At 44.8% G+C, this 286918-nt stretch overlaps 5 protein-coding genes across 14 annotated transcripts; 2 read left to right on the top strand and 3 right to left on the bottom strand.

Annotated features, from left to right (window-relative positions):
- The first annotated feature begins 3206 nt into the window (after window positions 1-3206).
- Window positions 3207-9634, top strand: PPP1R3B (protein phosphatase 1 regulatory subunit 3B). Of its 3 annotated transcripts, XM_055725093.1 has the most exons (3): window positions 3226-3275; window positions 3830-4148; window positions 6146-9634. In XM_055725093.1, the coding sequence occupies exon 3, from the start codon at window positions 6177-6179 to the stop codon at window positions 7035-7037; it is 861 nt and encodes a 286-aa protein (XP_055581068.1). In that variant the 5' UTR covers window positions 3226-3275; window positions 3830-4148; window positions 6146-6176; the 3' UTR covers window positions 7038-9634. The 3 variants fall into 3 exon arrangements, with proteins under 3 accessions (XP_055581062.1, XP_055581068.1, XP_027657489.1); XM_055725087.1 differs by lacking the exon at window positions 3830-4148 and having other exon boundaries at window positions 3207-3275; XM_027801688.2 differs by lacking the exons at window positions 3226-3275; window positions 3830-4148 and adding an exon at window positions 4156-5721.
- Window positions 9635-39201: 29567 nt separating this feature from the next.
- ERI1 (exoribonuclease 1) lies at window positions 39202-51003 on the bottom strand. Of its 5 annotated transcripts, none has more exons than XM_055724752.1 (7): window positions 50856-51003; window positions 49838-50013; window positions 47263-47473; window positions 45819-45902; window positions 45029-45138; window positions 42667-42781; window positions 39202-40765 (listed from the first exon to the last, which is right to left on the bottom strand). In XM_055724752.1, exons 1-7 carry the CDS (start codon window positions 50934-50936, stop codon window positions 40523-40525), a joined length of 1020 nt encoding a protein of 339 aa, XP_055580727.1. In that variant the 5' UTR covers window positions 50937-51003; the 3' UTR covers window positions 39202-40522. The 5 variants fall into 5 exon arrangements, with proteins under 5 accessions (XP_055580727.1, XP_055580746.1, XP_005436737.1 ...); XM_055724771.1 differs by having other exon boundaries at window positions 49838-50008; window positions 50856-50978; XM_005436680.4 differs by lacking the exon at window positions 50856-51003 and adding an exon at window positions 50453-50723.
- A 1521-nt stretch (window positions 51004-52524) lies between these two features.
- On the bottom strand, window positions 52525-89262 carry MFHAS1 (multifunctional ROCO family signaling regulator 1). 2 transcript variants are annotated; one of them, XR_008733125.1, is made up of 4 exons: window positions 85426-89262; window positions 58140-58266; window positions 56213-56641; window positions 52525-54716 (listed from the first exon to the last, which is right to left on the bottom strand). XR_008733125.1 is itself a non-coding variant. In XM_027801693.2 (3 exons), exons 1-3 carry the CDS (start codon window positions 88607-88609, stop codon window positions 56638-56640), a joined length of 3315 nt encoding a protein of 1104 aa, XP_027657494.2. In that variant the 5' UTR covers window positions 88610-89238; the 3' UTR covers window positions 56212-56637. The 2 variants fall into 2 exon arrangements, 1 of the variants encoding a protein (XP_027657494.2); XM_027801693.2 differs by lacking the exon at window positions 52525-54716 and having other exon boundaries at window positions 56212-56641; window positions 85426-89238.
- Window positions 89263-95755: 6493 nt separating this feature from the next.
- On the top strand, window positions 95756-236924 carry TNKS (tankyrase). 3 transcript variants are annotated; one of them, XM_005436681.4, is made up of 27 exons: window positions 95760-96308; window positions 107618-107842; window positions 128823-128918; window positions 171147-171183; window positions 172044-172119; window positions 192278-192372; window positions 195161-195227; window positions 195704-195890; window positions 197808-197929; window positions 200493-200584; window positions 200694-200772; window positions 208999-209170; window positions 211146-211225; window positions 212271-212416; window positions 213398-213563; window positions 216192-216411; window positions 216685-216794; window positions 219341-219529; window positions 220875-221112; window positions 221835-221917; window positions 224426-224546; window positions 225163-225260; window positions 226612-226686; window positions 227924-228029; window positions 228857-229043; window positions 229818-229974; window positions 231800-236924. In XM_005436681.4, exons 1-27 carry the CDS (start codon window positions 95810-95812, stop codon window positions 231884-231886), a joined length of 3810 nt encoding a protein of 1269 aa, XP_005436738.2. In that variant the 5' UTR covers window positions 95760-95809; the 3' UTR covers window positions 231887-236924. The 3 variants fall into 3 exon arrangements, with proteins under 3 accessions (XP_055580293.1, XP_005436738.2, XP_027657454.2); XM_027801653.2 differs by having other exon boundaries at window positions 220875-221148; XM_055724318.1 differs by lacking the exons at window positions 226612-226686; window positions 227924-228029; window positions 228857-229043; window positions 229818-229974; window positions 231800-236924 and adding an exon at window positions 224758-224811 and having other exon boundaries at window positions 95756-96308; window positions 220875-221148.
- Window positions 236925-237542: 618 nt separating this feature from the next.
- Window positions 237543-243007, bottom strand: DUSP4 (dual specificity phosphatase 4). Its single transcript, XM_055724422.1, has 4 exons — window positions 242389-243007; window positions 239443-239579; window positions 238791-239010; window positions 237543-238560 (listed from the first exon to the last, which is right to left on the bottom strand). The coding sequence occupies exons 1-4, from the start codon at window positions 242774-242776 to the stop codon at window positions 238175-238177; spliced, it is 1131 nt and encodes a 376-aa protein (XP_055580397.1). The 5' UTR covers window positions 242777-243007; the 3' UTR covers window positions 237543-238174.
- Between the last annotated feature and the right edge of the window lie 43911 nt (window positions 243008-286918).

Raw genomic sequence — 286918 nt, 5'->3', positions numbered from 1 at the left:
ATGAGACAACATCTAATTACGATTACTTCAGAGTTACCCTCACAGCCTTATCACAGGCAGGCAGGTGGACTTTAACAAAAGCCCTCCTCCGCTTGGTGCAAGCGTCACGGCCCGGCTGAAAGACAGCAGTTCCTCAGTGCTGCCGATTTGGAAATTGCTGGCAAGCACCAGCACTGCAACAGCAACTGCACTACCACGGTGGCACCATCTGCCTCAGTGGGCTGCCGTGGTGAGCACAAGGAGCGTGGCACCTTTGCTGCCACCCTGAGGACTGCCAGCACCAGGGATGGAGACCTCCCATCAACTGCACTGCCGGGCACCCCCAGCCAGGCTGGGGCCGCAGTTGGGTGCAAAGGTGCAGGGGACTGGAGCCCCTGTGCCCATTGGCAGTAAGAGGGGATGGCAGCTGGGGTAGCAGGGAGAAGAAGGTATCAGGAGTGGGCTGCTGATCTGGGAGAGGGCACGAGGTGTGGGATGGGGTGCCCCATGGTGGCAGCCCCAGCACAGCTCCCTGGGTAGCGCTGTTACATCAGCTGCTCCACCAGTTTACAACACTCGCCCTTGAACCTTGGCTCTGCAGCCTGCTGCGGTGCAGACAGGTTGCACAACACCCCTGTCCCCACTCCCCTTCCCCGCCGGGGCTGCCCAGTGGCCAGCTGCTGGGAGGCCAAGCTGGCACAGCAGCCTGCCAGTTCCAGACAGGGAGAAGATGCTCCATCCACCCCTGCCTCTAGGAGGGCACCAAGGGAGGTGGCAAGACCAGGAAGGGTACCCAAGGACCTACTCAAGCCTGCTGGTAGAGGTGGTTCTTGAAGGACTGTGGTGGGGGAAGGAGGGCTGCCCCACAGGAGGAACAGAAAAACTCTGCCTCTCCTCCCGCAGCAAGCCAGCAGGGCTGCACCCCAGGGGTGCGGGAGCCACTATGTCCTGTCCCAGGGGCCCTGGACTAAATCCTCCAGCTAAACCAGGAACAACCCCCAGGTGAGACCTGATGGGAGAGCGGGACCCTTGTTCCAGAGATCTCTGTCATAGATGGGACTGGTTCTACAATGCTCCCCCAGGTAGAAACACCTACGGAGCCTCTTCCCCATGCCAGGGAGCAAGCTCTGCCTCATCCCTCAGCAAGGTGGGAGGGGTGGAAAGCTGTGGGGAAATCACAAAGACCACTGTGCAAGGGCCTTGCACAGACCTAAATATAGCCACTATCTCAGCTCCCTGAAGATAACAGCCTGTGTCCACAGCCCAGCACAACACCCTGCCCTGACTTCCACCTACCTTTGCTTCAGGAGCAAACATCAAGTGGCAGTTGTGAAACAGCCTGCCCGGCTCATGGCAAACAGGGCTTGTATCATGGGGCAGAAACGCACCCGAAGCCACTTCACATGCATTCCTTCCCCGGCGCTGGCTGGCCAAAACCCACACAGCTCAAAGGCTAACCAACACCTCCCTCAGCACCTCCATGGTGTTGAGCAGCCAGCAACAGCCAGGAGAAATCTGCGGCAGAGCAGAGTGACAAGTGCCAGTCAGGTTGGGATTTCCCAGGTTTTTGGCTCATCCCATTAAACTCTGGTGAGTTTACTTACACCTGAATCTCTCCAGTGTCCCAAGATCAGCAACGCTGAGCCAGGCTGTGGTGGCCCTGCCAGGAGAAGGGGACACAGCAGTGGAGAGGGCCCATGAGCTGTGACCACCTTACTGGGTCTCTGTGTGTTGCTCCCAGGCTAATCTGAACACAGCTCCTCTCATCCCCGATGTAAACCCCGTCACTCCGTAGAATGTGTTGAAGTCCCACCACACCTCAGCACACGAAATTGTAGTGTAAAGTCTGAAAGACTCCTGCAGTGGGCACATCTTTCAGCTCTCTCTCCCCGACTTTAAATCTTACCACTGCCTTTATCTAAAAAGGGTTTATAAACCAAGAAACAATGTAGACTTTTTCCCTCAACAATGCCCTTTTTCCTTGCAGAGTAATAAGTTTATGAAATGGCAGCTTCTAGCAGGAAGTCTCTGGCTTTAACAATAGCTGTGTGTGTTTCCACAAGTTAATTGAAAACAAATGGTGACACTTCAATCCTGCTTTTATGCTCTGTAAAGGAGGAGAGGGAGTGCAGCATTGCTCACAGTTCCGCAGTTAGAAGCCAGATGTGGCACAAAAAGAGGCAAATACTATTATCCCACTGTTACCATAGGGAGAAAGTGGATGCACCATGCCCACCTCGAAGCAGGCTTTGCTTGCTCATGGACATGGCATTTGTCCCCAGAGCCGCTTCCCTGCCAGGGTGGCTAGCTCCACACACACTTTTTACATCGTTGAGGACATCAGGCTCTGTGCCAAAGCGAACTCAGGAGCACCCCCAGGGAGCAGAGGCAGGAGCTGGCAGCAGGAGGGCAGCTGGGAAGACCCCTTGGCCCAGCTGGCCCTGCAGACCAGTGGGGGTCTATGCCAGGGCATCCATTTGCCTGGCAGGTGTTTTCAGGGGGTCGGAAACACTTCACAGCTCTGCGCATGTTCCCGGGCAGGGACTCCCATGGTGTGGGCCTCTGTGCTGGTTGGGGCCCGCAGGTGATTCTTCCTACTGTCAGTCACCTCTATGAGAAAGTAATTTTTTCCACAACGTTGCCCAAAAAGAGGAGTTTCTGCAGTATCCTCTGGAGGTTTCTACCCAGTGCCACCACAGACCCGTGGCCCCGAGCAGCGGCCGCAAGATGTGGGGTATTGAGTAACCCTCCCCTCAGCACCCAGGCACCCCGGCCCAGCCCAGCAGCGCCCCAAAAAGCCTTTCCTGCCTCGAGAACACGTTCCTGAAGGAACCTGGAGGTTTAGCCCTTCTCTGCCCGTTTGCGACCACCACAGAGCCCCACGCTGCCCTTGCGGGCCGGCAGGGAGGGCACCGCGGCGCAGCAGCCACGCACTGCAGCGGGACAGGGAGGCACTGGGGCATCCAACGCCTGCCACAGAGCTCTGCCTTCTACCAAGACAAGGCAGCCCCGGTCGAGGGAAGAGGAGCCCACCTCGCAAGGCACCTCCACGACGGAGCGGGCCCCTTCGCCCCGAACGCCCAGCGAGCTGCCGCCCCTCCCGCCCCGGCTCCTCAGGAGCCGCCGCGCGCCCCCCGCGGGCTCCCCCCGCCGGCCTATTGGCCGCCCGCCGCGCTGGGAGCGCGCTCATTGGCTGCGGCGTGGGCCGGGCGGGCGGGGCGGGCGGCCTTAAGGCTGCGGGCCCGGCGGGGCCGGGCGAGTTGGGGTGCCGGGGCCGGTCTCATGCAGTGCGCCAGGTATGCTCCCGCCCCGCCGCCGTGCTCCCCGGGTGCCCGCCGTGCCCCCCGGCGCGGGACCGCAGACCCCGCGGGTGCGCGGAAGCTGTACCAGCGCTCCCCGCCGCGGTGCTGCCGCTGGGGAGGGCGGGATCCTCCCGGCTGGGCTCCTGCGGCCCCCCCCGGGGGAGCCGGGCGCGGTGCCCCCCGCCGGGCGTCGCCCTGCTGCGCCCCCCGGAGCGCCGGCGGGGCTGGGCGTGCGGCTTGCCTTTGCTGGGCTCCGCAGGGGGGGGCGGGTGGTAGCGGGGTTACGGCCTCGGGGTCCCCCATGCCGGTGGGAGCTGGGCTGTGCCCTGGGAGCGGCCCGAACCGGGGAGGAGAAGGGGGCAGGGAGCCCGAGCGTGCTCCGTCCAGCAGCCTGTCGCCTCCGAAAACTTCGGGCGTAGCAGCTGCCGCACGTCGAGCCCACTGCAAGAGGGTTACCCAGCCCTGGGAGCAGGATGGAGGCAATCGAAGGGTTTTGTTAAATGTAGGGGTAAATAATTCCTTTCCTCTGACTTGCATCTCCTTCCTAGGAATAAGGGAGGGAGGAGAGAGTGGTGACGTTCCCCTCTGGAGAGGGCCAAGCTGCAGGAAAGTGTCTGGAGGCAGAATCTGCTCTGCTGGCCTTTGGGGGGGCAGGGGGAAGGGCTCAGCCCCTGTACCCACGCAGGGCTGTCAGCCTTGTGCTGCTCGCTTACTGCAGCTCCCTTTCCTGTGTAAGCTCCTGTAATGATTTCCCTGCTCCCACCTTCAAAGCGTCTGAAGTTTAAGATGGCCAACACCAGCCCCAAAAGGCAAACCTTCCTCTGTTGGCTGTGAGTTGGGCATCAGCAGGCTCTCAAGTGCAGAAGGGTATGTCTGGGGTATCAAATCGGCTGAAAAAGTTTGTAAAAGCACAGAGCATGGCCTGATAGTGGGTATGAAAAGCACTTACTATAGTTCTTAGCTTGAAAAAAGCTCCAAGTAATGCAAATCAGGCTGGCTATTTCATGCCTCTTTGTTATAAAAATGTGACTAACCAAGGCTTACTAAGAAACCTGACTTTTCAGCAGTTGTGGGGATTCAGCTGAATAAATTTCCCTGGGAAAAGATGCAATGCAGATAAAACTGGCCCAAGTAAGAGAGAGGTGTTGGAGGCTGCATTAATTTAAAGGAAGAAATGACCTATATAAAGTGTGTGTGAATTAAAAACTTGGCAAAACCAGGTAGAGATGAGCGGAATGGCATTAGTGGACAGGTGGATCTACTGTCTGTCTTGTACAGCTGCCCTTGAGCTGGAAGGAGGCAATGCAGAAGGAGTTGTGTTGGGAAGCAAGCTTTGGCACATGTGCTATCAATAAACAGATGCCCTTGCTGAATGGATGCTGTGGAAGCCTGCTCAGAGCTGCTCTGTTGGTGTTGCAGGGTGGGGAGTTAAAGCACTGAATTGGAGAGCATAGCTCTCGCTTTTTCTTGGCATGGGGGCAGCAATCGAGTACTAGAGCTGGCTGTGCGTGGCTTTGGCAGCTGGAGCTGTGCTGCATCACATGGCCAGTGGCTGCTGCTACTGCTCCTGGCTTGTCCTATTCTGTGTGGTGGGAGCAGCTTTGGAGCCTGGCTTGCAGCCAGATGGGATTTTTATTAAGGTAATACTTTGTGTTTAAGGTCAGCTGCAATGCAGTTGACTTAAGGGGGGATGAGTGTGATAAATCTGTCCAGTGGTTTATCCAGAGCCAGGCCAAAAAGTCTGCCAAAAGCATCTAGCCTAACCTTGGTGTAAGGGCAGGAGCGATAGGTATGATGTTCTGGGAGCTGCCTGGCTGCGGAGGCAACTCCAGGGCTACATCTGGCAAGGTGCTGGGTGGGAGCTTCCCTAGAGTGGGTGCACAGAGACGGACAGTGTTACATCCCTGGAGAACAGGCTGGGCACTGGAGGAGGGGAGCCCGTGGTAGAGGGGCACACAAGTCCTTGCCCCAAAAGGCACAGGCTGTTTCCAAAGGCTCTGTCAGCCTTGAGTAGGTGGGTTGTGTTTGGCAGAGCCCTGTGGCTATGTAGGTGTTTCCGAGGGGCTCGGTGCTAGCATGATGGAGGCTTGATGTGTGAGCTCTGTGCTGGAGGTAAAACTTTCTGGGCCATCTGAGCTGACGTCTGTTTTAAAGTGCAGTAGGGGAAAGGGGCTCCTCTCGGTGCAGAGCAATGTCAGCTGAGTCTCTACCCTGCGGCTGTACCAGACTGTTGCTATCCTTACAATGCCACTTGCAGGTATTTCAGATGGAGCAGTTAAGGGAGGCAGTGGTGAGCGATACCTGTAGCTCAACCAAACGAGGCTTTTTAGCCTCTAAAAATACCAGACCTTTGGGGTTTTATGAAAGGTGAGGTCAGTTGCATACAGCAGCTTGTGACAAACTGAGTTCCTGCTCCTACAAAAGCATCCGATGCTCTGAGGTGAGTGCAGCAGGAATACTGCTTTATGTAGCATTGACATTTGATAATCTCTGGGTTTTGTTGACACCAGCAGGATTGAGCCATGGGCTTTGCTTTGGGCCAGAAATGCTCTGGAGCCTGCTGTTGCTAGCCTAGTAGGGCAGTGCTTGTGTGTGTTTTCAAATGGTGGCTCTGTCCCTGTAGCAATTTTAAGACCTCTTGTTCAAGAGCACAACAGGTTCTGGTCCTGTCACATCTGATGTAGCAAGTTTCTCACCACGTCTGTAAATCGCACCATGCAAGTACCTGCCTTTAAGCTTGAGGGACTTGTGGGGTTGGTGGAAGCAAGTTTCTTTGGGATGGCTGAGAAGTGGTGTAGTAATTGTCTGATAAAATTCATATTTAAATGCTTTTCTAATATCAACTGACCTTTCTTATCTTCTAGAGTACTAGACTATTTTCCTCACAAACAAGCAATGGCTGTGGATGTAGCAATGCAGTTATACCTGTGCTCCTCACCCCTGCGAAGAGAGAAGTGTGCCTGCAAAATTGCTCCAAAGCCAAGCAAGCCACTGCGGCCCTGCATCCAGCTGAGTAGCAAGACTACGCTGAATGGACCAGAAGAGGCAGCAAACACCTTCACACACAACAAAGTGAAGAAGAGGGTGTCCTTTGCAGATAGCAGAGGCTTTGCTCTGACAATGGTGAAGGTGTTCTCGGAGTTTGATGACCCGCTAGATATTCCTTTCAACATCACTGAGCTGATAGACAACATCGTGGGTCTGACAACAGTGGAGAGGGACAGCTTTGTCCTGGATTTTGTTCAGCCCTCTGTGGACTACCTGGACTTCAGAAACCGCCTCCAGGCAGACTGTGTCTGCCTCGAAAACTGTATGCTGAAGGAGCGATCCATTGTGGGAACAGTGAAGGTGAAGAACCTTGCTTTTGAAAAGACTGTGAAGATCAGGATGACGTTTGACACCTGGAAAAACTTTGTGGATCACCCATGCCAGTATGTCAAGGATACGTATGGAGGGTCAGATCGGGACACATTTTCCTTTGACATCAGCTTGCCTGAGGGAATTCAATCCCATGAAAGAGTAGAGTTTGCCATCTCCTTTGAGTGCAATGGAAAGGTGTACTGGGACAGCAACAGGGGCACAAATTACAGGATTGTACGTTCAGAACTGAAATCTGCCCAGGAAGCTGTCAGCCCCCCACAGGGCCCTGACTTTGGCAGTGCTTTTGACCAGTTTGGGAGCCCTCGATGCTCCTACGGCCTCATTCCTGAGTGGCCCAGCTATTCTGGCTACGAGAAGCTAGGGCCTTACTATTGACCCAAGGACAAAGTCCTGATTGACTGTTGCTGGCGCGTCAGCAGGCCTGAAAGCCGGTCTGAAGGTGGAGTGTATGGAAAGGTGGAAGAAGTATGGCTCCACGTAGCTTTGCATAAGCCTCACAGCAAAACCAGATGTGCAGTGCTCTGCTGGCAGTGGGCTTGTAGTCAGGGAAGCGTCCCTGGCAAAACGGGCTGCCTTTCCTGCCCCAGCTCAGATAACTGGCTCTCTGGATGCTCAGAGGACCAGGAGCTGTTGCTCATGCATCTCCTCAGTGCTGCTACTCCTTCCTCTTCTATAAAGCTGCTAGTCTCCAGGGGAACGCTACAGTGCTTATATCGTCTGTTGAAGCTGCGTAGTGGTGGCTGGTTTGTATTGCTTGCCTAGTGTTAAAAGGCTTTTTCAGAATGTTCTAGTATTATATTTAGTGGGCTGTCCTTACAAAGCTGGCCCATGCCTGTCTGGTAATAGTAGGGGGCTTGTGGGGAACGGGGTCCTCTCCTTGCACGCATCCTTGTAGTGTGAGGCCCTTCCTGCTGGAGGCAGAAAGGGTGTTTTGGAGACAAAGAATGCGACTGTGATGACAGGAAATATGGCCCTGCAGCCTGCCATATTAGGAGACGTGTGCCTGTGCAAGAGGATCTGATCTGCTTAGTCACCAGTTGTTTTATCAGCTGATCTTAAAAAAACTCTCATTATATCCTTGGTGTTACCAAAAATAGAGATTAGCTGTAGCTGTGTGGTGCTTGTAACACAGCCATGGGTCAACAGCCTTGACTGCCTTCTTCAGAACCTTCCTATTTCTTTAATCACAAGTGATGGGTGATGCTTTTTTCCCCTTAATGGACATTTGAAGTCAGCTGTTGGCCGTGCTGGGCCCTGAAAATGCAGTTCTTCCTCCTATGGACTGTAAACCAGGGTTTTGTCCAGCTGGGGCCTAGAGTCCTGTGCAGGAGGCTGTGCTCAGGTGTTACAGGAGCTAAATACAAATGGACCGCATGGCTGCTCTGTGCTGTGTCTGTTACAAGAAGGTGACTGTTGTGTACCTGCTGCAGTGGAAGTGCCTTGACTGAGGAAGGGGTGGTAACATGCAATCCCAGCAATGCTTTGGGATAAACAGGCTTTGGAAATAACATTGCTTTTAAAAAAGATCTCCTAATGGTTTGTTACTGGGTACCCTGGACTGCTTGGCAGCTAATGGCATGGCAGTCCTCACCTGTGAGGATGCTGTGGCTGTACTGGATGAACATCAATGTGCTGGGCCTGCCTCACTGTTGTGGCAGTAGCTGCCATCTCAACCTGTAAATGCCCGAACTTTGCATCTCTGTGTCCATAAGAAGCGGCTCACTCCACCTGTGCAAAGAACTAGCCATAAGAAGTGTGAGATGGGTCATCCTGACACCTGGATGTGAAACAAATCATAGATGTGAAGCATCCCCATCTTCAAAGAGGCAGCTTGTCTTCTAGGCCTGAGGTGAGGTGGCCAGCTTGTGCAGTGCCGAACAGCCTCACAAAGCTGCTTGGGTGCCAGCTGAGCAGAGTAACTTACTCCCTTGGCTCAAAGGGAGAGTGCTGAATAGTTTGTAGAAATAGAAGTCAAGGGAATCTTACTTTTTTCTAGTGCATAAGCTTTATATAATTTTTTGTGCATTGATAATGGCCTTTGGATGGGCTGGAGAGAAGCAATGGGCTAGCCTACCTAACTTCTTAAACTTAGCTTTTAATTCTGGAGACTACTGTATAAAATACTTAAAAACTATTTTACCCGAACTTAGAAAGGATACTGTGATCACTGTTGGATGCTGAAAGGAGCAAGAGCTTCCAGAGAGAATAGCTTCCCTTCAACTGCTCCTTTTCCAAAAACCTAACACCAATGCATGTCATAACTGTGCTTGATCACTTAGTCAAGGTGGTAAATCTGCTTGCTAGTCCAGAGCTCACCACGCTTGGTTCCTCCGTTCAAACAGCTTCCTGAATCAGCCCTTATAACCTGCATCTGGTCACTCTTGAAGGGACTGTTGCCTAGCTTGGCTTAAACCTGGTTTTAAACTTTAAGCAAGCTTGAGTGACACTTTTTTAAGAAGTTTATGGTGTTAATACTGTAAGATACTGACTGTAGAGAAGTCATGTTCTCCTAGCATGTTCTCAAGCCTATGGAGAGTTGTTTGTGAGCTGAATCAAGGCATGTATGTCTGGGGTACTGTGGATGGTGGTATCTCCTTATGGAGCCTGTTTGGTTTTAGGTTGTGGATGGGGTGTGTTTAGGAAGGAACGTGGAAGATTAGCTAGAGCAATGCCATAAGTAAAAGCTAGGATGGGAACTGACTATTTGACCAATAGCGGTTTAAAAATACTACTTGTGGCCTTTCCCTTTTTCCCTTTTCCATTGCTAATGTGAACATAGAAGCGAGGGGTTGCTTTCCTTGCTCTATGCCTGGAAGTGCCTTGTGGGGTGTTTTGCATGTTTGTTTTTTAAAAGATATTTTTGTACACAATATTCAAGTGGAAAATGCACTTTATAATTGCTGTGTAATGACTTTTAAAACTATGGTTCTGTTTTTATCTGATTGTTAAAATAAAGGTGGAACAAAATGTTGGCTGTGTATCTTGTAGTCATCTTATTTAAACACCCATGGGGCTGGGGAGGTGATTTAGACATGGGATTGGTTTCCTGCAAGTGGCTGTTAGCAGGGAGGAGCACGCATCTGTGGAGGAATCTGCTGCTTGAAACAGGAAATTTCAGCCTATTCCTGCTGCCTTTCTGTGAACACAGATGCTTCCAGAGCCTCTGCATGGTGGGAAGGAGAGGAGCCAGGCTCATGTCTCTGTGCTTTTAGGTTTCTCCACTAACCACTGTGTTCCTGAGCTACTCTTCACTCTTCTCCTGCTTGCAGTGCCAGGAACAGCCTTTTCAGGTTTTTCTGCATTTGTTTCAGGTCAGTCTCAGTTCTCCCCCTGCACCTGGCTTGATCTGGAATCAATGCTTTCTCTCTGCCTGGGTGCTGGGATGTGGTAGATGCTAGGAGTGGTGATGCAGTAAAAGGGTCAGGCTCTTTTCTAATACCAGGATCAAGTGAATGTTAGACCCTGCTTTACCTCACACTGCTTGTTCCTGTTGTCACTGCACTAAAAAGCACTTGCAGGAAACATGCCCCTTTGCAGAAGGGGAACAACTCTGGTGTAAATGCCAGCAAGGGCCAGTTACAGGATTTGACCTGGCTTTGACCGCAAAGACCAGGACTTGGTGATGGCCTGAAGGTGTTGTATTTCTAACAATCAGCTACTGAGCTGGGTGGGTTTTGCCACTTACAGATAAGGTAAGAAGGGAAGCTGGGAAGAGGGCGGGGGAAATGCTCAAGACTGTCTTTGAAGATGGTCTTTGTGTGGGCTGGCCTGAGGGGCTATGCAGGCAGTACTTCCCATGCTGCTACAAAGCCTTGCAGAGAGTGAGCTTGGCCTTTGCTTTATAAAGAAATGAAACTGAGCACCTTCTGACTGTGGCTATTTCTGAGTCTCTCGCTTTCATAAGATGAACTCTTTCCAGGGTGTCTTGCTTTCAGCAGCAGCTGGGTAAGGTAGTATGGGATCTGCATGCACCTGGGAAAAGGGTATTGCATGGTGGTTCTTGCTGGCCTGTGATGTTTTCCTCCCCCGTGGCTCAGGGGAGCCTGCGTTGGTTGTCACCCACTGCTGTTTCTGCACAGAGGCCCTTCTGGTGGTGTCTTTGCTGTGGGATTCTTCAAGGGGTGGCAGATTGGCCTAGAGGTGGAAGTTATATGTGTGTGATTTTTCACATGCAGGTGGGTAAGAGAAACCCTGCCTGTAATCCCTTGCCTGACAGCAGTTATGCTGTAACTAGTAGCATGAGGCAAAGGGCTTCACTTTCTTGGCAACCATCTACCACTCCCTTTTCTCCCCAGGTTCTTTGTCATTTCTACATCTAACCAACTGCTGTTGAGCACTATTAAAAATGCTTCAGGTTTATTATCTTTTTTTACTACTGTTCTTTTAATCAAACACGCAACACAGGTCTCTTAAAAAAAAGAAAAAAGCCATCTGATTATTGTTCTGGTTTGGGGTGAGTGGGGAAAATAACTATCTTTAAAAGCTATTTGTGCCCCAGCACATCCTCAGATGACTTTGGTGGCTTGGCCTGGGCTGCTTTCACATTTGAACACTGGCCCAAGCTCATGAGTGAGACAGCTGCAGTCAGACATTTACTGTAACAGTTTTGTGGCTGAAAACCTTGTGTGATGACAGCTTCTGTTTGAGAGATAAGGAAGTCCAAGCAAAGCCTGTTCGCATCCAGGGCAGCCAAGGAGACGTGCAAGCATTAGAAGGGCTAAGAGAGTTCTTGGGTTTCTCCTAATGCCCCGGTGTTACTTGCTAGAGCATGCAGGCAGTGCAATTTTTGCATTTATAAAGCCCTAGGTGGCAGATATGAGCACGTGCTGTTCAGTATACAAAGATTTCTTAGAGTGCTCCTGGCATCCCCTCCCAGCCTTTGCTCTGAGGTTCCCAAACCTCTGTATCCTGAGGGTTTTTGGTGCCACCTCTTGGCAGAGATAATTAAGCTGGGATGTCATATTGATCTGTTGCCGAGGTTATTTGGAGGTTCAAGTTTCCTAAGTCTGTCCTCCACGGACAGCTCTGTAAAGGGGAGGGCGGCCAGCGTTCCCCTGGTCCATCCATCCCCAGCTCCTTTTGCCAAGCACAATCTCCCGCTGGCCCAGGGGTGGTATCCTACAGGGGAGCAGCTCTGCTGAACCACTGCCACCATGGCAGCCTCATCTAGAGCACACTGGATTGCAAGTCCTGGATGCTGTGACAACGGCAGGATGTGGGCTCCCTGCACCCACATCCTGGCAGAACAGGGTCAAAAATATTCATGAAGTTTGCTAAAAGTAGATCTAAGTGCCCCAGGAAGAGCACCGGTGAGCGTTTGCAGCTCTCCTCCCATTCTCATGCTTGCTAAGAGGGTTCTTGCTAGGGAATATGGGCAGCCGGAGTTGTTCCCAGCCTTGTCCAGCTTCCAGAGCAGGGCTGGTGACACGCTGAAAAAGTTCATTCTGAGGCTGCTCGTGTATTGAAGAAGATCCTAGAGTTTGGGTTTCAACACTTAATCAGAAAGTGAGGCTCAGTTTCTAACCGAGCACCAGACAGCAGTGTGAGCAGAGCTACAATTGAGCCACGAGCCTGAACGCGGGGAGTTGATGACCAAAAATGTGGGAAATCCAAGAGAAGCTGACTGCTTTCAAGCCCCACAGGGATGGTTCAGCCTACCATCTGTCTCTGTACAGGTGCTGTATGAGCACCTCACATCCTTGCTTTAGATATTTGCCAGGCCAGACTGAGCATGGGGGATGCTCCGGTGAAAAACTGCCTGCAAGCAGGATATGATACAGAGGGTGGGAAAAATCTCTCTGCCAAACCATGGGAGTGTAAATCCAGCTAGTGCTTTGCTGCTGGAGCAAATTTATCTCTGGTGTTAAATGTAGTTCTTACAGGCACTCAAAGTGGAGAATGACCTGTGGAAGATGTGTTTGCCTGGCTAACGGGGGGCAGCAGGAGCGTAAGCAGGGGGAAGACGGAGTGCATCATTTCCTAACCACAGTGTTTCTTCTTTGGTTTCCCCTCCACAAATGAGCCTCATTGAGAGACTGGGTCTTTGGGGGTGTGTCTCTTGTCTGCAAGCAGTGCTTGCTTTTTGTCACGTACCATGGGGCTTCCTCTTGCTCTGTAGTACCTCCCTCGGGCTCTACAGCAGGGCATTGCCCTTTTCTCCTCTCTCTTACACACCATGACGCTGTTTCCATGGCTGCCAGCGTAACCATCACGAAGTCAAGTGTGAACTTGGTTTCACAATGCCTTCCGCAAGCTTGCATGTGGTCTAGGGGCAGGAAGGGCACTTGGGTGCGGTGGGAGGGGGCTGCGCTAAGGACGCAGCTCTCAGCAGCACTGAGGGCACCCTGCGCCCCTGGGAACAGCACAGAGCTTTGCCATAAAGCCAGCAGCATGGGGCTGGGTTGCGATGCTCCCAAACTCCCCTAGTATTTCCACAGACTTGCTCCTACTGGGCAGTTTGTCTGGCTCTAAACTATTGCAATAAAACATATTTACGTCCTTGTCTCTTTTTGATGGAACTAGGCTTTAAACCAGCTGCTCTGGCTCAGCAAGGTTCTGCCATGCTGCAGCCAGAGAAGCTGCCCAGCCTGACTTTATCCTCCCCCTTGGAGGGGTTCTGCGCCAGACAGTTAGCTGTCCTTAAAGACTTGCTATTGACATTTATACAAGGCTTAAAAAAGAAAAAGGGTGCCTTTGTTGAAAAATAATTGCAGCTGGCATGTTCCTTTGGTACATATAAGTCAGAGCAGTCACCACGTTAAGTACTTTGGCTCCTGGAACAGGGATACAGGCAAGCTCTTTCAGCCAATGCATTAGTCACAGATCTCCTCTGCTCCAATGCAGCCATGTAGTCTTGGGGGGAGGGAAGGCTCAAACTTCATAACTAGGAGAAGTTTCCCCAAAAGAGCATAAGAAGAGGGTGAAACATTCAGGATATCTCCATAAATGCTTTTATAGCTTCCAGCTATTTCTGGTGTGGGAGTCTTCTTGAGACCATGGTGATGCCTGTCTTTATATTTAATGAATCCTAGACAGGTTCAAGTGGGAAGAGATCTCTAGATGTCTGCTCCAAGCAGGACCACTCTCACACCTAGCTGAGGTCACTCAAGGCCTCATCCATGTGGATGCTGATAACCTCAAGTACGAAGACGCCACCACATCTCTGTACCCTAAGGGCTGCACTGCTCTCCTAGGGAAAAGGCACAGTCTTCAGGAATCAAAGAAGCTCTAAGCAATGTTGCAGTCTTGCTGAAACACCCTGTTTGTTCCAGCTCCTGGCCAGATTTAGGACATATGGATGTGAGGGGACAAGGTAAGTGGCCGCAGGACAAAAGTATTTCAGGGCTGGCAAGTCCTAACCAATGTGTAGTTTGGGGCAAAGGAGCAACTGCTGTTTGCATGCAGCAAGATACTTGCCATCCACCAAGATGTACATCCTGCAGTAAAGTGTAGAGCCATATTCCCAATACAATTGTTGGAAAACCCTGCTGCCAAGAGTTGAAGACCTAAATTGACCTACAGCCCACCTTTCAATGATACCAATCAAGGTCAGTCTCAGTAAACCAGACCTGTTTCCTTCCCAGTACTCAATATTCAGCAGTAGGGAACTCACGATCTCCTGCACCTGCTTTCCATCTTTATGGCCCCTGCCAGAACAAAACTGGAGCATTATCAGGAGTGTAATTCCTCAGTGTTTGTGTGGTGACACTCAGGACTGTGGAGACAGGCTTTTATAGGAAGAAATATAATGGCCCTCTTCAGCTCAACTCAGGGTTTTACGACCATTCCGTTTTCACACAGTGTTCCCCTGGACACCTGGCAGGTGTTGCGTCTCCTGCATTTCCCTACTTGCTGTGATTTCTTTGATCTAGGTAGCCATCAGAAATCCAGAGTGTTTCCTTGTCTATCAGCTCAGCTGACTGTGTCCTTGATGGCATTGCAAGCCAGGGTTCAGGGGAGCTATATGTGTTGTGGTGACAAAGATCTTCCACCTCTTGCTCGACAGCACACGTGGTCACTAGGATAGGGGATGCTGGAACAGGTCTCCCTCTTGGGCTGAGGACTGTCACAGCCCAGCTTTACTTTCTCCAAGAAGCTGTCTCCAAGCAGATCAACTCATAATAGGAGGCAAACTACAAATAAATAAATCTATCGAACCCTCCACTCCTCCACGGTGTCTTCTGCAGGAGAACTTCACTTCAGAGACCAGAACAATTATCAGTTGAATGCTTTATAGCCATGCAAGCAATTATAGCAGACACGCACTAACTTTTAAGTTGGTGTTCAATAAAATTTCTTAGACAACCAATGAATCTACGCACAAATCTTGCAGTGCTTGTAAATGCCCTGCAATAACAGCCCAGTGCTGTAAACAGTGAGCCGTAAAGCCAGCGGGGATGCACTCCCTGGGGGTTAATAGCAGGATGACTGAGCATTTTACTCAGTTTTCCCTTTTTTAGTTTTGGTCTTACTGCGACGAAACATGGCTTTTGTTCAGGCAAGCTGTCTTGTGACTATTATTTCTGCTAATAGGTATCCTATTTTAGTCTAAAATCGTGTATTTATTAACAGTTCAGTACAAAAAGCTTTTGTCATTACTTATCTGCAGCAAACTGGATTTAGTGTTTAACCACTTAGCTCAACAAACACAGGCACTGCACACATGACGCTGTGGCCCACGCTGAGACCTGGGAAACCCATGGCAGCCTCAGGCTGCTTAGGACCTTCAGAAGCCAGGGCTATCTTTAGAGCTGGGCACCACATGAGATGGCTCCAGCTGGCAACTCAGGTTCCCTTGGAGAAGCTGGGAAGGAAAGCAGAGTTATCCACCTCCGAAATCAGAGCAATATATGCTAGCAAGGAAAGAAGGTCTCCGAGGGCCTTGTCTTGGCCACAGTAATGCCTGTAGGATGCAGCTGTCCCCTGGGGCACCAGGAGCTTGCATTGGCAATCCTTCTCTGGCACACTGGCAACATGGAGCAGCTCAGCTGTACTGGGACAAGTCCATGCTTGGCCTTAAGGTGACTGGATGGGGAAGCAGAACACTGCCCACTTCAGCTACCTTTGTTGCTTGCCTGTCCTCTCCTCTTCCTGGAGCAATTTCTCAGGTTGGGGGACAGGAGCCTGGTGGTCAGTTCCTTTGGCACCTGTTGGCCCACATGGCCGTAGGGCACAGAGGTGCCCTGGCAGGGGACAGGGGACAGCCCATACCCCCGTCCTCACCACTTGCTGTCAGCTTCCTTGCTGAGGACACCAGAGCCCATGCTTATCATGCGGAAGTCACACAGGGAAGGCACAGGAATTCACACCGATGACCAGTGAGTGAGCTTATATTAAAACCAGGGTGCTCTTTTAAGGCTGTGGGGGCAACCAGCTCGTTACATGAGACCTATGTAACTTGCTCCCGTGCTACCTGCCAGCAGCTACCATATAAGAGTGGTCCCCCAAGCCTGCCTGTCCCCTTCCATGCCAGATCAGGTCTCAGGTAATGCGGGAGCAACACTGCCTGTTCCTCTCCAAGAATGTCCCCTGTCCCCAAAGCAGAGCATTGACCCGGCTCCCAAAAGCCAGGCAGAACCAGACAGGCAGAAAGCAGTGCTGAAGTTACTCTCAGGCTGGTGTGCTTCATGTTGTGCACATCCTCCCTAGCAGGTCTTGTGCTGTTCCCCAGGCTGACTCCATGCTGTGTGGTAGAGCCAACCCTTCACCTTCCTGCAGCCTGGATTATTCACCTGCGGATGTCTACCAGATAGGGCATTACTTCTGAGTGCTTGTTGCAATTTGTCTTACTGCTGTGTTGCTGTCTTGTAGGATGTGTCTCAGAAAGCATGATGAATCCAGCGGGGTCCTTTCAGCAGAAGCTGTAATTCTCATATGGTCCCCCTGGTCCAGCAGCAGCACCAGCTACAATTGTCAAAACAGTCCTTCTTATCAAGACGGCTTGCTAGACTGACTCATGGGTGCCAAGCCAGAGGCTGCATCAACCAACCTCCAAATAACCATATAACCCCCCACCCAAGCAAAACAATGGGATGTGGGAAGCCATGGCTTCAGGGCATCGCAATGAAGCTCAACACCCAGGGATGGCAAGCATCTTCCCCCACCACGGGTAGGAAAAGCAAGGGAGAAAGAAAACCTCAGCTCAGCTTTCTAATTAACAGAATGAGAGATATGCCAAAGTCTGGCAAAAGTGCCCATCTGGCAGGACCCTGCAGCTCCACCCTCAGGGAATTTGCATTTCTGACATTCAGTCTGCCTGTTTGAAAGAATACATTTCCAGCATCAGCTGCATACAGAGACTGGTAAGCCAGCTCTGTACAGCTTCATCTAAATAAAGTTCCACCCAGCTCTAGCTGCCGCCAGACAAAAGCAAAGGCTCTTTTCTTCTGAAATACACAGGAGGGCATAAGCTAGCTGGGAGCTGTATTTTCAGCTCTGCTGTTGCTTTTCAGTTCTGCTGCTTGTGTTCATGCTTGGCTGCTTCATCCTTTCCAAATTCCAGTGGTGGATTGCCTTTGTTTCCATAAAAATGTTGAAGAAGTTTGGATATGGTCTTACAGGAAAAGTGAGGATGCAGTTTACAGGATCTTGCACCAAGGGGACCCTGAGAACAGCCAGGAGCCTCAAACCCATCTGAACCTGAATTAGTAGCTGCATTTTTCCAAGGTGCAGATGACCCAGCAAGAGCAAGGGGTGAGCAGTGACCAAGGGGAGCTCCCAGCTGCAGTATAGACCCTGACAAAAGACAAGGCTGGCAAATCTTAGAAAGAGTGATCCCCTCTCAGAGGTTCAGCTGTTTGGTACGGAGCCGCTACACAGCCCAGCAGACCAAGCAGTAAACCCAGTCCCAGGGAACCAGACTACTCCAAACTGGTGTAATTATTGAGCTGTGGGGATGAATAATCATCCAAATAGCTTTCTCCAGGCAATGCAGGGAAGAAATGTCACCAACCATGTGAAAATTGAGACCATATGCTTCTAGGATGTTGAGAGAAGTGTGCTTGACAAAGCTGGAGTGAGTTTAAGGCTGGTCCCCAGGTCAGACCCTGGCACAGCAATCCCTCCTCTTCTGGTCCCAGGGACTTTCCCAACCCTGGTCATTATTTCCACTGCAGCCAGTGCTGACTTTTCTGTACGACCTAGTGAAAGACTGCAAGTCCTTCAAGGCCAAGGCAGAGCTTGTGCTTTGTTTGTTTGGAAAAAAACATGAACGGCAGAAAAAAACAGATGCTGGAGAACTGCCTCTGGCCTCCCCCATCTGTGCATGAAGGCAACTCCCCCACGGCAGCAGCAGCCTCTCCTTCCGCTTGGCAGGTGTTGTCTGGACCAGAGCCATAGATGCAGGATCTATTTTCTGTCGAGCATGCAAAGAGAAGCAGTTGCCTGGCACAGCCCATGTCAGAAAACACTTTGCTATCTACTTTAACAGCTGATCTGATAACACAGAGGTGCTGGCCCCCCTTCTCTGTGCTTCATCCCCTGAAGAAGCAGGGCGATCTTTGACTTTTTCTTACCATGGAGAAGCTATCGGACACAACTTGGGACCTGAAAGGGGTTCTTCAACTGTGCAATTAGTTTCTGGGAATCTGGGGTCCTTTCACATCCTGAAAGATGGCATTTTCCACCTCTATGGGCAGCCTGTCCCTCATCATCCAGCTCTCTGTGTGCCAGTAATGGAGCCACACGTGCATGTACCGGAACCCCCCCGACGCTCTGGCCTGGTTACCCCATCCCCAACAGCCTTGGCTACAGCTCCCACATCTCCAGAGGGCATGCACCAAAGGCTGGGAAACCGGGAGAAGGCAAAGCGAGCACTAATCAAGCAAGGCGGCTAGTTATTACCAAGCTGCTAGTTCTACTGCGAGAAGCCCTAGAGCAGCAAAACTGCTCGCCTCGCCTGTGTTCATTAGCAGCACAGATAAGAGCAGCATTGATTGCAGGCTATAATTAGATCTCTGGGACCCTTCTGGACTAGCTTTCTCTAGCATTGTGCTACTCTGAAAGCACTTCCAATTTCTTTTCTCATTCCTTTTTTCTTTGCTGAATGGTTGGGATGGCATTTCCCTATTCAGCAGATTTGGGACAGTTTCTGTTTTCTCTATTGTGGCTCACCGACCTCTCCCCAACTTGGTGCCACAAGCCCCACACCACAGAGTTAGCAAAAGCTCCATTGTTTGACCGCTCCTTGTCCCTTGGGCTGTAGCTCTCTTCTCAGCACTTCGTGGCTAACCTGCCAGGCAGCCCTCCCTGCTCTGGTTAGCTTGCCAAGATGCAGTTTTGTGAGCATCTTTCTCTGATGATGACTCCAATTTTCCTGGAATTGCTTTCTTAGTATGTCCTGCACAGCCAGCCTACAGCACTCCCAGAAGAGATGGATGGAGTAAGCCAGCGCTAAGCACGCTCCCGGCACAGCGGCCTACATGGAAATTATTACTTCTCTCCTGGAGTGCTGGAAAACAGCTTCAGCATCCACTCAATGAAAAAAGGGGAGGAAGAGTCAAGGGAAAGACCCATGGCACAAAGGCCTGGTGTTCATGTATCACCACTCCGCATGGAAAATGGGGCCTAGGGGTCTCCCTGCTTCTGGCTGCCCCTCCAAAACACTCATGTGTTGGAGACAACCACTAAGCAAGGCCCTGTGGTGGGCATGGGCCTTCTGGGTCGCACCACGTTCATTTTTCGTTGCCACATGCACAAACCATTCCTGAATCTCCTGCTGCAGCGCCCACACAGCAGCCGGGAGGGCCGAGGTGCCGGCAGCCCACCTGGGATCATGGAGCCAAACAGGCACGCCGGAGCCTAGCCGATCCACGTGCTGAAGGAGGGTATCTGAGGGAGCACATTTGTACCTCTGGTTTTGAACAAAGGCCAAGCCAACGGAGATTAAAGCATATTTTTGAGTGGCACTCTCCTTAAGGACAGAAATTCACCCAGGACAAGACATCTGCATGATGAGCTACTTGGAGACTTGCTGACCTCACGCTGATGAGTAACCTGAAGCAGACAGGGCAGCGAGTGCCTGCCTCTCCCCGGTACCTTCAGGCAGCAATACAAGCTCTGACCCACCCAATGAAGTTAATCATGCTATTTTCTGCAATGTCAACATGAATTTTATCTCACTGTTTGTGTTTCAAAGCTATGTGAATCGTTGGAAGCAATTTTATCCTTACTCCGTAGCCTCCCCCCTCTTCCCTTCCCTTTCTCTTCTCTAATCTCGAATTGCTTTTCTGCTGGTTTAAAGTTAAAGCAGTTTAAAGTTAAAGCTCTGAGAAATTACTTTGTGAAACTGTATTTGCTGACGTATTAAATTCCCTGTGTGAGATCTAAGCCAGATCTGCTGAGGCTAGTGGCTCTCATATGGGCTTATTGCTTGATACTCCTCTGAATCCACGAAGAACCAGTCCAGCAAAGAGAGCAGGTGTTTTATTCTGGGTGATTTTCTAATTTCCTATATCAGCTCTGCATGTGCAAACCAGAGTATCTAGCCAAAAGGTCATCACTGGCAGAGCACAGCTTGGCTGGAGCTGAGAAACTTGATTATAAGCAAGGGTGAAAAAGAAATTACAAGCTGGAGTTTCACAGCCCAGTGCAGGTTCTGACCCAGCTCATGCTGATTAGCAGCCAAAAATTTAAGATCAAGATCTCCATCTGCAGGTATGGCAGGAAGTTCTCCAAAAAGAGTGGCATGACATGGGTCTCCTCACTGACTCTCTTTTATATGTAGGTGATTTTTGATCTACAAAGGCCTTTTGGTACCTAACTCCCCATCTCCCCTGTAGGTCTTACAAGTTGTCCAGAGCAGCCCGTAATAAACCAGGCCTGACAACGCTGTCGAATAATTCCTAGCACAGAACTGCTTAAGCAGTAAGACGATAACGTTTCTAACCAGCAAAGGCTAAGGACAGAGCCTCTATCTCCCAAGACGACCATGAGTTTTCGGCAAATTAGTCTGGCAGGAAGCAGAGACAGCCACAACCATTTCTGTCCCAAAGCATTTGACAAGGCAATGCATAGTTTGCACTGGAGCCAAAGTCCATTAATGTAGGAACAAAAAGCTGGCAGTACCTGACTTTCTAATGTAACCTGATATCACTATTTAATGTCTACAGGGTGAATTATTAACAGAGTTCCACCCAGTGCCTTATCACTGGGAGGCTGGAAAAATCACCTACTTCCAAGGGTAGGTTCAATGTCCTTCGTCAGACCTAGATTCTATAATTTTCCCCTTATCTTAGCCTTATTTACATTTTAAGTTGACAGGCATGACATATGGCTTAACACCCTTCCATGAAAAGACGAGCAAGAGGGTGAAGGTCACTGCTACCTGTCTATTGGAAGGGATCAAGCTGAAGGGGAAGCATAGAGAGAGAGAGAGAGGGTGTGTGATTCTGTTTTCTTTTGATCTGGTTTGGCACTGAAAACGCACATGCCTAAAAATAAATCGAACGTTTAAAGGGCACTATGACAGGGACAGGTTTGCAGGGTAAAGACAAATCCTTTCCTGGCCAGACAGAAACTCAGGTCATCTCTGCCTCTCCCAGGCCACTCTCTCATGCTCCTTTCTTCCCCTTGCCTTGTGCTACCCTGATGATCTCCCTGATAGAAACACCCATTTCAAGTGTCACATTCCCCTCCTGCTCTCCTATCCCTACCTCAGTTTCCCTCTGGAAACCCACTGCTGATAGAGGAGCCCATCATATCATAGTCACTTCTGTCAGGGCCAAGCCATACCCCAGGTGTCTACTGAGATGTCCACAGCTAAGTGGTACCCGAGCATCTGGATGCTCCTGCTGCACCTGCAGGCTGAGCAGCAAGCCACGCTGTGACGTGAGAAACGTGACAGCCACGCTGCTCAAGGGCTTGGCTTCTTGCCCGATAATTGGCTTGAAGAAGGAGGAGAAAAAAATTGTTTGCAAGAGTATCATGGAGAGACATCAAGACGGGGCTATTAATAACAGGCAGGACATGACCTGCATGCCACATGTCACAGGGCCTGATGGTGAGGCCATCGTGTGGTATGTGCAACTCAACGTGCCTTCACGAGGAGGCAAATGTAACCCTCACTCCTGCGGTCCTGCAGCTACTCAGCCTTTACATTGGATATCCCAGTGCTTTGTGATGTTCTTGGGAAATGCCTCAGGACCCCCAGGAGTGTTCCTCCATTCTATGAATGGCTTTGACTTGGTCCTATGCCCATCTCCTACCACTGCAGAAGATGCCACGATGGGCAGGCATCGTATTTAATCCTCACTTAGCTGAGCTGCCACATCTAGACACAGACTAAAAGAGCCTTTGACTCACTCTGGGCAATTGCTCTCCCGATGGCTCCGTTGCAGCTCACGCTGCGGGGTGCTACAGGAGCACACGGAGGCTGCGTGATGGGGCAAAGCAGGCAGCAAATCCAGCAGACAGCAAGTCAGGCTTCCCTCTGCAGCATGTGGGTCTCGGACGTGGTAGACACAATGTGTTAGGCTGGCAACCTGCCTGTCCCTCCCCTGCAGCTCCTCGCTGTTGTGGAACTCCCTCCATCCTCAGGACTGCAGATCCAGATGCTTTTTTCTCAGAATATACTGCATTTATTGGTAGCACCTCAAGGATTTTCCTTGCCTGGTTTTCTGGCCACCTTCCTAATTTTTCTAGGGTAACTTGGGTTGTTATTTCATGCCACATCCAAAATCCTGGAAAGTTATTGCAAGTGAGCACCCTCACCTGCCAATGAGATGTGCAGTCTCAAACTCCCCTTTACACAACCCTCACTTCTGCACACAGACCACAGCCCTCTTTCTGTGGGATCCAGCCTGGTATCCAACACCTCACAGACCTCTGGTGATTCTATACCCAGCACAAACCATTCTTCCATGGAGTCCAAGTGTCTCCCTTTCCTGCCAGCACCATGCAGAGACAACGACCTGTTCCTTCTCAGCAGTATTTTCTCTTCTGCAAACCACAACTAGCTTCTGCTTTACAGCAGTAAAAGCAGATCTCTATTTCACTGTGTTACTAGGAAGTGAAATTATTTCACAGTATTTGCCAAAATATCCTCCCTTCCCACGTTTCGGTATGACCAGGAACAGGAGGAAGATGCTGCTCTAGTTTCATCTACTTGAAGAGGTGTTTGGCACGCAGCTGAAGAGCTGAAGAGCACGGCACAGTTAAACAAGAGCGGGGCATATCTGCTGGTGGCCAGGCTGCCTTCAGACCAAACACATCTGCACAGAGAGCCAGCCTCTCACTTTTCATGGAGTAGCCCCCAGGGAAAGCCCCACTGCCCACATGGGAACCATCTTCCAGGACAGCTTCCAGTGCTGCTCACTCCCCAGTACTGTCAGGTCTCTCCATCCAAGGGGCAGAGGCCAGCAAGGACCCTGGCCACACAGGTGAGCCATGCCCTGGTGTTAGAGCAAGAGCAGGGATGGCCTCAGGGGTGACTCCATCCATGTGTCCACCCTGCTGAGACAAGGTACTCTGCTGCAGGGCAGACACCTCAGGGCACAGCTAAATACCTCCCCCTTTATGGAGAGGGGATGGAGAGAGGCCAGTGATGTGGGAGGAACGGCCAGCCGTGCAGAGGGACGGGAAGGGCAACCTGGGAGAAGCTGGAGAAGGCTGATAGGGAAAGGTGGAGAAATCCCACCACCCTGTTCCTCCTCCGTGGCTTTGCTCTCGCCTCCTGCCACTTCCAACACAAACCACCAGGAAAGCAGCTGTCAGTCGGTGAGAGGGTGTGCCTTTGGGATGGAGGAGGAAGGAGGGACCTGGAGACGGAGCCCCAATGCCAGAAAGGCAGGCGGAGATGCCCTAGCACCACCAAATGGCAATGACAGGAGACCGAGACTAAAGGCGATGGCAGTGTAAAGCCTTTTCTGTTCGCACTGCGTGCCTTCACAGGTCTGAGGAAGGACAGCAAGGTTCCCCAGGCTCACCACAGCCATCCTACTCCACCACTGTGCTCCACAGTCAAGGAGAGTGAGTAGCTACTGAGAGGTCACTCCTCTGCCCAAGACACAGCAGCAACCACAGACAAGGACACCTCAAGGTGAGGCAAGATGCGCATTTCTTGTCCACCCAGCAAGCAGCTCTGCCCAGCAGATTCCCCTGAGGAAAGGAGGAGAAAAATGTGTGTCACACCCTGACCAGAAGCCAGCACAGTCACATCAGTGGTCACAAAACTGCAAAATAACCTTGTGGCTTAGCTGAGCCAAACCCCATTGCTCTGAAATTAATTTACTAAAGCATATGCAACTCCAGAAGGATGGCCCATGGGAAACACCCCAAAAGAAAGACAAAGTTTTCTCCAGGTTGCTTGTAGGGTAGGTTAAGAAGGGCTTCCTTAGATAACTGTCAATGATGCAGCAGGAAGTATGTGACAGGCTCCCAGCCCAGTTCACACTGATGGACCTGAACATGACTGCAGAGGAATGCTGCAAAGCAAAAGGCAATCACATGACATGAAGGCCAAGGTGGACATTTTGGTGATGATTACCAGGTTTTAAACCTGTTGACACAGTTTCCAGACATGGAAATTTCCCTGTGAAGTCATCTGAGGGACCTGCACTGGAGCCAGAACCTCATTGCCTTCTACACAGGGAATCAAATCTTGTGTCACTCCCTCCCTCCTGCATTTCTAAATCCTGTTTAAAAATAGGATGTTTCTGAGTTCAGCCTCCCCTAGTGAAAGCCATATGAACAGTTGCTATCCAAAACAGTCTTGTCATGAGTTGTGTATACCAAAAGACCACAAAACTGGAGCGCAGAAAGCCAGTGACCTCAGGAGAAGTAAAAATGTCTGCAAAATTACCCCTCCTCCATTCAAGAATGTTGCTTTCTCAGCCAGTGCCTTCCAAATGAGACAAATGCTTTTTAATTATTTGGCCCCCAAAGTCATTAAGTAGACTAATACTGAGCTAACTGAAATCTGACATCTTTGCACTTTTTTTTTTTTTTAAGTGAGCATACTGCATTTCCTTCAAAAAAAATCTTTGCCATCCAAAAGAGCAAAAGCCAGCGGTCCATGTTTGATTCGTCCCTGTATGTTTGAGTTACGTGCACTTTAGGAGAGAGAGACAAGTATGCAAACATGGGAACAAAGCCAGCATTTGCAAAATTAATGAGAAAAAAAACCCTCACAGTCACTGCTTCTGCAGAAGCACTGCCTCCCATGAATTTATGTTTACAGAAGCAACCAAGAGAAGACAGAAGCATGCAGTGTGGTCACTTGTGCTTAGCTCTCCTTCCCTTCTCCCTCTAGCAGCACAGGGACATGAGGTCTGGGTAGTTTCTCAGCCTGTGATACTGTGGGAGAGGAACTGCACAGCTGACTGAGCCGTCTGTAGTCTTTCTGTCAGTCAGATCTGCCTTGGGTCAGACATGGCTCCTAGGAAGGTCAGAGGTCTGCAGGAAGGAGGGAACTGCTGCAGTAGGCTTTCAATCTGCTGCAGCAGCAAACATCCATGCAACTCCTTCTCCAAAGCAAAAATCAAGGCTGAACATACCAGCAGTGGGAATCCTCCTCTGAGGGCTTCACACTTCATGGGACTTGGTGCAGGACCCCTGGTGGGGAGAGACTCCCTGTCGCTGCTGGCTCCAGAGAGCAGAAAAGCCAGGCTGGAAGTACAGAGGACTAGGATGCCCATGTTGCTCTGTGCCACTGGGCACCCAGACAGCCCACGGCAGCAGCTTTCAGCCCATTCCTGGGAACGGGACAGGACAGGGAAGTCCCAGTGCGAAATCTGAGGTGACGTGACCTAGTGCCAGAGCTCCGCAGTGGCTGTAGGTGAACCCTGGCTAGCAACACCACATGCAAGCATGCCAGTGTGGGACACAGCTGGGCTGCTGTGGTCAGGCCTACGGCCACCATAGGGCACTAGGATTGCCTAACATGAACCCCCTGAGAAGGAGCTATGGACGCATGACCACGTGTCCCAGCTGTAGGAGCAATGACTTGCCTCTGGCAGAGTAAGTGCTGTCCACTCTCAACTCTGAGCAGCTGAGCAAGGTGACCTCGCTCTGTTTTCCCGCTCAGAGACCTTTTCTATGTTGCTCTGAAGACCAGCAGAGTACAGACCACCTCTGAGTAGACCATGTTAAGCAGAACCCAGAATGCGAGCAGCTCACCAGCAACTGGAAGGCCTTCTCAAGCAGAAAAGGCTCTCAAAAGTGTTCAAAAATATCTAGAGCCCTACAGCCTTGTGTGGCAACACCGAGAAAAGAAACTCAGAGGAGAAGACTTGGTACTGGACAACCACAGACGAGGGACTGGCCCTGAATTTCTCAACAACCATGAAACTCAGAGCTTTCTTCTTGGATGTTATTTTCTGTTAAGCACAATCCTTATACTGACAGTGTTTTCAGTGGTGCGAGTAGAAACTATTGCAGCCGGCTTAAGTGATGGACAACCATTGTGAAAATGCCTACAATGGTGCAAGCATCCAAGTGAGACCTATTTTCTGGATGTTACTGCCCTCAGATACATCGGTGTTTTTCATCTCCCACTACTTGTTGCGCTTGCCTCTCCACAAAAGGTCGTCTGAACTCACCTGGCCAACATTTTGCTTCAGTTAGAGCTGGAAAAGAGGACATCTGAAAAGGCAATGGCCTTTCTCAAGATGAGACCCTCACCACCCCAGGGACATATTCAGATATTTGACATTTTGAGCATGCACAATGTGGAAATTTATCTTCAGCTGATTCTTTTAAAGTAAACAAGCAAGAACACAATGCCTCTGCAAAACCAGTACATTTCAGGGGACAGCAAATACCTGAATGCTGGAATAATGTGTAGGGTAAATACTACTTTGGCACCTTTTTTCTGTTTTCTTCGCTACAGATCAAAAGACTTTATGTTATTAATAAAGCAAGAATTCTCCGTTTGAGTGCTCTACAGATAAATCAAAAGCCTGTGGTATCAAACAGTGAAAACTTTAGAAAGGAACCTAGGGCTGGCAGAAAAACACACTAGCAACTCGGGAAAAACTGGTGGGTTTTTAGGATCCTCTGGAAAGGCTAGAAGATAAAATTGGTCTGAGCATCTCAAGTAACGCTTATGGCAACACCCTCCCCTACCCCCACCCCCACCCCTTTTTTCTGCAGAACTGGCTACTAGCACTGGCCAAGGCTTGAAAGACTCTCACCTCTCCTTCTCACCTCTGATTCCTTGTTGGGTGACCTTGGAAATGTACTTGGGGTCACCTTGGACACCCAAAAGGGCCAGCTATAGGCACTAAGCAAAACCATTAAGTTCCACATCTTGCCTTGACCCTTTCCTCAGTCCTGCCTCTCTCTGAGCACATTCAGAGCCTCCCTGCCTGACGTGACATTTCTCCAGCTGTCACGAGCTCAGAAGTACCTTCAGCAGAAGACGGGAGCAGCACGATTTCCCCACACCCTGCTCCTCCCCGACAGTCACGGCTCAGGGGAAAGGCATGTCTCTGTCCGTCACACGTACACCATTTATAACCAAACCCACTTTGTCCAAGGACTGTTCCCGCCTTACCAGTGAGGAGTGTGGTTTTCTGCCAACTTATTATTTTTTGGGGCCTGTTTACACACAATCACTGCCTAGCTCACTCCAATTTGTTGACATCCTTCTGTTGAAGGTCCTCAAACTGGACACCATGCTTCTGATACAAGCCTACAAACCCCAAGCAGAGGGAAACCAAGCATATCCCCTCCTCCTGTCACCTGGGTATGAGCTAGGCAGGAGAAGTCACCACTGAGAACAGAAGACACAGAGGTAGGTCCAGAACATCAAGGATATTTTTTGGCTTGTCCAAACATCGGAATGAAGCTGGATGAGCACTGTCTGAAACTGTGCTTAGAGGTGTGGTTATTCTGAATGAGAGACTGCTGCATCTCAGAGCTGGCAACCTCTGCAGAGGTCAGGGCAGCAGCTAGGAAAGAGAGTGTTCTTGCAGACACCGAACTCCACCAAACATGGGCTGCAGAAGAGGCTAAGCCCATGGCAACAGTGCACCTGGGTGTTAAGTTTATGCTAGAATTACATTTGCATGTTACCTGTTCAGAAGTCCCTTTCTTTTCCATCTTGTGCAATCTCGTTTCCCTGAGTTCCTTAGCACTCCTTTTTCTCCTGAGCCTGCCAGTACTGGAGTTAAGATGAAATGGAATGAAACCTATAGCTTTGTGGACAGAGGGTGTTCTACAGTTGTCAGAAAGGTCAAGAGGGGAGATGGCACCTACAGAAATCTTGAGAGGAGTCAGAGAAATGGGTGCCAACTAAGTTCTCGCTGGACCCTGAATGAATACCACTGCCATTGGTTATGGTGGTGACGGGGTATGAAAAGTGCCATCAGGCTGAACTCTGGGAAGGGGTTTCAGATGGTGACCTGAAGCCGGCAACCCCCCACCCCCCTGTTTTCTTTCTCCTCTAGACTAACATCGGCTGCTTTGCAAGTTTGGCACTGGCAAACCGGTGAGAGAATTTGTGCCTGATTTGCCAGGCAAAAGGGGACCAGTTTATGATGCTGTCACACAAGGTCAAAGTCACCTGTGAAACAGGGCAGGCCCCAGGCTAAGCACGGAGACAAGCCCACAATAGCGTTAGCTGCCAAATTCCAAAAGCCTTTGACTGCAGCACTATGACCTCAATGTAAGGGGTGCAGGACCGGTTGAATTATCCACGGCAAGCAAACACGCAAACTCTCTGGCCAGCCTCAGCACTGCTACCTGTTAACAGGCTGCAGGCAAACCGCCTTGCTGTTTACAGGTGTTTGTTATGTAGAAGCGGACGAACTGTTCATGCAAAACACATTTCAGCCTAGGAGCTGTCTGCCAGCCCTTTACTTCTGCAACTCCCCGCCCATGAGCTGCGCTGCAGATGGCAGAGCAGTACGTATCCCTTGCTCCCTGTAGTACCTGTTAAGTCCTACCCGTAAGCAGAAGAGAGACACAGCCCAGGGAGGAGGAGGATGCTGTGTGTGAAGCTTGTGGGTAGATTTCACCTTCCTTTTTTGCAGATGCTTACGCATGTATTTGCTTGTATCCATTTTCCACTCTTTCTTGTTTTCCTCTAGAGATTATCCTCTTCCTCCAGGGGGGATTTTTGCCTGAGGGACCAAACTGGGGACTGTGCCAAGTCCGTCATTAGATGCACTTCTCCCACTGCTGTCTCTCTGTTTGCAGCCAGCGCTCTGTCCCTTTCCGTCTTCAACAGTCTCAAAGCAATTTCCAGCTCTCCTGGCTAAATAATCAAAACCAAGGCACTCCCGTGCTTGTGGAAAAAGTTAGCGCTGTGCTATCAGTGTTGCAGGAACATGCCTTTGAAGCCTTGCACTACCCTTTCCAGAGGCAGAGCTCCGTTACCAGAGATGGTCTTCAGCACAGCAAACCGCTTTTGGGGAAGAGGAAGGATGGGGCTGAAGGCAGCTCAGAAAGACTGGCTGCTCCAAACTTACAAAAGGAAAAATAAAGTGCAAGACCACTCCTTTATTTTTTGTCTTCCCTCCCCCCCCTTCTCTTTTTTTAGGCATTCTTTTTGCAGGGGAGGGCCAGTTCTCTTGCCAGCCCCTTTCACCTATAGTCTGCTACATCTCAATGTCTTGCAAGGCTGAGCTCACTGCCTAGCACTCTAGTTTGCTCCACTTGCTCTGATGCAGTTGCACAGAAAGCAGCTCTGTCCTGCCCACGCAAAAAATGCCTTTTCACATTCTGCCAGCAGCAAAGAGACAACAGTCTCAGGCTCTGTGGTTTGTGCAGACAGCCAAGAGAGAGTCTGGGAGGCAAAAGCTGCCCTGAGAGGGAGTGACACCTAACCCTGAAAGCAACAAGATAAGGCATCCCAAATGCAGCAATTTGTTCTAAGAAACTGAAAAGCTGAAATCCCTTCATCCCAGCTTAAATACTTGCACCAAACCACTACCAAAAAATAAGCATCGCTCTTTCCTCACTTCACCAAGTGCTTCAGAGACTCTTCCCAACTTCGAATCAGTTCAAGACTTCCTAAAGGCCGAAGGCTAAGCACCCCAATCTGCAACCGAGGACCTTGGCAAATAATTGGTTTCCACAAAGACCAGCTCCTCCGCCACTCCTGTGCAAACAGGCAGTATAACAGAAAAGATCCCAGCCCTAACAATTGCACAGCAGCTGTCGTTACTCATTCTCGCTGAAGTGCAGAAACAAAACAACCAAATCCCAATCTAGCTGTCTTCCTCCCTTGCTTTTTGGGAAGGCTAGAGAGTGAGCCAAAAAGAAACACATCCTCATTTCCCAAAGCCTTTGGTGTTTAGGAGATGACGTCTCAGCCTCACAGTTGCATTCCCTCCCCTGGCTGCCTGAAATCCCCATCTCTCTTGCAAAGGGTCTGTGGAAATTGTATGCTGCAGCAACAGCACAGCTTCTACCTTCCAGCCAAGTCATATTAAAAGGCAACAAAGACCAACGGGACAATCCATCCTCTGGAGGTATTGCCTCTTCCTTTTAAGCTGACTGAGCCATGCGCTTGCTCCAGGGCCACCATTCCAGTGCCCACACAGAGGTATGAGCGATACTGCTACTGGAGAGATCTCGGGTCTCCAGTCTGGCCTCCAGCTGCTGCTTCAGAAGACAGGACTCCTGCAGGTCCCATACAGTATCTGCAAGCTTTGTGCAGACAGCTCAGATACCAGAGGGCACCAGACAGCTATGTTTAGGTAACTAAATCTTTCCCCTAGCAGGCCCTATAGGTCTAGTTCTTAATGAGCTTAAGATAGAGTGAATTATGCGCTGCTCGTGCCACGCTTTTCTGAGAGGAAGAAATAAAGTGGAATTGGAAACAGGACTAGAGTGAAAACTACAGATCTATGGCAAACCCAGCAAGTGGGAAACATTTTTAATTAACAGGCATCCTTCTGTCTCCTCGAGAAAACAAGCTTCTGGCTGGCTCCATTTGCTCATTAAACTCTGCCAAAATGCTCAGTTCACCATGTTTCCTTGAGATGTTCTGTAGACTATGTCTGGAAAGACTCACATACTCCTTTTCCATTTCAAGGCCTGTCATTTGAGGTTGTAGCCTTCCGAATGGATCGCCAAAGCTGTTTTGTAGTGGGACGCTGCAGTCCCTGCCATCCTTTGTGTTTGCCCTTATATTGGTAGATCCTGAAAGAATGGCTCCAAGCACAGCCAGATTACTCTCTACGCTGCATGGGATCCCAACAGGCGAGGAAGTCATTGGTGCCTTAGTGGTGTGCTTAACGGTCCTCCAAGACAGCTTTTCACACTTGCATGAAGCCAAAATAAATCCATCAACATGGATCAATAGAGAATCTTGGCGAGACATTCTAGTGCTACCGCTAAAACCACTGGCAGCTATTGGTTCCCAGAAAGCTTTCAAGAGTGAGACAGCCTGTTTCAGGAACTCAAGGAGCAGAAAACAGTGTTGGAGCTTGCTTTTAAAGCAGCAAAATCAAGCTGTAAGTGAAAGAGAAAACACAGCTGAAGAAGGTGACATGAAAAGGTGACTTTCCCCAAAAAACACTGGATGAAGAATCAACACTTTGCATTCCAGCACTGCCTATGCAATGATGGATGTCTCCTCTTGCAGCCACACTACAGCAACAACGCAGTAAAGTTCAGGGTGCGACTACAGAAAGGGATTTTGTTTAAAAAAGACCCAAACTGATTACATTCATGCATACTCACATACCTATAATCACAAGTGCTATGACATGTTTCCAGCGTGCAAGCATCAAGGATCCATGGTCTTGCCAGGATTACTTGCAATGACAGGGTAGAAAAAAGATGCCAGCCATGTCCCCCCACCCTCCTGAACTCTCAGGCTGGTGAGCATATGCCTGTTTTGGATGTGCTCTTTGTACCTGTAGGAGTCCAACCTGTGATTAGGATCATCTTGTCCTACCTCTGTGAATCATTAGGACACGCTTGCTCTCCTTTGTTTCCTTACCTCAATAACTCATAATAAGTTCCAATCTCATTCTTTTATCATCCAACCAGCATATTTTTATGCTTTGGGATTTCAGATTGGTCTTGTCTTGGTTTAGGCTGCCCCTTGTTCATTCCATCTAGGTATCCCAAGGAGCTGTAGGCATGCTGTGATTTTGATGACCTGCTAACACACGTGCCATCAGCACCTGTCGTTCTCATACACCTCTAACACCTTCCTTCTGGTGGTTCTTAGACACTTCCATTGCTTCTCCATTCATATCAATGTGTCTAATTCAAATCCCACGAACTCCTGATAGCGTGAAAGAGCCGAAGAGCGACTGCTGATGCTCCTCTGCAGTCATCACAAACACAGGCTACAGGGTTTTATGCCGTCAGTCCAAGTGACTGCATGCACTCAGAGCTCTTGGAAGTCTCAGCACTACAGCAAGGCCAGGCAGACTACAATCCCATTGCCTGATAAAGCATTTGCAGAAGATACATCCTGCATGTCCAGAGGCGAGGTGCAGAGCCAGCTGCTTTGGAGATCAGGAGGTTGAGTAGAATTCATTCAGGCAAAGGCCTGTCTCCAAAAAGAGCTCAGTCAAAATGACAAGAGCAGTTGCACAGCCTCAGAGGTGTCTACTGGAAAGCAGCAGTCGAGGGTTTTGGGGAGACAGCAACTAAGGAGACAAGGCAGTTGATTTCCGTTTCTAGCACTATCCTTGCTCACTGTATAAACTTGAACAGCAATTTAGTGCTCTGCCTGAATTTCATTCTCTGTAGAACAGGCTAATAACTTCACTGTAAAGTTGCATAAAACTTACCATGCTTGTCCCTCTCCTTAAAGCAAGCACAGGGCTCAGCCCAACTGCACATACTTTGGGAGATTATATTCTTGATATGGAGGGGCTGCTGAACTATGATACAAGATGTCATGGTCAGGACCACAGCACAGGGAAAAGAAAATAAGAGGGAGAAAGGGGAAAATAAAAGGTAAGCCTTAGCCCAGCCACACACAGCACAGCCGGTGCAGGACAGTGGAAAGCTTGAACAGGAAATCAAAAGGGGGACAGAAAGCAGTCAGTTGTGCTTCAAGGTATGTTACACTTAGTCCTGCCAAAAACCCCACAAATAAACAGAACAGTGGTTGACTGCGAGGCTGAAGGGTGGTTGGTGCAGATGGAGGAACAGAGGTTATCTAGAGTACATGCAGACAGTTCAGCCCATTCTACACGGGCTCCAGAACTCAAAGAATGGGGCAGGGGAAGCACTTTTGACACATTTATAGTCTAAAAGAGAGACCACTGTAGGTACAAAGAGCTCTAGAGCATAAGGAATTGGCTGAGCTGCAGGATGCGCTTGAGGAGATTCTGTGCAATTTTTACAAGATTATACAGATGGCAGAAAAGAGGAGGAGGAACAGATGGAAAGTTCCCCACAGCAATGGCAAGGTGTTAAGCTGTGAAGCCTGTTGACATACAGCATGAACACAGTTGGACAAGCTTACTATATACCCAGTGGCACACAGCCAAGCTCTATGTTCTTCACCTCTCAGACACAAAAGCTGATGTTTCCATCACAGAGTATTTTGCTCACTACCACAGCTACCAGCAAGGACCTGAATTAGGTCTGTGGTCTCTTGGCTCAGGAAAGAAGTTCAGCAGCCTTGAGCATGACTACCTCAGTTCACGACAGAAGCTCCATCCACTACGACACATGCACTGCAACCTCTACAGAACTGGTTTCATGCACGGACAGAATCAGCCAAGCAAAGAAATTCATTCACTCTCTGCCAAATCACGCCCTTAAACAAACAAAAAATTCCCATGTCTGTGTCAATCAGTATCCACCAAGGTGGGCAGGTCTCTTGGCTGGAGGACAGGAAGGAGACATCTCTCTCTTCTGCCTGAAAGGCAGCAAAATCAGAGGCTGTTAACAGAGATGGTTTTTATAGTGAAAGGGCATTGTCTAAGAATCATTCATTTTGGAAGTCTTGATCCAATACTTACAAGAACATCACCATCTCCCAGAGTAAACTATGGAGGAAAACATCTTGCCCATATGTTGCGGCATAGTGTTTATAATACAATTGACTTCCTCTATGGAGCTGCCACCATCTCAGCCTAGGAATACCTTGCTCTGTGCTAAAAGCTGCACCCCTGCTGGGATTGCTCCACAAAAACAGCCAGAAAGGCTGATTCAGGTCCTCCAGAGTTCCATGGTGCCACACTCTGAAGTGTTAAACAGCTACACAATGTTAAATGCTGCACAACTATCACAAGAGCATCTTGCTCCAAACAAAATCTATTGTTTGTCACAAGATCCTGTACTCGACAGCACAAAACCACTTTCTCAACATCGTTTCTTCCAGTCCTCCTGAAACCACATGTAGATCTTTTCATCTTCCCGATCCCCCAAGTACAAACTTTTAAAAGATTTTTATGTTTGAAAACATTATTTTCCTCTTTCAAGGCCAGCACAAGTTTTCCATGCTTGAAGTCTGACAATCTGTCAGAAAAATCAAAGGCATTTCAACAGGCTTACTTGCTGAATCTAGCAAAGCATCACTGCACCTCTTCCACATGATGCTACACTTAGCGATGCAGCTCTAGTGCAGAAAGAAATACCCATCACACAAATACACGTCACACATCTAACTTAAATTGCGTTCAGTTTCAAAGTGACCCTGTCCTTGCCACAGTTTTTAATCTCTAACGGTGGCAGCAGCCCCAGAGGAGATGTGCATGCGCTAGTGTACATGAATGAAAGCGCCATTCAGCCATGAAAATTTGCCACAAGCTTTTTGCCATGACTTGTGAAGGAAGCAGAGAGATTCTCCACTTACTTATACTGTCCTCCCTACCGTTAGTGTCTGTCAAATGGCTGCAGCATTTGGGAGCCACAACACCGCGCTATACAAGCTCCTAACAAGGCAGCAGTCCGTGATCTGATAAGGGTTCTGTAAAACCTGTTCGTAACAGTTTGGCCAGCCGCACAGTCAAGGTTACAGCACGGAGTACAGCCGCTTCCAGACATGGCTTGTTAGAAAATTGGTACAAGTGGGGTCAGGGAAGGACTACTTCACGTAAGCAAAACAAGCGAGAACAAGGAGCGAGCCAGTAAAGTCCCGAGAAGCAGCCCCAAAACCCAGCAAATGTAATGGGTCTGAAAAGGGTCTGAAGAAAAAACATGTTGTCTGAATCTGCAGATGAACAGGGGAAAACAAAGCACCAGCATAGCCGAAGGAAACTGCTCCCAAAGGTCTCTAGCACACTAACAGATGGGCTCTGCAGGCACCACAGCAATTCCCTCTGATGCCGGCTAAGGATGCCTGACTTCTTTTTCAGCCATGCCCCATCCAGGCTTCTCAACTCAAATAAACACCCCTTACCTACAGGGCTGCCTGCCCACTGCCTGTCCACTCCAAGGCTGCCAAGTGCGGTGACTTGCTTTACCGACACCACTCTTCGCAGGACGTGCCTTAACTTTCTGAACTAATACACCGCAAGACACTGCGTTGGTAGGAAAGAAGAGCTCTCTAGCAGTAACAAGGAACAGAGTCCTCTGAAGAGTACAGCTGGTCTGAAGGTGCTGTCTGTGGCCAAACACACATGGAAAATTCCCAGTTTAACTAAGTGATCCCAGCAGCAGGCTAAGACTGCTGGACAATCTACAGCTTGTTTTCCTCCTTGACTGGTTTTCACAGAACCAGAGCAGTGTTGTCTGGAAAGAAAGTGGCAAGGTCTTTCCTCCAGCTGCCCATTCGGAGCAGAGCTATCACGAACGTGAGGTCCGGGTGATGGCTCCACCTTCCCTCTCTGTGTGGGACAGCAGTATATGGCCATGCTGTTCCTCAGATCGTGCTTAAATCCAGCCAAGCAGTGCAGAAGCAGTCAGGTACCCTCTCAGGACATGGCATCAGGCATCCCAAAAAGCCTGTTCCCAAAGGTCACCAACTGTATTAAACACTGAGATTATATGGATAGCTAGAAGCACACACCTGGCCTACCCTGCCTAGATCAGCTCATAACGCCACTTCTCCCTTCTTGTTAGGTTTCTATCATCTTAGTCCATATCTGCACGCGTGGAAATCAATCACAAACATTCAAGTATTTTCAAATGAGAAAGGGAGGCACTTTGAGTCTCATACTGCTGGCTGCTACACCTGTCTCTAAATGACATATAAAGCACTTCCATGCTGCCTAGAGCATAGGTCTTCAACTACTTATCCATTCAAACTATGAATTATTATAAAATAAAGAAAGGATCACAGCAAGGAGACCTCCAGATCACACTGATTGCAGTCATAAGTAAAAATCAGCGATGCCCAAGCAGGGTGTTTTGCTGAGCATGTAACTGTGTGGGTAGGTGGGTAGGTGTGTCACGCTTCGTGGCCAGCCTGCAGCCCAGCACCTGCGCAGCACCCCAACGCTGGACACAAGCACGATGAAGCAATTCCTGCTTATTGGGACATCTCTGGCTCACAGAGATCCATTTGGCTACGTGTGCTCTTTAAAAGTCAACATCGCTGAAACAGGGAGCATAAAGAAGGTCAGAATCACCTGCAACTACCTTACCAATGCAAAATCATTACTACCATTCACTTCAAACAGCAAAAAACCATGATTAGCGATAACTTAGCCAGGAAAGTTGGCAAAACCCCCTCACCATGTATCTACAAGCAGTGTCACAAGATTTACAATTAGCATGTGTGGTCATGACGACACCAAGTTAAGATCACGGGAGCATGGTACGTACGACTCACAGGGCACCCCTGAATTGAGTGGCCACAGAGGCCACAGCGGCCACAGCCAGCTGAGCCATACAACCACGTGCCTAATCAGAGCATGCCCAGAGGTCACCTCTGCCATTAAGAGGTGTCCCAGGCTCCTGTAATTCATTCATTCAAAAAAGCTCTTCCTCCGTGTGATGTGAGGCCACTTGGTGCAAAGCAGTCACACTCCTTTAAGAAGCACAACCCTGAAGCTACCTTGGGCTTTTCTCCCACAGAGCTCTCCAATTTAAAGAGGGCAAAAGACAAGTCAGTGCTGGAGGCTGTGAACGTGCAAAGACCAAACTTAGAAGGAACCCAAGAGAGAAGCAACTTATCCTCCTGCAAAGCCTCGTCTGCATCCATACTTGCAGATCAGCACCGCATTCTCCATGGGATGAGCAGGAAGGTCTTCTAAAACGAAGTGTTCCCTGCTCCCTACCGTGGCTGTTCGGCTCGGCCACAGCTCAATACAAGCCACAGCAGAAGCATGGACTGACCATCACCTGGCTACTTCACTGATCACCATTAGGGGAACCCTGGTAAGCTCTCACCGTCACCCACAGGGCTGTCAAACACAAAGACCCTGAGGGGCCATGGATGGTCTTGCTTGTGACAGAATGATGTTCTATACATTGAGCCCATTTCAAAGCCTCCAGCCAGCAACTGGGTCTCTTGACATCTCTACAGGCAAGACTTCCAATTTCTTTTTAAAGGGCTGTCGTTGTCGTCCCCCAGATTAAAAAGAGCATACAAAGATCTTGCCTAGCACCAACTTCTTTCCAGGGGAGGCAAAACTTCACCAACGGAAGAAAAAGGGAAGGGTAGGACTTAAAAAACAGCCTGGGGAACCACTGGGTGAGAGAAACTAATTGTCTCTTAGCAAAGCTGTGGTGAAAGAACGCTGCTTCCATAAGGTCACCAAAGAGCAGTGAAGGCCTGCAGTGAAGCACTGAGAGCACTCCAAGGGCATGACAGCCTCAGCTCAAGGTGAACCGAGGGTTGTTTTTTTTTTACTTATTTCCACTGCTGGGAGCAGCCCCCTCCTCACTGCATTGTTAATTTTCAACAGAATATGGAAGCAACAACAGCTACCTTGTTAAACTGAATTATTACTTTATAGTAAGACAAGCACAAACAGAAGCAGTTCCTATGGACAAACGACACTTGCCCCTGCAGCCATGCCTCACTAGGAGGTTGATAGGAAACCACAAACTGTTGTGACTTCTTCCCCATACAGCTAGCAACATTTGCTCAGACATTTGCTCATTGAGACAGAGAGGTTATTATTGCTTTTTAACTTGCCCAAGAAACCTTTCTTCCCATCTAACACAACCCCAAGATTCTATGAATCCCTCTTGCATTCACATAAATACATATTAAGAAAGCTACTTGAAAGGACTCATGTTGAAATTTGTCTGCAACTCCTCTGCTTAAAGTTTGCTAGTGTTTGCAGTAGCAGCAGAATTGCTCAAGTACAGCTCCTGAAAGGTGAAATAAAAAACCCCCAACAAAACACGGCCTCTTGCTATATCAGCAGGATAATGTCTGTATGGTTGGGTTTTTTTCTGCATAAAAAGAAGATCGTTTCTTACATAGTTGTCTATGAATTTTTCCAGCATGGGATGATGACTCCTCTATTAAAAAAAAAATAAATCATTACAGCAGAGATCCACTCAGTAAGGTTCTCTGGATGAACAAACAAGAAAAACATTGTTTGACTGAACACAAGCATCACTCCTGAAATCACCTGTTTTTTCCCTCAGATGTCCCCTTCCCCTTTAGATACAGCATCCAGGAAAATTAATCTCTTTACTGAGCACTTGTGAACTAGTCATGAGATTTAAGCTACCTAGCCAAGGCAATGCTGCTAGTCCACCACAGAAGACTAATCATGGGCTGCTGAAGTAATCTCATGCTTATAGAGTGCATACAGTACCTGACATGTTAATAAATACCAACTTATTTCAGTCAGTTTGTTTACATTTCAAGTAAACCAACACTGATAAAATTCACTTAATCTGAAAAGCACAGAATCAAACATTCTGTGAGGCAAGTTACAGCTTACAGCTTGACATTAGTCCAACTTAGATAAAATAGTATCTGGAACCGATTCTACTGATTTCTGCAACTCATTGATAAAAAAAAATACTCAAGCAGTAAACAGAAAACAATTACTATTTAACCCTTAGCTCAAAATATATTGTTGAAGATATTTAACACAAAGAAACAACTCCATACTTATATGATTTAAAATTACAACAGCTCTTCACTTAAGAAACTTGTAGTATAATCTGTAACAAATAAGGGCTGTGAGCCTACTTACAGACCTGTAAATAAAAGACTAGTGACAAAGTCTGTGATCCTGCCGGCACCTCAAGGGGAGATCTGCTGAGCTAGACTCAGTTTTATCATAGAAACCTGCATGACAGTAACTCAAAGACAAAAAAAGTAGATTGCCATGGTTCTTCAGAAAAGAGGATACTAAGGGTGTCACAGCAAAAAGCAAATAACATAATAATTTGCACAAAATATGGGCTGACAAATAAATGGTATTTTCGGAGTAAGCATATCAGAGATTTGGATTTTAACCTTCTGAAAATACATCAATTATTGCTAAGAAAGAAAGGAAACTGTGAAGTTCAACAAGATTCTACAAGTAGACAAGTATTTACTTTCAGAAGGAAAAGGAACGTCGTTCTAAAGTACTTGTGGCTATCCAAATCTGCGACTCTAGAAAGAAAACTGCTTCCTTCCTACATATGAAGGAAGTGAGAATTGACCAATACTTTGCTCTTTTACGTGAATTTAAAATAAAGTTTTCATGTTTCCATTGGTCGGATTTAACAGTCAGAAGAGCAAGGGGAGCTGGATGGATTTTGATTAGCCAAGCAGTGAATGTTCTCAACAAAGCTTTATTACAAACTGGTTATTTTGTTGTATAACGTAAGTTGTAAGAAAGAATGAATGAATTATAACACAGGGATTAACAAACTAACTTTTTTTGGACTAAGAGCAATCAAAGTACATCACTTTTCAGAACAAGCTATTTAATGCAAAGCTGATCACATTAATGTAGTTTGTAACAGCCCACAGAGACAAAGCAAATTAACACTTTGGCCTCTTTTGAGTACCATCTTATCTGGGGCCTAGGAAGAAAGCAGAAATTGTTAATAATTAGATGTGGCCTTTACTAAGAAAATCATATTAATCTTCCAATGTTAGATTTTGAGATAAAGGCACAGTTTCGTGGTGGCAGAGGCATGGGAAGGTACCAAAACAGTTGAGCGTGCTTTTAATTATGAACTAGAAGCTTCTTGTTTTGTTTTACATAACCACCACATAGCACAAACTTTTAAGGATCTGGCACGTTTTGTTACTTCACTTATTTTTAAGTCCAAATGGCTGACAATGTCTAAAAGCCACATTAAATGAAGCGCAGCTATGTGTGTAGCAGAAATAGGAGGTAACAAACCTCCTTCTCTTTTTATATACAGGTTAAAAAAAAATTACTATCATACTGCATTAATGGAATTTTTATTCAATAAACATCTCTTCTATTTGATGTGGAACCAAACATATCCCTTAAACAAAACCAAAAAACCCAAACCCCAAACAACACAGTACTTCTCTACTGCTTTAGAATTGAATGTGCTCCCATTTTTCCTAGACTTCATAAAAAATCAACCCACCAAAAAAAACCCCAACCAAAATTACTAGCAGGAACTCCTAGAAGAGTGCCTAATCAGGACAGGCCAGCCCAGCTGCTTGCTATTTCAGTTCTTCCAGCAATGTCTTACTTGTGTGCAATGAATAATCAGATGCTAGATATCATTAGAGTATGGCATAGTGAATAAATACTACCCACAGGCTGGGGTGGAACAGCAGCGCACAGGCCCAATCAATCTTTGCATGTTTAAATTACATGTTTTTAAAGGCTAAACACTATGCCTGGATTCCACATATCAACCTTACTGCATGAAAGGTTGCAAACAACAACAACAAAACCATCAGTATATAAAAAAACCCCGATGCTGTAACACAGGCTTCAAAGAGCAAAAAGCTTCCACACTCCTCTTTATTTCAAGAGACTATTAGTTAAGGTGCTTTCAGATTCTGCATTGCAGACAGGTTGGCAGAGGTGGCTGTTTAATAAGCTCATAGCAGTCTTCAGCGGGTATCTGAGAGCAGCTGCGAAGGCAGAACCCCTGAGCTGCTAGTTTCTGTAGCGGGGCATTTGTGGAGCAGGGGCTCCCTCTAAGGGGGCTGAGGAGGAGACTGTCATAAGCTGTCCAGCATGCATTCTCTCGTTCACCCGCAGTTCACAGCCATCCTGTAGCATCCTTATAGCTATCCTTGCAATGTTCTTAGAGTCATCAAGTCCACTGTGAGGTCTCCCATCGTAATTCATGCCCAGCTTTTCAAGCATGATTGTCAGCTTGGTCTGGTTCCTAGGAACCTGATGGAGAAAGTGAACCACATTCAAGAATTAGGTTAAAAGGACTTGGTACAGAACCTAACACAGTGCAGGAGAAACATATGCAGAATTTAAGTCTACGTAAGTCACATACTACTTTCATGTTGCCGTCTGTCAGATCACCAACAGTTTAACTTCAAAGCACCTCGGTGAGACAGACACTCATTTTTACAGAAGAGACACAGTCAACAGGAGCTTGTCTAGACTCAGGGTAACGTCAAGAGCCTCTCGCCATAACCAGCACCAGCCCAAGATGCGCCAGCGCTGGCAACAGCGGAAGCCATGGCCTAGCTAGGTTTAATAAGCCTTATAAAAAGGAATTACCACCCAAAGTGGCATTGCAAAGGGAATTAGATTTTGGTTTTCCTTTTAAATGCTAGGCGATTAAAGAAGCACCAGGCTCCTGATTCCGACATCAAGCTTCTGAATGCCTCCGAACACCAGGGGAACAGATCAGCAACACCTACAGCAGCCCACATCTACACGGATGACCAACAGCATTAACAGACAAGGAAGCTTAACTGACTTAGCCATGCAAACTGCTACACCAGCAAAAGCCCCAAGTCCTGTCTTGATTAACCACTAAATATACATTTATTCTTTGGAAAGGTCAAAGAAAAACAGAAGGGTAATGTTAGAGGAAAACTTCAGTTTGCTCTCTCACTTGGGGTAGTTGGGGTGAGGGAACACAGAACATCACAAGTTCCAGGATACCGCACCATGCTGCTGGATTTAATAGGCAGAATGGTGACAACGCGGTAGCCAAAAGCTGGCAATACGCAACTCCAGTAACATCCACACACAGGGCAGCAGAGACACACTGCAGGTTGTGGGATATTCCACAGGAAAGTTACAATTCCTTGACATTAGTTTTATCTATTACTTAACAACAGACTCAATAGCAGCACAATAGCCAAGCAGAAGCACTGAACGACTAAAAACGCTACATTTGCATTTAATAATTAAAAAAAAAATTACAAAAAAACCCCAAACTGATTCTTTTTAAGTTACAATCTTCTTTGCCTTTGATGAAAAAGCACTCACTGCTCAACAGAGTAGGAAAAAAGAATGTGTCTAGGTTAAAGCTACAGGACTAACAAGACTGTTCTGCGCTCTAGCGTTTCCAACAGGAACAGTCATGCAGAGAAGGCACAACAGAGGGAGAAATGGAGTAACCCTGTAATATTTGCCCAGCACAAAGTAAAGGTCTTCTCTTACTAAATCTTAACCTCTTTCTTCCTAGTTTAGTATGAAAAAAATCCTTCAAAAGAAGATCATCACTAGGCTGAAATCACATTCAAACAAACCATTTAGTGTAGACTGAGTAGAAATTCAGTGCCATTTCCAATAACCCAGTGTACGGTAACCCGACAGTGAAAGAAAGCAGCAATAAGGGCCAGCACTGAACCTGGTACTACTTTTCTCTTGACAATTTGATTCCACTGTAGGTATGTCCTAATCTTTCTCTGTCCCCACTACACTGTCAAAAGCGGAGCTCTCTGAGGGTAGTGGTATAAATTAGTTTTGTAGTGTATTACATGAAAATAGGGAAAAACGATAGAAAAAAGTCAATACAGCCTTTCCAGCTGAACCACTCCAAGTCACAGTTGAACTAAGAGCGCTGGTATAACATTTTTACACAAACCTTCATGGAGCATCTCCTAATTCCTAAAACCAAGATTGAAATCTAAATGCTGTAGATTATATAATCTTCAATGAGTAAAGTGAGATCTGGGCATGAAGCACATTTGAAAATCAGGCCCCAGGCAACTAGTTTAGCTACTATAATTCTATACTATAGAAGTAAAGATGACAAGTACAACAGGTCATTCTGGACTTTTAAACCAAGTTTTCTGACAAGAGAAACAACGATTTGTACAAACCTTATAGAAGTTCCCATATGATTTGCGAATATTGATCCACTTTTTGGCAAAGGAAGGGTATTTGATATGGCTAATGCGGCACTGGATGTTCAAAAATTTACTCATATCCCAAGATCTTAAAAAGTCAAAAGAGAAAAACATTAGCAATACGTAATTCAGATGACCTGCATTCTCCATATTGCACAGCTGTAGCACAAAAAGCTCTCTTGTCTTTGGTGACCAGTAGAAGGAAAACAGTTTAGGAAAAGCGCTTTTGCTATAGTCATGGTAAAGAATTTTTTAATATGCATTTTTTAATCATGGGAAAAACAAATAATGACACGAGCAAGATTTTCACTAGGATGGTTTCAGGTCCAGGATGGTTAATAATAGCATGCTAACTTCTCCACTTACCACATCTACTCCAAAACCTGCCGATAAACTAGATGCTTATACAGCCCTTGGCAGAGCAAGCAACACCTTAAATTTTCCTGATTACTTGGATGCACATACATCTCTCTACTTAAAGGAGGTTATTGAAACAAGACTGTGCTTAGTTTTAGGAGGAAAGAGATCTTTATGGAAAGAAAATGAAAGCAGAACCCTATATACTTCTTGCCTACCTTCCTGAAAGGAACCACCCCAACGAGTTTGTAAGCTTCAAGCTAAAATAAAGCCTTTTTTCCCTCCTCTGGCAGCTGTCTACACAATCTCACCCGTATGACAGAGATTTCACTGCACCTATTTTCCTTGAGGAATTTCATTGAAGGGATTCATCTGGAGGGGAATTCCAGGCACATTCTAGGCTCAATACAACCAATCCTGCACCAGTTTTGCTTTAGCAGTATCTTTTTTTAATTCACTGTTGCTTCCAAAGATAGAAACTTAATCATAGGTAAAAAATTAGTGAAATAGCAGTATTTACCACAGTTCCTTAACTTAAAGTTGGAATGTGATTATTTTAACTCCGTATTTTTAAGGTGTACACAGAGCTAAACTGTACACCTCAGGTCTTGTGTGACAGCTTTCAAATGGCTTCACTGTTCACATTGGACACAACCACATTTCAATTATATGGGTTCTTCACCAGAAACACCTGTGATTTATAGTCGTCATCCAAATCTTCAGGAATTTTGAGAAGAAAAAGTCTCATGGCCAAAACAATTGGCCCACTTGCTAAGTTGGGTTAGTTAAAAAAATGCTTTTGCTATGTATCCGTTCATCTCCTATGACCATTATTTTTCAAACCACTCATATTATACACTAGAACATTTACGTGTTTTACTTAACAGAAGTGTCAGGAAGTCATGCTAAAGACCCCCCGTGCTCTTTTTTCATAAACTCCAGTTTTATTTTGGGGTTCATCTCTCTTTGGTTCAACACAGTCATCGTAAAGAGCAGCACAGGGTTGCATTTTTTTAATCCAGCACAGCAGAAGACCTACTCCAGGCAAACAACAGGCATAGCAACACGAAAATGCATCATTCACCTCCACACAGCTAATGTTAAATACTCCCTCTCCTACTGAAATCCCTCATTCCAAGAGAAGGACGAAAGCAGACATGTTAACAGAATAGTAATGTTTCACAGCTAAAAGGCAAACATCACCCAGAGAAAAATTCCCTGGCCAGTGCAACATAAGATAAGGTTCAAACAGTTATCTTTCATCATATAACAAAGCTAAGATCACAAGAACAATGCTGCATCACAGATGTATCTAGATCTCAAGATCTGCTCGCTCTGCAGTCATTAGGGGATTTCATTTTCCACGCAGACCTTGTGAGTGAGCAAAGTCAGGTCGCAGTGCAAGGACTAGTCAGTCTCTCACACACAAAGCTCGCCAAAGGTGGGACCCACCAGTTCCACAGTCCTCTAAGCCAAAGCAGAGAGCTTTCTGTGCCAGCCATTGCTCCTTGCTTGACAAACAGCATAATCCATTGTTGCTTTCTGGCAAAATATGCCGGGTGTATTAACAGTAACACTAATACACTTAGGATACAACACAACCACCACACATCTCTGAAACCTCAGATTCAGGACAGCACAGGAGTTGCTTAGAACTGAAATTGCACAAGACTATTTTCAGGTATGGTGTTCTATATGAAAGCTAGATGTAAACAGAGAATTACAACAACAAAGGATAAAAAGCCTGTTTTAACATCATTTAGTTGCATAAAGCGCGCCAGGAAAGAAACAGTGCCCTCTAATGGATTTAAGCTTCGTTTCAAATTGTTTAGTTCAGCTTTTCCAATTTTCCCAAAAGCTAAAATTGTAATAACGTGGCAAAATGACAGCGTCGTGATCCACCTTTAAAAATACTCTCACAAAGATTAAACACTGTTTTGCCGTTTTAGATTGTGCTGTAGGTTGCATAAGGACATACCCATCTGTTAACATGCAATAGCTATACTTTGTTCCCAGTTCACGCTGTCTCATCCACTCTATGACGTTCTGCAGAACTTGAGGAAATGTATCAGCTTTATCAACAATGTCCTAAGAGAACCAAAAAAACCAGAAGTGAGGAACATTTTGTCAGAAAAAACACCCAGCATGAAGTGTAAGAATTATATTGGTATATAGGCACTCACTAGATCATTCACAAAGTTGGCTTCACAAAAATCTTTAGAAATAGATTACACATTAAAATAAGCAGACAATTGGACAGATTTTTCTACACTGGGGAAGAAAGAAAAAAAAAAAAGGCACCACAAAAGCACTACTAAAAGAGCCAGCCTCCAAACGGCAACTATGAAGGTAACGAGGTTAGTCAGCTGTTGAACTTGGATTAAAACCTTTGAGCTTGTTTCCCAGGCTCCTGGCTCAAGTCACTTAATCACAAACCGTTCCCGTCGTAAGACTCTAAATTAGAATAAAGATCTTGGAAGAGGAACTGATGCAATTCAAAAGGTGCTTTCCTCTGCTAAAGATTATGCTTCTACACATGGATTACAAAGTGAATCCTTTTCCCTACAGCTCCTTACAGACACCTAAATGACTAATTTAGTGAAATCAATTCTGATAACTGGGAGGGGGAAAAAAAACAAGATTAAGAGAACAAGCCTTACAGAAAAATTGCCATGAAAGATTACCAGCCTGAAAACATCAACACCACATTTCTTTTTTTTTTTTTTTTTTTTTGACATTTTTCCTGAACAAACAAAAGTGCAAATTACCTGGGTGATTCCTGTCAGACTGATACAGAATTTTGAAAGCTTGGGATTAATCTCTGGCTTGACGTATTGCTGAAAGGTATCCTCCTGTAATAAAAGAATTAAACACTCAGCAGCAGCACACTATGTAGCCCACCAGGCAACTTCTTTGGCTTGCCCATAGCCAAAAGGCAATAGCGGCTACTTGTCCAGCTGGAGGCAAAAGGAGTGTGTACCTCCTGAGCCACTATGATCCTCCGCATTGGCCATCATGAGATTCCCAGTGGGATGAGTGGATGGCTTTCCAACCAGAACATATCCTTCCTCTCAGCCAGTAGGCACCAAAGAGCAGAGAGGCAGATATAAGAGGGGAGAAGGACAGACTACAATGAAGGGGAGGATCTGGGAAAAGGAGAGGATGAGTAAAGAGAAAACAGAAGTGAGGGGCACGAGCAAAGCCTGATGGTTTTTAGGTGGTGTCTCTGAAGGCTCACCTGTAATTCAAGGATGGCAACCGGCTGCACATCTCAGAGGCTGCATGCAAGTCATACACCTCTGGATGCCAGCCAGCCAGCAATAAACAGAATAACCTCACTCTGGGAAACTGAGCAGTACAAGAGTGAAAACTACATGCAAGTTCCATGGAAAAAAGAAAGCCCCAAATACCTGCTGCTATACAAACCCCTTTGGGTAGAGGAAAAAACCCACACTGTTTCCTACTACTCTAAAGGTCATAAACCAGCCTTGGTAATCTGCACAATCCTCTTTCTGCATTAGTCACACATGCAGCTACAGTCTAATGTAGCACCACAGCGATTACTGGAAACCCTCCTCCTCTTAAAAGTTCTTCATAAATGAACCATTAGTCAGAGGTGTGTGCGCTGAGTCACTCAGTTTCAGTTAGACAGCATGTAGTTCTTCCTAAAGGAAAGCTGTACGGGAACAGAGCACTTGAGGCTGCCAAATGCCTACTAAGTACGTTTAAAATCAGGTTACACGGCTGTCAATCTGTCAAGTACGTTGTGGAAATAGTCTAGCCTGCCAAGAAGCAGAGTTCACTTAACCTTACTTTCTAGGGCTCTGCATTAGTCTCTTCTAGACTGCCTCACACAGGACTACAGAATTTGCTAATCCTTGTTTATGATGAGTCCCTAGAGTCCTAGAAATAGCTCTGTGGATCTTAAAGCAAGGAAAGAAGTGGGGGGTGTGTGTGAAGGATGACTGAGAAACTAAAAGTCCCTCATATCAGCAGAGGGAGTCAACAGCAGGAGCATCATCTATTCCAGATACCTTAAGAATAGAAAAAAAGTTTTGTTTGTATGTAAGAGGCACAGAGGATAGGTCTTTATGGAAAAAAAAGCAAAGCTGTTTTTAAGTGAAGTTCAAAATCTACCTAAAAACTAATCTAGACTTTCTAAAGCAAAGACAGTGGAGAACAGCATACCAACACGGTCATTAGATTACTTACTATTTCCAAGGTACGTGTGTTTAGTAAGACAATAGGAAACTCAATTATTTCATGTATGAACTCAGGTGGGTTTCCTTCTTCACATGTTGCTTCAAAGTCAACAACACAGATGTAGTCATAGCAGCTGCCTCCATTAATAGGTTCCTTCTGCATCAGCTTCTGTTTCTTGTAATAGTTTTTCAGTCTCTTTCTCAGCACATCTTTCACTCCTCTAAAGAGATAAGGAAAGTGACAAAGATCACACTCTCCTTTAATTATTTCACCATTGTAGAACTGAAGCTGTATTTAACATTTTAAAGTTCATAATTTATTAATCTCATTTTGAACACCAGCACTTACGAAGTCTGGATTGAACTTTACCATAGAGTTCATGGTCCATTATCTGGGATGATGCAGAGGCCGGGATAGCCCCTGACAACTAACACATCTAGATAATATCGTATTTGGGGACTGACTGGGAAGCACAGCGCAGAGACACTCTGCAGTCACCTCCAGCTCTGCAAGGCCCAGTAGCCAAAGCCTTTGCAAAGGCCAGTCCTGTAGATTGCTCCTAGATGACCTCTGTCCCTGGAATCAGTACTGCTTTACCTGTATTTCCCTGTGCCCTCTGCCTGAAGTGACTGATGCCCGCAGTATTTCTGCATCAGTGGCACAGATAATGCAGAATCCAGCTGAAACGCCCACATTTAAAATTAGTCTAAATTTAAAATTTATCTTGAATATCTCCATTAAAGTACTAGAGATTTCAGTTGTCAGAAGAACTTCCTCATCAAGATCCTGCTTTTCAGGAGGTTTGTGGCTAACATAAATTCACAGAGGCAAGTTACTCTCAGCATCTTTTTAATACAAACTTTACCATATGCAAGTACAGGTGCCAGAACTGCTACGTACCAAACCAGAGCTGAATAAACAAGGATAATTTCCTCTTTGAAGGAAGTTACTTTTTAAATTACACATTGCAAATGAAATCACATGAGCCGTAAGAGCTACCTGTACCAAATTGCATTATCAGAAAAGCAGCCCACTGATCCACAAGGAAAAACTGGTATCAGGCTGCTAAGCCTGCATTTGAGAATATCACTTTCTTCTGCAAACACAGACAACTTTTTCACTCTGGTTTATTAATCTAGTTTAATTCAATGACCAGTTCATTCAAAGTTGAGACAGTATGGGAGCTGATAGAGGGGAAAATCACCTTTTTCTTCATCAAACCTCTAACAGAAGTTGAAAGAGGAGATGACTTGCTATCAAAATAACCAAGAGAAAGGGCGGTGTGTGGCAATCTGCTCAAGTCACTACATTAGAGGCAATGCACTATTTGTTTACACGTGAGGCATATTCCGACCAACTTCACTGAATACATTGACAAAAGTCTAGCTTAGCTTAAAAAAAAAAAAAAAGTTTAAAGCTTTCTGCATTCACAGCTGAATAAAAAACACAAATAGAAAATTAATAACCTAGGAAAAAGCCACAAACACACATCATTTACTATTTGAATTTTGCTTTTTATTTTTAAATCAGTTACTGCTGCATAGCTGTACAAATCTAACCTCTTTTACCAAAAATTTTATTGGGCAATGATAAAACTTTTTCTTCCCGAGGAGCTAAATTCATTGAACCAGAGGAGGAATTAACTATACAGACAGATGAGGCGGAGGTAGCAGGCTGCACTTCCTACCCTCAATTTCTTTTTTTTATTTCATTCTGTTCAAATGAATCTTTGTTCCTTTCTTTTTTTTCCCCCGCTCTGAACATCCTCTCTCCTACAGCAGTCTTCTCTAGAAAGATATATTTCTCCTTTCAGACTCCATCTCACCTTTCATGTTCCCGCTTCTTCCAGAGCGGTAGCTTCTCACTTTGGTAACTCCCTGCCACTGCTACTTCCAACAGAAACACCACGCTTTATTCTTCCCAACTGACTTTCTTCTCAACATCTCAAATTTGTCTGGCCGCAGCAATATCTAAAGGCCTTGCAGGTCATTTCTGGTAGAGCAGGAGCCACTCTCTATATTCCTAGCACCTTCCTACTCAGTGAGCACAAATCCAGTTTATAATACACTCACCTGTTCATATTATTCTATCACATCCGTTCAGATTAACAAACTCTCCCATCTAAAGGTACCTGTCCTCTGCATTAATTAAATTCTGAGCCCTATCACCATAGGGGTTCTGGCCCATATCCAACCTGCACTGGATACAGTAAATAAAAATACCTATGTCCTGAAGCGAGTTTCTGTACACCGAAGGTCTGCAACACCGCCCGAGAACCCAAGCAGTTTTTTCCCCCCCTTGACCAAAAACATGTGGAGAAGCACCCTACAGTCACACACTATTTTGTTTCTTTGTGCTACCAGTTGAGACAGCACTTCTGGTAACATTTCTGATACATTTCTGATGACACATTAACCAGTATCACATGCACTAATCCTACAACAAAAGCCCAACATAAAACAACTGGCATTTGATGGCGTATCTGCTTTTTGGTTTGGCGTGTGCATTGGAATTTTAAACTAATCATCCCTTACGGCTCTACTGCTCTCAAAAATAAATCAGAAGGTTTACAAATAAGCCTAACCTGGTTTCAAGCTTGAACTCTGCAAGTTTACTTCTGAGCTCATCTCTGGTCATTCTGTTGATACAACCATTGGTTATGGCAATTTCTTTGTAAACTGGATCACTGAAGTCATGCGAACCGGCAGTTGAGTTTTTCCCATTAGTTTCTTGATCACCGATTCTACAATGCTGCCTACCCTAAAAAGAGAAATCTGGAAGTCATTTAAGAAGGTCAAAACAAGAAGCCAGAGCATTAAAACGTACACATTTTTTCGGCACCAAAACGCAGTGAAGCATCACATCTGGTGACCAAACTGAGCAAACCGGGGTAGAGCTGCGTAAGCAAATGCCTGCCGCAGCCTGCCCTGGAACACGGTTTTCCCAAAAATCGAGACAGACTAAAAGGGGTACAAGCACACACACCCCAAGTCACGCCAAACAGCGGCTCTGAGACAAAAACCGAACGTGTGTCCCCGTTGCCACGGGGAAGTTGTCTGGTCTGAGTTGGCGGGGCCTTGACCAGTGCCAAGATTTCTCTCGACACGTTCGTTAACGCAAATCGGTACCGATTCTGACACACACACACGGACAGACGCCCAACACGCGTAGAGCAAAGAACAGGAAGAGGAAAACCCACGGGCGCTCTGGCGCTAAACGGTTACTCGCAGCATTGGCGGGGCGAGCGCACGGCGGCCCAGCCCGGCCCCCCCACCCCGGGCCCGCCGCCGCGTCCCCCCCGGCCCGGGGCGCAGACGGAAGGGCCTGTGGCCCCCCGCCCCCGCCCCCGGCCCGCCCGGGCAGGCCGCGCAGCGCCGCCCCCGCACCGGGAACCGCCGAGCCCGGGGCAGGGCGGGGGCGAGGCGCGGCCCCAGCAGCGCGGGCTCCGGGCCGCCATGGGCGCCGCGGGCGGGCCCTGCGCATGCGCGGGGAGGAGGCGGCGGCGGGCCGGGGGCGCTGGCGCATGCCTGGCGCGGCCACCGCCGCCCGGCTCCGGCTCCGGCTCGGCCGCCTGGCGCCTCCCGCCGCCGCGGCGTACTCACCGGCGGGCAGGCGGCGGGGGCGGGCGGCGCCGGCGCCTCGTAGGGGGCAGCCTGCGGGCGGTTCTCCTTCTGCTCCTCCATGGCGGCGGCGGCAGGAACGGCGGCCCCTCGGGGGGCGGGGAGAGCGCGGGGCCCGCCCCTGGGCGGAGGGCGGCCCGGCCACCGCCGCCTGCCCCCTCGGCGGGCCGCTGCGCTGCGGGGGGCTCCGGTGCCGCCGGGCGCCGGCTGCCGCCTGCCCTCCGCGGGGTATGGCGATGCTGCAGGTGCCCGCGCCGCCTCGCCCCTGCCCGTGCCGGCGGGCTCACGGCAGCCCCGGGGCCCGGTCCTGCCCCTTCCCGCCGGGGCTTGCAGCCTCCCGCCGGGTCACGGCAGCGCTCTGGAAGCTCTGGCCGCGTTATGTGGGAACCGCACCGGGCAGCCACCTTGTGGGAGAAGGCTGAGCGCGCAGGGCTCCCTACGCACGGCCCCGCGGGGGCAGGCGGGGGCCGGGCCCCTGCAGCCCTCCGGGCCCCTGCAGCCTTCCGGGCCCCTGCAGCCTTCCGGGGCCCTGCAGCCCTCCGGGGCCCTGCAGCCGGCCGGACCATGCAGCCCACCGGGGCCATGCAGCCCACCCGAGCCAGCTGGGGCCATGCAGCCGCCTGTCCCTCCCTGCCCCGGGAAGCTGCCCCCCCACACCCTTCCCTGATCCCTTAGTGCGGCACCCAGGCGGGGAGGGCTGGATGCCCCCAGACACCTGTGAGCCCTGCGGGTCTCCTCAGCCAGCAGGCACAGGCTAAAGCGAGGAGGGCCTCTGTCCATCCGGGGCCAGTTAATTTTCTGCTGGTGCTTCCCAAAGCCCTGGCGCACAGTCCAGGCACATCCTCAGAAATTTCCCTTCTGTCCCTCAGTGATGGAGGCCAACACATACATGGCACCCACCTGACTGATGCAACCACCCCAACACCTCCACATCGGCCAGCCACGTAACAGCCTGGCATCTTCTCGACTGCCCTGCCGTGGCCAGGGCCCAGCCACCTGCACTCAGCCTTGCCTCCCGTCTTGTTGCAGATGCTGCCATTCCTTCTCCTAGGAATTGAGCACAGCACAATCGCTGTGCTCAGCGGGGCTGCCACGGGGGTCTGTCTTGTCTGCTCCTCCAGACAAGAGTGGTGATGGAAATGGGGTTACACAGCTACTCAGGGCTGTGTGGAAGGGGACTTGCTCCCTACTTTTAGTTCACCCTCCTGGCACTAACACCCATGTTGGCATGCAGAGGGCCATCTGCCTGACTGCACTCTCCTGTGAACAACATGGCGCTTGAGCAGAGTTCACAGGGAACCAAGCTTGACAAGAAAGCAAACATGGTACCAGTAAGAACCACTGAGCTGGCCTCACAAACCCACAAAACACCCTAAACACAGTAGGGAAAATGCTGTTCCCCAGAAATCATCTGTCTTACTGGATTGGGCAATGGTTCACAGATATTGGTGCAAACAAGGGGCTGCACACTCAGATTCACTCAATGCCAAATCTTGACCATTTTGTGAGTCATCTGCTAACTGCTCCTAAAAACTCTGGCTCCTGGATTTAGAAAACCCCGGATCTATGGTTAAGCGCAGCCCCTTCCAGAGGCAGGTCCCAAGGAGGCACTGGAAGAGGAAAAACAAATCAAACAGCCAGGCCTCTCCTTGAGATCGAGATCACTTTTATTTTCAGTTGTTTTGGCGAGGATGTGTGGGCAAGTGTGGGTGTGGTGCGCGTACGTCTGGGCATGCATGTGTGTGTGCGCAGAGTCCTGCCCAGTGATGTAGATTATATGAATACCTGCAATTACAGTCCATGAACTGAGCCATGAAGTGCGTGATGGGTGCTACACTGAGGCCCACTTGCTAGCCTCTTCTTGTGCTTACTGCAGTGCAGCATCTCCACCTCCCCGCACTGCCATTCCAAGGACGCCAGCCCAAGATCCCATCCAAAGGGTGCAGGAGGAGCTGAGCTCCAGGATCTGGCTCTGCAGGAGTGAGCCGGTGGGTTTTCACCTCACTTAGTGAGCTCTTAAATACCATTTGCAGTTCCCTTTAACGCAACCATAAATGTCTCCTCACAGTGAGGAGCCCCTACTGCTCTGACAAACTTCAACTACCTCAGAGGTACAAAGGGAAGAGAACATGGACCCCATGTAAGCTCTGGTACTACAGCACAGCCAAGCGTGTCTTGGGTTCCTGGGAAAGCAGCACCCAAATACGCTACTGAGTTTCCACAGCCACCATGGAACTGTAGCATGGGGGATGCTGCAAGGGAAATGACCCGTGCTTCTGCAGCCCCCAGCCTCTTCCATCTGACTCGAGAGGCCACAAGGCAGGTTAAATCCCAGTCTGGCCTCTATTACTGTTTAACTTTAAAGCTGAATTCCCCAAGCTCAGAGCAGAGACAATGCAGAAAGAACAGCATTGCCACAAAAGACTAGTCAAATGCATCCTGGCCTTGTGGCAGGCTGGAAACAATCTTACTTCTCTGAGCTTTCTGCCTTTGGCACAGTTAAAGCAGAGATGTCCCATCACCCAGGAGCCTCTGCAGTTGCCAGAGGCCTCCAAGTACCCCTGCAAGCCCCAGGATGAGCTAGCATCACCCATCGGTCTCCCTCTACCTCAACAGATTTGTGTGCTGCTTAGGGACGTGCAATTTGTCACGTTACACAGACCCAGCAGAAGGCAAAGCTGCTCTCCTGGGAGTTTCACTTGGACGGATGCAGGTTTGAATCCCAGGCTTTGCTTCAGAGCATAATACAAGGTATTCCAGGACATGTTCCAGCTGCTGAAAGTCCTGCAGTGCACAGCAACTTGCCAGCTCTGCTTCCAAACCTGTCTGCACCTGTTTCAGCAGGAAATCAACTGGTCAACAAGTAAGGGGTCTGCAAACCAATGAGCAAAACCAGCACAGTCCTCTTGTGTGAAGTAGGCATGTAGTACCAGGAGATTCTCCTCCTGTTCCAAAGGGGTTAAATGCACTGTCAGCTCCACAGGGAGACAACCGATGCCCCAGTCCTCTCTGCCCTCTTCATAACACACTTTCAAGTAAAGGTTGCAGGGTGCTCTGCAGAGGTCTTAGTCATTTCTAACAGTTCAGTAACTCTCCAAGCAGGGAAAAGAACAGGAATATAATACATGCTCTGAACTCAGCTACCTCTGCTCTTAGGGCACTGCCTTCAAGCCCTCTTTCCTTGTGGCTTGACTCATGAAAAATTACATATCCTTCAAAAATACAAGGCCCTCATCCCTGGGGCTCAGGGATATTAAATGGGGTCTAAGAGGCAGGAGCTCAGCAAAGGGACACTGTGTGCAGAGGATTCCAGGATGCATCCTTAAAAGAGAGCGACAGCAAAATCAAAAGGACTATCAGCCACTTGGCTTGGTTCTCCTGCACAGATCTCCCACCTGGCAGTTGCAAAGAGGAGATGTTTCTGAACTGCATAGAAAATTAAATGGCTTTTGCATATTAAAAAAATACAGATGAAAACACAGTTACACCAGTTACTAAACAGTGGGCGGATGAGTGACCACCATTTCATATTAAATAGACCCAACTAGATTGATCTCCATACTGCCACACTCCCAGCATTACGGCTTCAGTGCACAGAGCAGACCGAGTGCCTGCAAAGGCCAGGTACGCGCTGAGGTGACATGCCCCAGCAGGAGGGCTGCGGTCCCAAGGAGCAGGCTGTAAGACATCTTCTCTGTCCTCTCACTCCTTCAATGCTCATGCATCCCAGACCAGATGGGTGCACTGGGAAACAGGCCTTAGGCTGGAAAAGGATTCCAGTTTGTGGTTTCTTTACAATGTAGTTTCCACGCAACGTCACAGCAACAAATTGCTAGTTTCTTCCTATGGAGAATGGAAAAAGAGAGAGGTGAGTAGCAGCAAAGAGAGAAGGCCGCCCAGCATGGGAGGTGACAGTAGGGAATGCTCTAACACAAGTTCTGACTGTATCAGGGCCCTTCATGACTCATGGGCAGCAAGACTCAGGACAAGGGAGTTTCCCAGCGCTACTCCTGACACCACTCAAAAATCTCACCGCCCTTTCACTCCTTCCAGCCACCATAGGCAATTTCTAGTCCCCAATTTATCTACAGCGATCCAGAAGCACAATCAATTATGCTTCTCACTGACATATGAAAGGTTCAAATGCCCACTGCCAGAGATGACAGGTCAACACATGAAATCTGAGCCATGCTCTCTGCCCAGCTGGAATGATACCCTGAAGAAATGCGGAGCTGACTGAGCTGCCAGCTTTTATTTGGCAGCTCTCCCCCCCGTGAAGTGAGACACAGTGGCTTAATTTCTTCCACCTGGCCTCCACAATCTCCTGCTAGAGTGGATTCTGCCCTGCATTTCCCAGTGTCAAGTTCCTGCCAATGGGATATTTGCAGCCCTGTACACAAGGCTGGTATTTGAAGGCCCAGAAGCCAGGGGAACCGTCACCCATACAACAGCATCAGGTCCCAGTAGGATGCACATCACTGTCTTGCACTAGTTGCAGGCCTGGCCAGCCTGCATCCCGGTGGAGACAGCCTGCCGACCAGTATCACCCATCCCATGTCTGCCATCACAGCCAGAAGGGTTAAGAGAGTTACGTTAATTTAAGCATTCTAAGGCCCTCTCTCACAGACCTCCACCCTGGGATCCTGGCTCTGGAAATGCCAGTCTCCTATTTGATTTAAACAAAATCTAGTATTGCATGGAGCAGGACTCATACAGCCCAGTTATCAGGGCTCAGCTGCAGGGCACAAACTGACAGCAGCACCTTAGAAGTCCTCAAAACCACCTAGTCAGGACTGAAACCAGCACTGTGGTGCCAGTGCTCGACCTGCCCTTCCTGACATCTGGCCCAGGGAGAATGGCTACTCATGAAGCATGGCTGCCAGGGTGAGCCCAAGGGGATCAGGGCAGTTTGTACAACACATCCACACACTGTTCCACTAGATCTCTGCACGAGGATGAGTGGCTTTGCTAGGAGGAAGACCCAGATCTAGATTTCTACTGCTCTAGCGGCTGCAGTGCACGTAGAGTACTGCAATGGCAACTCCGCAGCATGCAGACATGGCAGACCATAGGGAAGAAATGGCCAGCGCTGGGGCCGCACTGACTGCCCTTCTCCCATCCCTGCGTGACTACAGCACATTCTTACCACTTCATGGCACAGGGCAATTGAACACACAAGGCAGGAAACATTTCCCAGCCTGCTCCTCCCACTCTGCCAGCCACTGCCCAAGCCTGCTGTGTGGGACACAGCAAACTGTTTTACAATGGAGCAATTTTAAAGGCTTCACAGCATCAACCCCCTCCCCAACAAAGCCTTGGCCAACTGCCACAAAACTCACTTGTCCAGGAACAAATCCAGGGAATCCCGCTACAGCTCATTTCAAGAGACTTTCCTCCAAGCAGGTCTGAATTAAATGGTACCAAGAACATTTTTACATTCATCATGAGATCCAAATGGGTTTTCAACAAGTGATCAATGGGTCCACAGAATCCTATCCCCAGTGCTTTCCCTCTGGCCAGTGCCCTGCCACCTGCAGCAATCATTTTGCTTCATGCCTTGTTGTCGTCCCCAACCTCCAGGTGACCGCATCCACTCCAGCCGTGAGGCCCCACCTGGGAGCTGCCCCCGCCCCACAGCGTTTCAGAGTCCATAGTCTCATCGAATCCTGTCAGCATGCAACTCCACAACTGGAGAGATGGGAGCACTGCAGAGCATCAGCCATGTTCTGCCCGGTGGAAAACCTTTGGCACCAGCACTGACGATTTATCTAGAAGAGGAAAGGATAAAGAAAAAGTCATGTCACATAAGCAGCAGGGTTCACAGTGCTTGTAATGAATGACCTAAGACACACAATTTTCTCTAGGTTTCTAAATAAGGAGGGTGGGGTCTTTTAAATGTAACACAGGCCTTTTTAAGAACCCAAGTTCCCTGCCAGCAGAGTGACTGTGAAACTGGGACTCAGCTGTCAGATGTTGTAGAAGGTATGCTGGAGGACATGAGGACAAGTGCACAGGCACAGCTGGACAGTACAGTACAACAAAAATTGCAGCCTCAGGTTAGAAATGTACTGTGCCAAGTACACACAGAGGAGGACCAAATGAAGACAGTGGTGACCTGTGGCTCAGTATCAGGGCGGCTACCTTGTTTGCTGCCCCAGGTGGGCACTTCAATTTCACACACAGGTCAACAGCCACCCATCACCAAAGCTATTCTCCAGCAGGATGAGTGTATTTTGGGGTGGAAGGGCACTGAACAGGGAGAACAGCATCCAAACCTACTTTCAGATACTGAAGTGAAAGTAACAGGCATTCACACGCAGCACAGCAGAGGCAGCAGGCAATATATTTGGCCTGCTCCTCTAAGCTCCCTGCCAAATTCCCTTGCGCCGCTCCAAGGAGAGCAGACCACAGCTGCATTTCTGTTCTGCAAGAAAACCTATGCATCAAAAAGCCAAGGCTGTTCTTGTGAGTGTTGTCCCACATTTGTTCCCACCACAACAGAGCTATGTTCTCCAAGCACATCCCCACTCTGTGGAGTGAAGGACATATAGGCTACGGATACACGAGTGCAGGGTGCAGGGCTTCTGTCCAGAGGGACCTCACCAAGTTAGAGGATTGGGTCAACAATAGTGTTGTGAAATTCAACAAGGACAAGTGCATAGCCCTACACCTGGAACAGGACAACCCCATGCACCACCGTAGCCTGGGGCCCAGTTGGCTTGGGATCTGGTGGAGAACATGTTGAACACAAGCCAGCAGTGCATCTTCATGGCAATGAAAGCCAAGCTGCAATAAGGGAGACTCAGATGGGACAGAAGGAAAGAAGTTCTGTCCCAGGAGAACAGTGTAACTCTAGAGTTCAGAGAGGTGGTGGCACCTCCATCCTTGGCAGTCATCAACCCTCGCCTATACAAAGTCCCAAGCAACCTGACTCAGCTGTAAGGGTGGCTCTGCTTGGAGCAGGGGGTGAACAGAGACCTCCTGAGGTCCTGTGCTACCTAAACCTGCCCATGATTCTATTATCTCCTGATCTGTCCTGCCCACTATATGTCTTGCATCTGCCACAACACAGATCAGGGAACACTTCAACCCTTTTTACTGTACCTCTTATCCTTAGAGTGGGCTGCCTATACCCACAAATAATTAGAACAGTATCCAGGCTGTGGGGCTGCTACCTTCCAGAAAAAATGCTTAGTCAGGGCATGTTTTACGTAGGCTTTCTGATGTCTACGGACAGGGGAATGGGGGTCTACTTTCAGGTCTCACTTGGAACAAGGGCTGATCACAGTAGGAGTTGGGGGGTAAACCAAGGCAACATTAACTCGCTCGCTGCCATTCTTGGGACAGATGATCTCCGTCAGTCCCTCTGGTCTCGGCTGACTCAGCAGTTCTCCTGTGAATAAAGGAAAACAATTAAAACATTGAAGCATTAGCAAGGCAGTTTTTGCAATTTTTTCTTTTAGCATGCCTTTCCACTCCCCGTCACCAAGTAAACATCCATGACCGATGCAAGTGAGCACTGTAAGAGGGCTTACTGGTCCTGCAACCCAAGCAGGTCTTATTCCTGTAACCATGGTGAACATCCTGGTGAATACAGCTTGAAGACGTGCTGCTCCACACAAATGTAACATCTGCCATCTTTCCTGTCCCTGCTTTGAATCACTGCACACAGACTTGAAGGCTCCTTAGGGACTCACAGCCTCTAGACGGAGCCTAATGAGCTGCAGGTTTCTTAATTAGGCTTTGGAGGCAGATGGGATCCAGAAGTTTACCTTCAATCTTCATGAAAGAGAGGAAGCTGACCTGTAGCATCAGCAGGAAATTGGCAGACAGAGAAAGCTACAGATACAAGTCTTATTATTCACATCTGCATACTACAGCCATCCACACCCACAAAGCTACCCAAAAAAGCAGCTGTCTTTCAGTTCAAGCAGAATGATGCTACAAGGACCCTGCCAAGACCACCACCTTTAGTATGAACCAGAAAGACGGTTTGAAAGAACTGCCACAGATATGATATTTGCATCACTTCAGTGTTTCTCCTCTAAGAAATTCTAGGGGGGGCCCTCAAACCAACCAGGTAAGTGTGCTTGACCTTTCCTGAACATGTATGTCACCTCCTGTTCTTTCCCTGAGCAACCCTGACCATTGCAGCTGTCTAGCTGTTGCTCCAGTACTGCAATTTCTAAGCTGGAGCTGCCCAGGAGCTGCAGAAACCCAGCTGTTCTGTGATGGTTGGTCAACTGTGGGGTGCCTCTCCCAGCTGCCAGACGATATTTAGAAGCAGGCAGAAATACTGAAAGAGGATTCCCTAATGCCCCTCTCCCTGGGTGTACTTGCCACAGCCGCCATGGGGACCGCTGCAGTGTCCTGTCAGGGCTCTGGGCCACACTGCACTCTGCTGAGCATGCAGATCACAACTCCCAGCCGTTAGCTCTTCCCTAACGGAGGCAATACCAGCTCTGCACTGAGTCAGTAGCAGCGTGGGGCTCTCACACTGCATGGTATCCCTCTGCTAAATGAGTTACGTCAGCTCCACTGTTCAAATGCCAAGTTGGCAGCTCCCCGCTGCTGGCACCCTTGCAGCATGTAGTCCAGGGCAAGATGCAGGTCAGCACAGTGAGGGGGGAAAGCCAGGTGCCGAGATGTGCCCAGCTCTGAGGAACGCTTCCCCAGCAGCTTGCTCAGAGCAAGACAAGTTTCCTCCTGGCTCTGCTCCACACATGACTGGCTCCAGGAGGACAGATTCCCCAGCCATCAGCATGCCATCTCCTCAGCGTAGTCCAGCCACAGCTTAGACACCCAAGAGCACCAGAAGCACCTCTTGCTAACAGGCTGGCAGGCAGGCTCTGCTCTCAAAGGCAGTATGGGATGGCAGCATCCATGCGCAGCAGGGGTTCAATTCTTCTGCTGAGCAAGCCCACATTGGTGCTGAACAGACCTACCTGAGGCAGAGGCACCAGGCCACAACTGGCTTGTGCCAGCTAGATCAGTGACTTCTTCTACAGAGGCAGGCTGCCTGTAAGGAGGCTGCTGTCACAGGTCCACACAAAATTCTCTGTACCCATCAATCAAGCAGCCACGGTGAGCTGTTCCCACTTCCACTAAAACACTCAAGACAGACACTCCTTGGACTCCCTTATTTGAAATACACTTGCAATAACTTCCTCTGCTGTTACAATAAAGAACATCAGAAAAATGTTTCCCTGTGCCTAGCTGCGATGGCCAGACACCCCAGGAAAACTGGAAAAGAAACCATGCTTTGCAGAACTACTGCCCAACCTGTGTAGCAATGGCACAACAGTCAATTCCACCATACCTGAAGCCTGCTACATGCCTCTTCCTTCCTCTCCTCCCCATGCTGTTTTCTCACTTTCATGAAAAAGCAGGTCTAAACCCCCTTGTTTTTTCCAAAGCAAGAACACATCATTTGGTATCATGAAAGCAGAGGTGAGGGCTTAGCAGGGAACATACACATATACACACAGTTCCTCTGCAAAAATACTCCACTCTCAGGGGCTCGTAATTCCAGTTTGCCCCCATGGTTCACAATTTGAATTCACATTCAATTTGAATATTTACCCTTGTCTCACACCCACACTCAAACCTGAAGTGGCAGAGCAGCTTTTAAGCCACACAGACATGTCTCCCAAAACAGAAGAATCGTGATGGTATTTGCAATTCAAAGTTATATCTGCAAGGCAGCATCCTCAATTACGTGAGCTGTCACACACTGAAAGCAGCATAGCATCCCATCAAGCACGTATGCCACAGGGCTCCGTGTCACCATGATTCCCAGGTTTCAAACCCCAGGCTGACTTCCAAACTGTGGTATTGCTAAAATTACTGAAAACACTGGTTCTGAAAGATGAGTCATAAAATCAGTGCACCATTATGCGCTTTAACAACAGGGCTAATATCCATTAGATCTTAAACCAGAGGAGCACAGTAAGACTGGTCTGTCTGCCTGAGCCTTCATCCCCATTTCCATCTCTCCACTTCAGGAATCCTTAGATGGAGATTTCTAAAACAGAGGAGATTGCTGCAGGATAAAACAGATGCCTGATTTGCAGGCAAACCCCTTCCCACAGCTCTTCAGTCAAGGCTCCTTTTCTTTATGGCTTTACCCTCCCCTCAGGGCTGCCTCTGGGCTAAAGGTCACCTCACTCTGTCCCCAGCCCCATCCACACCTTCTCCAGCCCTATTCCCATGTCCTGCTGACATACAGGCTGCTCCCCAGAAGAAAGAATTTTCTCAGAGTTACTCAGTTACTGCATGAGATACATCACACACCAAGTGGCCAGAAGGTCACCTGGGCATCCTTCCTATTCCTCCCGCTCTCACCTAAGGGGTGTCCTGCTGCCTTCCCACCATAGCATCCTTGTCCCCTTGTCTTTGCAAACGGCTCATCTTTGCTGCACAAACTCATCACAGTACTAAACCAGGCGTAACTATCTAAACCATGCTTCACATGACTGCTAAATACAAGCCTGTACAAATCTCACTGCAACACGCATTTTTCAGAGCTGTAACAAACTAGAATTGAGACACTGCTTGGACGCAACTCCCCCCCCCCAGAATCTCATGTTTCTATTCAGAAATTATCCAAACTGCAAGAGATCAGAAATAAAAGTCTTCAAGGCTGCGGCAGGGTGGGAAAGAGATCAAATGAAGTATTGCACTCATGCAAAACAAAAAAGCCAAGTGCCTGGCGTGCAGTGGTGTTTCCTTGGTTTAACTGTTAAGTTTAAATGTAGCTGGAGCTGCCCCTATCTGCAGTGCTTGTTCTGCCCCTACGTACAGACCAGCCAGTCTGTATTTTGATTGCACATTCCTTCATAAGCATGTCACAAATTTTCCTGGAAACCTCAGTTCTGCCTGCCCCCTCTGAAAGCTTGCCCTGCAATAGCACACACACAAACCACAAAGCTTAGTCTTGACGTGGCCTTGGTTTTGACGCTAACTTCCACCGAAGCCACTAAGGTTTTAACCAAAACTCCAACTACTTTGTCTTAAGGCTAAAGACTAACACAGTTTTTGAAGTACAATCCCATCTTCCACGAGACAAATGAGCATCACTAAGATAATTCAGCTGATTTAGACACATGAGCCCTATTGCAAAAGCACTTTAATGCTGGGTACCTGCTGACCAAGGCCTGATTTTTAGATGTGTCTAAGTCCCAGTGCAGCTGACAGCAGACAGGCGCCCACCAAGTCTGGTTAAAAGCACCTGCAAACAAGACAGAAGATGCTTCTTTGCTGCCTCTCCATTTACAATGGCACAAATGATGCAAAGAAGTTGCATCTGTCCCATGGCCACCATCCTGGCATTTTGACACAGAAACGGGTCTCCACAACTGGGAAAAATGTGCTGTACAGCAATCTAAGGCTGAGACACAAACAGAGACCCTGTCATGAAACTACCATGGTCGGTTTTGGCTGCAGCATTAAGCCGGTTTGTAAACTCCTCCAGGCAGATGGGATGAGCCAGTCATGCTGCCCCACACCATTTAAAAGAAACCTGCTACACACACAGTCAGTCACAGGTAAAGGTAGGAACAAACCTTCAGCAATGCCCAAAGCTCTACCAGAAAGGCCTGTTTCCTCTCAGTCCTAGCCACCTCACCCAAAGCAAGTATTTCTATGTCAGCAAGATCGTCTTCACTGCCACTGTTTTATCCCAGAACAGACACAGGCATGACCAGCTCTGAGCCACTTGTGCTGGGTTCCTGGGCCAGGCCAACACCTGCAGCCTGTGAGGATAACTGCATGTGCCAGATTGAGCTCAACCATGTATCGACACTCAGTGCACAAGGAAGACATTTCTACTGCCATACATGCCCAGGAACACAGAAAAAGCACCAGTGTACACTTTTTGGTCAGGTACAGTTATTCATGTTATTTCTTTGCATTGATTTGGGGAGGGATGCCTCCCTTGGAACCCATGCCAGTGATCAGACCCAGGCATGCTGCAAAGCACACTTCACTGGCCTTTAGGAAATACCCATGAAATGCCAGATACTCATGACAAATCAGAGAGCTAGGAGGGAGGCTGACAGCAAGAAAAGCAAGTACTTGCTGGAGTGTTCGATTACTCCACTCTGGCAGCCAGACAAGGCCAGCTGTAAGCCTACCTGGCTGCCTAACAGAGAGAAGGGGTTTGCATGCAAGGAGGAAAATCCCACCCGGACCATTTGCCTTCACACAGTTCCCACTGCCACAGCGGTGCTAAGCGGCACAAGGTTCCCTGTGCATGTGTCAACAATAAGCAGCAAGGGCACAGGGGTGAGAGACTCTGCTCCAGCCTGCCATGCCATCTCCTTTCTCTCAGAGCTCCCAAGAGAACACATTTGCAAAGTTCCAGCCTGATGGTGTTTCGCACTTTCATGCTGTCATTCCTGCTGTCAGGGTCTGGGTTCCATTGGCACAACCAGCCAGCAGTGGATGAGCAGGACCCTGGCCCTGGCTCTGGTGCTGCTTCTCTCTCTTCAGTCTGCTTGGGACCTTGAAGATACATCACCCATGCTTCATGACAGGGGCACCAGACAGCCAAAACCAAGCTGCATCTACATCCTGCCCAGCCTCAGCACTGACCCACTCACTCCACCCCATTCCCCAGAGCTGCTGTTTTTCCCAGCCCCACTGCTCATTTGCTCTCCTAACCCAAACCCATTCTCGCTCTTCCTGCTTGCTTGAAGGTCTTCAGACACCAACCACTGCAAGTGGCGTTGGCAGGAGATACAGTTCACATCTCAGCCTCAACTGCTTCTCTGTCAAGCCTCCCTTGACCAATCCTTGCTTGCTGAGATCTCTCAGCACAGCACCTAGCAGTCATGCCTTCAGAAAATTAGAGAATAGAACACTTCAGCACTGCCTGCATACCAAAAGCACATGTCCCATTCTCGGTTTCCAACAGTAGTCACAAAGCAGAGCTCACAAGAGAGCCTCAGGTCCCAGAACACCCCTCTGCTTCACATGCAGTCCTACCCCCTTTCACCCATACAACTGCAAAGAGATTGGGGTTGGAGAAGCTACAGCTTCTCTGCCTGGCTGTTAGCTGTTTTGAGATTCAACAGCTGGAGTACTTACACAATTAGATCAAACCCATCACAGAGGCAGGATGAGTTGAATAGCCACATGCAGAGATTTCCCCCTCTGCTGTAAGCACAGGCAACACTCTCATACACTGGGACTTTGCAGCCAGCTCTACAGTAGACGAGAAATCTGACAGGAGGCAGAAAGAGGGGGAAGGAGATGGTGTCTCACACCAAGCCTGCTCCTACTCCATGCCATTTAAATCTTGTCTTCACCACTCCCTGCTTGGATGAAATGAATTAGTTGCTTCCTGCAAATGTTGCTGTGTATGATGCACAAGCTTATTCTCAAGCACTGCACACAGAAAATACTGCTCTGTATCGGTATGAATTTTTAATATGCTCCTCACAGCACTGCCTGCATGTCACGCACAAAAATATTACCCAGAAAGTTACAACTCTGCACTTCCTTTGATTTATTTCTGAAGTCCTGAGTGACCTTATCTACCTGGCCTGCTTGAGGTGATGTGTGGGATAGAGACCTTCAAGTTCGAACTTAATTTTTTCTCACTGGAGGCTATTCTGGCTGCAAACAACAAAATTAAAGAAGCTGAAAGCAGAGACATTACAAAAGGGAGCAGACCAGGGTGAAATCCACATTATGAACGGAAGTTTCATGAGCCTCACATTGCAGTCCCGATTAAAGAAGCTTAAAACTAGCAAAAAAACCCAACAAAAATCCCGGCCTGTAAGAGGGCCCCAGTGGGAGAGATCTCTGTGGAAAAAAGCAACAGAGAAGAAAAATCTGTTACTAAGCACCAATCACAACAGCAAGCTTGTCAGCAGAGCCACGCATCAGGTACAGCACATGCTCAGGAACACATCTGCCTGAGATAGTTAAAAAGATATAGTTAAAAAGAGAAAAGGAAGGCTTGAAAACAAAAAGCAAAGATTGCTCTGGAAAGGTGGAATGGGAAAGGTGGTCAGTTGCAAGGCAAAGGACCATCCTGCAAAGGTGAGTCCCCAAGACCAGAAGCTGAGAGCACAGAAAAAAGGATGTGGAGAGCAATGGAAAACGTTTTTTTGCGAAATATGCAAAAGGAACAGACAGCAATTTGCCATTTCTCCTTTGAAAGGTTCAAGACTAAAAATGTCAGCAGTGACACCTTCCTTGAACACAGAGTAGTCTTTTGTGGGTGCTCAGCTCTGCTCCGGAGCATCGCAAGTGCCAGAGAGGCTGGCTCAGCCTTGGGGCTGCTGGCTGACCCAAGCACCACAGAGCTTTCCAGCTTCTGCATTCACAGCACCAGCTGCCTCTTGAACCAGCACCTCATCTCTAGCCTCACAGCTCTCGCTGTGGACATGTGTATGGCTCACCCTGAGTATTTCCCCCAGCTGGCTGCACAGGAGAATGTTTTTCCAAGGCTCTTAATTCATGCCACATGACAGAAACATGAAACGACCTCCGTGATAGATCTCTGGAAACAGGCAGGAGTGCTTTGCAGCTTGGAGCTGATAGGTCTGGGTCAAGCTTCAGGACCTAAAGCTGCAGACCCCTGGGCCAGGAACGCCAGACCCTCTGCAGAAGCTGTGCTCTGCTGAGCTCAAGCCCCAGCAGCTTCCCCCACGCAGCTGATATCACCCTGCACATTACTTCTTGCCCAAGGAGCTACCGAGCTCCTCACCCTGGCAGGAAGCCAGGGGACATCCCAAAGGGTAAGGTGGTCTGCAAGGCCTGCCCAGGAGACACAGGGAGACACATACTGGCAACCACTGTCTCTAAATTTAGCCACTCGGGGAAGGGGAGACGTCACACAAACACCAGCTAGAGACTGGAAGGCTTAACGGGGTTAAATACCCTCCTCCTTCCCCAGTCGACAGAGTCAGCTAGCTTATAACCCCTCACTGCCACAGCAGAAGAGGACATTGACACACCTCAGTGGTTACAAAAGCTCTGGGGAGGCCTTTGGCACTGGACGGAGCATACCTCTGGGTGGACAACTTGAGTGGAAAGCATGCTGGATGCTCAACTCGGCAGCTACAGGAGGGTAATTATTCAAAACGCCAATTTACATCTCACCCACTAATTTCCCCAACATGAGTTATTTGAGATCATCCCTTACCAGTGTGGCAGTACAAGGTTTCCAAAACATTAGTTATCTTTTTCTCGGGCACACAGATGCTAACTATGGTTAGAACTGGAATTCAATTAAAAGCAAAACAAAAAAACCCACATGTTCCCCAAACCACATGATTTGGTACTTCCTATCTCCACACCCATAAACCAGGACGGAAAGAGTAGGAACTCATCAAAACAGCTCCATCAAAATAACGCCAGCAGTAGTCATGAAGGTTTGAACCCTTCTGTTTCCTTCTCACAGTATGAAATAAACAGCTCAGAGAAATAAAGGAGGGTTGATATCTAATATATTCCTAAGCCAGTGCAGGTAACTGGTCTACCATCAGTGCGGCTACATGATACATGCAACATCTCTCTCCTATTTCTGCAACTCATGAAATACTGAGCACAGAGAGACTTTATGCCAGGTAACACTGACGTGGCAGCAAGAGACTCGGCATGAGGAGAGAAGGCTGTGACTTTTGACACCATTGCCCCCTCCAAAAAGATGAGGTGGGTGTGTGAACATGATGCCATTTCTCCACTCTGTCCTGTCAAACTCAATCTATTTCAAATAGTATTTCAGCATGAGTAGCCTCCCTTGTCCAGCTTCATCTCTGCCTGTCCTGTTGGGCAGTCCATCCTTCTCCTTGTGCAATGGGGAAGGTGGGAGCAAGCCACCTCTGCATGTGACTGACCAGAGCAGACACTGGAGAAAGGAAGCGACCAAAGGGTACAAATAAACAGCACAGCATAAAGGCTTAGGAAAATGAGGGGGCACTGGGGAAAAGCTGAAATAGGAAACAAAGCATCCTCCAAATTGATGAGTATTTTGCTGCCCTTCTAATATCTAAAAAGCTCCTTGAATTGGCAGGTTGCAACACAGCAATTTCAGATGACTGCAATATAAAGCCATGAAGAATTGATTTGCTTCATTAACATTTTAGAACCTTATTAGCTGGAACAAAATTGACTGTCAAGGCATTTTAAGGCAGAGTCATGGTGTAATGAGCTCAGTGCGAATTATCCTCGTCCCAGAATAGAAACAGGGCTGTCACTGAGTAACCAAGCCCAGAATCTACCTTTTGGTTATTTTTAATTCCACCCCTTCAGACCTATCTGTCATGAGCACTTTTGCATTCTGCCAAGGCAAGGAAGGCACCAGCTGGAGAGAAAGCTGCAGCCAGCCCCAACCTGTCTGTCCTCACCCAGTAACAGCAAGGCACGACTGCATGCAGAGCATCCACCAGAACGCTAGACACCACCAGCCGCAGCCAGTCCAAATGATAACATTCCCACCAGCTGTGAGCCCACCTTTCCAATCAGTAGTTCCAAAGCTATTACAGGCCCATCACAGAGGAGATGCTGAGCCTTCTAACTGGCTCCATTACTGCTGCAGGTCCCACTAAAGGAAAAAAAAAGGAGTCTAAAGGAGTTCCCAAAGCCATTGCTATGATATAATAAAGTTAACAGGCAGGGTTCACTGAAGTCTGCAGGGAGCTATCAGGACTGATTAGCATCCTGCTAGTTCTGTCTCTCTGTGTTTGGGTCGCAACACGTTAATAGCTGGCCATGTGAAAAGCCAACCCTCTGGAGTGGGGCTTACAAGACTCAGTCCCATGGACTTCCAGCCTTATGCAACTGATGAGGCAGGGCCAAGTCTCAGCCTGTCCTTCTGCTAAATTTAGAGAATTAGGCAAGCCTGCAAGACATTTTTCCTCACAATAGTTTCGCTACAGTACTGCACCCAGAACTGGATGATTGTTTTTCTGCCTGCTCCAATGAAAAAACGAGGAAGCCTCAATGTGGGTACTGCAAGGTGCACTTGAAGAAAACCAAAGAAAGCAGCTGAGCACCTGACACAGGCTGCAGAACTCCCTCCCGCAGCAGGCTGTAAATTCAAGAAGCTCACAAGGGTTCACAAAGAGACCAGCAAGGTGCCTTTAAGCATTACTAAAGAGACGAATCCCTGTGCTGAAGATAGACAAAGGCTGGGAGAGCACTTGGAATGAGATTTTTTCCCCATTTGGCTTGCTCCTTCCCCATAAGACACCCATGCATGCCATGGCTGAAGGTAGGCTGTGCAGCCCCTCTTCTGCAAGTTCAGCAAAGTCCAGCTGGGGAGTAAAAGACCTGCCGTTTCCCTTGTAGTAGCCTTTTACATTCTGCCACAACCCTCTTTTTTCTTTTTTTCAATTTACCTGCCTTTTGCCAGCCAAGAAAAAGTATAAATCAAAACACACACGCAAGACATGCATGTACATGTGCTGCCCAACAGTTTTCCCTGAGATTAAATAAACTCCTTCCTGGGTAAAAGTAACTTGCCTCCATGAGTTGCTGTTGCCTGAGGGCCATTCCAAGGCTTCAGTGTGTTCTGCAAACTGAGTCGGAGGGAGCTGTATTTTCAAACCTGCATGGTAAGTACTCTCTTCCAGCTCATTTAAGGTGAGATGCATGTGCAATACTCCTCTGTAAACAGATTTTGGTCACTCTAAACCCCTTGCTGTTCAGCAGGACAACCACAGAACCCACTTAAGGAAAGGAACAAATTTTTTTTTTCCCTTCATCACTGACTGATCTAAGGAGCAAAGTCTAAACACTCTAAGTCCCACTCAGGCTCAAATGTTAAATCAAGTAAATGTTTTACCTCTTAATTGAACCAACCTGAACTCATTCCTGTTTTAATGTATTAACGTGACCTTGTATTGAAGCCACTTTACTGTGGAATTCAGTCTATGCATCTACATCACAGAATTTATTCTAGGCTCACACTTAATTGGAGAAAAATGCTTCCTTGGTGCTTATCCTACAAAGCTACCTTCTTCCTGCTAGTTAATAACTAACACCACGCTACATGCTGACGACAGGTATAGCTTTAGCTGAGTAGGAACCTGAAGGATCACAGAAGTTTCCTTATCTACAAGGGCATCAGATCTAACTTGCTTCTCTGCATGTATTTTTTTCCTTTACACTTAAGTTTCATGAGTACATCCTTAGGTCAAGTGTTTGTTCCTTGACAGACATGAGTGTGATGTAGATTTGCATGAAGCTATATGATTGAAATCAGAGGAGCAGAGCACCAGGACCAGTGGCTACCTCTCCTCTTGGTCTCATGACTAAGGCTGGTGTTCTCTATAAAAGCATTGCTGGTGCACATGGCAGTGCCCAAGCAGCACTCCACAGGGCTCAGAGCATTAGTTTCCTTATGCCAGCAGAGGTGGAGAACTGATTCTGTCTCAAATCTTCTCCATTTGTTGGTTTACTTTTGTACTTTTGTAATTACCAAAATTGCTGTCTTTGAAGTCTGAGTGAGCTGCTGGCTTAGCACTGTTCAATGGTCAAGAACAAAGCTCTGTCTGTCCTTTTACTATTAAGAGCTTTCACTTGTCCCCTTTTCCAGAGAGGATGAGAATGAATCTTTCAAATCTTTTTTTTTTTTTTTTTTTTTTTTGGTGGTGATTCCTCATCATTTCCAATCATTTAACCATTCTTCTTTGAACCCTCTCATTCCCTAATACCCAAACAGGTGACAAATAACAGCTGTAAATCAAGGCAATATCTAGCTTTTGCTTACGAACACCTTTTCGCCAAGGGAAAGTGATTTTTTTATGGACTTAACATTATTGATTGTTTTACTACTGCTGCTGAAACAAATCCTTAATACTTTTTGTTCTGCCACTGGAACGCCTTCCAACGGTAAGTCATGCGAGTTCATAAACAATAGCTTTGCTACTTAACTCCTGCAGAGTTCATTGCCTGCTAAATGCCATCTGGTCTGGGATTCTCAGTGCCCAAAAATAAACTGCAGCATCAGTCTTTGCCGTTTAAAAATTGCTTCTATGGCAGTTACGTTTGCTACGGAAACAGGCAGGAGCGCTGGGGGCTGTAAAGAACTCATCATCCTCCCGGGGAGGCAGCACCATTGCCAGGAGAACATTTCACATCGCAGTCTCCTCTGCACCTTTCCAGGAGCTGCCTGCTCCACCATGGGACTCCGGGACAAAGCTCAGCTCCTTCCTGGTCCCCTATATGTGCTGCAAACCTGTCTTTCTTTCAGATTTTCTACAGGCAGCTTTCCAACAGGTGGATAACTGAGGTTAACTCACCAGTGTCATTATAACACAGCTGTGGCCCCCCCTCCTTCAGACGTTTCTCTAGCCAACCTGAACTGCAAGCTAGCTGGCTCTCCTCTGGATGTGCCCAGCACCGATCCCCTCAGAGGGATCTGCCTCAGGAAGAAATAACCTTAAAACTTCCCAGACATTTACTTGTACTTATCAAAGAGGAGAGACTCAAGGAGATCTTAAGCATATGGTCAAGATACCTCAAGAGTGAGGAGGACTGCAAAACAGGAACCAGCAGGATGCTCACTCTCAAACTCCATTCGCACTGAGTTCAGGCTCCAGCCAGGCTTGCTCTGAGGGGAGCTGAAGCTGATGTAGCAGCTCATGAGATGGCTTCTGCCCGAAAAACTGGCAGGACACTGGCATACTGGAGAAGACTGCACATTTCCGAGCTACTCAGAGATCACATGTTATTTTATACAATGCACTTTCCACAAGACAATGGCAGAGCAACAGCCAAAGAAATAAGATCAATTACAAGAAACTCACACAAAAGGCCATTACAAGAGAAGCAAAGAGCATCCCCTACTCATTGCACATCATCCAGGATCCCAGTTTGTTCTGAGATGCAAGAGGCACTGGAGGACCACTAGTGTTTCGGACATACAAAGTTTAAAGGGGCAGCATGAGCCAGACCGGACTAGAAAAAGCCTTTCTTCCCTTCATCACCACTAAAACTTTGCTCTGTGAGGGAAAAATTCAGAGAAAGCACAGACCTACTGACCGCTTCTATCTGCACATGTAAGGATTTTGTATGCTTGATGCTAGTGGAAATGTGTCCCACAGCTTTGGACTTCACCAGCAGCCACCTGGAAGCCAGAGGCACCTGTGTCCCACATATGTGTCTCCCTAATAGCGTTCCCTCCCACCTCCCTCAGCCTCCTGCATTTTCCTTAAACACACAAGCCAAGAGAACAGTCCTCCAAGCAAGGCAAAGCTTTATTAAAAATGACTTCTGATTAAAAAGGAGTTTAAAATCCTTTTGTAATGATGACCGGATTATCCACATCACGCTGCACTATGCAACTGGGGATAAAGCAGCACAGAGCAAGCAGCAAAAACGTCATCTCCAACAGAGCCACAACTTTGTGGGCAGCTCCCAGCTCAAACAGTCACCTGCAAGGCTTAGGTGGGCCTGGGCACACCTGGTATATCCCACAGAAGCAGAATAATGTGCAAGACTTATATGACACAGCAGCTGCAGAGGCTGATTTGCAACATGGCTTTCAACCAGAGGTGCTGTCTCAGGGGAACACTGCCATTAAATACTTCAGGAAATGCAGGTAAGGGTGACAAGCCTCTGACCTGGAGCCTGGCCACGGGTCTGCCATAAAACACAGCAACTTGTCACGCCTTATTGGCAACAAACTAAAGGCTGGGCAAGAACTGCACTCAAGCTGCCCGATCTCCCTACAAGGACCACGTTGCCAGCACCCACCCTGCCAGCATCCACCCTGGTACCCCGGGGGATGAGCAGCCATGCACTAAGCGAACAGCCACGCTGCTCAGCTTCCCCTGGCTGAAGACACTCAGCCACACTTGCAACTGCCAGCTTTTAACATGAAGCACATTTTTAGCACCTGCAAAGTGTGTGGCAGAAATCCAAGTCACAGATTCAGTCAGCCTACTGCACTCCCCAAACCCACCCATCAAGCACCTCCTCTCCTCTCACCCTCTTCTGGGTTGGTTTTTTTGTTGTGGGCTGGTGTTTGTTTTTTTTAAAAAACTCCGATCCCCGTGTGAATCACCAACTTGAGCATGGTCTTGCCTTGTTTGGCAACATCATCTTAACACAGTGCTTAGCTTCACTGCAGGCACTCAAAGATGTGTATGTGTGTATTTACGTAACATGCTAGGCTCTCTTTTGGTGCAGAAGAAAGATATGATTTATTTCAAAGAAGGACACGGAACAAGTTAAAAACAATAGGCAGCTTCAAAAGCTTTGTGGTAGCTTTCCGTTACAAAAGAAAGAAAAAGCTACTTCCCCCCCCCAAGTCCCAACGGAGGGTTCTCAAACTTCCCTTTCATCCAAAAAAGTCTTTACTTTGGCTGAGCCTTTGAGGCACAAATACATTGCTTGGGAAAAGACACACGCAAGACTCAACTCTTAAATCATTTCAGCATCTCATCCTAGGAAGGCTCCAAGCTGACCACAGCAGCCACTCGCTGAATTATTTGTCCATGCAAGCACTGGTTAAGATCTTGCCAAAATCCAGTAATGATCCCCTCAGAGTCCAATGGGCTCCCTCTGGGCATACGCACGCTCCTCTGGGAAATGACAAACTTCTCTCCTTACTAAAGCTGGCATGAAAACATCACCAATGGTAGGTCACAAGCTTCTTCACCAGCATGAGCAAGACTCCTTGCCCCAAACCCCTGACAGTACAGGTTCAGGTACACAGACCTGACTGGACCTGTTAGTGAGGAGAAAGCATACAGGAGCTTCATTCCCTACATAGTCTCTGGCCCCATCAGAACTGAGCAAAAGCACCTAGAGATGACCAAAATTCCAAAGCAAGACTCACATTGCCTCCATTTTCAGCCACTGAACGTTTCTGCACAACTGTCCACCAGAAGCTTAAAAAAAAAAATAGTAAGCAATAAATTCTTGCTCAGCAGACCTCAGGGATATGGCAGTCAGCAAGCAATGCCACGTCTTTGCAATGTCCCAGTTATCTGTCTTCACTCCCATCTCAATGGGAAAGCAGGCGTGGGATGTTCGGAAACAAGTCAGAAGGCAGCGGAAGCAGAGCAGTCAGCTATATTAAAATATGAGCTAAAGTTCCACAGAGCTAGTTTTAACAAAGGAGCTAGCTTAAAACAAACAAACAAACACACACAGTAAAAAGGTTTGAAAGCTCAAATTATATATTCCTCACACCAAGAGCTCAAGGTGCCTCTGCAGGGCATGATTCCAGCAATGCATTTTCAAGCCTGGGATTGCTCAGCCCTGGTCCCTAACAGGGTACAGCAAAAGAAAGTCCACGTACTGAAGAGACCTGTGAAACCAGAGGCATGACTGGTTCCCACATGAACTCCCACTGCATGCAGCTGTATCCCTACTTTGGCCCCAGTGGAACCATCTTCCCTAAGCTGTCCTCCTAGAATTTGCAGGGGGAGGACAGGGACACGATGATGACATGTGTGTATTTAACTGGTATCAGAGTGAAGTGCTTACAGCTACCTTTTTCAACAGCTCTTAGCCCAGAGCAAGGTGGGGAGGCCCAGCGACCCTCTGCCAAGGGGACAGGGCTCCGAGAGCTGTGCAGGAATGCTGGGGGGCCCTGACCCAGCGCTGGCATGAGCTCCGTGTGAGCAGCCAGCCCCGAGAGCCCTGAAGCTGCAGCACGGCCGTCTTACTTCACCAAAACAATTTTCTCCTTTCACACCGTAGCCATCACTTAGTGCCCAACCAAAATAGATTTAAGCTGTTTCATAGTAAAAACAATGGTGACCAAGAAATGCTATGTCAGATCACAGGAAGGGGAAGCTCTTCTTTAATAGATTTCCTGAATTTAGCCACTTTGATAAGCCAGTCATATGCACATGAGACTTTCCCAGCGTGTGCATCGTTATGTGAACTAAAAGCATGAAAATCTCTCTCAGACAAAGAAAGAGCCCGCTCAAAAGGAAGATTTAGAGAAATGCACAGGGAGCTGAAAACTCATCCGGTTATGCAATGCATGTAAGTAGGGCTGGTGCTTGCTGCCGACTCCCTGGTTTGGAAACCTGCCACCAAGCACCCTCTGCTTCAGCACATTCAACCTCATCCAGCAGTTCTGCCTGTAACATTGTGGTGGGTTGACCCTGGCTGGATGCCAGGTGCCCACCAAAGCTGCTCTATCACTCCCCTCCTCAGCTGGACAGGGGAGAAAAGATACAACTAAAGGCTCATGGGCCAAGATAAGGACAGAGAGAGATCACTCACCAACTGCTGTCATGGGCAAAAGTTTAATTTATTACCAATTAAATCATAGAAGGGTAATGAGAAATAAAACCAAATCTTAAAACACTTCCCCCCCCGCCTCTATTCTTCCTGGGCTTAACTTTACTCCTTATTTGCTCAACCTCCTCCCCCTGAGCACTGCAGGGGGACGGAGAATGGGGGTTGTGATCAGTTCATCACATGTTGTTTCTGCTGCTCCTTCCTCCTCAGAGGGAGGGCTCCTCACACTCTTCCCCTGCTTCAGAATGGGTCCCTCCCAAGGCAGACAGTCCTTCATTAACTTGTCCAATGTGAGCCCTTCCCACAGGCTGCAGTTCTTCACAAACTGCTCCCGCATGGATCCCTTCCGCAGGGTGCAGTCCAGGAATGGACTGCTCCAGCACGGGTCCCCTACAGGGTCACAAGTCCTGCCAGCAAACCTGCTCCAGGGCTTCTCTCCATGGGGTCACAGGTCCTGCCAGGAGTTGCTCCAGCATGGGCTTCTCATGGGGTCACGGCCTCCTTTGGGCATCCACCTACTCTGGCTGCAACTGCTGTTGTACAGGGTTTGTTAGTTTGGTTTTCCCCCTCCTTCTTAAATATGTTACTCTAAAGGTGCTACTGCCATCGCTTGTTGGCTTGACCTTATGCAGCCACAGGTCTGACTCGGAACCAGCTGGAATTGGGTCTATCAGACACAGAGGAAGCTTCTAGCAGCTTCTTACAGAAGCCACTCCTATAGCCCTGCCACTACCAAAACTCTGCCATGCAAAACCAATACAAAAAATACAGCCACACACAGCAAGGGGGCAAGAAGCACCATGCAGACCAGGAGAAGAAACACACGTAAAACCCTCCATCTCCTCCTCTCATTGCAGCAGCACAGACTTAGCAACAGGGTAAGTCTGTGGCTCCCTCCCCACCTGGGATGCCCCAGCAGCATGGAGAGACGCCCACCTGCTTGCTCCTCTCTGGACACAGCATGCTGGCTTCCTGAAGATACAGCCCACACCACGCTTCCCCAGGAAAGTCAACCCATCCGGAGGACTGCTGAGTGATTACTTTGAGCAAGCACTGATTATCCCAGCTCTCACTGCTTGCTCCTGGTTGGGTGGCTCAGCAGTATGACAGTGCAAGATGGAGTCATCCAAAATGGATAATGGTGGGACAGAGACTGGCTACCTCTGAGCCCACATTAACACAGTGGAGGCCAAGCCAGCAGCTGTACCCCCAACCTACAGTGCTCTTTGAAACCAGTTCAGGCCCAAGAACAGCTCCCCATCATTAAGAAAAAGTTTGGCACCATACAGTTGTTGCTCAGTCTGACACCAGTTTGTCTGGATTTACAATTCCCCATGCCCTTGGGCAACTCCCAGGTGAGTCTGCAATTTGCAGAACTCTTTCCAAGTTACATAGCTTCTGACAGACATGTGCTGCACAGCTCAGCTGCCTCCTTACCATCTCCTCTCCTCCTGCGAGTCCCAGCATGACTAAAACTCCCTGCTAAGGAAGGTCATTGCTCCTATAAGCCTCTCCTTGCTACACAAATAGAGAAAAGGATGAGGAAGGGGACACCTAATTTATGTAGCTGCCCCAAGTCCCTTTTGCTCCCATATAGACAGGGCCCAGCTGCTCAGCAATTTTCAAGGAAATAAAACATTCCCTATCACACACTGCAATAAATACAGCTGCATCTCACTATCTGTTGAGGATGTAATAATGAAAAGTGCAAAGGTTAGCAATCTGACAGACAATTATGCTATTTTTCCCCATAACGTGGCAGAGGAGAACATGTGTACAGACTAGTGAAGCTATCCACAGTATAAACACAGAGAGAGGGTGGAAAGATACAAAAGCAAATATCAGGATGGTCAATGAGATGACTGCTTTTCAGAACCCATCACTAGCCCCAGCCATTACCCCATTTTTGGGTCCTTCATTCTTGATTGATCTTGATTTATCCAAGAATTTTAATGAGAGATGAAAATGTGACTGTTCAGACACAGGCAACAGTGTTTTACTTACAGTAGAAGACTAACGTCAGGCAGCCAGCCTGAGAGGTTCCTCTCTCTCCATCCTCTATACTGTACATCCTGTACCTGTGCATTTCAGCTCTGCACATCGCTAAGTCTTTGCTTTCTAATTTTATCTGTTCAGAGAAAAATTGCTTGCCATCCATACCCAGCTGCTGCATCTAAGAAACGGGCCACAGTGAGGGGAGAAAGGTATTAAATGGCCAGCAACAGAGCTCCACACCAACAGCTAGAGATGCAGCAGGGTGTTGCTGCAACATGCAGCACTCATGGTCTGTGCTGCAGGACAATTTTGCAGTTCTGCTGTGTCTACCATAATGTTTCAGAGGCCACATGACAGACACACATCATCTACTGCGAGAAGCTCACCCTCTGCTTGTTGACCACATGGCAGAGGGCCTTATTAGATGTGAGGACACTTGTTTTGGGGTAGGTTTGGGACAAATCAGCCTCTCTAGCAGCCCTCTGCTGCCAGCTTTGCACCAATACAAAGGCACCAGATGTGCTGCACATGTCTCTCAACATCAAGCAAGACCCAATCACTGTGTTCACCTTCAGTATTTTTCCACTGTGTGGTTTCATGTGGCAGAAACAGCAGCTAGATACACTGGAAGCAAATTAGGTCAAGTACCTCTGTCTCAAGCCAAACCCTGGAGATTTTGGTGCAGTGGAAACTACAGCAAACTCGTTTTTTAGGAAGCTCATCAACAATGCTACCCTGTTAGAGGGCAGGATCTGTCCCTTGTCACAGGCCACTGCTCACTGTATTGCTGCAGAGGAAAACACCTGCTAAAAATGCAGAGAACGTGCTCCAAGAGGAATTCAACACAGAAACTGGAGAGTTACTACGCACAGATCATTCAAGAGACAAGTCTTGAGTGAAACACGCCATGATCTCGCATTCTGCTAGGACAAAAACCTACAATATTGATTTTATCATCAGTCACAGCATAAGGCCCACAAATCCCTCTCCTAGCATTGTTGTACCTTTGTTTCCTTCCTGTTATACCAGAACAGGGAGACCCTGAAAACGCTACAGAAAGTGATGGGTATAATGCAAAGGAGGGGGGACCTCTCCCAGAACTGATCTGGGACATGTGGGTTCCCTCTCATGTAACACAAATAAAAATGCTTATCTAAACTGGATGCTTGGCAAGCATCACCCTAAAACCAGGCAAAGGGGAAGATAACTTGGTATTGCTTTCATAAAAGGCCTTACAGAGGCACACTTTGCCAAGCTTGTGAAATTGCCAACAAAACCCCAGCAGAAGACTCCAGTCATCTCATAAGCACAATTCAACGAAACCTAAATCAGCAACAATACAGCTCCTTCCTGGAGTATTCAAGCATCACCTCCAAGTCAGCATGTGGCAAAACAGGGCAGGTCTGAACAGGATTTGAGATGCAGCTTTGTTTTACTCTGAAGGTTACTTGCCTCCACAGTTCAGTTTAGTCTGATCCTCACAAAGCTTTAAGTTTAATGAACGTCCCCACAGAAGCGCCTAGCTCACCTCAAAGCTGTCGTCTGGTTCATGCAGAGCGTGCCATGCTGAACTGTCAATTCAAAATTAATGCTACCTCGTAAAATTTGTAAGTCCTAGGCCAGTTTCACACCCGCCCCCAAGAGTCCAACCTAGCCACAACTAAAACTACTAAGTAAGCGTACTCAGTACACCTTTGGAAGAAGCAAAGAGCTCTTGAAAATGACCACTGGGAAAAAACCAAATCTGAAATTAAGGTTTCACTTTAAACCACAACCAACTCAAGCAGTCACAGCTCAGTCTGAACACAGCCTCCATCCACTGGCCACAGACAAGTCACTCCTAACCACGGAGCCTGCATCAGTCCTAAACCACACTGCCACTGACCATGCTGGCAACCCAATCAGTGCGTTCAGGACCAAGCTTTAGCCAGGAAAATACCCAAAACACAGTATGACTTCAGCCTCCAGAAGCTTGCTGGGGCAGAACCATAAGCCCTCAAAAACGGTCCAGCAGAACACCCCAAAGTAAATTTCCCCCAAAGCCAACCAGCCAGTTGTTTTACGGGTCTTGAACCCCCCAGCCCCAGTTCTTACATCTGGCTTCCAAGAAAGAAACCATTAGAGGAAAAACCTCTCCCAGCTCCTCAGCTGAACAAAGGCCACATCCACACAGGTGATCTTCCCATTACAGGCTGTAAACTGCATCCACTCATCTGCTTCTAAAAACACCAAGGCACCGTCTGTATGAGACGCAGCTCCTTCACACTATGGTCACCAGAATCCCATCACCTCTCCTGCTGTAGGCAAAGAGATTGCTATAGCTCCAAGAAGGCAGGCTGAGACTCTACAACCCAGCTGCATTGCCTCCTCAGCCCCAGATATGTCCTTAGCTAACAAAAAGCACCAACAAATTTTGTTTGCAGCAGCAGGAGTTTGGTTGTTATAATTGACACGGTACTTTTAAGCACTGCCTCCTCATTCCTCATCACTACAAGATGCTTCCTGAAATAGCACATCCTTAATTTGGCATCCCACAAGCTCACCTGAGAAGAAGTGACCTTATTCAGCACCAGCCAACTTGCTTACTCTCAGTGTCATCCACATCTGTGCAGCCAGCGCAAGTATCACAAACAAGGAGAGGGAAGATAAAAGGGACGTAACTGATTATCATGTATTCACCCCCCAGACCACAGTTTTCTTTACTCATCTCAAGAGGCTATTGTTCCTTGACTCAGGCCAGGGGAAAATGAAGAGGGGAAAAAAAAAAATATGTATTTTGCTGGCTTCCAAGAATCCAAAACTGACATCGAATTTTTCATTAAATATGTTTTTTCCCTTTTCCCCTGGAAATTTTTTTTCAAGAGCTAAAAGTAGCTGGCACTATTATTAGCGATTCACTAGTTGGAGAGCATGCTAGTCTACAACAGTTACCTGATTAATACTGCAAATGCAACAAGACACCACAGCATACAGAATTACCTACCATATGCACCCATATTTTGCTTTTAAATTGATAACTTGTTTTTTCACAGCTCTATCCCAATGTCAAGTAACATGTTCAAAACATCACCAAAGGACGTCAGAGATTCAACTCTGTTGGTGATTTCCCACCATCCTCTCCTGAGATGCAAAAGGAGTAAGACCTTAGAATATATCTGCATGTGGATCATGCACATGATACGTCTCAACCAAACTTAGATGAGAAAACTTTTCACACTTCAGTGCTTTTAGAAAGAGGCACCACGCTACCAGAAGCCTGTGCACACAGCAGGAAGTAAAGCACATTTCATGACATCTGTGCCCACAGCATGCTGAAGCAGAGCACAAATCAGTCTTCATATAACCAACTGACTAGAGACGGGAAAACCTACATCAACCTTTTTTCTCACCCTCACAGTCAGTAGCTTTTAAATGGTTCTCATGCAACGAAACAAAGAATCACTTGGTACTGAGCATCTCTTTTATAGGTCACTTTCTGCAAAGGCCAATTTCAGCGACTGTGAAAATAAAAACCACAAACAAACAAACAAAAAAAAGGTAATGCACTGAAGGCCAAGAACTCTGCCTTGCTTCACTAACCAAACCAAAAAGATCCACTCAACCAAATCTCGTGCTTCCCTGGTTCAATGAAGGAAGCTGGAAGTCCAGAGGCCCAAAGCCAGAGCAAACTGCCATGGGGAATGGGGCAGGGCAAGACAAGCTGTTAAGGAACAAATGAGAAGCGCTTTTTTGTACCAGAGCTGACATACCAGGAAACTTCTCCTTTCGCAGACATGCACAGAAACTTTCTGCATGTAGAAGAGGATTCCTTTAAACAGCGTTACACATACATGTTGTCATCCTAATTTCAAATAATCTTTGCAAGTTCTGCATTAGAAGCCTTAAAAAACAACAAAAAAACCCCAAACACACAGAAAGTAACGCAAGCAATACAAGGTAACCAGACACTGCAGGCAGCAGGACAGCTTTCAGAAGGCAATTCAAACCCTCAGCCTCTCTTCTGGCATCAACATTTGAGTTTGTCCCTCCTGCTCCTGTGTCCTCCTGAGCCAGATCATCAGGCATGAGCCTAGCTCTGCACTGGCTACTCCAGTTCGTCCCAAGGACTGGCTCCCACACCTACACCCCTCCAGGCACGGTCCCATGACAGCTATTGACACTGCACCCCACACTCTTCCTCTGGCAATTCTTCTGCCTCCTCCATGATGACAAAACATTTGTTGTCTCTTTCCTGAATGTGTTCTTTAAATTAGAGGATGCCCCACCACAGCCACCAAGCAAGAGGACCTCAAATACTCACCAAGCAACACACATCTTAACATGAAAGAAATCTCTAAAAATCCCTTGTGGCAAATCAACTGTATTTCTACACCATTATGTACAGCAAGTCACACCACTCAAGGTTGGTGCTTCAGCAGCACAGAAATCAGCTCTAGTTGGTAAACTAAATAATCAGTGCTAGAGCTACAGAATCACACTGGCTTTCTCAAGACCCACAACCAATCTGTTCTCTCCTCATCCATAATCACAGGGCCACGTTCAGCTTTACCCTGCCACCCAGATCACCCATGCCCAGTGCTCACACTCTGCTGACGTCTTGCCCCACTATCTGATTATGCCACAGTACTCTGCTGAAGCCACAACCTTCAGAAGAGCGGTCTCAAAACAGCTGCAGCATCTACTTTCAAAGTCAGGCAAAAACGGCTCCACCCTCAAATGGGGAAAATAAGAGGCTGTCAAATGCATCATAGGAGCATCAGGCTCTATAACAAGCAGGTGTTGCTCTATTGCAATTGTCTGTGAAAAAACACCCCAGCCACTTACAATTTAATTGCAAAGCACAATTAGATACCTGACATCAGTCTTTCATGAGAAGCAGCTCAGATTTTCGAGCAACTTCTGAGCCCTTCTGACAGAACCAGCCCCACCTGCTCCCACCTCACTTTGCACAGGTGACTTGACAGCATGACACATCACGGGATCTTCCACCTCTCCATCTCCTGACTCCATCCAGCCACCAAGGAAGTTCATGCTTGCTTTTGACTCCAGTGCAGGGACAGTAAGCATGGTTGCCTTTAAATCACACTCATCATAAAGTGGCCTAAAGCCAGCCCTGCTCTGGGCATGGCAGTGTCTCACAGAGAAACTACACTATAATACCTCCATCTGTACCCCTTAAGGTGTCTGGCACATAAGTCCTGCTTCTGCTCACCTTTGATCTGGGAGACTGGCAAAGTAGAGGCTTGTGATCCCCTCCCCGTTCCGATACCCGTGGAAGGCAGCAGCAAGCCAGAAGTAAGATAAGCACTTCCTCTCCACAGGAGACCTCTTGCTAGTCTTTCAGCATCTCTCAAAGCTCCCCAACCCAAGAGCTTTGCAGCATCCTTCTGAAAAGGGCCTGTTCAGCTCACACATAGTATCTTCACCCATAGCTTCTGTCATCACATTTTTATTCTGTGAAAACCCAGATCATCGTGTCTTGCTTGCGACAGCAGTTTGCCCATTTTCTGCAACGGACACAGCCCCCGGCTTTCTTATGTCTGCATTCATACAGGCAACTTCACTGGCAGCAATAAAGGAAAACCACTGGTCAAACACAATTCCCCCCACCCCAAACACCAAAAAGATCATGTATTGGACATCAGGACATCACATGCAGACCACAGCCTCACAGAGCCCAGGGTGGCCCAGACCCAGCGTCGCACAGGGCAAGAGACAACAGCAGAGCGGTTCACAGGTGCACGTGAAGGCAAGCTTGGAAAATCCAGCCACATTTATCCAAACAAAGCACACACCTGCTATCAGACAGACAGCAAACCACCTCCATCCCCCAAACCAAAGACATTTAATAGCTTATGGGACATGAATAACATAAAAGCCCTTCAGTCCAGGGGCTGAAAGAACATTACACACAAAATCACAGCATTTCAGAATGCCTGTGACAACCCAACTGAAGTCTCATTATCTTGGAGTGAGAAACCAATCCTGTTGGTCACTCCAAGCAGGGATATGCCTTTCTTAGTCTAGCAGGGATGCTTTTATTTATATGTAGTGCAAATGTAAAAAAAAAAAAAAATCAACACACCACTTATCAGCTGAGTGGATGGCTGCAGCCTCAAAGCACACTGAGATCCCAGCTCAGATGCCAATTCGGTTACTATTTCAACCAGCTACAAAACAGTTTCAAACACAAAAACTTCCTTAAAAGGACCCTATCAAGACATTTTTATATCACTTTCATTCACTGTCAGTTTGCAATAAACCCTCAGAAGATTTAATGAAGAATCTCAATTGTTATTAACATTTCTATGCACACTGGCTTGTTCTTAAGAGAATTTCTGTGTGTATTACCAATGGAAGTTACAGTGTGCACATGCAGGACAGAGAGGGAAGGGATGGAGAGGAAAAGCCAGGATTAATCCTCAATTTATGAACAACCAACTCCCCTCTTTGAAGGGGATTCCAATGACAGTTTTGGATGACCAAAGAATGAAACATTGGTTTCATGAATGACGACACAAATTGCGCAACCAGACACAGATCCAGACTGCACTTCCATTTTTGAGCACAAATTTGGCAGTGTCTCCACAAAAGTATTTCCCTTATTAAGGTCAACAGGCTGCAAAGCAGTTCTTCAATGCAGTCCTAAAAAGATCACAGCCCTATTTAAGAATTAGCAGTGTTGTAATTGCCAGGGATTTCCACTGCAAGAGCTCGGAAAGAAACACAGCCATCTCCCTCACTACATATTTTTGTAATATTAGACCCATCTCTGTCCTACACCCTGTCAAAAATGATGCCAACCATAATTCACTTGCATGAAAGCAAGCTTGGCAGCGTGACTTTAAACATACACACCTCCTGATCAACAAAATCAGGAGGGGAAGAAAAAAAAGTTTTCATCTTCCCGATTGCCATTTAAGGGCTCCTAAACAGTCTTTTGTTCATAGACCAGATACGCAGCAAATTACATTAAAAGCAGACATACAGGCCTCCCCAAGCCAAACCATGGTTCACATTTTTCATGCAATCCAGGTCATAGCTGGGCTAGATTTAAGTACCATCTAAGATGACAAGCAGGTTTCTTGATAAACTGCAGCCTTTAATCGCTCTTCAGCACTTCCACTGAGCAGCCCTGCCTCTGAAACAGGTCTGTCTTCTGAACATGCTCTTCCCCCAGTTAGGCTCGCGTAGTATTTGGGTCAGGACAGTCGTTCCCTGACCCAAGGCAGGGTCACTTCAGATGCTAAGCCCCGTGCTCCTGGCAGTAAGGCCTGGCTTTTCCCCTGGAGAGCACAGGAACACTGCAACCCCCTTTCCACAAGCAGCACCACTCCTACGCCCAGCAACCCAGTGCTTACCTGTGCCTCCCCTTCCCAGCACACCCAGCCTGGCTCCCAGGTGAGAGCAAGCTTTTCCCACCTCTAAGGAAACCAAGGCATAAGCCAAATAAGGCATAATATAAGGTACAGACAAATCCAAAGGAAAAGGCCCTTCAATTTCAATGTCCCCTTATGCTTCCAGACCTGCTCTGACTGTCACTGGTCAGCAAAGATGCCAATTGCCCGCAGACAGTTGAGCTCCTCTTTGCATTTCACTTTTAAAGCATCATCTACTCACCTGGGAAAAAGGGGTCAGCCACAACACATTCACATAAAAGAAAAAAACAGATGACATGTGACTGCAGACCTGAATTATTCACAGGCTAAACCTTCACCAGCCACTCATCACACCTGCAGTTTGCTGTCTTGGCTGATTTTGGTGGTTTTGTTTTGTTTGTTTTGGGGTTTTTTTTTTAGGGTTTTTGTTTTGTTGGGGTTTTGGTGTTTTTTATTGTTGGTTTGTTGGGTTTTTTTAGTTTTCAGGGGTTTTTTTTTGAAAGCAGCTCACACTGTCCCAAGCACCATGTCTGCAGCAAGACCCAGCATTGGGATATCACTCAGCAACTCACACAGTATGGGTTCACTGTCCGTCCCCCCCCCGCCGCCCCAGTCCAGTGGCTCTTACATAAGCTAGCACAGTTAGAGGGAGACACAAGTGACAGAGCCAGGACAGCAGGCTGAGGAGCAAACAGCATCTCCTTATTTTCAAGGTCCAGAGGAAAAAAAACCCCAACAAATAAGAACTCCACCACCCCCCAACAACCCCCCAAAACACATCTTAGTATTCACATTTGCCTACGAACCAATTCAGCACCACTGCTTCCTTTAAATCAAATCATATTCCACTTCCCCCACAATTTCAGGCTACCTGTAATAAATGTTCCAACATTCTTGCAACATGGGTAGGAGGTGTGTGCATAAAAAACCCGCACATTTCTGGAGTGCTGCTTACAGTCCAGAGTATGGTTTTAGTTTCATGCATATTTACACACCCAAGCACCTTTCCCACAGCCCCCACAAGCCCTATAGCAAACCCAAATGGAGCACGGAGGAAATTGGGTAGGAGGCAGTACCTGCATACATACAAAGTAAAACAGATGCTGCTGGAAAACACCACCAATAAAATCACGACTTCAGAGGCGACAGCTTTAAAAAGCTGTTTAAAAACCACAACTAGTCACACTCCAGAAGAGAGAGAGATTAAGCTTTTTTCATTTGATGAAGGGGCAGAGAAGAACAAAAATAATTGCTTTCAAGAATAGCTCCAAAAGACACAGTCTGGGAATCACTTCTAGGTGAGACACTTAAACAAAGAAGATGGAGTAACCCTCTCTTTTCAGAGAGAAATGCTTCCTATTAGCTTCAGAAATTGTCTGAGCTAGAAACAGGGCTCAGACACAAGAAAGCCCTTTATATGCAGGGCTATGGAGACCAACACACCCATTGCCTACCAGCATTCAGAGAGGCTGCAGCACAGGCCAGGTTTAGGGGGTGGAGGATTGAAGGGGGCAGATCGGAAACACCTGCGGTCTTTTTGGTATCTCCATCTACATTTACAAATAGCCCCAAGGAATGGGGAGCTGCAGGGTAAAGGCAATTAGGAAAAAAAACGCCAGGTGCCATTCAAAAGAATCAAAACAAGGACAGGTCAGGGTTTTATAAAAATGGCACTGCCAATGCTCAGAGCCAAAACCCAAAAAGCAAGAGAGAAAAGGCACAGACAAAAGGGGGACATAACACTCCCCTAGTCTCAGAATGGGGTTATTTTAAGCCTGTCTCCTTGGAGCTACCCTAATATTTTCTCTTATGACTCAAGTCACTAGGGAAAGCAGTTAGAGCGGGGGGATGGGGTGGGGGTGGAAAAGACAGAGCTAAGACTAATACAGTCAGACTCCCTTCTAGAAGGGGCAAAGCCCCAGAAGATATGAAAGGCAAGCTAGGCTGTGCCTTACCTGGAAAAGCGTGTGGGTTGGGTGACCCTCTTTTAAGGCACTTTGAACAGAGGACGTGCACAGTGTAGTACAGGCCTGGCCATTCCTGGAGCAGGACATTCAGTTCTTCCACTAAAGGGGTAATAGCTTGCCAAGCTGTCCAGATATTTGGTAGGGATGCGTGACTAGCGATAGACAGAGTATCTGGCTGTAGAGTTCCCCTGGCAGGCCGGTAACTCACCACCACTGGCACCTTTCCCCGGTAGGCATAGATCTGATATTTGCCATCCGACCGCTGAACCACATGGCTGTTAATCTGGACACTGTAGCGTGCAAACAAGCCGGGTGGGAAAATGAATGGAAAGCTATACTCAATCTGCAGCTGCTCAACCACAAAGGACTGTCCACTCAGATTGGCGCCGTTGATCCACGCCTCTGCATGGGGCACCTCGTTTTTCACGTAGCAGGGAAACTTATACCAAGCAGCCGCCCCATTTAGGGGCTTGCATTTGGGTTTGTTGACACAGTAACAGAGCCCCATCTTCTCCAGCAGCTCCAGGATGAGCTGCAGATCCTCCCGGCTCTGGATGTGTGGCTTAAGAAGGAGACGTATAACGTGGGCAGGGAGGAGGCCGTGCAGCAAGAAGCCCTCCACGTAATGATGGAGCTGAGTGGCCCTCAATTCATCAATCTGGGTGTCGCTGAGCAGTTTCTGGAGCAGCACGGTGGCATCCCGCTGGCAGAAGACGTTGAGGATGTCAATGAGCCGTGGCAGGTTGTGGAACACGTACTCCCGCAAGGTGAGGTGCTCCTCAAAGTAGAGCAGCTTCCCACTCTCGTGCAGGTAGGACAGGGCGCTCTGGAGCCGATCCTCTGTCAGGCCTGCCTGCAAGCCCAACCGGGCTGAGTCCCACCAGCTAAGCCACAGCTGCTGAGCCTGTGGCTGGAAGTGCAGCTCCTCCAGCACTTGCCAGGATTTGGGCAATACCCGGTGCAGGTTCGGGAAGATATCCCGGTGCTCAGCCACCGAGAGGAGCTTGTCCCGCAGGCGACGCACCTGGCAACGGTCCCGGCAGCTAAAAGGCAGCACTGGAGAGAGGATCTGTGGGCGGTGGTTGAGAAGGTACTGAAACTGGGCTTTCTTTCGCCGCAAATTCTTGTCAGAGACCCCATAAAAGGCAGCGTGCGGGCTGGAGCAGCGCAGGTCAAAGTCCTGTCCCAGAGCCTCATCCACCTGCTGGACCAAGCTCTGGAGTCCCTCAGCATCCCTTTTCTCCTGCTGAGCAATCTGGTGATGGATGTCCAGGCACTTCTCTTCCAACTCCCGCTCTGCACAGAGGTCAGCATGGGTTCCCACCATGCATACCACGGCATGGGGTACCTTGGAACCGAGCCAGTGCAAGAAATAGCCCACAGAGGGGTAGAAGCGCTGAGGAACGTAGGCACTCAAATTCACCACCAGCACATACAGGGCTCCGGGAGACAGGAAGAAAGACTGGATCACATCATAGCTCGGGTCCCCCGCCAGCTCGTACACAATGAATGTCAGGCCTCTCTCTGCATCTGCTGTCCAGTCCATCACCTCAATGCCTTTGCTGCCTCCCAACAGTCCCAGTCCTGACGGTACATGGGGGGCATTCGGTGGCAGCAGCAGCGCAGAACACGATGTTTCCCCTTTGGCTCGGTGAGAGGGCACATGAGAAGGGCTGTCCTGCCGATCAATGGGCAGATGTTCTGGCTGCTGCATGACAGGTGCCCGTGCCGAGCAAGCATCCTGAGGCTCCGGGAAGGGGCAACATGCAACTGGCATTCTCCTAACGTCCTGCTGCTGCCCAGGGCACCCTCTGGGTTGGGTGCTCCCTGCCTCCAGACTTCCCACGTCCTCCCTCTGCCCATCCTCCTCCATGAGGCATCGTCGCAGCAGTGTCTTTCCCGCATCCTTTAAGCCCATGAGGACAAGCTTGAGACGGGGTTTGAGGGCAGGCTGGGAGTGGGCCAGCTCCTGCTGGTAGGCTGCGATGTAGGGGATGCCCTTCATGCACACCTCATAGGGGGGCTGGATGAGGGGGTTGTCTTTGATCTTCCACAGAGTGATGCGAGAAAGCTGCCCAAAGCCCTCGGGCAGGATGGCAATCTGGTTGCCTTGCAGGACCAGCTCCTCCAGGCTGTGGAGGAGCACAATGGAGTCGGGCAGGTAGCGGATGCGGTTGTTGTCCAGCCAGAGGGTGCGGAGCTGGCGGAGCTGGCAGAGGCGAGGGGGCAGCAGGGCGAGCTGGTTGCGGCTCAGGTAGAGCTCCTCCAGACTGGGCAGCGCCAAGATGGCGGCGGGGAACTCCCCCAGCAGATTGGAGGAGAGGTTCAGCATCTTGAGACGCTGCAGGCTGCCAAAGCCAGCGGGCAGGGCCTGCAGCCGGTTGCCATCCAGCATGAGGCTCTCCAGGGCGCTCAGCTGGCACAGGCCCTCGGGCAGGGCCGCCAGCCCTGTCCCGCTCAGCCAGAGGATCTTGAGGCGGCGGAGGGCGGCGATGCCCTCGGGCAGGGCCCCGAGGTGTCGGTTGCCGGAGCAGTCCAGCTCCTCCAGGGCGCCCAGCTCCAGCAGCGGGGCAGGGAAGGAGGGCAGCAGGTTGTGGTCGACGTCGAGGGCACGGAGGTGCCGCAGGCGACCCAGCCCCTCGGGCAGGCAGCACAGGCGGTTGAAGCTGAGGTCGAGCTCCTCGAGGCGGCCCAGCTCGGCGAGGCGGGGGGGCAGGCCCGGGCCCTCGGCGCCCAGCTCGTTGTGGCTGAGGCTCAGCTTGCGCAGGCCCCGCAGCCCCGCCAGCGCCGCGCCGTCCCCCAGGCCCCGCAGCCGGTTGTGGCTGAGGTCGAGCTCGGCCAGGCGGCCCAGGTGGCGCAGGGCGGCGGCGGGCAGGCGGCCCAGCCGGTTGCGCCGCAGGCTGAGCACCCGCAGCCCGCTCAGGGCGGCGCCCACCTCCTCGGGCAGCTCCTCCAGCCCCCGCCCGCTCAGGTTCAGCGCCTCCAGCTCCCCCAGGGCCGCCGCCGGGGGCGGGCGGCGAGCCGAGGCGGCGGCGGGGGGCGGCGGCGGCCCCCCCGGCGGCCCCGCGTCCGGCTCGGGCTCGGGCTCGCCGGGGCCGCCCCGCAGCTTCCGTGCGCGCAAGGCGGCGTCGCGCCACAGCCGCACCGCCTTCGGGGGCTCCGTCTGCGCCATGGCCGGGGGAGCGGGCCCGCCCCGCCCGACCCTACCTGCCGCCGCCGCTGCTGCTCGCCATGGGCGCGGCCGCGCTGCGCGTCGCCGCCACCGCGGCGGGGTCGGGGCTCCCCGCGGCTCCGCGCCGCCAGTGCCGGCCGCCCCGCGCACGTAACCGCCGCTGCCACCGCCCCGCCGGGGGCGGGACGCGGGCCCGGCCCGCCCCGCTCCGCACCGCCGGCGGGGGCAGCCTGCCCGGCCGGCGCCGCACCGCCCCCACGCCGGGGAGAGCCGGGCACCCCGCCCGCCGGGCACCCGCCGCTCCTCCCGGGGGCGACGGGTCCCCGCCTCCGGCCTGGGCCCCCCAGCCGGCGGCTCCTGCCCCCTGCACCGTCCGACACGGCCGGGAGAGCGACCCCTCCCCGGGTGGCGGTGGCAGGCGGCGGTGCGCCCAGCCGTGCCCGGCCGGCGCTTCCCCGGGGCGCGACAGCAGCCACCGGCCCGGGGTCCCACCCTGCCCCGGGGCTTGCTGCGGGGGCCGGAGCCGCTCGGCTCCCCCGCGGAGTAACCGCGAAAGCGGAGGGATCTGGCCGCGTCACTTCTGCGCCGGGCAAAGGCTGATTTTTCATCCAGGCCTGCACGAAGGCGAGATTAACCTCCCTCCCCGTTAAATAGGGAGTTTCCGTGTCGGGGGGTGCGAGAGCCCCAGAGCCTCTGGTTAGTCAGAGCAGCTCTGCCACCTTCCTGCCGTGCTTTGTTTCCTTTGCTGCATACATCTGGCCAGAGCCGAAACACTGCCTTCTTGAGGATCCTCGGCCAAGCTTTGCTCCCCGGGCTCTGAGGAACAGGCCTGGAAATTTCCACCGATGCTGCAGGGGGTAAAGGGACCCTTTTGGCACGGGAACGCGAGGCTGGCGGACCCCCATCTCCCGAGCTGTGTGACCCTTAGAAATGCCGGTGACACACCGTGCCGGAAGGTTTAGAGGTTTTACAATGTCACCGTCTTTGTACAGCACTGAATGTGCCAGCGTGTGTTCAGGGGCTCGAGAACTGTCACTTCCTCCCACCTTGTCATGTCCTAACAGCTGCCATTGAAGCACCCGGTAAGCTATGGCTTCAGAGCCACGGGCAGAAAGAAAAGCATTTGAAATGAAAAGCAGGCTACAGGGCAACTGGTTTCACAGCCTTTCTTCTCTTCTTTATTGTGGAGAGCCCTCAGAAGAACGATGTCTTCTCTTTTGGATGACGCCGCACATCCAAGCGTGCTCCCGCTTGGAGAGGAGAGAGCTGGACCGACCTGGTGCAGAGCCATAGTCACTGCACTGAATTACTGAATTTACTTATTACTGAAACTACAGATCACAAAGGCTTAGGTTCGGTTGCCATCTTTCCATCAGTAACAGGCAAGCAGGGGAAAACCATCTTTTCAGGCCCTCTCAGTCCTAACAAACCACTAGGTTTTTGCTAAATGCCTTTCTGAGCATGAGGTCACCCTGGGCGGGGAAAAAACTGCAGTGTTGGCTGGTAAAGCCAAACTGGGTGCGAACGACAAGGAGGAAAATCCACAGACCTGGGAGAAAGCAGGGCTGTGTGAAGGCAAGACCCAGCTTCAAGCAGGGTTCAGGAGCTTCCCAAAGGCAGCAGGGGCAGTCCTGGCATCTGGGCCCGTGGTTTGGCTCCAGGGCCACCACTCAGCCTCGGGGGGAACAGGTTATGCAGGGATACTCATGATCCAGGAGACTCTGCTGAGAGGGACTAAACCTGGGGATAAAACTCTTCCCACCCTTCCTGCGTGGCTGGTGTCAGATCCTGACCCTGGGAAACAGAGGTGCTTCATGGCCTCTTGCTAAACTGCGGCCATCTAGAGCTAGTTTCCAGGCTTGCACTTGTTTATTTTCAGAGCATCCCCGCACTGGCTCCGTACATCTTTTATTTGGGCTAACCCTGTTTTTGTGTCTTTGCTTTTTCTGAAGATCGCTTGGGAAGTAGCCCTTTTCTGTGTGCCGAAAGGAGCACTCTCCTTCCCCACTTCAAAAGTAGCATATTCAATTCCTTCTGGAGGAGTAATTCTCTTCTCCCACCCTCTTGCCCAGTTGCTCTTGTGATACCAAGTGGATGGTTTCATTTCCAACTCCCCTCACCAAAGCTGCTCAGTCTGTTGCCATCAAAATCACTTTTTTGAACTAAGATGATGCTTCTAGAAAGAAAAGATCTCTGGAGGGAAAATTAACCCTGGCATCAAATTCACAGCTAATTTTCTTCCTCCCTGTGCCTTGTGCAGGTAAAGAGGTAAAGAGAGAGAAAGTGGCATTGTTATCGGGAGCCACCCACCCCATGACACCCGTGGGCACTGCAGATCCTCTCTGAAGCTGGGGCAGGCTCCCAGTTGCTCTATCATCTTCAGCAAGCGAAACCCAAAAGGTTTCCACTCTGCACTCTCCTCTTGCTTCCCACAGGAAAACTGGACAAACCAATCCACCAGGGATGCTTCAAGCAGCTGCTTGATTCAGCCAGCTGAAAAATACCAGGGAGGGAAGCACTTACCTCTGTTTGCCCGCTATTAGAGGTCATGGCCTGCATTAAACATGTCTTCCTGACACCATTCAAGGATAGCCAGGGATGAGCTGGCCTAAGCATGGAAAGTTTTGACTGTCACAAAATATGCAAAGCAGCAGGAGCTGAATGCCTCCCCAAGGTAATGATGAAGGGGAGAAAAGTCATGCAACACTAGTCAGACTTTGATGAGCTCCTGTAGGCGGTGAACGAAATTAAGCCAGAAGAAAACATGATGAACAGCATGCTGCCATAAAGACATCCCCAGTGCTACTTGGAGGTTGTCCAATGAGGAAAGCTCTCGTGCTTTCCCATGGACCTTACATTTTATCCTACTATACCTGCATGGGTGTGTAAATCTGTGAGTAACTTCAAACAGCCAGGGATGGTGTCTCTTGGCTTCTTCATCACTTTCACCATGGTTAAGGCTGCCGGTTGTGAGTGAGATAGGTACTTTCTGGGGAAAGAGTAGGTTTTGTTTCTCAGAAACATAGCTTTTGCTACAGACCTAGACGATCCCTTATTTTCCCATCTGCTTAGGCAGGGGATATATGTTTCTCCAAATAGGACTTCCTCAATTTACTTACCAGCATACTAGAAGTCTCTTAAACATGAGCACCAGCATGCTGGATGCTGAGTTTGGAGTAATTTCTTCTTTTTTGGAACTTAAAAATATTCAGACACACACAACCCGCTCCCCCTCTTCAAGCCCCTCTCCTAGCTGTCAGCAGCTAGGGCTGAGAGGCAGGTGGCTGTAAAATTGCCAGCAATACTATAAGGCATTTTGTTTTTTAAAAAAAAAAAAAAAAGAAAAAGAAATTAATCCTGTTTTAGTGGATTCCATTATATACCAGAATTGCATTTGGAGTTATTAATTTTAAATAGCGGCCCTGGAAAGTTCTATTGATGGGGTTTAATTATTCAGCTGAAATCTGAGGTTCCTCCACTTTACTGAGCCCTGCAGCTGCATCACTAATAAGATTTCTATCTAAAGCACATCCCTCCTGGGTCAGGTAAAACACACTGCGTTATCAAAGGTATTTAGAGCCTGACTCTGGGTTTTGTGGGACAGGAGGTGCAAATGCAATCAGCCACTTGTGACTGGATGTGAATCTAAATCAGCTCAACAGAACCATCAAGCTGCTGCAGCAAAATGCCGAGAGTACTGTGGGCCACTGCAAATCTCATGGGCTCTGGCACCAGCAAGGCTGGCATCCCATTGAGAGACTGCTTGCCTTCCACACCACCAGACATACAGCCCAGACAGTAAAAAACCCAGGTTCCCGCTTCGGCAGCAATTGAAGGAGCCATGTTTCCAAGGGCTCGGGTGGCTGGCCAAGGCACAAGCAATGGGTTGACTGAATGCTTTCAAAGATCCTCCTTGTTCATCCTTGACCTTAAGCAGAGATCCTGTAAGGATGAGGAAATTTTGCTCAGAACTGCATTCCCATCACTGTTTTGTCCACCATTTCTGCAGGAGTGATATGAATCTACCTCAAGGCACACAAGCCATACAGAAATGGTGAGGGCAGCACTTGAAGGGATCCTGTTTCGAAGGGATCCTGGACATGCTTTAGGCGTGCTGGGGTGGACAGTACTGCTACTTGTCTCATCTCTCTGGAGAGGAGCAGTGTTGCTGTACATGTGGGGCAGGAAGGTGGAGGCTTGGGGAAATTGCAGGCTGCAATGGGATAGGGACCTCCACCCAAAGGTGGGGGTCTGAAGAGGAGGTGCATGCCCAGAGCTACTTAGTATAACACCCTGTGAAAACTGGGGCCAGGACTCACTTCCCCATGGGCAGGTCTCGTACTGTGAATCCTAATCCCTGTACTTGTTCCTTCCCAGGCACAGGTTTCATTGGATTGCAGAAATCTTTGGGTTGGAAGGCACCTTTAAAGGCCATACAGTCCAACCCCCTTGCCATGGGCAGGAACATCTTCAACTAGATCAGGTTAATCAATGCCCCATCCAGCCTGACCTTGAACACTTCTGATGATGAGGCATCCAGAACTTCTCTGGGCAACCTGTTCCAGTGTCTCACCACCCTCATTGTAAAAAAATTCTTCCTTCCGTCCAATCCAAACCTACCCTCTTTCTGTTTAAAACCGTCGTCCCTTGTCCTGTCACTACAGGCCCTGGTGAAAAGTCTCTCTCCATCTTTCTTATAAGCCCTCTTTAAATATTGAAAGGCCTCAATAAGGTCTCCCTGGAGCCTTTTCTTCTCCAGGCTGAACAACCCCGACTCTTCCAGCCTTTCTTCATAGAAGAGATGCTCCAGCCCTTGGATCATTTTTGTGGACCTCCTCTGGACCCACTCCAACAGGTCCATGTCCATCTTGTACTGAGGACCCCAGAGCTGAACATAGTGCTCCAGGTGAAGTCTCATCAGAGTGGAGTAGAGGGGCAGAATCACCTCCCTTGAGCTGCTGGCCGTGCTTTATTTTATGTAGCCCAGGATATGGCTGGCTTTCTGGGCTGCGAGTGCACATTTCTGGTTCATATCCAAGTTTTCATCTACCAGTACCCTCAAGTCCTTCTCCACAGGGCTTTAAGGAAAGGCAGACCCAGAGTGCAGCATTTCTTACTCAATCCTACAACCAACAAAGGATTTTTAAGGTCACTGTGAATCCCAAATCTTTAAAAATATTACTTGTATATTTGAAAATATTTCAAGAATTAGAAGAAATGTTTGTGTACTGATACATTTCATGAAAGCGGTGCTGTCTAACATAGGTTTATGGGAAGTACAGTGAGGGTTAAAGGGATGTGATTTGTTTGCCACTGATGCTCCAAAAGCAACTGTCTGGGTGAAATATAGACTGCAGTGGTAAGCTGAACCAGTGCATACTGATGCTCTGACCTCTTCTATGTCTTGCAAATCTTGAGCCTGACAAAGGGGATATTGTAATTAGCTTGCAAAGTCCTTTTGGGAGTTCTGAATTGAAAAAAAGACTGCTGTGAAGCAGCAGCTATCTCAATTCAGATGTCAAGGAAGTCCTGGCAAGGTCTCTCAGTACCTGGTCTTGACCCATGGCTTCAAAGTCATGAACGAGAATTGAACTGGGCACATTTAAGTGGATCTTCATTTACTGCTCCAGCAGTCATGGGGATTGGTGTCATGCCTACCTCCTCCTCAGCAGCAGAAAGGCACTAGGCCAGATCCTGATTTCTTCTAAATTCCTGTTTTCTGATTACCTGTGCTCCGAGCGTTAGACCTGGTCCGTGCTTCTCCAGCACATCCCATAGCTATGCAAACACTTACCTACCAAATAACTACATCAGATCTGTTTGCCAGGATGAGACTGGCTGGCATTAGCCATATTTACTCCCTTTAATGGGAATTCCTCATTGCTGTTACCATTCTGACCTACGGCTGCTGCCCCACCAGCACTGGGAGCCCTGGTACCTGGTGTAGTAGGAAGTCACTAGGAATTGTTGCTGTTGATATCTTTCCCATCCATGGGATCTCCCCTGGGCTTGCAGAGTGAAGTTAAGGTGAGTGAACTGGAGATCTCTTGGGGCTTTCCAACTTAAGCAGTTTATCTGCAATTGGTGTGAATATCCCCCCCTACATACTGTTAAGTCAGAAGCACTTTGGTCTCACCTTCCCGCTGCTTTCCAAATCCAAACCCAAATGCTTATTTAAATACTCCTGCTCACTCCCATGCAGTTTGGATCTCCTTATTCCACAGAGGGCCTTATGGGGCTGTTTCTGTCCCTGGCATCCCTGGGTTTCTCTTTCTTACCCCCAGCCCTAACAGCCACTCCCCTCCTTGCTGCCCTTCCACCTCCTGTTCCTCCGCACTTTGCTATTTCTGATGCGGAGGGCGCATCCCCCACTTTCATGGAAGCAGCCTTCTCTTCTTGTGGCTGCCTTACACCGGAGAATGGAGTCTGAGTCAAAGCTGCTTTCCTCCCTGAAACTGTCAAACAACCACCAGACGTGATTTAGGCTTCTCCACCACCTTGCTCTCCCGCCAGTCTTGCTCCATCGTTTTCTAGCTTTAGGAAAGAAGCTGTACTGGAATGAAGCCACGCTACTGCCTGCTGGCGAGGCTGCAGGGGTGGTGAGCGCCTGGGCGAGTGCTGGCTCTCCAGGCCGAGAGCTCAACGACCGCGGGCACGCCCGGCTTGTGCCACCCGCCGTGCACGGAGGCGGAAGAAGGCTGCCCCACCGCCGCTTCCCGGCGGCAACAGGGCACTCCGGGGGGACCAGACCTCCGGGGGAAGCCGAGGCTCCGGGGCCCGGCTGGCCCAGCCCAAGACGCCTCTCTCCCGGAACCGGCAGTCGCGGCGGAATTTCAGTTCCCGCCCCGCCCCTCGCCCCGCCCCATTCACATCCCATTCCCCGCCCCGTGCCCCGCCCAATTCCCCGCCCCATTCCCCATCCCATTCCCTGCCTCGTGCCCCGCCCAATTCCCCGCCCCGTGCCGGCGAGGGCCGCAGTGACGGCCCCCAGGGGGCAGGCACGAGCCGCTGCCCCGCCGTGGGGCGCGTCTCGGTGAGGCCGCGCCCCCGTCCGCCCCACCCCGCCCCGCCCCGCCGGTGTCGTCACGTCCGCGCCCCGCGCGTTGGGATTGGCCGGGTGCGGACGGAAGTGTGGGCGGGGGTTGCCGCCGTTGCCGCAGTGACGGGGGCCGAGAGGGGGGGTGGCGGCGGAGCGCGAAGATGGCGGCGCCGCGTCGCTCCCAGCACCACCACCATCACCACCATCACCACCCGCCGCCGCCGCCCGGGCCGGCCTCGCCACCGGCCGCCGCCTCGCCGCCGCGTAGCCCCAGCCTGGCACCGGCCGACCTCGCCCCTGCCGCGCAGCGCCACAGCCTGGCCGGCCCCGAAGGCGAGGCTCCCCCCGACGTGGAGCGGCCTCCGGCCCTGGAGTGCTCGGAGGGTGCGGGCGCCGCCGCCCCGGGTCCCCCGCCGGGCTCGGGCAGCAGCTCCAGCAGCTCCTCCTCCTCTTCGTCCGCATCGTCGTCGGTCGCGTCGAGCCCGACGGCGGAGAGTCCCGAGGCGGCGGGCCCGGGCGCGGCGAACGGGGCCTTCCGCGAGCTGCTGGAGGCCTGCCGCAATGGGGACGTGACGCGCGTGAAGCGCCTGGTGGACACGGGCAACGTGAACGCCAAGGACATGGCGGGCCGCAAGTCCACGCCGCTCCACTTCGCCGCCGGTGGGTGCCCCGGGACCGGGGAGGGGCCGGGTCAGGTCCGGCCTCCTGTTCCCGGCGAGGGCAAGTGACAGCGAGTGCGTCGGGAGAGGGAGGGTACAGCTCCCCGCCTGGCTCCCCAGGAGTAGCTTCCCTGGCTTCGGGGAGCGGCCCTCCAGCACCTCGGTGGGTCGGGAGAACTCGAGCCTAAGCTGAGAGGAGGCTTGTGAGCCCGCTTCCCTGGCGGCCTTTTGCTGCAGGTTGTGGGGGGACAGCTGCTAAGTCTCCTTTTTTCCCCCCTCATAAAATGACAGAAGATCCTTCCTTTGGGTGAAACAAGTGGGAGAGGAGATCCTGGAGGCGTAAGGGAGATGTATGGGCGTTTTTCTCTGTATTTGACTCGTGGGCTGCAGCGTACTTGTGCATGTGTGCTTAGGAAGTGAGAAACGCAATCGGGACAGAGCTGGCTTGAAGTTAAGGATTTCACCTGTATTGTAGTAGCCCTTGAAAGTCAGGGACCCCTGTGATGCGTGTAGACTTGATAGGAAACAAAGCCGATGCCTTGTACTTTGTAACTTTTTTTGGGGGGAGGGGTGTGTGTAGCTGCTGATTGATCTCTGCATCTCTTGTGGTTGTGAGTGGACTGGGGAAAGAGGTGAAGTGGAACCACTGAACTTACCAGAAGTTACAGATATATCCAGGAGAGAATATGCTTCTTAGTGCAGAGAAGAGATGTCATTGTGATCAGAAATGATGTTAACTGCTTTTATGACACTGAAGTCCAACAGTTTACGTTAGCTGGAAGTAAATGTTACCTTCTAGCCAAGTACAGCTGCTACAGATTAAGAGTAGTCCCTAAAGAGAGTATTTTGTACAGGTTGTAGTCTTCACTGGGTGTGCAGGGTACATGAAGCTCGTAAGAGTAAAACGAAGATGTTTTAAATCATCAGCCCTAACTGAGGACTTGCACAATTGTTAGGTCTGTGGTCAGGCTGAGGACTTTGTGACATACGCCACAGTGTTACGGGACCAGTCCTTATGTAGTAAAGGGCACTTGTTTGAGCTTTAAGTGGTGCACTAGTGCACATAAATTAAGGTAATTAATGAGACTGTATTGAGCGGTCAGTATTTAAGTGTTGGAGTGTGGCTCTAAAGCACTGTGTTGAAATTGATAATAAAAATGAATGTTTTATGTCACCACGTTGCCTGGAACTTGAATAGTGGTGTTCAATTTATCAGTCAGATGATACTCTCTGAGACTGTACTGGGTTTGTTTTCATTTTCAAAGAACAAGTGGCATTTCACCTAAGTGAAATTTTGGCCCTGAGCTGTTTCCTTTTCATTCTTCTCTGATCCCTGAGCTCTACCAGTAAAGCATCACCTAAGGCAAGCGGGCTTTAAAGCATAGTGAACTTCTGGGGTATGGAGTTGGATTTGATTTTAGTGAACTGTGGAACATAATGCTGGTACAAATGCATGTGCATGCACGAAGTTCTGAATGTCTTGGAAGGTTCATCTTAAGTCTGCTCTGCTTGCTTTGGATTCAGATGCAAAATTAGACCTTGATGTTCCCCTTAAACTCTGATATCTCACGTTGTAACTTCAGTGCTAGTACAAACTAGTGCTGAAGCTGCGGTGGTAAGTTCTACTTTGGTTAGAGAAGAAATGGACAAAATTTACTTAAGGCTTTGAAAGTTGATAGTGTCAATGTGATGTTACTGTAATAGCAATGGAAGATGCTTTCTTGTAGCATGAGGAAAACAGCAGGTGAAGTTCTTGTACCTAACAAATTCCTATATCTATTTTTCTAGATTTAAGGATTTTCCTTAGCTACTATATGTACTCAGTCTCAAATCACTGCAGTAGGTCATGTAACTTGACATATAATAGCATTAGGTGGATTTCTTATTAGAGAGGTCTTGGGGTCTTGCATTTTGGAGAGGCCTGTAATCAAAAAAAAAAAAAAAAAAGAGCATGTTTGAATGCAACTGATCTTAGGCAGTGTGTATCTGCTAGTGATGTAGTATGTTGACTTGATCTCCTTCTCCTTTGTGGGTAAAAGGAGAAATAAAACTTGTTTGCTTATGAGCATAGGAGTCTGCTACGTACATGAAGTTGTGTTACGGGTAATAGCTCACGTTTTACATGTCATACCTAAGCATGAATAGTATGGCCTTCACAAGGGGAATGGGAGAATGGGAGTTGGAGAGTGCAATATACAGTGTTTTAAACTGCTCTTTTCAAACCTCTTGAAGCGAAACTCTTAAATGACAAGAGAGAGAGTTCTACTTCTGACCTTGTGATCTGTGATAGAGGAATTCTTCTAATTTTTTCATTTCCCAATTTTGGATAGCTGGGTTTCTGCACCCCACTTTCCCCCTCTAGGCCCTGGTACTTGACTTCTCCCTAGCTCAGCCTGGGTTTTGCAGGTGTCTCTTTTTTTGGGGGGTTGGTTGGGGTTTTTTTTGGCAGCAATGCCAGGCAGTTAAGGTACTTTTACTGTAACAGAGAAGTACAATTTCCCTAGTTCTAGTTTCTTGTAAAAAATACTAGGTTTATGTTTCCTTAAGCTTTTTGAGGTTTCTAGTTTCAAGATCACCTTTATCTCCTTTCTTATGGCAGAAGGAGGATAAAAGGAGTGACTTCTGAGGGCATTCAGAATCCTCAGCACATATGTAAGCTGGGGATAAGGTAAGAACTGAAATCTCTGTAATCAATTATTGAAAAAGCTGGAGATAGTTCTAAATCTGTTTCTAGAAATTGCAGTCATCTGTCTGTTATCCACTTCCACATAAAATGTGCACAACCATATCAAGTTGAAGCAACAGTGTTATCCAGATCTTTTTTTATCTGAGATGTTTGAATTGTCAGTTGATCTGAATGAAGGGGAATCAGTTCTTCAGCTCTGTGTTGAAATGTCATCTAGTACGCTGAACAAATCTGACCTGCTTTGGTTAGCTGTTAATAAAGCCAAGATTAATACTGAGCCCATATCAGGGTGATAGAGACTTCTCTTGCAAGCAGGAAGATATTGAACAAAGGATCGTTTTCCTTTCATCCTCAAACTGGACTGTTACTCTAGCAGAGCATCTCTTGAAATTCTGAATGTCTTTCAGGATGTGTGGTGTTCAGCTTTTCCTTTGCAAGTGATTTTGAGGGATTCATCTATAGAGGTACACATAACTGGAAAGAGAAAAACTCAGTGGTTTCTCAGCTGCTGTGGGGATTGCAGGATATTTGGGTCTTTGGTAGCAGTGCAGGCTTTGGATATTGTCCAGCAGCACCCAAGAAGCAGATTCTGAAGACTTCAGAGTCATTGACTAAAATACAAAAAAGAAATTAAGTGGCAGTATTAATCTATTCATAGCTTTTGCATTCATTTTTTTTTTCAATGAAAACTAGCTTGTTTATAACTAAAAAACCCCACCAACAAACTGAAAAAGCAACTGTGCTAGGCACAAACAAAGATGTGTTTGGGTCCAGGTTTTATCTGTACTGGTGGCAAAAAGCAAATGTTTAGGAAAGAGTTACACACTTGCCCTTTTATTGTATGATAATTTCAGAGTACTCTTCCTGCAGTTCCTGTAGCTCAGCAACTATTTGAGCAAGACACAGTTTCTACATGTTAGTAGAAGCTCATCCTGTAGTAAGGAGTTCACTAAAAAACTGGACTGTAACTTGTATTAAAAGTAATTTGCTTCCTCCTGTATTTCCCACTGTTTTCGCTGGAATATCCTGTGTTCTGCCAATGCTTCTCTTTTTCAGACTGCACTGAAACAGAGAAACTATTCCATTCCTTTACCTTGCCACTACACTCCTTCAATCTAAAGATGTGTTACCTCTTTTCTTTGGGAAAGATCTTAATTGTCGTTGTTGATTTCACCACACCAGATAATGAATGTCTTTACTGTATTGTAAGTCATTCACTAGTTGAAAAATTTTGTTATGCCTGTGCTGTCTGTTCATGTAAATTGGCTTGATAGTTCTGCATCTGGCGATGTTGTCACATAGTTGACAAAGCACCTTTTTTGCCAGCATAACCAAATGCATTGATTGTTCTGCCTGTGAAAGGTAGATTATTTTTTTTTTTTCCCTCTTTGGGGTATGCTATTGACTGACTATTTTTTTAATGGTTGGATGATTTCAGTCTATGGGATAGCTTATCACATCTTAGGTATACTTTGTGGGTGTGTGTGTGTCAGCCTACGTATTTTTCCTGTTAATCATGATGTGGTTGTGGGGGGTGGTGGTGGTGGTTGTGTGCCTGTATTGGTCCATCGTGTTTGAAGCATGTTGGCAGTGATACTTGAATGGCTTTTTTTTTTTTTTTTTTTTATATTCATCTTCCACTTACAGTACTTGCATACCAAGGTTGGCTTTCCAAAACTTTTTGACCTTTAATATTCCTAGATGGGGAGGACTGTTGCGACCTTTTGTCTGAAATCCCAGCTTTTTCCCAGAGCTAGCTACAACTTACAAGCACCAGCTTGGTAATAGATTTGCTGCTTCCCTTCTGAAACAGGGTCTAGTCTTACAGAAGGATATGTATGTATTTGCTGCGGATACATAGATTCATGTGTTTTTAGGCCTAGTCGTTGCTGGTAAGTCATTAGTAATAGCACCTCTTTCAAAAATTACTTGGTAGATGGACCTGATAGAAATAAGCTGAGTCCTAGCCGATTTCTTCGTATAACCACAGTCATAAGCTTTTCCAGTTTGACACCCATTAAGTTTAACTTGGTTTTTTGATTATGGAGCTAGCCCAAGTTCTTAGGCAATGCATTCTTGTAGCTTTACAGTTACTCCTAGGTTTAACCCAGGGGTATGGAGTGTACTAGTAGTAACTGCTAACTGTAGCTTAATGCCCACTTCTGTACTGAGGAAGAGGTGAGGCAGAGGTTTCAGAGTGGCTTTTGGAAGACATGAAGTCAGGATCACAGGGTGAAGTGCTCTTGGTATTAGCCCACACTCAGGCTTGGAGAAACCTGATTTAAGGTGACTTGTTAGAATGTCAGTGATACTCCTTGTTTTCTTTCTGCTTGGGTCTATAGTAATGGTAAAAAGCTGTTTGGGGAAAGTCGTTTTCTGTAAGCATGCTTTGGATATCATTAGTAATAACTGTTGGAAGACAAATTTTTTATGAAGGCTACACATATATAATTATTCTTTTGAAAATTTATGGAGTACACAACTTCAATCCTGAAGGCAAAGGGATTTCACTTGGCTAGGAAAACAGTCAGTGGTCAGAGTTTAAGAAGAGAGATGGTCAAGTTTATTTGTCAAGTATTAAGCTGTTAATCATAAAAATGCAAGCTGCATCAACATGTGTAAGCGAGATAAGGAACTGAGACGGGAGAACCAACATAACTGGCTACTGAATGTTCCTTCAGGGAAAGCCAGGAAATGGGAAGAAGTAGTTGGTAACTTATTACACGCTTCCACTCTATGCAGAGACATCTGAATCAACCACTTCACCTGTGGTGTAAGTTAGCTTAAATGGTTCTGGAGAGTCTTGCTTGAGATGTCTGAGCTTACTCAAAGGGTTGTTTATAAAGCTGTCTCTTCTATGACCAGGATACATTGGACAATTGCAACAAAATGAGTTGGAGTAGTTCAAGAATGCTAAGTTACTGATTAATTGTGCCTTGTGCAACTTAAAGCAGGGGTAATAACAATTTTCTGCTGGATTCATGGATAGAATGAAGAGTGCTGATTGTGTAGTGAATGAAGAAACACCCTGACAGCCTTACAGGCTACCAGACTGCAAAATGCAGGCTTTTTTTTATGTAACAAGATGAATTGATAAACTACTGGCCTTGACTTTGGAATTCTTTCTTTTGGTAGCGTTTATAGTACGTGAACTCTGTTATTGTCACAAGTGTATGGCTTTCTAGGAAGTTTCAGCGTGCTTTCTTTGTGAATGCTAACTACTTCTCTCTGGTGGCCTTGCAGTACTTTGTGCAATGGATTCTACCTCCTTCCCATTTAAAATCCTTTGAAGGAGTTTACAAGAGGATATACATGCAAAATCTCAGCTCTTCAGTAATACTGAGCCAGGTGTCTGTTTTCCCAGCTTGAAGGATCTTCAGTTTACTTAGTTAAATCACCCAGTTCAACTTTGTTCTGCCTAGTGAAGTGGGGGAAGTGCTGGTAGCTTTTGGAAGACCTGTCTTGGGGAAAAACCTGGTCCCAGAATGTGCAGTACTAAAGCAAAGACATGTACAGTGACTTAGCTTTCTTTCTTTCTTCCATCCTTTGCCTACAGTTTAAAACATTCTCAAAAGGTTGTGTGTCCCTAAGACATGTGCTTCTCTACTTCAAGGGCTTGTATTATCATATAAGCTATGTTTAGGGCACTAACAAGTGGATTACATTTAATAAGAGCATCTTTGCTGCCTTGTCTAAGATCAGGGTAATACCTGCAGGTGTGCTTAAGCTGTGATTATACACTTTTGTAAAATGTAACTCCTTTTGGAGTCAATGTGTTCTTAAGAGCAAGCAAGTGGAAGGAGGCAGAAAAATGCCTAGTGAGTTAGAAGTCTCCATGTGATAAATTAGACTCTACACCTAACAGTAGCCTTGCAGAAGTTGGAGTTGGCAGAAGTCGGAGTTCATGCTATGTTGTGATCAAGTGACATTAACTGGGCAGCAGTTAGAACCGTACAGCTGTACTTAAGCTGATCAAACTGACCGCTTGATGTATTACGTTCACAGGGTAAAACATTTTTCCAGTTCTAGTGGGAACTCCATATATTTATTTGGTGGGGGTTTTTTTACCAAATTTTCTGAGAATGAGTCTTGAAATTGAGCAATGAATTATGTGACTTCTGGGAGTGTTAGTAATTGTAAACTGTTACTGTGTGAAAGTCTGTGACTAACTGAACACAGGTTTAACGTGGAAGCTCTTAACTGGAGCACGTAACAGAGGGTATCCACTGATGCTCCTGTTGCTTTCCTTGCATTGCTTTCTCATCAGTCACTCAGTCTGCTCACCCTGTTGCCTCTTGTTAATTAGACTCAATGCCACAAGAAGAGATGGGACGGACAAGCTTGTGGGCTGGGAGCAGGATGTGAGCGGGGAGTAGGACAGGCGGTCTTGGCAGTAGTAGTAAGCATTTGGTGGTGTCTCTGTGTACTGTCTTGTCAGGCTGCCAGTTTGCTACCTAGAGTCTTTCTTCTCACTCTCAGCCTAAAGTGACAGGTATAAATTGGAAAAAGGCAAGAATATGTCATTGGCAAAGAACTAGTTAAGTGGGACTTTCTCTGAATTGACTGCCTGTCTTTTGATTTATGTAAAGCTATCACAACTGTGTCCATCTCCTGGCTTTTGCCAAGCCTTAGTCTTGAGTTGTTTCTGTGAGATGACTGGAGAAATGAAGAGCCTGTCAGTCAGTCTGAATTTTTGCCTTTTCTTTGGTCTGACTGATAAATGTTTCACCCTTACATTTCAGGCATTCTCTTGCTACTGCCTTTTTGTAATGTGATTACTGCTTCCTTTCACTCCTCTACAATATGTTCTCTGAGGTACTGTGACTTGCCTGAAACTTCTAAATTGCATAAAGAAGCTAAAATGAGGACCAAGCTTGTGCATTTTACTTGTGTAAAGCCGAAGCTTGTAAGGGACTCTGCCCATGAGCATGCTTTGGAAGCTGGCAGGTGAATCTCATCAAAGCAAGCTTGCATACTGGGCCATTACATGTTGCATTCCTCCGTAGTTACCTTGGGTTTGGATATTTTCTGTAGGAACCTTCTATTTGATTGTCTTTTGGGGTCTTTGGTTACAGGCTCTTTCTTGGGAACTCTTCCTTAAACTTTGTAAATTAAAGTTGTACTGGAAATATACAAGAGTAGGATTTTTAAAGTCAGCTTAAATGGCATCACATCAGTTTCTTCAGTTTAAACTGAATTATATGTGATTCATCTGTCACAAATGGCTTAACGTGTCTGTTCTTTACAAAAGGTGACACTGCTGGAGTTTCAGTAATTACAACTGCTTTGTCAGATTGGGTTGTGTGATGATCTAAAAAACTTTCTGGCACTTTGTCAATTCAAGTTCTTACAGGTGTGGTGGTGGGGGAAGCCGTTCCCATAATTGGTTACTTTTTCTCTGAAAGATGGGTGGTCTGGTGGGATAAAATCACAGCAACTGCAACTGTGCTTTTTGAGGACTGACCAGAAAAGCTAATTCACCAAAAACTGTTTAGGAATGCCAGCCATAAATATTTAAGATACCTGTTTCAATGACCTCACATCCAGCAATACCTTGAAGTATGTGTGTAGTCCTGAAAATCACAAGACTGGATAATTTGAAAAGGAACCTGAGGTTTCAGTCACTGTCAGGTTGTCTTTCCTTGAGAGACGAGATGTACATGTAAAGCGAACACTGATGAAGTTTAAACGCTGTTTTTAGTAGCTTCGTCTATAAAAACTAAAGGCTAATGAAATCTGTTGATCTACTGTTTAGTTGAAAGCATCCTTTTCTAATTCTTGTTTTGCTCAATTTTCCTTTGTCAGTCAAATGAACAATATAAACGTGGGAACCTTGAGGGCTTACTTCTTGGTATTTGTGCTGCAGGCCTGTTAGCTTTGCTGTGGGACCAGATACCCTTAATTTGCTGTTGTACCCATTTAAGCTGTCATTTTCTATTTGAAGACTTACAGGCGATGTTCCTGGACTCTTCTGTAAGGAGACAAACAAATCTGTTTTCATGCTGGAAGCTGCAGTGATTTACAGTAGCAGTGGCCTTGCTGACAGTTCAGTTAATAAAAATGTGTCTTTTGGTAGCAGTTTTGTCATGACAAATGAGTGTCACGCTTAATAATACCAGTTTTGATTTGCACACTTCCATTTCTGTAGTGTAATCTCCAATGTGAACTGATCAGTATATAATGTACCAGAAAGCGTTGACTCATCTGCAGTGATGGACTAGAATTGGACTGCTGAGTGGGGTGCCAGTCTGGCTGGGGGCCCCTTCCTGCAGCTGGTATGACTCGGCAGCTTGTGGAGCAGCTGTTGAACTGCTGTTTAGCCCCATGTATTAAAGAAAACCCACTTTGGTACCTGTTCAGTACACTAACTTGTAATTTGTAGCAGGCCAGCACCTGTGCTGCAAGCAGTGAATGCTCTGTGCGGTGGGGATGGGGGAATCCTTACAACTATCCAAAAGGAACCAGGCTGTAGTTGGTAACTGGAGCCCTTGAGCTGTGTTACCGTACAGGATTAACCTAGGTGTGAGCTGCTACAGTCTCATGTTCCTCCACCTGCTTGTTCTTCCACCTGCTTGCTTGTGACTCATAGAAGAATACTACTTCAGCCAGAAATAAAGATATTGTTAAACTGTCATCCAAACTCTCAGACCATCGTAAGCCTTGATGAAGGGGCTTTTTGTTTTGGCCCTGCCTGCCTTAACTATAGCATCAGTTGGTTTCTAGAAAACTTAAGTTGTTCAAGAAAAGGTGTTTAAGGACTCCACTGAGGAGACAGTGTAAATTCCTGCAGAACACTAGCCTGCAGCTTGACTGAAGGCTGAATGTCAAGTTAGTACATTAGCCTTAATTGGATAAGCTGGTGTGGATGAAAGGTGCTAGGTCTGGCTTAGAGATCTCACTGTACGGGCTGTCTGGGAAAAGCATGTTAATTTGATGCTGTAAGTCTGCATAGCTGTAAGTAGTGCACTACTCTGGCAGAAAGGGGGCTTAATTCGTTGAAATGAAGGTCCTGTCCAGGGACTGTAACTCTCGGGTAAAACTTTGAGGTGTGAGAAGTCTTTGTGCGTGAGTTGTTGCTCTCCGTAGAGGGTGCAGACTTTGAGAACCACATCTGTCACTGTTTCAGCAGCATTTTGCTGCAGCTAAGTTACATGATCACCTGGAGGAGAGCTGACAGTGTCTTTGTTGCTTCCCTTGAGCTTTATATTTGCCTTCTAGAGGGGAAATAATGTCTTTAGTTATGTTTTTGATCCTTGATCTGTGGAGTTAATAACACTATAAGCTGAGAATTAGAACTGTGATTGGATTTCACTTGCTGCAGCATTTAATTCAGCTGTTTGATAAACATAGTTCATGTACGTGGAATTCTTCATACTTAAGCTAGCTGGTATCCATGATTACCAGAAGACATAATAACTTGAAGTGACAGTCTCTTAAAACCTCTAGTGATAACTGCCTTTAACCCTGAGGTTTCTAAGAAATGCAACCCAACCTTTGAGATGCAACCTTGTACAAAAATGAACACTTGTGGTTTACTTCAAACTGTCCCTCTTAAGCCTGATTTCTGTTCCTGTCCTCTAAGGGAGTGGTCTCCGAAGTGGTGTACGAAATATTTCATTGGGCTGCAGGAATAAAATATGTTTTGTACCATTAATAAATAGAAATGTTAAAACAGTGTTTATTTCATCTTTTATCTTAGCCTTTTTAAATTTCTATTTTTGTGTAGCTTTATAATCTAGATAGTAGTGCATGTATATGACTTAAACATATATTTGGGGGTGCATGCTCAAAAATTTTTTTATTGACAGGGTGCACAGTCAAATTTTGGAGACTGCTGTAAGGTATTTGGAGCAATAGGAGGTACATTTGGGCACTAAAACCTTTCAGGGTTCATTGTGGACAACAAGCTAAAGATATTAGGGCCTGGCATGCTGACGCAGGATTTTGAAGCGTATTAGTTTAATGATGCTGGCTTTATGGTGACATTTTCCCTGGCTGTAACAGAGGCTGTGTTTGTAGGCTGAGACCTTCCCGAGGCATTATTTTCCAGCTGAGGTCTCAGTTCTGCTTATCTGTGACTTAGTCTATCAGTTTGTCAGTTGGAGGTAATCAGGATCCTTGTAAAGAGCAAGAATGTAGTTTGGATTGAGATAAGGTTGTTCTGCTTGACCACTGACAGTGTCCTTCAGTGTTTATTAATATGATGTCTTCTCCAAGATGAAGACCTATATCAAGAGGTAGCATGTAAGATGTTTGCTTTAGGTATGTGCAGATTATACTTAATGTTTAAGATTCATTTAAATTTCAAAAATTTAAAATTCGTAATAAGTTTTTCTTGAAAAAAAATGGGAAGTCTTTTGCAGAACTTCTTCATGAAACAGTGGCAGCCAGTCAGGCTAATTATAATACAGCACTGCTCACCTCTGTCGTGACTGTACGTGAATCTTCTAACTGTTGTTTGAGCAGGTGAATATAGTCTCATTTTATGGTGACATGAACTAAGCAGTGGAAGAGGGATGTGACTAATAGCATTTGAAGTCTGTACATTGGAATAAGTGAAAAGTTTTAAATATTAAATCATGTTGTTTTACCAGACAAATGAACAGAAATATGTTTTCTTACAGGTTTTGGAAGGAAGGATGTTGTAGAGCACTTGCTGCAGACAGGAGCCAACGTTCATGCTCGTGACGATGGAGGGCTGATACCCCTTCACAACGCCTGCTCTTTTGGTCATGCTGAAGTGGTTAGTCTGTTACTGTGTCAAGGGGCAGACCCAAATGCTAGAGACAACTGGAACTACACTCCTTTGCATGAAGCTGCTATCAAGGGCAAGATAGATGTGTGTATTGGTAAGTGTCTGTCACTTCTTATATTGAAACTTTACCAGATATGTTTTGTGCAATTGCAGTTGTTAATGTGCTGGACTTGAGACTAAAGATATTGCTTGTTCTTAAAAGCTAACTTCTTTCAAACTAGCAGATAGGTGTAGTGATAGTCATTTAAGACTGTTTTTTATGATCTGTAATAATACAAGCTTTGCTGAACTTGGATCTGAAAAACTAACCTGGGGAGGTTGGGTGAAGTCTCGCGCATTAAATTACAGAATTCAAAATCTGAATATGGAAATTTGTCTTGGATGCTCCCAAGAAGACTAGATTTACTAGGTAAAGTCTTTGCTTTTTGGGCTGATATGTTGTCTTAGGTTGGTTAGGAAGATGGTTAACCTTTCATTCTATACAGTATGGGAAAACATCTTAATAGTCCTTTGGAGCTTTTCCATACAAGTTACACCCACTGTGAACAACCATGTTCTGTATCTTCAGTGTGCGTATTGTAGAATGGAGCCAAAGCAATTTCAAATGAAATTGGACACTTCAGTCATTTTAAATGTGTCTAGAACATACAAAGAGCTTTTCAGTCCGGGTGTCTTTAACTTTTATGTTTTTTTCTCAGTGTAGTTAGTGTTACTTTTTTCTAAATGGGAACTTCTATTTTTATTTTTTTTACACTCATATCAGTTCCTTGAACTTACTTATCAATTCTGGTTCTTTTCACATCTCCTAACTTGAATAAAATGGTCTGCTCAACATTGTGTTTTTTGTCAAACATGGAAAGTTAAGTTTGATTTATAGGAACAGCAGCTAAGATTATGAACATAAGATTTGTTCTGTATGTTATCCAGATAAGACACAAATTTCAGAATTTCTTATAATGTCTATTTGCTGAAAGACAAAATTACAGCTTTCTTTGCTGGAAAACTTATAGGAGAAGTTCTTGCATTAGCTTTATTGCAATACTTATGTAATGACTTAAAAAAACACAAAAAAATGAGGGAAAGAAAATTGGAAGAAACACCAAAATACAATTTTTCAGTGTATTTTTTCTTTTTACGAGGGATGTGCTGTATTCACTAATTTCATCTCTGCATGTGAGGTAAAACATATGGAGAGTATTCTACAGAAGTTAACTGAGTATAGTTGACTATATAGCAGTACTGTGGGAAGGGATCCATTGATACAGTAGTTGCCAACAACAGCCTATTGTGACAATGGTGAATGGACAAGTAAGCTTAATTCCAGTCAGTAACTGGGGTTTTGTATGTGACTTAAAGGAAGTAATTACTTTGGTCTGTTCAGTGCTGAAGTCTGCCTGGCTTTGGGAACTGCTGACTGAAAATACAAATTAAATAGGAGGTTAACAGTAAGAGGCTGAGAAGTGACCTATAAAGGAGGACTGGGTTTGTTTGCTTTGGAAAAGATCGGTTTTGCTCAGTCTTTTAAAACGTTGTTATAAAGCGGGGGGGGGGGGTGGGTGGTGCAGCAGCACACCTTTTGTGGTCATAGGTGATAGGATGAAAGATGGTTGCAGCAGAAGATTTTAGGTTTTGGCGGTGTGGTATGGATGGTGTCGTTTTGGGTGGTCTGTCTGAAGACTGTGGTACTCCTTGAATGCGATTGAACAGGTTAGATCAAGGTGGTAGGTTATGTGGTACCCCAATTTTGATGTTATAATGCTGGCAGTAATTTGAGATCATTTAAACCTAATTTCCACAATCAAAGAATGGATGATACCTTTAAAGGTGTACTCTAATTCAGCAAGAAGTTGTGGGCTTTGTGAAAGGAAGTACAGAGTCAAATTTAAGGCTTGTATTAGACAGAACTTCATTCTGTGTTCCATGCACAGATTAGATCTGTGACTAAATTGTTAGACTAAGGGAATGATGTATATATAAAAAATAGGCAGCTCTGAGTACTGATCAAATCCCAAATCTTTTCAGCTGTCCTCTGCAGTTGTAGGGTTCCTTGGAAGCACTGAGCAAGGCTGCAGGTCTAGATGCAGTTCTCTTTATGATGCTACTTGCAGGCAGGTTGGAGCCTGGGAATTTTTGTAAAAAATTTTTTTATATTAAACCAGCAAGCACATTGCTGTTGTGCTCGGTTTAGTTACGGATATCCATGTATATCATATTTCAGTCAGATATTTGATTTGAGCGTTATTACCGAAGGCAATGTCACCGGTCACTAGATTAAATATGTACTGTAGTGTGATGCTTCTTTGGGATTTAGTTGATTCCATAAAACTGCTAGGACATAAGTATAGACAAGTAAGTCTATTATTTCTTGTTTACAGAGAGTTTGCCATTTTTATCTAGTGAGCTAACATGTTTTGCTGTCTTTGGCAAGTTCCCATTTCTTGTCAATGGTTTTATATATAGTTTTTATATTAAGGTCTTCAGCTTTTATCTCAAAGTTTTTTGAAGAACACATAAACAGAAATAAGGAACAGTGAGTACTTAGGGCATGAATTCTGACTAGGAGTAGTTGAATAGCTTTCTGGGAATATAGTGTACAATACTGTTATATACACCTTAAGTGTAGACTGTTAACAGCAGATATGATGGAAGAAATTAGTCTGTGGAGGGAAAAAAAGTATCAGATTCTTAGAATGTTCCTTTTTAAACAAGCAAGACATGCTTCTTAAAAAAGCATTAATTGAAGAACAGTTTCTGGAAATCCTGGCATAACCTAGGATTTATTGCCTAATTTAGATAACTGTCTGAAAAGCAATAGACTGTGTAGGAATGAGTCATCTAGCATTACTTTTGGCTACCAGTTCTTGGCACCTTCTTCCAAATGATGGAATGGGAGAGAATTTTCCAATTTATCTTTTTTCCTTCCCTTCTTTTGTGCCACCTCAGTCTGCATCTCTTCTTTATCATATCTAGCATGGAATGCTGTTCTTTTGGCTGCTTTACAGGTCAAAATGGGACAAAGTGATAATTGAACAGAGTGCGGAGGTGCAGCACTTTTGTGAATAATGGTTTTTCAGAGGAAAACTCAGGGCATTGAAGCAGAGTGGGAAGACCAGCAAAAGCTAGGCAGTGATTGCACTGCAGCTATAGAATGCTGTTGTGTCTCTGCTAAAAGCACTGTGAGTGCGCAGCTCTACAGCTGAGTTCAGACTAATAGGTACAAACCCTGCCGCTGGGAAGCTTATGTGGAAATAAGAAGTGTACATAGACAGATGAAAACTCATCAGACTGTGCATAAACTTCTGCTCCAGGAAACTGTAAAACAGCAAATGACTGGTGCTGTTTCTTGTTCTTGTGTTTTACCGGTCGCATATTAACAGCGATAGGACAGTGTAGGAACTTAAAGGTAGATAATGCAAATGTGCCGAGTTTGGGAGGAATATGGACTGTGGCTCTTTTATGTGGCAGTTGCTTTTGTGTCCTGGTTCTAGAAGTGTAGGAGATCTTGAAGGATGATAAGCAGTGCTCAGCTGACTTGCTGGCCATCTCTTACAATATATTTAGCCACTATAGATTTGTTTAGTTGCTAAGTAATAAAATCCACTTGAAAGCATTGCTTGCTATATATATAATCAATTTTTGGACTAAATGTATTGAAGTATTAAAACCAATTGTTAGTTAGTGTTCTCCAGTATTTATGGCTTCTAGGATTGCTTTTATCTGTCACATAGATGGATTTTCAGTGTCTGGACTGCTTCTAGTGTTAATCAAAAAATGGGGTTTGTTCCTTAGTCGCATTGGCTCATGGAATAATGAATGAATGGTGAACTCTGCAAAGTGTGTTTGGAGGAACGCTGCAACGTCAGGGTAATGACTGTTCTGCAGGTTGGACTGGGGAGAAAGGGTGATGTATTTCTTCATCAGTAAGTCTATACTGTGGTCAGACCAAAGATCCACTTAGCTCTCCATTCTCCAACAATGACTTGTAGCAGATGCTCGGAGACTATGCATGGTTTGAGTGTATCCTGGTTTGTCATGGCAGTTGGCAGTTTAGGAACTTGATAAAGTAGAGGCTGCATCTGGACTGTGTTTCATAGCCATTGGTATACAAAATTCTTGAAAGATAGATCTAATCACTTCTTAAATGCTGGTATCCTTTTGGCTTTGAAATTGGTCTGTAATAAGAAAATTTTACAGTTTCATAGTCTTGCAGGAAGAAAACAATCCTTTGTTTTCTTTAAAATGTTATTCTTGATGGCTTTTACTGTAAGTCATTCAGGACTTCTGTGAGAAATAATCAACAATAATTTCTATTTGCACTCTGCATGTTCTTTGTGATTCTATAGACTTCTCTCTTTTCTTCCTTCAAATGTTGTTGAAAAACGTAGTCTTTTTGTTTGTTTGCAGGGTTTTTTTTGTTTGTGTGTTGTGTTTTTTTTGTTGTTAAGGATGAGGGGTTGGTATGGGGGGTACAGACATCAAAACTGAGTGTAGTAGACTTAAATGGTAAATTAATGTTCTTTCTGTTTTGGTTTTGTGGTTGCTGAGCACTGCATAGGAGTAGCTCCAAGGTATTTCCTGGGTGGTTAACAGTTGCTTTAGAACTGCGTGTGTGCAACACACAGCTGTTTAGCTTTTTTATTTAAAAAAAACTAGGCTAAAAGTAAGGTTAGAGAAGCTGTGCTTATGCAGTCTGTCTGGGCTTGCTTTGTCCTCCACTGTGTGTGTTTCTGCAGAGGCTGTAGCTGTTCCTGCAGAGTTTCTTGTGCTCTTTTTTTTCCCACGCCTTTCGGGTGGTTTTCCAGTTAGCTGTTGTGAGAACTACAGGGTTGGTAGCCTAAAAGTGATCTCGGGTGTCATACACTTGGCTTTTGAGGGCAGCCTTCACAAATATGCAAACCATGAGCATCTTCTATGGTGATGCCATGATTTATGGCTCTGAATATACAGGGTACTTCAGTAATTTTAGGGAAATAAAAAATTCTAGCTACTGAAAAGCTCCCTTCAATACTGTACTAAATCGTAAAAGTTTGTTAAAATTACTCTCTAAAAGTTAAAGCTATGTCTGATTTTACTACCTGTGATTTATATATTTTTAAAAATTTTCAGAAAGTGCTATCAAAGAGCAAAATTGTGCAGTAGCCAGTTATTTTTGGGGGTGGCGTGAGGGGAGAAGCTTTAGCATCTTAACTGAAAAATTATTACAAGGATTATAGATTTAGCTACTGGACTGAAGAAGCTTGTAAGAAGAATAGTAGCTTTTTAAGAAGTTAGAGGGGGATATTGGTAATTGAGGTGCATTGAGAGCTGGTTATGCCTGTTGTTTGTTGGAGAGGAGTAATGAATTTCCAAAGATTCTCTTGGAGAACTGGTGTTTTAGAGGGAAGCTTAGATTCACAGAGGTGTCCCAGGAATCTGATGTTCAGAGGCTTGCAAAATCACTGGAAAATGCTTTCAAGTGAGTACTTCCAAATACTTTGTGTAAAAAGTGTGATTATTGGTGCTGTTTATATCATAAGGTTCTTCAATATTGTTAATATTCCTGCTTTGACTTTTGAACTACAGAGTTGAAGTACTACTTGTACTGACTGCTGAGTGTGCAGTGGAAAGACAGTGACTTGTATTTAAAATTTTAAGCTGCAGGACTGTGTAAAGAACCTGTCCTTGTATACCAGAAACATGAGTTTTGCTCCATTAGGAGGACATAAGTTAATTCCTACCATGAGGGAGCTATCCTGCCTATTGGTTGTAGTTAATGTTGACATACAGAGCAAAGGTACCTCATGATTTGACATGCTTAAGGCCAAGCAGTCCTCATTAACAGCATCTATTATTTGTCCACATAATGCAAGAGAAATCTTGGCTGTTATTAGTATTTATTACTTAGATACTAACTGATCAAAGCCAGTTTGTTTATTGTGGAGCTAGGCTCATCAGACTGTTCAGGTTATGAATTATTCTGGTCTGTTTCTGCTCTGTGAATGATAGCATGTGTGTGGAACCTTGTTTCTTTGAGTAGCAAATGATTCTAAGTCTTGTGCGTACATAGTGGCTCAAAAACCCAATATGCTTGTCTCCTTGTCCTTCATGAGGTCTTTCTCAAATGAACCTTGTGTGATAGCAACCATAGGATAAAAAACCCCATGTTTTAGGTTGAGTGGAAGAATGCTTTTGCTTTCTTGCTGGAGTACTTTTTCGTGGTTTTAAATGTTTCATGTCTTCTAACCACTTGTTTAAGCTGTGTCATCTTCTAAACGTTAATGTTCATCACAGAAATGAGAGCTCCTTGGGCTGAATCTTAACTGCATTTCCCATAAATCTGTAGTTCAGACTCCCCTTATTGAAAGGGAGCTGAGAATATGGCCGCCTTTCTGCGAGCTGGTGGTGGTGGAGGAATCCATAGTTGAAATCATACACCAGTAATTTGGAGGCATTGTAATACTCTTGTCATAGTTAGAATGGACTGTTGTGCAAGACGTGGGGGCTTTTGTCAAAGGGGACTATGGAAAATGGTTTGGGGCACTCTATGTGGCATATACAATTGCCGTCCTCTCTGGTGGGCTTTGGCAGAAGGACAGGAGGGAGGTTGATGATCATTTCTTGTATATGAAGGATACCTCTTCAGAACTATGTGCAGACAGGCGTGTTAATGTCCTGCAGTCTACAGGAGTTACTTTTATGGGAAAAGCTACCAAAATGAGATGCGGTTGTTAGCTGTGAGGGCTCCAGGGAATCCTTTCTGTTGGCATTTTGTATCTGTGCATGTGTAGCTGTGATCGATGCTTTATGAAGAAGATGGCTGAGAGCGGTGTCAGTTACCCATGTGTGCCTGGCAAAGGTCGGGGAGTGCCAGGAGCCTTGAAATGAGTGGGTCATTGAGGCAAGGTCAAAGTGCCCTGCCACAACGGTTTTGGGAGAGGACCAAGCATTGAGCTGGATTAATCCTGAGGTTAAATCCTCTTCAGAAGCAAAATCAACACTACACTTGATAGCACGGAGGCGGATGCTTTGTAGAAATCAAGCGAAAATGAGCCTTACTTCAGGTGAGGAAGACTTGTATGCAGTGTTAAATATAAGTATGCCAATAAAATGACTTCTTGTTTTCATATCTGGAACCAGGGGTGTTGCAGGCTTGTAAAACCTGTCACGTTACTGTGTTGCTTACAGTTCTGAAGGCTATTGTTTATATTATGGTATTGGTATTGCTAAAAGTTGATTGACATTCAACTTCATGAAAATAGGCTGAGAAGGGTTGCCTTGTCTGGGGTTTCATACACTGTATTTTGGAAGCCCTTGGTCTTTCTGTTAGGTTTGGAATGTATTGACAGTATGTTACAATGCATCTGTGGGCTTCAGACTTTTTTCCAGTTCTGTCTCTTCTTTCCTAAAATTCAGGTTTCAAGAAAACTGGTCTTTTTGCCTTGTTGGGCTGCTTGGCATAGGAGGATTTGTGGAGGACAAGAAGTGTCATTTGTTTTTTGATGTTTCTTTAAAAGTGTTGTTTAAATCGGAGTCTGGTTATTTGCAGCAAAGGAGGTGGTACAATAGTAAGCAAGACACTGTTGGAAAACCTGCTGTAGGGCATTTCTGGGAAGTAAGGTTTTCAGAAGTACTGACATTAACTATTAGCAAATTGAGAGGGAGGGGAAGAGGAAGTTGTATATTATCCAGAACTGAGTAATGGAACAGACACTGAAACTACTTTCAGATGTCCAATCCCAGTTTACAGTGGCTTTCTAAATACCTTGCAGGAATATTTAATCTTATGGGACTATGCTTCTGATTGCTGTAGCAATATCTGTTTTTAGCTTCTCAGAGCAACCATATGGTCTTAATGCAATTCATCCCTGGTTTAAAAACAATCATGTGTAGCTGTTAGGCATGAATGAGTGGGGCCAATTCTAGAAGAGTTCTTGGCTGTTTTCTTAGCCTAGTTGGAGAACATTGATTAACGTATTACTACAGGCTATAAAGGTCTTGCTTGTAAAAATGTGCAGGCAATTAAATATTTGTCATGTAATGTGAGCAAAGGAAGGTGTCTCTTAATGACTTGGTCTTTCCACAGTGTAAAACAAGTATACAAAAAGAACTATGGGTGATAGAAGCCTAGTAAAAATACAGAACAAGAAGCAAGCGCTGTCTGGTCTTCAGTTTCCATGCAGCTAGGGCTCATGATGAACACAGACTCCCATGTTCGAGTAATACATCATTTTTCCACGTTTATATGAATGCACCATGCTGCTTGGACAAAGCTATTCCTTTCTAGGGAAGGCTGAAATCTCTGATTTGAATCCTGCTGTTCATGCTGCTGTGTGTAGTCTTCATGTTTTGCTGATGCTTTGTCCATGCAAGCAGTACTGAGTAATTCCTTGGCTGGGCACAGAGTTCTTGACCTAGCTATGGTAGTGGATACTGAACTTACATGACGAGGGAGCCAAGAAGATCTGGCTGCTACAGTTTGCTTTTATTTTCTGGTTTGGTTGGGGTAATATAAGGATGGCACACGATACAGTTGTGACCCAGGAGAGGAACCCCCTCAGATGTATCTAACAGGCACCCTTCCCCAGCGTGAGACCCCATGATAGTGATGTTATCTTACCTGACAGACTATGAGATTTTTTTTTTTTTTCAGTGTAGAGTATTTGCTTGTCAAGGACCTAATGCTAAATAGGATAAGACTTGCACTGCTCTGTATCAACAGGGCATGGCAGTGAGCAGTTCTGGGACTGGAGAACAAATGGATATAGCTCTGTCCTTTAAGAATGGAAAGCAGCGTGACTGTTTTACATAATAATGTGATCTAAGATAGTGGCCGAGGGAAGTTTCCAAGACTGATATATCTGCTTGAACTTAGCTTCCTAATGTTTACTTCAGAAATAGAATTTTTGAGAATACCCATGTCTTCTGGCCAACCTGTAGCTTTAGCCATGATTGCATGGACTGATCAGTTTGATATTCCTAAGAATTCATGTACTACTTGTGTTTTTTTTTAAATATTTGGTAACTATACTGTGGACTAATGTTAAGTTTACAAAATTGGCACAAATTTCAAGTTTTATTTTGGGGCCTCTTTAATCTTAAGAGTTTCAGCTGTTAATCACATCAAAATGTTACTCTGGGTGTTCCATAGGGTGTGTGACTTAAGATACCATCCCCAAGTTGCATGCTGTTGAAAGCTGGTAGGCGCTGAAGTTCACCTCTGGAAAAGGCACGTTTTTTTGTTTTCCTTATGCTCACCGAGCAGCTGCTGCTAGGATTTGAATGTCTTCAATACCTATTTCTTCTGGTGCTAAAAAGATAAACTGTTTTTGAGTATGCATGCACCCTTTCTGTTTCAGAAAAATGGTAGATCCAGGGCAGGTTCTAGGAAACTTCTAAGACTCCTCAGTTTGTTGCTGTGCTAGATTTTAGTGCACTGGCAAATAATCCATTCTGATAGCCACATAGCTAATTCCACATGCAATCTATCACCTGACTTCTACCATGTGTTATTTTTTCCCCCAACTTCATCTGGAAGAAATAAGCAGCAAATGCAGAAGGGAACTGGCATTAGTCTTGGGTTTCTTTTAACTCTCCTCAGTTCCTTTTCCTCTTAGGATGCTACTTGTTGACCTGATTTGCCTTAGTGGCTGCTTTTGCTTTTCAAGAATACTGAAAGCAGGGCTTTTAATCTGTCAAGTGGGATATCGGGATTAGAGCTGAGACTAGATTTATTTAAATAAAAATTAAAGTAGAAAAGTGAATTTCTTCAGAGAAAAGTGAAATTGGAACCAAGCAATGAAGACTTGTCCTTAAAGCAGCTTTCAGCTTGGGATACAGATGAAAACAGAAATTGCTCAGTCAGTAGGGCAGCAGTTAAGATTTCTGGCTGTTCAATAATATACTAAAAATAAAAAAAACCATAAAACAAATGCTTAGAAACCAAGTAGTTGCAGAATTGTTGCTTCCAACAAGGAAAAGGGGTGTGATTTAGTTGTGGCATAGTGAGACCTCAGCGTGTACCATCTACAAATGGGCTAAATGTTTTTTTTTAAAACTCTTCTGATTGAATGGTCTTCTATTCCATTTTGTACACTAGTAGCATATATGTTCTAGATGACTACTGGAACACACTTAAATGTGATCTTTTAAGTCCCTGTGTGAAATGGGGACAAACTGAAATGTGGGAAGTTCCCTCTGAATATCAGGAAACACTTCTTACTGTCAGGGTGACCAGCCACCACTACAGGTTGCCCAGAGAGGTTTTGGAGTCTCCTTCCTTGGAGATACTGAAAAGCCATTTGAACACAGTCCTGGGCAGCTGGCTGTTGGTGGCCTTGCTTTAGCTGGGTGGCTGTTTCAGGTGACCAACAGAAGTTCCTTTGACCTCAACCATTCTGTGAAAAAGGAGTGCATGTGCATTACTGCAAATAAACAGAATTAAATAAATGCTTAGTGTACTGTCCTTTATTGCTTGTTAGCTCAAAGAAAGGTGGCTTTGGTTTTTCTGGGGGGTTTTTTTGTTTGTTTGTTTTTTGTTTTGCTTTTCCCCCCCTGTAACTTAAGTTTCTAGAGTTCTTACGTTTTTGCAGGTTCATTGTGGAAGCCTCAAAGCTTTCTTTACGCAGCTTTTGATGTAGATTGTGTGCCTGGGGGGGAGTGTTCTCGGATGATGGAGCCATCTCTTGCGTGATGCAACACCCCCACCCCCCCCCACCCCCCCCCACCAAACTGCAGTGACAGTAAGGTTTCGAGTTTGCTTGCTAGAAGACTGTATTCTGTATAACCTGCGTGTACTTCTGTTTTCTCACTGTTAGCTGAAATGGAAAATCTTAGCTTGGAAAGTATTCTATCCAAAAAAAAGGAAACAGGAATATTTCCTTGCATTGAAGTCCAGGCAAGATCAAGGCTCTGAACTGCTGTTCCAGTAGGCTGAGCAAACTACCAATTCCGGCTCTTTCTGTGAGGGCAGAAGGATATTATCAGCCTGCTGTGCTGCCTACAGCCTCTGGAACTTTCTGCTTGTTCTCTCTCCCTGTGCGTATTTAATCACTGGTAGGCAGAACTGACATACCAGGGAGTGTTTTTTGTAGTGCTTTCTACATATAGGAAAGTAATCATAGATAAGATGCATCTGCTTATGAGGAAATAGTTGTAGGCAGTCACTGAGGGAGGAGGGAGTCTTTTTGAAAGGTATCTTCTTGCCCTGCTGCAAGACTTCGTTGGAGTGTTGGTGATTTTGATTGTCTGGTGTAGATTCTTTTCCCCTACCTTACTTTGGTTAGATAAATCTGATCTCTGGAACATCTAGCACAAACTTAATTCTAGAATACACTGAAGTATTAAGTAGTGCTTTGGGAAGTGAGGTTTATGGTATGTATATATACACCAGGAGTCAGGCTGTCTTGCTGAGAGGTTGAAACTTAACTAAGCAAAGTCCAAAAGTACTGCTGGGGCAAGCAATGAAAAGGCTGAGACAAAAGCGTCTTTCTGAAAAACTAGAGCTTGCATGAAAATAAGTTGAAGTCCCTTTAAAGCAATGCTTTGTAATATTCTTTTTATCTAGATCCTACCCTTAAAACAACAACAACAAAAGATACTGGGAGACCTTGTTCATGCTGCTGCTTTGATTTCTTATTGCTGCCTTGAAGCCTCTTTCTGTGAATTGTTCATCTAAGTGAAAGGAAGCTCAGATCTCTAAGCATTGTTTTCCATACCATGTTTAACTGGGCCTCTGCTCAATTTGGTAGTTGCATCCTGTTACTGTAGGAGCTGGTGCAGTTTCTGCAGTGAATGGATGCATGAGAACCTGCTTTTCAAAGAGCAGATCTGTGTTAGGAAAGTGAGATGTTTGATATGGCTGTCCTCTGTCTCTGATGGACTGAATGGTCATTTCAGCTGTAAAGCAAGAAATGCCTCTGCTAAGAGCCATACTCCAAGCTTTCTGTACGTATAGTCTCCTAGCATGTATTGATACCCCCAGCAGTTGCTGTTATTGCTTATCTAATGACAAGGTAGTAAAAGAAACATGCAAACAGGTACTGTGTTATCAAGATTACATCACATTTGGCCAAAGTACGATTTCTTTGCTAGACGTAGCTTTCTTTTACTTGAAACCAACTGTTTAAGACCATGTGTTCATATAAATTTAAAAATTCATATCTCTAGGAAGTGGCCTGCAGGATGATAATTATAGAATGGTTTGAGTTAGAAGGGACCTTTAAAGATCATGGTCCAACTCCCCTGCCATGGGCAAGGATAGCTTTCACTAGATGAGGCTGCTCAAAGCCCTGTGCAACCTGACCTTGAATACTTCCAGTGATGGGGCATCCACAACATCTGTAAGGCTGGAACAGGTTGCCCAGAGAAGTTTGGGTGGATGATGTCTGTAGCTTTTCCTTTGACTAATGCAATCGCTCCATCGTAGAAGGCTACCAAGTTAGGCGTGATTTGCCCTTGGCATCTCTGATTTGCTCCTGGCCTTCCATGTGTTTTGACATGTCTTCCAGGAGGATCTGTACCACGATCTTACTGGGCACAGAGGTGAGGCTGATAAGGTGAGGACTGGCAATTCCCAGGGTACTTTTTTTTTTTTAACCTTTTTTAAAAATGGGTGTAATGTTTCCCTTTTCCTAGTCACTGGTGATTTGCCTGACTGCCATGACTCTTTGAATATGATTGAGAATGACTTGGCAACTATATCAGCCAATTCCCCCAGGACCCTGGGATACATCTCACAGGGTCCCATGGACTTACCTATGTTCAGATTCCCTGGGTTGTCTTGAACCTGATCTTTACCTGCAGTGGGAGGGACTTATCAAGGCAGGGACTGCAGAATTGTTCAGGGGCTTGAGAGATGTGGGAAGAGAGATTACCATTGAAAACTGAGGTAGAAAAATTGTTGAGTACCTCAGCCTTCTTTATATCAGTCATCACTAGTTCTCATGTCTTACTTAGCAAGGGAGAGTGTGTTTTCTTCAATCTTCATTTTCTAGCCAATGTTTCTGTAGAAGCCCTTCTTATTATTTGCATCCTGTGCAAAATTCAGTTCCAACTGTGCCTTAGCTTTCCTGGTCCCATCCCTACACATCTAGGCAGCATCCCTGTATTCTTCCCGGGATACACATCTCTGCTTCCACTGCTTGTGCATTTCCTTCTTACACTTAGTTTGACTAGGAGGTCCTTGTTTTGTCTCCTGACTTCCTTGCCTGACTTCTTACATGCAGGGACTGAGAGCTCTTGCACTCTAAGGAAGATGTCCTTAAAGAGTTGCCAGCTCTGTTCGGTTCCTTTGTTCCGGAGGACAGTTTCCCAGGGGCTCCTATCCATTAATTCCTTAAACAACTGAAAGTTTGCTTTCCTAAAACTCAGAGTCCTGACTCTATTCTTTACCCTGCCCATATCCTTCAAGACTGTGAATTCTACCAGGGTATGGCCACTGCAGCTCAGGCTGCTACTAGTCTTGACACCCCTAATTAGTTCATCTGTGTTGGTAGGTGACAGGCCTAGTAATACTTCTCCTGTGGCTGTGCTGTCATCTGGAATAATAATCATCCTTGGTGCATTCCAAGAGTCTCCTGGACTGCTTACAGTTTGCTGTACCACTTTTCCAGCAGATGTCAAGGCGATTGAAGTCCCTCAGGAGGATCATAGTCTGTGAGCATGATGCCTCCTGTAGCTGGAGTCGGAACTCTTCATCAACAAGCTCCCCTTAGTTGGGCAGCCTGTAGTAAACACCAGCCGTGAAGTTTCCTTTGTTGTTTTGGCCCCTAATTTTTACCCGTAAGCTCTCAACTTGTTTATTGCTGTTTTTCAAAGTGGCTTTGTGGAGTCAGTCTATTGTTTTACAATACATTGTTTTGCTTGCTCCTCCTTCCTTGCCTGTCCCTTCTAAATGGTTTCTAGTCATCACTTGCAGCTTGTGTGATCCTTCCCAGGATATTTCCATGACAGTTGATTAGATCATAGCTTTCTAGCTGCACAGTGGCTTCCGAGTCCTGCTGTTTGCATTGGCACAGAGGCACTTTAGCTGGGTCATCAACTGTTTCACCTTTTTAGAGGAACATGCCATAATTCCTTTGAGGCATTTCACGGATGTTTCCCCTATTGGTTCCTAATTTGTCAGCAGTCCCCATCTTGTCTCTGTTGCTCAAAACTCCATCACTTCCCTGCGCTACTTGTCTGCTGCTTTCTCCTGCTGTCAAAACTCTTGTTTCTGTCTATGCTGTTGGAGAGCACTGTTCTACCTCCCTTTACAATTTTCTGTTTAAGCATAGCGGGGCCTCGTGTCGCTTTTGTAAGCTGCTGTTCATCTATTTCATACTACTGTGGCTGGCATATTTGTCTCTTGCTCTGTCTGTCCCCAACAAAGAACAAAACCAACACGGTGGTTCATTGGGAATAAAACCGTTGTCTGGGAAACTGGGATGTCCTGTACAAGGACAGTAGGGAAGGCAAAATGATGGGAAGTGCTTGCAGCTGACATAGACCCACCAGGACTTTGGCTGGTAATGTTAGATATACTCGCAAAGGATCATTTCGTTGTTCCAGTTACAAGTCCTGTCACTGGCACGTGTCCCTGTACTGTCCTTTCTTGTGCCAACCAGAGCATGTCATGTTGTTGCTTGATGAACTGGATTGGGCAAGTGACTGCTTTACTAATCTGCCCTGTTGCCTGATCAAATGTGGGCAGCCACCCAAAGCAGGGTGGGCAGCATAGGGCTGGGGGGGGGAGATTCTGCCAGCCTGGTCTAGGTGAAACTGTAGCCTGGTATAGTGCTGTTTTGCAGAGGTCAGCTTTACAAATCTTTGCAGTCCTTCAAAAATTTAGTATTTTTTTAAATTATTTTATTAAATTGGGAGAAGGGGTAAAGGCTGCATGCTCTTCTACTTTCTGCCTTGAAGTGTGGTCTGGTCTTAACCTACTAGAGGTGTTCCTTATTCCACTGGAGCTTGGTGTTTGGACCTTCCCTTTTCCCCATCAAGCTAAGCACTGGTCTGTGTGGCCCCTTAGTCCTGGTGTGTTGAGACAGGCTGGACATGATTTCTCAGCTTAGTGAGGTCCTTAGCCCTTGCCTGAGATAAAGCAACTCTCAACCTGGAAGAATTCTCTCCAGTCTGCCATCTGAGCAATAAAACCCTACAAAGCAGCAGCAGTAATGCAGGTATTTAAAGTCTTCAGCAGCAAACTGTTTGCAGACACCTTTGTTGCTGGAGCTCTAGTCTTCTGCAACTTTTCCTTACTTGTCCAACCTGTACCCGTGGGGACTTCTACTGTATTTCTCTTTGGATTCCCTTAGGGATTTAATTGCTTACTCTGCTTTTATTCTTCCTTTTTTTGCTGCTTCTGCATGCTTTCATGTTTGTCTGTCTTCTACCAAATGCATTCCTGTCCCTGAACTGCCACCTGGTTATCATCTATTCCTACCAATGAACCACCTGCAGTGCTCCCAGATATGTCTGGTTATTGCCTCTATCCTAACCTGAGTCCAAACTAAATCCTTTGGTGTGCTTAGCCTCTCTGCTTCATAATCCTGTCTTTGGTCAGCTTTGATGGCTTTCACTGTAGAGGAGCAGTCAAGGGCATAGGACCTGCGCTGCTTCTTTTTTCTAACTCCTTTTATCTGAGCTGGCAGTGGTGTTTGAGGCCATGGATGTCATCAGGTCAAGTAGTCAAGCATTTAGAGCTCTGTGTAGCCTCTGTAGTGATACTGCCTCTCATGTTTTCACCTTGTAATTCCAATGGCTGATGATTATAGCCTTTCTCTTAATCATGCAGCCGAGACTGGGATTGCTCACAGAGGTGGAAGTTTAATCAGTGATGCAGCTGTGATTAATGTTATTAGCTGTATCAACTGTGTTTGGGTGCTACAAGTTTTATTATGTGGGGTCATTTAACAAAAAGGCTTATGTATCTGGTAAATTGCCAAAATGAGATTATTAGAAATTACACTTCTGTGATTGAGATCTAGGCAAGAACTTCTTGTTCTTATAACATGAAAAAAGCTTCAAAACCTCAGTAGTTTGATTTACATGTAGAAGTAGTTAGGGGAGAAGATGCATTTAGCATTGGCTGAAAAAAATTAATAGTTTGGATTCCAGTCTGTTGTCCAGATGTTTTCAGAATGTGGAGGTAAATAAGCACATTATGTTTCTTGTCAAATATAATTTGGAAAAGTGTCCTGCATGGGACTAGTACTGAGTGTGTGTGTACCTGGGATCTAAGGTTACAGAGAGACTGATGAGCTTTAAAGATCTCCTTTAGAGAGATAAACAATAATGAGTATGTTGTGAGTCAAAAAGAGCTTTTTAAGTTGTTTTCTCTGTACCTTGATACTTGGGAGTAAGTAGGTAAAGCTACTTTGGTTTGGAAGGGCCTTTGGAGATCATCTCCAGAAGGTGTAGTTGAAAGGGGGAAGAAAGGATACGTACTGAAGCTGGGGTAGCTGGAAGGGATTTGCAAGCACAAGGCAGTGGGACATGGTGGTAAACTGGTGGGGAGGGGAGGCAGCGGTAGACCTGTGAGGAACCCTGGAAATGTAATTAAAAGCAGTAGGCAGCTTTAAGTACAGATACTTCTGGAAGCTCTGCCTGTTTCTTGCATTTTTCACTCAACAGTCAAAAGTTTGGATGTGTCCTTTTTTTGTACTTATGTACATCAAATTTGAAATCAAATGTGAACTCCCCCATCAGCATTTCTGTAACTATACTGGGGAAGGTTGTGGGTGTTGGGCCTAGACAAACTATAATGGAAATATTCTGATCTTTGATTGTGCCTAATATTAGAACAACCAAATTGATATTTATTCCCATTCTATTTACATTGCATTTCTGTCTTTCAATCAAAAGTAAATTCCTTTGGTGCACTTTTAACTGAGGCAATATGAAGGAGGAAGGACTAAGTACATGGGTGATGGTTTGTGTGTAGAGAAACTCACTTTTTTTCTTCTAACAGAACTTCTCCCTTGTTGCTGAAGTTTTTGCCATCCCTTGGTGGTGCAAATGTGAAGACTGAAATTGCGAAAAGTAAAAAAATGTTTGTTCTTGGTAGCTTTTTAATTTGATAGCCAAATGAGGTAGTGTTGGATAGCCTCACAGTTCAAAATACCTATGCCAGGAGGCTGTGTGCCAAGTGTTTAATTTTAGGATTCATCCTGCTGTGGCAAGTTGGCAGTAATCTGAAATTATTAGTGGTTGTAGTTCACGCTCTGTGCCATGCTGTAACTTTTTTTATTTGGTGGGAAGAATGTGGCCTTTCTTATCTCTAGGATTGATCTGGTGTAATAGCAGTGTAGTTAAATAAAGCATTTCAGGTAGTATGTGAAGATCAGATACTTACATATTGTAGCAGTTGCAGTGAGGGTAAAAATATAACTCCATATTGGTCTATGTTTGTTCTATAGTTAAGCTTACGGGACTTTAACCATATACAACATGAAGATTCAATTAAAACAAGAGCTTCTTTACATTGTACAATATGGTTTGTAGGAGATGCAAGGGTAAACAGGTAGTGGTATCACTAGATTAAGGGCTCTGTTTGCAGTACAGAGTCCCCACTGTCCAGAGGAAATAAACCAACATATCAAAATATGCTAAGTTCCAGGAGTAAATTTATGAGCACACCAACCTTACACTTGTCTCTTGACAGAAACTATTGCAATGCTTCCTTTTCAGGCTACTTGAAAAGCATCCTCTGAAACTGATTGCAATGTTTGAAATCCAAGATAGCTACAGTTAGCTAGAATGGCTTATTCTGTTGTGTTTCATTATAAAGGGAATGTTTTTCCTCAAACAGGAGATCTATCTTGACGCTTTTACACATCCCTGACAAGGAAATTTAGAGAGACACACTGTGTCTAGATCTTGAATACCCTGTGGTTAGAAGAGACATTGTGTTGTGCTGAAGTGTTAAAGGTTTTGAACAAACAGGAGAACATTCAATTAGAAGCTGCCTGTGGCTTGCTGGGTATAAAAGTACAGCTACATTACGTAGATAGGCTAAACATCAAATGCTGGATTTCTTTTGTTAACTCACATTGATGACGACATTGCTCACTTGGATATCTTATTGTGAGAATATGTACTAAAAAAGTATGGAGAGGATAGAATCAAATAGTCGATAGAGGAAATTAAGAATAAGATTGCCTTTGTGACCTGAATTTGCTTCCTTTATTCATCTGTATTCTAATATAGTCTTTATTTATATAATTGGTTTCTTTTCCCAAGATGCTACTGCATTCATTTCACAGGCTAGATCAGTTTCTAGGACTGAGTAAGGGAGCTATTTGCAGAACCATACCCTTGACTGTTAGAGAGGCTGAAAGGTTTATGACAAACGGGATGAGTGATTGCAGAGACAAGGATAAGTCTTATGGTTACAGCGATTGAGTGCTGACAGGTTTTTCTGAGCCTGGTTTGGCCACTTCAAGTGCTTGTTCCACAGCCAGTCACTAATTCGGTATTTTTGCAGGCAACTATCTTAAGCACCGTTAGTAAATTTTTAACGTATTTCCCTACATTTTTAAAAAACTAAACCCCTGACATAGTAATTGTATGTTGTAAGCCATGCCAAACCCCTTCATGGTTCATTAGCATGACTGAACAGGTTAGATACGCTGCATAATCCTTTGTCATTTTAGCCAGGAGAGGAGCTGAAGGCAGTACGGTGGTGTCATCTTCTGTGTGCGCCGGCAGAAGTAGCAGGAAAAGTGCTCTTGGTTCGTTTGCACAGGACTAAAGAATTAAGAGACTTAAAAATCTGTGCTTCTGCTTTAACATTTGGCTCAGATAGTTGCAGATCCCTTTGACATCTCTACACCTGTTGCCTCTCATTTTTCAAAGTCACCTTTCTTGCACCCTAACCTGCCTCAGCCTGGCATTGCATGGTAGTCCAAACTTCAGTCAAATCCCAATCATTGCTCTCGCCTGGTTTTTCTTCTTGGACTTATCTGAGTTGTTATCTATTTCCCTGCCACATCTTCCTGTTCAGTTTTGTCTCCTGGCTCTTTGTTCCAGGCATTTTGCTATGTGAATCCTTCATTGTCTTCTCATCCAGTCCGTGCTGTTTCATCATTTTGTACTGCCTGCTTTCTCTTGATAGATGCTTAGTTGCTGGTTCCCTCTTTTAGGGTCCCACTTTTACCCTGATGCCTACTGGGACAAGCAGCTTCCCTCTCCTGGAATACAGATCATTAGCAGGATCTAAGAGAACAGAGACATGACACACTGTGTCCCTCCATGCTTACTTTCTGTACTGCCCACTGTGTTAACAAATCTGCAGTTAAGACCTGGTTTTTTTTCCACATACTGCTTCCTGCTGGAGTGTGCCTGACTGGCTTGGGAGGCTGGCTCAGAGTCAAACCTGTCTGTGAGTAAGATCTCTAAGGGGGTGGTAGTATGTATGGCACAGATGGCATCTTCAGAATCATAGGTGCCAGATCTTAACAAGCTTCTGTGAGCACGTGCTAGCTGAATAACTTTTTTTTTTTTTTTTTTTTTATTATTATTTTGGTGTCTTTGTCTTGACATAGGGGGGAAACCTCCACCCCATCAAACCAAAAAAACCCTAGGAAAAGCCCAATCTGCCTACTTGAACCTTCTTTCAAAAACACAGGACAATTGTACCTTCTTGGCAAAGCATAAAATAAGTCAAATTACTTTATTAAAGCACCAAACTTCTGCAAAAAATCTTGTTAGGGCAAGCATGTAGCATAGCATCCTGTAAGCTGAAATATATGTAATTTGGCAATGTTAAAAGCATTTTAAATCAGAACTGTATAAGGTAAAAAAGATTTGAATAAAACCAATACTACCAGTTAAAATTTTAATTTAGAAAAAGTCTATTTCTGAAAAGTCTTTTGCTGGTTAAAGCGATACATGCAATATAATATCAGTAACTACTCTTGTTCAGGATTGGGTTATGTTTTTTTTCCTGAAGAATCCTGTCTATGAAGTACTTTTGCACTGTTAATTACAAAAAATGTTTGTATTTCTTTGCCTTGACTCCTTCAGTTCAGCTGTATTTCAACAGACATGATTACATAATCAACCATAAACATTTGCCAATTTTTAATATTGGCCTCCTTGATACTGAGTATGTGCACTTCTGTACGCTGTTCTCTTGTTCACACTTGTGCAAAGTAAGTGTGTAACTGTTGCTCTGAAATTGTAATATGTTGTGCTCATTTTGCCCATCATTTGGGGAAATGGAGAATTGGGGTCCTTTTTGTCAGATCTCTAACATTGCTGTGGGCTTTGTTTTCCAATTCTAAAGAAAATGCCTTGATCTTGAGAGGGGGTGGTCTGAATTGTATTGTTATAATGTTGTTTCTGATCAAAAGAATTTACAGGTGAAATAGTGTTTTCCTTTTTTTTGATAAGCTTCCCTAGATGACAATTTTCTGTATCAATGCATTCGTAACCATGTGATTGCATAATGCATTCTAAGTATTCCCATGTACTTTATTTTTTTCATGTTAATAGGCTTAGTAGAGAAAAGAAATACCAGTGAGAATCATAGCCTCTCAACGTCCAGACTGCAGGGTACCAGGTTGCACACCTTGCCCTGTTTCTTACACTTCTTGAAGGCAAGCTGGTATGCTCTGTGGTTAAAATCTTGTGTGCAAGTGCCGAGCCACTGAAAGGCTGGAGTATTGCTGATTTACAGAGGCAGGGTGACTTGGGATATTCGGCAGGAAAAGGAACAGGAGTGGTAACAAGCAGCAGTAGTGGTAGTAAAGGCAGGAGCAGGTTCCACAGCTGATTTCCCAGCGTGAGTCAGTGAATGCACAGCTTCCCAGCTAGCAGTCAGGAGGAACCCAAAATTGAGTATTGCAAGAGATTCAGGGTTCATGTTTATCATGTGAAGTCACATGATCTTACTATATCTTAACTTGCCAACTTAGCCTTACTCAGGAGAAGATCCTTTGCTGCAGTGCTTAACAAAAAAAAAAAAGGGGGGGGGGGGGGGGCAAGCAGAAGGAAAAATAAAGAAAATTGTGCAATGTGTGTTTATGCCTACATCATGCCGAGGAGACACCTAACAGTGAATGATCTGTGTATACCTGAGCTAAGATACTGTTTCTGCTTTCCCTGCACAGTGCTGCTGCAGCACGGAGCTGATCCAAACATTCGGAACACCGATGGGAAATCTGCGCTGGATCTGGCAGACCCTTCAGCAAAAGCTGTACTCACGGGTAAGATGCATACATCTCTCAGCAGCATTACCTGTAGTTCATTTTGTGTGTATAACTTCAGTATCATAAGAGCCTTCTGCCTTTTGAGATTTTCTGTTGTGTAAGAGCATTTTAAAACTGTCTTTTACCAGATTTCATATTGATGTAACTGTCGTTAATCTGCTGTGATGCTATAGGTTTGCTTATTCTACTTAAAATAATGCTGTAATTTTCTAACATCATTCATTATTCACTGTGTGAGTGGTTGGTTGGTTTTTTTTTCTTTTTAAATGCTACTCAATATATAGATTGAATAGGAGCCCCTAACCCCTGCAAAAAAGAAGAAAAAAATCAGGTCAATTGTTTTAAGACCTTCACTGTTGAGCAAGCAAGGACGTTTGTATAACTAAAAGTACCTGTGATCTGAAAGACAACCTACCGATTGCAGAGATCAATAGTTACGTTATATTTTGCTGCAGATTCCCATGCTACCCTTTCTTTCCTCTTCCTCATTAGTCATTTTAGGTAGAACTTTCTTGCCCACAATTTTTTTTTTTTCCTTTTTAGAGGCAATTAGTTACCAAACAATATGTTTCATGAAAATATTCTACAGATACAACTTTGTTTTTACACAGCTTTGGTCTTTATAAATTAACTATTGTAGCGTACCAGTAAGCATTGAAAGTATATTATTAGTAGCCTGTCAAATCTGTATCAAGAAATACATGGTCATCTGTGCTGATTTTGACATATAGGAAATAATGTTTAGAACAAAGTAATCTTGGATTTTAAAATACATACAATTAGATTTATAAAAAGGGATTTAGCAGCTGAGCATCATTTGAAGAAATAGCTATTTTCCTTCTTTTGCCTTTATTTCCCCTATTCTTTCTCTCTTTTTATTGACAGCTTAATTTGTAGGTTATGTGCTATGCAACAATGTTATTCTTCCTCCAGATTCCGTTCAGAGCACACCAGCTCCCTTCACTTTGTCAGGAACATTTCCTCATCTTTTTCTAGTGCGCTGACTGCTATACATAATTATCTACAGCTTTGCAGTGCCTTTGGAACAGTGCACTTTAAATACATATGATTTAGTTTAATTACTCAGTGTCAAATTTAAACATGTTCCGACAGTGTTAACAGTGCTCGCTGTTCCTAGCAGGTTAATCTGACATTTGGCTGTTAAAGGGTACAGTTGTACAGACATTGAGGATGGAAAGGGCACCAGGGAGTCAAGGTACCTCAAAGGTGTTGATGAGTATTTGGCATTTAGTTATGGGGAACCTGGTATACGTACAGCTTGGGGCTTCCAGGCTCCAAGCTGCTCTCCAGGTTATGCTGGAAGATCAACCTCAGAGGATATTAAAGGATTTAGGAAGGTCTGTGATGGTAACTTCGTGTCTGTTACACTGAGTTCTCTGGGCACTAAATCACCACCTTGCACCTTAGGGAACTGAGGGGGCAATGTGTCATAGTGAACAAGTGGAGATGGATTAGAAGCAGCCCTCTGAGAATGTGCTGTCCAGTGTAGCAAGACCCTGTGTCCCTGGCCTCGCCCCTAATGCCTCACACAAAAGCATCCAGTGACTGCCAGCTTCTGCAACCATGGATGTTGTCAGGTTGTACATATAAACGCACATGTCAAGAGCCACTTCTGCTATTTAGGTGTTTTATTGTTCATAAAAAGACGCAATTTTTTGTATGTGTTTATTCTTCCTAGCAAGAAAATCAGCTTCTGGTTTTATCAGCTTTGTCCTCAAGGTGGCTCTTGGCTATGCTGGGCTCTCCCTGTGCTGTGCACCTGAGCTCCAAGCTGTGTAAGTCGGGTTTGAATCGGGCTGTAGCTGATGTGTGATGCACAGTAAGTGAAAAAGATGACACTGGATGCCATTTAAATGGAAGTTTTCTATTAAGAGCTTAAATTTTCTGGATGCTGCCCTGCTTTCTATTATCTCTGTTAGGCTGCTACATTCTGGTGCATTTTTCCATATGTTGTTACCTTCAGGTCTTGCTTCATCCCTCTGGAAGAAGGGGGCTTAGGGGATTTCTTAGGTTCTATCTGGCTTGGGATAATCTTTAGCTACAGCAATGCTTTGCAATTAGGGGCATCAGAACTTAAAGGTATTACTGGATTAAGGATGAGTAGGATATATTAACTTAGTTTTCAGTATTTAGTGGTGAATGATGGGATTTTAGAATGCTCGTGTTTAGAGCTTTTAAAAGTGGAGTGATCCTGAAAGCACAATCTGTAATTGTTAATGTATTTGCATTTTTAAAGAGCGTGCATGTCAAGGCTGTTCTCGCAATGTTATTTTGGGTTCCTTTTTCTGTCAGTGTCTATGACCATAATATACTTTTCCACATTGCTGCTGTACTGCTTGTTGGAGAACAAGGCTCCTCTTACTGCTTTTTTGACCCAAGTATTTGCATAAGTTCATGCATTGATGTTAATCGCTTTGCGAATGAACTGTCATTATAGTCTCTCTTTGACCTCCAGTTTAGCAAGAGTGAACAGAAAACTGTTGGTAATTGATTAAATCTTTTAATTTGACAAAGAATCCAGTATGTGTTTTGAAAGGGACATTCCTGCTGGGTAAAAAGCATTTCTGGTGTTCTGGCAGCAAATGCTGATTCCACAATGATTCGTTCTTTTCTGTCTCCCAGTCTAGAATAATTTATAGTATCTTTTTCTCCTGAATTACAGAAAGGATATATAATGCAGTAGTTTCTGGGATGACTTCCAGCCATTTTCTTGCAATGTTCTCTTAAAGTGTGTGTTTTATAAAGGACACATAATGCAAATGAAAGGCTAATATTTTGATGGAAATGGGTGTTGAAAATTTCTTTGGAGATTAAAGTGAATTTTATAGAAATTAAACACCCAGTTCCAGCTTCTTTAAAAAAAAAAAAAAAAAAAAAAGAGAGAGAGAGAAAAGGTTATGTAATTGGGGGTTCTGTTTTTTATCATTTAAACAGGAAAGCAGTCTTTTTTTTTCCCCCCTTCTGCAGAATAAGCAGCATTTGCATTTGTGTGATCCAAACACTTAATGATTGAGAGGGTAAATATTATTTTTGGTTTCTTCTTCCTTAGCATCCCTTACTGTTCCTGAATGGGTTGTCAGAAACGTATTGTAATCTTCTCTCTCTCTAGGCTGAAGTGGTAGTACAGATTCCAAAAACATATTGCATCTAAAAACCAGAACTGTTACATCAGATTGATTATCCTAGTTAATTTTATTTTAGTTGAATTGCCTTTGGGGTGTGTGGTTTCTGAGATGGGGACTCATCTTTGTTGCCACACAAAGCACTGTAGGACTCCTGTCCAGAACAGGGCCTTTGGGAGCTTTTGCACTACAAGTCATATTAGTCTTCATTATTCTCTTATCCTGCTTATTGACTCTTTAAACATTAATATCTTTTTATATCTTTCCTGTACACTGTATGAAGAGCCAGCAGTATTGTTAATGATTTATGTGAAAGATTTATTTTGATTTTTCACATGCTGATGCTTTTTGTCACTTCCCCATGTTATCTGCTATTTGGAGATGCTTTCTCTAGATTAATGGTCATTCTTTGTACTTCAGCGGTTTCCAAAGCTGTTAGCAGGAGCTGAAGGCACTTTCATTGGATGATATGATCTTGACTACTCCATGCCACCGTTTTGCAAGGTTGACTTTGGTTGATTTCAAGAATTACTCCCTTGAAACAGGTGAAAATGAAAAAGTCTGCTGCATCTCCAGATTAAAGGAAGATTTCTTGGGTACAAAATAATGTCTTGTTTGTTAATAGAATTGGTTTTCAAAGTTAAACAAGACTCTGATCTTTCTGCTTACTATAGAAATGATGTCTTTTACAAACAAAGTGATTAGGTCCTATTGAGCATTTCTCAGCTCTCACAGTTCGGATGTGAAGGACAGCTGGATGAGTGAAAGTACAGTTGGGCTGAGGTTACCAAAGGTGTTAATGAGGATTCATGTTTTCATCTCTTTGTCATGTCAACTTTTTAATTTAAGTGGGGAACATAGTCCATTTATTAAAAAAAATTGTGCAAATATATTTCAAAGTGAAGTGCCGTCTAGGCATAATTTGCCTGCAAGGAAGGGAGAAATCTGATATTTTACTACAAAAAGTGTACTGAACTTTACAGAATGCAAAATGGTTCCTAGGTACAATTCATGCATTTTAAAATTGGCAGAAAGTGAAGAAACTGTTTTAGTTTGGGTTAGTTTTATTTGTACTGTGGTGCCTTTACAGCTTGACAGTCTCTAATCCCAAACTCTTTCCTTCTGAGCTGGTATTATTTCCTTTCAGGTACTCTTAGGATTTTAAAGGCATTCTGGATAGACACTAGCACTTCATTTTGGGAAGCACCATCTAATTCTTACATAGTTTACTCTGAAATCAGGTCATTTGGACAAGGTGTAGCTTCTGTCTTTAAGGAACAGTATAATAAAAATCAGTGCAAAAGGAGAAGTGTTTTAATGTTAAGGAGGGCAGGTGCTGCTAGAATGGCTTGAGCCATCTGTTTATCTGGGTCTTTGTCCTTTTGGATGGTGACACCAAGGTATGTTGCCTTAGAGAAATCCAGCAGCTGAGGAATATCCTTGCCCTGCAGAAGACTTTAACTTTATTATGTATAGGCTGTTGGCACATGCCTTGAACCAAGAGGTCTGAAGGACCTTTTCCAGCCCTTTTTTTGTGCTTTGAATGTATGTTTTTGGGATTGTGACTTGTTTAGTGTTCAGGTAGGTTTACTCTCCTCATTTTTACCACAGCCTTCCCAGTTCAGTGGTATGGATATCATGTGATGCTTTTATGTTTGGACTCCATGGGGACACTTGACATCTGCTTTCTGGAGAACTCTGAGGAATATCAGCATATCTTCAGGAATGCTGGGGCATTGCTTTTCCAGTCTTTGGAAAGATGCGGGCAAAATGTCCTTGTGGCACAGACCTAATGTCAAGTGTACCATTTAGGTGGCCCTCATCTAGAAGCTCTAACTATACGAATATGTAAATCTTCTGTTTTTAGAGAACATGAGAATTTTAAGAAGTATACATTTACAAATCTAATAAGATAGTTACAATTATAAATTGGTGTGTGGTCTAGTTCCCCCTTTCCTCTTTGAAGGAAGTGTACAGGTTGCTTGGCAGGCCAGGAGCGAAATGCTTTCCTTTTGCAGTTCTGGCATGATCACGTTTCAGTTGCATTTCTCATTTCCTTGTTTTCACATTGAGAAGAAAGAGGAAGAAACAGTCCTCTTTTTGTTCTAGATGCCATGCCACACATTGTGTGCACTTCTATGTTTCCCCTTCAAGAAGAGCAGTTCTTGTTCTTTAAGACTGTCTACATAAAAAGTTTCACTTCAGTGAAAATAGAGTTGCACTTTGGTGGCACTGCCACAATTCTTTTTCCACTTCCAAGCACTGCATTATTATTTCAAGATAGCACATCTTGATTTGAGCACTGTGCTCTAGTATTAACGTCCAGCTGACTTCTGTCATGACGATTTAATAGCTTTCATGGCATTTTTTTAATTTCAAGTTTTATTCAGGCTAAGTTTGGTGTTTTCTTTATTACCTCAGTGATGGTGGAAAAGCTAACTATTCTGTGGGAGCCTGTAAAGAAATTCTGAATTCTTGAGTTTGTGGCTTAGATTCCAGTATAATTCCAGATGATTTATATTATGCATGCAATGATTATTGTTTTAATTTGTCAGTACTCCTTTGGTCTACCTATTTTATTGCCCATTGCGCTGTTTGTCTTGGGTCCTTCTCATTTCTTCAGTTTTCTCTGGTAATTGAGTAATTTAAATGTTTCCTTCAATGTGGTAGATTACTTAACGCAAGTGCCAGTGTATTTTATCGTAAAGGAAACAAGTTACTCCTGCTTGGAAGTACTCTGGTTCTAATTCCGTAACTACATAATTTCTTTAATCTCTTACTGAAGGACTTGTGCAAGGATTTATGTGAGCTGGTATGTATGTTCTGCTGCCTAAATTTTCCATTTCCATGCCTTAATGGGCTTGGACTTCTTCCTAGTGTAAATTTAGCTCTGGATGCTTGTTTCATGGGGCTTAGTTTTAGGATCATGAGAGGTTCTCCTCTCTTTCCCCCTGCTCCTTATTTTAGAGACCAGCCATGACAGCAATGACATCCTCATCTTTTGTTTAAACTTAGCTGTGTGTCTTCAAGTGGCTTCTTTGGAACATGGCTGGCTGGAAGATCAGATGACTTTTCCTTCTTGTTCATATCCTTTATTTAGGCAGGAGATAAAAATCTGTAATCTGTTGTGTAGGTAGTCAAGTAAGAAGGGGCAGCGTGGGATTCAGGATTGATGCCTTTAAGAAAAGCATGGGTTTGATTTATACCATCCCCTTGGCCAGGTTTTTCATTCTTTGACCTTTCTTTTTTACAGTGATATCCATTTAGGAATATTTCATAAGAGCTGTTTGAATGGAATCAAACTCTTAACTTGTGAAAGGAATTATCCTTTCAAAGCTTTTATATGAAGCACCTAAGTGTTGTCTTACAGTTCTCTGATTCTCAGCTCTGCTATAGCAGAGTTTTGGATGCTTTGAAAGCTTTTGGAAACTGGATGTACACAAATTTATTTAGCCTATACTACACACTAAAATTTAACAATATCAAACTCAAAAGAAACTTTTCTTTCAAAGATTTGTTGTTATTCAGGTGGACAGAATAACAGATAAGGTCTCTAAACCTTGTAAGTAAAGACCCCAAAATGTATTTTCCATGCTGCCCTAGGAAAAATAATTGCAGAAATAAATAAGCATTTCTATTTCCATAGTGCATCAGAGCACTCCTTTTTTTGGTTTCTTTCCCTTGAGCACTCACCAACCTTATACTTCACTGAAATCTTTTCTTCTCTCTGTTGATTAGATAATTTTGTTTAAGTTCAGGATTATTTTTTTTTACATAGTCAATGTTGTACATTTCGGGTTATTAATAGCAATTTATGCCAGTCTTGAGACAAAATGCTACTTTGATCTCTACTACATTTTTCCATTGTCCATGGATAGCTTTTCTTCTGGACTGTTGTACCCAAACAGCTTTTTTACAATATATACTGCGTGGGATAGTAAGCCAAGGTGCAGCGGTAAGGAATGAGTGGATGGAGAATGTTATATGATGTAACTTCTCATTTGTTTGGTTCTGTTTCTGAGTAGGATAGCCATGATGCAGTTGTAACTATTTTAATGTCATTTTTGCATATTATTTTTGATTCTAATTTGTGATCTAGCCTGTATGCAAGCATGGAACTTCCTTGAAAAAAAATTTTTTTAGGTATCTGGGTAATTCCTGCAAACAAAAGCTGCCATTGCTTTTATCTCTTGTACTGTAACTTCAGGAACAGTTTTTTATACTTGGGCTGCTTTCTTCTGAAAGTGAAGCCACACATAAATTTTGAAAATGATAAGTCACAACTGAAATCTGTGGAGTCTGTGGATGTGTGGACAAAACATTTAAGACTATCTTTTCTAGGCTGAACAGATTAGTATCAAAGAATGTTGATGTTGCGTAAGGAAAATATACTGATGGGAAGTGGGAGAGGCAGGCAATCTTAATATTACCTTTCTGTGCACATATTAGGACACGGACTGCTTATGAGACTGCTTACTGTTCCCCACTGGCTTTTTCGACAGGATGGATGGCTGTGTGCAAGGAAGGAATCAAGACTGCACAGTGCAGTACAATGTTGGCTGTATGGCTCCTGCTTCATTTGCTGCAAAAGCTGAAAGCAAGAGTGAATGGTGCATGACAGTTGAAAAGGTTGCATTATGTGGTTAGGGCAGCTAAATATTTCCTTTGGAAATAGGATTTTCTTCTTGATTCTGACCAGTATTTCCACATTGTCTGGAGTGTCATTCTAACATGCTGAAAACTAGTGATTTTTGCTGCTCTAGTTCTCCTCTGTTAGCAACCAAGTAAAGATTCATTGCATCCTGCTATAAAGCACATAGGTTTGAAGTGGCTTGTGTTGCTTAACTGCCTCCCAGACAAGGACGCGCTGTTATAAAAGGTAGCATGTGGTAGAAGTAATAGGTGGTTTTCCCTGTTCTTTCTAAACTTGGTGATACGGGCTCAGGCTCATACCCAATGCTATCCAACTTCTGGTGCCAGTTCCAGCACCCAGGCTTGTCCTCCTTAAGCTTCTTATCTTTATCTCCAGTTCCTGCCAACACATTCACATGCATGCTATGCACCCCCCTTACTTCAGATCTCCATCCTTTATTCTGCCTCTTTGGTTGTAGTAAAAATCCCACCTCTGTAGGTTTTTTGTGGTGTATGTTGGGGGTTTTGGGGGGTTGTGTGTTCTTTTTTTTTTTTTTTTCCTTTCTTTCTTTCTTCCCCATGGCTCCTAATCCTGGTTGTCTTCTAATTCTTCGTATAGAATCCAGGATCACTTCACCCCCTCGGTCTGGCTATCTTCCTGACTCTACATCTCATTCTCTTCTTCTTCCCTTTACCTACATACTCCCAGTCGGTTTCTGGTATGACTTTTATTCTTCTTTTCCTGAGCCAGCAAAATAACTCCTTTGGGAGTGTTTAATAAATGCCCAGATTTAAAAAGAATTTTAATACTATGTTGAGATTGCGTTATGTTTCAGATTGTTAATTGTTGTAGCTTTCTAACCTCCCTCTATGAGGCCTGTCACTTTCTATTTTTCCTTACTTTATTTCCACAGGAGCCATGTTTGAGCTTGAAGGAGATGCAAATTTGAAATTATTTTACTTTACAGGATCTGTTTCTTTTAAAATAACCAACCTAACCAGATGCATGTGGCTTGAAAGGTCATACTGCAACAATCTCAGTAAGAAGCCTGTTTCTGGTGCCCTACTTGCAAGCCCTTACTCAGCTGAGGTCTTCTAGTAAGAAGCTTTGTCAGACTTGAAAGTATGCGTTTAAGGAAGATTTTCTATGCATGTATACCAAATTTAATGATATCGCTCAAAGTAAATCCCTAAGTTTTTCTGATTGGTAGGAATATGTCAGCCTAGGGGAAGGTTTCTTCCAGTTCTTTCAAAGTGAAAAAGAGCTGAAAGTAAGCCCTTATAATAGCAACGTGACCAAACCGAGAGCTTTTATGTGCTGTGGCTGTGTTGGACACTCTTTTTCTACAGAGCTGATGTGTCAGGTTTGTTCTGGTGAGAGAGGGCTTATTCTTGCCAGCTGAGAAGTGCTCCTGCTTTGGTGAGTGGTGGGTGCAGGGTGCACCCAAGTTCTATGCAGCGCAGGGCGCCTGGCTGGGTCAGAGGCTCTGCCCCGCCCCAAGTTTACTACACATGTGCTAGATGTATTTTGAGTTCAAGGATAAGATTTTAAAAAGTAGTTAATACTCCTGAAATTTAAAGGGACTTGGTTTTCTGACTTACATTTTTTTAATGTAAATAGTCTAGTATTTTTAGGGTAATGTTTAGAAAGGAGAAATAAAATTGGTTTTTGTGTCCATTGTTTCTTTATGAGACATTAAATGTCTAAAAGAATTTTTGTATGAATTTATTTAAAAATATCTTCATCTACTGCTTGTGTAACTTCTATTTCTTTTAAAACTGTTGTGACAATTTACAAGTCCCTATGGCTTCATTAAATTAGGATTTAAGATTGTGATTGCTCTCATGTAATAGGGAATCCATTTTTAACAATATGTTTGAAAATTCTGTTTTAGACAATTTATACCTAAGGTTATGACCATTCTCTGTGAGTGTATTTGCAGCTCTTTGAAACTTCCATGCCCCAGGTTTTGTGTTGCCCTTTTGCTGCTGATGCCATTCTCAGGGTAGCAGGGTTTGAAGCACAGCGTGTGTGTTTGTCTCTGATACCCCATTTCACCCTGGGATGCTTGATCATCAACTGAACGGGGATGTGCGCTGGACTCTGCTGCATTTGCTGCTTCCAGCAGTTCCTATGTGCTTTCCCATTTATGCAGTAAATAAAGCAGATGTCCTTCAGGTAAGATGTAGTTTGTTGTGCCGTCCTTACTCATATCCTGACTGTAGAGTGCGAGTCAGGGATCCTGTGAGAGGGAGAGCGTGGTATGGTCACAGCAGAATGCATGTACGTGCAAGCGGAGTTTAGTGTGCACAGGAAGTCAACCAGATACTGAAGGGGTGTGTGTTTGAATATACTCCTGCAGCGTCACCTTTTTCAGACTTGGCCCAGCGTTCTCCTTTTCTCCTGGCCCTGATTTGCCTAGGTGTCGTCTTGCTTTCCCCCTGACCTGTTTAATCAAAGCTGCAGTTTTCAGCAACCTACAGTTTAAACAAATGAGGTTAGATTTTTCAGATTGGCCATGCTAGTCATTTCTTCTAACTTCGGATGACCCAAATGTTCTGTCATATTTCAGGTCTTCACTCTGAAATATCTAGATATTAAAGTTTCTTCTCAAAGAGATTAGAAGAGGTTCTATGTTTTGTTCAAATATATGAAGTGTTATATATGAGTTTGTGGGCAGCGTGAACGCTCTGTGTTGTAGATGTGGTATAGTTCTTTTAGTATAATTTTTAAAGTTGCATTGAGCTAGGCAAGAAAGATTTCAGCCTGAAGGATTCAAAGTTGGCAGAATTACAGCGGAAACTAGTCTTTAAATCATAGTGAAGTAACCTTTAGTTTCCTAGCAGCTATCAGAATTGCTACCAGCTCTGTCTACAATTAGTATATTGAGGAGTCAGATTTCTTGGATGCAGCTTGTTTTGCTTTCATGTCCTTCTGAGCTTAGGCCACCCACCTTGAAGTCTTTTAAAATGAACTCGATGGCATAGGGGCTTTTATAATTGTAGAAACACGTAATGGAAATGGAACTCACCTAACTTATTTGAAGTGATCTGACGCAGCAGGCTCAGATGCAGTTTACGTTTCGTGTGGCCATGGATTAGTTCTTTGTGCTGTACGAACACTCCAGAGATGAATGAGGAGATAGAAGAAGCTTATACTTAATATCGTGTAACTTGCGCTGTTGCTTTGGCTGGCCTGTATTGACAGGCCAAGGGCCGCAGGTCTGATGTGGTGCATCTTCTGTGCCCTGACACCAGCTCAGTACCCAACCACTGAGGCCATCCACCTGACTTGTTCTGTTGAAGGGACGGTGAACTGAGGAGAAGGGGAGGAAGGTAACCTAAAGCAAATACCTCTAGCCTCTTCTTTATTGGACAGGTTGCAAAAAATAGTTTGAGTTTGTAAGAGGCTCAGTTTTCTTTCTAGAAATAATCCGGATGTCCCTCTGCGGTTGACTGTAGCACCATTTGGAGTCTGAATGTGGTTAGTGCGTGTGTCTCTACTTAGAGTATATGGCATCTAAGATCAAAATAGGACTGCATTGCTTTTGTTTTATTTTACACATGCTTTTTAATTATGGAGAATGTTGTCTTATACTGGGGGTGTAGTGTGTGATGAGCGTTTAATTCTCATGCATACACACACATTCACATGTACGTTATGAACAAAAATGAGACAGTTCTCACATTTAAGGTAATGACAGTATTGTTTTTACGTAGCTGAAGTTACTGTCAGAAGTGTTGTTTTCCATTGGTATGTGAAGAGGCTTCTAGAATGGATACTTTACTCTTATGAGTTTCTGAATAATGTTTCTACTAAACTGTGTAGTGATTTCAGTGGTGACTAATTTATTCAAACTATCACAAATAATGTAAGTATTGACTGCTCAGATTCAGAAGGCCTGGAGTTTGGAGTCTCGTGAGCTTGTTTGTTTCATCTGTTTGCTGGGGAGGGGGGGAAGCAGTCTTGATGACTGTTTTTTAAGAATTTACTAAATTGTTTAATTATTGTTAAAATTATTTGTCAAAAATCATTCTGAACTTGCCCTCACTTAAAACAAAACATACCTTAGATGTGCTAAACCCCAAACAAATCAAACTGTATTTATATTCTCCCAGGAGGCTGGAGTAAGAAAGGAGAAAAACTACTTCCATCGGGTTTGTCTTATTTCTTTATTTATCACTGGAAGGCAGACAGATCCTGTGGTGAACACTGCTGATGCAGGAACTTGAATTTCATAGAATATGATGTGTTTTAGACTGTTTAGGTAGCAATAAAAAAACCCCAAACAAACCAACCTTAAATTTGTAGCTGGGCGTTTCAATTTTGAAAGTTAATTGTGGTGCCAGTATGTGGGTCTGTGACTGAAAAACATGGCAAGTTTTGTTTAAGATGAAGAAAATCAGACTGAACTGTTTTTGAGAACTTTGAGTACTTCTGTTTGTTGAAAATTTCAGACTCAACAGAAGATTTATTAGCTTCATTTCATGCTTTCTAACTGTTTGTTGTGATCGTTAAATAACAATCAAGGCTGTTTCTGTATGATGAGACATCACTTGTTATACTTCAATTTTCACTAGGAAGGATATGTATTAGCATTTAAATTGAAATTGCTAATTTCCTTTTGCTTATGTCCTTAGGGCTCAATCCTGCCAGATGCTGAGCCACTCTCCTTGTGACTCAGGAAAGATCTGGGTTTAGCCTGGGGTTTCTTCAGACATTTAAATGTTGTTTGCTGAAGTGGGCCCACAATTTTCACCATCTCTAGAGCGAAGATGGAGGCCATTCCAATGAAGGTGGGGCTGGGTGCTGTTCTGCTCTGGGGTACTGTGGGTGGCTGTAGTCTGCGTCTTGTGAGTAGGCAAATAAAGCCTTGTTCCAGATATTATGAAATAAAGCAAGTAATTTGTTTAAAGTATTTTTTTTTTCTGCATGTAGTTATTTTAGGAGAAGCATAATATGTGGGTATAAAGGAATAATACTGGTCAAAGCAGTATTTCCCATCACAGTAATAATCAGGTAGACCCATTGTTTTGCATTTTCTATTGTATTCGTGGACAAGGGAACACAGGTGGGTTTTTTCTCTTTAAATATTTGAAGTTTTTCGTAACTCTCTGAGCACTGTCCCTGATGGCTATTTATGAAACTCTTGTGTTCAGTTATGAAAAGGCAGGACTTGTCCTTCAAACCTGCTGTGTCTGTGTGAGTCAGCCCTTTTTGTGTCTGGCCAGCATATTCCTGGCTGCAAGATTCTGTCTTGGTGCTCTTGGTAGAAATGGGGCCTCACAGTTCAAATGCCTTTAGTCCTGGGATTGATACCAGATCCGTAGCGCTCTCCCGCAGGTTGCTGCAGTGCAGTCTTCCACTTTGGAATGTGGTTCTTCATGGTGGCATTGATAGGAACCTCTGGTAATTCAAGAGCGTACAAGCAGCTTTGGAAATCTTCCTACATTGATTTTTTTTACTGCATGCAGTACAAGGGAGACAGAAAGATACCCTTTTTTCTAACTGGATCTGTGGTCCCCTTTTGCTTTTTCTTCTTAAACACTTTTTTTTTTTTTTCCCTTCTGATTTCATGACTAGAGTTGTGTTTTCTAGATGGTGGACTCTTCTCATACTTTACTATTCATCCATAGCAAATTGTTGCTTTTTTGTTTGGTTTTAGGTTTGGGTTTTTTTGGTTTATACTGCTTTTCTGAGGGGAGGGGAGGGGAGGAAAAGGATTTTACTGTGTACCAGAGCTATTGTCAGTCTCTTGTGGATGTACTATGTGGAGACTCTTCCAGGCTATAAGAGTTTTCTCTGAAATTAGATTGAATGTCATTTGTACGTGGCTTTTTATCTGTCATGAAGGTTTGAAGACTTATTTATAATACAGCAAAACCTAACTTTATATTAAATCTTATGCAAAACCTCTATGTAACCATTTGGAGGTGATATTAAAAAGCATGACCTCATTGGGAGGTAAGGAGTCATCTATGCCTTTGAAAGTACATCAGCTGTGGTCTTCGTCATTCCTTATTTCATACTTGATAGAGAAACTCTGGCAAGATTCAGCCTTCCATGTCTCACAAACCTGTTTGTTTCCAGTATGCTTTAGAGTTCTTTTAAAATTAAATCTTTGTGATTTGTACCTAATTTAGTTGCATTTAATCATATGTTTTATAACTTTCCCCTGTGGTGCAATGGGACTGTTCTTATGCTTAAAAGAGCTATAAGATTAAGTTCTTTACTTGGTTGGTGGCATTGAATGGCTTCTAATTTTAACATAATAGTAAACCTGTTGTTGATCTTGCAAGAAGATGCAAAATTTTGGATCAGTAGCACATTATTAATGGCAAATTCTCATGCATCTGGCATGCTATAACATATACTAAGCAAAAGTCTTTTGGTGCTTTGGAAATGCGTTGATAAATCACGCTCAGTTTTGTTGCAACACTTAGAGAACCAGAATTAAAAACCAGTAGACTATAAAGTATGAATGTGTGTATTCTAGGCTATTGATTATCTTTCATGAATAGTAAGTACCAGAAACTTGTGTTTACCATGATGCTTTTTCTACTTCTGCCCCACAAAGGTAGCTACATTTTGTTCAGAGTGGAATAAAGAGTTTTCAGTGCTAATTTAGAGACCATGTAGCAGAGGCTTGGTGCAGATACATTATAATACATAGACATTTGGTGTCATTTTGCATTTCCTTGGAGCTGCTTACAGGCCCAAAACTCGGACAAAAGAGGATTTATCCTCTGTTGTGACTCCTGTAGTCTAATAATTTCCTTTTTATAACAAAAGCAGGCTGTGCCCCTGAATTTTATTAGTCTGAAATGTTTTAAGATTAGGCTTTCCTCTTCACGGATGATAAGCTTATTTCTCTGCTGCTTTGTTCCAGACTCCCCAGATCTTGCTGCTTTGGGTGATAAAAGTGTTACCATAATTTTAAGAACTTGTAGGCTGTACATGACTCATGTATTTTTCATTGTTGCATGCATTAGTTCTTTTAAACAACTTAGGAGCTGACTAGTGGTAGGAGAAATTCTGTGGTCAGCTGAATTTGATCTTTGAGGGCTGATCACAAGAAGCAAGTTGCAGAGTTAGGGCCTAGACTAGCAGTAAGAAACATGAGCTATCTCAGTGGACAAGAATTGTTTTATTAAAAAAATAAATAAATCCCCTCAGATTTACCAAGTGGATAAAAGGAGCACAAAAATAGTTTCCCTCTCTTTTTGAGGATGTGGAAGAAAACCTGTTAATTCTTTCCTCTTGTGATTTCCCTTGCTTCTATGCATGTATAGATGCTTTGCAGGTTGAAGAGGACTGTGTTGATGAACAAGCTGTTTTTAACTGTCTCCTTGTAGTACTTTTTGTGGGAACTTGGGAAATTGTTTTCATATCCCGGAGCTTATTCCTTTGGAAATGGCAATTTATATAGCTGTAGTTGAGAGAGTTTAGGACAGCGCGGGTGTGTGGGAGGGATGCCCTAGGCCCTACAGAACATAGGGCAGCGTCGTATGTGTTAAGTCTGGACAAAGTCTCTAGAAGTAGAAATAAAATGGCACTGGGTTTTAATAGACCTATGGGTGTAATGGTCCACCTCCACAAATCAGCTGAAACTTCCCTTATTAAAAACCTCAGGTCAATTATAATTTATACGGTTATTTCAAGCAAGTTTCTACAAAGCTCTCCTTGTCAGTAGTGACTAAAAAGTTATGCCCACAGTAATTAAAACTTGCAAGCATTTGATCATAATAGCAAAGTCCAGACCTTGGAAGACGTGGGTGGTTGGCTCCATGCAAGCAGTGAACTGACAGCAAAGTTCACGTTACCAGGTCTCTCCTCCTGCACCTTCCTTGTTTCCCTGCAGTGCCTTTATTCTTTCCACAGACTTGACTTTGTTGGAAAAGGCATGAGGGCCCTGAGGCTATTCCCTGCATTCCTCCTCCTTATTCTCTTCTCCCAGTTCTATTTGATTCACCTTGCTCCTGGATGAGGTGCCTCTAAAAATGAGGTGTCTCTTTCATTTTATTTGCTGACATATGGAAAAGGCAGGCAGACCTGACAAGCCAGAAGAGAACAATACGGGTCTTGCCCAAGATTTATGAAGTACATGTTTTGATGAGCATGTTATTTACAGCGAAGTAGCGGCGGGTTTAATGAGAATCGCTAGACATTACTGCTATCTTGAAGTTTCAGAAAAATACAATTTTAGACAGAGACAGTCACTTTTTCTGGTAGAAAGAAACAATATTCTCCACGCTCCTGAAAAAAAGAGTGCGCCATTGAACATAGGAAACTTGATGGTCTTCTGACCAATCAAAAAGTCTGTATTGTCTTGAATAATTATATTAACCAGCACAGGAATTAATATATTCTGTGCTGTTTGTCAGAATGGTGAACGAAGAGTCTTTTTGGAAATAGAGATGCAAATACGTAGTAGACCTGAGGAAAACCTACACAGCACTAACCGATGCGTAGATTTTTATTTTTTTTTCTTTGTATTGCCAGTGGTTTGAAGATCAAGTCTTACGTTTGTTTGATGTGGAGTTGTAGTAGCTAGTGAACTATTCAGATGTTTATTAATCCTAAAGTTAAAAGGAGGCTAAAAGAACTGGGTATGCTCCTTTTTAAAGAGAATTGTTGAATTGGTCCAGTACCCTCAGCTTTGTATGTAGCTATGGGTTGATGCTCTTTGTTTCAGTGTTTCCTGCATATCTGAAAGATTGACCAAGACCCGTTAGTCATCCTTTAGTAACCTGTTTACTGCTTTAGCATGGGTTTCCTCCCCACAGGGTACAGTCCTTTGGGAGCAGACTGCTCCAGTGTGGATCCTCTGTGGGCCACAGCTGCCAGAAAATCTGCTTCTGTGTGGGCTCCCCATAGGCTGCAGCTTCCTTCAGGGCACCTGCTATGGTGTCAGGCTCTCCATGGGCTGCAGTGTGGATACCTGTTCTGGCATGGTCCTCCATGGACTGGCAGGGGGACAGCCCATGCCACTGTGGCCTCCTCCATGGGCTGCAGGGGGAATATTTGCTCCAGTGGCTGGAGCACCTCCTCCCCCTCCTTCACTGGCCTGGGTATCTGCAGGGCTGTTGCCTTCACATTTTCTCACTCTTCTCTCACAGCTGCTGCACACTGGTTTTTACCCTTTAAGTATGTTACCACAGAGTCACCACCGGCATCACTGATGGGCTCAGCTTTGGCCAGTGGTGGATCTGTTGGAGCCAGCTGTAAGGGGCTGTGTCCAGCACAGGCCACCCCAGCAGCACCTCCTGCTACCAAAACCTTAACTTCTGCACCCACTTGAAAGCTGGAGAGATGAAGTAGCCTTTGGGCCACACTGAAACTCAAATTTGTTAAAAGCAGTGTTAACTTCAGCTCTCAAAAATGAGCCTCACTTGTAATGATTGATGTCTGCTGTGTACCGTGTGTATATGTATATATATGTATGTGTATGTATATGTATATATATACACACATATACAGTGCTGCCAGGCTAATTTGAAAATATAGGCGTCTGGAGTTTAACCTCTGTTATTTAACTTTGCCCATACTAGAAAGCCCTTTGGATCCATGGTATGAATGTATCAGTTGTTCTGCTTCATCCCACATTCAATTTTGTCTGCAGTGTATTTGTCACCTTTAAAAATAACATAATAAAACACCACAAAAAACCCCAACCAAAAAAACAAATGCTTGTACCTGAAGAAAAGTTTTCATCCCTTTTTTTTTTTTTTTTTTTTTCTTTTCTCACTGTAAAAGAGTCTGAATTTGCAAATGGCTATCTTTGTATTGAAACTTACCATAACTGGGGACAGTGTAAAAATGAATACACCTGCTCTGGCTCAAAACTGTGTAACTTACCTTTTCCCATTTTACATGTAGTTTTTTTAAAAATGAGGATATTGTATTTTCTGTTTTACATTGTTACCTATCCTGGAAAATATTTTGTTCATTCGGAAGTTAGACATGAAAGATTATCAAAATATTTTGTGATTTGAGCCCTCAAAAGAATTATTTCTGATTGTGAGTAATGCTACTGTTTTCTCAAGCCATATCTGTCCTTGGAAGAAGTGTATACTAATCTAAAAAATTTAAATATCTCACTTCTGTAGTAATTAATAAGATTTGCTTGAGTTTTAGCTGTAATTAAAGTCTAAGTCTGTGCCATTGTAATTAGCATGATCTTCCTGCTCCTCAAAGATGACATGAATGCAGAATGTAGTAGTAATTTGTTAGTCTGTATAAAGAGCAGGTATCATTTTTGGTATAGTTGGCTGCTGTGAATTTTATTCATTTCTATTGCATTTTGCTTTACAGTGCCGGCTACAAGTCAGGTAAGCATTTAAAAAATGTGTGTTGATTTTACTTGGCATTGCAGCGCTGATGGTGGTTAGTATTTATCTAGACAAAAGCCTCTATAATGTTAAAACCAAAATTTTATGCTAATTAAGATAACACTTTCTACTTTAAAGAAAGCATCTACTCCTCCATATAGTACAAACATAAATAAAACTGAGGATATTAAGTACTGCATTTAATGGGTAAGGAAAATGTCATGCTGTGTGACTGCTTACCAGAAATTTTATTTCCTGGCGTTCTTCCTGCCCTAATAAGTCTCTAACATTTTCCAGAGGCTTCAGAGCTAGTACTTTAGATAATAATTTTTGGATTTTGGCATCACAGCCAGAATAATAATTTAGAAGTCCACGAACATGCTTCTAAAATGTCCCACTGCTCCCTCTTTCTCCATGGCAAATTCCTAAGTGTGTAGTTTCTGATCTATGATTGTGACTCTTCCATGGCCGTTCTGTTTTTTAAAGTAGAAGAGGGGTCTTGAAAAAAAGGCTCTATAGAGCCATTCATAATGGGTGTATGTTGTGATGCAGAAAGCACAGAGGGAGCTGCCTGTGGCTTTTTCTGGTGCAAGAAGGGAACCAGATTGCAGGGAGCAGACACCAGTGTATTTGCAGCGGAGATGAGACCAGTTAATAGTTACTGGTGTGCTAAAATCCATCTTGACCCGAGAAGCAAGTTGTCCTCTGAAGTGCCTCTGATGGTACCTTGAGGTACCATCAAGACTACTGAAAGAGGTTTATTTTGCAGGTCTAACTCCTGGGGCTCAGGCTGGTGCTACTGCTTATATTTTTCTTTTGCACCAGTGTATCTTACACTTTTTTTTCTGCAGAGTGGCATACTGTTACCGGTAGATCACTTCTTTTCCCCTCTGTGTTAATAGTATCCCATGCATCATGTATTCAGTCTGGTAAACTTACTTCAAAGATAATCAAAAGCGTTAAGTCTAGAAGACTTGTACAGCCTGGTGTAGATACACCAGGTGTAGATATTTTAGCCTTGTAGGTAATTTTTATAGGCCAGCTGTGCAAACCTGTACATTTGAAAACTTGCTACAAGACAATTGGAGTCAATTTTTTTAGTGAGCCTTAGGTGAGCTAACTCTTGCCCAAGGTGGTCTTTCTGAGAACATTGTGGGCATCTAAAAGACATTATTTGGCATGAAGCTGCTGTATCAGATTCATGCCAGCATGCTATGTGATCTACAAAGATATGTTTTTGAAAGGCTTCTGGAAAATGTCTTCTCCATTTGAGCCTGTCTTTCTTGTTGCTGCAGCGTTCTTATTGTGTTTTCTGATTGTTGACCCCATAAATGATTGTCCTGGTTTCCCATACTTGATAGCAAAAGCAAGGAAGTGTCTTTAGGCCATGCTTTTTAAATCGGAATTAGCTGTGGGTCTGTTCAGGTAACGGTGCTTCAATAGAAGCACTGAAATTATTTAGTTCAACAATTCTGCTTGATCTCCTTTCTTCCTTCTTGTCACTTGCCTTTGCATTTAAAATAGAAATTGAACTGCCCGAGAACCAGAAGTGTCTGAGAATCATTTATTGACATTTTGTTTAAGCCTACCATCAAAATTAATGGATTTATGTCTTTTTTCATTTTACAGTTTAGAGACCTGAGATTAAAAACTGGTTTGGTGTCACTGAATAGCAGAAGCTCTCAAGTTGGAAGGGACTTCTGGAGATAGTCTAGTCCAGCCCACCTGCTCAAAGCAAGGTCAGCTGGAGCAGATTGCCCCAGGACCATGTCCAGTCAGGTTTTGAAAAGCTCCAAGGATGGAGATTCCACAACTCCTTAGGGCAGCCTGATCTGGTGTTTGATCATCCTTACGGTAAAAAAAAAACCAAAAAAACCCCCAAAAATCCCCATCTAGTATTTTCTCAGTGTCTGAAACAAAATATTTCATAGTTGAAGCAGGAACTTCAACTTTGGCAGGCATTTGCACTTGGTTCAGAGGTGTGCCTTTAGCTACTCCTATGGAAGTCCACCCCAATTTGGCCAAACTGTAAGTTTCTGAATGTTTTCTGTGGCAAAACCTCCAAAGAACTTGCTGTCAGGTTACAGCTGAAAGTTAGATACTTCCAGTAGGGAGTATTTGTTCCAGTTTACTTCCTTAAGGTACCAGTTAAGCACCAGACTATGCTACCAGGTGTGGAAATGGTGAGTGATTGAGGAAACCATGCAAGTACACACCAACAGGCTTTCAGCCTAAATGATGTTTACCAAACTTTTGAAAGCAAATTGCATTGGAATGCTTCAGCTTGGCCATGAGTTGTTAAAAGACTTGTTCAAAATATGCTGTCATTCAATGTAAATAGTTATGTAATCTTTAGTGAAGTGCTTTGAGCACTAAAACAGTTGACAAGGATGACTTCTAAAAACTTGCTGTTGTCTGAGGGATGCTCAGTTGACATGAGGGAAGCAATTAATTTGAAGTTACTGTTTCATGCGCTGTTTAGGCTCAAACAGTGGTTTAGTTGCATTTGCTTTGCATTTCTTCCCTGACATCAGCTAGCAGCTTTTCTGTTGAAAAAAACCTAAGCTGATACATTTGTGCCATTTCTTGATTCTACCACTTACCAAGGAAAACCACCAGATTTTGCAAATGACGTTTGGTCAATCACAGCATTTAGTAGCACTTACCCAAGACTGCTACTTCTTGTAGCACAAGTGAAATGCTGTTGGGAAAGTGTATGATCAAAAATGTGTCTGTTTGCCTGTAGTTTTGCTTTAATTAAACCACATCAAAATCTTATGGAAGTGCATGTAGGGATGGGGGGGTGGGGAGGGGAAATTGTAGAAATACATGAAGGCTGGAAGTCGGACACGAACGTGATCAGAAATTTAAAAATTGAAGTTGTATGGGGAACCTGAGCCCAGGTCTCTGGGATGTTGGTTTTTTTCTGTCCTAGTCGGTAATTGGTGCTCCTAATATGCTTATAGCTGCAGATCTTCATTGGGGTAGAATCAGATCTAGAGCAGAAGTCAGCTGGTGAATGGTAAGTTGTAGGATTTGCACTTTGATTTAAGATACAGCAGGAATAAGATGTAAGGTGGGAAGCATCAACTCTGTTTTTAAGTAACCAAACCGATTAAATAAATACAGTATTGACAAAGGTTTTTGCAATGCCAAGGCTCCTGCCTTTGTCCCAGGCATTTCCATTTTGAAATGCTATTTCAGTATTTGGAAGCATAACTATCTTCTCAATGATTGCTCCAGGAGGCATGTTGAACTGTATCGGAATGGGCAGGGAAGGCAGCTAAATACTGTCAGACTTCTCTGATGTGCTGAGTGGAGGTATACCATGGAAGAAGGTGGGATAAAGGTTAAGAGTTAGGATTAACTAAGATTAACTAGAAGACAGATTTGAAACAGTCCTTTCGCATACTTTGCTGTTGGCCCACTTGGGCATGTCAGAACAACTGGTCTTGAGTAAGCAATAGCATCCCTCTCCTCTATATACGGGTGAAATTTTAGTTTTTGCCTCCTCTCTTAAGAAAGCAACTGTTTCTGTTATAGGATGGGATTATATAAAATACCAAAGAGCTCTATGTCTTTTTGTTGCTGCTTTACCGAAAAGTTTCCAATTACAGCTCTTCCTTTGTGTAGAGATGGTCATTGCTGTCATATTAACATACCAGGTATCTATTTTCTGTACTTTTTCCTTAATTCATGTGCCTTCATCCTTCATATACTTTCCATTTCCTCCTCTGTTATATTTGGTTTTTTTCAAGTTAGGCTTTTAGTATACTGGATTTGTATATTGTCAAATAGACTTAGCAACAGTGACGTCCAGTTCCCTGATTTGGAAATACAAAGTCTTAGAGCCTTTGTCTCTCCTGTGAACAATTCCAGTTTTTTAAAGTCTCGCAGGTGCAATGAATCTTGTTATTCTTTACAGAGGTGGAGATTTTGAGGAATGTCACCAGATCCCAAATACATCAACACCACCTTGTAACGTTGCCATTGCCAAATGAGTATATGTTTATATATATCATAGCAGTCAGATCAATAGGGTTTAAAAGTCCTGCTTCTCAAATAGAGGCTTGTGAGAGAAAGACTGCTTTGAGCACAGTCTTACTGTTGGTGAAGGTAGGTAGGAGAACTTTACCTGTAATTATGCACTTACCAATGGTAAATGTTTTATGAACACAGTCCAGAGTGTTGTTTGGAATGGATTTGGATGCAAAGTCACTATGCTTACTATTTTATTCTGTTGGTGTATATGCAGGTGGTAGTCAGTGAGGTTTGCTACTCACCAAGGAGATATTTGTACACATTAATTCACTTGGAGGATTCTTAATGTCTCTTTCGATATTAAAATTATTCCTGTCTGTAACCCTTCTTTCTCTTGTCCTGCACCACCTCTGTCTCTGAACTGTTCTGTTTCTTTTCCCCGCTTGTCCTACTTACCTCTAGAATGGCTTCTTTCTATGTGTCTGGGTACCTATGTGCTTTGAGTAATGTCTGAAACAAGTCCTTATTTTTTTCCGTGTTTTCCTCCTCTTCCAGTAGTCTCCAGAGGGTTGAAGTACATCTCTTCCTGCTTGGCAAACAAGGAGAGGTTAGAGAGATTTAGAGTGAAACTGCCCAACGGAGTTGAGTCTGCATCATGTGGAGGTTGAAAGAAGTGCTTGTCATAGCTTGTCTGACTTGAAGAAGATTTGGCAATCCATGCAATGTCCAGATTTTCATAATTCAGTACTCACAGTTGCTTTTGTTTCTATAGAGTGCCGAGTGCTTTAGATAGACTGGTAAGTATTATTACTGTGCTGCCACACCATTACACAGTGCATATGTAAATCATTTTAGGAAGGAAGGTTGGCTGTGATAATGGCATCAGGTAGAACAGTTGATTATGTGGCTGCAGTGGTGTCTTTTATTTGGCATTTGTTGCTCGGTCAGCCTTGCTGAAAAGACAAAATGAGTTGAACAACAGATTAATGAAGTAGTACACTGACTTGGTTTCTTCATTCTGAAAAAAGCAAGAGGGTTATGCAAAAAGAGTTCTAGAGATACTGTAGGCAGGTAGTACCGTCTTCCTTGAGAGCAATGATAATCTGATGTTTATTGAAATAGGTGTGTGCTTGCAGTGGAGCATGGCAGCACAGTGCAGGGCAGCAGGCCAGAATTCATTACAGTGCAGGTTTGAGCTGAAGAGCAAGAGACTAAGAGATTTTTATTTATTTTTTTTTTTTTAAGAAATGTGATAGCCTTTCTTGGAGCTGCAGTTCAACAAAGCATATTAGACATGAGAATATCAAGGTCAGTAGGGCTGCTCACATGCATGCTTAAAGTTAAACATAGCTTAGTGTGCCCTAACCATACTATTTTTGGCACTTGGAATAGGCATTTTATAATCCACAGCTTCTCAGTAGTGGAAAAATATACATAAATCTTGAGAAGTTCAGATGAAGAAAGCTGAATTAAACTTAAAAGTCTGAAGATAAAATGTGTAAGTAAATACAGAGTGAATTGATTATTCATTCATTTGTTTAAAGTTATTTTGTTACTACTTTTGGTGGCCTAAAGGATCATCAGATCTGGCCTTCAAAATTGCTTTACGCTGCCAGAGCAGAGTAAATGAGTCTTTGTTCATTTGAGAATCGGATCTGTGAAACTGGGGAAATGAAGGACAATTTTTAAAATCGAAGCAGAGGAGTTTAAACCCCACGAAACTTTCTGTATCATCAAGTCTAAGACTTGTGTCGTTACAGATGATCATGATATATAATTTGCTTAATATACAGACCGTGCTCTAGCATGCAGATGTTAAGAGTGCTGAGGACAACAAAAATCTGCTGAGAGCCCAGTTCAGAAATCATTCCTGTGCTAGCTTTGAACTTGTATTTCCAGCCTAAAGGTATTCATGGCCATGTAATGGTTATTAGATCCAGTGGCAGCAATGACACCTAATGTACAGAGATCTTCCAGTCCTCTCTCTCTCTCCGCTGATTTAGAAGGAGGCTTAAATGTGACTGTGAAATAAAGACAGATAAGTGATAAGTGGCTTTGAGTCAAAGTAGGGGAGCATACGAAATGCCTCACCTTGTAACTTGAGCTTGAATGTTCAGCAAAATTTGTGAAAGCATATCACAAATGGTGCTTGGTTTTATTGTTTTTTGGTTGTTTTCTTTTAAATTACGTGCAAATAATAGTCACAGAGTTAATGGCATACTGCTATTGCAGTGGGTTGCACAGTTAAGGATGAAAGTCCAGTAAGGGGAAAGAAGGTGGCTTTTCAATTAAAGGCTTCCTGACAGGCTGCAGTGTTGGAAGTAAAATTAATGTTACAGTAATGTGACCACTGGAGCAGAATCCCCTAACCTTTTCTGGCCTCATTCAGTTTGTCCCATGGGGACAGACAATGTGGATGTTGGTTGTTCTGGATTATTTGTCTCTCTTTTGTCATGTCACAGTTTTGTGGGGTTTGGTTGGGATCATAATGAGGTTTTTTTTAACCTTGCTGTTGTATTTCAATTGGTAATTCGGTCGAATGGCAGCCTTGACACAGCTGTGGCTAATGCAGTGATCAACCCTGCCAGATCACTGCATGGATTGAAGGTATTCCTACTGAACTGAAGGTATTAGGAATAAATTATTCAAGCCACAGGGCAGGCTGCCCCCCTACTTCTAGCCCAGTGGTTTTCTTTTCAGGGATAACCTGATTTGTATTCTCTTCAGGTTCTTCAGCATTGCTGCGATACCTGAACTAGTAATTCCCTGTGTATCTGTATGGATAAGGTATCCTGTGTTTTTCTTTTAATCATCGGTAATTGCATCAAAGATTTGTTTGGGGTAATTTACCTTTCTGATGCTGTCACATACTGTGTTCTGTCATCTTTCCCTGCAAATTGTTTTTGACCTGTACTTGCTGTTGAGGTCAAGCATCGATCTCGCCTTAAAAGGAGGCCCTGAACTAGCAGTGCCAGCCATCTTGGTAAGTTTATGACAATATCTTACCAGAACTTCAAAAAAAAAAAAGCATGTGCTTCTTCCATCAGCATTCTTGGATGGTGCACAGATAGAGTACATTCAGCTCTTGTTTCCCTTCTATGACGTGCAGTTTCCATTTTTACATACTTACTGCTATCTTTCTTTTGTCTCCATGTTCTATATTGCTAAACTGATTAAAAACTGAGGCAAAGCTGGTGGGAAGAAAACCAGTGCTGCCAAGTGGAGAAGGGTGTTCTGTCTTCAGCTAGCGTTGAAGGCAAGAATCAGTAAAACATTAAAAACACATTATTTCTTTACAAAGGAGCTTGTCTTTTCTATCCATAAATTGCAGCTAGCTGTCTGCAGCAATGAAATGTCTGTAGTATTTCACAGATGTAGCATCTTTCAAGAGCGAAATTAAGATGGTGAGGTACCAGTCCTAGAGTCAGTGAACGAGCCAAGAGAAGCTGAAAAACTGACTGGTGGTTGATAGCTTCTTTGTTGGCAGAAGAGCCAAGTGTTACATTCCAGAGAGAACAGTATCATTTTTCAGGTGTTGAGGAAAGACAAGCACAAAATTTTGCTTTGCAAGGAGTACAAGCGATGATTTGAGGCTTTTTGGAGGATTCAGGGAAGGGGATTGGTAATATAAATGTCTTAATACATAAGGACTATTTAAAACAACTTGCAAACAAAAAAAGTACTTGGAAAAATACCTCCAGGAGACTGTTATTCATAGATAACATTCTTTTTTGTCTTTGAATAGAAGCTATATATAGTCCAGGACTGCACTGCATGCTGCATTAAGAGGACTGTTGCTCTAGCACTTTCAAGCATGTATTTTGAAGTGTTGTCATCATAACATGTTTAGAAATAGTTGCCTACTCTGTAGGGTGCAGATTTTTGAATGGCATGTTTCCTTTCTATGGTGTTATATTTTCCTTGGGTCACTAAGAAGTGAGCGCTTTACTCTTTAGAGGGCATTCTCTTGTGTTTTGAAATGAAACCTTCTGTGTTTTCTGCTGTTTCAGTAGCATTTTCAGCACATAAATTTATTTGACTATTTATTGGCCACAGAGCATTATGGTCCACCTCCTTCTGTGCTCTGCATATTTGTTTTTGCTTGCCTTTAAAGAATACAATGTTGTTCTTGTCTGTTTGAACTTTATTTTGTGTAATGGCAAGAATATTTTTGCATAGATTCAGAATTCGGTTTATTCTTTCAGTTTGGGCAGGGAAGTAGCTCTGTCCTTACACCAGCAGCAGACTCACGGAGTTGCAGCATTACTAGCAGCTTTCACCTGACTGCCATCTTTGACAAAATCATCACCTCTTGCTATGCTTCTGTGTCTGATGTAAGCCAAGCCAGATGATGCAAGTGGCTGACAAGGCTGCCAGCTGTTCTGGGAAATAAGCCTAGTATGACTGTAGGTGGAGGACCATGTCAGTATGACTGTTGTGAAGACAGCAGAAAAAACCCTGTGATGCATGTCACTACTTTTGAATACCTCTCAATCCTCACATCTACCACTGCCAGCCGTAGAACAGCTGCTTCTCACGACAAATGACTGATTCTGTGCAGAATCCATGAAGCTTCTAGAAGGAGTCTGCTTTTGCTTGTGGGAAGGTAATGTGGGAGGGGACAGAAGTAACAAAAAGCAAACATGGGATGTCATTGAATCCAGGGAAATTGGGCTATTCATTTCTGAAAAGCTTTTGAATAAATTGTGCAGAGAGGTGGACTCAGTAAAATACGCGTTTTGCATCAAGAGCTCAGTTCCTACCAGCAGTGGTGAAGGAAAGCAGAGCCTTTAGAACCTTCCCTGTGAATAGCTAAGAACTGACTATATTTTAATCTGTTTTTTAAAAAAATAATGTCCAGCCTTTACTAATATTTTTATAAAAGCCTTTTCTTGATGGTCATATTACTCTTGCTACTTTATTATAGTAGTAATAATAATTACTACTCCAATTTTTATTTTTTTTAATGGCATGGAATATCCCTTTAGCTAGTTCATGTCAGTGGTTTTGACTGTGCTCCCAATTTCTTGTGCCCCTTCAGCCCTCTCACTGGCCCAAGAAACTGAAAAGTCCTTGACATAGTATAAATGTTACTTAACAACAACTAAAAGCATAAGTATGATATTAACGCTATTCTCACACAGCGCTGTACCAGCTACTAAGAAGAAAATTAACTCTATCCCAGCCCAAACCAGGACACAATCATAGCAAAAAAATCTTTTGTGAACAACTTTTCCAGTTTCCAGTAGATAAAAGGCAATCTTTCTTCTATGTAAAAAAAAAAAAAAAACAACCCACAAACCACACATTAAAAAAATCAGCAGCATGTTAATGTATTAAATCTGATACTTGCCTAAGAATGGAGAGAATAACATCTCTGCATTTGCATTGTTGATCTTCCCTGCAAATCTAAAAGACAGGTATTCTAAGTGTTCACTTTTCAAATGATGCAGTATCTTCAGGGAGCTAGATGAGAACTTTAATCAGTGTTCTAGAAATTGTTCATCTAATTACTTGGTAAATCTTGCCTTTTATGGAATTATTTTTTCCTCTTGAAATAACGTTGAGCTATCCAGGGAAACCTGTTCCTGATCATTGGCAGGGAAAATGTAGCTCTATCTTGAGAATCTGCACTTTTGTCTGTCTGCACTACTGCAACATGGTAGATGAGTGGTTTTTCTCCTGCAGAGCTATCAAGTCAGAGGGAAAATAATTTACGACTTGTGTGCATTGTGGCTCCTTACTATATGTGGCTGTACCTTCCCATATAGGATATTCTCTCTTTGCTATGGTTAGGAGCAGCACCTTGAAAAAGGTGAGAAAAGGGGGAAAGAGGAGTGTGAATGCTGAAACCCTGCTGCTTAGCTGCTGGCTGAGAATCCCCCCCTAAAAGCTGAAAGTATCATGCTTCCAAGTATGGCTCAAGTCGCCAGAGGTCACCACTGATTCTTAGATCAGAACTTTCTTGTGAAGCACCATCTGCGTGTTCAAGATGATGACAGCCTCTGTATGTAAGCATAGTCTTCTGTTTGGACCAAAATGGTAAATGTAAAAACTGTCTTGACAAAAATCAGAGGTGGATGTCTTAGACTGTTTTGTGACTCCTAGGTAGCTCACTGCCAGGGGTCAAGACTGCTGGAGTGACTGTTGAATAGAAAAAGGGAAATGAAAACTTTTATTACTCCCTCCCTTTGCATATTGCCTTACCTGTTACCTGTTTCTTTTCAGCCCTGCGTCCTTCATCTAAATCCAAACCCATTTTGATTGTACTAAAGGTCGTTATGCTTTATATATATGCGAGAACTATTTTAATGGCACAATGTGATCTAGCGAGAACTGTCTTTTCTCTGGGACTTTGTTCGTCCTCCCTGCAGTTTTCATTGTCCAGTGCTCTGAGGACTGACCCAGTTCTCTTATAACCTGTCTTTGCTCTGTTCTGCTGAGATGTGCTTGGAGGATGGCAAAAAGGAGTCCATGTCAGGAAGCAACGTCTCTCAGTAATGGATCTCACCATCTCCTGCATCAGTAACTAGGCTTTAACAGAAATGGATAAGCAAGAATTCTAAGCTAGTGGTGGGGAAAGTACAGTATTATTTCTCCTTGATGGTACGTGCTTTCTGGAAGGAGTGGTAATACTGAGCTCATGGTGAACTAATACACCTAGAACATAGTAGAGAAAACCTGTGTTAATTCTTGCATGGTCCTCTTTTTATTTTAGGTCAAATGGAGGTTTGAAATACCACTTTTTTGGAGGTTAAAAATGAAGCATACTTCAGAATAACTTTGAAATAAAGCCACTGGCAAAATAGGCTGTTTTAGGAGCTGCTGGTAATCCTATTACCTTTTAAGAGGATCATTTAAATGTATTTTCTTGGGGATATTTAAGATCATCAGTGGTTATGATGAATGAGGAATACAGAAATACTTTTTGGCCAATTATATTTTGAACTATTTGAGGTAAGCAGAGTCTTTAAAAATGAGAATTACTGGAAGTAACTGAGAATGGAAAGCAGTATTTTGCCTTACTTCATGCAGAACGTAATTTAACTACCTTTCAGGTAGTCTAATTGCACAGAAACCTGCAGAGCTGTTGTGCTGAGGGTACACACAATTTATATATTTCCATTCTGGCCTGCAATGAAGGGGGATCATCTGGTTTGGAAGGTGCTTTATTCATGGACATACCTGTGACAGCGCACGTGTTCTGTCAACAGTGTCAACCTGGACATGACTGCTGACTGGTTTCTGTAGAGCCAGCTTGTGTAGGGTAACTCTTGAACAGGCAGCCCTCTGTTGCATCAGATGAAACTTTCTGTGCATAAATGAAAAATTGAAAAACAAATACTCTCCTTCGGAGATGAAACATAAGAGCTTCAGTTCCCCAGGCTGCTCTCATTGTCTTTAAGTAATGTTAGTATGTCTTTCCTGCAATAAGCCTTCTTAGTTTTTTTCTGCGGTGCTATTCTGTTTCCAGTCTTTGTAATGAACTATATTGTCATTTTGTGGCAATGAGGGTTATTTTTGAAGAAGTCATATGTGTAATCCTGTTGCCTATGAGGAGCAGCTGAGGACTTTGGGCTTGTCTGGTTTGGAGAGGAGGCTGAGGGGCGACCTCGTTGCTCTCTGCAGCTCCCTGAGGGGGGGAGGTGGAGAGGGAGAGATGCTGAGCTCTTCCCCCTGGTATCCAGTGACAGGACACACGGCAATGGCTCGAAGCTGCATCAGGGAAAACCTGACATTAGGAAGCATTTCTTTACCAAGAGGGTGGTCAAAGGCAGACTGGCTTCCTGGAGAGGTGGTTGATGCCCCAAGCCTGTCAGTGTTTGAGGCTTTTGGGCAATGCCCTTAGTGTGCTTTAACTTGTCAAGCAGTTGGACTGCATGGTTATTGTCAGTCCCTTCCACCTGAACTGTTCTATCAGACATTTGACTAGCAAAGCATTTAAAACAATGAGGTGGATGTAAGGGACTGAAAATGTTTACAAAACTTGAGCTGTATGTAGTAGTTTGTTATTCTTTCGTTGTTGGTAAATAATGTAACCCTTCACAGGTAGACCTCCTGCATATTGGCAGTAGATATTATTGCTATATTTCCTTCTTGTGGTATGTTATTCCAATAGGAGTAGCAAAAATTGCCTGAATGTAAATAACAAATTCATTTTCCCCCAGCTGGTATTTTAATAGATACTTTTTAGTAAGGAACAACGGTTTGCAGATTTAATTCTGAACACTTCTGGTTAAATCCGAACTTTCTTTCCTCTTAACAGCACACCCCTAGCCCCATGTGGGGCACAGAGATCTTTGCCCAAGTGGGTACAGAGAGACCACACCACTGCTTAGATCTGGCAAAGCTTGAGCAGAGTTACTGTGACTGATCGCTGCTAGTGCAAATGTGTGTTCAGAAAAAGAGTTAAAGATAATTTTTAGAAGTGAGACAAAGGGAACCATTGCTTTTAAGTATCTATTCCCTGTATCATAAGACCTAATAGGAAGGATAAGGGAGGGTAGGGACGTTGCAAGTCAAACACAGCTTTTCTTTACTCTCAGGTGCTAGCACAAGTCTTTCATATCGATCCACATACCCTGTTTCCAGCCATGCTGCTGTCTCCTCTCTCGCTCAAATTGTACCAAGCTTTTCCTTATTTTCCAACTGTCTTTTGACTCTTAACTGGCAAATAAAAATCCATGGGGAGGGGAAATTTGCCCACAACAGTGAGATAAAATCGAGTTATGGATTTAATATAAGTGGAAAAGCAGTTGGGTTATTTTGTTACCTTTTTTTTTGTTGTGGGGAAATGCATACTTTTCAAAATATTTAAACAGAATTGACAGATTCGTTTCCTGTTTGGCATGACAAAATTGTTCATTATAACAAGATCTATTACGTCTTCTTTTATTTACTTTCAGTAAGGGTTTATTTGCTGTACTTTAAGCATTGCATAAAAATATGTTAACTCTCTTCCCTTTAGTGATATGTCTGCTCTTGATAGTAAAAGCAATGTTGCAGCATTATTTTCTTTAACTTCCAAAATACAGCTAGGTGGTTTCATTGCTGTGTGTTTGACAGGTTTGCCCTGTGTTTCCTCCAGTTTCAAAGGAGTTCCTTGCTTCTGCTCACAGCTCTGTGGCCCAGGAGGCATAGGAAATGTTTTGGGTTTTTGTCTAGGAGGTACAGAAGTGATTTAACTGGATTTGAGTTCCTTCCAGGGTATGTGCTGCAGGGCAAGCGTGGCAATATGTGTGTGTTTTTACAAGGTGGCAGTCTCTGTTTTCTCAGGCTTGTAGAGTAAGTCTGAATACATGGGGCAGCTTCAGGTGTACAGAGGAGGGATTGTACTGTTGAGTAAAAAACTCCGTAAGTCAGTAAAAAAATGATTTGGCATATATGTACGTTTTATGTCTCTCGTATTCATTTCCTAGCAAACATTAAAAAAACCCCACTCCTTTAAATCTGTACAAATTGTTAGTACAAAATCCATCGTGTTTGCTGTATCTAAGAGAGTATAGATTTTTTGGTTAAAATAAATGCTTCAGTTTTGAATCCAGCTGTAGATTTTCAGACAGTGTCCTCAGCTTGCTAGCATGTTATATCTACAAGGGGAAAATTGGAGACATTGCAAATGCTAGTCTGCTCATGTTCACTCTGGAGTTCTTTTCAGAGAAAGATTAGATGATGGAGAATAATTTTGGAGCTTGCTTTTGTACAATATGGCTTTCCTGAGGGTTATATGTATGTATTTGCTGCTGGGTTTCTTCCATGCTTTGTGTCAGTTATAAACAGGCATTTCTGTGGTTTCTTTTTGGAGAATATTCTGGGGAATCAAGTAATTTCCTTGTTTGAGGAGATTGTTTGAAAAGACAGGGGAGGGAGCTGGCTTTTGAAAAGGATGCACCGATCTGAAAGCAGCTTATTTTTCCTGCTCAGTTATGGATGTACTACTTGGCTATCTGTCCACATCTACTGTACTGAAGTCTCTGACAAAGAGAGTTTCTTAGTCCTTTGTCTTTGTCTGGACAGATTTCCTAGAAATCTTGGGGAGAAAATACATATGCAGACATATCACAGAAATGAGAAAGAGATAGTTGCTGGAAAAATGGAATAGGACAGTTTATTCATTATTAATATAGAGCATGGCTGGAGTAGTGGGAATTGCAGTGGAGGTTTGTTTGCTGATAACTGGAATTAATACAAGAAATGAAGGGAAGAGGGAGAGCCATAGGAATGTTCCTTTGCATGAGGCACAAAGGGGTGAGTGGTGGGGAAGGCTCAACAGCTCTGGAAAAACACAGTCAAATTTCCTTTTCCACATGTATTTCACAAGAGATCTCATGAGTGTTGAACTTCGGTGAAAAGATGAGCCTGAAGCCCTTTGGTTTTTCCCCCTCACCAGTGTGTTTTGATGTGCAGAAGGTTTGGATTTTCTTCCCAGTCTCTTGAAATTCTGCAATTCTTTTTCCTCTTCCAATCTGCCTGAAGACATGACAGATGAGAGTGGTGGTATGCCCTCAAGAAAAGTACAGTATTATGAAATAGCAGTTGTATTGAAAATAATGTTTTTCACACTACGAATAAGAAATGGATGTGTCCATGGTGTTTATATGGGTAGAATGCACTAATATGAAGAAATTGAAACTACTTGTACAGGTACACTAAAGAGAATGAGTTTTAGAAGATTTGTCAAGATTTATTTCAGAAGAAATTATATTGTAGGGTATGGTAGTATTGTTGAAGGTAAGATTATTATATGGATCACTACATGATAGATGGTTTTAGGGTTTTTTTGTTGCTTTATTGGGTTGGGTTTTTTTACTGTTGCTGTGGTCTTGCAGTGTTGTGTGTTGTCCTTTCCCTGCACGTTCAGGAAGAATCCTGTTTGACTGCTATGACTGACATAGCTTCATCTTTGTATCTTACAATTTAAGAGTTAAGGCATTTGAAACCCTCTGACAAAGGGACTTTTTCATCTTCCTGCTGCTGTATGGTGAAGGAAATCTGATAGCATTTTTTAACAAATAGGTCAGCACCACTGAAAAGAGCTCCTCTGAGAAACAGAGGTATGTTATGTGCCAACTGTAAACTTAATGGTGCTATAATTGAATTACTGAATACTTCCTTTGCTTCAGTCTTTACTGCTAAGGCCAGTCCTCAGGAATCCAGACCCTGGAGGCAAGAGAGGAAGTCTGGAGAAAGGAAGACTTTTCCTTGGTTGAGGAGGTTCAGGTTAGAGATAATTTAGGCAAACCTAACACCCACAAATCCATGGGTCCCAATGGGATGCACCCCTGGGTGCTGAGGGAGCTGGCAGATGTTATTGCCAAGCCATTCTCCATCATCTTTGAAAGGTCATGGTGGACGGGACAGGTGCCTGAGGACTGGAGGAAAGTCAGTGTCACTCCAGCCTTCAAAAAGGGCAAAAAGGAGGACCCAGGAACCTACAGGCTGATCGGTCTCATCTCCATCCCTGGAAAGGTGATGGAACAGCTCATCCTGGAGGTCATCTCAAAGCATGGGGAGGAAAAGAAGGTTATCAGGAGTGGTCAACATGGATTCACCAAGGGGAAATCATGCCTGACCAACCTAATAGCCTTCTATGATGGAATGACTGGCTGAGTAGACAAGGGGAGAGCCATGGGTGTTGTCTCCTTGACCTCAGCAAGGCTTTTGACACCATCTCCCATAACATACTCACAGGTAAGCTCAGGAGGTGTGGGTTAGATGGGTGGACAGCGAGGTGGATCGAGAACTGGCTGAATGGCAGAGCTCGGAGGGTTGTGATCAGCGGCGCAGAGTCTGGCTGGAGGCCTGTAGCTGGTGGTGTTCCCCAGGGGTCAGTGCTGGGTCCGATCCTCTTCAACTTAATCATCAGTGACATGGCTGAAGGGACAGAGGGTACCCCTGTTAACTTTGCTGAAGATACAAAACTGGGAGGAGTGGCTGATACACCAGAAAGTTGCACTGCCACTTGGTGAGACCTAGACAGGCTAGAGCCTGGACAGCAAGTACAGCCAGTACAGGCTGGGGCTGACCTGCTGGGGGGCAGCTCTGTGGAGAAGGACCTGGGAGTTCTGGTGGGCAGCAAGTTGCCCATGAGCCAGCAGGGTGCCCTGGTGGCCAAGGTGCCAGTGGCATCCTGGGGTGCATTAGGAGGAGCGTGGCCAGCAGGTCGAGGGAGGTTGTCCTGCCCCTCTACCTGCCCCCTGGTGAGGCCACACCTGGAGTACTGGGTCCAGTTCTGGGCTCCCCAGGTCAAGAGAGACAGGGAACTGCTGGAGAGGGCCCAGCGGAGGCTGCGAGGGTGATGAGGGGACCGGGGCATCCCCCTTACGGGGAAGGGCTGAGGGAGCTGGGCCTGCTCAGCCTGGAGAAGGCTGAGAGGGATCTCATCGGTGGCTACACATACCTTAAGGGCGAGTGTCGAGAGGACGGGGCCAGGCTCTTTTCAGAGGTGCCCAGCGACAGGACAAGGGGCAATGGGCACAAACTGCAGCACAGGCAGTTCCGTCTGAATATGAGGGAAAACGTCTTTACCTTGGGGGTGACAGAGCCCTGGGACAGGCTGCCCAGGGAGGCTGTGGCGTCTCCTTCTCTGGAGACATTCAGAACCTACCTGGACACGATCCTGTGCAACCTGCTCTAGGAGAACCTGCTTTAGCACGAGGTTGGACTAGATGATCTCCAGAGGTCTCTTCCAACCCCAATCATTCTGTGATAATTGCACGTGCAACAAAGACCCATTTTGATATAGCACCTAATTCTTCCTAGTGACAAAACCCCCATAATGTACGTGTGCGATATATACTTAGAGATGAAAACAGCATCTAATAGTCACTGTATCTTATATAGACTTATGTAATATATATGCTTTGAGTTGATGATAAGGACCTTTTCCATCACCTAAGACATTAGCAGAGGTTTTGCCAATCTCTGCTATACAAAGCTGCAGTTTTCCTGATGTGCTGCTTCCTGCAAGGCCTTAGAAGAGATCCAGCTTTCCGTTTCTAGAAGACTAAATCAGGAATGCTCTGGATTTGAGCTCTGTCCACGTAACTGAAAGTTATTCCAGGTAGAATGCTGCTAGCTCTCTGGTTTGGTAGAGTTGTGGCCAAAACCAAAATGACTGCTTTGAATCTGCATGCACAGCCATGACTCACCTTCAGGAGAAGAGGCAGAGGCAGGGTACCAAACCTTTCCTCCTTGGTAACATTTCCCCTTGTCTGCAACTTGTTAGTGAAGACACAATCTCCTGAGTTGGTTTTCTGTCACTCTTGCATATAGTAGAGTTGCTTTGGTGGTTTTTATCTGTGATGAGCTTAAAATTAGGGTGTTGCTGTGTTCCTGGTCAAGCCTATTTGTCAAGACAGTTTATAAAATCAGCCCATTCACTTGAGAGAAACAGCTGAGTGGAGAAGTGCAAGAGGCATAAAGAAATTAAAGCCAAAAAAGTGGGAAGGAGTATAATAATAAAACCTGAAATTATTATTTTTGTTCCTTATCCTTCTCATGTGTTGTACTTCTTAGGTATAAATGCCTTTTCCCAAATGATATTATTTCAACATACTTCTTTTTTATATTGTTGAATTTTTTTTGCTGTCAGGCAGTTACTCCAACAACCTTGTGCTTTTTGTATGGTAAAAGTACCTTGCTCTGATTTAACTCCATGTTTTAGGCTCACCTGTTGCTTTACTTAGAAGCTAAATGAGAAGGAACTGGTGAGTATTTTAATGGTGTGATTGGACCCTTTCAAAAACAGCCATGTTGAAAATAAATTTGAGTTTGCTTAAAAAAAAGTGTGTTTAAAAAAACAAGCAAAAAAGAAAACAAAACCAAAAACCTCAAACACCACTTGCAAAAAAACCCACCCCAACCCAAACCCTAGTCTTCTGCCACAAGCAATAGAACTTGAATATTTTTTTAAAATACTTAAATAAGATCGCAGTGCATTAAAAAGGATGGCATGGGTGGATGTGCGCTCATTGCTTGCTCATACATCTGTGAAGTCCTGGAGGGTCTTAGAAAAGGTATATTGGAATTTATTTCTATGATGTTTATTTTTTTGGTAAACTCTGGATTCTGAGCCATAGGTTGCTTTCTTTGTAGCAGTGCCAACCCAAATGCAGAATCTGCTTCCCTTCCCTCTTTGCACCATCTTGCCCAGGCTCTTCATTCTCGGGGACCTGCGTGGATGGCCAGAGGCTGAGCTGGATGAAGCAATGAATCTGATGTAAAAACAAGTTCTCAGTGCCCCCAGCTGCATCAGGGCTCTGATGCTGATTTCCCAGCAGACCCATGCGTTCCCGTGTTAACAGAGTACCCAGTTGCAAAGGCACTAGAAACACTTAAATGAGGAAAAAGGAGAGATTCTGATACCCACTGTTTCTGCTGTTGTTCTGGGGAGCCCATGTCAACTGTGTTGCTGGGTAATTCTGAATACTTACTTGGAAAGTATCTGCAGGGCTGTTCACAAGTACTTTGTCAATCTTTGTGTGGGACATTGATTTTCAGAAGTGGTACTTCAGGTTTTCAGGGTAGGTGGTCTGTGGTCGAAGTCAAATGTAGAGCTGCCATGTTTTGTAACGGAGCAGGTTTTCACCCCAGACTTCCAGTGCTGCTAGGCCTGCAGCTTCCAAGAAAGAAACAGGATGTCCTGAAGAGATTGTCACCTGGAAAGTGAGTCAAGCTCAGTGGGACTGAGCACTGGTACGCTTGCCCAGAGTGGTTGTAGAGTGTCTGTCCTTGGAGAGATTCAGAAGCTGCCTGGACACAGTTCTGGGCAGGCTGCTTTAGGTGGTTCTGCTTGAGTAGAAGATCCTCTGGAGGTCCTCTCAACCTCAACCATTTTGTGATGCTCATGAATCTTCTCTCCCCAGCCTGTGGCCACAGTTGAACATTCATCAGGCCCACATCCTTTTGTCCATGTCTCAGAAGCAGGGTACTGTTGGCTAGTGTAAATTTTTTTCACCGTTTATCAGTCGTCTGGGGATTTAAATTGCAACTGTGATTCCGTATGATGTGCAACTTGTTAATCCTCTTTAGTTTTTAGATTTGATAGCAAATAGTTTCATCCATTTCCCGCCCATTATTTTCTGCTGTTAATTTTGGATAATAATGGCTTGGTTTGATCTGCGTGGGATTAATTTTTAGGGAATTGTCCTCACTGTGGAAAACTGGCACGTGATAGTTTGATGATGCAAAAAAATGCTTTGTCCAAGTTGATACTTTAGCTCCGGCTGGTTTCTGTATTACCTGACGTGTACGGGGGGAAAGAGAGAAAGGAGAGCAATTCACCTTGTTTCTTAGTGTAGATGCATTGAAAAAGCACTGTTAGTTTATGCCATGTATTCGGATAGGTTTTTCAGCTTGCAGTGTTCAGATAAAATTTCAGCGCTTTTGGGGGAGGGTGAAATAGGGTTATTTGTCTGTAAAGTATGCTGTAGGATTGCTTCATTATGTTAGTTTTTTCCAGAATTTCAGATTTTTTCTTTTGTCTCGAACGCATGCATATATGATGGTTGTGTTTCACAGACTCGTCTAGTAAGTTTAAAATAAAGGTTTTTAGTCAGCTAAAGCTAGAAGTGGAGTGACTGTTACTCCTTGTAACTCTTTAATAACGGAATTGATTTATGCTACACTTAGCTTTCCAGCGTGACCCAGTGTAACGCCACCTAATCATCTGGCATGAATAACCACAAAAATAGGAAGGTGGCACCCCTGAAGATGGGAAGCAGGAAGAACAGGTTGATGGTAGAGGAGGGTTTGTTGGAGACTAGGTGCAACAGGCTGGTTGTGCTTTACTGTCTGCAACTTCTATCATTAAGCTGGAAAGCACAAACGAAGGGAGTACATTAGGAGTCCATAAAGGTATCGGCCTGTCACTGTTGGTGCATGCCTGTCTGTCATTCTCCCAAATAAAATGTTCCTCTATATGTCTGTATATCTCCAGTCCAGTACTCTTCTTCAGTTACTTTCATCTGCTGCCGTTGGATTCAAAGTGGCTGCTGATCAGCGTGTTGTCTCAGCGCAAGGCAAGGTCTCCGGTCTTCCACTGAGATCTCAGTTGAGCTTCCAACTACTGATCTGCTTAACCGCAGGGTGCAAGCAGCCTTTGATGCCTCATAGTTAATAAGCATTTGCTGCTAATCAGCTACTGCAAAATGCAGCTAGGGCCAGGTACAGCAGTGGCTACATAGCATGTGGAGCTGTGGTCACTGTAGTTTGTAGCAGCTGACCAGAGGTCTTGGAGGTAACTGGTTTTCTCCTGGGAGGGGCCAGAGATAGGGCTAGTTAGCTGCCTGGTGGTAGCTGTACTTTGAAACACTGGTTATCTGTGCTTATCGGTGGTGACCACCTAGTTCCAGCATAAATGGAGAAGCAGTGGTGTGATCTGGAGCTGGGAGCAAGTAGGCAACCTCATGGTTTAGAGGATGCTGAGCAAGCTGTAAGCAATGAACTTGATCAGATGCAGTGAACACCAGACCCTGAGCAGTTTCTGCTTACCTACCAGCTTTTGTCTGACAAGATAGGAACAGGGACACTGCTTTGGTATAGCTTTCTCTGCTTCTCAGTTCACACCCTTTCTGTCCTCACCTTCAGGCCTGCAGAGGTGAGCAAGTCCGTACCCTCCTCCTGGGCTGCTGGACCAAGAAGTGGCAAACTTCTGGGGCTGTTGCTCTGGCTCTCTTGTATGGAGAAGGGAGGCATGCCTGGCAAGTTCTCACCTACCTAGTGAGGCAGAATGTGTCTGGTGGTGTGGCTGTGTGTTTGGGCTTGCCATGAAATACAGAAAGGAGGGGTTGAGCTGAGATACGGTGGAAAGGCTGGACAGCAAATAGACGAAAATTGTTTGCAACCTCATATTTCAGTTTTGGTCTTCTGTGGCAGGGTCTGTTTCACACCCCTGGCAGACAGGCTTTGTGCTGTCCAAAATATTGCTGCCAAAAATCCTCTGTATTGATGCTGCGATTGGAAAGATGTTTTTCTCTCAAAGCTAGCAACTGCTAAGAGATTTGGAAAATTCAGGCTGTTGCCTGTGTTGTTCTGCAGATGCCCTTTTGCAAAACGATAAATCCTAACCTGCCCAAAGGAGCTCTTTAAGTGATGTTATTAGCTTGGTTCAAGTAAAACAGTTTGACATTCTTTGATCAGAAGTATTATGTGAAAGTTGATGGCCCGTATTCCTGTATTTCAGCTCAGAACTTGAAATTCATCCGTGCCACAAGCACGCATGGTTTGTTTTCAAATGCTTTGCAAATGAATATTTTATTGGGTGGCTGTGGCCAAATGCTGCAGGATGGCCTTTGATATGCTTCGTAGCCAAGTGGCTTTAGCTGTGTTGGCAGAGCCCTCTGGTGGGAGCACAGCCTGTGCCAGCAGCAGCCTGTCCTGTGGACAGTGCCACCCACTTCTCCTGAATGCTATCAGCCAGCCCTCCCTGGGCTCAGTGGCATCCCACCAGCTGTTGGGTGGCTGAGGGGTTCCCCTTTCCCATCCCAAGCCGGGAGAGCAGAGCCCTGTGAAGAGCACTTGGCCTTTTTTAGCAAACCTGATGGTGTGCTGTAAGTGTCTGTCTCATTTTAAGTGATGCTTTGCAAAATACAATGGCACTTCGAGAATAATAAAGTCAGCCAGTTACAAGGTAATATTTTCCTAATCCATAACAGTGTGGGAGAGCTGTGATGAATTTCAAAATTACTTGTGTGAATTTCAGTGGTGTCTGTAAATATCTTTTTTTCAAAGTACCACTTAATAAAAGTAACTGATTTACTTAGGCATACAGTGGGATGTTTCTAAATCAAGAGCCACAGCCTTCCATTTCTGTTGGTCAGTAATGCTTTTGCTAATCAAGATACTTGAGGAAAGGGCCTTTGCATTTTAAAGTACCAGCTTACTGAGCACAACAGAAAATTATTACGCTTGTCTAACCTAATAGTATTCAAAAGCCTGGTTAGGACTGCTAGATGCACTGCCAAACCAGAATGTGCAAACAGGTCTTTTAATCTGATTAGGTGTCTAAAGTGTTGATATAATAAAGGCCAGTAACTCTCCTGCAGGAAATCCAGCTGTTTAAGATTGTTGCACAAATAACGCAGAAGTAATAAAGTGAATGTTTTTCTTTTTTCTTTTTCTTTTTTTTTTTTCCTTCCTCACCTCTTGGCCAGAGCTTTTCAGTCAGTGTTGACTTGAAGCACTCACAACTGTACCCATTATCTTCACTTTAAAAAAAAAAAAAAAAAAAAAAAAGAGGGTGGATGGGTGAGTGAGGTGGAGGGAACATGTGCCGTGCCTTGGCTTGAAAAGGTGGACACCTACGGTGGACAGGAACCCTCTCTGAAGTTGGAGAGCAGTGTAAAGACAAAGGTGATCGTATTTTTCTATCATTTGACTTGTTTCATGATCAAGTTTTTAGGACTGCTGTATAAATTCTTCAAAAGCTGAATTTCATGGCTTATATTTGAAACAACAATTTCACTTCTTTGTCTTGGCATTGAACTCATCTGCTCCATCACTAGGGTTCAGCAACACAGGACCCCTCTGTTAAGAGACCCATCATTTGAGAGGCAGTTGCGTGGTGGAACTCCTTGCTGCAGGGTGTTGTGAATTCCCAAAGCTGAATGTGCTTCAGAAAGCAATTAAACACACTTGTGAAAGGAAAACTTGCCGGTGTGATGAGATGCAGGTACTGCCCTTGAGAATTTCTCAGCTGCAGCCAAGGGGATGGGATGGGGGGTGCATGTCGGTGTGTGCTCACCCTCTTCCTCCTTACCCTTGGTGAAGGCAGGATGCTCAACTGAACTGGGCTCCTTAAGGCCCTGGAAAGGGCTGAGTTTGCTGTGGATTTTGTCCCCCTCTGCTGATAACCGGAGGAGCTATGGTGGGGGGAGTATCAGATGTGATGGATGAGGACTGTAACTCTCCTTCTGCAGCCTAGAGAAGCTCTTTGTTGAACAATGTTGTTTCCAGAGGAACCTTCCAGTGTACCTGCAGTCCAGCCTGGTATTTCCCATGGCCCGATGGCTTTCCTCACCTCTGATGACAGTTTCACTGGACACTTATTACAACTACACATAGGAGGCAGCACAAAGATGTGTGTGTGGTTTTAGTTGGTTGGTTTTTTTTGGGTTTTTTTGGTTTGGTTTTTTTTTTTTTTTTTTTCAGGACAGCTTCATCTTTCTTTTTTTTCTTATAGCATTGTGGTTAGAGGCTTTAATTCTCTGGCAGGTGGTATACAGTATGTTTTTCAAGCCCTGCATCTTTTGGGTCTTAGGATACCTTCTGCTCTGTGACTTTATAAAGCTGCTAAAAAGCCACTTTTCTAATTTCTGAATTGAAATTCCCTTATTTGTATTGCACGATGTTGTCACGATTCAGCTTTGAGAATACAGTCTGATTTCCACAGGTTGTCTTGTCCTATGCTCTTTTTAAGATATTCACATGTAGTTTTAACCCTGTGATGCAACAACCCTTCTGAGTTGTCTATTGTAACTCAATTTCAAATGTAAATGTTGCTTTAACATTACTTGCGGTTATCTCTGATCTGAGTCTCGTAACAAAATCTCTCGGAGAGTTCATGCTCTTTTGTCTACGCTTTTTATTTCAAATGTGGATTTTCTTGGAAAGCGGCTGATGATATAATATTTGGATTTTTTAAAATAATCACTGCTTTTCTGAAGAACTTGCTGAAGTCTAATTACCATTCAAATAGACAGGTGAGAGCTTTGGAGACTGGTAATTTGTACCTTTTAAAAAGCCGCACTGCCTCGCTTTTGTCTCGGAATTTATTATGCTTCCCAAGTATAATGTGACATACTGAATAGGGCAGGGGGTGGGGACATTGTCTTCAGCTGACATGCTGTTATCAGCGGGACTGTGTTTCTGGACACAAGATTTCGCAGTCATTGGTTGTCCGAAGAAAGCCTTTCCATCTGAGGATTGGACAAGAAGATGCGTCAATTTGCTGCCCGTCTCCAAGGTACTGGTGATGCTGCCTCCACAAGCTGGCTAACGTCACAGCTCCATCACCCAGCGGGGTGTGGGCTTTTTTCCTCCTCTTCTCTGTTTTAATTCTGTATTTGCTTCCTACTGCATTTCTTAATCTGTCTTCTGCCAAATGCTAACAGCATGATATTTTGCAATCATTTAGGTGAATACAAGAAGGACGAACTCCTGGAAGCTGCTAGGTGAGTGCTGCTTAGAATATAAAGCATATTTTGGGGGTGGAAGGAGTAGAGGAAAAGGGAATTTTAAAACAGTAATGTTTTGTCATTGCCTTTCCACGAAATGATGCAAACAAACCACTTCATTAGCATAAATCTCTTTGGACTTTACAGTCTAGTACAAATGGAAAAGCCTGTTTATGTAATTGAAATCCCCTACTATGGTGGTTATAAGGTTAATATTGAGTTTTTGCTTTAAGCTGCTTAAATCCTCTTTATCATTTTGTGACTGTTCTTTTTAGGGGCAATTTAAATACAGGAATTTCTGTTTTCTTTCGATTTGTACTGCTACCTTAAGATACATTTTGAAAATAGGCTTTATCAGAACAGAGCATAAGGAAGCCTATGCAAAACGTGTAAACTTCAGTCATATATTCCGAAGATGCTTTCATCCTTTCCTCTGATGTCACAGGACCATTTTATATAGACTGTTAACCCTTCTAAAAATTTGCTGGATATTGTTACGTGGTTGTTTCAAATGTTATGGGCCATATGCTAGGAAAATGTATTTAATTTGGCAGATGGCTTTTAGAGGATCTGTAAAATTAGATAAAGGAAATCTAAGGTGAGGTTAAATAGAGAAATTAGTAGGTGGTTTTGCGTGATCGTTTGTAATATGCTTAACTGCAAAATTGGTATTATCTTCTGTATTTACCCTTGGTTTTGAAATGTTCAGAAGATCCTTTAGCTATCTGATATTCTCCCTAGCAGAGTACAGATTGCAATATACTATACTTTGATACACCCAGCTCCTTAGCAAATGTTTTGCAAGGAGCTCTGTCTTTTCTCCCCCCTTTCTGTAATCCTCTCCTCTCCATTTACAGGAGTGGTAATGAAGAAAAACTGATGGCTTTATTGACTCCTTTAAATGTGAACTGCCATGCAAGTGATGGGCGTAAGGTAAGTTAATACCTGCTTTATATTTCTGTTATTCAAGAAAGGCCCATTTAACCATACTAGGAAGCATAGATGTATAAACCAAGAGACTGTATGGGGGGGAAACCCATGATATCTTTTCACCATAAAATTAAATGATGTAGTACTTGACAGTGGCAGTTGTGATGGACCAGCAGTTGGCAGACATGCATTTTGTGTGTACTGGTGTACGTGTAAAGCAAAATCTTAAGATCTTTCATAAGAAAAACAAAATGTACAGTTGCAGATGAATCAAATAACTAAGGGAGGAAAGTTGTTATTTGTATTTGGACATTGTCTGTGTGATGTGGTTGTTATTCAGCTTAGGTCCTAATGCTTGACCATGTAGAGTGGCACTGTATTCACATGCTTAATATCTTCTGCGTTTTAAGTTTGACATCTGACTTTCTCTGGCAGGAGTGTTTGAGTTAAACTAAGGATTAGGCTGAAACTGGAGGAGGGAAGAACATACGGAGTGAGAAGTAGATCCTATGATTTTTTGATGTTTTAGACACCAAAATGATGGTCTGTCTAGACTAGTGGATTTACAAACGTTGGGTTTGGGTTTTTTTAGTGTGTACTAGAATGTTCTTAATCTGCATCTTTTAGAAACGTCTCTCACATGTAACAGTACGTCTCACTCCTGAAAAGGAAAGCATGGGAGTGTTTTCCTTTATAGTTTTCTTTAATCTTGGTGGAGTGTGGTAGAGCGTAGTATAAACCTCTGCCCATTCTGAAGCTGTTGTGAAGCAGTGCCATTCCACTGAAATCAATGGAGATAGGCCAGTGTACACTGCCTTTTCATTAAAAGACATGATATTGATTACAAAAAAATGTAGCTCCATTGTGAAAACATTCCTATTTTTAATACATATTTTAAAATATTTTCTCAGTTGTGATGTCTGTTACCTACTATGTGAAAGAAAACCCAGCCAGTTTTTCACTTATTTGCATTTACACTGATTAGGTAGTTTATGAATCTTCAAGGTTTTTGAAACAGCTGATTTTATGGTCTTAGGATGGGCAAATGAACAAGGTCTTTATTTCTTTCAGCTGTGTTGGAACTGATGAAATACTCCCCATATTTTAAGATAAAATACGTTGTCCATAGTTTTTAGTTTCCCCCCCCCCCCCCCCCCCTTTTTTTTTTAAAAAGACTTTACCATTCAAGTGAGATCGTATTTAGGTATTAATAGTGCACTGTGGTTTTATGATTAAGCATGGTGGTATACAGCAGTGCATTACTGAGTAATTGAGTCCCCATCACTATTGATTTAAGGCCAAAGGCAGAGCTGTGATTTCTGTCAATAGGGAGAGGAATAAACCCTTGCAGATACATTATCTAGAATATTAATCACTCTAAAATAAAAACTAAAAAATTGAAAAGCTATTAAAATTAAATTTAAGCTAGCAGAAAATATTTATGTATTATTGCAGCCTCTGAATTATTTTGAAAATTTATGCCCAAAGCTCAGAAAGCATATGGCAGTTAAAGCTAATAAATGTGGACGCTTTGATAATACATGTGTTTGGATATTTGTAAACACACTGATTATTAAAACTCCTTTTAAGATGGCTTGCCATTGGTATTAATTAGTTTTTTAATGATGTCTACCAGATGTATTTTCCCCACCACCACCATATGTGTACAGATTGTTCAAGGTGAGGTAAGTGTGTTGTATAACTTAAGTATTTCATTTGTAATGCAAAGCTTTCAGGTCCTTGTACTAGTGCAAGATCACTTGCAGTTTAATTATTCGAAGCTGTGCTGCAAATTAAGTGAACTTTTCAGCCTACAGCACAGCATTCTTGCAGATGAAAGTCTCTGCTGGTGTAGCTGCCTCCAGTTGACCTATGCTGATTTAAGCTAGCTGAGAATTTGTCCGTTTTGGAAGGTGATTTTTGCATTCCTCGATGCTTTTTGTAGGGTGGGTTGTTTTTTTTTTGCAGATGCTTTGAGTTTTCAGGCTTCGAATTTACCACAGTGTAAGGTCACAGGCTTAATGCAGCTGTCTGGGCCAGGAAGCGCAGGCTCTGCGGAGCAGCCTGAGATTGTCAGCATCGTTCGTACTCTGCAGTACAGCTACAACCACAAACTCTTGTGTATGCGTTTCTCCAGTTTGTGCATTCCTCGGCTTTGCACATTTGAGATGTCCAGCACTGCTCTGATAAGAGAAACATTTAGCTTTGTAGATGAGGAAATAGAGTCCCAGTACTGAATGGGTAATTATATTTTTTCTGTATAGCAGATGATAGTAGTGTGTTTTTCGTGCTTTGGAGTGTGGCTTTCCAGCAGTTGTCATCTAACACCCATTGCACTAGAACTGAATAGCAGGGTAGTCAGGAAATTGTGAATCACAGTATTGCTTATTTCATTGCTGTATGCAGTTTAACTTTCCTTTTTTCCTGGGGATCTCTTCTGTGTCCCATGCATATTAACATCTGGAGTTCCTGGATTTCCCAAACACTACATCTGCTGTGGGATTGTGCTTCACAGAACGGATAGAAAGGATGGAAAATGCCAGCATTAGCTCACTGGTTTGAAACCAGGTCTGGTTGGACATAACAAAGACTTGGTGCATTCTGTGCACTGCTTGCAGCCTTTTGAAAAGTATTGATAGCCAGAGTCTGGTTCTTACTGGACAGCAGTCCATGCTGCTACAACAGTTATAGCTGGTGCTGATAACCATCACTCCATCTGTTTACTTAGCCTAGAGGTCAAAGACTGAATAGGAGTAAGAGCTGAACTTGCTTCTTCCCCTCCAGCTCACAGTTTATATAGATTATGAGCACTGTTGAAATGTTCACATTGCTGAAGCTCTTCAGCTGTTGCCTGAAGAGGAAAGTCATTCTCTGTTGCTAGTCTTGCAATTATTTTCTGGAGTGAAAAATTAAGAACTGGTGCAAAAGAGCAAATTTTACAGGAGCTAGAGCATTCCTGCATACCAAGGATCTAGGTAACTTATGGGAAGGTTTTTTTGATGACCAAGGAAAATCAACAATAACATCTCAGAGAAACAGCTATTTCATTGAGCTAAGTAATGGTTGATTTTTCAGTAAATATTGGCTTATGTGCCTGCTGAATATATATGAGGGCACAAATAATAGTGCACAAGTAGTGACTATACAGTGCAGAGCTATATGGTGCAGTGTATGCAAGTTAGTGTTACACAGGGGTAAAATTTCACAAGAACTGTTTTTGTGGTTGGGGTTGTTTATTGGTTTTTTGTTTATTGTTTTTTTTGGAAACTGCTCTGTTTGTTTGTTTTTTAAAAAACAATGCCTGAGATGAAATATAATAGTGATTTTCCATGCCAATTAATCTTGCTTTGATTTTTTTTTTTAATAGAGTGACAAGTCACAGAATTGTTAGGATGCAGTGTTGTATGTAACCTAAAATTCATGTGTTACATCACTTCTGTTTAGACTGATTTGCAAAGTATTTGCTCTGTCAAAACAGAACTTAGACAAAATGCACGGCACCTGCATATTCCCAATGGATCTGAGATTTCACTGTGTCCAGCCTCTGAGTTCTGCCAGGCTGTTTGGTCTTTATGTAATCTATAGGAGTAATGACTTTAAGAAGACAGGCTACAGTACTGAAGTTAACAGGTGGTATTGAACTTCTAACACTGTTAAAAAGACAAGCCACCTATTTACATGTCTATTTACGTAAATTAAGTAGGCTCTGGAGACTTGCTTTGCAACCTCTGTTGTTTTCCCTCAACTTTTTTTTTTTTTTGTGGGGTTGCCCTTTTCAGTACTCAGTTGTGGATGAATTTTCAAAACATGTTTTTAACTGCATTAAAACAACAGGTTGCTGTCTGCTACTGGAAGCTACAGCTGAATTTTGTCACGGGAGCTGGATTTTTGACTTATGACAGTCACAGTTTACCAAATCCAGTAGTTAGTGGCAAGAGACAGGCTTAAAATAGAACGTATCATGGTCGCAGGTTGAGTTGAAGCCCTTAGGCTCTCATTTCCTTTGGAAAGCTGCTGCGGACGCTTCAAAGGTGTTTCAGGAAGAAATCGATGTTGCCTCCATTTTTAAAATTCAGAAGTATCTGAGCTAATAAGGAAGCATTGGGTTTAGTAATTCAGATGAGAACTCTTCTCTGCAAGTCTGACTTCTCACATCACTTCTTGACAGCTTTGCAAAGTGAACTGCTTCCAGCTGACGTGGTAGCCATTAGCAATGGCAGGTTCGATTTTTGTTTTGCTGTTGGATTTTTGCTGGCATCTAATATCCTGGTCTTATACTATATTACACATGCTCAGATCATGGCACTGCTAAAATACTCAGGTGTCAGTTGAATAAAACTTTTTCTTCATGCAAGGGAACCCAACTCCTCTGGTCAGGAGTTACTCAAAAACCAGTTTGTTTTGCTCCTTTTCTCAAGGTTCGTCTCTTTCAAAGTAGAGCACATATATGAGATTCTGAGCTCTTTGGAGCACAGAACAATTATTTTTCAGGAAAATAAAATGCATGCTTCATTACATGCTTCATGTGTTGAAAATAGTTTCCGTTGATCTGTTGCAGCTACATTTGTATTTACATTTTTCTATGAACCATATGAAAAATGGAGAATACCATGGCATTACCTGTGGACAGCTTGGTCTTGGGTACTTGTTCAACACCAAGCAAGAATTACTACCAGGGGGCAACACAGGATGTAATTGCTCTACAGCTACATTGTTTTCCTTCCTGCACCTTCCCTCCCTGTGTTGCTCCTTAGAAACTAGAAACTCAGGAGTTTCTACAAGAGGTGAACAGGCGTTCCTGCAAACAAGGTACCTCCATCCTTTCCTAGTGCAGGACCGTCCAGCACTGTGCATGAAGCAGTGATGCCATGGAAAAAACTAACAGGCAATTATTTATTAAAAGACAGTTTCTAACGTGCATGCAGTCCTACTTCATTTTATTTCACTGTAGTCTTCTGGCTCCTAGTGTCCCTTTCTTTGTTTATTCCCATGTTTTGGTCCTTAACAGCTCTCAGTAACAGTCCTTATTACTTGGTATTCTGCCTCTCTTACACCTTTGTTGTTACACCTTTCCAAACCAAATGTAGACAACCCTGGATCCAGAATACCAGCAGCAGGCCTTTGCATTAAACTGTGAGTTGCAGGAGACGTACTTGCCTCTTGGTTTTGATTGAAGCTGTTTCTTCAGCCCATTCTCTTCTCCCGTACAGACATTCATTTTTTTCTTGTGCACAGCATCATCCAGATTCATGGATGCAGGATAAACATGTAAGAAATCCAACTCTGCAAAGGTCTGCAATGCAGTGCTGAGTACCAGCATCCTTGGCCTGAAGCAACCACAGCACAAGATCGTGCGTGCGTGTTGTGGAGAGGGTGTTGTGCCCCGCTGCTAGGGGACATCCCTGATACCAAGTAAATTAAGTAATATTCTGTTGGATGGGGCTGCAGATTCCTTCTCTTGCTTCCTCTGCTTCTTTCTCTCTGTTGAGGGGTCAGCCTGTAAACAAAGGGGTAAGATACAGGAATTGAATTGTAGCAAGAGGAGGTGAGTTATGTTCTCTCTTACCAGGGAGTCTCCAATTTGCTGCTGGTAAGTGGATTTTCCAGCCTGTGTTCCAGATTTCTGGTTGTTCTCAACCATTTTAATGAAAATTCTTGCAGTTCAAAAGAAAATTGGTATGCCTTTCAATTTCTGAGTCTTTATGGAGCAATCAATCCATGTTTTCACAAGTTTTTTTCTTTACAGTTACTAAACCTACAAACTTGAGTAGAGGTTTAGATTCTCTTGTACTCATCTTGGCTCTAGGAGCTGGGGGTTGAAGAAAAATGCTGTGTGTTGCAAGACTTGTGAACAAATTGTGTGCTAGTGACACTATATAAACCTTTACAATTCTGTGCATTTCTCTTGTGCTACAGTAATAAAAATGAAAACTAATACCACGTAAACCTTTAGGTCTGTTCTATAAATTTATGGCATACAGATTATATTCAGATGAGTATAGAACATCTTTGAAGAAATTTTTTCAAATATAGTAAGTGTTTAAGTGTTGTGAAAGTACTTTTCTACAGACAAAAGCTGCCTATTTGAGCAATAGAGGTGAAGAGATAAGTGATGCATTTTTGTCATTGCAAGGGTATGTCTGAATCTCAGTGCGGACTCATATTATCTAGTGTCACAATTTGCATTTTATCTTCCACAAAATTTTATGAGCTTTTTCTGCTGGTATGCATTGTTTGTTTGTGGTATTTGTAGATATATCAAAAGTCTCTAGTCTCAAGGCTTATCTACAACAAAAAATAACTTGTGCAGAGAAGAGCAAAGGAATCATACACTGAAACCAGATTAACAGTTGACTGCATATACTCTTTGCTCAGAACAAGTGCTTTCTCTTTGATTAGTCTAATAAAATTAAAATAAAAGAATATAAAGAATTGTTTAACTAGAAAATGTCATTTTATTTCAGGAAAAGACAGCTCCACTTAGAGTAAATCCAAAACAGCTATTCCAGAATAACTGGGGAAATAAGCCCTTGCTGAATGTGCTTGCTTGCCACTTTCTAGCATGGAATGTTAGTCTGGTTTTGAAGTACCATATATAAACCTACTTTTGTGGGTAGGAAAAGTGCGGATTTGGGGCTCTTCATTTGTGGTCCTGCAAAGATTAGCCAGAAGTTTCATGATGCATGATAACAGCTTTCTGAAACTGCAGTTATCAAAATAAGCAATAACAGTGTGCTTTGTTAGCTAATGTTTTTTAACATAAAGTTGGCCCTGTCTGATGGCTTCTAAATACTGTAGTTTTTGACACTGATCTTGAATGTTTTTCATGAAACGCGTGTGTATCAAAGGTATATCTAGGGGTGTGAATATGTATATTTGCATATATATATATATAAATTTAAAAGTATATAGGTGTGTATATATATGCCTATATATACTTACATATGTATTCATCTACTACCTTTATATATACCGAGCTGTGTATATTTACGTCTGTATGTGTCTGTCTCAAAGGTACAGCTAGTTAACGCACTTGGCTAGGGGAAGACATGTGTCAGCGCTCCCCTGTTTCTGCAAGCTGATTTTCTGGGCTTTGAGGGAGGGCAGAAAGCACAGCTAATCCTGTTTAAACCAAAAATGTTATTCTGAGAGCTTATTGTTTTAAAAATCTGAAATTTAAAATCCTTGTTTGCTGTGTTCACGTGACGGCTGCATTCTGCAGGTGCTACAATTATTTGTGTTATTCTGCAGCCTCAGTGGTGACCCATATGGATATGGGCATTGTATGCAGTCATGGGAGAACTTGTCATCAGATGCCAGCTTCTCCATGGCAACTGACCTATATATGCTGTTATCCCACCTCAGATATAAAGTCATTCACAGTACCTGAGTGAACTGAGTGAAAAAGAGCAGCTGGGGTTTGATCTCCAGAGCTCATACCTTGGTGCCCCACAGTACTGTATTTGTATGGTCCATACTCCCAGGTTTGGTTTGGATGAAGAGCTTGACAACCTTATAGCCTGTCCCTGTGTGCGCTGTAATTAGGAGGGCTCATGGAGGGAAGAAGATGGACTAAAGTCCTCCTAAGCAACTCTTCCCTTAGTTAATACGTGCCTCAGTGGGCATGATAAGGATTGTAGATCGGATACAGACATTTTTGTACTCTTTTCAGTTATAGCTATACTTCTGTGTAATTGAGTTAAATACTTCACATCAAAGTCTGCATGCAAAATTAAAGGTCTCTCCTGGATTTAGGTAATGGAGCACTGTGAAGAAGATGACATTTCCAACACTGCAAAAAAGTTACAAAGCAAATGCTATAATGTCTGTGATGTGTCTGGGGTGGAAGTGGCCAATGCAGTACACACATAAAGAGAACATTTTAAAAATGGCCATAATTTTGCCTTTAAAACACCATTTTGTTTGTTTAAAGAGATAGTTCTGAGTCATGCATGTCTGAAATGGTGACAGGTTAAGCTCTTTCCTGTGCTGTGCTCCCATCTTACTTCATCAGCCAAGCCTGATCCTTCCCCTGACTTTGTACAGCATGGATGACTTGGCTTAATTTCTGTCCCTGGTGTCACTTAAGACCCTCTATAGCCAATGATGGTACCTTTTTAATAAAATGTAAAACTGATCTACCCGCTCTAAGTTTCTATTATGACTTCTTAAATATTTTCCTCCAAAAGTTTCAGGGAATATCCCTTCACCTGTTTTCATTTTCTTCAGAAATTATTTGAAGTGAAGTCTATCCTGTCCACAAATAGAAATTGTGCTCTTGAAGGACTGGAAAGGAATTGTTTACTCTGTAGTCATTCTCTCTGTGTTGTTCTCTAAAAATCAGGAAATCTCATTTGTTAGGTCTTAATCAATGTGCTCTTCAGGAAACATTCAAATGTATTAAAGGTTTGTGAGGTTTTTATACCTGAACTGTTTCTCCTTGAAGATTAGCTTCACGCAGGGGATGGCTTCTTGCATTACTCTATTACCTATCTACTGTCACGAGAAAACAAGTCAAACTGGCAGATTTGGGCAGAACTGCCATTTAATATTTTATGCACATTAACTAAATGCTGTGGTCTGGATTTGGTTCTGTTAGCTCACAGAGCATCCAGAAGTCAAGTACTGATAATGTTTCTTCTGCTGTGATCTTGAGTGGAATCCTTTCCTCCACAGTTTGCTGAGGTTCTGTTTGATTTGAAATGTTGCAACTCAATCTGTGAACTACACGCATTTGATTTCTTTACATGGTTGACTGTAGTGAATACTGTAGGTGCTATTTCTATCCTTTGGTGTTACTTCCCTCTCAAAATCTCAAAATAGTATGAGAGATACTGAGAGGTTAAACAACTCTGCTTTCTTGTTGCTTTTCATTTTTGAATGTGATACTAGGGTACTTTGTGGCCTCCCTCTATTGTTAGACCTATCATTTAGTTGTATTCTTTGCTGTATTCTCTGTTTGCCATCTCTGCATGCTATGGTGCAACTGTCTCAGGTCCTAACATCATCTTCCTTAAAAACTATTGGTGAGGATTTAGTTAAAAACCTGTGGAGTGGCCACAGAGACTGCGTGAGCTGGATTACCCTTATGCATGTGCTTGTTGACTGCTTCAGAAAACTCCCCAGAGTTTTACAAGTGAAACTTGCCTTAACACGGTTTGGCTCTTCCCAAGCAGATCGTGTTTATCCAGGTGTCCAACTAATTCTGGCTTACTAGATTGTTGTTTTCCTGGTGCAGATATCAAGATTACAGCCTGTAGTTTCCCCAAACACGTTTTAATGATTGGTTTGCAACTTTCAGGTCTTCATGTACCAAGATAACCTTAAGTGAAGGTCAGGTACCACTAGTAATTCACCTGTTCCATTCTCCAGTGCTCTCTTGGGTGAATGCGGTCCTGTTCTGACAACTTATTGATGTTCATTTTGATTACAGGTACCACTACCTCTTTTATGCTTAATTTGGTTTCATACAGATCTCTTGTGAAGTTTCACCATGCTCTAAAATATGCATGTGCTTACTTGTCAGGGTCCTGGTATGGTAATTATTTCTTTCTTCTAAGATGTATACCATGCAAAGAGTTCCTTTTAGTTCCTCCACAATGAATTCTCACCTGCAAAAGCTCCATTTCTTGCTTTAGTATCACCTTGCCCCACTGGACTGTCTGGTGGTTTTTGTGCTTCTGGGGGGTTGAAAGAAGGATTTGTGGCTGGCTTGAATTCTTTTCACTAGTTACTGCTTAAACTGTTTTTGCCTGTCTAACTGTATTTTTACCTCTAACCTGCAGGAGTTTATGGTCCATGTGGTTTTCTTCAGCTTGTACATTTGGCTTTTTGAATGATGCCTTCTTATTTCTAATCTTTTAGTTTGCTGGTAGTCATACTCACTGGCTTCTTTCACTTCATCAGGCTCTTCCTAACAGAAGAGATGCGTTAGCACAGCGTTTCCCCTACTGTCTCCTTTAGTAGTCTTTATGCTGTCTATAAGGGCTTAATTCTTTTAGCTACCACTTTTACCTTATCATTAAAAAACTTGCCAATTTTTTCATAGCTCTACTCTCTGAAGGTTAGCGCAGTCGTGCTGGATTATTTATGCATTTCCCCTGGAGATAAGTTGAAACCAAGTATGTTACAGTCACTGTTAAAGAGCATCTTCTGCTGCAAGGTTTTTGTGAGGTTTTTGCACCAGGTATTTCTTGTTACTTGGTACTAGCTCAGTAGCTGCATTTACTCCTGTGGCCTCCCTAGCCGACTTCTCTGTACAACAGTCACCGATAGCATCCAAACATTTTACCTGTTAAGTCACCCAAAGCGCTTCTGTTCTCTGTCCTTGCTGCCTCTTGATTTCTCTCAGCACATCAGTTATCACTTGCTAATACAACCCATCATTGACTTCGTAGGTTATGTGGGTAATTTAGTGATCGGTTTAGTTCTAAATGGAAGCGACTACAAATACTTACGTGCAAGGAGAGGTGTATTTACATAACCATTTATAAAACTGGTGTGTAAGTTGACTGAGCAGGCAGCATATGCACAATAAAAAGGGAGGAAAATGCCAAAATAGGGCGTTGTAATTGATGACGGATATGTCATTGATGAACAAGAAAACTGAGGTTATTTGGTTAATCTTTTCTAAGTAATATAATACACTTCTACTTACAAAAGACTTATTTCTTACAGATGAAATTCTTTTAGAATATTCATATTCTAATAACCATAACTTTTCAATTTTGGAACATACTAAAAGGAAGTACAAGATAAATTTTCTGCCTTTTTTCCAGTATTTTGCAAGGCTCTACTTCAAAGGAACAATGAAGTCTTCTTGATTGGATTATAAAGACATTAAATTCTAAAATTTGCCAATTATGACTGTAATACAAAAAAACCATTTTGTATATTTGATTTTATGAATTATTTTATATTTCATGTTTTAATTTAATTCCAAAATATAAGGCATAAATATTTATTTCACACTAAGCACTGGAGCTGAAATGCTATCGGTTTGCAAGTGTTGCTCTTAACAGAGTTTTTGACCCCACTTTCAATAAAGTGAGTGAAGTGCTGGTTTGAATGTCATGTTAGTAAAGGGAACAGTCAAATTAATATATTCAGAGAACCTTTTCTTCTCTCTCAATGTGAAAATCTTAAGAACTAAAGCCTGGGAAGTTTCTAGTTGGAAGGGGAAGGAGGAGAAGCGAAGTAAATATATGAACATGGAGTAGGAGAAGTAGTAAAAATAGTAAGAGGTATCAAAAGGGAGTAAAAGATTTAGTTGACTGTAGTAGGAACAAGATTTTGATAGCAAATGGAAAGAGACTGAAACAGCAAAAAAAACCCAAAACAAAACAGTGGAGCTTTGGTTCTCTATTCCAGTCTGCATCCTCTTCAAATTATTTTAATGTTATATGCAGGCCTTCCCCAGTTGTCTGGCACCACTGGTTGGAGAGGAGCCTTAACTGTTAACACTTGTGCTGCCAGAGCAACACCAAAATATTTTATTGAAAAGAGGAACAGCAGCCTGAGCAAATTATTAAAGAACAGGATTCTATAGCTTCTGACACTGGCCGTCAGGACAGATAAAAGTGTATGTATCTGTCCTGGAAGAGGGGAGAAAGTTGTCTTGTCCTACTTTCCTGGAGCGATAAGCGTTTGCAGCTTGCAATTTGACAGGATTGACAGGTTGAGATTTGGGCTGCAGACTGTGCTGGCTTGGCACTGAGGTGCTCTCAAGAACACCGCAGAACCTTGGCTGTCTGTGCCCCGTTGCTCAGACCAACAGCTACGGTAGCATCTATTCTTCCCCATGCGCTGAACTTGCATGATTTAGCAAATAAAAGTTCCAGCTGTTGACATGAGAAGATCCTGCGTGCCTGTGAGCTCAGTCCACCAGCCCAGCTAGCAGGGGTTGCTAGCTGCTGCTTGGAGTGCTGGAGGTTTGAATACCCTTTGACTTCAGTTAACAGCATTGCAGGGCAGTTTATTCTTCTTGCCTTTGCCTCCGCAAGAGCCGGTCGTGCTTCAGTGCCTCACCCTAGACTTGTCCATTTTTGACTTGTATTTCTGACAGATTCCGGGTGATGAAAGAAGCAACAAAAATAGCCGTCCTGGACACAATAATACTGTAATTCCTCTGTAGTGTTCTGCCATATCTGTAAGGCAATATACATCTCCTTTCAGTGTTAAATAACATTCCTTTAGGAGAAGAGAGTGGGTCTTTACTGTCATTTCATCTTTATGTAGCTCAGCAAGCCCACTGCTCCCTCAACTGCCAGCATCTATAGCCAAAGAAACAACATATACTCCCCTGCTTCTCTGATAATCCATCTCAGAGTCTGTATCTCCATGTCAGAGTGCTGCCAGAGATCTAATCTAGTCTGTGCTTCTGAATCTGGGAAAACTGCAAATGTTGCTTCATGGTAGAAGCTCCAGAATTTCTTTTTCATATTGCAATTCCACCCCTAGCCAAGCCTTCATCACTTCCATGTAGAAATGGAAGAGATTTTTGTAAGGAACAGTTTTTTGAGGGATGCTGCTCAGCTTTTCTGACACATGCTCTGTGGAACTGTTTTACCAAATGGGTGGTAGGTTAAGATACATGTAAGTAAAACAGGGAAGAGTTTGGGGCGGCTGTAGTGTTTTCATTCCTGGTTAGGAAGAGGTCAAGGATCACTAGTACCCTGTTTATGGTACCTACTGTTTGTGAAACCCTAAGATCAAAGGACAAGGTGGTGTTCCCACTTAAAGATTTACGTGTCTCTCCCAGCCCTTTACCATTTCTCTCTTAGTCTCCGCTTCTAGGTCAGTCGCTGCAGCAATTTAGTATGGAACTTAACAACTTAGGGAACTAAGCTTCCTAATTAGTATCTGGGGAGCTGAGATCACTTTTATCCTTTTGCCATACCTGCTTTTTCTTGGAATCAGATTGGTATTTGCTTTTAAAGTTCATTGCAAACATGGTTGCTTGCCTTCTGTCTCACAGTGTCTCTTTTTCTTCTGGCCTTTCTTCTAGCTCTCTTTCTGCCAGGTCATGATGCTCTTTCAGGTTTGACTTTGTTTCCTTTTCTCTGAAGTAATCAATTTTAGTTACTTTCTTTTTATATATAGCTACTGTTAAAAGAATAGCTTTCAGAGCTATCTACGTGGATTAAGGATTTGTCTTCCTGGTGTCAAAGGTACAATGTACATAATTTTGAAAGGCAAGTGTCATTGGCAAAACCTGCTGGGCAGGTAGACTGGGGTTTTCTTCTGGGATTCAATAAAGTTTTTGCATGGTCATCTTCAAGAATCCCTCTTATGCTTGCCTCTGCAGACAAAATGTTCTTCTCTTCTGTGATCCTGCAGTGCTTGCACATTTTCTGTCCTGTCAGAAAAGGTATCTTTTGCCCTTTACCATCTCCTGCTTTTGGGCATATCTTGTTTGCCTCCACGTACCTACCTTCTCTGTGGTGGCACTGTTCCTAGACTAGCAGGAGGAGTTCCTGAGCAGAAATGTGAAAACACTCATTTCCTTTTCTTCGTTCTTTTAACCTCTAAGAGACAGAGACTCTCTGGTTGTTTCTTTCTCTACCCCTGTGCAAGATGATGCTGTTGTCTTCTCTGTCCTTCCCTGTTCCAGGCATCTGTGTGATTGAAAAAGCTCTTCTCTCATAAATCTCCTGCCTTATTTGCCAACACTTAGCCACCTTGCCACACAACAGGGTCACTGTGTTAATCTGTAGAACTGATGCCAAACCTTGTCATGCACTCTTGAGGTTCAGAGGTACGGTCAGAAATTTGGATTGGCCCTCAAAGGCCAGATTGGACATTACAGCCCTCTGAGAAGGAACAGATTAGGGGGATTAGGAGCAGAAGAGTCCTTGTCTGTCACCTAAGTAAACCTTTTCCAAATGAGGGTTTATTCTGTCAGTGTATTTTGCCGTGTTTTTATTCTGCTTTCCCTGTTCTTTTTAACTCCAGCCATTTTATTAATTTTTCCATTTCGCTTTTATATTTATATTCTTAACTTTTCCTCCAGTTTATGCCTGATCTGGAGGTGTCCAACTCTTAATTTGAAAATAACATTCTAACTGTGCAGAAACCACAGTTGAATACAAAGAGAAATTTTCCTTCGATCTGTGATCCACAAAGCAATGCTTGGTAGCTGGTAGACATTTCTAAATGCTTCTAGGAGGTATGCCATTCCTGATATCTGACCTGCTCTGGTCTTTATACCATAACTTCGGTGGTACAATACCTGAATAAATGTCTGAAAGGTATTCAGTTACAAGGAAGATTTTTTTCATGCAGACTACTTCTTTATTCTCCTGCCAAGTGACAGAATGAAAAGGAATGCAAGCATTTCTCTCTTGCTCTTCATGAAAACCTCACTCTCACCCAATGATGCTCTGCCCTAGCACTACTGTGTATGTGGAATTAAGCTGGTTTTGTCTTTGCTGGTTTACAGCTTGAAACAGTAGATATTTTTTTTTCCTCCCTTAAAGAGATCATCTGATATACTAGAGCTCTGAATTAAGATGCTGTGTGACTTGCAGATTATAAATTGGTGAGCTTTTAGGTTAATTTTCCCTGTCATTAGCTAGAAAGCGCTATGAAATTTGTGACGTGATGTTTTTCTGAATTTTATTCTAATAAGTGTGTCCTGTTCAACAGTCCAGTTAAGTGTTCTGAAGTTGGAGCAGTTAAAATGCAGTCAAGTGAGAAATGTCTTCCTTACATACCTTGTAATCCTTGTCCTTAGGAATTGTTTTTTGTGGTTTGGGTGTTTTTAGGTTTTGTTTTCTACATAAGAAAAGTAGTTTAAACTCTTCATCTCTGTGCTTATTTATCTCTAGGGTTTAAACTTGTTGCAGCTAGCTCATCTACAGTCAGCAGTCTGTCATAACTTGTTTTCCTGGAGGAGCCATCTGTAAGTTTGTCTCTAAAGCATAATTGTTGACCATGAAATTAAATAATTCAATGCTGCTGTAAAATGACCAAGGAAGCTGCATAATTTAGGTGGCTGAAGTTGACAAGCTATGTGGCTGATGAACAGAAGGACAGCCCCTTTCCTGCTCATGAAGAGCATCATTCTCTAGCTGAGGTTAGGAACCTTTATTTCTGTAGAGCCTAGTATGCAAGAGCATTGTGGCATGAATATAAAATAATTATTTTATTTGAAATATGTGTTTCTAGAAGGAATTTTTTTTGTAAGTGATGATACGTCTAGTCTTGGCACTGTACAAATAAACATCAGTGAGATTTTACCAAGGATCTTACAACTGAGTCTAAGAATAAAGGTGTAAGATGGACACACTGCTTAAAATTACAATGCAACTTGGTATCTGAGCAGCAAAGGAAAAGCCAGATCATTTCCACGGGGGAAAAGTTCAGGAATGTCTCTTCCAGGCTGTTGAAACTTGTTTTCTTACCCCATTAATCAGAATAATAAAGTGATGACAGGAGGTATTCCACTTGCATCTGAAATGTCTTCCTGATGTGCGCTCACAATTGATGCAGTTCATTTTAGAGAAGTCTGTAAGAGAGCAGCATCAAGCAGACAGACTTGCAGTTGGAAGGAAAAATTCAGTCATAAATTCTAACCCAGTGAAGAGAGAGTTGTTTGCCTGCTTAGAGGGTTTTTTCCTTAGTATGCCAGATTCAAATACTTATCTTGCCAGGAATCAGGACATCTTTCAAAACAGTTTTATGCAAAACTGTGAAACAATGGTCCCTTCTGTGATTGGAAATCTCTCTGCTCTTCCCTTAATTCAGAGGAGATGAAACACTGTTTTGAAGGGAGCTTGTAAGACAAACTATAAAAGTTTGGTATTACTTTTATTGCTCCTGCTCTCTATAGGCAGTATGGTTTGATTAGAATAAAGGTTTTGTTTGACAAAAGTTAGATGAAAGTTTGCTGCATACCTGCAATTTCCAAATCTACCAAACCTGAAGATAATTGTAGACAAGATACAAAACTCTTGTATATTAAAGTCTACATGAAACTTCCCTTCCCCCCCCCCCCCCCTTTTTTTTTTTTTTTTGGTTTTTGACATCCTTTGTCAGCAGGGTATTGTAGGAGAGTTGACGATAAAATACAAGTGTCCTTAGATATTTAATAGCCTTTGGGAGGACAACTTGAGAATGAGAGAAACACATTGGTTAAGATTGTTAACAGATAGCATTATAGAGATATTTTGGTAGTAGAAAGCAAGAATAGGCAATATTAGTTCTTAAAACAGTTCCTGCAGCTGTTACTGGTCATGCAGATAATACTTAATATAAGATGCCACAGTTGAAAGTTGCCTGTAAAATGGGCAGTTCATGGTTTGAATCTGAAAATGCCGCTTTCTTCTGAGGCTGTGGCAGTGCTGCCGTGTAAGAGCTGCTGAAGATGCTTTAGCAAGGTAGGAAGGAAGGGCAACGGATGGTGCTTGGAGCTAGCACTCCCCTGTTGCCTGTGGACAATTTGTTAAAACGAATTTTCTGGTTTCAGTAGAAGCAGCTCAGCAGCCTGCAGCTCTGGCAATTCCTTGGGGCAGCTTTTCTTCGATGCAGGTGAACAGGGAACAGCAAGTCCAAGGCGGCTGACCTTGAACAGAGATCATTAAATCAGCTGTTGGAAACAAAGCAGCGTGAAAATACCTAAGGCTCAATGAAAATAGTATCAAACTGCTGTATGTATGTTTTTAAATCTAAAAAATGCATTTCTCGTATTCCCTGGCAACACATTTTCAAAAAGGCTGCAGGCAAAAATTCTTGCTTTAGTATAAATTGTAGGTATACAGGTTGACAGTGATTGCCACCTTGTGTACAGTGATCTTCCTTGAAATGCATCGTACCTGCTTTGCCGCAGTTACAGCTGCCATAAAACTTTAAAATAATGTAAGCATCTCACATGAGGGTCTACTTTGCTTAAGAAAAGTGGAGTTGCACTGTTTTTAATTACACTAGCAAGTGAGGCAGTGTGATTGGATTGGTAACTGTGAATGTGAGTCTTGGAAGGTAAGTGCCCTCTAGGGATTCTGCTTAGTAAGTCTCTTGCTGGTTATTGCAAGACATGGGAGGAGGGGTTAATTGATAGCTCATTTAAATGTCTTTTCTTAATATTAAAGTGATTGGTTTGATATACCTTGCAGGTGCAGTCTGTAATACTGCTGTTTGTGATAGCTAGTTTCTACTTTTTTAGTGCTATATAAACAGCGTGTTAATCTTAAACGTTAGTCTCTTTACTGCCATCATTCAGTTGATTTTTTTTTTTTTTTTGAGGGCTAATAATACCATATAGTGAATGTTTCGTGTAGCACAACGTTATCTTTTAGGTACTTAGTTTCTGTAATTAGCATGAACGTTTGTAATGCCAGATTAGTATTTTTAACTATCAAGTCTGTAACATTAATGAATGTTCTTTCTCATGAGAAAAAGCATTCGCGAATCCTTAAAAAAAATCATTGAGGCAGGGCCCTCCTGCTTCCTCCTTCCTGAAGCATATGTAAGCGCAGTATTTCTAAGGATCTTCTAGCCAAAGTAAAGAGCAGCTGGTGCTAGCTTGTGGGCTCTGATACACCAGCCTGGGTACCGTACCGGGGGAGCAGCCCTTGGAGATCACTGCTGCTGCATGCCCTGGCTGTGTGTTCAGTTCTCTTTGCCCCTCAGTCAAGTGGCCTCTCTGCATGTCTGACTGCCTGTGTCTCCAGCACTGTCATCCTCCAGGTGACATGGTTCAGTGGCAGAGTTGAAGCATGCAGGCTGTCAGGGATCTCAGCCCTATTTCCAGGAATGCAACAGTCAGCTGCTTCTTGGAGATGCACGTGCAGCACAGCACACAGCTTCGAAGCTGCTGTGGATCAGAAAGCAAGTATGGCAAACATCAGGCACCTGGCTGCAGCTAAATAACTAATTCCTCGTGTGCTGGGGGAAGATGGGGTGTTATGTGGTCGTTCATGAGACCGTGGTGTCTGTGTGGCCTTGCTTGGGGAGAAGAAAGTAGCTCATCTTTCGAAACGGTGGGGATATAAGTTGTGTGAAGATTTGGGATGACGCTGTTTTGCTTCACTTATGTCATTTGTCTTGCAACGATAAGCTTGAAATGTTTTGGATTCTTTCTCTAATGAAGTTATTTGGCATATGTAAGTCTCATAATCCTAGAAACACGAAATACACAGTCCCAGCTTAAGTCATAAGAGTTCTTTTAATTTTAAGCTGTGAACAAGACTTCAGGGTTGAGGTATCTTTATTGAGAACATCCCTATTAAAGCTTAATGTGAGTGAAACATAATCTTGGAAGTTTGCAGTCATTGTTTTAGAAGTAGCATGCAGACAAGAATGGATGTAGTTTGAGTAAGGTTAAAGGATCCTGCAGGGGTTCAGAGATTTAGTGTTTGCTCAAATTTCTTTTGGAGTTTAGACCTTTCAATAGACTGACTTTTCCACAGTTAATTTCAAATTGCTTTCAGGTTTTCTGAGTTTATTAATTCAGTTGATAAAACTGAATTTAGTAACCAAATGAAAGCAATTGTCAGAATAAACAGTACTGAAGTATTCTGCTAATGTTAATAGCAGCAGCATCTTTATCCATGTTTTCATTAGAGTTTACGCAGAAGCCAGCTATTTTATAATAGGGGCAGATACAAAAAGAATATAATACCTTCTAGATCAGTACAAATTAGTAATTCAGTAGTAGAAGCCTTTCTGAAACAGAGTAGATCTTAATGATTTGAATGGCCAAACACTTAAAAAAATGTGACCCATTTTGTTGGCAGTGGCACTTTGTACTTTGCAGGCCCTTTAGGGACCTTCAGGTTAGGAATGTTGGAGGTCCATATCTTGACTATAGATAATTCCAAAGCGGGGTCTTAGACAAACTTGAATAACTGCTTCCCTAAAACTGAGTTACCCAGATGTCTGTCTTAGAGATGCCCTGTGCTGTCATTTCTGACAGTACAAGCTGTGTTCTCTCTGTGGTACGTAGGACTCTTGGTGTAGATGTCAAAGTAGTTACCCTTTCTGGAGCACAGCAGCAAAGTGTTGAAACTGTGGTAAAATATAATACAGGCTACTCCAAGTTATGATCATACTAAATATGTATTCCTGGAAATCTGTACCGTTTATGGAAATATGGCATCTGCTGCTGTTCACCACAGATGAGACCATTTGTCTAGATTTTTTTGTTTTAAATCTTGATAATAGTGAAATCTCATCTCACCTGTAATACCATATAATAATGTTTTAATGCTGACTGTGAATTTGTACTTGGCTTAATGCTGTGAGACATGTAAGTCTTCCCATGTGTTTATGTATGAGGTTTTACTGTAATAAAATCGTGTTGTTTGGTCGCATGCCACAAAATAAATTGCACCAAAGATCACTTTAAAATCCTCTGCTTCTCAGCCTTGGGAAGGAGGAAACAGCATCACTTATGCCTGTAAGAAATCAGTTCCTTTGGACTGAGACAGAACACAACATTTGTTTCATAATAGAAAGTTTTTAAAATAAACTTTGAGGGGAATTACTGTTGTAAACTTCACCTTTCAGTTAAAATTCATACAAGGTAGCTTTGGAAAATGGTGGAGGTGTTAGTTGTTACGCAGCAAGGTGCGTTACTGCTAGAGATGTGAATTTTGCAGGGAACTACAAATAGCATAGTTTGTTCCATATCTCTTACGAGACTACAGCAGAGAACACACATAGTTATTTTTTTGGTGTGGAGTTGAAGACAAGTATACCTGCTACGGGATAAATGCATTCTTTCTTGTTCTGCGGTCGCCTCTTGTGCACTTGTTGCAACAAGTGTACAGGCAAGCAGTTTTGTAACCTGAGTATACAGCCTGAACTGCATAAATTTGCTCATGAATTTTAAAAAGCATCTAATGTTTTAAAATTAATTATAGCATTGAAAAAAACCAGTCAACAAAAAAACCTCAAACAAAATGAAGTTGGGCTGTTATTTTTTAGACGATAAGCTTGTTACTGCCTTAGGAGAAACCTGGATTCTTCCCCACCTTAAGGAACATTTATTTGGTTTGACAACAGGAAGGGCATACATGTGCTATGTATTTGTTAATTTGGCTAATTACAGAAGGGAAGATCCAGTGCATAAGAGAAACAAAGAGTTCTTAAACAGCAGAAAGTGCAGGACTTAAAATTTATGTGATGCCCATTCTTCATCTTGTTTTGTTTTACTTTGCAGTCCACTCCTTTACATCTAGCAGCAGGCTACAACAGAGTTCGAATAGTCCAACTTCTGCTTCAGCATGGTGCAGACGTGCACGCAAAGGACAAAGGGTATGTAAAATGAATTATTTATTATCTGTCTGCAGCAGTGGTTTTGTATTAATCAAGATGAAGAATTATTTCTGTTTCATGTTGCAGCATAATCTCAAGTAGTTGGCTGAGAATGTAACATTTGCTTCCAAAATCTTGAGTGTGGTTTGTCATAAATAAACTTTTGTTAGAGCCTCAGTAACAGATTAGCTGTGATTGTGCTTGTTTGAAGTCTTCTATTACACCTTTAAAAAATTTTTTCTGAACCTGTTCTTTACTTCCATGCACAAACTACTCTGTGAAATTAGGGACTGATATTTTTATTTTAGGGAAGACGATGGGGAGAAGATATGTGGGCTTAGTGCAAAAATGTGCATTGAAAAATGTATCTATAGTCTCATTATCTTGTCGCAATATATATGGATGTAATTCCAATATCACTCATGTGCTCACAACTATTGGTCCTCAGAGATCTATCTTGATTGATGCTGCCAGCAAATATCGAGATATAGTAGAAGCTGAACTACCGTTTTTGCAATAAGGAGGGTAGTTACATAAGGTACCAACAAAAAGTGTGCAGCAGTCAGAAATGTGGAATGGTACATGTTGTACGTTGTTCTTAGCCATATGTTTCTGAATCTAAAGTGATGATTCTTGTAGTAGTCTGATAGGAAGGCTTAGTCCTAACGTAGTAGAAATTGGTCCCCTGGTTAAAGGCTTGCATTCTGTATTCAAAGTGCATCGAGGTAAGATACTAATGTGCGTGTTCTGTCTCCATCAGCAAACTTGAGGCACCTGCTGTGTCTTCATTTTCTGCTAAGTCCAGCCTAGTGTTAAAAGAAAAAAAAATTCCAAAACCAGTTCCAAGCATACTTAAACTCTTGAAGATTGACTTAATTATAGTACTGTTGTCTATACATTTCACCCTAATGACTTTTTTTGATGAGAATTGTGAAATGTATGATGACAAATTGTGCAAGTCCAAAAAAACCTACTGTAGAGTTGCATGCAATACTTGTTCAGGTAGATCCAGCGTTGTTAAGCAAATTTTAGGTGTTTCACACCTTTCCAAAATTTCAGTATCGCTTGGTAGAAAATTCCAGTGTAGATGCTTTAAGGAGGTTTGAATGATCTACTTGGAAAGTATGAAAAGTGTGAAAAGTAATGAAGTTAAACTTGAGCAGGGAAGAGGGAGGGGAAGGAAAGAAAAGTGATGCTCTTACATTGTATTACATTTAAAAACAACCCAAACATACTCAGAAATGTCTGACATCCCAGTAAGCTCCCACTTCATTTAGCGTCGTCACACATTTACAGTGTGGTGGGTTTTTTCCTTGCTGTTTCTTATTTATACATAATTTATAAGTAAATAGGCTATAAAATAAATGTAATTTATCAGTTATGGGGCTAAATTAGGTTGTATTGATTTTATAGATCTGTTAGGTTCTCTTCAATGAGATCACTTCAGAGACAGTCCTGAGGAACTGTGCTGCATCTTCAAAATGATCATCACTTCTAGTTCCTCCCAAAGAAAACCACAGCCAAGGAAGCAGCTTTTTCCACCGGTCCTTTCTTTGCCTTACTACTGTTGTGTACAAAGTCACAACCTGCTGGAAAGGAGAAGGGGAGGGTATGCTGCAGAAGTGGCCAGGTGGATTGCTTTGGTGACTCTTTGCTGATAAGACCTTGAAGAAAGGCCTCAGTCCTCTTAGATGACCAGCATTTGGGGAGAGGGCAAGGTTTTTTGAGTGCTCTGTGGACTGAATGCTGTCTCTGCCACACACATACACCCATCATTTATAATTCAGAAAAGTAACAAGGAAAATAACAGTTTGAAAAATTTCCCCAAAACAAATTTCCCTCTCCTGTGACAAGTGCAATGCTGCTTCTGAGAACATCTACCTTAAAATTAAGTTTACCCTGTTGTGTAGTACAACAACATTTGTTGTCCTAACGCTCTTTGAGTTGATTTTGCAATTCTGGGAATCATCCCATGAATTTTTCATAAATGGTAAAGGGTTAATTATTGTTTTCATTGTATTATGCATCCTGATTTGTTGAGCCATAACTAGCCTGTCTTGCTTGGCTTGAATTAAACTAATTTTGTCCTCTGTAATAATTGTCCTCTTTGCATCTCCTTTTCAATGCATGGCTTTTGCTTATGACTAGATACCTGTTACTTACTGGGCTAGTGTCATTTTTAAGTATGGTCTCCAGAAATATAGCTGTACAAAAATTACAGGGACTCTCTTCAAAGTATCTTGCATGCTTAAATAGGTTCTACTCTAAAAAAATAGAGTAAACCCAGGTCATTCCACAGTCTGGAGCAGCAATTTCAGTCTGCTTTCTATGGATATTTGTATATCTTCATAATATACCCAGGCGTTACAGTAGTGTTATCTGGGGAGTTTTGCCTTTCACATAGTATTTTAAATAAACAAGAGTTCATATTTAGGCAGAAACAGAACACTGACTTCTCTTGAGCAAATTGAATGTGGAATGGGACTTCCCCCCCCGCCCAGCTTCAAGACAGATAATTTCAAAGCCAATTAATGCTAATCTTAATGGCAGATTAAACACATTTGGCCTGTTAGGACAAAATAAGTTTTAATGCTACTCTTAAGTAACATGTTTGGGAAGGTTAGATTTTTCCATTAGTTTGTGAATGTTAATTTTTAAATATTTGAATATTTTAAAGTTATTTTAGATATAATTTGATCTTTGTTCATCTCTTGGTAGAGAGAAAATTGTTCCTTCTCCTTTAAAAATGCTAGTTAAATAAATTTTTCATTTGCCTTCTTTCATACAGTGGTCTTGTGCCTCTTCATAATGCATGTTCGTATGGACACTATGAGGTTACAGAGCTGTTGCTTAAGGTAAGCAGAAGGATAGAAAGTAATTCCTGTAGATTTAGATACGTTAGGTGTTTAGATATGTTAGGTATAAACTCTGTTTATGCCAGAGTTGAAAAGGATGATTATTTTTTTTTTCCTGTAGTAACAGGTTTCAGACATTCTGTCTGTCATTTCAGAAGCCTGCAACTTTAAGTCTTTTTGTGGTATAGTATATGTGGGTTTTATCCCCCACCTAATTTCTTTGGGCAGATAGTAGCATTTCACTTGTTTGAATTTTTCTGTGGAAAATCTGTTCTACTGAAAAAGTAGCTCATACAGAATTATTTTTTTTGAGGATTCAACAGTATTTTTGTGTATACAGGTGTTTTTGTAATTAATTTTGTGTGTATTTGTATATGAAAGAATGAAACCAATTTTTATAATGAAATGAAAGTTTTAACGCTTTTAATTGTTGAAGATGATTTCTTATTAATATAAGGCTTTCTTTGCTGTGCTAGCATGGCGCCTGTGTGAATGCTATGGACCTCTGGCAATTTACCCCCTTGCACGAGGCTGCTTCCAAGAACCGTGTAGAGGTTTGCTCCCTCCTGCTGAGTCACGGTGCAGATCCCACGTTAGTCAACTGTCACGGCAAGAGTGCTGTCGATATGGCTCCGACGCCTGAGCTGAGGGAGAGACTGACCTGTGAGTGTTTTCAGGCTGGAAACAGTTGGTGGTGGGTGTAAAGGGTGCCTACTTCGTAAGCCGATGCAAAGCAGCAGAGTCACTGCAGCTCTGCCTCTCACTTGGAAGTACACAGATACCTCTAATACACTGTCTGTGGTATTGCCTGGGTTTCTGACATGTAAAATGTTTAAGGCACTGCTAAATCAGTGACCGGGGAGAGGGGTGGGGTTTATGTTTGAAGTCCAGTTAAGTCACGTAGGAGCCTCTATACTGAGGCTCTGTATCACACTTGGGGTAGCTTCAGTGTGCAAACTTGGAGATGGAAATTCCAGCACCTTCTTTTGTAGTCTTTGCAGTCCTTATGCTGTTTAGAAAACAATGTTTCAGCTCTAATTTGAATTTTTTCCTTTATCCTCTTCTGGAGTTTTGTTTTCTCATTGTTATAAACTGTGAAAGATACTTAAATGAGACAAGTATGAAAACAAAGCGTTATGAAGTTACAGAAAACTCCTTGAGAACTAGGTTCTGGTAGCAGAAGCCCCCTGATGCGGTAAGAATGTAATCCTGCACTACTCAATCACAGCTGGCCGGGTTGTTACTGTCACTATTCTTTACATGTGAAGGTGGTGAGATCATATACAGCATAAAAATTTGCTCTAGGAGAAAAGAGGGGCGCATTAGTATCTTTTAGTTACTTCACTATTCTGGGCTGACTTTGGAGATGCTTCTGGCTTTGAGGCAGGTTAATTTACCACTTGTTTAAATTAGCAAGCAAAAAATAAAATCTATTTAAACTTTGGTTTACTTCTGTATTTATAGTTCCTGGAGAGGAGTGGGGAAAGATTCATGTCCATTACTATCCACTGACATGTGTACACAAATGTGAGCATTATGGCAAATTTTAACAGTACTTTGATGGGACATTCTGTATTTGCATACCCAAAATAACATATTTAGTATATTCTCTTGAGTTCTTTGGTTTTATACCTTAGGAATAATACATTTATTTGTTATTTCAAGATTTATTTGTGATTACAAATTGTGCTTTGAGTAATGCTTTGTTTACAAAGAAATTTTAAATCTATTTAAAATCAAAACTTAAGTTGTTATTTATTTTTATTTCTAAATCAAAAAAATGCACCAGATTAAAACAAGAGTGGGAGAAGAAAGCTCCTCTTAACAAGCTCAGCATTTCAAACTTGCTTATGAAAGAAAAATTTACTGAGTTTGAGTTTCTTTTCTGGTTTCCAGGCTCACACATCGTTCTTGCTAACCTACCTTCCATTTGTACATTTTAAGAGAAACACTTTTAGTCCTTTTCAAATTCAAAAGGATTTAAAACTAAAACTAGTTTGCTGAACTGAACAAAATGTGACATTGAAAAAAACAAAATTACCTCTCCGCACTTGACAAGATATAGCTGCTATCAAAACCTCTTTCATCTTTGTTGCAGACCAGCTTCAGATACTTAGCCAGTTAGCTTTTAAGACTGATAGTTTAATATTTTATCTTTAAATTATAAATTGTATATATAAATTATATTTATTCAGGCTTTACCTTGAATTATTTGTCATTGTAAATGCAATAAGGTTCTTGAAGAGCAACTGTAATGCTTTTTTCTGAAGAGCATGTAATAGCATTTTGCTCACTTAAACACATACCTAGCTAATTTAGAGGTCAGATAGGCTTTTAATGTCAGGTGGGTGGAGGATAAGATGCAGAAAAGCTATAAAAATTTTACACAGTGAGTCACTTCCCCTCTCTTTTATTCATTTCAGTAAACCATGTTTCATGTTCTGTGTCCCAGGTCAGCTACTTTCTGAAGACATACAGAAATACTCTTATTTCCTCTTAATTGAGTATAGCTACCTTTCTGCAATAACATTTATAAATGTGATGTTGCTGAATATTAAATGCATCTTTTTCCTCTAACAGATGAATTCAAAGGACACTCTTTACTGCAAGCAGCCAGAGAGGCAGACCTAGCCAAAGTGAAAAAGACACTTGCTTTGGAGATCATTAATTTTAAGCAGCCACAGTCACATGAGACTGCACTGGTGAGATTATACAGCCAATCCATTTGTTTTATGATAAATGTGGTGTAGTGCTAGTTGAGAGTTTTATTTCTATGCTATGAAAATACATTAATCATCTGAGACTGAGGATTTGCCATCAAACACTTTGTATATTAAATCACCATTGTAGAAAAAACACTGTAATTTTTAAATAAATTTGTTTGTTCTTCCTGGTAGATTACAGAAATCCTCCAGCCGCTCCTCACATGTTTATTTTGCACTTCTCCTTTGCTTATTTCCCATCACCCTCTTTTTTTTGTTTGGTTTTTTTCTCCTTCCCTGTTGGTCAGTTGCAGTTTTTTCTGAGGTTAAATTCTATTTTAGTGGCCCACTTCTTCCTTCATGTTTTATGTGGGCAAGCTTGGATTGCAAATTTTCTTCATAGGGTATGTAAAACTGTGGTGAAAATAGATGCTAGGTGTATATCACAGGGTCTTACAGAATTGGAATTGTACTGACAATGCCACGTTAGCTATGGAAACAGGGGTCTTTGAGACTTTCTTGGCAGTTTCCTGCTCTTCGTTGTTTGAAGAAATAGTGAAGGCCAAGAACACAGCCGGTATCCAGATGCAGTGAAGAAAGATTTTGAAGTTGAGAGGGAGTGATGGTATTATTAAAACCATTATAGTTATGATACTTTATTCCAATGGAACATTTTCTTCACAGTAGTAGGTCTGAGCTGCAGGCGTACAACTGCATCTTTAGTGTTATAAACAGTGTGAATGTGATCAGAACATCGTGTGAAGTACCGAGCATACATATGCTCTGTTCTCTCCATGGAGGACTCTGCATCCTAGCCTGAACTTCAAAGCAAGACAGAGAAGAGATACTTTGAGACTGAACATGAAGACAGTATGAAATTTGGAATGATGTTACCCTTGTCTTCCTGAGTTTATCAGCTGCTGATATGTGGCATCTCTTCAGCTGTGTAATGATCATTTGGTAGTCCTGTGGCGCTCTTTGTAGAGCGAGCAGGCAGAGAGGAGCAGAGACAGATAGAAGAAATGGGGTATTTTAGCTCTATTGAAGTGTTTTGTTCACTGTTCAGACTGTGATTTCTCAGGTTTTGCCTCTTGTACTTGAGATTTCCAAGTGGCAGGACTTAGCTTCCAGGATCAGATGGGGTTATGTACCCTCTAACTGAGCTATTCCTGTCCTAAGCATGGCATCTGTCACCATGGCGCACTGGGGTCTGTGCCCTGTTGCCTCACCGGGTCTATGTCTCAGTGTTACTCAGAGGTTCGGCAATATTTTGGTATTTGTGTTGCTAGTGCTGGTTTATCATATTGGCAGGAAATACAGATAGGCTATTATCTGCAAAGCCTCAAAAATGCTGCCACTCTTCGGAGCAAAATTGATCTTAATGTTTATTTACAAAGCTTCCCTTTGCAAAACTTTGACATGGTCTGCTAACAGCAGTGCGGAAGCTTGAGTGGCAGTTACTTCGTAGTGAAGGCTGAAACTGAGCAAAAGATGTTTTTCAGTACTGTTGTTACTGGCATTCTTTTTGGGGCCTATCTCATTGTAAAGGCTACTACTGTTTTGCTAATGGAAAGTTTTGAGAAGTCTGATCCAGGCAACTGTCTGGTTCTTACGTGTTACTGGTTTAAAACATGGGTAAACATTATAAACTTCAGAAGTATTTCTTCTTTCTGGTAGTCTGCCATCTTGAGACATTGAAACTTGAGACAAGCATTTCTGGACGGACTGTCAAGCCTGATGTTCAGCTTATCTGGAACTGTGCTTGTAATTTCAGGCCACAGGGGTGCATTGATAGATCCACTGTTGAGAAAACGCCAAATTGAGTCTAGGCTCTGCAGAGGATCAATGAAAAAAGAGGGGGGAAACAAAGTGCTCACTTCTAGGTGCCAAATCCACAGACAAACCAGCAGGCAGACCCCAACCACATTCAGGAAAATACTTACAACTAGCAAAGGCCTGTATGGTGTTCCCACACAGGCAGGCTTGAGCTTTGAAAAGCCCTGTGCGAAAGATGTATCTTTCTCATAGCGTGGAAAAGAAGATACTCTCAGAGAACTTTACAGCCCATTTGCTTCCTACTTAATTGGTAGTTGGGTGTATAATACAATTGCCGTGAGGTTAAAAAGTTCAGTACATGTTGAAATAAAAGAAACTAAGCAACGTTCAAAAGTCATATTAATCTGACAACCACAGCAGGATCCTAATGTACCCCTTTGGAGTCCCTCTGTAGAAAGGTTGTTTCAAACCCTTTGTCTTTACCTCCTTGCGTTGTCTGCTGGTTTTATCCTGACAGCTGATAGTTAATGTGGCTGGGAACGTACTGCTTTTTGTGTGATGAATAGCCTTAAAATCAAAATTGTTTTTATGAGTAGAATAATTTATCATTGATCACTAGTTTGTATTTTGTTCAATATGTTATATGTTTTGGCAGAAATATGATGGATTCTGTTAGTAAGTTTTGGAGCCTGATGTTTAGCAGAGTAATCAAGAGATGAAGTCATGGATCTTAAAGCTCTCTATCATCTATGTAGTTGAAATATAATTTATATTTACTTTTTTGCAGCACTGTGCTGTGGCTGCTGTGCATCCCAAGCGGAAGCAAGTTACGGAACTACTGCTCAGGAAGGGAGCAAATGTTAATGAGAAAAACAAAGAGTAGGTTTCTGAAATTTTTGTGTTTTCCAAAGGACTCTGTCCTACTTGGAATATAAAACTAATATCTTCCTTATAAACTAATGTCTTCCTTTCTCCCCCCCTCCCCCAGTTTCATGACACCTTTGCATGTTGCAGCTGAAAAAGCTCATAACGATGTCATGGAAGTTCTGCATAAACATGGAGCAAAGGTAAATATACTTACATATCTTTTATTTAAGGCAGAGGCAAGAAGAAGGGTTATATTGGTTAAATACAGTGTTAATTTTTATGATAGTGGTTGCTTTTTTTTTTCTGTACGTCTTGTGCTTCTCAGGTTAACCTTAAATGTGTTTATCTTAAACCAGTACAGGATGTTCAGGAATCCCATTTGAAAATCAGGTCTTCTCTCCAGATAACCGAATACAGGCTTTAGGAGTCCAGCTTACTCTTTTTTAATGAATCTTGCTATAATTTCTAACAGCTGTGGTCATCTAGGTGCCTCTTGATGCTTTATCTTGTTGATTTTAAAATATCCAATGCCTGAGTTTGCTGACACCAAGTTTAGTAGTCTAATGCTGGGCATCCCTTAGCCCTTGTTTGCTGCTTATTTTCTTTGCCAGATTGTTTTGTCATGCCCTTTAGCCACTGATATATGCTAACCAAAGTGATTTGTGAGCCTACGGTGAAGCTTGCTTAGAAGCACATGGTTCAGCAAGTTATTAGTTAGAGGCAGAGGATAGTATAGCTTTGTTTAGGAAGTGGTTTAAGCATCTTTCAGAAGTATTTCAGGATGGTCATCTTTCTCTGCGTTTTACTTGACATTCATAGTTATTATATACTTAGCTACTTAATTTTCTCAGAAACATTCCTGATGGGAATTTTCTTTGCATTGGTTAAAATATAAATGATCTCTTTATTTTTGCTTTTAAGGGGGCTTACGTTGTTCTCTTTGGATCTTCATCTTTATTCAGGTAGCTAGAAATGAAGAAATATACCTGTAATAACAATCTACAGTGTCGCTCTTGATGTGCTAGGAGGTGCGAACAATGTAATTGTATGCATAGTTAATACTAAGTCATCTTCATTTCAAACAGTGAATTGTAATTTATAAGCCTGTATGAGAGCTCGTTGCCAGATTTCAGTGTCTGATTCACTTCCGTGGTACCTTAATGGCATCATAAAATAGCTTAACAATGATACCATGACAGAGTTTATTGCACTAGTGAATCCTGATGCAGTGATGACACACCAAGATTTTCTTGGGGGAAGGGAAAGCAGGGCCAGAGGTCTCAGTTATAGGCATTAAAACCACTATTATTTTCTGACATTCACTCTTAGTAGTGTACCTATGCACTGAAAGTGGGGAAAAAAAATTATTTTGCCATAAGAATAGATACTTCATGGCTTTATGGATCTGAGTTTGCACAGGAATTCAGTACTGATGGTCTTTGGGTAGGCACCAAACTGGACGTGCTGGAGTTCCAGGTGTATTGATACCCAAGTACTACCTGCTTTGAAATACAAAGAGTTTCTGTGTGCTGAGGGTGTCTGGAAAGCTTGCTGCTATACTGTAGGTATTTAAGTTAATGCTCCCTTGAAAATCTAGCTCTGTGTAGCCAGGTTAGGAGTAAGCTCAAAGCTGTCATCCTTACTGGAATGGCCCAATTTTATAGTTTGTGTCAGTAGCACATTCTGATGATAGCTTGTGGTTCTTCTATATCCTGAAGCAGGGGTTCCTAAATCATGATCTGAGTCACTTGTGGACTGAGTGATGGTTATGAGTGGCCCACAGTTATCTACAGAATGATTGAGTGGTGTATTTGGTTGTTTTTTCTACTGACAGTATGCAAATAGAGGTACATGGTAATCGTTAAAACTCATTTTTTGTTCGTATCCTGGTGTATGCATGCTATGTTATTCTGAGGATAGTCGTTCACATTTGTGATCTAGCAAAGCGCTTAAGTTGCATGGCAGGAGACCACTCGTAGTTAAAATTAAGCACGTATTTCCATACCGCAATGGATCAGGTTCTTCTTTATCAGTATCCAAAGTTCCTTAGCTGTAAAACAGTGAGTAATGCAATCATGGTTCTTCAAGAGAGATAGGTCATTAAGGCTTATGAAGCACTTTGAAGTTCCCAGATGGGATATGCTCTAGAGTATTAATTAGTTAACTAGGTATAGTTAATCACTCTGTCTTGCTTGTGTATTATCATTTGACCTCTTGCTCATGCTTTGACTGTAGGCATTTAGTTCATCAGACACTCAACATTGCCATTTCTTTGTTTTGGATTATCAGGACATGGCAGCTTTAATTGCTGAAGCATGATACAGGTTTTTCACACACATACACGCCCATTTGTTGTTTTTCTAGAAGCTTTTTCTTCCTGTTTACTCTTTGTGTGTTTTGAATTTTAGTTACTTCATATGACGTAGTCAGATGTACTAAGCTCTTTGATCCTGACTAGTCGTATTTTACAAGAGAGAGTTTTCCTGAACTGGTGAATCTAGTTCTCCCTGCAATAGCAGCCTCTCAGTTGAATATCCATTTGTTCTTCGATCAGCACTCTCCTGCAATTTAAACACCTCTTTTCCATTTTGATGCTTCCTTTGCTGAGGTATTTGCAGTGAAAAGATTCTTCTTAGCCTTTGTTTTGGTAGGCTAAAAGCCTCAAACACTTAATCTTCCCCATAAGGGAACATTGCCATTTCCTAATCAATCCTTATAACCCTTCACTTTACTAGCACCAGAGGAAATCTTGGAGCTCAGGCAATGACAGCAGAATTAATTCCCCCACCAACGTACACGATGGCACTTCCATATCTCTAATGTAAATTCTGGACTAAAGTATACTGGGATTGTGTCTGCCTTTTTAATAAACAGGACACAGTAGTACTCAGACCCTTTCTGTAGTCTTGTAGTACACACAGAATCTTGATTTTTTTCTTGCTCATGCCCTTCAACACAGTTCTCCTGTGCCAACATCATAATGAAAATATATTAAAACAAAATTATCCCACAGCTGATCCCTGAGCAGCCCTCCTTCTTTCAATACGTTCAGTTCTTCAACTAATCTCTATTTTTCCATATAAAATACATAAAAATATCCTGTGTAGTCCCATATCAAATGCTTACTGAAGTGTGGATGGATGACACCGACCATATTTTCTTTACTTTGCAACCATGTCTTCTGTCAAAGGGAAGGTACTCTATAAGTCAGCTTTAATCTACCTTCTGGAAACCACTACTGATTATAAGGAGAGTAACAATTTGAAAAAGATGAGTAACTGGGGCTTCAAAGAAAGTGGAACTTTATTCTTCTGAAATACAGTGCCGAAAGGCAGACAGCTGATCCACAAAAATAATAATAATAATAATCCAGTAACGGATTTAGGAGACAAAGCCATGTAAAGTTTTGTAGATGTAAAATCATTTGTGATAGTTTCAGTAGCAGAGAGGAAAGTGCTGTTTTCACGAGGAGCAGCCGTGATCTGTGTCAGACAACAAAAGTGAGGTAACATGAAGTACCTAGGTTTGAGTAGGCTTTGCTTGGTTTGCGAAATGGCCTGAAGCATGCCTTAGGGAATTTGCTTGGCATGAACAAAAAGTGGTTTGTGGTCTTGGAGCTGGATTTAATTATCCTTAATTTTATCACTGTGTAAATGTAAGTATGTTATATTATAATAAACAGTGAAGGACCGCTTGAATAACCTGTGCTTGATTAAAATTTACTTAACAGAAATATATCTAAGACAATTAGCATTGGCATGAGTTAAGCCATATACAGAAATTGTTTATTTTGGTGTGCTTTGCTGGCCCTTCCTGACAACACAGACTAGATTTGTAATTTACACTGTGAAGTAGTCCTTGGTGCCTATCACTTGCACGTCAGCATGTTCTGTCTAAGCAATACTCCATGGTTAGCGAAGATATTTTCATTAGCTTGTTACCTGAGTTTGCAGTTGAGTGTCAGCTATACATCTAAAGTACAGGTGAGAAACCTTTGGGTTTCTTAAAATTTTCTTCAAGACTGTTGATCATAAATATCTCTGGGTTTAAATGCCATACCCAGTTTTTACTTATTTGTCTGAACTGCAGCGTGAAACAGCATTTTCATGCCACTGCTTATTTGGTGTTGAATATCCTCAAAGTATCTTAGGAGAAATAAAAGTGGAGCATCTTTTAAAGAATCCTCAAACTTAAACTTTTTTTTTTTTATTAGACCCATGAGCAAATCTTCAAATACCACTGTTGTATCTTTGAAAATGGTCAAAATCCTTTGTTTAAGAAGAAAATAATTTGAAGGTGGTGAACTAATGGAAAAGTGGCTTTCATCCTGTTCTGTTGTATTGCTGGATAGTTGGATACCTCTTATAACTAGCTCCTTGTCTGAATTTACAGATACATGGGAAATTTAATATGTTCAGAAAGACAATCTGCTTTCTAGCAGTGCAGAAGGGAAGGATTAAAGTCTTTTCTGAACTGGAATGACTGTTGGAATGACAGACCTGCAAGCATGCAAGTTCACTGGTATCTTGGGCAAGTGTAGAGATGTCGTGAATGCTGTTGAACTGTGTTAAGTTTCTAAAGCATACTGTTGAAGCTGTTCTTCTGCAAGGGAAAATGAGCCTTTCTAAGGTCATGTTAGACAGATAGTGCCTATTGACGATGGGAGCAGAAATGTCTTTGTTCTGCTCTGCTAAAAGGATCTTGCTTTATGATCTTTGCATAATACAATTATTTCTGAGTAGCATGTTGCCAGCCTTTTGTGATCATGGATTTGAAAATAATCACCATTTCTCCAGGTCCACACTACAGACTCAAATGGTTGTGAATAACCTTCTTGTGTGATGCATTTGCTTCCAACATTCCAGGTAGATATATGATTTTCTCAGGAAAGAATAAGCATTGAAAAATGAAATATCCTTTCAGAAATGCAGCAGGTTCTGGACCATGGTGGTGGGCAACACGAAGAACTGTATGATCTGTTGCAATTGCGTGGTTCAACTTTTCTCACTGCTTAGACATCCAAACGTAGTGACATTAATCTTAAGCTTCTATGCAAAGGGACAACTGTGGAACATATGGCTGGATCATGTAGGAGCTTTCAGAGTGAAACTAGACCTATTTTCTGTTTTGTTTTTTTTTTTCTTCTGACAGAGCTTGAAGTTGCCACCAGCACCTCTTCGCTCCTATCATGTTTATTGTTAGTGATGCACAAAGTCATACGACCTACTGCAAGTTGCCTTGAGAATAAATGCAGCAGGAGAGCAGTTAGAACACTTGCATTGCAGGGAAGGATATGATGCTGGAACTGCTGGCAGAGTATGAGTTTCATGTGTGTGTTTTAGAATGTACCTCTTTTAGAACAAAAATCAAAGTGCTTGGAAGCTATTGCATTTTGTGCTGCTGTAGTATCAAGGAGTAGGAGGATATTTAAGGGCATTTGATAGTAACAGAAAGCTGCTATGCTTAGGAAATCTTGCAAAAAAAGTTTCTTTAACAGGTCCCAGCTGTTGACCTGCCACAAGTGACTGGCAGCCAAAGGAGTATTGCGGTAGATGTGGGCTGCTCCAAGACAGCATGAGTGCAGGGAGGAAAAATCTTTTCAGTGTCTGATGGTACATGACCATTTCTGTTTCTCTACAGCATCTATCCAGGATAGGAAAAAGGAAAGAACAGAAAGAAATCTTTATTGGGAAATACTGTATAGGATGATATCGTTTCGTGAAAAACCTTAAAAATACTTTTCAATTGATAACTGCATTCTGCTTTTAGGTTGCGGTTTGAGCAGTAGAGTGACTGCTTTCATACTAAAAGGTGAAGAAGCCAGAGCCAGTGTGCTGTGGAATAAAATTAAAAAAAAAAAAAAAAAAAAAAAAAAAGCCATCAAATCTGTCATTTTAAACTCCTTGCAGAAAACTTGGCTGTAAAGTAATTCAGAGCTGCAGCCTTCTAGTTTCAGACCCCTTATAAAGGGGACCAACTGAATATTTCTCTTTTTTTTTTTTTTTTTTTTTTTGTTAGTGCAGCTGGGAACAATCTGCATTCTCACCACACCAATAAGGCAGCACACCTTGGATGTTCTACATTTTGTCAGACAGAGTTTAAACTTTAGCTTTGAATTTGAAAGGGCATGTGTTTTTAGACCTAGTATTGAGCAGTGGTTAACCCAGGCATATGTCTTACCAGGTTCTGATTTTTGAGAGTTTAACCTCAGTTTGTATTTCAGTTTGTCGTGCTCAAATTGATTTTCATTTGGAAATAAATCCTGTGGCTTTCAGCCTTAGTGCAGTACGTTCTTGGGCTGGTTTTAGACAAGTGCTGCTTGATTGGTGAGAGCAGATTTGCCTCAAAGTGAACATATTCCCTGTGAAATTGCCCTGCAAAACCTATTTCTGCTTCTGAGAAGAGGAACAGCCGTATTTGGTGCCTATATCCCTCTGTCAGTTACAGCCTCTCCCAGAAGTAAGCAGGCAGTTCTTCAAATGGCTGGCATTCTTCTGCCACAAGTATTGATTGTTGGCACAGATAATGATTCGGAGGTGAAAGGAGACCTGCATAAGACATATGAGATGATGGATCTGATGACACTGACAGTGTTCTTTCCAAATGAATATTAACATTTTTTCCAGGTACATAGTCAGTATGGAATTGTGAATGCCTCCCTGCTGTTCTTCAATAGTTTGTTCAGTACTGGCCTGTTTAACACAGGAATTCAGTGTTACAGAAGACATTAGTTATGATTCTCTTTCTTGGGCAAACAGAATCTTATCAGCTACTTCCAGAATCCATAAGTCTCATTTCGTTCTGCCTTTACCATCACTAAACCTGTATAGCCTCAGACTTCTGCTTTTCTCTGTGTCCTTATCAGTGGTGAAAGGTATCTGGTGTCCTGAAACAGATTAGGATCGTCATCTGAACAAAATGATGGATTTGGGACATTCACCATCTAGTTAATATTTATGATAGCAGAAAGTGTTTTTTTTAAAACAAAACTTCTAGGGAAATCCCGTTGGAGTGGCATGAGCCTGAGTACGGTTAGAAGAAAGCAGAACTGTTCTCCTTTACATCTTCCTGCAAGAGAGGTTTGTAATCTGAGAAATTCCTGCTTTATCAGTCTGTAGGATTGTTCAGGGATATAGAAAAAATTTAGGCATTATCAAATCATGCTGCACTTATTTATGTGGTGGTTCTTTGTTCTTTCCTGTGGCTTGATGTTTTGTTGCATTGCAGCTATTTTACTTAATTATTTTTCACCCTATCTAGTAGTAGGTATTTTCTACATAGTTACCCTAATTAAATTTCATTTAGTTACAGCGTATGTGTCTTACCCAAAAAGTTTTTTCAGTAGTTTTCATGGAAAGGTAGTAGGATTTGCAGGTTGCATTTCAGGTGGGAAATAACAAGCAAAACCTTTGTTCACTGCCACCACAAAGATTATGAGAAGGTAAAAGGGTGGGTTTTTACAGTAACAGCGTCTGTTACGCATGCAGTTCACAGCCTGCAATCTGTAGGCTTGGAAACAGATAACAGGTTCTGAGTTGCTTGCAGAGAATATTGAGCAGTTCTGTATTTCATAAAGCAGTAAAAAAAAAGCTGTTGGATATTTGCATATAAATTTGTCATGAATCGCTGCTAGGTGCGGAGTATCTTATTGAAAGGTTATTTTCATGAAGGTTTTTTCTTTTTAAAGCTCTCTATTATTCTCTTCTGTTCTCTGATAGTGAACCTGTGGAGATGCTTCTAGTTATTTAGATACTCTGTTCGATCCTGACAGACAGATGGGTTTCCATTATATCATACTCTTTGAAAGCAAACTCCATTTTGCCTGTTTATACAGTCTTGTATTGAGTAGAATTATATCCAGTTATACTTAACATTTCTGTAAGAGTACAAAAAATGAGGAGAAAATTGACTGTTTGTATCCAACACCCCCGCCCCCCCCCCAACTCCAAATCTGACATCTTTGTTTTGCTTTAATTCTTGGTAGTAAGTAAAATTGAGTTAATTCCCTTTCCGAGGATGACAGATGGTAATTTACTTAGAGCTGGAAGATTTTAGAACTGTTTGGTTAATTATTTACCTCTTTCTGCTCTTCTGTGAGAGTTTTGCTTTTCTTGCCACAAGGTTGATCTTTGTCAAAAGTTTGATCGCTATTTTATGTATGGTTTGGGGGATCCTGTGTTGTCTCTTAGGCATGCAAGCAAATAACCTACATTGTTAAAAGACAGGAAAGTGTCTGCAGTAAATTGTCTTTACGTTGGAATGTTGACCAGTTTTGTCATTTAGTTTTGTTTAGTTGCAATGCAGAGGGATTAATAGATGAATTTGTATGCTGGAAAATTCTTGTTATTGCTCTTATTAAGAGCACTGACACGTGCAGGCTTTTAATTATAATAATGCTTTATTTTATATTGCTGCTGATTTTTCAGATGAATGCACTGGACACACTTGGTCAAACAGCTTTGCACAGGGCTGCATTAGCAGGTCACTTGCAGACCTGCCGGCTCTTGCTGAATTATGGCTCTGATCCCTCCATCATCTCTTTACAAGGCTTCACAGCAGCACAGATGGGAAATGAAGCAGTGCAACAGATTCTAAGTGGTGGGTAAAAATAAAGGTTTGTGCATTTGAACTTCAGCTTCTCCCTTTACAGTTGTAGATCTTCTTTTTCAGTGCAAGAGGCTCAGAGTAGTTTTCTCACCCCTCTCTACCTCCATCATGTGTGCACATCTGCAGTGTGATGCTTTTCAGGGTAAAAAAAAAAAAAACCCTACAAAAAAACCCCACAGCAAAGCAAAACAAATCCCTGCTCAATTCAATGATTTTGTGCAAATCGTGAAGAAAATAAACATCTTGTGGATTTAGAGCATGCTGCTGCACAGGGAGATTGTAGGAGGATGGATGTGGGAAGCTGGGGGTTTTTGATAACAAGTCTCAAGGCAACTGGATTATTGCTGAACATGTGAGAAACCTTTTTCCTCTCATGAGCTACCCTGTTTGGTACTCCATACTTCAGCAGTCACAAGCAGAGCGTTATTGGCAGAAAAATACTGATAACTGCTAAACTGTTTGAACTTTTACTTCAAATATCTTGCTCCTCCAGCAAAGATTTTATTGTGAAAATGCTCTGAATACTGTTGATAAGTTTGTTTATATCTTGCATTAAAAAGATGAATAGATGTTTGAAGAGGATGCCACTGTTTTTCATGTATGTGCTTGAGGGTTCGCATATCCTCATGTTACATTTGAATTTTTGCGAGTAGGGAGAATTGCATCAATAGCTACTACAGAGCAAGTAATGCATCTTTCAGTGGGATCTGCATGTAGTCAAAGAAAGGCAGATACCCAAACAGATGAGAAGGCCTGTGATAGCTTGAAGCTCCATTTCCTTCAGCGTTTTCAACAATGATGCCTTAAAACAGGTGAAAAAAAGGAGAGAGGCATTTTACAGCAGTGCAAGGAAGGACTGTTTTGAAGTGTACCCACTTTTTGATAAATTTGCATGCCCATCTAGAATGAGTTTAGCCTGCTGTAACACTCTGACTTTCTTAACAGCATTCTTACAGAGGATTGCAACTCCCGAGTTCCTCTTGCCCCATTTGTTTTGCACTAAGCAGTCATTTCCGTCCGAACTCAGGACAGCTGATCAGGCAACATGCTGCCAAAACATCTGTTCCATAAATCCTTGAACTTGAGAGGAGTGGCTTCTACAAGAGAAAGTAGTTTGTATGAACAAAGAAGTGATCAAGACTGCCTTTTCAGGTCCCTTTTGAGCAAGACTGAAGAGCTGTAGGGACAACTAATCCACTGCTTCTTTCCAGCCACTACTACTACTTCCCTCGGAGCATGCTTGCTTTCTCACAGCCATGTTTCTGATGAGAAGCGTGGTTAAAAAGAAAAGTTTTGAGGCCAAAACTTGTCATTCTTAATTTAAAGAGGAAAAATGGTGTCTCTCTAAAGATCTCCTTTTAATCACTATGTCATCTTTCGGATTCTATTTTTAACCACCCCATGTCTGCAACTAGGGACAGTTGCTGTGAAATGCAGTACACAGCTGGAGCATCATAAAGCAGGCAGTCACCATGTGGTCAGGGCCGTCTTAAAAATCCCATCCCCTTGTCACTACTTAGTAGTATGAGACACATCCCAAGTGCAGAGTGCGAAGGCTGTTAATTCACTGCAGAATTGGGCACATTTAACCCTGGCTGTGCACTGGCACCTCATACAGTTTGATGAAATTGTTGAGAAAAGTGCTTTTAATCTTCAGCAAAACTTTGATTTTGTCCCAGGGTGCATGTAGGTTTCTTAAAATGTAATTTTTACCGTACAGTAGGATTAACAAAGCAGTGAAATTCCATTTGGCAGAATAATGTCAGCTCTAGAGTCTAAATCTGGCTGGTGCACACTGAAACTAAGGCTCTTCATTCAGCAGTTCAGGCAATATGAACTTGAACATCACAACTCCAGCTGTGTTTTCACAAATGACAACACACACAGATTTGGAAAATACGCTGGACACAAGTTAATATAATTTAATAATACTAAGTAATCCTAAACCATCTTTTTCCTTGTTTAGAAAGTACACCTGTGCGCACATCCGATGTGGATTACCGGTTGTTAGAAGCATCCAAAGCTGGAGACTTGGAAACTGTGAAGGTAGGTTTGAGCAATTCATGTTAACTTTCCATTTTGCCTTGCTGTGCAAGGCTTGTGGAAGCCTTTGCTACAAGACTTGTGGAAGTGGTGCCCAGTGGATGGTAAATCATAAGAAATGGGAAGGCAAATCTCTTTCTTTTTTTTTTTTTTTTTTCTTTTTTTCTCCTTCTTCTTTCTAGAAGCTAGTGCATTAAGATGTGCTGAGGTGTTTCGCTTGAGTTTTTGGCTGTTTGTTCTCCCAGTCCTTCACATAGCCATGTCTTCAGTGGACACAGATGCAGCCATAATTCTTTGAAGCAGATGCTGTGATCCTCAGAGTAACGGTTTAGTAGAAACAAGCTTCAGGTGCATGAGTCAATCAGAAGGCATGCAAACAAAACTGTTAACAGGTAGCATATGTCACATTTTAAGCCATCCTTAATCTGAAGGTGAAGGGTCAGGCCATGGAATCCCAGCATCATGGGAAGGTTTGATCTTGTCTTTCAGGCTTGGTCTGTAGGCAAAATAGCCGAGAGGTAGACCATTCTGCATGCATTCTCACCTTGAACTCCAACATCATACCTATTCATATTCAAACAGCAGCAGTTTTGGGCACCAGTAGCTCCTTTGACTGCCAAGCTCAATATTTCTAGATTTCTGAAGGCAACATAAGCTGGAAATGGTAATGTCTGGAGAAAGTTACGTGGCTTTGAACCTGGTGCTTGATGATATAGAGGCTCACCCTTTCTAATACATTAGGAATGTCTTCGTACTGCTTCCATCATTTAAATTGTTAGTTATAGAAGTACTTTCAGCCATAAATTCAGAGCAGCTGTTTTTTTAACTTTGCCTAAGAGGAAGATGATTTCCCGAAACCTAACTTCATTTGTATATAATAGTAAATGGATCAAGTTTTGTGCTGGGATGTTTGGAGGTGGTATTTTGGGGCTTTTCTTTTGTGTTGCTGTTGTTGTGGTTGTGTTTGGTTTGGGGTGGGTGTGTCTGTGTGTGTGTTACTTGGTTTAGTTCCATGCTAGAATTTTGGTTTCTTCTTTTGTTTTTGCAGCAACTTTGCAGCCCTCAGAATGTGAATTGTAGAGATTTGGAAGGCCGTCATTCAACACCACTGCACTTTGCTGCAGGATATAACCGTGTATCAGTGGTGGAGTATCTGTTGCACCATGGGGCAGATGTGCATGCTAAAGATAAAGGGTACGTTTCATTCCATGATACACTCTGATGTTTTCCATTAGTGTGAGACTTCTACCCCCCTCTGTTCATTACGTTTCAGATTTCAGTAGCCATTATGTTTTTTCTCTTGAAAACTTTTCTCTTTTCCTTCTTTTTGTTCTGCATTGTTCCTGACATCACTGTAGGGAGATTATAGGCCATTAAAGCATACTTAGCTTTCTGGCAAAGCCGTTGTCAAGTATGTATCTGGCACTGTAATACATGATCTTTCTTTTCCTCCTCCTCTTGCCCATTTTGGAGACTTTGTGCTTAAAAGCAGCCTTTAAGATCTAAAATTAGTTTTGAATTGCATGGGGTAAAATACCAGGGTTATCTCTGGTCATTTTTCTAAGTTTGTTAATTATTAAGTTAGTTATTTATTCAGTTAAATGGTACAAACTAGTTACAGGTTTTTCATTATTTGCAAAGCAGTCATGCAGGATAGCATGATTATCTTTGATCCTTCACTCCAATATATTGGTTTAGGGTGGGAGATAATTTATTTTCAATGCTAAAACATTTCTGATACTGAATTTTCAGGCTCCCCCTGAGAGAAATGTTTGGGTATCCTTCGGTATCTATCAGGTGTGCAGTGCTTACTAATAACTGTACTTCAAACCCATTGTCTAGTATTACACCTTTTCTGAAATGTACACTCAAATATGCAAAGTCAGACCGTCAGTGATTTTTAAAATTTAGTTTTTGGCTACTGCTAACAGCATTGAAGTTACTTGCTTTTGGAAGTAGTACCATTGGTGCTGGCTAAGCATTTAAAAGTCTCCTGGATGTGAACTGAAGTTTTCATTGGTGTTTTAATAGCAGGGAAATAAAGCCGTGAAAATTGGAAAGGCTGAAAGATACCAATAATGTCTGGTGAAAGTGGGAGCTTTATCTACTGGAACTTTGTATGATTGCATATTGGATTTTATTTTCTGTAGCTATTAATACTTTCTCTTTGATTAGTGGCTTAGTACCCCTGCACAATGCTTGTTCTTACGGACACTACGAAGTAGCTGAACTCTTAGTGAGGCACGGTGCTTCTGTCAACGTGGCAGACCTGTGGAAATTCACTCCTCTACATGAAGCAGCAGCAAAAGGAAAATACGAAATCTGCAAGCTGCTTTTAAAAGTATGTGCTGGAGTTCAGATGTGTCTTTACATGTGTATATGTTTGGTTTTGCTGAAGATTAATTAATGCAAAGTTAATTGCATTCAGTGAATTCTTTATGGTGCCTTTGAATCTGTTTTCCTTTTACAGTTGTCAGATGATTTCTTGTGTAATGTCAGTTCACTTACAAAGAATCATTACTTTTTCCAGTATGTGTGTTAATACTATTAGCCAAGTAGAACAAGACTCTCCAACTGGAAAAAGCAGCTGGATTTGTGTAAAAATACTAAAAAACCCACCTTATCCTATTCATATCTTTCTGGAACAGCTACTACAGTTAGGTAAACCTTTGTAAATACTTACACAGGAGTGTGTTACAGAGCAATAACTGAGGGTGGATCCTAAATGGGTCTGGCATGTTAGAAATTTAAAACTGTTATATTAATGTATAATTTTTCAAGTGCCTGGAGAAAATGCTTATATACTGTGGAATAAATATTCATTATAATTAGTGGAAGAACCTGTAAAAAGCATGAGGTAATGCCAGCATGTTTCCAGTAAGAAACATGAGTTTGAGAGACTTCTTGACATAAGGTCGTATCCTGCTGTGCTAGAGGGAAATTTCTTGCCAATCCGGTTTCCTGTTCTAGCCTTGCCTACTTCACGTCCCGCTGAAGCACAACATTTAAAATAAATCAGAATATGGGTAGTCTTAAAAAGTTATGAGGCTTTTCCCTGTCCACTTCTCTTAATTTGCTGCTGCAAAGCCCTGCTGTTTCCCTCCTATCTTATTATTTCACTTGATTACCAAAAAAGCATTCAGAGGGGGTAGCACATCAGTTCAAAACACATCTGCAGTAGAAACCAGAAGATGTTCAGACATGTCTATAGAGTAGGCATGATGATGGCCCTGGTAGTGATGCCTGAATACAGATATTAGCTCAAGCTATAGAGGCACTCGTAATCTTTCAAGCACACTGTTAATAGACACCGGAGGTTTGTGGAGTTTTCTGATCATTCCACTGGGAATGTAGCCATTTTTTGCATCCATCCTGAATGGACATACAACGGGAAATAGGAAAGGGCTGAAATCTGTCTTTTTGAAATACTCTTGCACAAGAGCTAAATAGGCCCATAAGGTGACACAGTTTTGTAGAGGCTCTGGGTGTCCGTGGATATGTGCTCACACTGCAGTTTGCTCACAGCTTCTCTTGCTGTGTCTCTTATGCCAGCTGGCAGTGCTGTCAGTTCTGCTGAGCCATGGGTGTTGAGCTTGACAACTCCTGACTTGCACTCTTTCTATCCTGGTCTGCTTGGAGGAAGAAGCAAAAATGTACAGGCATTTTGGAGAGACCTTCTTTTTTTCATCACCTTTCTTTAAAATTACCTCCTTCATTTTGTTTCTGTGCCTTTGAAGGGGTCTCAGAAGGCACTGCCTCTTCATTTAGATATTCCGGAGACTATCTGAACAGTTCCAGTTTTTGTGAGTTTTAAATTAAGGTATCTAAGGTCATATCTTGGAGAAGTGATTGCAGTTTAAAAGGTTTTGTGCAAAGAATGCTCTCTTCACAGAAGCCCCACAGATGTGGAACTGGTTCTGTGTAATCAATACTCTGTCCCTTGCTGTTTACCCTTTACGCCCTGGGCTTTGCTGTACTGCTTCCAAACACAAGGCTGTTAATTCCTTCTGCTCCCCCCACGCCTAGCTCATTCCCTGCGGCTCACGCTCACGCAGCTTTGCCGGTGTCCCCAGTGAGCAATGGTGGGGTAGGCATGCTGACAGGGGTTAGACCGCTGCGTTTGATTCATCTGAAGGGGCCAGGCAGAGAACTCTAGTGCCAGCAGCTGCCTCTGCCTTATCTATCTTTCTGTTTTCCTGCCGCTGCTGAGAGTGAACAGGGAAGGAGCTGTCCTCCCACAAAGCTGTGATGTGGACGTGACTCACTCCGTATGCTGTATGTAGACATATGTTTCCCTCACGCTGTGCTCTGTTCTTATCGCTGGCTGATCTGTGTATTTTATCAGCACAGATACACTCCAGCAGTCATCCAAATCCACTTTCTGACCAACATGTTTTCTTTACTGCTTTCCAGGACCTGTAAACAGCTGAAGATGGTGCTGTTACCTATTGGGAAGCGTAGAAATGAGTATTTTTCTAGTTCCCTTCTGAAACAGGTGTCTTTCAATAGCAGCGTGGCATTTAGTGAGACTTGGGACCTGGTTTCACCAGCTCAGAAAGGTGTGCTGAGGAAACACCTCTGGTTTGCAGGAGAAGGGAAAGATTAGCTGGCAAGGTATTTGCAGTTGGCTTTTCTTTAGCACCTGCTGTGGCGGTAGGGTATAGCTATATGCAGGATATATGTTCCTGAACCTACTTCAGTTGCAAGTAGAGCAGTGGCAGCTCTTGCAGAGGCCAGCTGTTCTTGCCTGTGGAGTTGAGATTCGTGTAGCTGTGTTGCAGACTAGTGCTTTAGGCCTCAGCCTCCTGGATTTATTCTCATGTGCCTACTAATCGATACAGTTGCTACTTCATGACGGCAGGTCGTCAAAATCGCCCATTGCCTAGCTTGTGCTATAAAATAGTGACACGCTTACGCGCGCTGATCTGCTCACGGTTGTGACAGTAGCATTCCGCTTTGCTCTTTGCAGCACGGAGCTGATCCAACAAAAAAGAATAGAGATGGGAACACTCCTCTAGATTTGGTGAAAGAAGGAGACACAGATATTCAGGATTTATTGCGAGGAGATGCTGCCTTGCTAGATGCTGCCAAGAAGGGGTGCCTGGCACGAGTGCAGAAGCTATGTACTCAAGAAAATATCAATTGTAGAGACACCCAGGGAAGAAATTCAACACCACTACATCTTGCAGGTAGGTGACTCACGAGGTTTTGAGGGCTTTTTTTTATGATAGGGCTGCATAAGTTAATTGCTAAAACCAGAATTCGTATAGCAAGAGTTTCACAGAGTATTGTCCTGTACAGAGAGTTGTTAACCATGGCAGCTGTGTTGCAGGAGGTAGTACGGTTGCTAGGAAAGAGGAGGTTTTGCAGTCAAAAAATTGCTTTAGCTTTTCTGTCTAATAGTTTTTCTTCATTTTTAGCTCTCCTAATACCTGATCTCTTCTCCTGTGCCTTTCCTACAGCCGGTTACAACAACTTGGAAGTAGCTGAATACCTTCTGGAACATGGTGCTGATGTTAATGCCCAGGACAAAGGAGGATTAATCCCCCTGCACAATGCAGCATCCTATGGGGTAGGTGCAGGCATTCTTGCCATGAATAGACCAACAAGAAACTCCCTAGTCATATCCAAAGCCAGTTATTTTGCAGCTGTCTTGCTGTGAACATAGATCAGGTTTTCATGGCGTGAAATACTTGTTGGGCTAAGTTGCTGTTGAGTCCTGTTTGCAGCCATACAGATCTAAATAGGACACAGATTTGGGTGTGCTGTAGCAGTTAAAGGCTGCGGTTTTTAGAAAAATCACTAGAACATAGCTTTTATGCAGGTAAGCAGAGGCACAGTATTGAACAGTGTTAAATTTGGGGCGACTGTTGAAACAAAAGATCTCAAGTTCTTGCTGAAAGACTTGGATGGAAGGAAGAGAATAATACCAGGGGGTCATGTCCCTGGTGATGTCATCCCAGGTGATGACAGGAAAGTGGTTGTCTGTTACAGCTGGTCTCTGGCAGGGAGCTATTGCTAAAGCTAAAGTGTTGGAGGGCTACTGAGTTTGTAGTATGGGTGACCTTCTGGTCAAGCTATCTACTGCAGTGGGGTGCAGTGGCTGATTCAGAGCATTTTGGATGAGGCAGGCCCTCCTTCCTCCATGTAGGAGGAAGCATCTGTGTGCATACCAGTTGTACAGGTGCCTGATTGCTTATAAGCAGCTGTTAAGTGTGGATGAGATGAGAAAGAAATCTGCAAATAGTTGTACAGAGACTGTTCTTGAGAAGCTCCTAGCAGTGTGCTTACGGTCAGGCAGAGGACATGAAACTCGAAGTAATATTTTTGATGGTCTCATGATATGTTTTGTCTGGTACTGCCTGGTCCTGGCACAAGAAGAGCAAAATCTGGGAGAGGTGTTCATAATAGAACCACAATTGCTTTTGTTTGAGAGTGAAATGAAATTAGTACAGCGTTCACCTTGATTTTAAGGAGACACTCAACCTGCATTGCTTACATTGGTTTTCTATGTCAGTCTGGGATCCCAGTGTCCTGAAGAGCAAAAAGCTCCAAATCCTGTTGGATTTGTTTATAATTGCAACACAGAAATCTTGAATGATACTGGGTCCTAATACCAAGCAATATTATTCATCAGCATCTGCCATAAACATTAAATTCCCAGGACATTGCTTAAATCTAGAGAGATATTCTGCTGCAAAGATTGCATTTGTTCTTTTCAAGCATGAGAAACCAGAACACACATTTTACACAAAGGCAAACATTCCTTACTGGCACAGGAAAATGTCAGAGATTGGTTCAAGCTGATTATCACTTCTAAAAACTGTAATGTCAATCCAGTCTGGTTGCTTTACTTTCTCTAGGGAAGGTTGACAGAGCACTGTTCGGTGCTTTTCCACCAGCTTATAAGTTAAGACTTGTTGTATACTTTCCCGTGATGGCCCACGCTTCTCTCTGAGCTGTCATCGGGCTGTTCAGATCTCTGTGATGGGAGGTAAAGAGGAGATGAGTGCTGGTTTCACAGGTTCATAGCTGGCAGGTTTCATGGGCTCAACCTTTTCCTCACAGTGTCTTCAGTTCTTTCAGCTAGCACTTCATGCTGCGTGTCCCTCGGTAGGGTTTCATGTGGCAGAAAAGTCACAGAAACAGCAATTGCTCTAAGAGTTTGGCAGAGAGGAAAGGTAAGCTCAGCAGCCTTTCCAAACCATGCTTATTCAGAGAGCAGGCCCTTTGGCGAGAGGTGCTGAGAGTCACTTAATTGCCATCAGGAGGAAAAATGAAATCTATTGGCAAATATTTGCACTTCTTACAGTTTCAGTGTTTCATGCTCCTACCTACTCATTTTGACTACCAGCTTTTTTATTTCTTAGCTGTATTGCACAAGTAACCTATATGGTCAGAGGCAGCCAAAAAATTTCTTTGCCAGTTTTCTGTTCTGTTATTTTTAACTTGGCAGACTTCAAGGATGGGATATTGATGGAAGTGTGGGCATAGAAGATCATTGCTTTTATAGCCCATGTAAAACAGTTGTCCCTTATGACACTCAATGCTTTTTATCAATTACAGTTGTCTCATTGGAGAAGGAGCACATTTGTTCTGGCACGGATGGGTTCAAAGTCTTGAAAGAAAGCAATGAAAGTATGACAAAGACTTCTGTGTACAGACATTTAAGTGGTGGCTCAGCAGTACAACACATTGGTCTTTAGAACTTCTAATACTGTATCACAAAAGTTGCAGCCCTGTGAATTCATATCGCCAGTTCAAATTTGTCTACAAATATTTTGATAGTTAACTCTTATCAGTTTTATGCTGGATCAAGCATCATGGCTGCTCCTGTAGCTGACACAGACTTCGTGCTATGTACTTGGGGTGATTTGACAGAAATATAATCCTGTGTCTGATCCAAGTTATACGTGTGCTGGTGGATCATCTGACTGTGGAGCTGCAGTGTAAAGTGCTATCTGAAGAGGTGTGCTGCTGTGTAGACACAGGAGGCAGAGAAGTAAGTTAAAGGAAAGAGAAATTTCAGGGGTTTCTAAGCACCATTACCTCCGGCATGAAAAGGAGTTATCTGTTTTACCAGTGTCATGTTGATTAAGATGTTCTTGTGTTTTCCAGCATGTGGATATAGCAGCGCTGTTGATCAAATACAATACATGCGTAAACGCAACAGATAAATGGGCGTTCACACCGCTGCATGAAGCTGCGCAAAAAGGAAGGACGCAGCTCTGTGCTCTGCTGTTAGCTCATGGAGCAGATCCAACCATGAAGAATCAAGAGGGTCAGACACCACTAGACCTGGCAACAGTAAGTTCGTGTTGGCATGCCAGCCACGGGCTGCTCTGGAGGATTTGCTCTGCATATTAAATGACTTTCTATGGCTCCATGGCATCAGCAGTCCTCAGCTTTTTCTGTGCTGAGGTAGAGGGAGATGAGCATCTCCAGGGTGCCCGTTTGTAACGTTTTACCTGTGGGTCCAGGCTTTTTCCTTTGGCTGAGAACTTAACATGGCTTGTGATTTAAGGTTTCCTTCTGCTTAAGGATTCACTTCTGGGATCAATCTCCTCATTGCCAGAAATAAACCTCTCTGAAACGTCCTTGACGATGATCAACCTGTGTACTGTTAGTGACCATTTCTTTGAACCTAGGAGGAAAATCAGATGGACCTTTAGAGGAACAGGATCATTTAGAGGATAGGATAATTATGCTCGGTGCCTGCATATTACCTTCGTTCTTTTAAGTCTAACTCTAAAACAACACTCTAAGATTTGCAGGTGGCTATCAAACTTTTTCTAAAACTAGCATCCAGAAACATTCTTGTTAATGGTGGCAGTGGTGGCTGGTTAAAAAAGCCTAATAAGGTTACAAGAACCTCTGTGTCCCAGGTTAGCCAATCTTGATGGAATAGATAATGCAACCAAATTGGATGCTCTGTCTGTATAGTGTGGGTGTCTTTTAAGGCTACTGATTGATTTATGGAGAGTTCAAGAAATATTCTCCAGAATAATCTGAGCTATTAAAAACTTACATTGTGATGAGGGATATGAAAACTATATAATTTCTCTGAGGGGAAAAAAGGAAGTCTTAATCATGTCCTACAAGAACATGCAAGGAGAAAATTCTTGAAAATGAGGGGCCTGATTGATTTAGTGAACAGAGGCTAAATCCAATTGTTAGCAAAGTTCATACTTCTCCTGTAGCTGCTGTTTTTTTTTTCTCTATTGTAATATGGCAAGATGTGATTATAGCAAAGGCAGTGGTAGTGTTTCATGAAATCTTGATCCGGTGCAAAATGCTTCACTAGAAGTTGTCTGACAGAAATTACGAGGTGCCATTGCCTGGCCTAGGTTGTGTCAGATAAAGTTGCTGCATCGCTCTTCCTGGCTTTTAACATCCATAAAGTCATTTTGCCACAAAATGAAGTTGGATGTACCTTCTCAAATACTTTTAGAAATGCAGAGAACCCCATTCACCTGTGCCTGAGCATTAAATCAGAAGGTTCTTGCAACCTTCTGTGTTCCAGAATTTGGCAGTTTCTTTTTAATGGGGAAATGGAGCAATCAATTAAAACTAATTCAAAGAAACATTCTTTCCAGAGATCGGTGACTTGTGATAATAGAACCTCATGTTGAATGTTATTTCTGTTTTTCAGGCTGATGATATCCGAGCTTTGCTGATAGATGCGATGCCTCCAGAAGCTTTGCCTACGTGCTTTAAGCCTCAAGCTACTGTCGTTAGTGCCTCTGTGATCTCACCAGCATCTACGCCGTCCTGCCTCTCCGCTGCCAGCAGTATAGATAACCTCACTGGGCCACTGGCAGAACTAGCCGTAGGAGGGGCATCAAATGCTGGTGATGGAGCAGCAGGAACTGAAAGGAAGGAAGGAGAAGGTGCATTTGCTGCTGGACAAGTTTACATTGCCAGAAGTACAGTAGCTTAGTATCACAATAGGCCTTACTTTTATCTGGAAAACATTTCTGACTAGCTAGAAAATGTCATAGAGCTTGAACTGTTATCTGCATCTTAAAGTGCCCGATGCTTGCTCTGTTTTCATGTGCTCTGCCTAGGAGCGTTGTTAGCTTTTCATTTATGTTTGCTATCAAATGTATGATTAGGTCTGACTAAAAGGCAGATCTGATTAGGTGCCCAGATGTTCATTGTTGATTTTATACAGAAAATCCAATGAGAATTCTTATGATTGTGATGGCTGGGGGATTTTGCTAAGGCTTTTTAAACTCTTTGATTAGTATCTGGAATGCATGCTTTATGTCAGCATCCATAGCAAAAATACACCCACCCTTCCTTTCCTTCTCTTTGCAATATGAGCCTGTGTTTGCCACAGAACATTTATGCTTTTTAATAGTTGATTCTGAGAAGGAAACAGCGATGGACTTTACAATGATATTTCACACAATGGAACTAGATTGTTTATTATAGACGTAGACAAATTGATTGTAAAAAGAATCAAGAGTTTGGAATTTTGAGAGAATCAGCGGTATTTATACTTTTTTTTTTTAAGAGAGGTTTGCGTGTGTTTTTTTGGTTTGTTTTGTTGTTTGGTTTTTTTTAATTTGGGTGCATAGGATACAATGACTTGTTTTTTCTCTTACAGTCTCAGGTCTTGACATGAATATTACCCAGTTTCTGAAAAGCCTGGGTCTTGAACACCTTCGAGACATTTTTGAGACAGAACAGGTAAGTAGCAAGCCTCATTTTTCTTTGCATGCTTAAAAGATAAACTAATCTAATTAGAGGGACTTTTTCATTTTCTAATTGAAAAAGGGAAACAAAAAACTACAACTTCACATGTACAGAAAGACAAGTATGACCAGGAAAACTGCATATGAGTTGCCAGATACTTCGTGGTGAAGTTGAGGAATCTGAAAATCTCTTTTGTTGTTTGATTCAGATATCCAGTGTCTTTCACTTTCTTATACATACATGATGATTGCCAACTTGGCTTGTATTCTGAGAGTTACATTGGTCCCTGTGAACTTTGAACATGATGGCTATAACAAAGTTAGGTTTGTCACGTGCACTTGGCCTTCAGCCGTCTGATATCTAAACAAGCCTTTCACCACCTGTAGTGCTGCACGTATACGTTGGTTAGATCTAGGAAACCCTCCAGTTTGACTATAAGCTGAAATAAAAATGTAGTTTACCAGGGTGTAGTCACATTAGAGAATGCAGAAACTGTTTCCTAGTAGGTTAGGACTATAGCATTAATTGGGTTTTGCAGGGCTAATGAGTTTCAAATGGAATTGAGAGATGGGGGAAAAAATCCCATGGACTTATCATTAGTTCACAATATATGAAAAGAATATTGCCACTTTAACAGCTTCTCAAGCTGACATGACTATTTAGATCAGAAGTACCTCTAATGTATTTGTAGACTTTTTATCTACTGTTTCTTGAATTTAATGTGATAAAGTTAAATAGATTATTTGTTCACGTGAGATGGGCACATTGGTGGAAGTAAAAGGTACAAGTGCAACAGATGGGATTTGATGGTTATTTTTTCCCCAGACCTCTGCTGCTAATCTTTTATAAGGGGTGGTCAGGAAAACAAATGTTTGAAATATAATGTGTTGCTTACAGAAAAAATTCCAGCTGTTTCCATGAAATGTTACAGGAGGTATCTCCCCAGAGTTAAAATGCTGTATAATCTTTCTTATATATGAAACATAAGCTCTTTTCTTTAATTTAGAGCTGCTTCTTAATAAGCAGCAAACCAATCTCAAACCAAGGTGTATCCTATTCACATTTCTTTTTGTCTTACTATTTTTCACACCTTCCTGTTACCATGCTGGTTTTTTTCTGCTTTTGCTGCCTTAACTCCTAACCTGCTTTTAAGATCTTCCCCTGCTAATAAAATTTAATAATGCAGATCAGATTCACTGTATTCATTCATCATTTTGAAACTGTTTAGCTCCTCTTGTAAGTTTTTCTAGTGAAAACAAGCTCATCTTCCTTTAAGCTTATTGTTTTAAGCTGCTTTTTCCAATCACTGCAGTACTTTCATGTGCACTTTTAACCCCTTGGGTATTACCTCCTCCTTATGCTTTATAATATCTGGGTTTCCTCTGTATTTTTTTTAATGTCACACTGCACATTATTGATGTCTTCAGTGGCTTTTCCACAGCAATCCCAGTAGGGTTGTTTTCTGCTCAGTTGGACAGATGTTCAGTGTAGCCATTAATTCCTTGCTTGAGTTGCTTTCTTTTGAATTAATGATATTCAGTTTGTAGTAGACGGAGTTTCATACCTGCAAGTCCAGTTGTGCTAACAATACAGCTTCTTTTGAATCAAATTGTATGGTTTCCCATTATTTGCTGAGCTTCCCATTATAGTTCAGTGTGTAAATGTGGAAATAAGATTTTTATGTAATTATCACCTCCAGATGAAATCTCTGTTTTTCACAGAATCACCTCAGTGCATAATTGCTTTATAGCAATAAAAATGTGTACTTTATTTAGCCTTTATCTCCTGTTTTTTAAAAAAATTATTTGACATGATGTTTTATTACCTTTCTGCTTCCATTAGTAATCTCCATGAGCTTGAGATTTAAAACCTTGTCAGGTGATTGTAGATGTATTCATATATTGCAATATGAATAACTAATAGTTAGTTGTATGTGTCCTCACAATGTTAATTATTTCCAAAAATAGGGGGTTGGTTGAGCATGACTTAGCATAGCTGACCCACTGGTTTGATTGCACACATGGATACACACACAGAGTATAAGCACACAGCATAATGTTGATGGGAAACACACTTAACATTTATTAGTAAGCTTACAGAATATTCATTTCAGTTTGTGTAATGAAAACAATGAATTGCACAATGGTGTGCAATGTGAGACTTGGAATGCTTTAAAAATACTCCAAGCTTTGTCCCAGCATTTCCATGCATCCTCCTCCTACATAAAGTAAAAATGTTTTTGAGAACCAACTCTTGTTGAGTCCTGTAAGAGAAGTAAAAGTTTTGCACAGCTTCAGGCTGTAGCCACTGGGGATGGTCCTGTGGTAGGGAGAGGCTTGCCAGAAGATGGCAGCAATTAGAAGTGCAGCAAAAGATAAAAAAAAAAAATACATACTCTTGGTTGCACCATGAATATGTTCCCTTTTTGAAACTGATGGATCTTCAGCCTTGGGAATCAGGCTGGGTTTGGCAAGTGATTCTTGTGGTCTTTCACCTTTCCAGATAACCCTGGATGTGTTGGCAGACATGGGGCATGAGGAGCTTAAAGAAATTGGGATCAATGCATATGGACACCGTCACAAATTAATAAAAGGTGTGGAGAGACTTCTAGGAGGGCAGCAAGGTAAATATGATGCTTACGGTTAATCTTACATGTTGTATACAGCAGGCTCCCAGAGGTCACCTTCTGTAAATGTAGACATTGTCACCAGGACTTGAAAGAATCTGGATATCAAGGAAATGTACTTGCTGGCAGACGTGGTGGCTGGGTGGGTCATGACATGAAAAGAAAATATTGTGGAGATACAGGACTGAGTGATCACTTGCCTTTCCAGAGAGTGGACACCCCTGAGACAGCTGTGCCCATTTCCCAGGACTCTTTCACCCAGGCAAGAGCTTTTAGATTGATTTGCCCTATGTATCTGCCCGCAGGCCAGTTGTATCCTGAAGGGTGAATCTGATGGAGTTTTTTGCTGCCCCACACTTCTCAGATCCTTCTCTTGAAAGCAGAATCAATAAAATGCAATTATGTCCCACGTGCGTTTTCCTTTTCTCTTTTAAAGCCTCTGCTGCTAACAAAAGCACTTTTATTTTTTCAAGGTTGTGCTTCTGCCTTGTGTTAATTTTGCATTTCCTGCCATACTGGGGTTATTTAAGAACAGTGAGGGTGCTGGATACAAATAGAGCTGATGTTGTTTCCTCCTGTTGATTTTCACTTCTTTGTTTCTTTCTCTTTGCAGGCACCAATCCTTATTTAACTTTCCACTGTGTGAGTCAGGGGACTATTCTCCTTGACCTTGCTCCTGACGATAAGGAGTATCAGTCTGTAGAAGAGGAGGTATTGCAAGTACCTTTTTTGATGCTGTGGTGACAGTGTGTTTTTCTTTTCACTTATAACCCCTCAGAGCTAAAGCGTGCAACACATAGGTGTACAAACTGCGTACATCTGACATGTCGTTTAGGGCTCTTCCTTTGTCTTTTTATATAGAGCAATGATGGAAATAATTTTGCTGTGTCCTGCCGATTTTTTTTTTAATAAGTAGTATGTTTGCTCGCTTAGTGTTATCCCAGTTTTGCTTTGTTTTGTGTCTTGGATGTTATCTCATAGCAAGGGTTGCCACAGCTTTCCGTAGATAGGTGGACCTGTGAAAATCAAAGGCGGTGAGTGGAGACCAAGGATCCGAGGCCTTGCGAGTCTGTAGCCATTCTCTGTGCTCGGGCTGTTTCTGCATGTGAACCAGCTTGTTTTCTCTTGTCTCAGTGGCTTAGTTAATCTGTAACCCAGATAAACAGCTCTCGGATAATTGAGAATTGACTGTAATTTTGCCTCCCACACACACATGCTCTTTTATTTAAGTAAACTACAAGCAGATACCATTTTGAAAGAAAAATCATAACAGAGACTTTCTGAAGAGTTGTGTTGGGAAGAAACTCCATTTTACTGTGCATTTGCTATTTGTGTAGTGTTCCCACACTGTAGCACAGAAGTGTTTGGAGACTTCTTTAAAAAGTCTAGATATTCAGGGTTGCTGCCAGCTGAGCCTGGAATATTTTTTATTATTAACGCTGTGAACTGGAGGTTGTGCAGATTGTTTTAATAAACTTCTGACAGAAAGGGTCACTTGTCTGCCACAGTAAATTGGGATATTTATTTGAGCTGTTACTAAATGTTGTTGTTGTAGCCATAAACAACTCTGGAAAAGACACAATGAAACCATTGAAATTCTCAGGGGCTGCTAATGACATAGGAAAATCTACAGTGCAAGCATTTTCCTGTCACTAAGAAATACAAACTGTACTCATTAGAAACACATTTGTTATTACTTCAAAATTATGGTTTTGTATATTCATTTTCAAAGATTGTTTTTTTCTCATCTAAAGCAGGTTTTCTAGTTGTGTATAATTTTGGTAGCAAGTGCCACTATTTTTTTTCCTGCGCAGGTTTTTATTACAAGATTGGATAATTGTATCATCCACCTTCTCTGGTGGGGAGCAGCATAGCATGTTGGGTGCCTGAGAAATAAGAGTGTTATCTCACTTTAAAATTGAGATATTTTGGGTTTTTTTGACAATTAATTTTCAATCAAGACTGTCTGTTGTTGCCAGTGATAAGCTAAGATATTACATGAATACTTTGCCTTGCTAGCAAGCTTTGTGTGCTGAACATTCGGTTGTGTTCGTTTATGTAGATGCAAAGTACAATCCGGGAGCATCGGGATGGTGGAAATGCTGGTGGGATCTTCAACAGGTACAATGTCATCAGGGTAAGTTTTAAAACCTCTTAATCCTATGTGGTAAAATAAGTTGATACTTATGCAAGCAGGCAGAATTGGTTTAATGGATCATCCTTTTATATTTAAAGTTCTTCCTTGAAATAGTATTCAGGAACAGAATTAAAGCAAGTGCTAAATGTTAAAATTAGACTGATCATGTGCACTGCACACAATGAGGGAGAAGCGTCCACTTGTGTTCTTAAAGGAATCTGAAGAACTGATACTGAAGACAGAGGTGGTGAAGAGCCTGACTTACGTTTCACAACCCAATTTAATTTCAGAGGTCTATAACTTCTGTATTTGATTTTGCAGCACAGATTTCTTTTTCCTGGTGTTAGTCTTTTCTTGCCTTTTGAAAGGGGATTTTTGGCAGGGGAAAAGGATGAGCATTAATTTTTATTAAAAGTTTCTATCTCCCTATGCTGCTTTGGATCTTGACAGCTCATTCTTTGATGCTGCCAACTAGAAAAATACCTTTTACAGGTTCTGGCATATCAGAAAATGGAGTGTCATCTTTCTGAGGGAAAGTACACTTTTCTGATTCTTTTTTTTTGGGGGGGGGGGTGGGGGGGGGGGGAGGGGCGAGGAGGAAATGGAGGGTATCAGAGCAGAACTCTGTTCCTGAGCTCCAGCAAACCCCTGCAGCCTGTCTGTTGGAAAAGTAAGCCTGTGCAGAGCCTTTGCAACTTGGCCCAGTAGATACATGTCCTGAAGCAAACTCTGCTTCCATCCTACTCCCAACCAAAGGTGAAGTCCTATACAGAAGCCACAGTGATATTAGAGCATGTGGCTGGAATGATATCTCAGTATAGATTAAACAGCACATCATCTTATTTCTTTCCTCAGAAGTTGTTTCTTTTCATAAAATTTCAACCTAAACCAGACAGCAAGCTTCAAAAAGCTAGCACAGATTGTTTCAACAGAACTCAAAGCAGAGAGGGAGGGTGTTCCAGTTTGTAGTTCTTGGTGGTATTACAAGCTCAGAGGGAAGAAACCTGAAAGTCTTCCTTAAACCTGAGATCTTAAGCTGCAATTTAACCATCTGTAAGTGTGTGCTACCAGCTTGTTTGAAAGACTTCAGCCTCGCATACAGAACAGCCATGAGGTTTCTTCATACCATTCATATGCCTTACTCTCAGTTTCCCTGTCCAATTTATGCAAACTCTGTGAAACTGTATTCTATTTCAATGCCAATTCAAGTGTGGTTGGACCTGTTGTACCACTGCAGATTCAAAAGGTTGTGAACAAGAAGTTGCGAGAGAGATTCTGTCACAGACAGAAAGAGGTCTCAGAGGAGAATCATAATCATCACAATGAACGCATGTTGTTTCATGGTAAGGAAGTGATCTCTATTTTTAACAAAAAAAGAAAAAAGCTTACAAGGACCCACAGGCAATGTTAATGTTGCTATGTCTTCATCCTGTACAGTAATTTTATTTCTACACTGGAAATGCAGGTGTGTGAGGGTGGTGGAGTTAGTCTGTGTGGTTACTGCAATCCAAAAAGCTACAGTAGATAAAAAAAATATTTTTTTTTTAAAAAAAGGGTTTTTTTGCTAAGCCGTATCTTAGTCATTTCCAGTAAAGCTTCTGGGAGGATGTTACGTAGCTGTGAAAAAGACAGAGTATCTTCTGAAACAGGGGAGTAGCACAGTGTTCTGCTCTCGTGCTTCAGGCAATCCTCAGGGAAAGGAGCCACAACCAACCATGAGTTTCAGCAAGGTGTTCTCTAGAAGCATCCAGAAGGGCCTACAAATGACAGTTGCCTGAGGGTCCTTCTGCCCTAGATCCTTCTATGATTATGCATAGGAAGTTGGGTTTGGGTATGATTGTCCTGACATCTCGCCCCATCTTAACCAATACTGATTGCTGGAGAAGGTGTGCATTGACAAGATAAACTGCACTGAAATGTGAGTGGGGGGAAAGCCATTTAATGAGATTTGTGAAATGAGTAAGAGACATGAGTCACACGTAGGATCTTGGTATATAACGATAAATCCCACACATCACTACATCCTGCTGGGTATCGCCCCCTTCCAGCTGACTGAGCACACTTTCTGGTATTTAATGGTCTGTCTGAGGCAGACAAGCTCCTCTTGACATAGTCCTGTATTACTATAGAGCTTAACAAGTATGTATAATTTTGTGTCATTCTGTTCTAGGGTCTCCTTTTATTAATGCTATCATTCACAAAGGATTTGATGAAAGGCATGCATACATTGGAGGAATGTTTGGAGCTGGAATTTACTTTGCTGAAAACTCCTCAAAAAGCAACCAATATGTGTATGGGATAGGAGGAGGAACAGGCTGTCCCACACACAAAGACAGGTCCTGTTATATCTGCCACAGGTATGAGTCCAGCAGAGTACCCTCTGTGTAATTCTGGCTGTCCTGTTTTTTACGATCCTGGCACAGGATGATTTGCAGGGAAAGAATACCCACTTGAGCTTGGCTGTGGCAGGAAAAATGCAGTTTTCCATTTTTCAAGGCTGAACAAAAAAGGATATAAATGCAGCGAGTCCCACAGAAAGCTCAAAAATTACATCTAAGCATACAGTGAGTATAAATCAAAGTAATTGTGGCTCAGGAAAGAGGCTTAAAACAGCAAGTTTGAAAATGGAGAGTCAGGGGAAAATAGCAGTTAAATTCCAGGCACTATCAGAACAAATCTGCAATGCAAAGTGGTGGTCAGCAGTACAGTGTTGGACTATGGATCAGATAATTTTGGAGGTAATGAACAGGACTTAATCATGGCTTTGTTTTGTGCTGGAGTAGATCAATGTGCTTTTCGCACTTTGACACCTGTCTGTACCCTGCTGGTAGGAACACAGAGAGAGTTTCAGCTTCTTTCAACAGCTTTATATAAAATGAACTAGGACAGGCCTCCATGTGAGGGCTAAACAAAGTGTGTGTTTTCCCTTCTGCATGCCAAGAAAGATTTTACTTTTTTTTTGTGACAGGTTTTGTACAGTTTTAGAACTAGTTTCTAAAGGTGTTTCTCCAAAAAGCCTCAAGAAATTAATTGTAACAAAATAAACCCAGAAGTCTGAAATCATTCTGGAAGCATACAACTCCTAGTAAGGTATTTGAAAATTATGTTACTTTTTTTTTCCTTCCTTTTAGACAAATGCTCTTCTGTAGAGTGACCCTTGGAAAATCCTTTCTTCAGTTCAGCACAATGAAAATGGCTCATGCCCCTCCGGGGCACCATTCTGTTATTGGCAGGCCAAGCGTGAATGGACTCGCATACGCTGAATATGTTATCTATAGAGGAGAACAGGTATGTGGGTTAGCAAGGACTGGTTTTCTGGAAGGACAGAGCTTAGAGCTGGAGAGATGTGACTGGCTTCCATACAGAGTCTGCTGTGATAACCTGGTTGATCAGACACATTTTTTGTTTTGTTTTGTTTAAATGTAGAAATAAACGGTGAACTGCTTCAAGCCAGCAAATGCTATTCCTATCCACTGAGCTGCTCTGATTTAAACCATGCAGAATTGCCTAATTCCCCCTGTGCAGCATTGCTAGAGTCTGTTAAGAGTTGTTGTTTCTCTCAGTGGGCATTGTTTCTTCCCTCGCATTTTACTGACATTACTGCAGTAACAAGGACACATGCATTTCTGGTGCTCTCGTACATGTTGAGGATTCTGGGCTTTTTACCTGTAGATTCCCCACAGTGACAGTGTAACTGTCTGCCAGAGACTACCCTTAAATGGCAGCTGAAGCAGCACAGCAATCTTTAGGAGCTGATTTTTAATCTGAGTAACTCAGCTAGACCCTTACTCTAGAAAAGTGGTTTGCTTACTATGCTGGATGGCTCCAAGATTATAAAGTAAGTCCATGATGGAAGGAAGGAACCTTGGGGAGGCCACCTAGGCCAGCCTCTTGTTCACACTGAATTCAGACCAGATTGCTGAGGACTTTCTTTGACCAGGCAGGTCTTGAAGGCCTCAGAGAATGATGCTTCACAGTCTCTTTCAGCAGCTTGCTCCTTCGTTTAATTATCCCCAGAGTAAAAGATACATTCTTGGCATCCAATAGGAAATTCCTCTGTTTTTATTAATTTCATTCTCCTGCTGTGCAGCTCAGAAAAAGAGTCTGGCTCTGTTTTTTCGATAGCCTTCCATACATAATGGACAATTGCTACGAGGTTCCACAAAGCCTTCTGTTTTCTGAACTGAACAAGCCCTTCTCCCTCAGCCTCTTCCCGTTTATCCTGTGTTCTCTCCCCCAGTTCTTAGTGGCCCTTTGCTGAACTTGGCTTCAGCTTGTTGGCATCATTCTTGTATTTGAGGACCCCAAAGTTGTATGTGGTTGTCTAGATGCGGTCGAGTGAGTATTGAATAAACGGCAGTCATTGCTGTCCTCAGTTAACTGCACTGCTGGTGATGTACCACAGGATGCTGGTAGCCTTTATTGCTGCTGGGAATGCTTGATTCTGCTGTAGCTTGCCATCACCCAGGGACCCCCAGCACCTTGGCAGCGGAGCTGCTTCCTGTCCTGCAGTGTTACAAGGAATTCAGCCCAGGTGCATTTGCTCTTGCTGGATTTCATTAGGCTTCTTTTAGCCCAGCCTCCTCTGATCTGTCTGGGTTCCCCTGCCCTCCAGCAACTTTAGCTTTGTTCTGGGACGAAACCTCCTACCTGTCCTCAGGAAAACACTGGGTTATGTGCTTTGGGTGTGCCAAGTTATTTTACTGCCAGTAAAAGCATTATTTGCAGATCACATGGCAAGTCAGTGAGCATTTTAGGGTCAGGCTACACTGGTCATCTGAGGGGTTTTTTTTAATAACTGGCTGATCTGTGGGATTAGCTAACAAGGAGGGTAACTCTGAATTCCTGTTGTGCACACAATTTCTGGCAGTGTCTGCATGGAATGAACATCTTTCTTTCTAGTAGTTGTTAACGAAGGTATTCATTATATCGAACGGTTTCTAATTAGTGCTGGATAAGTTTGAAATCTGCTTTTTCTTTTGCATTCTGTGAACACAGAGCTGATTCTTGCACTGTCCTTTCTGGTCACTGTTGAGTGAAATCCAAAATGTAAACTTGCTAAGCATACCCTTGCATAAAGCAATGTGTTTTTTTTTTCTTGACTTACTTTCAGGCATACCCAGAATATCTCATTACATACCAGATTGTGAAACCAGAAGCTCCCTCACAGACAGCAACAGCAGCAGAGCAAAAGACCTAGTAGCTACAGAGCAGTGAAGAAGGATGTGACTTTAATCTTGGACTGGATGGACATGTGTTTCAGAAAATCAGTATCATATAAAATTCTTAACAACCTGGAAATAAGCTGTATGTCTTTTATAAAGCATTGCTGTCTTCATGAATATGATATGAGTAACTCTTGCATACTCAACTGCTACTGTTCCTTTTGAGGGAAGTTTACAAGGGACTGCCTTTTAATAACATATCTCAGGCTCCTAGTGTCTGCAGTTAACATGTAAAATAATGTTGTTTTGATCTAGACTTCAGGAACATTATTGTGCAAACAGAAATCTTTCAGTGCCATCTCACATGCTAAAATTTCAGACACTACTATTCTAGTTATTTTATTCGCAAATAAATTGCATTAAGCCCATAATTTCCTTTTCAGCATACACCATGCATTTAATGTTTTCAAGAGATCTTAGCCAACTATTTATTTTCCTTTTGTATTCTGAAGTTGAGCCAGAACCTTCTTAAAGAATTTTGCACAAAGTCGAGTTGACTAAAATCATTAACAATGCAACATTAATTTCATCTGAGAAGGGGCTAGGTCCAGTTCTTCAATATAGGGGTTTTTTGCACACCTCTGAGCAAAGGGTAATATGAGTGAGCGTAACTTTAGAGTGGAAACAAATTGCATCAGTTTGCTGCTTTGTCTGTGTGAGTTTTCTGGGGGAAGCCCTAGGAGGTGTTCACAAGGGTAAAACCAGGTCCTGTGCTTGGAAGAACTTAAAAAAGCAGGTCGATGCCCTCTGCTGGCATCTCTAAAAGAACATTTTTATAAAGCTCCTATTAAGTACATGCAGTTTGTGAAACGTTCTCCGGTTACAGTGGCATATGGTTTTGCTGGGAGGTAGCAGGTGAAAAGTCAGAAGATTGCACACACGAGGGCATATCTGGTTCATGTCCCTCTGTAATACAAGACCCAGTAAACGGGTTTCAGACTGGTAAGGGAGAGTGTGTTATAGCAGTTTCATGTCACATCTTTGTGTGTGGCATCACAGTTGAAGAGCTTAAGGGATTTACAAAAATAATACTATTTTTTTAAAATATCAATTCAACATTTTGATGAGAATGAACTTTTAAAACATCAGTTGGCCAATGGATTTGTTTGCAGGTATACCAGAGAACAAAGTTAGGATTTATTCACTCTACTCCCCTTCCCTGCAAGTTCCCAGTTTTATTTCAGTGGGTAGGAGAATGGCACACTATGGCACAACATCAAACAATTTCACAAGTCCCCCTCATGGAGGATTTGTGGGTTTTTTACAGCTTCAGAGAAAGTTGAAAATCGAACCATGGTGATTTTTTACAGCAAATGGTTGTAGTTGGTATTAACCAATACCAGGAGATATGCTCCAGTGCTGAGCATGTAATGACTGGAGAAAAAAAGATGTGGAAAAAAAAATAATGTTCCTTTCAACACAACATGCTGTACATTTCCCTGTCAATCAGCACTATTTAGTGTCTGATGATGCAGTTCATGCGTTCAGATTTTATCCCCCTTAAAGCAAGGAAATGACAGAATAGTGTGCTTTTAGTATATAAAATTATATGTGCTCCCCACAAAAGTGGGATTTTGCTGACATCTTTGGATAAAACAAACTTAAACCTGAAGAGCTTTTCACTTTCAGCATTAAGACACAACATTTTCATTTGTAACATTAAGACACTAATGTTGAAGCACGTTATCCTCACAGAGGAATTTCACCCACTGTAAAATCAGTCATTTGATGCAATCTGGCTACCTGCACATCATCTGTTTTGTAAAGAAAACCTTAGAAATAGCAATACTGCAACAGATCTTGAACGTCGGGTTTTATTTTTCTTGAGCTGGCAGTGGATATATGGTTCTTGCTTCATTTTGTGACCTGATTAAATATGTAGCTTCAAAGTCCAAGCCAGCCTCTAGCCTAGTTGTCCTTTTAATCAAATCTCATTGATAAAATTGGGTGCTTGTATTTTGGCTACTTGTTTAATAGTGTTAGGATTGCAAAGATCACCACTAGGCTTTGAAACTTTGTATTCATCATTTAAGTTTGGCGTTTGTTTTTAGCTTAGTTAATAACAGAGCGGGGGGATGTGCCTATCTACACTAGGGTTTCAAATAGCAGTGAGAGTGAGTGTTGCTCACCATCCCCAGTTAGACATAGTTTTAAATGGTAAAACAGTTGTGCTGCTTAGGTGAGCAAAATGGTTACTGTGGGTGTGGAAGTTAAAAAGTTTTACATCTTTCAAAAACAAGAACAAACCTAAAACCAAAATCCCCACCGAGCCCACACCAGATTCTGTTCTTGCTTGTTGTTTCCTGTGTGCTGATTGAACTCATGGCTAGTCTGGATTTCTTCTGCAGCCTTGAACTTCTAGAAGATAAAAAAGATTGTCCGGTATCTTTGAACTGCCAGTGTTAACGTATCTGATGTTCTGTGCAGAGTAAAGGTGCTGTGTGAGGAAATCATTTTGCAGTGGTTTTTGTCTCGTGATGGTGTGATCTTGTATCCATTTGTGGCCAGACACAGAGGAATACCCAGGCCTGATGATGATGATGCATCTGTGTGTTGTAGAAACCTGTGCAGGAGTGGCGTCTGCCTCTCCTGGTGTATGTTGTTGTAGCTCCTCTTACAGTTTAAAACCAAGTGAGGATCTGCCCATCAATATTAAAGTTACCCATGAAAAGCTGGTTGTGGTTTTGGTGGTAGAGCTGCATTTGGCAGGTTGTTAACGGTACAGATGATGCTGCTTTAGCTGGGGGAGTTAACTTGATGCCTCTGAATTCTGGAGAACGGGACCTCAAAAAATAGCACACCCCCGTAACCAGGCAGCTGCTGCCTACTGAGAAATGACGCTTTTCAACATCCTGCGAAGAGCAGTCTCCTGATAATGGGATGCCCCTTTGCAGCATTGGGTCACCAATGGAAGCACAGTAGGAGCTGAGGATGCAACACACTGGGCTGAGCTGCCTCAGGTTCAGAGCCTCTCACTGGCTCCAGAAAGAGCTATTCCCACTGGGACACAACGTGGTGTCTGCTGGGGAAAGGGACAGTTGCCTGTCAGGCCTGTTGATTTTTGTCCATGTCCCTTTGAGGCAGCATTTTGAAACGTCTGCGCAGTTTGCGACATGACCTTCATAGGCAAAACAAAAAGAAACTTTACCATGTAGCAAAGAAGGGAGGGTTCTGCTCTCCATTGCGGAAATTGTTTCCATGGGACAGATGAATTAGGTACCTGGTGCAGAGTGACATTGCAGTCTGAATGCTGTCAACAAAACTTCTGTTAGGATAAAAAGTAGAGTATAGTACCTTAATAAGGTATGTCTTACTGTCTCATCCTTGTTTTTATCTGCCAATCCGTTTTGATCCCAGCTCCATGGAGACTGTTACAAACCTCTTGTACTACTTCCACCATTTTGCAGTCACTATTGGTCTGTAGTCCAAGGAACAAGCAATGTGGTTTTTCTAACCTCTGTTTTGAACGTTGGCATGTGATGCGATAGTATCCTACCGCATTATGCAGCAGGAATTTATTTTGCCTGCAAACTTTTGTACTTTGCTTGTTTATAACAAAGCAAAATTCTGTACTGAAGCAAAAGGAAAGCCCTGCAAAATGTTCTGCACTGCTGGCTTTGGTGGGCAGCAGGCACAGAGGAGGCATGTGGTCAGAGTAGCTCCTGAAGGAGGGTGCTTCCTTACCTCTGGAAACCAGCTGATCTGACAGCTTGTTGTAGGTGAGAGATGTCTGTTCCCTGTGAATGTGTGAAGTGCTGAGGGATGCTAACATTTTGTGCCACTGTGTGGCCTGTGGGAACTGCTTTGGACGGTGGCAGATCTTGTCAAAAATAGTCCTGCATCCCTGCAGTGAAGTCGGAGCTCCTACACAGTGCATGCACGACCTAGAATTTTCATATGGGACTGTTAACAGAAATTACCTAAAACGGATTTTTTTCAAAAGATGGGTAAAAGGAAGAGTCCAACCCCAAAGCAGATTATTTTGAACATTGCTAATGATTCTCAGAAGCTGAAGGTCAGGAAATGTGTGGAATTATTTTTAGTGGGATTTCTCCCTTTCCATGCCGCTTTGCCACAGAAAATCTAGCACAGAAATCTAAAAGGAGATGCATCTAACGCATACTTCAGTCACTTTAAGCTATGCTGCAGTGCTGCTGGGGGAGGCATGGGAAAGTGCAGATTCAGTTCTAGCCTCAGGTAGGGGGTGCCTTGTGAACCTCCATAGACTTGGATCCATGGATGATCAGAGGTGGTGGCTTCGGCACAGTCCAGGGCATGCTCTCCTGATCAGTCAGAGGGCAGCAGGACACATGCAGAGATGGAATGGCAGTGTTCCCACTTTGGGAGACAGCATATGCACATTAAAATTTCTGAAGCAACGTGGAAGAGCCCATGAATCAGTAGGGAACACGAGAAGCAGACGCATTTCCCATTACACTAACACACATGCCTGTCAGGTTCTATTGTCCGACTGGTTTTGATCGATCTATTTCTGTCTTACTGAACCTGTTGGTGGCAAGTTTTAGTGATGGTTACATTAATTAGTAATGTAGATGGTTAAGAGTCTCTGTATTACAAGGTGATTTTGACAATTTCTTAACATCTGTAGAACTTGCTTCAGCTTTGGAAATTGAAATGGGGATTTTTTTCTGTGCCAGTCCCATGAGCTTGTGCATCTTCACTCCTGATTGCTTTCTCTGCCAACCCAGATGGCAAGGTACCTGGGGTTTGACTTTTTAGACTTTTTTTTGTGTAACTTGTTTTCATAACTAGCCCTGTATGTTTCCTCTCTTGGTTGCCAATTACCTGGAGCTGGAATACCATTTATTTATTTCTTCCTTTACCCTCTCTCTCTCAAAGATGATGATGGGCAGGTTCTCAGCCTACCTACACGGTGGACTTTAGGTAACATCTCTGTAACAACCAAGTTTGATCTATAAATGTGCTTGGCTAAATGTCTGATCTGCAATACTTGTAATAGTTTAAAATTCAATAAATACATTTTTAACAGTAGCTCTGTGAAAGGGAGAGTGTTTGCACAACCTGCTCTTCCGTCTTGGTCTTAGGACAAACCTGCTGCAGCCACAACTGTTGAAAACAGGTTTCTTTTTATTTTCTCCAAACAATCTGTTTTCTCCCTCCCTCAGGCAATAAATAAAAAGTTAATTTCTAAAAATAAAAAATTAAAGGAACAAAACCATACATATGTACATCAGCCACACAGGCATCTTGTGTGTTGGATTGGACTGGGGGGAAGGAGAGAGGTAGGGTGGGAAATAAGGTTCCGGGTATGTCCATGATGAGGCCTTTTCTAGGCTTGGATGAAAAGCTGCAGCAGCATCACGCAGATGACCTCTTTGGGCCAGCCTCTCCTCCACCCGACTGCTGCTTTCTTCCATTACAGCCCCCCCCACATCCCATCCTGCTCCTTCTGGAAGAGCAACAGCCCTGGGCTGGTGGAGAGAAAACTTGAACAGAGTACTCAAAAGCAGCCTGGACTGCTGCCCCCACCCCTTCTTTCTCTTAAGCCACAGGAGGTTGGACCTAAGCTTTGCAGGAACCACGGGGGCAAGAAAAAGGGGATTTAGGATGGCATCTCCCCAGCCAGAGATTGCTCTCCCCCCCCCCCCCCCCCCCCCGCCCCGGAATGGGCTCAGCTGGTCACTTGGCAGGTACCTCCCAGCTCCTGTGTCACCTCCCCAGGCAGTGGCAGGGTGAGGCTGAGTGCAGGCAGCCCTGTGCAGTGTCCTGCTTGCCCCGAGGCCCTGCCTGCAGCTCTGCTGGTGGCCCCCATAACTGGGCTCAGGCAAGCAGCACTCACCCCACACCCTCCCCGTGGGGAAGGCTGCTGCACAATGAACCCAGGGCATGCTCCCTTTTCAACCCAGGTGAGCTAGAGGCAGAAATACAGGGAGAAGGGGAGGTGTATCTTGCGGGTTTTTTTAAAAAACACGACAATAATACAGGAATGGAAAGAGATGAAGACCAGGCACTTGAGGAAACCCAGTATACTATTATTTTTTTTCTCCCCCAAAGAGCCTGGACAGTGTCAGGGTTTGTGGCTTTTACAACTTTCATGCTTTCAAAACATAAAATTAAAAAGCAAAAAACCCAAGATGAGGTAAGAAATTTCTCTACGAAAAAGATGTTGAGTCCAGGGTGAATGGCAGTGTCCGGCACTATTGCTTAACTTACCGGGGCTCCGTGCCTGCCTGCTCCCTCCACACCTGGCACTAGCTGCCTGGCTGGCCCCAGCCCCTGAGCTAACAGCTGGGCGACGTGGTGATGGGGCTGTGCAGGTATGGGAGGCTGCTGGGGGTGGCATGGACACCAACCGAGACTGGGAAGCTGAAGACGAACTGGGAGGTGGGGGTGGAGGTGGCCTTGCCCCTTTCCCGCAGTGTCCCCGAGGGGCTGACAGCTTCCACTGCGTAGGAGGTGGCCAACACCTGCGACTCGAACTGCAGCAGCTGCCCCATGAAGCTGAAGTTAGGGGAGATGATGCTCCGGCGCTGCTTGACAAACTCAAAGGCCTCCTCCAGCTTGACACGCTTCTTCATCATCAGGTAAGCCAAGCAGATGGTGGCTGAGCGGGAGATCCCAGCCTGGCAGTGGACTAGGACCCGGCCACAACACTCCTTCACAGAGTCTGGAGGGCAACAGGGGATGAGATGTGAGACCGGCACCCTTCCAGCAAAGGCTGACCCCTCACCAAACCCACTGGTGGGGACTGACCTCCCTCCCACCAGTGCAACAAACAGCCCCGGCCCCTGTGGGACCCCATCCCCTCTGAGTCAAAGGCTCTGGGTCTTTGAGGGGGGAAGCTTCCCCCCACCTAGTGAAACATGCAGGGACGCAGCTCCCTGCTCAGGCACTCACCAATGTACTCAATTGCCTCCATGAACCAGGAGCTGATGTCAGCTTTGTGGTTATCCTCCACGGGGATACACTTGTACTGGTAGTGCCCCTCAAAGTGGTTGGGGCAGTCTGAGGAGACGTTCAGCAGGGCTGTGATGCCCAGCGCATCAAGCATGTCCCGCCGGGCAGCGTGGTAGGCACTGCCAAGGTAGAGGAAGGGGAGGATTTCCACAGGGCCACCCTGTTCCAGAGAAAAAGAACAGATATGGGGGTGACCAGGGGACAGCAGTAGGCAGGACACAAATACAGATGGCTCGGATGCCCTGAGCAGTGCAGGAACCTGGCAGCTGATCCAGGGCCCTCAAAAGAGGGAGCAGAGGCTGCCTTTTGGAGCTGTTCAACCCATCTCAGCAGTCAGTCCGTCCCCCCCCCTGCATCCCATGCAGGAACAGGCAGGTGTAGTTAACAGGATTTGGGCTTGTCTGCTCCCCAGGGAGCGCAGAGACCCTGGGACCAGGAGGACCACCGTGCTCTCCCACAAGAGGAAAGGAAGCAGGGCTCTGGCTCTGCAGTCCTCAGCCAGGGGACAGCGGAAAGACTCCAGCAGGAGCAGGTTGCAATGCTGGAAGAAGCGGTCAAAAAAAACAGCTGAGCACTGGGCTTCTAGATGTACCTGGTCATGAAGGGGGGTCCCACAGGAACTGCAGCCCAAATCCAGGGGCTCGGCGCTGGTGGGGGGCGACACGTTGCTCAGGGACTTGGTTTTTGCACAGAATTCAGGGTACTCCGAGGAGAAGCGCTCGTAACCTCCTGCAAGAGGAGAGGCACAAAGCGTTATGCCAGGCTACCTATAGCTGGAGCTGACGCATCTCACTGTGCCCTTCGCCACTAGATGATGCTACAGTGATGAAGAGTGGTCTCCTGCCCCAGGACGAGCAACCAGGCTCCTGGTAGCAAGAGGGGAGATCCTTGAGCTCCCACCACTCCCTTGGAGCAAACCCCCTGTAACGCTCTTGGCTGCCCAAAGTCTCTGGTCCAGGGTTTAGTCCCCTACGCGCTGTCAGCCAAAACCCTGGACCGAGGGCAAGGTTGCTCTCTAAGATGACGGAGAAAGGATTTGTTGCCAGCATCCTTCGACTTTAACAGGAAAAGCTGCTCCCAGGCCAAAGACCGTTTGGTTCCCAGCCTCCTCACACATCATCCTGCCACAAAGCCCAGGGTGGTCTCCCACTCTCCCAGCCTGACCCCCCAACCCAGAGCTCCCAAAACAACAGGGCAGGGAAGCCCTGGCACTGGCCAGGTACAGTGAAGCTAATCCCACAGCAAAGCTGCTCTCCAGAGAGAGGTGTCCACTGCTTCTCAAGGACATGGGTCTCAGCTGCACGTGGAGGTGAGTGGCTTGCTCCTCTGACCTGCTGCCAGGAGGACAAGCCAAGGTGACCTCAGGTCTTTCTAGTGGCAGGCAAAAGAAAAGCAAACCCCATCAACTTCCCAGACAGGGAAACCGAGGTGTTGGCTGCACATAAACACTTCTGGTGAGATTTCCTTCTCTCATTCACATCAAATCAACAAACCCGACGTCCTTGTAGAGTCTGACCTTGAACCTTAAAACCAACAGAAATCGGGTTTTTTACTACCACCACAGGAATCTAGGTAGACCAAGCCCTGACTCCAGGAGTTATCCTGGAAGACTCGCCCCAGCTGCACAACCTGTGTCTGCAGATTTGGCTGTGCCAGAGCACACACAGCAGGACACCTATTCCTCATCCAGCCTTAGCTCTGAGGCTGCCCTGAACAATGCTAGATGTTCAAAAGACCAGTGGATGCCATCACCTCCAGCAAAGCAGCTCAGGAAACCATAGGCAGCTAGAGACCAATATTGCCAGCATCTCAGGCATCCTTTATGGTCTCCTTCTCCTACGCAAGGAAGGGCTCTAACACCTCAATGCAGAAGCGTGCACACACATCGCTAGATTTGCACTGTCCCTCCCACGTGAGCAGGACAGTTTGCAGAGGCTGTGGTTTCCAGGGCCTGACATCCCTTTGCGTCCTACCGGTTTGATCTGGAAGAGCACCCAAAACAAAGTGCCTGTTAGACATCTTCAGGAGGTCTGATCCCAAAATCCCTGGACCTACCACATCCCGCCCTGGTGGCCATCCTGAGAGGGAGAAGCTGCCCGGGGTGATGCACAGAAACGGGCTCGCTCCTTGGCAAAGCGGATCAACCCTTTCAAACGGTCAAAGTCATTTCTCTTCAGTGTATCCCGTCAGATCTAACGCCTGCTCAGCCCAGCACCACATCCAGCACCTCCATCCGGCGCTGTGCGGCTCCTGGCTGTGCGCGCAGGGCCTGGCACGGGAGCCAGCCTGGGCAGGAGACATCGCCAAGCGGCGCCCAGCCGAACCATTTCGCCGGGAACCTGGCAGCAGCCCCATCTGCACAAAACAGAGCCAGGTCTTCCATCGTGACCTGCAGCCATTACATTTGCACTTGGACACGCACAGTGCTGGGTTAGCAGGGCTCTTGTGGAATCTGAGCGAGCCGAACCATTTGAGTAGCTCTGTGGTAAAGCGAGGAAAAAGTCTCCAGTGCCAAGACCGTGTCCGCAGGAGCCCATTCCTTAGAAGTAAGGGACTGGAAACCCCCAACAACCTCCCACGAGAGCCACAGGGGCACCAGAAGCCCTCAGCTGCTGATAAAGGCCACCCCTGCAGCACAGCTGCGTTTTCTGCCACATCCGCAGCTCCCGGCACCGCAACGGCTCATGGCAAAGGACCCGATTGCACGTTCCCGAGCGAGCCCTCACTGTGCGGGTGCTCCCACAGCGCAGCATCATATCGCATCTATCGCATCCTCGGAGCGGCTCCCGCTGTTTTTACTGTAGCTAGTACAACAGGAGTGCTAGCTCCTCCATCTATCAAGCCCCTTAATGGATTTGCTACTCTGCATAAGCATCCTCGCCCCTGCTGTAAGTAAACCAAGGAATAAATTAACTCTCGGGCTGTATAAAAAAAAAAAAAAAAAAAAAAAGGAAGAGCCCACAGAGCGCATCCAGGAGCCCCAGCCGAGCATCCCGCCGCCCTAAATCACCTCCCGGCCCTTCCCAGGCCCAGCCGCCCGCAGCGCCTCTTTTAACACCCGCCGACGGCTGAGCGGGGCGGCCGAGCCGGGGCTGCCGCGACAGCGGCACCGGGGCACCACAGGGGTCCCGCCCGCCGCACCGGGGCACCCGCCTGACAGCGGCTAAGGGGTCCCGAGCGAGCCGTCGCCGCCGCGGGGCGGGGGGTGACCACGGGCGCAGAGCGGGGGTCCCTGCCCCGCTGCCCCCCGGCTTCGCGCCGCCAGGTGTCCCGGCCGGGCCCGGGGCACAGGGGCGGCCCCCCCGCCCCCCGCCCAGCCTCGGCGCTGCCGGCCGCCCCAGGACCCCCGCCCCGGGACACAGCCCCGCCGCCGGCTCCCAGCTGCTGCCCGGGCGGCCGGGAGGGGCGCAGCGGGGCCGGGGACGCAGCGGGGCCAGACCGCAGCCCCGGGCGGGGGCGCCCGCCGCCGGGAGCCCCGGGGGGTGAGGGGGTTGCTGCCCGCGGCCACGTCCCGCCCGCTCCTCCCCCCCGGCGGTACCTGCCAGGAGGCGGATGTCGGCTCGCGCCGTGTCGCGGCGGAGCGCGCGCACCACCAGCGCCACGGTGCTGTCGTCGCGCAGGGCCTCGGCGCGCGGGCTGCGCTCGTCGTACACCACCACGGCGGCGTAGAGCCCGGCGCGCAGCCGCGCCCGCACCTCGCCCTCGGCCGGCAGGATCTGCTCCAGGCTGACGGCGCCCTTAGCCCGCCGCCGCACGATCGTGTTGCAGCGCACGTTGAGCGCCCCGCGGATGTGGCCGGCGCTGTGCGCCAGGAAGGGGCGGCAGTCCAGCACCAGGCAGCGCCCGGGGCCGCCGGCCTCGTCGCGGCACACCAGGCGCCGCAGCGCGCTGCCCTCCATCTCCCGCAGCCCCTCGGTGGCCACCATGGCGGGGGCGGGCGGGGGAGAGGAGAAGGAGGAGGCGGCCGGGCCGGACCCCGGTGCCGGTACCGATCGCGCACCCCCGCGCGCGCCGCGGCGCCTTTACTACCCGGCGGCGGCCGGCGCGTGCCCCCGCCCCCCGCCCCGCCCCGCCCATTCATCCCGCGCCGCGGCCGCATGAATGGACGGAAGGCGGCGGGCGGGCGCGGGCGACGTCACCGCCTCCATTCACAAAAAATCCGGCCTGGCCGCCGGCCGGCCATGTTCGCAGCGTCTCGTGAATGGGGCGGCGGGCGGGCGGGCGGCGCCTCGGCCTCCCCCCCTCCCCCCGGCGCCGTGTCACCCCCGCCGCGCGGGCACCGGCATACACACAGCCGGCCGCTGCGGGGCACACACCCGTACGCGGTCGAGCGCACCCCTGCCCCCCATCCCCCACCCCCCACCGGGCACGCGCACGTGCACGCGCTCCTCCCCCTCCTTTGTCCCTGAGCGCCCGCTCGGGCCGGGAGCGGGGCCGGGAGCGGGGCGTACCGAGGGCTCCGCGGGGTCCCTCCGGGGGCCCGGCCGCCGCCGCCACGTTCTCCCCGTCGGTGAGTGACAGCTCGTTGGCCGCAGAGCCTTACAAACGCCACAGCCCCCTGCCAGGGAAGCAGCCCCCTGGGAGGCTCCTCGGTTTGGTTCCTCACGTGGAGGAAGGCTTTTTCGGCTAAAAGCCGAAGGAGCAAATTCACACTGTCCTGAAGTGACCCCGAGAGGGTTTCCCCATAACCACCACCCAAACACCAGGCCGCCATTTCCCCCAGAAGTCCCCTTTTCGACTGCTCTCCAACTAAAGCAATGCCACAAACCCGGGTGCCAGCAGGTGTGCTCAGGGCAGGGCAGCTCCTGCAAATGGGCGATGCCCGGCCCCGGGTGACTCTGCTTCAGGGGCCTCAGGGTGCTCAGCCACCCCACTGGAGACCCAGATATGGTGGCAGTAAGCTTAAGGGCTCAGTGGTCACCCAAGCCCACCTGCCCCAGCTACTGCTTTCCACAACAGATTTGATGAGAATTAGAAAGCGCAGCTTTGTCCTGAGACCTCTGCGGTTTCCCCCAAGCACGCGGAAAGAGGCAGGCCAGCCTCACGCAAGGAAGCAAAAGCACATCCCTGCCTTCTGCAGAGCAGTTGTGTGGCCACATTTACAGACATTTTCCTTGCAGACAAAGCGAGCTTTTACACAAGGTGAAACAAATGCAATGGACAGCTCTGAAAAACCTTTCTGTTGGAAATTTTCCTTTCCTCTTCTGTCTTATACCACACACTTAAGCCCAGGAGAAGTTTTGGGTGGAACTGAAGCCAACGCGAGGTGCAAAGGGGGTGCAGGGACTGCCAGGGGTTGCAGTTGCCTGTCCTCCCCTCCCCTGCGTGCCTGGCAGCCGTTTGTTTGGGTAAGGCAGGGTGACACCTTGCTGTGGCGTTTGTTTGGGTAAGGCAGGGTGACACCTTGCTGTGCCTGCCTGCCACGTCCAAAGCCTACAGCTGGTGACACTCCTGTGTCCTGCCGCTGCCTCTCCCCTGCACTCTGCTCTCTGGCCACTGCTGGGTTCTTCCCTCTGTCTTCGTCAGCCTGATCTTTGCATCACTGGCTTTTGTCTGTGGTGCCAACCCTTTGCCAGCCAAGCTGAATCAGGTTAGCTATCGGGGTAACGCAGCTGCCATTTGTGTAACACACAAACGTATTTGTGCCTATTGCCTAACATAACAGGGACAGAAGGCTGATTTTCTCCTGTTCCAAACTACATCAGACACAAGGAAAGAAGAAAACCTATTTCTACTTGAAGTAAAGCAGATGCTGGCTGGCCAGAAACATGCCAGGGACATGCTTTCTTCCTTTGCAGAATCCTGCCAGACACCAAAAACCTCAAACAGAGAATCTGCTGTCAAGCTAATTTAAAATTATGCTCTCATAGCAGCACACCTTGAACTCAAGTTGGAGCATCAAAAACATCTTAGGAAGTTTTACTCAAGACCTGATGCCAAAATAAGCCATTTTCTTTGCTCTTCTTGGGCAGGAGGTATTGGCCGCTACCAAGTGATGAGCTAGCCTGCCGTCTTCAATGCTTTCTGCATTATTCACTCCAGGGTTTACACTAAAACTGGATGACCAAGGGCACAGATTATATATTCTTGGAGGCAGGGCCTAACATCCTAATTTTTCCCTTTCAGGTCCAAACCGGCCTGAGGTGGAAGAGTGAGGCAACATTGTCATGGGTGCAGGAGCGGGGATTTGGGCTGCTGTCCCTGGATGTTTGCATGAGCATTGACGGAGGACATTATTTGAGGATGGAGCATGGATGGATGTGCATATACATGCATCTGACAGAGATTTCCAAGTGTTTCCACTGCCTGAACCCTCCTCTCCATGCTGTGCATCCCTTCCTGCAATCTGTGTGAAGGTGGCAGGTTCTTGGATCTTTTTTCCTGGAAAATAAACTGCACCCAGCCAGGCTGCTGGAAATGCCATTGCGCACCCACACCAGCCATTCTCACGGCTGTGATCCCGGCTGGTCACTTCTGGAGCCGATGCTGTGGTGAGGATGGTGGCTCACAGACAGCTGGCAGTGGGGAAATTGAATCCGAAGGTGAGAGTGCCCAAACCAGTCCAAGTAAATGCTGCCCAGCCAGGATCCACCACTGGAGGAGAAGAGGGATGTCCCTCACTGCAGTGAGCTTAAAAGTTAAATTTGTCTGTGGAGGTGCTATGGCGGGACAAGCGAGAGCCACCTGAAATGGTGGCAGAAGCCACAAGCCAAAAGAAGCAACGCAATTACTTGGGGTGGTGGAGCAGGGGCTGCAGAAAGGACTGGGGAAAGGGAGAGGGATGGGAGAAGGCCATACGGCTTCATGGCCTGACTTTGCAACCTGGAGAAACATGAAATCTAATATTCCTGTCAAACGGCATCCGTATGGCACAGACTGAAGTATACCCTGCTGGAAAACAAACAGCCAAAGGAAAAGGGAGAGAGAGCAAGAGACATTCCTTTCCTTCCCAACAGAGTCAAAGGATCGTCTTTTACAGGGCCCTGGCCAGAAGAGGCAATAGTTGAATGAGGCTGGAGGGAAATGAATTGTCAAAGAAGGCACATATTTGGATGATTAAATGTCAATATGTACCTTGAATTAAGGAAAAGGAATTTACGCCTCATCTCACTGTGGCAACAAAAACCAAATTAGAGCCCGGCTGTAAATTTGCTTCCGATAGATACCGATTTGTTTGCCTATCTACAGGCTTTTCCTGCCCAAAGAAATGCAGATGCCCGAGTCCCCCTGGGTGGGCAAATGGCTGCCGTGGGCAGCTGGTACACTGCTGAGCTCAGCGAGCCCTCTGGGCTCCTCCAGGCTTTCCTGGCTCTGCTCTCCCCGGCTCCTGGCCCTGGCGTGCACATGTGGGGTCCTGGCGTGCTGCGTCACGCCACGGGTCTCAACTACCTGGCAGATGTGCCTGCCTCTGTGCCACCTGTGCTGGAACACGGGCCAGGGTTTGATACGCTGGAGCTCTCCCAAAAGCTTGATTCCCTCCATCCTCCTGGTCAGCCAGCTGTACGGCTGCAGATGGACAAAGCACAGACCTGTACCCCCGCTGCTCTCAGCACGTGGCAGGGGTTGCAGTGTAAGGATGCTGCCACCTTCCCCCAGCAGTTAGCTGAAGGGTTGAGTGATTTGCCCTGGCATGCGCAGGAAGCCTTTGGCAGAAATGAAAGGCAGAATCAAGGTCTTAACAACTTGCAAGTCTGCCCTTAGCCACAAAACCTGGCCTTCCTGGAGTACCGCAGGGTCGTTGCTCCTGTCCTCATGCAGCACCTTACAGTTCTGCTTTCATGGCATCTCTCTCACAGCTTTCCAGGCTGGGGAAAAGCATCCTCTTGTCCATGAAGGGCAGCGCGGCAGTGAAAGAGTTAACAGATTCATGTTAATAAATTCAGGCTCTCTTTTCCTCTAGGGCATATTTGCATATTAATGCAGGGGAATTGTAACGAACCTGTCTAGGGAGGCTAAAGGGAAAATTATGCAAGGTTGGCTGAGAAGGTGGAGGAGGGGAAAATGTTCATTTCCAGTGTCTTCTAACCCCTCAGCTGCAAAAGCACGTGAGCACCCTGAGCCCCAGGGCAGTGCATGGCCAAGCCTGGGACACCCTGGGAGAGAAGGGAGTACCTGAGTGCAGGTAGCTATTCAGAGACCCACCTGCATCCCTCCTGCGCTGGCTTCTCACGGCTAAGCTTCACATTGCCCCAGACATTATGTTAATCCCGGGGCCACAACAGTGGATTTCAGCAAGCATGTCCCAGATCATTGCCCTGTCCTCCCAGAAATTCAGATGAAATGTCGCTCTTGGTGGCCTGTCAGCAGAGCAGTTCATCCATAACTCACCTGCAGCAGAGGATCTCTCAGGGCTTTTCAGCAGCCCTTGTGTTTGGTGCAGGGGGCAATGGAGCCAGGGAAGGAGACTTGACCCAGGCTGGGCTGAAGGACCTCCCTTTCCCATCCCTACTCCTTCACACCAGGCTGCAAGTAACTGCAGCACATGCTTGAACCCTGCCAGAACCTTTGTTGCCTCAAACCCCAGCAGCCCCACAGGCTAGCCCCAAAGCCTCTGGCAGCTCATGAAAGATGCCAGGAGCTTTGCCAGGTCTGCTTTCTCTGCTATCTGCTGAGACCTCAGTTTATAAACCCCACTCCAGTGGACTGCCCTACAGATTTTATCTCCAGAGGGACAAATAATATGTTGCTTTTGCCCTGCAACAGCAGATAGAGCGAGGGTTTATAGACATGGGGAAATCAGGTATAAATCACTAGATAGGAGACTAGTTACTGGCCCCTGATGTGATCTAGATTAGGAGATGGGAAAACCAGCCTTTATCCCTGAAAGCAAAGCAGCCCTTCTTCAGAACAGCAATGGGGCACTCCACCGACCTCAAGAGCTGCAGCTGTTTTGTGCTCATGCAAATGTCATCGGGGCAGGACCCACTCAAATTAGCAGGATGCAAAGTGGCCCGGCCATTTTCTGCTGCAGGTTTGGTTTCCTCTCTCTCTCATGCCCCTGCCTTCTGCCACTGCCTCATCTCTGCCTGTGAAAGTCAATGTGGCTCAAACTACACTGGGAGAGAAATGTGAGGTCTGATCCAGGATGGTCAGTGATCAGGATTTTAGTAAGATCTATGGCTTCTGCTAGGTGGTTAGCTCAGGCAGTTAATTAGGGCTGGCCGTGTGGGGAGGGGTGTTCTGCAACAGGCCTAAATGCCACCTGTGGAAACAGAGAGGGTCTCTCTCCAAAATTCCCGGGGCTGTTTCTTTTTGACCGGGCTGGTTTTCGGGGGGAAGTGTGAGAGGACAAACGGCAGGGTTTGGAGGTCAGCTGCTGGTGGCATTCCGAGGACTATATGGTGGGTAAGGGCCCACGGATCTGATGCATCTCTCCAGCTCTGAAGGACTTAAGAGCCCAGTGGCCCTATATATGTGGCAGGCTTGCCCCTCGATATCACCAGGACCGGAGACTAGCCCTGACATGGGGCCCAGCAGGTGCAAAACCACTCTGGCTGTCCCATAGGCAGAGCATCTTCCAGCACGTGTGTCCAGCTTGAGTGGTGGCCAGCTGAATGCAAGGTCATTGCCAAATGCTTCTACAGCCTTGGCAGACGAGGGCAAGCCACACTGGTAAGCTGCTTCCTGACATAAGAGTCTATGTGAGCTGTCCTTGACATTATGTTATTTTTGATACAACTGTGGTGCTGTGCTGGCTGCCAGATCCCATCACTACCTTGTATCCTTCACTCTTCTGCCTTCTTCAGAAGCCCAGAAACTTTCCCCACTCCGGGTGTCAGGACACACACGGTCTCTGATCATGTTATTACAACCACGGATTATAAAGCAGATGTGTAAGTGAGGCGGATAAAACAAACACATGGGACCCTTAATCCCCAAATTTCAAGTGCCATGGGGATTAGATTAATATCTTTGGCTGCAGGATTTGGGGATGCAGCAGAGACAGAGAAGTGAATCTGTGGAGGCAAGCTGATTGCCTCCTCTCCATTTGCTGTAAGACAGACTCAGGGTAAGGGTTCTGCTTTGGAAACTAGATTGAAGGCAGTAAGGGATGTGGCATTTTAACCTTTAACATAACATGTGACGTTTTGCCTCTAACACACGCTGGGTCCTACATGGTTGTGAAGCCAGAGACCACCCCTGGAAGCTCTCAAGCCCCAGTGCTGTATTTAATTGCAGGCATGCAGATCCTAGCAGCTGCTGCCTTTGGGGACATTGCTGTTTGCAAGTTGAAAGAGAAATGCCTCACTTGAATTTCCCAGTGTTTGGTTAAGCATCCGGCTTCAGTGATAGGATTGAAGCTGAGCTTTGAATGACGTTTTTTGCTTGGAAGAAAGGGCTGGGGAAGAGGCATTTCTCCCTTGGGCTTAAGATCATAAATAAGGCAGTGTTATATAAGTGTGACTATAACCTATTTATACATCGTGTCAGACTCATACAATCAGGCTATGAATGACAAATCTCCCACTAATTTCTATGAATATAACAGTGGTACCTATCTGAATTTTGAAACAGCAGTGGAAATGCGTGCTGTTCTGTGTCAGCAGCAACTGGGACTCCCCTCCAGATTATACTGAGGGAGGGGTGGCTTGTGTCTGGCACTTCTTATACAGCCACAGTGGGTGCAGTTGGCTTCAGGGATCTCCCTTGCACCTATTCCTGATCCCAAGGCCCAAACGGCAGGGAGCAGAGGAAGGGAAACCTCCCACCTTTCCTGCGATGAGCCTGGGCTCTTGTCCCTCAAGCAGTGGGCCAGGTGGGAGCTGGCTCTTTCTACAGGACTGTGCCCTGTTATGAGGCATGGAGGTGCTGACAGGTGTCAGGGCAAGGGAACCGAAAGTGTCAGCTAGCAGGGTCAAACCAGCATCAGGAGCACCAGCTCACATGGACTGTTAACCAGGGGAACGCTGTGCTGCAGGACCCTGTCTGTGCTCAGAGTTTACAGGGTTTCCAAACCAAAATGTTAAATTCCTGGAATCAAAGCTCATCAGGGGTTACTAAACACAAGGAGTTTGGTGAATCAGAAATGTCCAGAGGCTAGAAGTGTAGCTGGGAACCTTTACGGCATACACTTGCCCTGCTTCTGTATATCTGTCCCCACCATTGGTGCTGCTGAGCAGTGCGGTCTGAACCAGAATGCAGACCCTAGCTGTGTGGGTCTGACTTGGCTGGCGTGGCCTGATGCCTGCCTGGGATCAAGACAATGGTAACTGTATATAAAAGAAATCAAATGAAGATTCAAACCCAGAAACTACCTCTGAGGCACAGAGAAGCAGTCATCATAACTGTGACAAGATAAAACCCCAAATCGGGTTCAAGTTTAAAGCCCGGCTTTTTGCTTCTCCATCGCCTCCCAGTCTGAGCTCTGCCTTGGGCACTGTCTCATTGCAACTGGCAAACACTTGCACATCTCTGCTTCTCCCAGGGTGCCTCTCACGGCCCCTGTGCCGGCAGCCATGGGCCCCAGAGACCTGAGCATCACAGCCGTCTGCGCAAGGCTGCCGCAAGAAGAAAAACTCTGAAATCCCTGTGGTGCTCCGTTGTGCCTCCAGCTAGTCTTCCTTCCCTGCTTCCCAGATGATCTCAGCTCCTGCTGCGGCCTGATCACACAAATCCATCAGGGTTATGTGGCCCTGCTGTCCCCCGCCAGAGATGAAGGAGACGTGGGGTCAAGTGTGGATGGCCCAGGGGGTCAGAAGTGATGGCAGCCGCGGTGGTGTTCTCCTAGACACCCCCAGCAGAGCCCTGTGACTGATTCACCTCATGTCCTGGTGCATCAGGCGTTGACTCACACCCAAGATGCGTCAGACGGTTGTGTTGGTGAAGGGTTCCTGGGCGCTGCCCCAAGCGCCCCCCCTGCGCCCTGACGCTGGGCCACCTTTCAGGGGGGAGGCGGAGGGGAGACCTTTGCTGGCAAATGGCCTGTGTCTCTGCAGGAACGTGAAACGAGGCTGGACAACTGTCCCAGCCCCCTGCAGTTTGCTTCTTAGTGATTCCTGACGCCAGTGCGAGGTCTCTTGCACAAAAAAAAAAGATCCAGTCTGAGAAAGGCCTGATTCTGCTGCCTTTGCAGCCATGACAAGGCGCTTGGTAACTGCAGCAGGGACAGAGGGAAGCAGCAGAGACCTCAGACTTTCAGGCTGCTGCCAAACAGATGCTCGGGCAGCTGAAATCAACCTCTGCAGAGGCTGGCTTGCAGACGGGTAGGCTCATACCACAGCCTGGCTGGCAGGAGTTCATGCCCTTGAAAATCTCTCCCAGGAGCTCACACTTTCTGCACTCCGCTTTGCCCAATGAGTTTGTTCATTAAAGGGAAAAGAAAACCCCTAACAGAACAGGAAACACTTCCAAAGATTCCTTGATGTACAGGCCAGCCAAAGCCCACCACGGATCCGATGGCTCTCAAAGCAGCAACCCCCAAACTGGAGGGCTTAACTTCACAAGTGGTGTCAAGCTCCAGCAGTGCTGGCTCAGCAGAAATCAGGAAAAAAACCAGTAAACAGTAGAACAGCGGGAACAACAGAAAAAGTAAAACTATGTGCTATTTGGATGCTTTTAGTAGACATCCCAGCCAGTCCAACAGCACTGGGAGCACTCAGAGGATGTTTGTACTCCAACCATAATACAGAGATGGAAAAGGTCCAGCCAGATCAATGACCTGGCTGCAAGTGCAACTAACCTGCTTCGGGCACCTTGGAAACAGCATGAACCTGGGGCGAGTGAGCCAGTGCTTCCCAGGTGACTCTTCCCGTCTCCTGCAATGTGCCTGGGGGACTTCCTGAGCCAGCGCTGGGATTTGTGCCCCTAATAACCTCTGAGAGATTTTTGCTCCATGAATAGGCCCAGGTGGTTTTTGAACTCATGCAAATGTTCAGCATCTACAGCATCCTGCAGCAAGGAGTTCCACTGCTTCATTATGCCAGAGCCACTTCCTTGGGCTTGCTTTGAACCTGCCACCTCCTTGTTTCACTGCTCCTCTCCGTGTCTGTCCTGGAAGAGGTGGTCATCTCAAACCAATCTCCCTCCAGCTATGGGAGCAGAAGAAATGGCATCTTACTTGCTGCTTTATTTGGGGACCTAACAGTGTTGCCCTGAATTAACTAATAAGAGAAGGGTGTAATTCTGCCCAACTAATTCAGGAAAACATTGCCCTTCTCACAGCTCATTTGCTTTGTCACACAAAGGATGTGTAGATAAGTTTCTACTCAGCATTTGTAGGCTGCTCTTCACCATCAAAACTCACTAAGTAATTTTGTCAGGACATCATCTTCTGAGGATGATCGTCCTCAGCACCATGCTCTTCTCAGGGGGGTGAAAACAATTAACGAAAGTCTTTCTATGAGGTGAGGGCTCCCCAGGTTACTGGCTATTCAGGCCCTGTGGTTCTGGGTTCTGAGCTCCAGCTCAGTGAGCTCATGGAGTGTAACGTGGTTAGCAGAGAGGAAGCTGTGTTTTCGCAGAGTTTGGCGTGACATGGGAGCTCACACACATTCGTGCTGGTCTGCGCTGCCAGCACACGCTCACCAGTGGCTGACCATAAAGGGAGAAGTGGTCAAACAACCAGCTCTGAAGGCAAAGAGGAATGAACAGTCTCCACAAGCTTTGCATAGGAGGCAAAATGTATGGGTGGGACATGTCACGCACGCACACAAATAGGTATGTCAGATCAGGGGGTTGCTCTTGCCTGTTTTCAGTATCTCTGGCTGTAAGCCCCCAGTACACAGCTCCAGTGACAAAGCCATCTGTTTTGCCATGACAGCTGGCAGCTAGCAGAGGCCAGCATGAATAGTCCGCCTTCTTTGCAGCCAGCGTACCGCCAAACTTGCTAAGAAAAGCAATTTCAGCCATGCCAGATGAAAGCCACCTGCAGCCCCGGTCAGAGGCACAGGACGTGTGGGCACCACAGCACCGGACGCCGCATCCCTCTTGTGCTCCAAGGGGAGGTCCCTGGTGACATCTCTTTTCACCTCTGCATTTTAGCAAGGAGAAGCTATGGTAGGCCTGTTCTCTCTGGGTGGACTTTCCCCGGTTTTGATCTTTGGGTTGTTGTTTTCTTTTTTATTTTCTTTTGAAAAATGAAGCATTTCCCCTTCTCTCTCTTTCAGTATCCATGGTGTGACCATTACTCAGTGGCTGAGGGAGAGCATGGTGAGTAACAGTGCTGGGCATGAGGAAAGACTGACATAGGAAAATGCAGCGAGGAGGAAGGGGCGCAGACGGTGCAGCCCCGCAGGCTCTCAAAAGGGCAGAGCAACGATGACAAAGTGCACAAAAGAGGAAGCAGAAGAAAAAAAATGCAGAACTGTCAGTTGGGCATCCCCTGGGGAAGGTGTGCAAGTCCAAGTCCCCAGAGTGCGTTATCCAGCAATGTGTGGCCAGCTGGTGGCTGGGGCCCTCCCAACCTGCCTGCTCCAGCCCTTCTGTGCCAGCTCTGGGAGTCTTTTCGGGAGGCACTGCCCTTGCTAGTACCACAAACCTGAGCCCCATATGCCTAGCGCTGATCCCACGCAGTGCTGCAAGGGGGGGAGGGGCTGTCATAGCCACATTGTTCCCCTGGGTATGGCCACCTCCTTCCCGATATTTGCTAGGCTTCTCCATGCAGAGAAGGGACCTGGCACCCCTTCTGGGAAAGTCAGCGCCAGCTGCTGCCTTGCATCCTACAACTTCTCAGCATCCGTGGGGCTCTCCTGAATAGAGGACTGGTGGATCTGACCTGAGTGTGAACGCACCTCTCAGAGAAGTTAATCTGAACTACAATTCCAAATGCTGCCTTAAAAAGATGGCCAGACACTATTTAACAGAAGTAGCCTTGAGACTATCCCAATACAAAGAGGGGCTCACAGACATTTTTGGTGGCAGGGGAGAGGGGTGGCCCATCTGCCAGCATCAGTGATGCCAACAGGAGGCTTTGTTTGAAGAAGGGAAACTGAGAAAATATACCCAGAAAGGACCTCAACAGAGTTACCACCACATTAAGGGAACCTCGTTAATCAGGGTTAGTGCCTGGGATCTCCCCCTGAGGTCAAAGCCAGAGGTGCAATTGCAACCCCTGGCAGTCCCTGCACCCCCTTTGCACCTCGCGTTGGCTTCAGTTCCACCCAAAACTTCTCCTGGGCTTAAGTGTGTGGTATAAGACAGAAGAGGAAAGGAAAATTTCCAACAGAAAGGTTTTTCAGAGCTGTCCATTGCATTTGTTTCACCTTGTGTAAAAGCTCGCTTTGTCTGCAAGGAAAATGTCTGTAAATGTGGCCACACAACTGCTCTGCAGAAGGCAGGGATGTGCTTTTGCTTCCTTGCGTGAGGCTGGCCTGCCTCTTTCCGCGTGCTTGGGGGAAACCGCAGAGGTCTCAGGACAAAGCTGCGCTTTCTAATTCTCATCAAATCTGTTGTGACAGTTTTCACCCTTCCCTCCCTGTGTTACACATGTCCCTGTCAGCTTTGTTGCTGGACAACTGAGGAAGCCCACCCTGCATCACTGAGATGTCCCATCTCACCCTACCCTATCCTGTCCACCAGGAAAGGGCGGTGGGGAAAGAGTCCATTTCTTGTACCACGCTTTCTTTTTCTGAACTTCCTTGATTGAGCCTGCGGGAAAAAAATAGCTATGCCAAAGCACTGGGATCTGTAAAGAGCATGGAAACACCAAAACCGTGAGGGCAGAGCATCCTTCCTCCCCAGGAAAGTGCAACCAGGGCATGTGGCAAGCTCTGATGTGCATGTGCCCGTCGTGTCAGGGTCTCATGGGGAAAGGGGCTGGGATGAACCAGTGGTTTTAATTGTACACATGAATTTTTGCTACAGTCTTACCCATTAAATGCTGAGTATTCTGGGGCACACACATGCCTGAGCATTGCCAGTGCCTGTTGCACGGGGAGCAAAGCGATTCATGCTTAGCTGGCATGAATTGGTTTTGTATGAGCCCATTTCCTTTTCCCTGACACAGGAGAAACTTGTCTTGCATTAGTGTTGTTTCCTACCCACTTGGGAAGGAAGAAGTGGGTGGTGGCCACATCCCCTTCTCTGAAAGCCGTCCCCGGTAAAGGGGGCCTCGGGGCCAGAGGGGAGGGAGCAGAGGGGGCCCACTTTGCCACGGCAATCTGCTTAAAGCTTTTAACCTGCCTTTACACTGCCAAGCGTCAGTCCTGTCTGCAACACACCCTCTTCATCCTCATCTAACTGTCACAGCAGCACAGACAGCTCCTCGCTGCCCAGCGATGCTGGCTGCAGACTTGCCTTCCCACAGCATCCCTTCCTTAGTTTGAAATCCCTGGCAGGAAAAATGTCCTCTTTGTCCCTTCTTTCTCCAGAGACCATGCCATCCTGCATTGTCCATCGCTCAGCAGGAAGTTTTCTGGCGTGACTGCAGGTGCTGGCAGGGAGGTTGGGTAGCTGCTGTGGCCACTGGCCATGAGACACAAGGTCCCAGCAGGGAAGGCTGGCCAGGCTCAGGAATGACTGCTGCTTGCTCGATGTAATGAGCAAATAGTGTTAACAAGCAGCTGTAATCTCCTGGCTTTGTGCCCTCCCTGCTTCCACGCACAGAGGCAATGTCAGGGCAGATGTCTCCCTCCTTGCCACTCCATGTGCTTGCAACCTGGGACCAGCAGAGATGCTCTCCAGAGCTGCATCAGCCACTGTGGCCCTTTTCCCTTGGCCCTGCAACTTCTGGGCTAGAGCAGTTATTATGCCTATTGCATGCTTCTCAAATCCCCCCAGCATGTGATGGTGTAGGGATGCATGTGTTTAAGCCCAGATACTCAGCCACCCAGACCAATTTAACGCCCATCTCACTCAAGTGTGGGGTGGTGGGGTCCCAGACCCTTCCACTCAAACAGACATTCAGCCTTGCTGCCATGTTTGGGCCCTTAGATGCTCCCTCTGAGGGCCAGTGCTCTTTGGCATTAAGAGCTGACTCCCTAGCCTTATAATTTTGTTGGTGGAAGAGATGTTAGGATTAGGGGCAGAGGAAAGAAAGGACTGGAAATGTGCTCCCATTTCCTAAAGGCATCCGCTTTTTCCTCCTCCCAAATTGCCCAGTCAACCACAAGATGAGTCACTGGTCTCCCGCATTTCCACCTGACCCACTTTTGGCTTGTCTGACTGCAGAGCTTTTGTTTCTAGGATGCACATACGCACGGCTATGGAGCTGCGATGCTTTGGGCTTCTCCTGCGTGAAATAACCTGGAAGCAGGGAAACTTTTCAGCCCTGGGCTTCCCTTGAAGGCACAAAATGATGACCATCCCAGGCCACCATCGTCCAGGCTCCAGTGGGAAGGCCCTGGGGGTTTTGCCTGAACTCTGTGCAGCTGCTACAGGGAGGTTTGACCCCCAGCAGTTCCAGCCTGAGCCTGGGGGTCCGGGGCTGTGAAGCCATTATCCCATGGTTAGGTTTCCCCCTGGGGAAGCTGAAAGGAATAAACAGCAGATGGGACAGCTTGTTCTGCTCGCCTGCTAATGGTTTTCAGCAGGCTGCTCCTAATTTGCATCGCTCCTGTCTGTGGAAAGGTACTGCCATGAGTCAGGATGCTAGCGAAGCCCAAAGGAAAAACCTGCTCAGAGGTGCTCAGATGACTGTGCCCACCAGGTGCCTGTTCACCTCTTCAGTGCTATGGCTGGCATGGACCTCGCCTTTTCCAAAACCAGGCACAGCACTGTTTTGAAACACAGTTGAAACGGTTAGCTGAGAAACACAGATTAGTGGCAGAAAGCAGAAATGGCATCCCAGGCACAGGAACAGCCCTGGGCAGCAGCATAAATAGACACGCACTTGCTCCTTTTTGTGCATGGTGGTGTCATGGGTTTTTTTCCATCACCCAAGGTGAAATGTCCATCCCAATTGTATTTTCCATGTCCAACTCATTGTATTTCCTATTTGCTCAGCCGTCACATCTTGAAGGATGTTACAGGGGACTTGCCTTGCAACCAGACCATGCCTTGCTTTCACCTCCCTTTGCTGGCCAGTGAGGCAGGGCTTGTTCTTCTGTCCCCAGCTATAACTGCGTGCCCGCCTCACTCTCTGGCTCCTGGATCATTATCTCTGTGCCTGCCCGAAAGAGCCCTTGCCTGGCCTCTGTCACCTGCAGCCAGTCCCTGGCTTAAGCCTGCTTTGTTGCAGTCTCTTGCTTAGGATCCCAAATTCAGATAAGTGTCTCAACACCTCAGGCCAGTGGCTATGGCTCTCATGGCTTGGGTGTAGGGCAGCAAAAAAGCCCAAGTGTATCCCCAGGGCATCGCAGGATTCTCAGGAGAAACTCACTCCTGAAGAGGGGCAGAGAAGGGGAAGGTTGCGCTTCTTTGGCTGCTAGAAGTACGAGGACTATTTAGGGCTGCGAAAACCCACTTTGGCTCAGTACCTGCCTCATGCAGGGCAACATCCAGGTTAACCCAGACCTTGCTCCAGGTCCACTCGTGCTGAATGGAGGACACATAGTGTTCACCTTAAAAACCTCTGCTAGCTGGCTGCCGACAGCTGTACAAGGTCCATGTCCATGCACTGCCCGTTGTGTACCCCAAAGATGCTCACAGCCCGCTGCAGCAGGGCAGTGGTAAAGTGGCACCTCCTTTTGGCTCTGCAGTGCCTGGCAAACCCTGCGAGCAATGGAGCCAGGAAACAAATAGCATGGTCCCTGCCCACGGGCTGTAAAACGTGGGAGAAGGAGGCCATGCATCCCAGCGAGCAGCTTCCTGGGCATCTGACCACAGCCAGGGCTGGGGGCCGGGTGCTGATGAAACGGGCTGTTTGTTTTCAGTGCACATGACCCTAATTACTGGTGTCTGTGCAGTAATCCATGCTCTGCGGGCAAGCCAGAAGGCAAGGCTGGGCACACCTGCCCGGTGTGTGGGACCCAGCCCGGAGAGCTGGCAGGGTCCAGCAGGACAGTGAGGTGCCCGTGCTCCAGGCATGTGAGGCACCCAGCCTCTGCCCGTGCCCAGCTGTGTCCCCACCCCATGGACCGGAGTCATGCTGCCCAGCAGGAACCTGCCCAGAGCCAGCCTGAGGGTTATGCCAGGCCCTGCCTCCCAGATCTTGGGCAGGTTTGGGGTGCAAGGGGTTTGCCTGGGCTGGGAACATGCTGATGAAGGCAGGGCTGTGGCTAAGCCCTCGCAGTCACGGCTGTGTTGGAGCTGGTCACACCCTGGCTCCCATCCGAAGAGGTGGCTCCCTTGGCCAAGGCGCACTCCTCCACAAATGCTTACAATATTTGGCACTTGCTAAGTCCCTGGCTCTCTGCGCCAAGATTTTGGGTGGTGTGACAGCTATTCGTTACACCCTGGAAAAGTGGGAGACTGCATTTGTTTGGAAATCAGGGGTTGTTTATTTGGCTTTTCCCCTGATCTCCTCTGACAAATTAGAAGCTGTTTAATGAGGCTTTTCTTCCGTTTTCAATGGGAACTACAACGTCTGACATGACTTTTCTCCTATGAGCCCATGACCGTAGTACCTATGATGGATGGCAGCTACGTGTAGCCTCATAAAACAAAAAATGCCAGGTCCTTTGCATGCCCTTTCCTCTGCCCTTGAGAGCAGCCCGTGGCAGAGTCTGCTCACATCCATCCTAGTAAGCTCCGTTTCTCACCAGAGCAGGGCACCCAAACTGCTGACCAGATTTCCTTCCCGACAGCCTAGCACCGCACCCCATTGCTAAGGTCCCCATCTGGGAAACTTCTTCCCAGCCGTCTCACAAAGATAAAACCCACTCCTCATTTCAGACCCTGAAAGTACATCGCAAAGTATTTGCAGGAGGGTGCAGACATGCCTAGCGTCACTGACATACAAGCCACTGCACTCAGCCAAGTCTGGGAGCACTGGTGAAGCTTGCCTGGGCTTATACCAGCATGAGAGAACAGAATTCAGGCTTTGGTTAAAAAAGAAAGAAGTCAAGGAAATCCCATGTAAATGTAATAGGTGTCAAAGGAAGATGATGTTTTTCCAGTGGTGAGGAATAAAAATTTGTACTGAAAGTCAATTAAGCAAGTAGTATGCTTTTCCACGGTCTTCAATTTGGGAATCACATCAATTCCCTAAATCTCCCTTTGGCGATGACTTTTAGCTCCGCTGTTAAATATCACTGCTGGAATTGCAATGAGAGGAAGTCAGTGGTATTCACTGATATATGGACCTGCCAGGAGAGAATGGGGTTCATCTGAAAATGTGGTCGTAATTCTTCTCTTTGCATTATTTCCCTGCTTCCTGCACTTCTCCGCCTCTGCCTTTGTACATTGGTAGTCCGGGTTGAAACCTTCAGCTCAGCATGTCCCTGATTGCAGCAGGAGCGGGGGGCCTCCGCAGAGACAAGTCAAAGGGACACCCAAGAGGGACTGAGCAAAATCTGGGCTGAAGTCACCATTTCCTGGGACCCTCCTCAGTCCATAGGGCATAGCTGTTAAGTACCCAGCACTGCCTCAGCACAGCCTCCAGCCCCCAGCCCCTGGAGCCCACCCTGCCTGCCAGTGCCTCAGCTCACCCCATCCTTGGGACAATGCCCATAGCACCCAGCGATTACTCATTTTTGGCAACCTATTTAGGAGCCTCGAGTTGCTCATAGTGCAGCGAACATCCTGTGAGCACCAGAGGCGAGGGGGGGGACCACAGGATGCAAAATGCAAAGCTTATCAGAAATGCCCCCACAGGAAATACAGTGATGAATATAGAAACCTGATCAAACCGCAGCCGGAAACGGGCTGCTGAGGGCTTGGAGAGATGCTGGGCTCTCTTGTGACCTGCCAAATTGCTATCTGCTTCCTTCCAGAAAAATTAAGAGAGGAGTAACGTTATCTGAGGAGGAAAGTTGAATGCACATGGGCAGAAGTTGTCCAGCCCAGCAGAGGCACGTGCACATGTACCTCCTTTTGCAGAAGCCTGCTAAATTTCAGGCCTCTATCGTACACATGGCAACTCCAGCCTGTGCACCTTCATTAGGTGCTGGGTCAGATTCCCAAAGAGGGAGGCTCTCAGTGCCATCCAGCACCTCCACGGCTGGCCCCAGCCCCAAGGCGCTGCACCCCACTCCCACCCGTCGCCCACAGCCCATGCAGCTGCCTGGGCTCCTCCACGTGCGCGGGGCAGGACCTGCTCACGTTTGGCAGGGATGCTTGGGAGCTGGTTCTGCCCTGCGGTGGGCGTCAGTCAGCTGGTGATGCCGGGAGACCTGCCGAGGTCACCGCCTCGACAGACTCCTACAGGTGCATTGCTTAAGGGTGAAACACAGAGAGCGGGACTGCCTGCAGAAATAACAGCCTTGGCTGTTAAGAAAGCACCCAGCTTGCAGGCTGGAGCGCCCCTCTGCCATGGCCATGCCCGCTAAGCCTCTGCCTGGCTCCCCAAGTGGGGATGCCACCACAGCATCTTCCAGTCCCAGCGGTGGCCACTGAATGAAGCTGTCTCATTAGCCCTGGGAGCGCAGCACTAGAAAGCAAAGGAGGAGGAGACATCCTGACAGTCTAAGGCTCACAGGCGTCCATAGTATGCGGTTTAAAATGTTCCCCCTCCCTGGGGATAGTCTATTGGTGTTGAAATTAATTTGCATTAGCTATTTTAAGTGCTGGCCTCTTTCTCCAAAAAGCCCTGGAGCTGGAAAGCTTCTTGGGTTACCGCATGCACTGCTGTCTGGCTTATGCCAGTTCTTAATACTTTCTGCCTCTCCAGTAAAACAAACAGGTTTTGCCTGCAGATCCCAACTTATCCATTGCATGCCACAGCCAGGCTGGTGTTTGTCTTGGATGTGGTGTTGTCTCTGCTTCAGCCACGGACAGCCGCGCAGAGAGCTCTCACACTTATTCGCTCGGGCTTAGTAATTAATCAACTGGCAAGGGCAATGGCTAAATGGCACTCGGTACCATACATAGGCACATAATGGCACAATTAAATCTCCTGAATAGATGTCAAATGACTTTCTTAAGGTAGCTGCTAAGCTCAGACAGTTTGGAGAGTTTTTAATACCAGGTGCTAATGGGCAATGCTCAAATGTAAGCCTGGGTTAATTAAGTCAAGCCACATCAATCAAGCACGAAGGCAGCCCAGTTGGCATTTCCAGTTTATTGTTGATATGTGACCCCCACTAGGCCCAGAGTTAATCAGTACAAGCAATTATCCTGCCCCTAGCAATAACAGCCGTGTGCCCGGTGCCCTCACGGTCCGGTGCAGACCCAGGCACAGGCTGCTGGGCCGGTGCGTGATGCTCTGCTGCCCGAGGAAAGCAGTGCCCGAGCCGTGCGGGGCTCACCCTTAGCTCAGCCAGGGCTGTGTAAGAAGGACCTAGAGCACTCATGGAGATGGGCACTTCTGCAGTGGGAAGGTGCTGGACTGAGCCTGTCTCACCTGGAGGAGCAACAGGGGACGGGGGTAACCCAGGGGATGCAGCAAAGGCGAGCAAACTGTCCTGCCAGAGGCTTTGAAGCCACGTGTCAGAAGGTCTTCCTACACATTTGTTTCCCCATCTGTAATAAAATAAGTAAAACAGCTCTTAGTTGCCTCATAGGGTGTGGGAGCTGTGCTTAATTGATATGTGCAACCGATTTAAAGGTTCTGAGAAGAGGGGAGAACTGAGAGGAGTTACATGGCACTCATGCTCCTGCACAATGCTGTGTCCTTGTGTACTGCACCCTTCAAAGGCCGAAGTGTCCTATGTCGCCACTTCCCTTTGACAGTCAACCCCATTTTGAAGTCAGATGGAGACATCCTGTCCTGTCTTGTCTTGACACATAAGATGTCTTTGTAACCTTGACACCTTCACCATCAACAGGCAAGGGTCTGTTTTGACCCGAGGAGACAAGATGTGCTTTTTGCAAGCAGAAAAACACTGAGAGTTAAATCATCCTTTGAAACAATGCACCTCAAGGCACTGGAGCAGAGAGATGGAGGCGAACCGAGAGAAAGTGAGGGGGGAACCTGGGCTGACACAGTGCTGCAGCTCACTGCTCTGCACTGCTGTCATGAGACAGCGCAAACATCTCTCTAGCCCTTGGATGTGGCTTCTAGTTTCCTTTGCACTGATGTGTTGGTAATGTTATTCAAGAGTCACTTAAAATGTGAAACAAGCACTCTTTTCCAGGTGCCATAGTATTTAGTCTGTTTTCTATCGCTGCTCTAGGTTACGGTCCAAAGTGTGTTCTGACACCCTCCTTTTCTATGTGTTCCATCTTCCTCCTCCTCTGGACGATACGGAAGTTTGATTTTCCTTTGACTTTGCCTCATCCTGCCCTTCAATAAGCACCAAACCCTTGCAGCATAAGTGGTCTAAGCCCCCAGAGCTGTTTGCTGCAGGCGTGCCTTCACAACTTTCTTGAATATGCCAGTGCCAGGCCTGTATGCAGAAGACTGGGCTCTGGTGTGCCGGTATGACAAGGTAGGATGTGCCCGAAATGCATGCACAGGGAGGAAACGGAGCTTTCAGAGGAATTTGCTGCCACAGCCGTTCCTATCCAAGGAAAAATAATTGAAGAGTAATGATAAATATCACCGGTATGCTAGTCACTGTCGTCTCATCGAGATGATGGGAGTGCTTCTCTGTAGGCTAGATGACATGAGGACCATAAAAGGAACCTGTAATGAGATAATGGGCCAAATGAACCAGGACTGCATCTGCCAGCTCCTTATGCAGCATGGAGCCACAAAACGATGCATGACTCTTCACAGATGAGCGTGAAGCTAAGAAGAAAGATGGAAGAAGAGAGAAGAAAGAGGAGGTGATGAAGAAATATAAAATGAGTTGATTCAGCTTAGGATCAAGCACAGGCAGAGTCAGACCCTGCCACGGCATTGACTCAAAGCTAAACGAGTGAATGAGTGAAGGGACAGGGCTCCTACCAACGTTTGCTTACATCCAGCCACTCATCAAACTCAGGCAAGACACTCTTTTTACACACGTGTAGGTAATTAATTCAGACATCAGGAAAAAGGCACTGGAGACTTACTGCTCACCTAATTAAGGAAAATAAAATTGAAAGAACCAGCACAACCTGACAGGAACCCAGCTCTGTACTTCCCAGGCAGGCAGTGGCTCAGCCTTGGTATTAAATGTCAGCTGTTGCTAGACAATACCCATCACTGGCAAATAACCAGTACTTTAGGAAGGGCATCCTCTGTTCAGAGCACTCAGGACGCCTCCTGTTACCCCAGTGAGGCAGAGAAGTACTTGGCATGTGATGGCAAGACTGCTCACCATGTCTAGAGATGTGCAGGCTCTGGTAAAGGTCTGCAGGACAGAGAGCCCGCTCAATCCTACGAGCTGTTCATCCAGCGGTCAATTCCTCTCTGGTTTTATCCTTCCATCGCTTCAAATCCTGGGGTGTGCTATCCTTCTGTACCCTAGGATGGAAAACCCAGCATGGGCAGAGATCTCCTCAAGGCAGTACCCAGAAATAAGTCATGGCTGGGACCCATAGGCTGCTGCTGTCTCCCAGGACAGCAAAGCACAGGTAGCTCAGCCTGTGTCCCAGGAGGTGAGCGAAAGTCCATCTGCAGACATGGGGGACATTGAAGTCCCAGGCTGCGATTGCCATCTCACACGTCATAGGCAAGAGAGAGACCCAGCCACCACCAGCCAGTGATTCATCCTTCCTAAGATACTTCAGATGAATCATCTGATGTAGATGTCTGCTCCTCTGCACCAGCCACAACAGGATTTTGGCTGTCCTGCTTTGAGACATTGGCTCTTTGGTGTTACCCGTCTCATGTGAGACCTTTAGCAAGATTAAGTCTAGATTGACCCAAGACTCTGAGGAGCTACTGAGACTTGATCTTCCACACAGGCCTTCACACCAGTGTAAGGGTGTTGAGCCCTGGGCTGGGACAGTGGGTTTGTGATGTTAAACACCTTAGCTGGAGGCTAGCCTTTAGCTGTCACTGTTAAGCACCACCACACTTCAGTCGAAGAGGCTTGCATTGTGGATGGCACCCAGGCTGGAGGTGTCACTCAAGTTACAAGCCACAGTGGCCTGCCAGGGAAGACAAACAAGGAGGAGGTGGCTAATTTAGCATTCTTCAGACCAGTAGAAAACTCACCCTATTAACCAACACTTCGCTTTCCATGCAAGTCTTCTTTGAAGGTTCATTATTAATGCAATTGAACTGGCTTCTTTGGCTACAGCTGGAGCACCTCTACCACTGGTCTATGTTGCTTTGGGTCAGACACCAATATAAATAACCAGAGCTGGCTCAAATGAGAAGTCTTGGCTTGTTTGAGGCCAGCACTCTGGCTTGTTGGGTAATTTCAGGTAAGTCTTTTTTTTTGTCATGACTTTACCTGACTTTCCCCATCTGTCCAATAAGGGTAACTGCTCCAGCTTCAGAAATGCACAGAAGCTGAGGGCTGTTCTCACATGAGGAATGTCCTTTGACCTGTCCTTAGTAAGAACACTTTTCAAAACCCTGTTCTTGAACTTCTGTGGAAGTTAGGCAGGAGCTCGGGTTGAGGTGGCCACACCAGCCTGGCCAGGGAACAGGAAGAGGTAATCCCAAAACATCTCCTGTTCTCCCTAGCATAGCTCATCCCACCTGTGACATTGCTTAGTCAGCACAGCATTTGCAAACCTATTGGAAAAACAACTGAATCATTAAAAACAGAACCTAAACCCCTAAAATCCAAGCCCACAAAATGCAGTTATCCTTGCTCAGCTCTCTCAGACTTTGGTAAAGGGCCCTCAGTGCATCAGATTTAGCAGGCAAGTCAGATTGGCCATGCAGGATGTGAAGAAAATGCAGAGAAGCTGCTACAGACATAATGCAGCCAGCTAGAAAACATCACAGAAGTTTCGTGCCACTTCCAAGACATTGATCTTTGGAGCCACTATAGACACATTCAGCAAAAGTGGTCCATTCTTTCCTCTACAAATAAGAGAAATAAACAGTGCAGGTCAATAGGCATGATCCTTGAAGGTGTCCCCAGAAAGCCCCAAAAGCTTATTTGATGTATGAATCACCTTCAGCAACATGGTAAAGCCTCCTGAATTCTCCAAATGGATTAGAAGTTACAACAAGTTTTCTGCAAAACTATGCAACAGTTTATAAGATAATGAAAGGACAGAGAAACCAGGTGGAAAGGAAGCCGGGGACATGGAGGACATCGGTGTATTTAATGAAGGTTACCTGTGGAACAGAAAAAATTCCACCTTCAGCCAGGCTGATCGTTTTTAACTACACCAGAAAATCACCTTTCTAAAGAGGATGGATATTTAGGCTTGTTGACAAACGTCCTTCTAAGGTGAGTCTTTCTCCTTGCCTGATCCTGCTCTTAACCTGATGAGAACAGGACAGAGTATTGCAGCAGCTCAGCTTTGCACTTGCCCCATTACTACCATGCAGTGCATTGCAGCTAGTGTACGGGGGTTGCTTGAAGCTGATGGCACCAACAAGGTGAGAGGTTTAGTTTGCAAAAAGAGGATTAAGCCACAGTCATTACTCTTATCAGTGATCTCCAATCACCTACCATGTACCTTTTCAATCTGCCATCAGCAAACCCTGGATGTGAGGACTCTGACTGATGCTACAGGTATTGTTACGGAGGTTGTAAGTGAAGTAACCTACTAAGGCTTTCTCCCAGACTCGTGAGCCAGGAGTTGGGCTCCCTTCAGAAGAGATTGTTCTGAATAAAATGTCTCATTGCAGTTCAGTTTCCTTCATGGTTCAAAGATTGTCTTCTCTAGTATCTATGAATATTCCTGTGATCCTATCCTGGACTTGCTCATTCCACAAGCTGTTACTAAAGCTGACTTAGACAGTAGGACTACAAAAGGAAAAGTTTTAGACGCAGAGCCATGCACACTCTTAGCACGTGGCTGAATCACACCCACAGTGATGTCCAGCTCCAAGCTGCAAAACTGATCAATTGTCCTAAAAATACGTTGACTTTCCCTGCCGCTTTGGATCCAGCATCTTGTCTTTTGTGTGTGCTTGTGGTTAATTTCTTCAAGGAGAGTGGGCAGGAGGAGCGTCGCCGAGGGAAGTGCACCCAGGCTGTGCTGTCTGGCTTGCATGTTGGTAAGCCAGGGCGGCACAGGGGCTGGAAGAAGCAACTGACACGAAGTGACAGTTTCCAAAGAAGAGACGTCTTTGCACAGTACATAGGTAAAGCATAGACACACTGAACCACAGGATGTTGTGCACGGTAAAAGCTCACACAGGTTCAAAGAGCAATTAGACAAATTCATGACAGAAAAATCCATTGAGGTCTATTAATTGCAAAGACAGAGTCTCTGCTTCAGGAATTCCCTCGGTCCCACATGCCTGGAGGGCAGGACAGTACCCTGGGGTAGTATCAGAACATGCTTTTACTTCTTGTTGGGCATTTTTCTTCCTGGCCCTTAGTAGAGAGAGGATGGATGAGCTGAGTATTGCTGGTCTGGCGTCAATATGCGCCCATGGGACGTTGACCTGGGAATAGCACAGACCTGCACAGAGCTTCCTGCCTATGAGGCAAATTCTCTTCAACTCCAAGCAGCAATATTCAAGCAAGACTACAAACAAAACTTCCCAGAAAAAAAACCAAACCACTTTTCTTCTTATTTTGGACCAAATCTGTGAACCCTAGGGAGCAGTCCTCAGGAGCAAGATCTGTTGCTAATGTGAGGAGGCAGAGAAGAAAGCTATGCCATTTTGCCTCAACAGCCCCTCTGATTTGAAGGCACCATCTGCCTCCTGTTGATTTTTTCTTCCCAGGGGCTAAAACACACATGAGTCACTAACAAGCTCGTAGAGCCCGTGTGCGCTATCATGGTTTGCATAATTTATCCTGAGCCAATGTGATTCCACAAATTAATATTAAGTTGCTGTTGTTGGGGTGGAAATTCCTGTTACCTGCAGCAGGGCTGGATTTGCTCTGCATCTGCACATTTACAGATGCCTGTGATGACAGGGTATAGAGATAAGGGATAAATATGCACAGAGCAGGAGAATGAGAAGAAATGCATCATGATCCAGTTTTTGTGGCTCTTCTTTCCATAAAAGAGGGCTTATCATGGCTCCTGCACAAGAGATGAGGTTTGTCATGATGAGATTGGGTGCCCACGTGTCACTTCTAGAACCTGAGAAGATATCTCCAACACTTTGGTCTTTCAGTCCTTCTACCGATTCAAGCTGTTTCTTTACTTAGCACCTTCTCTTAATCACCTTTATCTGAGAGATCCCCGTTGAGCAGAGCAGAGGGAACTAGCCTGGTTAAAGGGAAGCAACCCTGCAGACCCAGGCAGGAGTGAAGTCCACATTGTCTTATCCCCCTCCATTGTCTGTCTGCACTCTGACACACAGAAGCAAGTAGATGAGATGCTCAGGTGTTACCTGAGTAACAGAGCTTGGTTTGATTCCAGAATATTCAGCTGCGGGAGCAAGCTGGACATGCTCCAGACACTAAGTTTTATGCAAGCCCCTCTCCAACATTTGGTCTGTGACTCCTCCAGTGCCACTGTCTGGGTTTGACCTTCATTGAATTTAAGACTCTCCTGTTGCTGAATGCAAAATCTGTCTGTATCTGACAGAAGGACCCTGTTGACCAACTCCTCCTGGAGGGTAATGTTTTTAATCCCAGCCTGGCACCTGCTATGGCAGAGTCTTGGTCTTGCCAGTGATCTAGAGAGATCTCAAATGTCTCAGTAAAGTGCTGAGAATCTGGGCTGGAAATGTTAATTTTGATAGTACCCTTCTCTCCCCATGCGCCTTGTGCACCAGGTTAGATGTCTGTTGCTTTTATTGATCTCTTGTTTGTTCTTTCTTAAAAGTCAGCAGGCACTTGTCCCACCCAGCCAACAAGCACGTCTGACATTAGCCTAGCTGGTATCCACCCCTCCCCGGGCACAGAGCCTATCCCTAAAACGTGAGCAATGAATACCTGTTCCTGATGGCAAGGCAGATTTTCTGCATCAGGAGAACATTGTGTTTTCACTGGGTTCGCCAGAAAGGAGTCACATAAAAATAGTCACCAAACTTCCTTTCCCAACATGGGTTTCACAGATTCCTCAGTCACCATTTGCCAAGTACAACCTGTCCAGCCAAGCAGGCATGTTGGAGTGTGCACAACTGTATGCAGTTTGAGGTGCTCTTCTATTTTTTAATAATACAATTTGGTTTCTTTTACATTCAAACGTGAATCCTGTGCCTGAAATGTTGAAAAAACCCCAGCATAGTAGTGGAGAGCTTACACAAAACTGATGTGGTGAATTTTCTATCAGTGCTCACTATTAAGTGACAGAAAAATTCCCATGTGATATGTCTTGAACACCTTTCTGCTCACCGTCAAGAAAGAGAAAAATGTTATTTGTGCTAAACACAGATGTGGTAAAAATAGAAATTGAATCCTAGGCCATATTTAGCATTTCAATTAAATGACCTCATTTTTAACGAGCATACCTAGATGATTCACATACTAGAAAAATCAGGCTATATACAGAGCTGTCCAAATGGGACATACAGTATGCCTGGATACAAGTGGAACATTTAATGCATCTCAGGTTCAGATCTTCACACTGCTCGCTAGATTTCAATGTGGTGTCTCTGCCATTCCTTGTTTCTTTTCTTGTGCTAGGACAACCCCATAATTCCTCTCCCCAAAGCCAAGAGAAAGGAGGTGGTAGACAGCCCAACCAGAGCTGTTTGATCTAGAAGAATAAGGAACAGCCCATGCTCGAGAGGCCAGCTGAGATCAGGGCAAAGACATAAAGTAAGACAAACACTGATGGGGTAGGAGGAAAGAAATCTGTCGCAGGAGAGCAGGGCAGCCCTGGATCAGGGTCCAGAGGCATGGTGGCATCTCCATCCTTGGGGACCATCCACTATCAGACCTGACCTGGCTGTGAGGGTGTTGGGGAGAGGAGAAGCAGAGACACCCCTAGAGCACCCTTCCCACCTAAACACTTCTGTAATTTTACAAACCCGTGAGCCGCCCACATCTGCCCCAAAGGATGGGGTTGAATGCACCAGAAAATGACATCTAAGCAGCAAAACTTTGGCCTTAAAATTTTCATGGAAATGAGCTGTGGAAACAAAATGACTGTATTAGAAGACTGGCTTGAGCATTAGTATAAACCTATCATTCTGTCAGAAAGGACAAATATTTCCTGCGGAGTTAATAGAGCTCTTACTCTTAATAGTTGTTTATTTTATTTTCCACTGTTAGTAATAAACCTCTGTGCATCTGAAAATAGCTCTCTCTAATTACTGTATGAGTACCCGTGCATTATCGGTGTGCACGGTTATGTTTGTGTGTGCTGATGACACCTCAGGTATAGGTAGAGAGCTATTTGGCTTCTTTGAAAAATGTATGTTCACTGAAAAATCTGAAATGTTCACAAAAGTTTCACCAAATCCAAAGTAGAGTTAGCCCATGATCAGAATCCTTGGAAGTCACTGCCAGATCTCTGCCTTTGGGGGAAATGTGCACAGAAGAAATCCTGCAAGGAAGGCAAGGGACAGTTAAAAGGAAAAATCAGGAAAAAAAATTAAATTGTTTGCTCAGATTTATACCAAAATTACCTGTCAAAAGAATCATGTTTCCCCTAAACATGAAGCCTTGCTGGGTTTTTTTTTTCAGTAGGACTCCAGTGACATGCTCTGTCACCCTATTCTTGAGACTTTTGTCACGAATTGCTCTCCTGATAAGATTCAAGATCCTAACATGCAAAATGAGACAAAGAAGATGGATATGGTGGGCTGGTAATTTCATGTAGCACCAATAAGTTGGTGCTATATGAAAGTCTTAACGAAAATATGGCATGTCTTCTTAATGAAAAAGTTCTTTTTCATTTTGGTTAAGACATTTCAGTTCATCTAGACACCTGGACAACAGCTGGGTTGCCTTCTGAACAACAGGTGCTTAAAACCAGGGTTCAACTCAAAAGTGGCCACAGGGTGGGGGGAGCTGAGAAAAAAAACACAAATCTGACTCAAAATTTTGCACAGAATTTGGTCAACGTAGACCAAATCAGTGCTGAGGCAGGGAGATGGGTGGATGCTCAGCAGTGTGCAACAACTAAGGAGAATGGGTTTTCAGTTGAAGGGGGAGAAGTATTTTTAAAGGGCTCCTGGCTGAGCTCCACATCTTTATTTTTGCTTGGTTGAATGCAGCTGAGAAACTGGTCACAGAAAGGTTTGCACCTCATGAATCCCTAGGAGACTACACCTGCAGTGACTACCCCCATTCCAGGTACAAGCAAAATAAAAGAACTCAGGGCCAATTTACTTGAAAATCTTTTCCAAGTCCAGCACTGTCTTTGGATGCATCAGTAAATTTTATCTCTAGGCCCACCTCTGAGCTAGACTAGCATCCTTGTCAAGTTAGTATCCACCATACAGCATTACTTTCCACCGCCTTTTTTCAGATCTCTGGAGTGGCTGTCGATGCTGGGGTGTACGGCCACCTCTTTATTTTATCTGGCAATGTCAGCTGCAGCATGCTGTCACCTGGCTGAGTTCTCAAAATGAAGTCCAGGGCTGGAAATACTGAGGCCTGCTGAGAAATGTGGTACCAGCTGAAGGCATTGTTCAACATGGCCTTCGTTGGGGTATTTTCTGTCAAAATAAGGTAGGGGGTGTGTGTGTCAAAATTGATGACTTTTCCACGGGATAATTCTACCCAGCTCTGAAATGCTCCTTTTTCTGTCCAAAATACCTCAGGCATGTCATCTGAAGCATCAATATTTCCTTCCCACTGAAAATATTTGGGTTTTTTTTGGAATTGCAGGCATGGGATTGTGTGTGTGTGTATGTCATCTGTGTTGTCATTTGGTGGCAGAGGCAGGTCTGAAAATGCCAGGGACATTGTTCCTATAAACAAGTTTCTGTGTGTGCACTAGTGTGTCTGTGAAAGAAAAGAAATGTGAGCTTAACCGTGGTGATGCTGGACACCTTCCAGCTCTGTAGCAGGCTGCAATGTGGGTCACAGGCTGTTTTATGAAAGCTGTCTCTTGCATTGCCTTTTCTCTGGCTGATGCTCTTTAAGCATCACCACTGCCAGATCACGTTCCCTAGGAAGCAGAGAGGTGCCAGGTCTGTGCAGCCAGTTTGCTTTGCCAGGCAGCATTCAGGACAGGTAACAGCATCCTTGTTCTGAATACATTCAGGCAAAACTTAAAGCCAGAATAATTAAAAAAAAAAATAGTGCCATCCTGCAAGCAAGCACTGCTCAGTGCCACCGTGCTGCTGGCAGGGCAGCACAGAGCCAGTGATTCAGCTTCAAAATGTTGTCTAGTAAATCAGCAGCAGTGCAGGGTGTCAGCTAATGCCCTGCAAGGACAAGGTACCTAAGAAGAAAGGACCTTCCAAAACAAAACTAGGGGATGCTGCTTAATGTGGGATAATGGAAGGACTTCTAGGTTTTGAGTGATGCAAATAGACAGAGAGGAGATCACTTCTTCACCTGTGGGAGCAGTTCTTCTCTGCCCATCAAGAAGGCTAAACCCTGGTCTGGTATGTTGTTTCGCCTCCCTCTCACCAAACAGGAGAGGACAAGCTGGTGTCAGAGACTGCATCGTGAGCATGTTTGAATTTAAACTTGTAGTTAAGGACATTGCTGGATCTGGATCTAAATTTCTGAGGGTGAGGTTGGTGCAGTGAGCAACACCACGGCTTCTCCTGGCTGCTCCCATGGTGTCTGTTTCTGCCAAACTTCTTGACTGCCTTTGTATGCACGTGTGGCCCCCTCTGCAGAAAGAAGACCAGCAGTTTAAAACTTTAAGATAATTCTTATTTTAGCTTAAAAAGCACATACACCCTGCCTAAAAGAAGAGTTTCGTGCTCATACCCAGAGCGAGAGAAGCCACATGGGGATCTCTGAATGAATATCCCTGAATGGAGCTGAAGGAAGACCTCTTTAAAAGACTCAGGTTTGAGAAGATGAATAAACATGGAAGCCGAGCTGCTTGGGATTCACTCTGGGCTCTCTCTGTGTCCTGTAAGTGCCTGCTGGCCTCTGAGGCTGGAGCAAAGGCTGGTGCATCTGGAGGCGATGCTGAAATAATGAAGATTTTGCTTCTGCAGAGAATCACGAAGCTGTGCCATGGGGAAAACAAACATGCAATGTCTAGAGAACAGAAAAAAATAATCACAGAATTGGACCAGAAAGCCCTCTTTTATTCTGTGTTTTCCATGAACCACAAGGCTACATATTACTGATTTTTTTTTAAAAAAAAAATGCTGTCAACCACATTATGGGGATCTGCAGATTTTTGATTGACCTTACAACTTCTACTCCTCCTGTCAAACCAAATCAAAGCCCAAATCCCAGTCCTTCCCCCAAAATGCCTGTATTGGAGAGATGTTTTGGATCCGAAGACAGATCCACAGGCGAGGGAGCCCAGCAGATATTGGTGGGTCTTCTCAGCACACAGGGCAACACGTGAGGAGTGACAGGGCCCTGCCAGGGCTGAGCAAGAGGGAAGGTGTGTGGCAGAAAGACACAGTCTCCGTGACCCATGTGGGTGGATTTGGCTCCTTTCTTTGGAAATGCTATCGACGGTGGCAGACACTCCCTCTGGATGCTGTGAACCAGGCTCCCAAACCACCCTCACATGTGCAACGTGGCTTTCTCACCTTCTGCCAGCCAGAAGCTCCCATGGGGCGATTTGCCAAGTACAGGGAGGGACGGGAAGCAAAGGTGGCATTAGGGTCTTCAGCATGTGCATTGGCTCTAGTCTATGGGGCAGCAACCTCCAAAAATATGCAGAAAGCAAGCTTTGGAGCTACTTTTTCCTCCATTTCCCACCAGTGAATGGTCTTGAAGGGATTTTGCACCTTCATACCAAAGAACTGGGAAGTCTCAGGGAAATACGCCTGCACTACACAAGCAGTGTCCAGATGCGTAATATTCAGAGCAGCATCTGCCAGGATGATGGTCTCTAAGGCCCCTCTGATCCCCCAGCTAGGATGTGTCCTCACCTTGGTGGTACAGCTAGCAACACAGGCACTGAAAAGCCCCACCAGTTCCACCCATGGGAGACAGCAGTGATCACCTGGGACAGGTGAGCGCATCCCTGTGTATTTGCTTTCTTTCTGAAACTAGTCATTAGAGAGGGTGTCACTTGCTTTCAGCTGACAGCAAGCAAGGCGTTGTTACAGGAGTCTTCTTTACATGTCAGAACTTTCTCACGGTCAGAAGTGCTCCTGGGCATGGGAAGGGTAGAGAAAGGAGTGGTGTCGCCCTCTTCAATGTATGTCTCATGCATTGAGGAAACACTCACACAAGCCAGGAGGAACAGGAACTGTGCTGAGGTGATTGCATCAGGTCCTTTGCATCAGTATCTCACCATCCCAGCCATTTCAGTACCTCTTTCTCTACCTTGACCTGCTTCTCTCAAAATGAGGAGGGTTTTCCTGTTTTCCTCAGGCCTTTCTCCCTGTTCATGAGGCACCTTGTGCTCTCCCTTCAACAAGCCTGCCAAGCCCTGTGGTACTAGGGGAGCTGGTCTGCTTCTAGGTATCTCTGACCATTTCAGAGCAATGGTAGCACCTCACAGCTGAGCTGGAGAAGACAACTCCAAGGGGCAAGTTAGTGCATCTGGTGCCCCCACAACATGCAGCTGTCCCTTTAGGGTTACCCACAGACTCAGTCCTCCTTTAGCAGCTCTTCTTGTTGCTCTGCTGTGAGTCCTGTAAAGTCGTCCCTCCGTGGAGCCAGATCTTGTTTCCAAATCCTGCTGCATTGCTCCCAGGCCCTCCTCCCACCTTCCTTCAGCACAGCACACCTTTCTGGCCAGAATCCATCCAGTATCATCATTAGAAGGTTCGTTGATCCCCAGAATAATACCTGCATGTTCTTTAGCAAGCACTGACTTTAGTTCATGGCTGTTTTGCCCTATGTGTACTTTCATTGAGTCACACAGTGCTTGCTGACTCACAGAGAGCATTCACGTGAAAAGTGGCAAGAATAGTAGGATGCAGGCTGGATAGCCTCTCTCTGATAGCTTCTCTCCCAATGGGAGGTGAATGAGGCTCATCTGTTTAGTTTAGAAAAAGCCCTCACGCCTTTGTGTGCATCCATATGGAAGGAAAGTTTCTGACAGATGAGGTTTCTAATTTATAGGCAAACACAAAACCGAATCTAGAGGCTGGACATGGATACCAGATGAATGTAGGCTGAAAGCAAAGCCAAATGTTTTCTATACAAGGTAGCAGAGTACCTGGGGAGCGTGGAGAGCCCTCCATTATTTAACATCTCAAGTAAGTACTTGTCATGGAAGGGAGAAAGGCACACTATATATGAAATCTCAGAAGCAGCCCTGCTATGTGCTTCTAGTGAAATCTTAGTCCTTCCTTGTGTTCTGGTCAAACTTTACCATATTATGTCAGTAAAGGCCAGAGATATGGTACCTTTGCTCCGAACCACTCCCAAAAGGGGTGAGACCCTTGCAAGACTCAGGGTACACTAACCCTACAGCCCCCCCCCTCCTTCATCCCTGCAGGCATTGCAGCTCTACCAGGAGTGAAGAAGAAAAACACTATCCATTCACATGTACAGGATGCCCTGGCAGACCTCCCGTGGGATATGTTCAGGGCACTCCAACTCGGAAAGGCCAGGCGGGTGCTGCTCATCTCCCCGCAGTGCTCGATCTGGGACTCAAACACAGTGATGTATGTCTCTTGCAAGCTCCTTTCGGAGAAGGTTTTGGCAGACAGGATAACCTCCACCAGAATGGAGGCTGAGCCAAAGCCAGCTAAAGCAGGTGGAGTGATTTATCGTGCTGGAATAGCTATTTCATATTTCCCAGCTCAGCCCTTTTGCCTGGCTTGCAGATACTCACCCTGGGTGTGTGAAGGTTCCCTGTGCCTGCACAGTGTCTGTGCAGCTTTAAGCAGGCCCTTGATCAAAACATCCGAAGCAAAGCAGACGTAATTTCTCTAGCTAGCTGTGCTGGACCCTGAGGACTCTGGAAAACTGCAGTAAGGTCCCCACAGCTTCTGGGATGAATGAGGGCCATGTTAGCGGCACTGAAGGGATGACAGCCAGCTGTGAGTTTTGCTGGCTGCACGTGTGTTTACCTCATTCATTCACATCTCACATGTAGGGAGCTGTGGATTCAATTAGAAAATAATACCCATTTGCAGCTGATTGCCTGAGACATCAGCTTTAATAGCAGCTGGAGAGAGTTAGATGCCTGAATGGGTTCTGAGCTGCACTTCCTAGTTATTATGCTTCTAATTATGGCAAACCTGCTATTTGTCAACAATGTTTTATCAAAGGTGGGGAGACATGACACTCATCTTTTGGGAGGTGGCTCAGACTTTCTATTAGGTATTACACAAGATGGAGTCTGCCATATACCTGCTTGCCTTTCAAAGAAGCATCTGGGCTTTTTCTGTGGCAATGAGAATGTGTAGACAGCCTCGGAACAGTCAGTCTGGCAGCTTGGTGGCATACCTGTTTCTCTTCTGATACACAGGGAGCTTACACAGGCTCTAGGTTATTTTTTACTCCATCTGGACCAAATCTGTGAGATCGGTTCTAGAAGCCCTTAAAATTTTCATTCCAATCACACAGCAAACAGCTGAGGGCAAAACTTTGCTAAGAGGTTATATGTCTGTAAAGAGGGCATGAACAGTACTTCTTGTTCCTGTTACAGCAATTCAGCAAGGGTTAGTCAGCGGATGTTGGTAGTTTGGTCTTGAGAACTCCCTAAGACACAACTTTTCCTGCTGGAACTTGGTTCAGAAAAGCAGCACTTGTCCGTTATACAAGAGTGTGATATGCTCTGCTTGGCTTGACGTGGAACATACAGCAGGAGATCTCAGGCTGTCTAATCCAGCCTCCTGCAGTCAGAGGCAACCACTGAGTAGTCATTCAGTCCTGATAGGGACACAGGGTTGCGCTCCATAAGCTATAGAGCAGTTCTAACACTCTTAAGCAAGCTTAAGATTCTTTCCTCCCCCCGCCCCCCCCCCCCCAAACAAAACCCTCCCCCAAAAGCAACAAAAAAGCCTACTCCAGAAAGACAGCAAGAGAGTTGAAGGTTATTGCCAATGTCCTCAGTACCTGCAAGGGAGAGGAATTTTGTAACTGAAGTTCCCATGTAACAGACAGCAAAACAACTAACCCAACCCTGCTTTTACTAGCCAATTTGATTTTAAATTCCTTCCTGATTCCAGATTTGATGGTCTGTTGAACTCTGGGCAAAACATGCCAGCCAGGCACTTGGCAAGCTCACTAGCATCCATAGATGCAGCATCCTCCTCCATACTTAGCTGAGGTCAATCTCCAATGTTCAAGCAAGGTTCGTTTCGAGTCTTTCTGTCAAGCACGATTTCTGCTTGCCTTTTTCATGTGGCAGTCCTAGCTGTGGCAACTGCCTCAGGCACTGACAAAGTCTATCTCAGGACATGCAAAGACAACTCTTTTTGGAGTGTCCTTGGTAGGGTACCCATCACTGGCTTCATGATGAACCAGCATCTTGCTCTTGCAGAGGGATACAAACAATGCCATTGGTGATACTAGCCACTTTCAGGACAAAAAGAGACCAAAGATCCCAGAGAACTGGAGCTTCAAAACAGCAGCACTGACAAAAAACAGCCTGTCCTGTGAAAATCACAGGAACCAGTTCTGGGCAGAGTAGAGGCATAGTAAGCAACTTTCACCTTTCTGTGACTCTACTGCACATCACTGTAGCCCATGTGCAATGTATTAGGGGTATATAATAATCCCACAAAGAACAGGTGACTATAAAACTACAAAACACCAAAAAGCATGTAGTTAAACCAGAAACTTAAGTGTTAACATGTAATGAGGTCTCGTGGTATTTCCTACAATCTCTGAAGCCCCGAGGCCCCTGTGGATCTGAGAAAATCTCAGTATTTTATTTAAAATACCTCCAGAAGATAGAAATTTATTTCCCACCTTGTGGAAAAACTTGAGTTTGTTCTAAAGGCATTTATTACCTGTTTTAGATCTTGTGAGGTTTTAGGGGCTGGCAAGACATAAACCACCTTGTTCATCAGCTGGATTTGTGAGACTGAGCTTACTCTTTCCAGTTTCAAGGATGACACCAGACTGGGAGGAGCAGCTGATACACTGGCAGGCAGGCAGGGCTGTGATCCAGGGGTACTGCAATGGGCTGGAGTACCGTGCCAGCAAGAATCTTAGGAAGTTTAGCCTGGGGTGAAGCAACCCCTCACACCAGGACAGACTGGGGGCTGGCTGACTGGGAAGCAGCTCTGCAGAAAAAGGCCTGAGGATCTTGGTAGACAAGAAGTTGAACATGAGTCAGCAGTGTGCCTACACAACCATGAAGCTCAACTGCGTCTCAGTTAACGTTAGCAAAAACACAGCCAGCAGAGTGAAAGAAATTATTATTCCTGTTTCACACTGATGAGGCTGCCTCTGAAGGGTTGTGTCCAGTTTTGAGTCCCTTCAATGCAAGAGAGGTATCAACAAACTGGAACAAGTCTGGCAGAGGCCACCGAGATGGTCAGGACCTGGAGCACACGGCATATGAGGACAGAAGCTGAAGGACTTGTCCTTGTTAAGCATGAAGAAGACTCTGACTCTATCGTCCCTATAATCCCCTGTTTGGCAGAAGCAGACAGCAGCTAGATTCCACCCCTACACACACATCTTGCTCTTCTCCAGGCTGAGCATACCCAGCTCCCTCAGCATCTCCATGTACATCATGAGCTTCTCCTCATATCCCAGCTGACTGCATCTGTCCTACTTGTGAGAGCTGCCACCACTGCAGTTTGTGAATGCCACCGCAGGGCAAAGAGCTGGGGGCTAGGGGGACGAGGAGCAAATGAAGTCACCAATGAAGCACTGATGTCAGTCTTTGCACCAGGATCCCTTCGCTTTGCAGAAGCTGAGGGCTGTGACTAGAAGAGGCAGAGAACCCGCTCTGCTCCGAACTGCTTCCCGAGCCCCATCACTGGTGTTCATCCATACCAGTTGCCTCTCAGAAGAGGATGAGGTTTTCTCACTGTACTTCAGGCACACCATGAGCTATGAGCAATCATTTGGACTGGATGGCTGTTCTGCAATCCACTGCCTACTCTAGGGGGATTAGCGTATCTAATGAGTCTCCTGCCTCTTCTAATTGTTGCCCCTATACAATTACTGAAAAACCTGCCTCAACATGACCCACTATTCTCTCCCCGCACTTGCTAATTGCCACAGGTCCTTACTCCTGTGCACGTGGCTATAGCTACTGGGAAATGTTCTCTTGCTCAGATAAAAATTGTAACACAGGCATTTAAACTGGGTGGCTGTGTTTACTCATTCAGCTAGAAAGAAATAGCTGGGGGAAGAGCCAGCTGAGCAAACAGCATGAGATGAGGTGAGACACTAATACTTTGTTCAGGCCTGTGCCATGCAGCAGGATCCAGAAGACGTGTCCCCAGTGAAGGGCCCCAAAGGGAAGCGCTCCTAACCAACCTATCTATGGTTTAAGAAATGGCCCGTTTTGGGATACTGAGCATGGACTGGCTCCAGAGAAAGCACCAAATCTGTAGGTGTTAAGCTCCTCTGAATAAGCCTAAGGTACGGCAGAGTGAATCTACTTGTGGCTGACAGCATTGACGTGTCTGAAAGAAGCTGAAATAAGTCCTTGAGGTCCAACACAGGTACTCCAGTCATGGGTGCCTCTATCAGGAAGTATTTGTCAGTCATTTTTGTGTACTGTTATTCTGTTTTGTCTACTAATCCCCTGCCCAAATTCCTTATCTTCTATGACATGGCTCTGGCCAGTTGCTTTCCAAAGTTGAGAAGTGAGCAACCACCTGACAATCTTCCATTTTCAGATATCCTCTTCAGGCATCCTCAGATGTTTCTTCACCCTTAGTGCTCTGTTAGGGAATTGAAACAGGGATGAAGTTCCTTGGTTTAATTTACCGAAGACTGTGATAAGAAAGAACAAGGACTGCAGACTCCTCTCCAGCCAACAGATTTGCTGATGGGGTGAGACAAGTCCCTGAAGAAGTTTGTTGTTTTTTTCCTACAATGCCTGCTTCTCATCACTAGCTATGTTGGCACCAAGCACAAGCAGCAGTTTTAGATTGCAGACCGCTGAAGCCAGGCAGAATGACCCCCTGTCCTGGGTCTGCATCATGGGGTTTATGTGAAACTGAAGCCATCTCTTTTCTTTCTCTCTCTTTTTTTTTTTTTTGTTTCATTTAAGTTTCATTCAGGATTCCAAAGGAAAAACAAACAGTGGACACACGTGTACCAGGTACCAGTTGTATTTGGAGTGCATCATCCCAGATTTTTGCTCAGATTAATCTGAAAACTTCCTTCTGCTGCCCTAACAATTCAGAGACCAGTCAGATTCGGTAGTACAGGTACGTGCAGATGCACATATGTTTCAGATACAAAGAGGGAACAATGAAAAGGTGCCTGTAAGAGTAATCATCATATCCCGATTGCACGTGTATTTTAATTTAGTTTCTTTCTACTTCAGAGGACTGGCACCTTTTACACAACAGGCCACAAGTTCACAAAGTGCTGTGCCTTGAAATGTTGGGTAAAGAATGTCCATTTATGAACTATATAAACCATACAGAAAACTTCAGTGCATGCTGGCCACCCATGTATCTCAGCAATGACTGGTCAAATTACACCTTGAAGAGAAAGTAGAGCCACGGAGTATGACTCCTACAATGAACAGGCTTCATCTAAACACAGTAATTAAAGTGTTGTGCAACCACTCTGCTACTAAGTATCTGTAATAATTATGCCCCAGGAAAGTAAGCCCAACACATGTTCACAACCTTCCCCTAACATATGGGTTGTTTGCACATTCAAGTTCCCATCCCATCTTCTTGGCAGCTTAGGAAAAGCATCTAAAAATATGCAGCCACACTGATGAAATGGCCCTCTGACAATGCCACTCAATTCAAAGGCTTTGGAAAATCATCCTGGAAACAAAACTGGGTGGTAGGTTCAAGGTTCAGACATGAGCTTCTATACTCATACGTTCAAATAACAGCCACCATTCCACGCACACCAGTGTCACCAGCTCTTGCTGGTGTTTCAGCCCAAGTCTTGTTCTCCTGTTTCCCCAGTGACTGTCACACACTCATTCTCAAGCAAGAAGTCCCAGGAATCCGTCTTGCAGACTTCAGGATCCCGCCGTGAATCAAGTCTAGAAAAGATCGAAAAGTTCTGCCTTCTGGTGAGAGGGCTCAGTCATGGTGAAAGGGCAGCCAAGAGGATACAAAGACCTGGGATTTTATTTGAGCCCTGCTGTGTGCTAACAGTACAGCCACAACTAGCTCAAATCTGTTGTGACTGACAAATGAAGTCTGCTCAGATACCTGGTCAGGGTTTGGCTGAATCCGTGTCACTCTGATAGCCTGGAAGCTGACAGCTGGTAGAAATAAGCCCAGTTTCTTTCTTGTTTTAAGCCTGTGGTTACTAAGGTCCTCCTACTACCACTTTTTCCTGTTTGTGATCTTGAGGTCCAAGACCAACAATTGTAACATGGGAACATTTCCAAAAAGCTCACAGATAAAAGATATACAGTACCAAAAAACCACAGAAACCCCCAAATAGCCATTGCTCCTGAGACTCTAATACTGATCCTTAAACATCCTTCTTTTCTTCACACACGGGCTATTTCATTTGCATTTCTTATTAATCTTTTTCCTTCCTTTTTTTAAGACTGTTTCACATGGCTGGATTTCACAGTGGTATAAGCAGGACAGAAGACAAACAAACACATGTAACATAGACTGCACCGTTCAAGTAGTCGGGTAGACAAGGAATGGGGCTTGTTGCATTCTTTCTGGCATAATTTCGCCAATTTACTGCTTCTGAATTACCTGGAAGCCTATTTTTTCTCCAGCCCAATATCTGCCAGGTGTGTATCAGCCAGTGGACCCTCATCTTCATCTGAGTGCGACTGCATTTGTTATTTAGACTGTGTGACTGGTCACTGATGTCACCTATCATTTCTTCCAGCTCACTGCATAATAATAAACCACAAATAAGACCAGTTCCTGCTGAAACAACCTGAGCTTGCCCACAGACCTGAGGTTCTTAAATAAGACAGCCTTTCCCCGGGGGATACTTGACAAGTTATGATCAAACCTCTGCAAGCTGAACACCAAGTATTTTCAATTTCCACAGCAGTAATGCCATAAGCCTCCGCCACAAGATTATAAAGAAGCAGGAGGAAACTCTTTCTGGAGAAGTGGCCTCTGAAGAGATGGTAAGGAGACGAACCCCTGTCATGCCAGAAAATGCCCCAGTTTTTTGGAAGGACATGGCTTTTCCTGGGCTAATATTTGATATAGGTTTGGGCTTAACAGTGAATTCTGGAGATCAAAGGGATGTTTATGCTTAGCTGCCCCTTCATTCTTCTGCTTAATAGGAAGGAAGAAGAATATTTATGTCAAGTCTGGATGTTCATATTCTTGTCACTGTTGTTGTTATTATATATATATATATATATATATATATAAATCATAGGAAAAGAAGAATTGCATACTGACGTTCCCTCTGCATTGCTGCTCTTTACCACATCAAGGGCAAGCCAGAGAAGAGGCGTTGCAATATTCCATCGGTTTGATGAATATGGAAACAACCCAAGGCCCCTGGGACTTGATGGCTGCCACCACTCTCTTTGCTTGCTCCATGCCATGCGCTGCCTCGAGAGCAAGATGGACTGGCCATAAAGAAAGGATGCAAAATGTCCCAGACAAATCCAGATAAACTACCAAATCTGGGAATGCCTTGTGGAGCCCAGCCCACATTCCAAGCCTGGTTGAGATTCACTCCTCTTGACTCATAGCACAAAGTTGACAAACTAGCCACAAAGGCCTCTGAATTCTCTCTGTAATTAATTAGCCACAGGAAAACCTCAGAGAAGAGAGAAGGGAACAATTTAACACAGCTCTCAGAATGACACAGGATGCTGCAATTCTGAAGAGTCAAACTTGTCCCTTCTTCTGTCCCAGAGGCCATCCCTCTGAAGGGAAAGGTCCCATCTCCAGGACAGATGGTGATTTGGGGGTTAGTTTTCCAAGTCATGAGTCTGGCTTCCTTCCACCTTGCAAGTTTTATTCAACAGACGACAAAACCAAGCAGTATTACTCAATGGAAAGCTTCCCGTCCACTTCCATGGCAATTGAAAGAGGCCTCATTCCGTTGCTGACCTTCCTGAGATGCCGCTCCTGAGACATGGTCTGTCCCTCTGCTGCCCCAAACACCTTCTGCTGCCTTAAGGTCCACATCTAGACAACAGCATGCCTTGTGTGCAAGGCTCCTGCCTTCTTCCCCTTGCCTCCATCTCATGGCTTTATCATGATACTGGTTTGGGACATGACGAGAGCTTTTTCTTATACAACCCTGCATCCACAGTCATCTTTGGTCACATCATCCTATGTTGTTGGTATTTCCCTCAAATACATCCGCTTAAAGGGTTTGAGAATAATTTAAGTCTGCTGAGTGAAGAGGAACTTCTACTGTGAGGGGAATTCTTCGTCTCCACTCCAGCCTGCATCTCTGGTGAGTGAGTCCCCTCATTCTGGGCTTGCATCTGTAACCATCTGTGACATTTAAGAAGAAGCTGAATGGATTCATCATCACAACATGGTGTGCAGCAAAGAGTTTATAATTTCCCAGCCATTTACTTAAATTACTATACAATAAGTGAATTGAGCTAAATAACAATGGAGAGAGGGGAGAAAACGGTCTTGTTGTCTTCCATTTCAATACCCCATCTAAGTCCCAAATTTACTACCTCATTACATCTTCTGATGTGTTCAAGAAACAGGAAGAAGAGGGACATGCATATGCTTTAAACCACTTATCTAATCAAACCTTCTGCTAATTTTGGAGTGGGAAGGTTGCAAAATAAAAGATATATTTTTCTCTCCCAAATGCATACTGTTAAAATGGCATCTGGTGTACATTTTTCCTCTTGCCCTAGCCCATCCTACTGTCACCTCAGTGGAAGCTTCTTCTCCGTGGGTGCGTAAGCCATGATTCAGCATGTTGCCCTGCCGTGAGGAGGAAGCCCATTTCAGCCAGGTATCGGTCTGTGCATTGGCTGCTCTGGGAAATCAGCCTCTAGCAGCAAAAGCATCAGGGTAGTCAAAGCCCAGCAGGGATCTTGCTGTCCAGGCTGTACCCACAAAATTTCCAAGTGGAGATCTGCAGCCAACCTGCTGCAGAACAAGTAGCATCAAGCCTAAGAAGGCAGGATTTCACGTTGGATGGTTTCTTCTAGGTTTCCTGTGCAAAGCCCCTGCTTGCAGGTGCTAACACATCTTTTTGACTCCCCTGTCTGACTCATGCCACTCTGATTCTTCTGTTCTCCTAACAAACAACAGCTGTGTGGACACATAGCAAGTTCAAAACTGGTGGACTGTTCCAGACCCTTTCCAACCTATTGCTCCGAGCTAAGCTGGTCTCACCTGCCTTTCTACAGACTTTTGCAATTGTGTAGCTCAGTTTAAGGTCCAAACTGGAGGGCACAGTTGCTCGTTGAGGGTTGCTGGGCTGCTCTTCCAGAGCCCTCTTGTGGCAATGAGAGCCAAGTAAAGGCCCTTGTATCCCTGAAAGACAAGAGGATTTGGGGAGGTGCCCTGGATGGGTTTTGCCATCCTGCAATGCACACCAAGGACGGAACTCAGAGCTGACCTCAGCAGACATCTCTGCTTGGCCGGAACAGGAACGTTTACACCACAGACCAATTGATGCAAAACCCCAAACAGTCTTCTGTTCCCAATATTTGTTGCTGTCCTTCTCTCAGTTTGCCAGGGAAGAAGTTCTAGCTGATGCTTCCAGTATCAGGCAACACAGTAATTTTGAATGCGTTGGGAGCTTAAGGAGGCTCACAGATTTTAACAGAAATGCCTCATCTGCTAAATCTGGATTGGGTGCATTTCCAGGTTAACCTACATGTGACCGCAGCCAACCAGGACTCAAAGTTCAGCCAGAGATTAACCTAAACTTCACCTCAGATTTTCACCCAGAGCCTACCTGAGATATGGTAGACCATATCTCAGGTGAAAAATAGACCCAGGAGGCTCACATCATGTGGCTTCTGGAGCTGTCACCACAGTAATACTGAACAGTGGGACAGGTGGATGTCACTGATAGCATCCTACTGCTCCTGCACCATGCCTAAGAGCCTCTCAGGTCTAATTCTCAAGGAAGATGACAATTCATAGTTCTCCTTCCACTCCAAAACACAGGTGTGCATCTTACTCTTCTACAGCCTCTTGTACAAAGGAGGCTGTGGGTTTTTTTAAGGTTTATTACTGTCATCAAAAGAGGCAAACTCTATGTGTCCAGTCAAATAAACCAGAAGGTAATGGGCTTGCAATGCATCTTTTCCCCAAAATGCACAATGTCAGTGTTACAGCAATTCCTGCTCCATCTCATTGTTTTATCTATCCAAGGCCAACCAAAAAACACATCTTCTTTAGCACAGTGATCCAGATAAAAATGTGACCTTGCAACTGAAGCACCACAAAAGTGTCTTTTTTCCTACACAGAGCAGTTTGATCTGCTAGGAAAGGTGCACACAGCACAAGCTGTTATCCTTGCTCCCAGTTCTGAAGCAAGAAGGGAGCGCTTTTGTTCAGTTAACATGGTGGTTTCCATAGGATAGAAATTCCTGCTGGAGCTGAAGATAATGACTGTCTGGTCTTGACTCAAGAAGTCCACAGGGCAAAGGGTCCTTCAAACTGTAGAGGTGTGCTGTTCCTGTGAGTAATTAAACATCTGTGCTGTTAAAGATGCAGGCTTGCATTTATTTGTATTGTGCAAATGATTTACTTTGTAAGATTTCTTGTGATTTTATTTCACAGGATTGGAGAGGTATGATGACAGCTTCATTTACCTAGTCCAACCTCTGTTAGCCAAAGAAACCCCATCATCATCTCACCTTGGGAGGAGGGAAATTTTCTGTTTAATGGAGACAAGAGGACACATTGTCCAGGCAGCATATTACATTCTTCCTCCTGAATCAAAGTTTCATTTTCTTTTTCTTTTGACTCTTCAGGATCACAAGCTGAAAGGCAGACAACAACGCTGCTAGTGCGTCCCTGAGCCCTGCCTTGATTTTTACAGCAGAATGACACTCACAGCTCACATTTGGTGTGTATTCCTCTACAACCCCCAGATGCTTTTCTGAAGTACTGCTCAGACAGTTATTTTCCATTCATAAAAAAATCATAGCTCACACACTCACAAGGTCTTTAATTCCATCCAGCTAGCATGGCATTGGGAATTTAATTTCTTCTGAAGTACAAAGTGCTACACCTGTCTTTTATTAAATTCTTTTCTCACTGATTTCAGACCTCTGCAGTTAAACTGATCGTGCTGGACTTCTAATCCTTGCTGTCAAAATTTTTGTGATCTGGCCCCACAAATTAAATACATGCCCCTTAGTCTTTTGTCCAAATTATTAACAGAAATTTGAAATGGCATCTAGGCTGTGGCACATCTGTTGAAGGTGTATCTGTAAAATTCTTCCAGTTTGACAGTTACCAGCAAACTGCTGGTAACTACTTTTTTTCCTCTGTTTTAAATAAGGATGCATATAGAAGGCATGCCTGGTGAGGAGCAGGTGAGGACTTTGGGCCTGTCTAGTTTGGAGAGAAGGAGACTGAGGGGCGATCTCATTGCTCTCTGCAGCTCCCTGAGGAGGGGAGGTGGAGAGGGAGATGCTGAGCTCTTCCCCCTGGTATCCAGTGACAGGACACACAGCAATGGCTCAAAGTTGCATCAGGGAAGGTTTAGACTTGACATTAGGAGGCACTTCTGTACCAAGAGGATGGTCAAACACTACAGCTGCCTTCCTAGAGAGGTGGTTGATGTCCCAGACCTGTCAATGTTGAAGAGGCATTTGGACAATGCTTTAATATGCTTTAACTTGTGGTCCGCCCTGAAGGCAGCTGGACTAGATGATCATCATCAGTCCCTTCCAACTGAACTATTCTGTTCTGTTCTGATCTATTCTATGCTATTCTATACTTTTAACAAGAGTCTAACCTGTGCTATAATTCCTGACTTGATCCTGAGACTGCCACCTGGGGCAACCTTGAAACATCTTCTGTCAAGACGCATCACACTTATAACCTGCCCTGGTTTCAAGGCCAGCTGACCTACCATACGAGAACATTAGGTTAACTTGGTATAATCTCCCATACCAACCATAAATGTATTGGCAGCACTGAAATGTTTCCATAGAATTTTCATTTCATGCAACATTTGCTGTTGAAGGCTCTTGACAATCAGGCTGCTTTTCAGTAAATGCTTCAGTGGAAGCACAGGTTTTGATTTTGACCATATTCAGTATATAATTCATTAAATGGTATGACAGAGCCAAAGAAAAACAGATTATGCATCTTGGTCACCCACATGACACCCACTCCTACTTGCTCACCATCCCAGAGGCCACCAGCAAGGGTGTCCCCACAGCAAAGTGTTCAGCTCTCCTTTACAACATCTGTGGCCACTACAGGAGCACAGTGCTTCCCATCACAACATTCTTTAATCTCACATCAAAATCCATGCCAAAAATACACCTGGAAACAAAAAAAAAAAAAAAAAAAAAAAAGTTTGGGTATTTTCTTCTGCTGCACCATTTAAAGGCAAAAAGACTTTTCTTTCCCATCACAAATGGAAACAATTCCTATGTTTCCATCTGTCAGTGAGTGATACTGCCCTGAAAATGCACAAACCACTCCAAGACAGAGGCATCAATTGCACTGAGAGGCACTTCTCAGAAAATAAAATTTACAAGTGTTTTCCATTTTTACGATATTAATTAAAGCACAGGGGGAAGTGGTTTCTAGTCCTGTTCTGTGAACTAGCTTTTTCCATTTTCCTATAGATTCAGGGAGGTGTGGGAAGCTGTTAGTATGCAGATAATTAAAAGAAAATTAATTCCAACTTGATTCGCTCTGATGCTCAAGTCTCAAAGAGAAAGAAGAAGCTGCAATGCACAGGGAGCTACCTGAACACTACCCCTGTCTTCTGCTGCTCAGAGCTTTTCCAGGCAGAAGCTGCATTCAAAGTGAGCCCTGTGGGGTGGGAGATGCTGAAAGGGTCTCTGGTGCTGCTTCCTAAAAAGCCTGTTATCCTGATGTCAGGGTTCCTACGGCAATGGGAAAACTGAGTCATCACAGTGGTAGAGGAGCGGGGTTGGCATTG

The sequence above is a fragment of the Falco cherrug genome, chromosome 1 (assembly GCF_023634085.1).
Source record: "Falco cherrug isolate bFalChe1 chromosome 1, bFalChe1.pri, whole genome shotgun sequence".
Taxonomy (NCBI): Eukaryota; Metazoa; Chordata; class Aves; order Falconiformes; family Falconidae; genus Falco; species Falco cherrug.
The sequence above is the reverse complement of the archived record's forward strand: the minus strand, read 5'-3'. Positions and strand labels throughout refer to the sequence as shown.

What these genes read in the sequence shown, in the direction of transcription:
- ERI1 (XM_055724752.1), bottom strand. Translation starts at nt 50,936, where the DNA reads ATGGAGGAGCAGAAGGAGAACCGCCCGCAGGCTGCCCCCTACGAGGCG. An exon ending in GAGTTCAAGCTTGAAACCAG is followed by an intron (nt 47,474 to 49,837) that starts GTTAGGCTTATT and finishes TTATCTCTTTAG; the next exon opens with AGGAGTGAAAGATGTGCTGA. An exon ending in ACACACGTACCTTGGAAATA is followed by an intron (nt 45,903 to 47,262) that starts GTAAGTAATCTA and finishes CTTTTATTACAG; the next exon opens with GAGGATACCTTTCAGCAATA.
- DUSP4 (XM_055724422.1), bottom strand. Translation starts at nt 242,776, where the DNA reads ATGGTGGCCACCGAGGGGCTGCGGGAGATGGAGGGCAGCGCGCTGCGG. An exon ending in CGACATCCGCCTCCTGGCAG is followed by an intron (nt 239,580 to 242,388) that starts GTACCGCCGGGG and finishes CTCCTCTTGCAG; the next exon opens with GAGGTTACGAGCGCTTCTCC. An exon ending in GGAGGCAATTGAGTACATTG is followed by an intron (nt 238,561 to 238,790) that starts GTGAGTGCCTGA and finishes GTTGCCCTCCAG; the next exon opens with ACTCTGTGAAGGAGTGTTGT.
- TNKS (XM_027801653.2), top strand. Translation starts at nt 95,810, where the DNA reads ATGGCGGCGCCGCGTCGCTCCCAGCACCACCACCATCACCACCATCAC. An exon ending in AACACCACTACATCTTGCAG is followed by an intron (nt 216,412 to 216,684) that starts GTAGGTGACTCA and finishes CCTTTCCTACAG; the next exon opens with CCGGTTACAACAACTTGGAA. An exon ending in TCCTGTTATATCTGCCACAG is followed by an intron (nt 229,044 to 229,817) that starts GTATGAGTCCAG and finishes CCTTCCTTTTAG; the next exon opens with ACAAATGCTCTTCTGTAGAG.
- MFHAS1 (XM_027801693.2), bottom strand. Translation starts at nt 88,609, where the DNA reads ATGGCGCAGACGGAGCCCCCGAAGGCGGTGCGGCTGTGGCGCGACGCC. An exon ending in CAACCCACACGCTTTTCCAG is followed by an intron (nt 58,267 to 85,425) that starts GTAAGGCACAGC and finishes CTTTATTCACAG; the next exon opens with GAGAACTGCTGAGTCAGCCG.